Source organism: Phyllostomus hastatus, unplaced genomic scaffold (genome assembly GCF_019186645.2).
Source record: "Phyllostomus hastatus isolate PE091 unplaced genomic scaffold, TTU_PhHast_1.1 phas_scaffold_78, whole genome shotgun sequence".
NCBI lineage: Eukaryota > Metazoa > Chordata > Mammalia > Chiroptera > Phyllostomidae > Phyllostomus > Phyllostomus hastatus.
Window position 1 is genome coordinate 104,793,262 of NW_025334041.1, and position 284,778 is coordinate 105,078,039.

The following is a 284,778-nucleotide window of genomic DNA, read 5'->3' on the forward strand; positions in this document are numbered from 1 at the left end:
ACGACATGCAGCAGACTCCTGTAGAGAGAAGCAGCCTCTCAGTAGGGGTGGAGCCTCTGGAAGATGGTCCTCCAGAAGCTTGCCATGTTGTAAAAAATCTATTCAATTTCAACAGTATCTGCATGAAGTATCTCAGAATGCTGAGACTGGGGAAGACCTTGATGGGGCATTTATTTTCATTGCCTCAATGCCAGTTGACATATTTTAATATTTTAAAGCTTGTTTATAGTGCTAGAAAAGCTATTTGTCTAAAGAAAGAAGATTCTCCCTCCCTCCCCAGGAACTCCTGTTGGTTGTTGTTGTTTTATTGTATCATAAGACTCCAGATGGAAGGACACAAAGTTTGGTGGGGAGGAAATCATGACCCAACCTCAGTTTTGAAAGGAAGGATTTCACTGCTAATGATGGTAGTGTGTTCACTCCATAATTCAACAACTTTAAAGCGGTCTCCAATGAAGAGACTTGAAGATCTCAGACCAAACTAAACTGAGTCACCAACCAAACTAATTTTAAATGTATTGTCTCAAAGATTTTAAGTTGACTCCATAATTCTGAAATCTAGTAAAGAAATACAAATAGCCCTGGCTGTTGTGGCTCGGTGGATTGAGTGCTGGCCTGTGAACTGAGAGGTTGCCAGTTCGATTCCCGGTCGGGGCACATGCCCGGGTTGCAAGCTGAGTCCCCAGGTGGGGGCATGTGAGAGCAACCAATAGATGTATCTCTTGCACATCAATGTTTCTCTCCCTCTTTTTCTCCTTTCCTTCCCCTTTCTCTAAAAATAAATAAATAAATAAAATCTTTTAAAAAAGAAATGTAAATAGTTAAACTATTCTTTCATAAATGTGTAGCAACCTCAGGAGTGAGTCAGTCTAGACCAGTGAAGCAAGTCAAATTCCCATCTTAAAGGAGCCTGTCTCTTGATGTTGAGGGGATAAAACTGCCTGAAGGACTTCCTGGGCCTGATCAGTATTCATTTCAAACCCCAAACTTCCTCTGCTCTTCTTCAACTCCCTAAAATACCCACGTTTGTCATTTTTCCACTTCCCATTGGGGGATAATTCTCTTTTCGTAAGATGCCTCAGATAATCATTCCTAAAGTCCAACCTCTTCTGATCACATCAGGGATAAGGCATTTATATGCACTCTGATATGGCGTTACCTCTGGTCTGAGTGTTGGGGCTGTCTTCCTTATAGTTGTACCTTCCAGGTACCCATCATTGCAACTGGCATATAGTAGGTACTCAAGTTTTCTTGGGGGTGTAGTTTAACATAATTTTCATGGGATCTGCCTTGAATTATATTCTAGTTGTTCCATGTTTGTGGATTTCTTATCTCCAGTTAGAACTTCAGTTTCTTTTTATTTCACATAGTGCCTAGAGCCCTATGCTGGGCCCTAGTGGATCCTTTGTAAGCACCTGGGCAATGAATAGAAGAATGATTAAACACTGTATTCACAGACAGAAAAGTGCTGTGGGTAGGTCTGGAAGTCAGATACAGATGAGTTCAAAATCTAATTCTTAGCCCTACTAGCTGTGTGATGGAGCAAATTATGTAAATCCTTTAAGCCTCAGCTATTCCATCTGTAACCCTGGGTGGTTGTAAAACTCAACCTATAAATTTGCCAAGAGGATGTAAAATGTGACACTAAATGTAAAATGCTTAGCACAGAACCTAAAATAGAGTCTTGCAAAGACATTAGGTCCTGTAATTATAGTCGGAAGTGATAAACACACACACAAAGGTGAAAAGGTGGGAGATGGGGTTACTGAAGTTACTATGGCTGGGTTAGAGTGTTTGCACAATTTTAAAGAGGGCAGAAATGGGGGTCAGCCATGTACAGTATAGAAGGGACTGGAAGTCAGGGAAATTGGGTTCTCACCTGGCTCTTCCTTCAACTAGATGCAGGACCTTGGGCAAATCACCTAAAGGTCCTAATTTAGGACCTTGATTTTCTCATTAGAAGGTTACATTAAATGATCTTTGAAATCTCTTTCCACTCAAATGATCTATAATTTAAGAAAAAATATTCCTATGCTATCTCTTTCCCTCTCCCCTAGCCTTACTATAAGGGACTTCAAACCAAGAGACCACGTGACTGATTTGCAATCTGAGGTCCAGGGAGGCCATGAAATTTACCTTAAGATCATAGAGCTAATTGGTGGTGACTTGAATACAAATTCCTACTCTCCTCCATCGCCTCCCACCCTCCACCCTTGAGTCCCTTTGCAGTGTTCTCTATGTATGTCAAATGACTCAGAGACAGAAGAAGGCATAGCCCAGGAGGCACTTGCTGGGCTAGGGGAAGTATAATGCAGGGTTTGCTGGGAGATAACACTGCTAGATACAGAAGGAATCAGCTGAAGGAGGACTGGTACGCAACTAAGAATTTTAATATGAAAATTGTTCCAATTTTACTTATTACTAAAAAATATAAGAAATTCAGATAGAATATATTCAAACACAGAAAGCTAAACATGAACACAAGAAAAATTAACATAGGAGTTTCCTGTATATATAGTCAAAATAATGGTCTTATAGATTCATATAAACTATTGAAATGGACTTGGAGACCTGGGGCAGTAGTTACATCTCCTTTTCTCTCCTGACCTTGGGGTTGCCTACCCAAGCATCAAACTCTGAGATTAAAGCAAAGCTTCTGCTGCTCCCCAGTTCTGTCTTTGAGGAGGCATGCAGGTGTGAAGAAGAGAACGGGGGCTGTGGGAAGATGTGGCCTCTCTGCCAGAGGCAGTTACAACAGCAATTCTTTTAATTCTTTTAAGAATTAAAAGAGTCTACAGAGATGTAACCTTGCAAAATGCAAGCCTTGTCAGATCCTAGATAGAAAAAAAAACACTTTTGGGACAATTAAAGAAATGTAAGTATAGATTGGATCTAAGATAATTAAGGGATTTTAAAAATACAAAAATAACAGTGTTGTACTTTTGTAAGAGAATCTTTATTCTTAGGAAAATTACACTGAAATTTAGGGCTGAAGTATGATGTCTGCAGTTTTCTTTCAAATGCTTTATCAAAAAAATATGCGCATCTGTCTGTGTGAATGTGTGGAGAGAGAGACACACAGACAGACACAAAAAGAGAAGGCAAATACCGAACCTAAGTGGACAGTATAGAAATGGTTTATTGTACTATTCTTTCAACTTTTCTACACAGTTGACATTTTTAAAAATAAACTGAGAACTACATTTCTGAGAAAATATTTGGAAGCTAAAAAAAGAGCTGACATCTGGAAAAACAGAAACTCTTTCATTCCTAATCAATCCCATTATTGTAATGCGGGCACGTCTACGTCTCTCCGAGCTGCGACGTGCAAGGCAGAGGCTGTGACTCGTTCCTCTGTGGGTCCAGTGAAAGTGAGGAAGTGGCGGTAAGATAAAGATGTTTTCACTAAGTGCCTCCCATTTTCTCATCCAGAGGGGAAACTGAATTTAGTTTAGAACATTTTAAAATATTCTTCCAAAGCAGACAATGACTTACCCCAAGTTCCATGAGCAGAACCTAGAAATATTGGCCAGCTGGTTAGATGGGCAATGGAAAACAAGGGGAGGGAAAAGAGGACCCCCGATGATGCCAACTTCCCAGTCTTGAGAATGAGAATGCTATTTTTCACCTATTCAACCAGCCAAGGAGTAATCAAATCCAAACTGGTATGAAGGAAACGAAGCTAAAATATGAGGTTCGTTGCAGAGAGTTCCCACCCCCATGTAGGCCCCACGCCGCCAACATGGTACTGACTACAGTATCGATCGCCTTTTCTGTGAAGACATTCAGAGTTGAAAGCACAATTATTTTAGCTTAATTATGTGGTGCTAATTACTTTCATTCTTAATTTCATCAAACTAATACCATCAGAACCATAAATTCTCTAAATAAGATGGGAAGAACAATTTAAAATTGTATAAACAATTATTGTACAATGACATCCAAAATAATCCCAAGGAAGATGAAAATTATATTTGATTAAGTACATATTTAGCATTTTCAAATTGACATAAATAATAACTTACATAAGGAGATTAGAATTATCCTGTTGGCTACTTTCTCTCATAAAAAATATTGCAGTATTTATAAGGTAACTCATACTTTGTAAAAATCTCCTGCTTATTAAAAGCCATGTGGAAAAGGCATGTACAAAATGATAATTATCTTGGTCCATTCATCCAGCTATTCATTCAAGAAAATTTACCGAGCATCAACTGTGTCCCAGCACCATGCAAGGTGGTGAGGGTAAAAACGTATTAAAGTCCCTAAAGGAACTTGGCCTAGTTGGGACAACAACCTGTAAGGAAATAGTACATTAAAAGGTTGTAAGGATATTTTGAGAGTGATTATTTCTCTCTGAGAACAGGAGAGAGGGTTGGTAAAGTTAGGAAGACATCATAGGGAATACGATGCTTGGGTCAGGTATGAGCTATGGGCAGCAGGCAGTGGGTAAGGGGGGAAGGGTATTCTAAGCAGAGGGAGCAGCTGAGCAAAGACATGGGAGTGGGAAACTGTGTAGTGCATCCAGATATCTGCAAGTAGTTCAGCCAGACTTGGGTGACAGTGTATATAGAGGGAGGCACTTTTCAATGAGACCAGAGTAGAAGGTAGCAGGTCTGGGTGGAAGGATGATGGGTTCAGTTTTGGATGTGATGTTTCAGGGCCTGAGGGCCTCCAGGAGTAGTTGCCAGTAGATATTTTCAGGACTGCAAGAGAGGATCCTGCCCTCGCTTCACTTTACAGGTCCTTCTTGTGGCCCTCCTCCAGATGCACCCCTCCACAGAGGGCCAAGGAGACTTCCCTACCTAGATTCCACACTCCTCCCACCCCCACTCAAGACTACCTAAGTCCCCAGGATCACAAAACTCCTTGCTTAAATAGCACTGACCCTGCTTCCAGGGCCTGTATAGACTTCTTCCTCAGGTCCATTCTCTGGAGAGCAGCCCACATCTCTAAGGTGTACATCCCGAGATGCAGGCCTTTAGGGATGGTTGAGAGGCAGTTATTTGTGGGGTTATTGATGAAGCTAGGTTATGAGGACTAGTGTCTGCACATGTGAATGTGAGGCCCCTCAAAGTGTGAATGGAGCTAGGGGTGAGAAGAGAAACAGATGGGCTGTGGGTGAGAGAATGGCTTCCTGACACTTCCATGATCTGGTGTGGAAATCCAGGATTCTAAAATTGACCGTGACCTTCCATGTTGTTATGAAAACTTGTCAAGGTAGGAGGATAGAATATATTAGATTTGTTTGTTAGCTTGATTTATAACTCTAACACATTTAATATATGCCATGTACACCTCTGTTTGTACTCTTAACTGAGCCCATAATGTTAGGGTTGGCCTGAGCAGCTGAAAATACTGATCAGGAGTTTAGGAGAGACCATACGTCTGGCCATCCATATTTGGAGCCATTAGCACAGAACTAATGCTGTGGGAATGGGAAGAGTGCCCAGGGCAGGTGCTGAAAGTCACAAGAGAATAGAACCACACTGTTCTCACACTGCAGGCACACTAGTTTTTAAGCAACAGGTGAAGGAGCCAGTGAAAGAACCTTAGAAAATAAAACAAAAGACGTCCAGTTAGGGAGGAGAAATGCTGGCAGAGGGACACTTCAGAAGCCAAGTAGAATGTTTCAAGAGGAATGGAATGGTCAACTACGTGAACAATGTATGTAAAGTGATCAGCATGGTCACTTTACAGCCCATGGTAAGCACCCAATAACCAGTGGCTGTGAATTGTGGTGATGATGATGTTGTTGATGGAAGTGGTAATGATGTATCTTCCTTTATGCATCTATTCCCTTTCCCCTTTCTTCACCTCTACTCAAATTCTTATGGATCACATTCTCTAGGAAGTCTTCCTCTTGCCTGTTACCTTGCCCTCCTACATGTTCCCAGGGTCTCCTGTGCTCATTCTTATCATAGAACATTTATAGCACATAACAGTGTGCTGGTATTTATTTAATGAACTGTCACTGCTTCTATGGTGGCCCTGGTTTGTCTGTGACTGCTTTTAGCACTGAAAGTCCTGTCTGCCAGAAAATCCCTCAGTCCTAGACAAATCTAGATAAATGGTCACCCTAAATTGACATCTCAGTTTTTTTTTGAATGAGCAAATGAATGAATGGCAGATTGTCAATATCAAAGTTAATGACCCTCAACATTTCCTGTGTGTACATGAGCACGAGCCCAGTCAGGATGTCTGGAAGGTTCAGTTCTTTTCCTAGGCATGCTTCACCTCCCATTCAACTGAGGATGCTGCGGGCAAGACATTCTCATGACCTGGTTGGCTTCTTGTGCCAGCTCTGTTTTGCCCCATAATCCTGGAAGAGGACAGCGTAACTTTCTCAACCAGGGCTCCTTACCCAAACCAAAGAATAAGAAAATGATTTGAGTACTATTTTCTCAATTCTCTCAAAGCCGACACATAACAAGTATCATTCTAGAAGTATCATTCTAGGAGAGAAGCTGATGTAATACTATCGCTGCCTTAGGCATTTAGGGCTTAATTTTTTCACCTGTTGAGACTCACACAGGCCTTACAATCAAGAATGCCACTGTGATAGTCCTCTGCTCTTGTTCCTTAGCACAACTGGCTGGAGGAGAAGATCTATGGGAAGAAAGTATCAAAGGATGGGACTTGTTCTGCAAATTGAGGAACTGAGGCCTGGAGAGGAAGTCCATTCTCATTTTCCCAAGAAAGCTATATGACTAAGGTAGAAAGCTGTAAGTTCTTACTGGTTGGGAGGGGAAGTAGAAAGCCAACCAGCTCGTCCTATGCTTTGATGTAGTGGTTGTCACCAACTTGGCTTCTCCGCTGGCAATGGCCAAAGTCAGGCTGCTTTGGATGTCATCCCGTGGAAGACAAATGAGCTATAAATAAATTGACTTGGAGCAGTCTCAAATGCACATAAACCACAATGGCTTTAAATATAAATCTTGACATTTCCCCCCCTCATTTTCTTTCTCTTCTTGGAGAGGTCAGCAAGGAAGAGTCTGCAAGAGAGGCCTTACTGAAATTCGATCTAAGAAACCAGGAAGAAGATTTCTGTAATCTCTTTAACAGACATATTTCATTACCAAATATTTGTTTAAAACTTCCTTGATTCAACACATACATCTCTAAGTATGCATCTGTGTATTAGACTTAAGCTCCTGCTCGTTGTTATGCCTCAATTCTTTTAAAAAAATTCATTTTCTAGAGGAGGTGATTATTCATTTCGTCATTTAATTTCCCATCATTAAAAATATTGTATGTAAAATCACTGGATACTGATGGGGTAATGTGTAAAGAGGGAATATTTTTAGTGACGAAGCTGAAGGAAAGATTGTTGATGGCTGTTTCATCTGAGGAGGAATCAGAGACAAATTTGTGAGTAATACTTTGGAAATACTTGGGAGCTACGGGAATGCAGAGTATGTTATGATGGCCTTAGAGCTGTGTCTTGAGCTCAGATTCTGAAGCAGAGGTACCTACTTCTGCTTAATAACATTAGCAGAATGTTAAATTCTGTGTAAATAACATTCTTAATGGTATTTCACTTGTGGAATAATGTTAATTAACCTACTCCTTCCTCCCATGGAATCATTACATCGCCATATTAGCAAAGACAATAGAAGCACAGGGTCTGAGTTTTCATTGAACAGTCAGTCATTCATCTGAAAGGAAGGTCACGAGGTTGCCAATACTAATTTAAAAAGCACTCATTTTATGTCTGATTTGCATGACTGACAGAAAGAAAATCCATCTCTGCCCTAGAAAAAGAAATCTTTTTGAAGGCACTTGAAAATGTCTAACTTGGATTAAAGAGGTTGAATTCTACTGAAGCTTTACAGATGGGTGCAGATAGCCACTAGAAAAGGTCTTGGTTTTGCTGGTAGGACAATGCTCTGGAAGGAAACTTCTCAGAAGGAGTGATTTCACCTTGATGTGCTAAAAATGCTGTTTGCTAGGTTTCAAGGGTCTACATACCAGTGGTTTTTACTGGGAAATTCTAAGGACTTGATGTGGCCTAAGATGATTTTTTCTGGATGGTGGTTCTGCAAACAATCTTGAAGAACTGCAGTTTGAACATAAAACCCCAGTTCCTTTCTACCTGCCCAGCATCCTCTGCCATGCTCAGCTAGCTCCAGTAATGCCCAACCACTCCTTCGGGCCACACAACTGCATGCCTCTGGGCCTTTGCTCTGTTTTTTTTTCTTTCATCTAGAATTTGCTTTCCTCTCCCTTCATGTCTTTCCATTTTTTCCTGCCCATTTACCATGTCAGACTTAATTTAGAAGTCATCTTTAGGAATTCTTTTTGGAACCTCTGTGGTAAGTTAGGGTCCTCTCCTCTGTGCCTTGTGAGGCCCCTCTACAGTAAAAATTACATTATGCTCAAGTTGAGTTCCACACTGCATGTGTTCACTATCCGCTTGTTCAATATTCCAGGTTATGGGCACCCTTGCTTATTTTGGGTGGGACCAAGAAGCTAATTAAAAAAGATTTATGTGATAAAATACACATAAACTTTACCATCTTAACCATTCTTTTATTTTTAAGATTTTATTTATTTACTTTATAGAGAGAGGGGAAGGAAGTGAGAAAGAGGGAAGGAAAGATCAGTGTGTGAGAGATACATCAATTGGATGCCTCTTACACACCCCCAACTGGGGACCTGGCCCACAACACAGGCACTTGCCCTGACTGGGAATTGGACTGGCAACCTTTCAGTTTGCAGGCTGGCGTTCAATCCACCGAGCCACACCAGCCAGGGCTTAACCATTCTTAACTATACAGTTCAGTGGCATAAATACATTCATAATGTTGTGCAACCATCACTACCATTTATCACCTCTTTTCATTTTTGTAGAACTGAAACTCTATACTCATTAAACAGTTACTCCCCATTCCTCCTGCCCCAGCCCCTGGCAACCATCCTTCTACCTTCTGTCTCTATGATTTTGATGATTCTAAGTACCTCATGTAAATGGAATAATACACTATTTGCTCTTTTTGTGGCTGGCTTATTTCGTGTTACAGCATATTATAAAACTTCCTCCATTTTGGGGGCTGAATAATATTCCATTGTAACATATTTTCCCTATTCATTTATCCATTGATGGAAATTTGGGTTGCTGCCACATTTTAATTATCCTGAATAATACTGCTATAAACATGAACATACCAGTATCTGTTTAAGATCCTGCTTTCAGATTTTTGTGTACACACCTAGAAGTGGAATTGCTGGATCAATGTGGTAATTCTGTTTTTAATATTTAAAGGAAATACCACACTGATTTCCACAGTGGCTGAACTATTTTACACTTCCAGCAACAGGGCACAAGGGTTCAGTTCCAAGGAGCTAGCTTTCGTGTGGTTTTTAAAATGTCCGTTGAGAGGTGCTCTCCCTCCAGGAGCATGCCAGTGCCTTTCCCTTCCCCCACAGGCACTCATCTCCTAAACTCTAAGGGACCCCATGAGACTTGCAACCATGGGAGTTGCAACCAATGGGCAGTGACAGCTCATCCTAGGCTAACCCCTGGAACCTGTCTCCAAGGTCCCCTGTGTTGCTTCTTCTGTCCTAAGCCCTTGCTTGTTTCACTGTCTCAGCTTTAGGAAACATACTCTCAAAATCACCTGGATTGGCGTGGTGAAATCTTTCTCGCACAAGGTCAAGAACCTACATACGGCAGGCTGGCGAGAGGCAGGCCGTCTCTAGGCCCTGCCTCTAGAAAAAGTAATAAATTAAAAAATGAAATGTCCACTTAAATCTGCAAGAGTAGACACCCAAAAGGGCAAATTCTTTTTTTAAATATACTTTATTGATTATGCTATTACAGTTGTCCCATTTTCCCCTTTTCACTCCCCTCCACCCTGCATACCCTCTCCCACCCACATTCTCCCCCTTTAGTTCATGTCCATATGTCATAAGTTCTTTAGCTTCTACATTTCCCATACTATTCTTGCCCTCCCCCCATTTATTTTCTACCTACCATATATGCTACTTATTCTCTGTACCTCTTTCCCCCTCTCCTCCTCCCATTCCCTTGTTGATAACCCTCCCTGTGATCTCCATTTTGGTGAGTCTGTACCTGTTCTAGTTGTTTGCTTAGTTTGTTTTGGTTTTGCTTTAGGTGTGGTTGTTAATAATTGTGAGTTTGCTGTCCTTTTACTATACATGTTTTTTATCTTCTTTTTCTTAGGTAAGTCCCTTTAACATTTCATATAGTAAGGGCTTGGTGATGATGAACTCCTTTCACTTGACATTATCTGAGAAGCACTTCATCTGCCCTTCCATTCTAAATGAAAGCTTTGCTGGATAGAGGAATCTTGGATGTAGGTCCTTGCCTTTCAGAACTTGGAATACTTCTTTCCAGCCCCTCCTTGCCTGTAAGGTCTCTTTTGAGAAATCAGCTGACAGTCTGATGGGAACTCCTTTGTAGGTAACTGTCTTCTTTTCCCTTGCAGCTTCTAGGATTCTCTCTTTCATTTTAATCTTGGATAATGTAATTATGATGTGCCTTGGTGTGTTCCTTCTTGGGTCCAACTTCTTTGGGACTCCCTGAACTTCCTGGAAGCCTATTTCCTTTGCCAGAATGGGGAAGTTCTCCTTTATTATTTGTTCAAATAAGTTTTCCATTTGTTGCTCTTCCTCTTCTCCTTCTGGTACCCTTATAATTCAGATGGTGTAACATTTAAAGATGTCCTGGAGGTTCCTAAGCTTCTCCTCATTTTTTCTAATTCTTGTTTCTTTATTCTTTTCTGATTGATTGTTTCTTTCTTCCTTCTGGTCCACTCCATTGATTTGAGTCCCTGTTTCCTTCCCATCACTGTTGGTTCCCTGTACATTTTCCTTTATTTCACTTAGTGTAGCCTTCATTTTTTCATCTAATTTGCAACCACATTCAACCACATTCAACCAATTCTGTGAGCATCCTGATTACCAGTGCTTTGAACTGTGCATCTGATAGGTTGGCTATCTCTTAGTCACTTAGTCGTATTTGTTCTGAAGCTTTGATCTATTCTGTCATTTGTGCCATTTTTTTTTTGTCTTGACGCACCTGTTACATAGTGAGGGGTGGAGCCTTAGGTATTTACCACCTCGATGCATTGTGACTCTGTATGTGGGGGAGGGGTCCAAGAGGGAATAATGGTGCTTGCTCCACTCTCTGCCAGATTTCAGTCCCTTTCACTGCTTCCCCCAAGCAAATTGGGCCTTTCTGGTGCTGATTCCCGGGGTGGGTGGGCTTGTGTATGTTCTAGGACCCTATGGGTCTCTCCAATGAACTCTCTTGTGAGGAGGGGAGTCTCTCCTAGTACCTCAACCCCTATAGGTATTTTCAATTGGTATTTTGAGGCTTTATTTCCCTGCACTGGAGCCCTGGGTTGCGTGGTCTGTCTTGCTCCCCAGTTTCACCTAGTTTATCTGGGCACAAATGTGGGACTGCCTGGTCAGCCAGCCACCTTGTGTGCTGTGCCCCTCTACAATCCGCTGCCTTGCTGGGTTTGCCTGCTGCCACCTTGGGCCCAGGGTCCACCAGCCACCGCTTTCTTTGCCGCGACCCCTCTTCACCTGGCCCCAACCCCCAACTCCGCCCCTCCTACAGGTTTGGATGAATGTGTCTATTTTAACTCCTTGGTTGTCGGACTTCCACACAGTTCAATTTTCTGTCAGTACTGTTTTTTTTTTCCCTAAATTGTTGTTGTCCTTATTTTGGTTGTGTGAAGAGGCACAGTGCCGCTACCTACGCCTCCATCTTGGCCGAAAGTCTCGCAAATTCATTTTAAGGGGAAGATATAGTATAGTGACAACTTGCTTGGTGCCTACCCCATGCCAGGTGCTTCAGCATTTTACTCTAATCTTTACATAATTCTAATTTTTACGATAATCTTTTGAGGGGTATTATTACCTCATTTTACAAATTAGGCTTAAAAATTAAATGACTCATCCAAGGTCATATAGATCTAAGGAAGTAGCCAGAACCCAATTATTCTACAGTATCAAGGGGCTATAGGGAATGACTAATCACTCAGAACCTCAGATACTGATTTTTGACTTTCTTTCCTGGTATGTTACCCCTGGCAAGAAAGGCGAAGGGTAAGTATAAATGGAAGATCTTTTCAGATTGATCAACTGAGCAGCTGCATTTGCCCCTTCCCCAGATTTTCATGAGCTTCGTGAGGGACTGAAATGTAAAATGTGTGCCCTCCACTAGGCTGACATACAAAGCTGAGAAGCTGAGAGTCAGGTAGGGGGTTTCCGGTGGTCTTTCAGCTTCATTATGCATCGGCTTAAGGTGGCTTCGTCTACCCGGATACAAGGGGCGGCAAACTGCGTGTGTGAGTGCAAGAGGGAAGGATGGGTGGGGGAGGGTTCTCCAGACAAGTGCAAGGGAACGGACTCTGCCGCCTGGCGCAGTTGCCAAGACAGCGCAGCTGAGGAAGCAACAGCAGAAGTAGCACCGCGTCCCTGCGGCGGCCACGGCGGTGGCTGCTGAGAGTCCGAGTGACGCATTGCAGGTACAAACCAGCCAATCAGAGGCTGGTTCAACGAATATCTGTATACGTCACTACGTCAGTGCTCCTCCGCGCCGCAAAGTAGTGCCACGAAGGCTAGACTCCACCGGCTTTTAAACGGTTCACTAGGGAACGAAACCCACTTACGTCATCTGTTTGTCCATTTTCCTTTATCCCTTGCATCGTCGATCAAATAACTGTGGATGATAAAGGGGTCTCAAAAAGAGTGGGGAGTTGGGGGTTGGGGGGTTGGCCGGGACTCGTTCGTGATGTTCCGTTATCTGACGTGCGGCGGAGGGATCTGGCGGGGGGGAGGTGTTTATGAGGCGCTGGGGGCGGAGGGGGAGAATTAGTCCGAGTGGGGCAAGCGAGCTGAGTGGTTGTGTGGTCGCGTCTCGGAGACCGGTAGCACTAGCAGCATGGTGAGTTCGTCGCTAAGCTGCCGGCGCTTGGCCTGTCGGGGAAAGAGGCTGAAGCAGATTTACCAGAGAAAGGGAACTTGCCATCCTTAAACCCTTCAGAAATGGTCTTTGCCAGCGGGATGGCGCGAAAAAGGCTGGGGGGCCCGCGGCTGTTGTGTCGCAGGTGTCCCCACCAACCCCATTCTCCTCAGGGAGGTGTCCCCTAGGGTGTTGAAGGCCAGGTGTCTTGCTCCTGAGGCCGCAAGTTTTTCAGGGGCTTGGCTGGGTGAGGATGGATCCTGGGCAGGGGCAGCCCTAGCACATTAGGGAGGCCAGCGAGTGTCAGGGTGCGGGGAGCGGGAGCGCCAAAGCCTTGGGTCGAGCATCTCTAAAGGTCAGCCCCGGGCCGGATTCAAAAGCCCAACGGACGGTTAGTGCCGGCGCCAGGAAGCGCCTTTGTCCGCTTGTGGCCGCCATGCGCCGATGGGGGCGGGAGGGAGTGCGCGAGACCCAGGCGAGCGCCGGCGCCGCCGTTTGCTCGCAGACCCCGTTGCTGGGGGTGGGGTGAAGGGGGGGGCTCGCGGGCGGGTGCAGCGCACTGTGTGGGTCAAGCCCGCCAGGCAGGGAGCGGCCGTGGGGCGGGGCGGCAGGCTCCGGGCGCGGGGTCGGAGCCGCCGCCCGCTCCTCTCGCGCCCCAGCTGCTGCGCTGGCACCTGCAGGGCTGCGGAGGTTCCCTCGGCCACGGTTCTGCGGGGCCAGCCAGTTGGGGATGGGTGGGGGAGGGTGGCCCCGAGAGCTTCCCCTCCCCCTCCAGTGGCGAGGAGGAAGCTCGGTGAATGCCGATCTCTCCCCTCCATCTGGGCCCTGGGGCCTTTTCCCACTCTCCAGGCAGGACATTTAAAAAATTTTTAAGTGCCTTTGTTGTTTGAGGAGATGAGCTTTGTATGTGAATTAAGGCGCGTCTTCGCAGTACGCATCTTGTTAGAGAAACCTATCGGCTCCAGTTAGGGTCTGAAAGGCGTTTCCTGTCTACCACCTATGGAAGGAAAGCAAGCTTCTGGGTGACTGTCGTGGAAGTTCGTCTTAATTCTCATGTAACACCTGGAAGGATGCTTTTGTAAAGGGCCCACTGAGTATATCCTATTTTTGAGCAATCACGTGCACTCCTAATGTCAAGGAACCACGGTCACACACAACATTTCCCCCCTCCAGTCCCCTTGGAAATTGTTCGTATTTCTCTACAGAAGTTGCCAGATCATCTTAACGTGCAGTCCAATTCATTTGTACCAAAATAGGTTGTCAAGTACTGTAGTGTGGTAGAAGAGTATTTTGAGAGTAGGGAATTTTAAAAATCATTTTCCTGTCACTTGAGACCAGAACTTGTAAATGTAAAAAAAAAATCTGACGAGGGCGGTAATTCGCAATACTTATTTTGTGGTTCCTTCTGCCAAGTAATTACAGCGATGGGTGTGTCCAGGAGGTAAAGTGACATCTTAAACAAGAGTTGAAAATCCTTGCCAACTGAAACCTCCAGCCTGTATGGGTGTGGGGAGAGGACTTCACCTTAGTTAAATTAGGGTTCATTTTAAGTTTGATGCATTTATTCTATATTGATGTTTTTATTTTCTGAATTTGAATATGCTGGTTGAATTTACTCTCAGGTGAAAGTGTGTATATAGGCATGTAATCTGAGTTCTGAATTGAGATGTAAATTTTAAAATGCTTTTAAATGAAGATTGTTTTCAGTCCGATTGAATCAAAAACTGGAATGGGTTTTTTCCTTGGTGATAGTTTATCTGTGCTTTGCCCCAGTGACAAACTTTTGTCGTTACTGTTTGCATCGTGGATGGCTTGAGGTTTTTTGGTTTGTTTCCTAAATTGATGACCTGACAGTCATCGTTAATTATTTGATTTGGAAATTGTCTTCAGGTAACTTCTTAATAATAAGACTTGGAGATTTAAAATTAGAACTCGGTCAAATTTAAGAATAAAAACGTTTATATGAAAGTGGATTAAGATTGCTCACATAGCTCTTGGGTTTACATGTAGTTGGTACCTGCTCTTTGAAAGGGGGGTTGCTCTAAGAAGACTTGAAGGGGGTCTTTAAATAAATAAAAGATATGAAGAGGTAGAAAATTTGTCACTTGTTTACATCATTCCATCAAACTGCAAGGACATCTGTTTTTGTTAGATTGAGGAAATTCACTATGGCTCTATTAAAATACAGGAAGTTCTAGATTAAGCTAGAATGATCAAATCAGGCCTTTGGTAAAGTTCCTAATTCTTACGAAGTAATTTGTTAGTTTTCCTTTAGTCCAACTAACAGTAAGTATAGTTAGTTCCTGATACAATTACTGAACTAATTTAGAGACTGCTTTTGATGTAGGTAAAACAAATACCTTGATTTCTGAAACTGCAGGAAAATTTTACTTATGAAGCCTGTGTTGTATCTGTGTAGTGCTTGGAAGAAAGGAACGAATGAAGGATAGAAATTTATGTTCCACTTCAAGGTTATGGACTCACCCATTCAGATAAGAATTTTGGATGATTTGTGTACTACCTTTCACTAGATAAGCTCCAAGAGTATTTATACCTACTTTTCAATGCCATTTAGGAAATATTTAATAGGTGCATAATGCATTCACTTCAAGTCACCCGTGCTTTAGATTAGCGTTTCTCAGTGTTTACAACTGACCTGAGGTTTTGACCCTGAGGGTATACTAATGCCTGGAAGATTTCTCTGGCATGACAAAAGCAGTAGGAAGAATGAAATGAATTGTAGAAAAAAAGGGAGTGAGAACTAGTTATCTCTCTGGTGAATTATTCCTCACTTTACTGAGATAAACACATGTTAATGAGCTTGAGTTTTCCCAAAAGTATAATTCTTCTAGTTCTTCTAAGTAAGAAAATGTCACTCTCCATAGTCAGAAGTAACCAAATATATTCGATGTAGTTGGAAAAGGTTTACAAGTTAGAGTGCTAGGGAGTATTGTGTTCCTGCTTTTAGTAGGCAGGCTTTGATCTGATTATTGCTGGTATAAAGTTTATTCTAAAACCTTGAACTGTGGATTAGTAGTAAATATGAATTTTTTTTTCTAAATTTCTCAAAATACTCCAAGCAAAAGCAACACTGGTCCTTTTTATGTTATGTGAGTATCTTAGGCTCCCATGTGCTTAGTTTATTCCTTGAAGTTCATTTGTGACTTCTTCTAAGATTTGCATTTGCATGGAGGTGTGAGGAGCTGGGCAAGATGGTGTGAGGCCATTAAAATTGGACTTGGCTAAGCACAATTGAAAATTTTTTGTTTTCTTTTACAGCTGACATCCTTGTTTCTTCTTAAGGCCTTCTCAGCTTTCGTATAAATGAACTTTCCCAAAATTTTCCCCCTACCATGTTTGGAGAACAAACCCAGTGTCTCCCTTTCTGCACATAGCCCATCAAATCCTTCAGCTTTTACACATGCTGCAGTGCCTTCCACATCTGTCCCTGGGCTGCAACTGGTGGTTTCATTTTGTGGAAATATATTTTAACTTAAAGTTAAGATGAAACACAGTAGGTTTGTTGTAAAGGGCTTGATAATGCCGTGCGTGTTTACCTTCTGTGTGGAAGTTGAACTAGTTAGGTTAATAATTAACATTGTGGGTTCTTTGATTAGTAAATTTATATAAAATAATTATCACTGAGTTCTTTGGGCTAGCCCTTTACATAGCTTCTCATTTACTCTGTTCTGATATCCCTGTAAGGTCAGTATTATGTTACAGCTGAACTTGACTATGAGAGGTTGAGTAACATGTCCAAGGTCACACAGCTATTAAGTTGCAGCGTTAGTATTAAGATACTAGCCCAGTGATGACTCAAAAAACTGTGCTCTTTCCTGCAGTGTACCATGTTGCCTTTCCTTCAGAAATGATAGAAATCTTGCAAAATGAAATCATACTAGAAGTAAATCTTCTATATAGCAAAGTATAACTGAGTGGATTTACTGGGCTTACTGCTAGGGAAAACAACCTATGGCTGATTTTATTCCAAATACTGGAGATAACTTTTTATTTTATAAACTTCTGCATTTTAACTTAAATTATTGGCTCTTCAATTTTAAGTTATTAGGCGTTTGACTTTTTCTTTCCTTTTTAATTTTTTAAATAGAAACAAGTTCATTTTGCATTGAGGTCAGATCAGAACTGTTGAGCAGGGAAAGAAACGTAGGCTTTTTGTTTCTCACATTTTTTCATGCTGTCACCTAGAGAACATGATGCTGTTCTACATTAAGGTGTTATCCTTTCCAGGGGTGTGTCCATTTAAAAAGAATGAAACTAGGCAGTGTTTATTCATTTTATACCAAAAAATGAATGGAATAATCATAGTGTATTTGATTTCATGTATATTAGAGAGGAGACTTAATTTCTCATCAGTGCTACCCAGAACCACATAAGCAGTTGCTTCATGGGTAATGTATACTGATAAGCAATGAAATGTCCAAAGATGAAGGACACAGGAAGAACAAGAGTCTTGGTACTTTGCATATATCTTCATATATTATGGTGCTCTGAATTATGAACTTAAAGGCATTGGATATATCTAACACCTTAGTCTTTAATACTGACTCTGCTAGTTAACTAATTTTGTATTCCCACTCCCTGAAATTTAGTCCAAGCCCCTTTTCCTCCATTTGTTAGATAGGAGATAATAATACCATTATAGGGATAGTGTGAAGACTGAATAAGAACAACATATAAAGGGTTTTGGCAAATACCTTAACTTTTTTTTTTTTAAGCAAAATCCAGTAACTTCCATGTGCTAAAGACATCACAGACCTTAGGGTCACTTTGGGATTTCAAAAGTCAAGAGAAAAAGGGTGGCTGGATTTACTTAACATTTGGTAAATAATGTAGTTTAAATGTTCAGAATCCTGAATTCTCTGCATTCACCTGGTAGGAGAGAAGAAGTAAAAACTGGTAGCTTTCATGTTTGCCCTATCCAAGACAGCATGGATTTTAATCTTGTTAAAGAAGTTTTGCTTATTTTGAGGTTTGGAACATCACCTTTATGTCCAGATGATGTGTTGAACCACTTATAGGGGCAATTTTGAATATAGTCCTTGGGCATTATTTCTTGTTCAATGGAGATTTCTAGTAATATTGATTTATATCTATTAGATGAGGTGAGCTTAAGTTTAGGTATGCCAACTTTGCAAAAAGGAAACATCTATGGATTCTATCTTTACTTTAGAATGATAACTCCAATTAAACTTTTTAGTATGCCAAGTTTGCTCTTTATGTTTTTGTAAAATTTAAACTTTCAAGCATATTCTGAAATACTTTATCTTAAACTTGGGGTCAAGACAGCTTAGCTTTGATGGTAAATTAGATGTATGTATTTTCTCTCCAGCCTATATGCTTGTTACTGGTACTAAGGAATGTTGAACTAAATGAAGTTTATGGTATGCTGAACCTTGAAAGTTTTGTTTATTTATGTATTAAAATTTTATTTATCTTTAGAGGATGGGTAAGGGATGGGGAGACACTTCCATCGGTTGCTTCTCTCACACACACCCCCAACCAGTGACCTGGCCCCACAACCCAGGCATGTTCCCTGACCAGAAATCAAACCAGAGGCCTTTCCTTTGGTTTTTCAGGACCCGTCCAACCCACTGAGCCACACCAGTCGGAACTGAACCTGGAAAGTTTTAAGACTTGTTTTTGTAGCTGTTAATCTACATAGTCTCCAGTCACTTACCTGCTTATCTCTTTGATCTCTTTGTAGGCTGACCAGCTGACTGAAGAGCAGATTGCAGGTGAGGAATACATTGCCTGATTGTTACCCATTGGTTTTTATTGTAAATTGAATAGTCAGTCTCAAAATAAGATACTTGTATGAAAGAATTGACTTTGTTCTGTGTAGGAGATTATAGCAAGGTGTAATATACTATAGTATTTGAATGTGCTTTGGCAAGTGAGATGGTAAACTTGCCTGAAAAAGGTGTAGGGCTAACTGTAACTGAAGACATGTATTTAGGCCGTGTGGATATATTTTGGAGCCTAGTGGTGGTCTTTGGCTTTTTTCTTTGTCATTGCTGAAGGTTATCTTACTCTAAAACATGAATTCTGGGCAGTTTTTAACACTGGAACTCCAGATCAGTCTCTACAAAAAATGAAGACCAAGTAGTGTTACAGTAAGTGACTTGAAATGTAGAATCAGAGAATGAATGTTGAATTTATCCCAGTTTAAAGTAGCTAATATTTTAACCTTAGAATTACATATATAGTCAGGAAGTAACCATTTCTCCAATGAAAAACCTAGATCCAAAAAGCTAGCATTCTGTTTTACATATGTAATTGTGTCTCACAAAGCAGTGATAGCTATTTGAAACGAGCTTCTTGAATCTAGTCTCTTTTGGTTTGCTATGGAAATATGTGAACTTGTTACATAAAAGCTGAAGTCATGTGTCTATGCCATACCAGTAAACATGTACTTTTGATTTTATTATTATACTTTGAGCTGTCTGGTTAACATCAAAATGTTGGAGAAACTTGCTAAAGGTTTTTTTTTTTTAATGCAATATTGAAATGTCTTTTGAACTATTCCTTTCCTTAGAGTAGGGGCTTGTTAACACAAGCATCAAGCAAGCAGTTTTAACTGCCACAATTTTCTTAGTAGTCAGGGAGTTAAAAGCACCCAAAATATAAAAGTTTTTTTTTTTTTTTTTAAGATTTTCTTATATATATGACATTTTCTTTCTAGGTTTTATATATTTTTAGAGAAGGAGGGAGGAAGAGAAGAAAAGAAATATCAATGTGCAAGAGAAACATCAGTTGGTTGCTTCTTGCACACTCCTGTTTGGGGACCTGGCCTGCAACACAGGCATGTGTGTGGACCAGGGATCCAGTGGACAACTTTTTGGTCTGCGGGGCAGTGCCCAGCTCACAGAGCCATACCAGTCAGGGCTAACACTTTCTTCTAATGTTAGAGAAAACTGTGAGTTACCCAGATAGGACTCAGTGATATAGCCCATTTAAAGTAAGTCCTTCCCCATCCCCCATAAACAAAAATTTGGAAGAGCCAGAAATCACTAATTTCCTCAAATATTTATTGCAAATATCATTTGGAAAGGACTATATAAAGTAGAAAGCTATTAGCATTAAGGACCAAAAGTAGCAGATTTTATTTTTACCGTATGAATTTTATTTAAACCTGGGATTTGCTTTGTAGGTTTGGTAAATTGCATGCTTGAGTTTGTTAAAGTAACCAAGCAGCGCTTCAGAAATAATTTCTTTGTTGGTTTATACCAGAGTTGTCAAACTCATTTTCACAGGGGGCCACATCAGCCTCAGCCTCATGGTTGCCTTCAAAGGGCCATATGTAATTTTAGGACTGTATAAATGTAACTACTTAACAGTTAATCTGAGAGCTCAGCACTGTCACCGAGTAGAAACAAGGTGGAGGGCCGGATTTGGCCTGCGGGCCTTGTGTTTGCCACCTGTGGTTTATACTATTGTTAAGTGTATCAATTAAATGGAAAATTAATTTCAAAATGGTTTTTTATATATCCTTCAGTAACTGACCTGGGCTATCTAATATTTTTAGTCTTTAAAAATTTTTATTTTTAGAGGGGAAGGGAGGGAGAAAGAGATGGAAAGACACTGATGTGTCGCCTCTAGTAAACACCCCAACTGGGGACTGGGCTGGCAGCCTTTCATCTGCGGTGTGACACCCAACCAATTGAGCCACACTGGTCAGGGCTCTAGTCTTAAACTCTTACCTTGTCTTAATACATCAGGCCTTCCTCTCAGCCTTTCATTTCTTGGTGTTCCCAGTCAGTTAGTTATGTCTTCTACTTACTGGTACATAGCACAAAATGTTTACTTTAAGGGAGAAAATGTATCACTCAAGGTGCTTGTCACATAGTTGATGCTTATTACTGCCTTCCCAAATACACACGCTTCTTTAAAAAAAAGTTTGTGTCTGAAATATGAGGATCAGCCTTCGGTGACTGATACAGCATTATTATCAAGAATAGTTGTAGTTCACTTGAACATTGCCTTTAAGGTAAATTCTGTCATTTAATTTCCATCACACAATTAAATTTCAGCTGGTAGTGGAAGGAAAAAATCTATTGTAGATTTTCTCCCTAACCCTGCCTTTTCTTAGGCTTTTAAAGATGTTCCTTGAACCCCAGGTTGTCTTTAGTGAACTTTTAGGTTGTAGGAACCTAAGCTTTTAATGCTACTTAAGTAAAAACCCTGTGAGATAGGGGCTTTTTTTGTTTGTGTTCCCAGTGCCTCCCACATAGTAAGGATTGAATAAGTTTTTCTTGAATGAATAAATTTTATTTTCAAAGAGGAGGATGACACAAATAAATGTTCTAGAACACTACCTACCCTATCCTAAGAATTAATTGTGCCTGCCCCCAAAGTCCTTTCTTGAATTTGATATGTTTCAATGTCTACCTTTGAGTTAAACACAAATTTTGTCTTTATCTGGTGAATTGTAATCACTGGTGACCAGTAGCATATTAGTGTCTAAGACTTGTTAAAACACAAGCTTCATACACGTAATGCAACATTGAATATATACTAAGGTATATTTTAAGCTATTTTTATCTTTATATCGTAGTCATTATTACAGATTTGTTTAGAAATTCTAATAGCAAATAATTTGGTCTAGAAGAAAAGCATGCTGTTGTTTAGGTAGAGTTACTAGAATTGTTTACATTACCTTCTCTTAACAATCCAGAACAGTCTAGTGTGATATCATTAACACGTTAATTTTGACTCTGCCACAATTTCAGTAATTCTTGACATGTAGAGGACAAATTTTAAAAATGTACAAGAATGTTTTTAAAGGAAATTAACTGTACTCAGTTTATAGCAAACAATTCATAGTGCCAAAAAATGTATGTTACATGACCTGTAAAGGGATTCAATTTGGCTTTCTAAATACATAGAGGTTAGTAAATAGGCATTTGATTTTCTTTTGTTGTAATTGTTTCATGACAACCTATTAATAAAATTATAAATTTATGTAATATAAGTAATCAGAAAAGGGTCCTGGGGTTCCAGATAAACAAATAAAATGAGTAATAGTGTGACTTGGCTGAAAATTTTAATTTACGCACAACTACAGTGAATTTGGAGGCGGTCGTATCAGTTTGTTGAAGATAGCTGTTCTCTGTGATAGTCAGGACCTGTTGTTTTCTTACCTTGTGTTTAGGTTTTGACTCCTGGGTTTATATTTGAAGTCATTCTTGGGAATTACTGGTTAGAATGACATGCTCCTCCTACATAGGAAGATTATACTAGTTCAAAAGTACAGGTAGTAAGCTGTAAAGGCAGGTGAATTTCATTGTATTTTTGAGTTTATCCTTTCAAGGAATTTTTACAGGTGTTTCTGGCTCTGTAGTGTAAAAATAAAATAGAAATTTGGAATAAACCTTGACATTTAAAATATTTTTATTCCTCATATCCATCAATTGCATTGTTACAGCATAGGTAAAATTTTATTTTCTGCTTTTCACTTTTTTTCAGCAAACATTTTAAGAGTTTTTAGATGTTAAAATGTTGAAATTTACAACACATGTAAGTTAACATCATGCATCTTCTAGAATTTGGCTTTAAGGTAAATCATATAGTAAAAGGATAGTAACTGGTTACACATTCAGAAGTTTGCACATAATGGTGTTAAATGATCCTTGTGGCTTAGTATTACAGCAGAGAATGTAATGTAAACAAATATAACTCTCTAAGTACTTTTAATTTTCTTGTAGCCTAAGTTAGTAGGTAGTAGATGCTATGTGTTAAAACCCTAATGGTTTGTATATTTTTAGACAATATTTCTACGTCATGTTTTTAAAAAAATTTAAGATGGAAATCTTTCTGTTGAATTCTGCTATTTGTGGGATTTATTTATTTTTGTCATCTAGAGTAGATTCGATGCGTAGCTTTGGTATCAGATGAGTTCCTCTGAAAACAAGTGTGTTTAAACAGAATGGAACTGTGTGTTACTATTGAATGTAGCAAACTACAACTATTCGGTAATATCTGATCTAGAAACTAAACAATACAAAAATTTTAAGCAAAAGAAAGGAACACGGTAGTCCAAAAAAGGTAATAGGACCCAAGTAGTTGTGAGGGTAATTTTAAATAAAGAACCCAGTTTGCAGGGTTATCGTAATTGTCTGGGCAAAAGGTGATGGGGCCATAAACCAAATTATTGGTTGTAGTGATGAAGAAGAATCCAGTAGTATTTAAATACCAGAGTTCTACAAGACTTGTTGATGGATTTTTAGGAGGAAAGAGTTTAAATGGCTTTTGCTTGTGTTCCTAGGGGAGCGTAGAAGTCATTTTCCTAAGTTTTGCTGGAGGTCATCCAGGGGAGATGTCTGCCCTGTAGGAAGTCAGAAGTAAAGGGCAATGTGTTATAGAGAAAGATGAGTATACTAAGATAAGAAATCTTTGTTATAAGTGGGCATAGATGAAATGGCTAAGGAGAGAAGAGAGGATAACAAAGTTGGTCATATCTACTTGTAAGAGAGACAATTAGGAGCCAAGAGAAGTTTGAGGAGGGTTTTAGTGTAGTTTGGATACTGCAGGAAAAGGAGATCATCTTTTTCTTAACATTCATTAAGTATTTACTTGTCATAGTTCTGAGTGCTTAACATGTAGTGATTAAGTTCATAAAATTAGAAAGTTGGTACAGTTATCCCTGTTTAACAAAAAAAATGAGCACCCTGAGGCAGAAAAGTTTTAAGAACTTAATTTGCCTGAGGTAAATAGCAGAGCTGGGATTTTTAACTCCAGCAGTTTTGAGTACCAAAGGCTGGTTTGAGTTCTGTGCTTTATGGCCTCACATACTGAAATGTACTGGATTGGGCAGCTAGGTCATTCTTGGTGAACTTAGCATTTTCAGCATTTTCTTAGCAATTATCACTGTTCTCTTAGCATTTTGAGCTGGAAGCAGTTTTAATTGTCAATTGATAGAGAAGAAATGGGTATGAGTACTCCATCCAATGGAGTATCCGTGACTTCCAGAATTTGGCACTTAAAATATAACTAAGTTTTGAGTTTAGTTTTAGGCTAAGAGGCATAAGGCAATTCAATAAATTAATGGCAAAATCAGTAGAAGGAATGATTGAGTCCAGGAAAGAGATTATGAGAAATGAAACTGGGAGGTATATGAATTGGAGCGAGGATAGACAGGCAGGGCATAAATAATAGACTTGGAGGGACACACCATTTCTTAAACATGTATCAGGTACATGATTTTAAGTGTTCTGCATATGTTGGAAGAGCTTATGTATGGCCTCTTGAACCTTGGAACTGCTTTTGTATTTGCTTGCTTATAGGGCCTAATACTTGGAAAGTACTAGGTTATCTTATTCATATGAACCTTGCACTACCAGATTTAATCTCTGCTTTAGTTTCTCTGTCTGAAGACGGTAAAGCTGGATATTGTGAACTGTCGCTCCAGCAGCATTACATGTAATCTAGTAGTGAAATAAAAAGAACATAATTTTGTAAAAAGATCTTAGGCAATAATATATTTAACTCTTTTGCAAGTTTGGGGGTTTATAATCTAAAGAAAGGTCTAAAATTATCACTGTTCTCAGTAATACAGCTGAAACTGGCCATTCATGTCTTTGATCATCCATCCCATTGTTAACATCAGTACAGGTTATTTGGTGCTAGTCTCATCTGTCTACCAGAAAAGAAAGCTAGCCTACTGGCATATTGTTCCGAAGTTTCAAGTTTTGGATTTTTAATTTAGTATTTGATAAAATAGACAATTGTTAATTTGTTGAGGAATCCTCTAAATGTAATGTAAATAGTATAGTTGCTCTCTAGAGCAACTGTACTATTTTTCAGTTCTGAGTTGAGGGGTTAGATCTATAATTTTGAATTATGTTCCCAGAGCAGCTTTAACAGAAAATGGAGAGGTCAGTCATTTGGGGTTTTGATTCCTTTCTTCTTTAAACTCAAAATAATAATGGTTTAGATATTACAGCTCCTTGTAAGATTTTAGATGAAAAAACTCCCTAGTAGAGCATACATACTAATGTATGATCAGCTAAAGATGTTCGAAATGCCTCAAGTCTTTCTCATCTGATCTTTCAGGAATCCAAATTCCTTTTCAGGTGCTATCTTCATATCTTTTAGAGCCCTTTATTAAGCAAGAGTTGATTAATTTCACTTAGGAGGTTAACCTGTATATTTGGATTGTGGTCTCTCAAACAGAATTCAAAGAAGCTTTTTCACTATTTGACAAGGATGGTGATGGGACGATTACAACAAAGGAATTGGGAACTGTAATGAGGTCTCTTGGGCAGAATCCTACAGAAGCAGAGTTACAGGACATGATTAATGAAGTAGATGCTGATGGTAAGTCTTTTTAATTTGGGGGGAAGTTGAAGTGACTGTTAAATTCTATTGTAATGTTTTGACTAAACAAACCATTCCAGGTAATGGCACAATTGACTTCCCGGAATTTCTGACAATGATGGCAAGAAAAATGAAAGACACAGACAGTGAAGAAGAAATTAGAGAAGCATTCCGTGTGTTTGATAAGGTAGGGTTTCAAGGGCTGAATTTATTGAATTTGAATTTGAGGAAGAAATGAGGATATAAATTCAGCATAAGCTTTTCCTAGTAACTTGCATATTGCATTAATATTGTGGCGAAGGGGCTGTATCGCTTGACTTTAGAGCTAAGAAATAGTGATTTTAATATAGGATATCCTACTTGGCTTTCCTATATTGATGTTTAGTTTATAGGTCAATTATTTGTAGATGCTCTTTAATTTGTATGGATTTCTAAAGTTTGTTGTTCTCCCTAATGTGAAGTTCAGTAAACTTATTAGACTTCCCTTTCAACTAGACATTTTATTGACTTTTTTCCAGGATGGCAATGGCTACATTAGTGCAGCAGAGCTTCGCCATGTGATGACAAACCTTGGAGAGAAGTTAACAGATGAAGAGGTTGATGAAATGATCAGGGAAGCAGATATTGATGGTGATGGTCAAGTAAACTATGAAGGTAAGTCTTTTACTTTTGCCACCTCATTTTATGCTTCTTTTTTAAGTTTAGAAGTACTTGTTAGGTATCTGATAGGTCCAAATTAGTAGCTCCCTCACCCCATTAAGATGCTAGAACAGTATATTTTCTAACCTTTTGCTATTCAGAATGTTGTGTATACAGTAGGAAACATCCCTGTCACCTGAGAACATTTTAGAACTATTATCGGGTCCTACCTGTATACCTAGGAACTGCATTTAACAGGATTCCTAATGGGTGATTTTATATGCATTAAAATTTGAGGGGCACTGTATTCCAAACTGCCTAAAACAATTTTTGTATAATATTCGTGAGATAATTTGAAAGCTTCAGACTTTACTTTCAGTATCCTCAAAATGAAATTAAGGTAATTTTCTTCATTGAATTCCCTTCCTTAGATTTAGTCTGCAACTGTTTACATATGCTTCAGATTCAAAAGTATCATTTGTAATACTAAACTAAGAGCAAGAATGCTTTTTATTTACAATAGCTATCTAAAGCATTAATTAGGTTTATTTGTTAATTTGGTTTATGAAATTCCAGCCTTGGCAGTAAGCTAGTTTTCCTTGGTACTTTATAATTTTGAGGAAAGAAAGGGGAATAGAGATTGCTCAGTGTTTGAGTAAATGTGATTGGTTTTGTCAAATCTTGCCATTGACTGACTCAACTTTTTGTGTATTTTTTCTTTTTCAGAGTTTGTACAAATGATGACAGCAAAGTGAAGACATTGTACAGAATGTGTTAAATTTCTTGTACAAAATTGTTTATTTGCCTTTTCTTTGTTTGTAACTTATCTGTAAAAGGTTTCCCCTACTGTCAAAAAAATATGCATGTATAGTAATTAGGACTTCATTCCTCCATGTTTTCTTCCTCTATTGTCATTGTCCCAAAACCTTATTTTAGAAAATTGATCAAGTAACATGTTGCATGTGGCTTACTCTGGATATATCTAAGCCCTTCTGCACATCTAAACTTAGGAGGAGTTGGTCAAATGAGGGAACATCTGGGTTATGCCTTTTTTTAAGTAGTTTTCTTTAGAAACTGTCAGCATGTTGTTGTTGCAGTGTGGAGTTGTAACTCTGCGTGGACTATGGACAGTCAACAATATGTACTTAAAGTTGCACTATTGCAAAACGGGTGTATTATCCAGGTACTCGTACACTATTTTTTTGTACTGCTGGTCCTGTACCAGAAACATTTTCTTTTATTGTTACTTGCTTTTTAAACTTTGTTTAGCCACTTAAAGAAAATCTGCTTACGGCACAATTTGCCTCAGATCCATTCCAAGTTGTATATTTGTTTTCCAATAAAAAAAATTTTACCCAACTGTTGCTTTGAATCTGAGTCATTTGAGGTCAAATAATTTTGAGAATCAAATGTGCAGGTGGTTGGTTACTTGGTATAATTTAGATAAGTTTATTTTTTTTGAGTAGTCAAGATTGTGTTTGGTTTTTAAATTATACCTCCTTCAAAAAAGTTCAAGTGAAAGACTAAAAACCTTATGTAAATGTGCCTAGCATGGAAACTGGCATAAGGTAGATGTTTTCATGTTTCATACCTTTTAAATATATTTTTCAACTTTTTGTCCATACTGACTTTAGCCATGCAATGATAGTTTTAAATGTATGAAAAATACAATAATCTAAATCTAGGGACGGGTGAGGGGTATTATGTTTAACCTCTCTTTCCCTAATGTTTTACTTACTGTGCTTTTTTAATTCTGCCACAAGGCAAAGGAGACTTACTTCAGTTGTGCCTGCCTATCTGCAGTACGTTTGACCAAAAAAAAAAGTTTCTTTAGGAGTGGATTGGCAGTAACTAAACATATTTGTTTTTGCTTCTAAACTAGTGCTTTCTTTATAATTTAAGCTCCTCAAAAGATGATTAATTAGGGTTTTTTTAATACTTAATGAGAGATTCCACAGCAAACCGGAGAGTATAATTGTTAATTGATTATTATAGCCACAAGGTTTTCAATTTGCAGAGGATAATTTCATTTGGCAGGTTTCTACCCATCTTTGACTATTTTACTACCACTGTTACTCTACCTGAGAATAGAAACTGGATGGTTAGTGAGGAAAAACAGTGATAGGTATGTTTCAGGTAGGACGGGATGTTAAAAGAATTGATGATCCTAATGGTACATTATGTTACTGCGTATTAGGCAAATCAATAAGTAGGAAGATCTTCATTAGACGTAAAAGTTGAGTCAGAAGAAAGGCTGGTTAGGGTATTTGGTGGAAGAAGATTCATATGTCTGGCTCTTCGAGGCACCTGAGCTTTGATATTTTATTGCAATGAGTCATATCACTGCTTTGTGTAAACTTGAAGAGGTCACTATAAATCCTCAGTTATCTTAATGTGTAATAGGTATAATTTGTCCAATGGGTCTCTCAGTTGGCTTTTACGTTGATTAAGGTAAAAAGCAGTTAGCATAGTCCTTGGCATTTGGAGTAAATGTTCCATCGGTGTGTTACTGTCCTGTTAAACCAGTAGTTACAACCCTATAGAATGAGGGAATTTGGCGAAGTTAGTCTTGCTGTTTTTCCAGTTTCAACAACCGGAGTACAAATTGTTAAAGTGGAAGGAGAAACACACTTTTAGAGCACTTTTGTGTATCATGAATGGTCGATGTTATATTCTTGTAATATTCACATAAGTCACAGTAAGCATTTGATTCTACAGGAAATTGAAACACAGGGCACTTTTATATAATTTAACTGGTCACTGAACACAAATGAGTGAGTTCGTAATCAGTTCACTTCATACAGCATAATCAAACCCAGGACCGTAATTTTAAAACCTTCAAATCTTTACCATGTTTCCTGTTTTATATTAGCTGGATAACGGTAAGTGATAATTCTTTACTCAGTACTATCTGTAGCATGTTTGCTCTCAGGTAATTCTAATAAAACCATCACTATTGCAGTTAAAAATGATCCTAGAATGTAATTTTTGTTAAAGGTGTGATGCATAGCAGAAGCACTGTTAAATTCTACTTAATGTGGTCTTGTATTATCAAAGAAAAAATGCTTGTTATAATCTGAAATATTTTAAATTTTTCTCAGTGGTATAATACAATGTTTTTTTATGAGGCCACTTTGTTTATCCTACATGCTTAATCTGTTTTATCAGTGAAGTCCTTGAAATCATTGACCCATACTGTTTCTATTTTTGAGATATTCAAGCTATTTTCTCATCTAGATATTCCCTTCTGTTTCACACCTTGTATGGGTTTCTAGATTTCTCTGTACCTTCATCATATTACTTTAGTCTCTAGGGTACCAGTCCCTAGTCTGCTGGGCCAGTTTTCTTAAGAAATGAAATGAGACACAGTAATGGACTTGATTAATCTCTTACAGTTATGAAAACTGGTTTTTACTTGCCTCTTGGCCTTATAATTCGTGATTTCAAACCTGGTGCCTGGTTATTTTTTTTTTCCTCTTCTATATTTTTTAAGGCTATGTTAAATGAATTTAGAATCCCAGTATTTTAAGAGGAAGTCGTCCTCTAGTCACTTGTGCAAAAAATTGCCCACAGAATCACATGAACCAATCTGTAGTTCAACAGAAACCCTGTGGGTTTGTATGCACATTTTTGAAAGGCACTTCTGTAGCCCCTCCTCTTATTTTATTTATAGAGAGGAAAACTGGTCATGTATTCAATAAATAACTTAATCCTGCATTAAAAGGGCTCAGAATTAGAGACAAAAACCTGTGTTTTGGATATTTAAAATTGGGAACAAGTTACCAGAATGAGCCCTCCAATAATGATAGGCAGGGGGTCCCTTTGGGCTACAAGGGGTGTTAGACCTAAGGACTTACCAGAGGAGTTGATCTTGCAGGTGTATCAGGCTGTCAAAGAAGAGCTGTCAGATGGGGAGACTAGGACCCTGAAGATGGCATGTTTTGGGTTTGCAGGTACAGGTGACCTTGTAATAACATGGGTTTGAACTGTGTGGGTCCACTTGACACATGAGTTTTTTGTTTTTTCAATAAATACATAGTTGGCCCTCCATATCTCTGGGTTTCACATTCATGAATGCAGAGAGTCAATTGTATGTATTGTTCTAAGCCATTTTACATAAGGGCCATAGGCATCTGAGGATTTTGGTATCTGTGGGGGTCCTGGAACCAACTTGTGGATACCGAGGGACTGTAGTTAAGTTTGGATGAGTCAAAAGGCATGCATGAATTTCCGACTGCTTGGTGTCAGGTACCCCTAACCCAAGGTTCTAGGGTCAACACCATACATCAAAATGTGTTCTGATGGAAAAGGAGAGATTAGATTGTAAATTTTGCATTTGTCCTAAAGGTGATGATAGCCCGTATTTACTGAACGTTGTGCCTGGGTCTGAACATTCTATTCAATCATAATCACGCGTGGGGAAGTGGACAAAGAAGCACATGTCATAGCAAGTGGCAGCAAACCTTCAAGTTCTGGTAGGGGAGGGATTCAGGAGTGAGGGAGCGGGGTAATCAGTGCAGCAATGAGAAATGGAGGTAAAGCTAAGAGCTGAAAAATGCCCATTGGATTGAGCCATTGGATGGATCACTGGTTAGTTTAGCAAGTGCAATTTTAATGGACAGGTATACGTACATGTCAGATTAAGATGGGTTTTAGGAAAATAAGGGAGGTGAAAGAATTAGTCTACTCTTGAAAATTTGTAAAAGGGAGCAGGAATCTCATGGTGGTTTGGACTGGGGCACTGGAGTCAGACCTGGATTTGAACTCTGCCACTGCTGTATGCTAGGTAAATTGTCCAAGGAAGCATCTTTCCTCATTCATACAATGGGGTTGATACCTACTTCACAGGGTTGTGAGAAATTAATGTAAAGTATCTAATTTTGAGGGGAGGGTTTGTTTTTAAAGATGCGAATGTTTGTAGGTTGAGATGCTACATGGAGAGGTAGAAAGGGAAAAGGTCCGTACAGATAGGAAAAGGTGGCCTGTGGTTTCACAGTGAAGCCTCTTGGGTCTAGTGCTCACTCCACTTCAGGCAGGAGAAGCGACACCCTCGGAATTTTCATTTGAAAGAGCTTAGAAACAATCTTAGAAAGTGGGTGCCAAGGCTCATTTTTGCCTTAAAGCTAAGTATGCCTACCAAGCATTCTACCCCCTTTCCGCCGGGGTCGGGGGGGGGGGGGCGGGGGCGGCGCGTGGAGCGGGTATGGGATTGCTGGTGATTTACGAAAAAGCTGACAGCAAGATGATGGCATCTTCAAGCCTTCACAATCTGTCTTTAAAAGTCTTGGTGCAGATACTTACCTGAGGGCTTTCTGACAACTCCGCAGGCGTGCGTCTCTGCACGAGGCTAAGTCTCTGAGCGACGCTAAGCTCGCGGGGCTTCAAAGTCTGTGCCCACCTCCCTTCCCCCACCATTGGAGAAAGACTTAGCTGGTCCCTTGCGCACGCTCGGGAGCGGCTGGCCGGAGGTGCCTCCTGGCAACCAGACACCAAGTCTCGGCCTAAGGACTGAGGAGGTTGCAATGGGCTACCCAGTCATCCCCATCACGGACACGGAAGTAAGGGAAGACTTGGGGCTTGGCGGTTAGGTGGTCCTGGCCTGGGTACCGCCGCCTACCCCTGGTGCTCCCAATTACCGTTTCCCTTCGTCAGGCTCTTCCGCGCCAAATCCCACGTCTCTAATCTGGGGCCTTTGCACCCCTCCTGTTCTCTCTTAACTGTTCTCACCACCTTGTGGTCCTTTCGTCTGATCTTTATTAGAGCTGTACTTCGTTTTATTTCTTCTGCCCTACTTCCTTATACCAATTTGCCCTCTGTTTTCAGTGTTTATCCCCACCCTACTGCAAATGCCCCGCGACGACTGCTTTAATAGGGTGACTAGATTCCTTTGGTTTTCCCGTTTAGAGAATTTTTTTCTTTTGTCTATGGACACTGTTTTTGAGTTTAGTGTTTATAAAGTATTTTAAACTACCTTTGTTTAGTTTTTAATGGTTGAGTTTATCTTTTGTAAAGAGATTCACCCGTAAAGCGAATTTGAAGTGGTGGATGGGTGGAGTTTAGATCACCTGCCTTGGGCAAAACAAAACAGCAGCTGCTAGTTACCTTCCTTTGGATATATGTTTACTTCTCCCTTGTCCTTCCCAACTCATCTTCCTGGCCCAGGTAGAGGTGGGAGACATGTTTTGACACGCCTGGGAAAGTTTGATTTCTGTAACTAAAAATGTGCAACAGAGAACATTCAGTATACATCTAATAAAGGGGATATATAGGGAGAAATTGAAATTAGTGTGTATGGAACTTTTTTTTAGAGAAATGCTCATATTTCATAGTAAAACTAAAGCTCTGGGGTACTTATAAGTAGAGTGGATATAGATTGCTAGACAAGAACACTGAATTATATCAGCTTTGCTGATTCAATTCTTTGTTATTTTTAATGCATTGTTCCTTGAGATAACTCACATTTCATACTAATAACAAAAGCATAAATGAAAGTAGAAGTCAAAATTGTAATGATTTTACCTAGTAGGAGTAGCACAAAAGGGAAAAAAACTGAACAACTGTGTTCTGTTAACAGCGAGGCTGAATCAGATGTGGAAAAATAATAAAAGGGTATAGAGTACTTATTATGGAAGACAAAAGCATCCTTTGAAGACTGAAGAATACCAAAATAATCTGCTCAACTTGGCAGATGAAATGTTAAATATAAAAGTTCCCATTTATTATTGGGCACTGGTTGTGGGCGCAAGTGTTTACATATACAATGCCTTATTCTCATGCCAACCCTAGTAGGCCTGCTTTTATGCTCCGAAGAGGAAGCAGAGGCTCCTAAAGGGTAAGTAATTTGCCTAAAGCTCTTACCTAGTAAGTGGCAGAGCTGGAGTTCAAGGCCAAGTCTGTCTGGTTCTTCTATCATTCTGACTCTTTTGTGTCACAGCTAGCTGGATAAGCTGAGAGAACTGGCTATACCATATTTATATGACATACATTTGATCATGTATATAAATCTAGGAAATGGCAATTGGCAACATTTGCCTCATCTCCAGGAATTTTTAGCCCAATACCATGTTAATCTGATGACTATGCACTTTGACCTTGAGTTCCCAGCACAATCTCCTGAACCATAAATCTTTTTTTTAGTGTAAACCAAGCAGTTTTTACTCATTAATATTCATAAATGCACATAGCAGCTTCATTAGAGATTTCCATTTTCCTCTTCAGTTTGAATGTGGGGAGCCTTTTGCATGTCAGGTGCAGGACAGAGATCACCCCTGCACTGCTACCTATATTTACCTGCTAGAAGTAAAAATCAGCTAAGTGAAGATGATTGTCATATATTTCCTCTCTTCCTTTTGAATGCACACAAATAGCAAGAGTGACAGACCTGAAATCACAATCACCAAACCAGCCCCAGAGCCCTTCACTGTGAAGGGTAAATGTGGCACAGAGGGCCTTGTCTTCGAGTTGGGATGTCATTGGAGCGGAGGAGGTGGAGGCTCGTTTCCTTTATTATTCTCTTTTAAATTGAGGTTTCCTGAAGCACCTAGAACATCTAAGAGCATAATATCTACACAGTCCCTGGCACCAAAATCTGCCGTGTCCCCCATTCATTCTCATCTGAGGACAAGCTCTCTTCACCTACTAAAGTAGACAAAAGGACTGAGCCATGAACTTTAACAGCAATTATGATAATACAGTTTTGGATTCACACAGCTCATTTCTTCCTGAGAACACCCAGTTTTGTCACATCCAATTACCCTTATGACATCTCTGTCAGACAGGAATGTTTATTGCTCTAATTCCCCCAAAGAGAATTTAGATATTTAAAAAACACTTAAAATCATATAAGTAGCCATTTAAAGAAATATTACCAGTAAAATTGACATAATGTAGCTTTTATTTTTATCCAGGCTGACCAAGTTGGTGCAGGTATTAATTAATTCAAGTAAGTTGTTTATAAATTATACTTCTAGGGAATTGCCTCTCAAGTGAATAAGCATATCTTATGTTTGTTAATAGAAACCAACCCAGAAGAGATCATCTTTTGCAAGAGAAAGATGGTGGAGATCTACATTAACAGTATGTACATTTTCATTCTTTTCTATTCATACTATTCCATTCATATTTTAATCGGCCTTGCCTTCAAGTCAACAATACTTCATTCGTAATAAGACAGTGGGCCTTACTTTATACTTGTAATTTTAGTTTTAGCAAGTGAATAAGAAACTAAATTTTTAATTTAAAAGCTTGGAAAAGTAGAACAACTCTAGAAATCTAGTTGCATTACAGAATATCTGGATAATACCAACCCAGTTGATGAGCGTGGCAATATTACATGAGCAAGAAAAAAGCATCTGTTATGGAGAGGTTTCTGGGTTTCAGTTTTTATCTTAGGTGGCAGAGAGCCTATGATAACTGCCATCAATTAACGTGGTCAGCGTATGAAAGCAAGGGGGTAATATATGAAAATAAAATGACTAGAAGATCCCCTTCTCAAGAGGCATTGTTTCTATATTATAGAAATATTTCCTATCCACACCCTGCAATAACAGAAGGGCCTCATGGGCCAAAGCCTTCTTGGAATTGAACTCTTTTTAACAGCGCAACTGAGCTGAGTACTCAGTGGAAAGAGGGCCACAAGAGCAGCAGTGACTAAATTTTCAGGTTTGGCCATTTAGCTGCATTGTGGTTTGGGATTTGAAAGTACCAAACCCTTTACGGGACTAACTAGACAACATGTCCTGCCAATTCATCCTCCATGAAGCTTCATGTTCTTGTCCTCTAGCTGCCCACGTGAGGGCTAGACGGGAACATGGGGCATCTACTCAGCAGAGGCAGGATAACTTGTATGTAGTCGACAAACATCCTGAGTGCTCTCACTAGAGGCCTGGAGGCCTTTATAGTCGAACTGAATCTCAAGTTTAAGTATCCACGAAGCTACTTTTTGAGAAGTTAAAACTTTAACTACGGCCATAATCCATTTGCTATAATTCAGTAGTTGTCTCAGAATGGAAATAATCTTGAAATACGATTCTGTACAGAGCATTTACTATATTTTAGTAGAATTTTACTAAACTTTAAAACGAAGAGAAATGCCACTTAGGAATGACCATTTCAAGAATGCTGCTTTTGGAGATGTTGCTGGTTTACACACTGCCCTGAAAAAGGATGTCAATTTTCCACAGGCTACTCCTGTTCCTGGCACTTACCACTTGAAAACTTTTCTTGAGGAATCCCTATTAAATCCAGTGTCCACAACCTATAATTTTAAAAATGAAGGAAGAAAAAAACCACCTCTTGTGCACAGAAACAATCCAGTACTGAATGACCTTCCTCTGTACATGCCTCCTAACTTCTTGGACCTGTTGAAGAAGCAAATGGCCACTTACTCGTTTAAAGACAAGCCTCGGTCAAGCCCCGGCTCTCTGGCTAGAGATCAGGTAAAGCGCTACTAACACCTGGGCTTGGGTGGGAAAGCTCCCAAGAGCCCGGGGGAAACTTCTATGTAACTCAGAGTGTATCTTCCCCAGGAGAAATTAACGAGCTTTAGGATGCCTTTTTGGCCACAGACAGTCAAACAAGGCCTGCCTAATTTGCAAATACAGGATCTGGCACAGATAATGCCCCCTTTTTATCATAAACTCTTGTGTTGCAAAATCATAAGCATGTAATTCTGTAACATAACAATATCACACTCAAACACACCATATGACATTTTAGGTGAAATGTTCAGATTAAAACTATAAATTATTCCATCCATATTATTACCCTACCAATTGTACTCAAGCAGGAGTTACTTCTGCTGGACCCTGTATGTCCAGCGAGATTTTTCCTTGTGAGGCCTCCTCTCCTAAAGAGAAGATGTGGGGGGAATGTTCCCTCTGGAGGGAACTTTGGCAGGATTCTCCCAATGGGGAGCCTCTGGGATCTTATCCACGCGATTGGGCCGTGCTTCTTATCTCTTTAAGTGGTTTACACAATGTACTCTTTCCTTTTAAAGAGAAAACTCTGCCTTTCAGTGAGTGAGTAGCCTTATTAGAGCATGAATGTAATTTACATCATAGGAAAGCTTTTTCCAGAGTTTCCTGTAGAAGTTAGCACCACGGTACCAGGAAGGTAAGATTCCACTCTCAGCTCCACCAGTTCATTCATGACATGGACAGTGCGGAGCATTGCTATGCTTACGGCACTGTGCTAGGCTCTGTGGAGGGAAGATGTATCTGAACCGGAAATATTTGAGTAATAATACAAGAGCAAATGTAGTCAATGCTGAGATAAATAGTGTAGCAAGAAATTCAGGAGAAGAGTTCAGTGTAGACTGGATTGAAAGGTTGGAGGGTTCCCTGGATGAAGTAGGACTTAAGATGGACCTTGAATAATGTGTGACATTTGTGGGGCTCTTAATAGTTGACTGTGAGCTTCTATATATAGTCTCTCAGCAGTTTTTCCCAAGCATTCTGAAATAGGCAGAACAGATATTATCCCCATTTTACATGCAAGTAAACTGAGGTGAATAGAGACTAAGTAACTTGTTCAGTGGTACATAGCGAACTAGTAGCGGAGGTAGTACTTTTAACTGAGGGCTTCTGAGCCCAAATTCGGTGCTCTTTCCAACCTACCCTGTGGGTCTGGCCATGCATGAGGGGCAGGGCTTGGATGGGTGGCATCCAAGAGCTGTGTCTCGACAGCGGGGCATATCACTGACAAGTGCCTGTTCAAGGGACAGAGTTGGGACTTGGACTTTGTTACTTAGGACTTTGGGCCTTAACATCCCCTGCTTACAAGGAAGCTAGTAATAATGCCAGTCTTCACAACCTCATCAGAATATCGTTGCAATAATCTGAGAAGAAATGCTTTGCAATTGGAAGTTAAATTAAATACGAGTGGTTGTGGTTAGTAGGGTGGACAAGAATTTTTCTGTGGGATGAGTGCATGTTGTATCCCACATGGCCACCCATCTTACTGCTTTGCCAATTATAGCTTTGCAACAGGACGAAATGATAAAAGTTCAATGGGTAAATCTTACCCTATTCACTTCAGTGGATGAACAGAAGCACTAAATTAGGCTTAAACTTTTATGGCTTGGTATCAGGATACCACGCTTCATGTGTAATCGTCCTGGCCACGTCCAAGGCCAAGTCATTCTTCCTCATTCCCACCATCCTTCACTTCACTTCCCTTCTGCTTCGTTTCGTCTTGTTTTAGGGCGTTCAGAGGGTAGGCCAAGGCTCACTGTGGAAAGAAGAAAACACAGAGGGTTGGTACTAGGCAAAATTTAAAGGTTTAAAAGACCAAAAGAATTTGGCTTACCCATAGGGTTGGATAAAACCTGAAGACATATTTTTTGTTTCTTTTCTTTCTCCTCTCTGTGTCCCCCTCCCACACAGAACTGAGCTCCAGAAACTGGGAGAATTCAATGTTTCCCTAATTTTCTGTTTCAAAGAAAAATGTTCACAAGAGGAAAGACATCCAGATGTAACATTGTTTACTCACCAGGAAAACTCATAACTCTATTTTTTTAAATGGCAGAACTCAGTAAAATAATTTGACTTTGAGGAAGATATAGTATACATTATTATTATTTATTAAAGCAAAATAAGCCCTGCCCCAGTGGCTTGGTTGGTTGGAGTGTCATCCCATACACCAAAAGGTTGTGGGTTCAATTCCTGGTCATTGCACATACCTAGGCTGCGGGTTCAATCCCTCATTGGGGCATGTATGGGAGGCGACTGATTCTCTCTCACACCAATATTTCTGTTTCTCCCCTCCCTTCTTCTCTCTGTAAAACCAATAAACATATGCTCAGGTGAAGACTGGGAAAAAAGATAAAATGACATTCTTGCAAGCTTCATAAGTTTTAGGAGAATATTCACTTTATACCTCATTAGGGCTATTTACTATTTGTAAGAAAGTTTTTACTATTTTAACACCTTGATTCTGAAGCATGTAACTCAACTAGAGAATCTGTGTCAAAGAATCTTTTATATATATATATATATATAATCTTTTATATATATATATATATAAATCTTTTATATATATATATATATATATATATACACACACACACACACACACACATATATGTGTGTCTGTGTGTGTGTGTATATATAAATAATTGAATGCGTGTGGGGATGGGGTGGAGAAGTAAAGAGGGCCAAATGTGTGGTGATGCAGGATGATTTGACTCTGGGTGGTGGGCACACCATGCAATATGCAGAGGATGTAGAATAGAACTGTATACTTGAAACCTGTATAATCTTATTAACCAATGTCACTTCAATACCTTCAGTTAAAAAAAAAAAACAGTATTTGAGATGGCCCTACCACTTTTACAATAATTTTTTCTTATCATAGAAATGATACACTTTCACTGTAGGATGTGTGTGTATGCAGGAAAGTGGGCCCAACTCTCTCCACATATACAACAAGGTCTGTCCAGGAAGATTCCAGCCACGTACGATGAGAAAGGCATTTATGAAAGAAGATCCAAGATACAAGAAACACTGTACATTGGACAATGACACCTCAGTCCTCTTTGAAGTAGGCACCTTGGGACCTCACGCAGTTCTGCCAGTGTCTCTTCCTCTGTTCAAAATGTTCTGCAAAATCCTTTGTTAGAATTGCCATCTGTTGTCTCGTATTTTCCTGAATCTCATTGATAGTCTGAAATCTCTTCCCTTTCAAAGGTGATTTTAATTTTGGGAAAACCCAGAAGTCGCAGGGTGCCAAATCTGTGCTGTAGGGGGGCTGAATCACCAGGGTGATTTGAGATTTTGCCAAAAAACTCTGCACAAGATGTGATGCATGAGTGGGTATGTTTTCATGATGGAGCTGCCAATCACCAGTTGCCCATAGGTGTGGCTGTTTTCATTGTATTGCATCTCTCAACTGATGAAGAACATATTGGTAGTACTCCTTAATTGTTTGGCTTGGAGGGAAATACTTGTGATGGACAGCACCTTCCCAATCAAAAAACACAGTTAACCTGGTCTTGATCTTGCTGTGAATTGCTGTTACACCTTCTCTGGATGTGGAGAACCAGGCGACTTCCACTGGAACTACTGGGCCTTCATTTCCGGATCATAGCCGTAGACCCACGATTCATCTCCAGTTATGATCTTCTTGAGGAAATCTGGTTCATTGGTAGTGGTTTGAATCAAGTCATTAGCAGCTACAGCAAGATGTTCCTTCTGCTCTGGTAGCAGAAGCCATAGAACAAATTTTGCCATGACATGCTTCATGCCAAGATCCTGTGTCAAACCCCCAGATCAGCTGCCAGTTCTCACACTGTCAGTCACTGATCTTTGTTGACTGCAGCCCGTACACGTTCAACATTCTCAGGTGTTGTGCTAGTTGCAAGCCTTTTAGAACATGGGTCACTTTCAACAGATTCTTTACTATTTTTGAAGCATTTGTTCTGCACTTTTATTTGCACTGCACTCATTGCATCACCCTGAAAAGCTTTTGGAATCATCCAAATAGTTTCTGCAGAGGAATATTGAAGCTTAATTCAAAATTTGATGCAGATTCATTGCTCTACTTGCTCAGTCATTTTGAATGCGATGGCCACACAGTACACATGCTCACTCACTCAACAGCGTTCACCACCCCCACTGCCTGGTACAGTGGGGTCGTCACTGTTCATGTTTGCGCATTCCAGTCCACTCTCCTTGGCTGCCAGGTTACATGGATGTCGCGCAAACTGTTCTCATTGTGTTAACAACAGCTGGACTTTTTCCGGACAGACCTCGTACATAGTTTTGTGATGTGCTTTTCCCCACTGTTGCAGTCATCCACCAACCCTAGAGCTCACCCTCCTTATTTATGGACGATTTTAGCTCCTTTTGCTACCTGTCATTCTGTCCACTACTCCTGTCATAGCTGCTGTATATGTGTGGGTGATCTTCCAGAAATCTTGCTTCTCAGTTTCTTGAATTCTCCTCTACTTCAGCAACTCACTTCTTAGATTTGTTTCAAGACTGATCATTTCAACCCTGCGTGGTCTCAACTGCATACACCCACTCTGATCATTCCTGATGTTCAGCCTCATTTACTCCAGTACCCCAGCCCTCCAAATTTTCCTGTTCTCCCCAATCTATAATCCACTGATCCTACTACCTTTACACTGCCTCTCTGCTTCCTGGTGTTTTTCTTCCTTGCAAAGCTTAAATCCCATAGTTAGTCATCAGAGTTACTCCCTGCATACGCCCTCAGTTCCCTTACCCCTGATGGTATGTATATCTGACTTGTTTTGCAAAGCCACAAACCTGGTTAAATCTAACTCTCTGGGAACTTTGTACCTTCATCCAGGTCGCTGAATGACTGGCCTCATTTTATAGACTTCACCTCACATGGCCACTGAATGGACTTCTCCAGTCTGTTTCTTCTCCCACTCTCTGGGTGGCTTTATCTCACACCTCTGTCCAAATCCCTGACACCTCCTCCTCAGTCCTCATTTTTTCTTTTTCTTTTTTAAAAAATGTATTTATTCGTTTTTTAGAAAGAGGGGAAAGGAGGGAGAAAGAGAAGAACATCCATGTGTGGTTGTCTCTCATGCTCCCCACACTGGGGATCTGGCTGCAACCCAGGCATGTGCCCTAGATTGGGAATGGAACCAGCTACCCTCTGGTTCGCAGGCTGGTGCTCAATCCACTGAGCCACACCATCCAGGGCTTACTTTTTCTTCTCAGCCTTTTTGCCTGTTCAGCCCGTTCTCCCCAACCTCTCATGTAGAGTGCTCCTACACCCAGACCCTTCCCTATTTACACTTCCTCCCCTGGTGATCTCATTCAGTCCCGGCTTTGAAGACCATCTTTTTGTGATTTCTAAATCACACCTCCTGCCCAGACTTAACTGCTTTTTGACTTCTCCACTTACATGACTGGTTCGGGCTTTCTCAGCGTTGGCCCTACTGACATTTTGGACAGGATAATTCTTTGTTATGGGGGGACTGTTCTGTGCTTTGTAGCATGTTTAGCATCATTCCTGAATAATTAGATGCCATTAGCTATCCCCCCTCTCAGTTGTAACAACGACACTGTCTCCAGGCATTGCCAAATGTTCCCTGGAGGGCAACCCCCGCCCCCCCCACCCCCCTCCTGACTGAGAATGCTGCTGGGTTTAAATCTTTGTGCTTGCTGTCTCTGAGTGGCTGCTCTCAGGGTCCGAGGTCCTGGCTTCATTCCAGACCTCATTGTTTTACTGCACCCTCTCTCTCTCTTTCCCTTGCCCCACTGGCCTGCTGGAAGCTTCCTGAATTGCCACCCCCACTCCTACCTCAAGGTCTTTGTACTGGATCTTGCCAGTTCATTGATCTTTGACAGTGGTGTTTATAGCTGTGATGCTGACGATATCTCTGAAAACACATTCATTTGGAAGCACTCCATGGTAAAAAAACAACTGCAGGGATTTTCAGCAGGATGGTTTTTCATTCAGCAAGGTAACAACAGAGAGAAACCTGGTGCCCAAGACCAGGCTGGCAAGTAATATGTAGGGAACTCAAGACTTAAATGTTGGGAGAATGAAGAGCAAAACATAGATACGATGGAGCATTTCATTGTACCAACAGCAACACCATTTAAATGGAAAAAGGGCCCTAAAAATTGGCTCATTTAGCAGATACTTTAGAGGGTGAATTCCCAAAGAGCAAGTGCAAGGCAAAGCACTAATGCCACATGCAAGTATGTCAAGAAGGTGGCAAATGAAAATGGATTTTGATGCCCTGGCTGGTGTGGCTCAGTGGATTGACCGCCCCCTGTGAACCAAAGGGTCGCTGGTTCAATTCCCAGTCAGGGCACATGCCTAGGTTGCAGGCCAGGTCCCCAGTTAGGGGTACGTGAGAGGCAACCACATATTGATGTTTCTCTTCCTTTCTTTCTCTCTCCCTTCCCTTTTCTGTAAAAGTAAATAAATAAATAAAATCTTTTAAAAAAATGGATTTTGAAAGATGGATACCTTTCTCTTTTGAAAGAATGTACCTCAGGGATTGGGACCCACTTGTAATTCTTAGTCCATTTGGAACTGATGGAAATTACAAGGTACTGGTAAAGTTAAGAACAGTATCATCAGGCATGCTTCATTTTGAGCAAGTCCTATGTTGTCTAGTTCTCATTCCATAAAAAAGTCTTAGCAGTGACTCAGTGACATTTCCATACAATACAAAAGACTTTACTTCCCAGAAAGTAGGTACACTTGAAATTTCTATCAATAGTACCTAAAAGTGTCGTACCTGCCAGCCCTTTGGCTGCATTCCCCTTACGATCACTCTGACAGGGCTTCTGACGCAGTGAAAATGTTCCCCTCTCTCCCACCTCCTTATGGATGTGGGTTCTCAAAATGTTGTCATGCGAAGAGCCTAAGAGGTAGGGTTAGATTTTTTTCACTTAGTCCAGTTTCTGACATTAATGGTGTTGGTACAACAGAACTGAATTAAGTATCCACATTAATACCATCTTTCGATATTGTGTGGCTTCAAGCTATTGCAAGATTTCTTTTTTTTAACATTTTATTTATTTATTTTTAGAGGGGAAGGAGGGAGAAAGAGAGGGAGAAAAACATCAATGTGTAGTTGCTTCTCACAAACCCCCCAACTGGGAACCTGGCCCGCAACCCAGGCATGTGCCCTGACTGAGAATCGAACCAGCGAGTTTTTGGTTCACAGGCCGGCACTCAGTCCACTGAGCCACACCAGCCAGGGCAGCTATTGCAAGATTTCTGAGTACCTTGTTAACATGGATTGAAACAATAACTAGCATCAGGTATTTTTATGGGCACAATGTCTAGATTTCTGAGCTCCATTACAAATGAAGAACTGAGATGCATATTTTAGAATTAGAAAAATGCATGTGTATATATAAAATCTCCAAGGACAATGGAGCCACCCAGATATTTTGCAACAAGTTCAGCAATGTGCAGAGAAATAGTCTCTTGCATAAGGCAGCTGACTAGTCACGACTTTATGGAAAAAAAAAGTCAGCCCTCTCTCAGTTATACTAAATAGCAAAGAATGGCCAGTGCCAAGTAAAGTAGGGCAAATACAGAAGTTATGGGAACTAATGTTTCTTTTGAGACTAATGCTGTCTAAGAGTTTTTTCATAAGTACTTTTTATATTAAAACTCTATGTGGTTGCTGAATATAGAGGGATAAACAGCTGCTTTAAGGTTTTTTTTTTCACTTCTCAGTTCTCTTCTTTCTCCTCCTGTGTATGTGTGTATATATGTACACGAGAGTGAGCAAGCATGCTAGAGGAAGCATATAAAGCATAATGCACTATTTAGAGTAAATAGAAAGCCCTGGCTGGTGTGGCTCAGTGGACTGAGTGCTGGCCTGCAAACCGGGAGGTCCCTGGTTCAATTCCCAGTCAGGGCACATGCCTGGGTTGCAGGCCAGGTTCCCAGTTGGGAGCATGTGAGAGGCAACTGATTGATGTATCTCTCGCACGTGGATGTTTCTCTCTCTTTCTCTCTTTCTCCCCACTCCTCTCTCAAAATAAATGAATAAAATCTTTAAGAGAAATAAACTAAATAGAAAGCAAACACCCATATAAACATTATCAAAATCAAGAAATAGTATGTTGCATCCCCAAAAGCCCCCATGCTTAAAATATACTTTTGTGCTTCCACATGAGGATAAAAAACACCACCAGCATTTTCTGGGTGTTTGTTATATCAAGTGAACAAGTAACAAGGTACAGGTGCATCAGGACAAAATGTGGAGTTCATCATAAAATTTATATTTACTGTTGTTATCACCGTATCCACAAAAGTCTGTGTCTGTAATCAAAATTGTGTACCAGTATGTGAATGAAAGCAGCAGGGTGAAATATAATTGTGGAACTGGCATGTGGCATAAAATGCCAGGATATGAATGCCTCATTTTCAGCAAAGGCAGTATTGTATTTTTAAATCCGATTTTTAAAATAATGGAGGATGGGGAGTAGATTGTTCACTTCAGGAAGGATTCTTCCTGGGACTTAGTAATATAATTCCTTCCTACCAGCTCCTTCAGTAGAAGAATTTCTGGAGGTCCTGTCAGTCTCCCCTGGCTCCTCATTCGGCTTCCTCCTCCCCCTCCCTTCCTTTGCATATCCCAGTCTCTGTGCCTGCCAGACCCTTACACTCCTTATTTCCTGCACCTCTGAGCTAGTTAGTATCCATAAACCCGGGGACAATGGAGCCACGCAAGTAGTTTGCAGCACGTTTGACAACAGGCAGAGAGGCAGTCTCCTCTGCAGTGTTTCTCCTCAGAATCCCTCCCTTGCTCCCCTCAAGGCAGTTCTGTCTTCCTTAAAACACCACTCGAATCTCCTTGTCTTCACCATCTTTAGATCACTTGGTTGGGCTTATATAATTTCTCCCCCCAGCTCTATGGAGGCATAATTGACAAATAAAATTGTATATATTTAAGGCATACAAGGTGATGATCTGATCTACACATACATTGTGAAATGATTACCACAATCAAGTTAATTAACAGGTTCATCACCTCACAGAGTTACCATTGTGAGTGTGGATGAGGACACGTAAGATCTGTTCTCTGAGCAAATTTCAAGTGCACAAACACAGTGTTATCAACTATTGCCCCCATGCTATACCTCATATTCCCAGAACTTACCCTGTAAGTGAAATTTTGAGCCCTTTGACCAAACCCCCATCCCCGCCCCAGACCTTGGCAACCACCATTCTACTCTGTTTCACGAGGACAAGCTTTCCAGATTCCACGTATAAGTCATACAAAACAGCATTTGTCTTTCTCTGTCTGGCTTATTTCCCTTGGCACCATGCCCTCCAGGTTCAACCATGTTATTGCAAAAGACAGGATTTCCTTCTTTTTTATGACCGAATTTTATATTTATTTATTTATTTCAGGTGTTCACGTATCCTATTTTCATTATCCACTCATCTGTCAGTGGACGTGCAGGTGGTCTCCATAGCGTGGCTGTTGTGTGTAATGCTGCAGTGAGCATGGAGTGCGGAGATCTCTTCCAGACACTCATTTTGTTCCTTATTTTTAATATTTTGAGGGACGTGTTTTTCATATTGGCTGTATCATTTTACATTCCCACCAACAGTGCACAAGGGTCCTTTTCTCTACATCCTCACCAACACTTGTTATCTCTTGTCTTTTTAATAATAGCCACCCTAGCGGCTATGAGGTGGCATCACATTGTGGCTTTGATTTGCATTTCCATGATGGTTAGTGGTGTTCAGCACCTTTTCTCGCACCTACTGGCCATTATATGTCTCTGTGCAAAAATGTCTATTCAGGTCTTTTGTTCAATTTAATTGGATTATTTTGGCTAATGGGTTGTATGAGTTCCTTATATATTTTAGATATTAACACCTTATCAGATACATGGTTTGTAAATACTTTCTCCCATCCCTTATGTTGCCTTTTTATTTTGTTGATTGTTTCTTTGGCTATGTAGGAGGTTTTTAGGTTGATGTCTTCCCATTTGTTTATTTTTGCCTTTGTTGCCTTATTTTGCTTTTTTTTTTGGTGTTATATCCAAAAAAATTGCCAAGACCAATGTTAAGGAGCTTTCCCCATTTTCTTCTAGGGGTTTTATGGTTTCCAGTCTTACATTTAAGTGTTCTGTCCATTTTGAGTTAATTTTGATGAGTGGTATAAAATAAGGGTCTAGTTTTATTCTTTTGCATGTGGATATCCTGTTCTCTTACTACCATTTATTGAAGGGACTGTACTTCACAATGTACTTCAGAATACACAATGGGGTACCATTGTGTATTCTTGGTGCCCTTGGCAAAATAAGTTGATCATACGCATGGGTTTATTTTTGGACTCTCCATTCAGTTCCAGTGGTCTCTGTGTCTGTTTTTAAGCTAGTATCATACTGCATATATTTTGTAATATAATTTGAAACCAGGAAGTGTAATGCCTTCAGCTTTGTTGTTCTTCTCAAAATTGCTATGACTTTAGGTTCTTTTGTGGTTCCATATACATTTTAGGATTGTTTTTCTGTATTTGTGAAAAATGCTGTTGGAATTTTGATAGGGATTTCATTGAGTCTGTTGGCTGCTTTAGATAGTATGGATATTTTAACAATATTAATTCTTCTAATCTATGAGCATTAGAATTCTTCTAATCCAAAGAAATGGATATCTTTCCATTTATTTGTATCTTCAATTTGTTTCTTACAGTTTTCAGTATACAGATCTTTCACTGCCTTAGTTCAATTTATTTCTAAGTATTTTATTGTGTTTGATTCTATTGCAAATGAGATTGTTTTCTTAATTTATTGTCCAGATACTTCATTGTTAATGTATAGAAACTCAACTGATTTTTGTATGTTGTTTTTGTATCTTGCAACTTTACTGAATTTGTTGATTAGTTCTAACAGGGTTTTTTTTTGGTGGAGTCTTTAGGGTTTTAAAAAATATATATATATTTACATTTATATACGGATGTATTTATATATAAATATATTTATTTGTTTGTTTATATTTATATATTTATCTATGGACACATTTATAAATACATATTTAATATATTTATATTTATATATATGATAATGTCATCTGCAAACAGGGACAGTTTTATTTCTTGCTTCCCAATTCGAATGCCCCTTATTTCTTTTTTCTTGCCTAATTACTCTGGCTAGGACTTTTGGTACTGTACTGAACAGGAATGGAGAGAGTGGGCACCCTTCTCCTGTTTCTGATCTTGGAAGAAAAGCTTTTAGTTTATCACTATTTGTCTGTGATGTTATGGGTCATCACATGTATGGGTCATCCAGTTAGATTTAATCTCTCCCTACCTCCTAAATCTTCAATCTGTTTTTCAGCATTGATTATATCGTTTTGTATTAGAATTATTTATGTTCATACCTTCTCACTCCTGCTGGTCAGGGACAATCTCTCTCTTACCATTGTACTCCCTACCACATCTAGTGGGGTTCTTTACCCATAGGACAAGCTCAGCAAATGATGGCTGAATGGTTTGTTGAATCCAGTACACGTAGAATATGATCAATTGTATAGTGGCTTTTAACACATCATCTTAGGCATACAGTCATAAAATTCACCATGAAATGTGAATGTCTGGGATGTTTTGAAGCTCCACCTTTGGAAATATGCTGTTTCCACTATTAGAATAGATAATAAATTATATAATGTTATACAGTAATAAAATAGAGGATTATGAATGATAGCTAATAAGAAAAGTGAGTTTAAGACTTATGATAACCTATTATTTGTGTGCTTGTCCATTTGTGCAGTCAATTCAGCTGTCACCAGGACAATATGATGTACTTCCTCCTCCAGTTCCCAAGTATGCTTCCAGGTAATAATATACTTATTACTTATTAAGTTGCTTTTAATAATTGCATTTATGCCTTTCTATATACATACTTAACAATCAATACTGATGGCTTTTAAACTTCATTTATGCCCCTTATATCCAGATGAGCATTCTCAAATACTTAATGAGAGATAGGGAATAAATGAACAAAGGTCCTCATATTAAAAATAAATTTAGAAAATTGCTCTGGCTGGTGTGGCTCAGTGGATTGAGTGCCAGTCTCTGAACCAAGGGGTCACTGGTTCTATTCCCAGTCAGCCACATGCCTGGGTTGTGGGCCAGGTTCCCAGTTGGGGAGTGTGTGAGAGGCAACTACACGTTGATGTTTCTCTCCCTCTCTTCCTTCCTCCTTTCCCCTCTCTAAAAATAAATAAATAAAATCTTTAAAAATAAATAAATTTAGTAAATCATATCTTTTTTTAATATAGGAACTTTGTATTTCGTTCTACAGTTCAGAGATTTCCAACATCTTATTTCACTCCTGTAAGTATGTATTACACTTAAATCATGGTAAATTTGAGGCTTAAAATATGCAATGATGCCTTTTGCTATATCAAGATTAACACATTGCTTATTGAAGTAGATAAACAATGAATGATTATGTAATTGATTTAAAATATACTTAAAGTATACCTGAAGCTATAACAGGAATATCAGTATAAATTAATCATTTATGTTAGTTTACAGAAAAGAAGTAAAGGTGTCTTTACTTTTTTAGGTCTTGACTCATAATAGCTCAATGACGTCATCCCAGTCACCTGTTCAGAATTTCCTGTCCCTCCCTTCCTTTATTTTCTATTCTCTATAGAACTCATCACTGTCTGACACACTACATCTAAATTTTTGCCTATCCTGTTTTTGTCGGTCTCCCCTATTAGAAAGTAAGTTTCATGAAGTTGGAGAGAACTGTCTGTTTTTGTCCTTTATACCTTGCACCTAGAAAAATGAGTGACACACAGTGTTTGTTGAATTAACTAATTAATAAAATCATCAGAGACATTCAGCAGATCACTGTATTAACAATAAAAAGGAAAAGTATTTCTAGGTGCTTTTCTTTAAAAAATGTGAACATGCTTTCCTATTTCTAAAAATGTCCAAAGACATGTACATGTATTATGATAAAAATGAACCCTTTTAGATAAGTGACCAGTAGAATGCCAAAAATTATAAATAATTATATAAACATTTAGAAAGAATGAGAAAAATGTGAAATTATTTTGGGATGGTTTGATGGACAATAGTTATTTATTTGCAACTAGAAACTTGGGAGTAGGGGGAGGAGAGATACAGCAAACATCTGAAAGAGGAATTAAGATACTAAGCTGAGCTCAGAAACAGACACTAGAATATATAAAATTTATATATTTGAGAAAGGTGATATGACAATCCACAGGGAAAGGAAGAGGTAGTTTATGTTAGACAGTTGTTAAATAACTTCAAAAAATTAAGTTAGATTCTGTATACCACATATTAAAATAAATTTCATATTGATTAAATAAGTAAATACTTTTCAAACCATAAAACCAGGAGAACATATATTAGCATATATCTAATTTTAGGATAAGGCAGATTTTCTGACAATAGCAATGGATGAATTACAAAGGAAAAGAGGTATTCAATTTTATTATATACACTAAAAATTTTTGCATATATTAGAAAACAAACTGTAAACAAGTTAATAGGAAAGTGCAAATTAGGGAAAGTATTTTCAATATACATAGCAGATAAAGGGTTAATGGTCTTATCTCAAGTTCTCTTAGCCTATAGGAAAAACATCAGTAGAAAGTAAAACAGATAAAGGCCATGAATGGGTAATTAATAAAACAAGAAATTCAGCCCTGGCTGGTGTAGCTCAGTGGATTGAGTGCGGGCTGCGACACCAAAGTGTTGCAGGTTCGATTCCCAGTCAGGGCACATGCCTAGGTTGCAGGCCACAGCCCCCAGCAACCCCACATTGATGTTTCTCTCTCTCTCTTTAAAAAACAAACAAACAAACAAACAAGAAATTCAGATATCCTACAAAGGTGAAAAAGTTTTGATGTCGCTAACACTTAAGTGCGAGAAACCAGAAGGCTGACTGGAAATTTTCTGTATTCGGGTGGTGTGGTGGACTGAGTAATGGCTCCCAAAGATGTCCACGTCCAAATCACCAGCATCTACGAATGTCACCTTATAGGGCAGACACTTGGGTGATTACGTTAAGGGTCTTGAGATGGAGACATTATCTTGGATTATCTGGTGGGCCCTAAATGTAATCATGTGTCCTTAGGAAAGGTAGTCAGAGGGAGATTTGAGAAAGGAAGAGAAAGCAATGTGACCAGGAGGCAGAGACTGGAGTGATGTGGCCACAAGCCAAGGAGTGCAGCCGCCACCAGAAGCTGGAAGAGGCAGGGAATGGATTCTCCTCTGGTGTCTCCAGAGAGAACACAGCCCTGTCAACACCTTGATTGCTGCTCAGTGAAATTGATTTTGGACTTCTAGCTTCCAGAGCTTTGAAAGAGCACAATAAACAACACAATAAAACAACACAATAAAGTTCTGTTGTTTTAAGCTATCAAATACAGTGTAATTTGTTATAGCAGCCGCAGGAAACCAGTAAAGTAGGGGTTATTTCCTGTTGGATTTCACAGGAGATGGATGGGATGAGGACCATAAATGTTTACATCTCTTGGACTTATCATGTGCTTCAGAACCACTCCTCAGCCTCTCCTGCCTGGGATATAAGCCACTGGCTTGTGTTCTGTGAACCAAATGGGGAACAGGGCTGGAGATCTCACTATTTCTAAGACAGCAGTTCACTTAATTACTGTCCTCAGTAAAGGCCCCTGTCCTCACTGTGCCTTGTGCTCCTGAGCCCAGATCTCTGGTGCAGTCTCCCCAGAAACTAAGCCCTCTGTTTCCTATAGGGATGTAGGATGGGTAAGCTACCTGGCTGCTGAGGGTGAGGTGACTCGGGACTAGGGGAGAAAACGTTCGATGATGCCTGACATTCCCAAACTTCTCTTGGGTTCTGTGGAACAAATCGGCCTGCTTCTCCTTAGCAGGACCTCTCCAGGCACTTGTTCTTCAGCTTTCCCCACCCTGCCGTGCCAGGCTGCATTCCTCCACACTGCTTTGTGCCTTCCAAGAGCATGTTATCTCTGTTGGCTGTCGTCCCTTCCTTGGCTCTCTGTGTGCATGTGCGTGTGCACAGGTGTGAATGTGTGTGGGGAAGGAGATAATTGTAAATGCTTTACACAGTTGGCATGGCAGCATGCAGTCGAGACACCAGTTTTTTTCCCTACTGGGTGATATTGTATTTCCTTTGGAATACACACTTTAAATGAATGCCATGAGTGAATAAGCATTTGTTTACTCTTAGTAAAGACAGATTCAATTGAAAATAATTTGCTGTTAGTTTAGGCTACGTATCTTGCACAATAAGCAGCCTGGTATGGGAAATAGCACAAGGCAGTTGATTCTGACAAGTTTTGCCTTTGTTTTCATGGCTTTTATGGAGGAGAAGTTTTCGGAGATCCTTATTCCGCCATTTTCATTGATGTTACCTCATTCATTCCAGTTTATAAATGAAAGTGATTCACTGATTTGGAACATCTTGTCCTTCAACTAAGTGAAAAGAATACTAAAATATTCAAAACAAAGAAATAGCCCAGGGCTGTGATTCGTGTCTGTCCTCAACAGGCATTCCCAGGGCAGACTTATGGGTTTGGTTTAGGTCCGCCAATTTATCAACTGCAGAGGAAACTTCTTTGATCCCAGCAGTGGGAGATGGTGGTGTGTGGTGTGAGTGTGGCAAAGAAATGACGCTTGCAAGGACATTATCTCGAAGCTGCTTGAGGTAAATGCATTAATCCTTAGGCCATTATAAGCCTTTATCTGAAAAACTCATTTGACTGATTTTATCATTCAGCTTAAATGATTATAAAAATTAAAATCGAGGTCACAGAGCTGTTAAGGACTCTTAGAACTGGAAGAAACTTTACAAATCTGCTTCTACTGTTAGGGCCAACTTTAATGATGTCGCAGTGAGTGACTTCTGGTGCTGGGCACAGCGCTCGGTGGCAGACATGTCCTGTTTCACTCAGCCCTCACGGCAGCGTGCCGGGGTAGTATTGATTATCCCCACTTGACAGCTCAGGAAATGGAAGTTAATTGTCTGAGATCACACAGTTATTAAGAGGTATAGCCAGGACTTCGACCCAGTCTATAATAACCTCAAAACCTGGGCTCTAAATAACCTCAAAAGCTGTGCTCCCTGGTAAGTGAGTGCAGTCAAGTGACTTGCTTAATGCCTTGGTAGAGGCATTAAGGTGGAGCTGATCTGGGGTCAAGTCCACGTGGCAGACATTATGTTGTGTCTGGAGTCACAACTCCCCTGAGGCTCGTTCATGGGGCCAGACTGGCCTGCTTGGCCCTCTTTGCAGTAGGATGGGTTCACAGGGAGGAGGCCTCTCTCTTCTGGAAGGTCCGCCTGCCAGCCTGACTGTTCGGTCCTGATCATCCAAGATCCTTATGATGGGTGGATGGATGGATGGATGGAGCTTAGGCTCCTGCTGAGAATCTTGTATACTGACTTCTCTTCACTTGCCATATTTTTTCCCTTGGGACATCTTTAAGATGATAGAATTTCCAGCCTTTTCTCAGCAAAGCCTTATTGCAAAAAGCTGGACTCAGCTGAGTCTAGCTGACTTCCACAGAAGTTCTTTTATCCCCTTTACACATCTTTTTTTGGTGGTTCTGTGTGTGAGGCCCATGGGTAGCCCTGTTCAACGTTCCGAGGCAGGTGAAACATGTTATCGGTGCTCCCTCTGCCTTCCTGCAGGGCAGGGACATTCAAAAGTCAACAACCCAGCCAAGTACACATTCCAGCACCCAGAAACTTAACACGTATTAAACAAGAGTCTATGATTCATGATGAATGTATCTGGTGCAGGACCAAATGGCTTAGCATGCGCCACTGGAAACAAAGCACCCAATATTAGACACCGGTGACTCAAGTTTAATATTATCTGTTGATAGAAGTGCCCGTACCATCTTCCTTCCAATAGCCACCTCCCAAACTCTCTGACACAGTCGCTTGTAAGCCTCCCAGCAAGGGCTGACTCCAGGTGGAGGAAGGAGATAGGACAGGGGTGAGGAAAAGCCTTGTTTGGGGAAAGGGACGTCCATGCCTGTCCCTTCAGAGCCCGTCCATAGCCTAAGCAGGAGTCAAAGAAACAACACTGCTCACTAGCCTCTCAGTTTTTGGATCCAAGGGCTTTACCACAAGGTATTTGAGGGGCCCAGAGGGGAAACTTGTATTTAAATTGTACTTCCCCACCCACTGCAGCAAAGCCTCAGACTCCACAGCAGGGATTTTGATGTGCGAGCCTGAGAGACAGGAGACATGTGTTCCTCTTGATTTCATTGTTGAACAATCTTTGGGAGGGAGCTCTCCTTTTCTCGTGTCTTCTTTTAAATGGAAAAGCTCCTCGAAGGAGAAGTATATTGATCCAATTTACTACTAAGGTATTAGTGACTTATTAGATCCATCTTCTTTCCTCCCCCTGTCATGCTTCCAGGAATACAGATGAGGCGATGAGAATTAGGGTACCTGGGATAAAGGAAAGGAACGGAAGAGGGGAAAATATGAGAAGGGGCCCCAATTTTTAGATATTTTATTATTAACTGTCCATTCTGTGCACAAAACATGGATACTATACTTGTAGACAGTAGCCTTAAGATAATTTCATAAAAGCATCTACAAAATAAGGAAAAATAAAATTTACAAAGAGGCATTATGTTGGGAATGTTCACAGACTTTTTCTTGTAAAATAGATGTCTGTTGATACTTATGAGAGGATCCCATTGTGGCATAAATGTGAAGTAGAATAGTTTCAGAGAAAATCGATAAGTTAAATGGATGGAGTTCCTATTTATGTGCTATAAACTAATATGTACAATTTGAATATTCCTGTTTTATGTGATTAGGGTCATAATAGCTCTTTGGATTGAAAGTCTTTATTTTCTGTGCTAAGAGTAATGTGTGATTCCCAGCCCAATATGGCAAATTGGCCATATACATCCATCTCCTCTCACTCTCAAAACTCAATAAAACGATAGTAAAAGGATAAGGAAGTTCACGTGGATAAAGAGAAACATTGGCAAACAAGAGATTTCAAGTATTTTTGGGAGACAGAGAGCAGAGACAGCTGGAAGCTATGCACCAGGCAGGGAGGATGCGGAAGGGGTAGAAGCCAGCTTGTCCCTTAGAATGACAGGGAGGCTTAGGGCTTTTTAGATTAAAAGACGAAATTGTGTTGATTTTAATATATTTTTGACACTTTAAAAAATATTTTATTTCCCTGTAGAGAGAGGGGAGGGGAGGGAGAAAGAGAGGCTGAGAAACGTTGATGTGAAAAAGAAACCCCAATCAGTGGAATCAGTTGCCCTGACCAGGAATTGAATCGGTGACCTTTTGCTTTGCAGGCTGACACCCAACCAACTGAGCCATACCCATCAGGCCTATCTTTGACAGTATTTTACAATAGTGCAGTGATATTCTTCACTTCAGGTCTAACATTGTCATGACACCACAGGAGGCAAATTTGAGAAAAACTGTTGGAGCTTCCTCAGTCTTCCCCAGGTCCCCTCCTTTGGGACTCCAAGTCGCTGTCTGAGGTGCCGACACTGTCCCCACCCTCACCCATCTCCGCTTCTCCATCGTTAACTAACCTAACTTTGTTGGATTCTCATTGGTCCGTCAAAGACTTGTCCCATCATGTGGGCACTTCTCTATCACTTTTATCAACTTCGTGAAATAGTGCATGTTTTGGTAAAATCTGCAGTTTTCATTTTCATTTATTTTCATTTCAAGTGAGGGAGAAATGGAAATGAAAATTATTTTCATTTCAAGTGAGGGAGAAATGGACTCACAAAGACACCATTCTGTGTGTGACGGTGGTCCCCCATGTTAAGCAGAGGTATTTGACAGGATAGACGTTTATAAATGGTCAGCTCAGTGGAGAATTCTTTTGTGTTATGACATCTTTTGTCCACGTTCAGTACTTTGTTATGCAATGACACATACTGAATATTCAGGTCAAAAGACCAGTACTATCACAGGACAATGCGTAGTCTTTTCTAAATTTGGGGGTCATTTTTATGGATTATCACAAATGGGATTTATGGGGATAGAGATTATACTTCCAAAGCTTTTTAAAAAGTATATTAATTTACATCTCTACCAGCAATCAAAACAGTGTCCATTTTATGAAATCTGTACAAATCTTGTTTATTGTTATTTTTAAAAATATTTATTTGACAGTAAAAGAATGGCTTCTTATTATTTTAATTTAATCTGGGATCTGAGGGTACACATTCTAATTATCCCTTACTGGTGTTCCTTCCTGCATACTTCCTGGTTAGTCTTTACCCAGGCATCTGTGGGGTGGAGTTCTAACATTCTTTCTTGTTGATCTTTTTTGTATAAACTCTATAATGAAGAAATATTAACACATATTTGCCAAAGTGTTGCAGGGATTTTGCTTTTTATTTTTGTGTTCTTATATATACAGGAGTTTAAAATGTAAAATGTTTCTGTCATCAAATTAGAGAGTTTGTCATCACTTTCTGAAGTGTAAGTACATGAAGAAAGAGGCTCTCTTATTTTATTCACCAACACCCAGGCCCTCGTACAGTGCTCAAAAAAGGTGTTGAACAAAATCTGTACATCTTTTCCTCTTTTCTTTCTCCCACCACTTAATAGGTTCCCTCCCAAGAAATAATGTTCACTTTAACTTTTTTGCATTTATTTGATTTTTAAAAACACTGGTCACTCTTTAACTCTTCCAAGGCATGTTCTGTGTGCAGTTGTGTGGTAAGGATGTGGTGCCATGTGAGCCCTGTAGACCCAGGACTGCAGTCTCACTGTTGGTGCACGAAACCTGCAATCACCAGAAATCTGACCTGTGGATCTGGTGCAACACAGTATGACCTACAGACATTCTCTGGGTCACTTTAAGCCCTTTCCAGAATGAGGCAGGTTATAAAAGATGGATACGTACAGGTGCACAACTCTTCCTCTCTTCTTTCCATCATCCGTGAAAACTAACTCATTGAAATTTGTTAATCATCTATGCATCAAGTCTCCAGGAGCAGCCTATTAAAAAAGGGGAAGATAACATGTGAAGGCATAGCAGGTATATGATTTATTTTTTAGTTGTGAAAGTATATTAACTTTGTTTTTTAAAAATTTAACCTTTATTGTATTTTTTCCATTACCATTTATCCCCCTTATGCTCCCCTTCCCCCCAGCAATCACCACACTGTTGTCCATGACCATGAGTCCTTTTCCTTTTTGCTCAACCCCTCCACCCCTAACCACCCCCCCACCAGCTGTCATCCTGCTCTCCATCTATGAGTCTGCTGCCATTTTCCTTGTTAGTTCAGTTTGTTCATTAGATTCCACATATGAGTGAAATCATATGGTAGTTGTCTTTCTCTGACTAGCTTATTTCACTTAGCATAATGTTCTCTAGGTCCATCCATGCTATCCAAAATGGTGAAACTTTCTTTTTTTTTTTTTTTGGCCAAGTGGAATTCCATTGGGTAAATGTCCCACAGTTGTTTCATCCACTTATCTACTGATGGACACTTGGGCTGCTTCCATGTCTTGGTGATTGTAAATAACACTGCAATGAACACAAGGGTGCTTATGTTCTTTCAAATTAGTGTTTTGGGTTTCTTCAGATATATTCCCAGATGTGGGATTGCTGGGTCAAAGGTACATTAACTATGAAGTTGAAAACCCTCTAGGATCTTGGGTGCCTCTCAGGAGCCTTTTTCACCTGTTAAAAAATGCGACCTTCTTGTTTGTGTCAGGGATTCTGTTGGTGGATTATATTTTGTCCGCAGGGTGTAGGTGGCTCTCAGCAGAATCAGTTGGTGAGGGATTTATGTGGTTGGAAAACAGTTTTTAATCTTCAAATTACCATTGTAAGGTTGTATACTTATTGGCTGTTTCAATTATCGTTGCAATCATAATCATTGATTATGGATCAGCATAATTGTTTTGCCCATAGAAAAGACTGTGAGAAGGAGAATATATTTATGTGAGTTTTGGGGGATACATGCCAGAGAGGTGTTCTACCATAAGGAAAAGGGGCCGTTTTACCCACAGGAAAAAAAATTGTATTGGAAACTTCTCCCAGCCACCATTCCCTTGGGCACCTTGATAATGACCAAGCCCCACAAATCCCAAGACCCAAAGACCCATTTCCTCAGGATTTTTTTTTAAGAGGAGGAAAGCAAATGGTAACAAATCCTAGTCATATCCATGCTGAACAAAATAAAACTTGTCATTGGTGGTTTTTCTTCCTCTTGCCTTTTCATTGATTTAACTGCTTTTATAAATGACTCAAATAAATCTCCTGACCTCTCAGCAAACTGCATAAGTTCTGTTCCCTCCCGAGTGTGAAGGACACCAGATGTCTGCACAACTTCTCTGGACATGCAGGGGCCACTAGTGTTGCTAGTTAATACTCCTGTTATGGTAAAGAAAAGTAAGGAAGATTTTATTTTCCCAAACCTTTTTTCCCTACAATCTACTTGGACTGTGGAGACTCAGTGCTTCTCTTATCTAATTGCTGGTGGAATTATGCACTAACATGACCCCTTGGAAAGCATTGTGACAGTATGTATTGAGCTATAAAAACTGTTTCTATCTTTTAGCCCACTAAATCCATTTGGAGAAAATCCCCCTAAAGTAATAATATTATACGCAGAAATAAATCCATGCAAAGATATCATTAAAGAATTATTTATAATAGCAAGATAGTAACAGCCACAGTTTAATATTCAATAGGAGGGAAATAATTAAAAAAGAATATTGCATATCTCTCAAAGAAATATTTTACAGCCATTGAAACAATTGCTAAAATTATAAAATAGAAACAAAAGTTTGTGATCTAATATGTAGTGACAAAATGCAAGATATAGATTGGTATGTATATTATGATTAAAATAATATAAAAAAATAATGAGTATAAACAATTGGAAATGCACCAAAATGCTTTTAGTGGCTATGCTGAGGTGCTGTGATTAAGGGTAGTTGTTGACTTTGTTTCTCTCTTTTTCATTTTTTTCTAAATACAATTTTTAAAAGTCAGAAAATAGATAATATTTGAGAAAAAGAGCCATCAAAATGGTCAGCATAGAGATATTTTGTTACTTAACTAAACATAGCGCCACTTCCTCCTACTTAATTGGGAACCAGCCAGTCATCAGTCATGTGACCTGGGGCTCACAGCGATTCGCTAAGCGGGCTCTTTACAGTCAGTTCTCACAGGTGCCCTAAGCCACTTCCTCCTACTTAATTGGGAACCAGCCGGTCATGTGACCTGGGGCTCGCAGCGATTCGCTAAGCGGGCTCTTTACAGTCAGTTCTCACAGGTGCCCGTAAAGTGCAAGAGGAGACGTGCATGACCTTCCTGACAGTAGGGATACAATCTCACAATGTCAAATGAAAATGGGGTTCTTTTATTTGATGTCAGAAATATTCCAAAATGTTTCTGTTTTTCCTAAAACCCAACAAGCCTATAAAGAATAAGGAAGGGATTAGATAAACAGGAGAGAGTCTACAGACACAAATGAGCATTACATGATTTGTCTGTTCTAGTCACATTTAATAGTAGAAGTTTGCAAAGGGACATCGCATCTGTGGCATACTCTCTGCATTAAAACTAGCTTTAGAAAAGAATGCTGAATCATTCCAGCTGTTTTTGCACTTGAGGAATTAGTTTAATTAAAAACTAAGCTGATAAGGGGAAGCAAAAGCAAAAACTAACAAATGGGACTTAAAAGAAAAAGCTTCTGCACAGTGATGGAAACCGTCAAACAGACAAGAAGACAACCTACTGAATGGGAGAAGTTATTCACCAATCATACGTCCAATAAAAGGGTTGATACCCCAAAGATGTAAGGAACTCATACAACTCTAACAAAAGAATAAACTATGTTTATGGTAGCGTTATTTATAATAGTCAAGATACGGAATCAACCTAAGTATCTATTGACTGATGAATGGATAAAGAAAATTTAGTATATACATACAGAGAAATAGTTTGCAGTAGTTAAAAAGAGGATGAAATCTTGTCATTTGGGACAACACGAGTGAGCCTAGAAGGTATTTTGCTAAGTGAAATAAGTCAGACAGAGAAAGGCAAATGCTGTATGATTTCTCGTGTATGTGGAATCTAAACAAACAAGTGAGCAGACTAGACAAAACAGAAACAGACTCATAAGCAGATGTAACAGGGATGGTCTCCAGAGGGGAGGGGGTGGAGGATGGGTGAAAAAGGGGAAGGGGAATGTAGTCAGTAATATTGTGTTAGGTTTGCACGGTGACCGATGATTCCTAAAATTAGTGGGGTGACCACATGGTAAGGTAGAAAAATGTTGAACCATTATATTACATACCTGAAACCAATACTGTATACTAACTATACTTAAAAATTAAATACAAAAAGAAACTAGCTGATAGTTTAAAGTTTCATGCGGGGCAGAAAAATAATCGATCAACTTGTCTGGCATGAGTAAAGCTAGCACCAGCTGGATGGCACCTGAAAGTTAAAATGATGAAAGCAGGTCTCGTCTCCGTGTCCTCAAAGATGAGTTCTCTTGCAGGTAACATTGCTGGGAAAATATAACCTTTCAAATATACTTACAGATGTGTTAAGAAAAAGAATTCTTGGAAAATTTTTCTTTTTAAAAAATTTGTGCCACTTTTCTGATGCTATTGACACCAGCGAGTCATAGATCCCTGCCTGGTTGTGAGTGTGAGGAACTTCCTGTGCTCCTTTCTTAAAACAGTGTCTTCACTGGGAACTGGGGAAAGAATATATTAGGATATTATTCAGTGGCAGATGACGGAAACCCATCCCTATTAGCTTAAGCAAAAAATGAAAACACAAAGGTGGGGTGGAATTTACTGGTGCACATAGCCTCAGGCACGCAGGCTCTATCTGCCTTTCTCCGTCCTTCGGACGTGTCCTCTCCACGAGCGAGACCACCTCCAGCAGCCCCAGATGCACACCTGCTTGCTTGGCGCCGGGTAGTGAAAAGGCAGGCTCTTCTGATTGGCTATGTGGTGGTCCTGTGCCTGATCCTGGACCAATCTCTGTGACCAGGAGTAGGGGCTTGCCAGCTTGACTGGAAGGTCCCAGGCAGAAGTATCACCCCAGATTTCTTTGTAAATTATTTTATTTTATGTTGTGTTATTTTTGATACTATTTCAGATGTCCCCTATTTCCCCCACTTTGCCTCCTCCCCCTAGATCTGTCAGTCTGTTCCACGTATCCACGCCTCTGGCTTTATTTTGGTCATCAGTTTATTCTGCTCATTAGGTTCCACATATTTCTAATGATGGTGGGTTTTCTTCTGCTCCCAGGGTCGTGCAGTAAAGGGAGGGTAGGCCAGGGAACACCTGCAGCAATTCTAAATCGCCTGGGGGAGGGTGGCCCTGGCACCTGCGTGTCTGAACTAGCTGCATATTTAGGGTGGGCAGGTTTGTGATCACTCAGTGTCACCCTCCCCCACCCCCTGCCCACACACAGCCCGTACCTGGAAACCCAGATGGCCACAGTTCCTCTCTCAGCAGAAATAAACAGTGCCAAGTGAGACTTCAATTCTTAATTTCACAAACGTGAATACCTTTCGGCCCCTGACAGATTGGCTTGTGCCCCACCCACCCACATGCTTGTCTCCCTTCTTTTCCTCTGAAAATACGAATGGATGTTTGCAGAATCCTCAAACTGCAAAGTTGGTTGGCTACACCCTGCCACCTGCCTCCTGAATTCCCAGAAGCCCCAGGCTTCTCTCTATGTCCACCTGCACAGGACCCTACCCTCCTTGCAGGGACACCTGTTTTCTTTTTTGTGCAATATGGTCCTCCTCTCACACCCATGCCACCACATTTGGGGGGATCATTTTCATTATCTCATGTGGTAATTTCAATTTATGTTGCATATTACTTATGTTTTATGTGTGTATGTAGACATTATGGGCTGTAAATTTTATTACTGACCTTTTCAAGTTTGTGTTTTTTTAAAATTTCTTACTTATTTTTAGGGGGAGAGAGAAAAAGAGAAACATCGATTTGTTGTTCTACTTACTTATGCATTCATTGGTTGGTTCTTGTGTGTGCCCTGACTGGGAACCAAACCCTCAACCTTGGCGTATGGAGACAATGCTCTAATCAACCGAGATACCCAGCTAGGGCCAAGTATGATTTGTAAGTTGTTTGTGCCTAGGATCAATAGGGACAGACTATGTGCTTCTTCTAGGTTCTCTTTAGCTGTATGATTTTTAAAAAATAGCTTAGAACCAACACTGACACCGCCCAGTGTGGAGAAGCAGAGTCAGTAACTGGCTCTGGCTGTCGCAGCTGAGGGGCTAAGTCTTTTGTTTCTAACCCGGCTGAGCCCCCCTTTCTCATCTGTTAAATGGAGGTGAGAGCGTTTCCCTGCACTGTTGTGAGGATCAAATGAGAGCAGGTATGTGAGCTAGAAATGGCAGCAGGGACAGGACAGCTCTCCGGCAGTGCCTGGGGCTGGGTGGTGGTGGGGAGCCTGCCTCAGAGCAGGCTGGAGGGCCGCCCTGTTAGATCAGCACACCTGCCAGCAAATGAAGAGGCTCCAGGACGCCAACGACTTGCAGAGATTGGAAGTAAAAGGGTGGCATTTAACATTTTACATGTGCAATTAAATTGTAAAACTATTCTTAGTGTTAACACGCACATAAAAAACAATGAAGTGATTAACCATAGAGAGAAAGCTGAATTTCACATTCCTAACTATATTTTTGGCAGGAGCCTATGCACTTTATTTCATTTCATTTCATTATTTTTTGTGATGCAGTGCATTTGTCCTTACAGGGTTAAAATGAATAGCACCCTCCTCCTAGGCCTGCCTGAAGGCCCAACCTTTCTATTACTGCTCCCTACACAAACTCTTCTCCAGCCTTTCTCCCCACAGACACCTCCTCCTCCTTGTTCTTTAGGTCTCTGCTCAAATGGACTTTTTAAAGGGACTTCTCAGACCCCTCTGATCAGGTCAGTTTACCCTCTAACAGGCTCTCCCATAGCACCGTATGTGTTCCTGTGTGTGATACTCCATATTGTCAGTATATTTTTTGGTGAAGTATATACTCCCTATTAGAATGTAAGCCCCATGAGAGTGGGAAACATGTGTATCTTTTTCCATTAAGACTGAGTTCTGCTGCCAATAACAAAGACCCCAAATAACTTATGAACAAGGTAGGAATATATGTTTCTCTTGTACAAAGTGCCTGCTGTAGGTAGTTTAGGGCTGGTGTGGCAATTCCACAGCATCGGATTTCGGTGTGCTGCTCCGCTAAGCATGGCTTCCATTCCCATGGTCCCAGAGAGCTGAGAACAGGGCACAGGCTGGCAGGCAGGAGGGCGGGGAAGATGGACAGCTGCCTTTTCCTTAAGGCGGCTCCTTGGAATGCGTGCACACCTCTTCCACCTCCATCCTATTGGCCAGAAATTAGCCACGTGGCCACACCCACCTGCAAAGGAGGCTAGGAAACTTAGTTTTTATTCTGGATAGACATGTGCCCAGTTAAAAATTGTTCTAATACCAAGGAATAAAAGAAAGGAGACTGGGAAACCATTATGTACTGCTGCATTCCCAACTCCCAGCAACTGTGCGGCACATTGTACGGTATTAGTTAAAGAAATGAGCCGAACACTTGTGCATCCATTTGCTAGAGCTTCTGTAACAAAGCACTACAAACCAAGTGGCTTAAACAACAGAAATATAGGAGTATTATCTCACAGTTCTGGAGTCCAGAAGTCCAAGATCAAGGTGCCAGTTGTGTTGGTTTCTTCACTCCTTTCCTCTCTCGGAGCTTCCAGTGGTTTGCTGGCAATCTTTGCCAGGATCGCTGACTTCATCTTCACGTGGTGTGTTCCCTGTGCATGTGTCTCTGTGTCCAGAATTGCCCACTCACGTGTCCTTGGATGGGACAGGAGCCAGGACTCTGCTAGAGCTGTTTCTCACCCATGGTGGGACCCTGGCCCGATCATTACTTTTCAGTTAGAACAGCATCCCCGTGGCTTCTGGAATGTGGACTTGGGCCTGTATCCACTTTCCTAACATTCCACTTAAAAGATTTCATCTGACACATGGGGGGCAAATAGCATTCAGTCATCTCTTTCTGCCCTAAGTCTTAATCATTTTTAAAAATCCTCTCCCGAGGATATGTTTTTATTGATTTTTAGAGAGAAAGGGAGGGAGGGAGGGAGAGAGAAACATCAACTGGCTACCTCCCATATGCATCCCAACTGGGGATGGAACCAGCAAACTTTTTGGTGCACACCACGATGGCCTAACTAACTGAGTCACCCAGCCAGGGCCAGATCTTAGTCCTTTTGCCTCAGGTGACCAAGACCACGCAGGGAGGCTGCTGGATGGCACAGACGTCCATGCTTCGCTGGGCCCAGCATCTGCACTCCCTAGGAGCTCACAAGTTGGGAGTTTAGGAATGAAAGCCACGTGGGGCTTGGGGAGAAAGGGTGCAAATGGTGGCGTTACTTGGCCACCCTGCAGACAGCTGGGCTGTCATAGGCATGGAGTCAATGGTGCTACACACGGCAGCATCTTTTGTCCCATCTACCACCCTGGCTTGAGAGTACTGTGCTTATTACGTCCAAACCAAGGGGACGTTGCGCAGACTGCTCCTGTCCCGGACCCCTCGGCTCTCTGTGCCTTTCTTTTCGTGGTGGCTCCGGCTTCTCCAGTGGGAGCGCAGAGGTCATTCCATATGAAAACAGTCTCCGTCCCGCGTATGCAGTGGTTTGAAAACATTACTGTTTTTATCTCTCTGCCACGGGTTGTAAAATTATGAGGCACATCCATCCCTTGATTATCAGACTTGTGCTTGGCTGTTAATAACAGACTCCATTCTTGGCGGAGTAATTGAGAACGGAGCCTAATTACACTGCTGTGCCGCTCACAGGAAAGAACGAACGGGAAGCCCCGCCCCTGACTCCTGCGGAGGGCCTGCAGCTGGGTGCTTGTCCCGCCAAATCCGCCACATCCTTTGGCTAATTTGTGGCCGAAGATCTCACGGGACACATTTTTCTGTTCTAACTTTCTCTTAATTTTGTCTTGTTTTCCTGCCTCCTTTTCTCTTTTACCCCTTTTCCGTATTCAGTCATCTACACATTAGGTATAATTGTTTTTATTATTTTAAGAGCAATCAAGTCCAGTGTAGAAAAATTAAAAAGTGCTGATAAGCAAAAAAAGTTTCTTCTCTTTTTTAAATGATGGAGACATTTATTTTCTTTTCATTGTTGATACTGTTACAGATGTCCCCCATCCACCCCTGCCCCCTGGTTTGTCCGCCTCCACCCAGCTTCAGCCCTCCCCTCCCCTGGACTTCCCTCACTGTCCTCTGAGTCATGGATTATGCGCCTGTGTTCTCTAGCTAATCCCTTTACCTTCTTTCATCCAGTCCCCTCCACTTCCGCTCTCCTCTGAGATCTGTCAGCCTGTTCCAGGTATCCATACCTCTGGTTCTATTTCATTTGTCAGCTGATTTTGTTCACTAGATTCCACATATAAGTGAAATTATATGGTATTTGCCTTTCTCTAACTGGTTTATTTAGTTTAGCATGATAATCTCCAGGTCCGTCCATGCTGTTGCAAAGGGTAAGAGTTCCTCCTAAGAGTTACAGCTGCATAGTGTTCCATTGTGTAACTGTACCACAGCTTTTGTGTCCACTGTTGTGTTGATGGGCACTCGGGCTGTTTGTGTATCATGGTGATTGTAACACTGCTGTGAACACTAGGGTGCATGTATGCTTTCTGGTTGGTGTTTTAGGACTCCTAGGGCATAGTCTCAGAAGTGGAGTCCCTGAGACAAAAGACAGTTCCATTTTTAACTTTTTGAGGAAATTCCATACTGTTTTCCACAGTGGCTGCACCATTCTGAATTCCCACCCACAGTGCAATAGGGTTTCCTTTTCTCCACATCCTTGCCAGCACTTGTTGTTTGTTGGTTTATTGATGGTGGTCATTCTGGCAGGTAAAAATGTTTCTTTTTACTCAACATGCTACTACCCGAAGAAAACTGTTAGTAAACATTCCTTTCCCAGTTTTTTAAAGCACATTTTTTAAGCTTCTATTTTTCACTTAAGAATATTTGGGAATAGTTTTTATGTCCATAAAAATTCGTCAACACTAGATGAAATAGTTGTAATTTATGTAACCAGGCACACAGGATTAGTTTGTTTCTCATTTTTAATTCTTGGAAATGATGTTCTAGTGAATGTCTTTATAGCAAATACTTGCCCACATTCTCAGTTGTTTTTTCAGGATGAATTCCTAAAAGTGGCATTGCTAGGTCAAAATAATAAATATATGTTCTTTAACTTTGTATTATAAAAACTTAAAAAATATACACCACATGGACAAAATGCTATATCAGACCCCAAGTGCCCATTCAACAGCGATCCGCTTCTGGCACACCTCTGCCTCCTCCGCCCGCTTCCCCTAGTGGCTGCGCCATTTAGAAACAGATTCAAGACCATGCCAGAAAGACTCATTTTTGTCAAATAGCACCAGTATTTGAAAATGGGAAGGGAAAAAAGTGAATGACTAGAAAATGAAATAAAAGGCTAACGCCTCGTCCCGTTGTCTCCTGTGGTGTTATGGCTGCTTCCATTCTTCCTGCCGCCCGGGCCCAGGTCTCATTTTTCTTCTGGGTTTCTGTAGCAGTCTTGTAACGGTCTCTTTCACTTTCTCTGCGTTCGGGTAGGTGTTCATGTTTTTAAGCTACTTCATAGTCTGTCACGTTATGCTTCAGAAAAGCTAATCAAATTTATACTTTTATCGAAAACAGTAAGAGTGTCTGTGCTGGTGGTTAAAGTTTTTGTTTTACCTTTTTTTAAAAAATAGATTTTATTTATTTTTTAGAGAGGGGGAAGGGAAGGAGAAAGAGAGGGAGAGAAACATCCACATGAGAGAGAAACATGGATCAGTTGCCTCCCGAACACACCTCAGCAGGGGACCAAACCCACAACCCAGGCATGTGCCCCTACCGGGGATTGAACCGATGACCTTTCACTTTGCGGGATGATGCCCAACTTTCTGAGCCACACGGGTCAGGGCTCCTTCCTCCCTCTCTCCCTCTCTCTCTCAATCTCTCTCTCCCTCCCTTCCTTTTTTTTTTTAACCTTCGCTAATTTTCTAGATCTCCCCCTCCCCACTAAAAAGAATCTCATTGTTGTTTTAATGAGATCTTATTTGGTTATTAATAAGATTAAAGCCACCCAATCATTTCTTCTTTGAACAATTGTATTTCCTCTTTGGGAATTGCCTTTTGCAAATTTTTCTGTTGGGATGTTTGTCTTCTTAAAATTGTCTTCACCCATTTATATTAATCTCATAGCATCGTACCTATGGCAATGAATTGCTGTGAGCACTTGTTTGGACTTAGGTATGATATGGAAGAGTAAGTGTGTGTTATAAGCTAGCAGCTTGAAGCAGCGAGTCACTACCAACAGTCAGAGGGGCGAGTAGGGAGTGAGGCCTGCCGGTGTGGGGAGGGGCCCAGGCAGGGACAGGGGGAGGCCTTCACAGCCACTTCACCTTTAGTCTCCCCGCCATCCACCAGGCAGGTAAAGTAGATAAAGCAAGTATTTTTCCCATTTCCCCGTGACTTGTGCTGGGGCACACACTGATGAGATCTTCCGAGCCCAAATCTAGCTTTTTACAGTGTCACACTGATTCGTGTTTATATGTAGAAGGCAAATAAGGCATTAAAATATATCAAATATTAGTAATTATGAAACACTTTTCTTCTTCTTCTTCTTTTTTTTAAATTTTAGCACGAAGGTCCAGGACCAGGGCATTACAACTTGAACATTCCTTCAGCAAGTGCTGTTACTTCTTGTTTTCAATCCAAAGTACCTCGATTCTTGCCCTCCTGTTCAGTAAGTATTCGAAATGACAGATGATGGCTGTAGGTTTTATGGCTGCGTATTAGGGGCAGTGGGCAGTGGACATGGGGTGGGGGTATCATGTACAATTCTAGTATATATGTAAGTGCTTGTCAAGGCAGCAAAGGGTATAGAGCTCCAACACCTGGCAAGCCCTTCAGCCAGGTTTGGGCACAGAGTGACTCCTGAAGGCTGCAGCTGAATTATGAGTCCAGGTGAGAACGGCCAGCACAGCAATCAGCCATCCGTGCTGTGACCTGGATGCCTTGTAGGGAAACGCCTTTGATGAATGAGGCAAGCCGTGGACAGTGGCTGTCCCCAGCCACCCAGAGCTGCCTTTCTTTGTGCGTGTGGCTCCTGAGAGCGAAAAGTGAGGGCAGAAACATCATTATTGAACTAAAGGAGGCCATTAAGGCATAAGCGATTGTCCTGCCTTTAAAGACTCGGGACAGACAGGGAGAAGTCCCAGGTCCTTGGAGATACATAGAGAAGGGAGAATCTGGGAGTGTGTGAGAGCCTCAAAGGCTTAGGGAAGATCTCAAAAGCATAACATGGAGTTTATGAACAGTGGCTTTTTTTTAAATGTTAAAAGACAGTTTTAATTCCATAACCTTGGTGTTTCTAGCCTGCACCCCAGTCTGAAAGTTCCTCAAACTCGCTGGTATGTAGCCTTGTTTGAGATGGTTGGGAGACAGAAATACGAATTCTGCCTATAAGGAAACAGGCCCACCCTGGGGGATGGAGGAGGGGGGCGGAGCTGGGCAGTGGGTAGGAGAGGGCTGGTGCTGCTGCTGTCTGGGCAGCAGGACCCCTCCCCAGCCTCACCTGTGGTGGCCCAGGCCCTCGCCTTCAGGATTTTGTTCCGGAGCTGCCAGTTGTGGTGTCGGGTAATATGGTCTTTATCTGGAGGTGTGAATACTGGGGACTCCCTGCCAGTAAAGTTAAAAACAGACCAACAACAGGAGGCTGGTGAACCCCTCAATCTGGTCCTCATACCCTAGTGGCATCACCATGATCCGGACACGGGAGTTTGTCAGAGCTCACAGGGCTGGGCGTCCTCAGGAGGTTGGAGTCATGCTAACCAAATGCCCAGGAAACTGATCTAGAAGCTAGAAGGGGAGGCATTCATCTTCAAGTGTGCATAAGGGGGTCGCTGGCATTCAGGGCTGCTGCACTGTGGAGTGTCTCCCCTTACAGGAAACTCTTCACGGAAGCCAAGGACAACCAGAAGTTTGCTTGGTGACAGTGAAATCAGGGCTGGGGAATGGAGCCAGATGTTCTCAAGGGCTGAGAACCATAACTGGCAGCCTCCTGAGGGGTGGTTCTTGTGGGGATTGGGGGGGCAGGCCCACAAACCTATCTGTGGGTTGGCCTTCCAGGACTCCTCACACAGGCTGCTTGCTCATTAATAGCATAATAAAGGCTTCAGCTTTTTTGACATCTGGCCAGGACTTGATGAGATTCCAGGCTGCTGCTCTGCTTTTGGCAAGGAAGACATCCTGTCATTTAAAGCAGCTTCTGCAGGCAGCTGACCTCATCCATGCTGGGCTGACTGTCCACCCCACTCTCAGGGTAATCCAGTTTCCACTCTCACTGTCTCCTGAAGAGATAACAAGCTGCAAGGAAGGAAGGAAATGACAAGAAGGTGGTAACAGGGATAATACTAGCAGTGGTAGCTAGCGGTGGAGCGCCTGGCCTGCAGTGCGCTCTCTCCCGGAGGGCTTCCCGTGAGCCTCAGAGCCTTGTTTGTTGGCAGAGGCATGGGCAGCCCATGGCCCAAGGTCACACCGAGCCATTGGAGCCGAGACTAGGACCTGAAGCCAGGTCTTTCTGACAATAGAATACTCCCCTTAACCACACACAGAGACCCTGGGGTCTCTCCAGCAACCCAAGAAAAAGTCCCTTTGGATTTCGAGAATATGTGTGTGTGTCCCAGCATGGAAAACCCTAACCTTAAGACGTCCAAGTCTTAGTCTATGAAAATGACAGTCATTTGCATTTTATCACTGCAGAAGAGAAGCTTTGTTTAAATAATTGGTGCAATCATTTTTTAAAGAATTTCATCAAAATGAAAGGATGACTTTCAAAAAGTGGAATGCATGGACTCCTTGCAAATACGCCTGACCCCGTGGTCCACAGACAAGGGCAGGGAAGTACCCTGCCGCTCATGCTGGGTCAGCGCTAGAACTCACACACGAGTTTGGGCTTTCGAGGTCAGCCTCTCAGGCTGGGAATCCATTCTCTCCAATCCCTTACTCCTAGACTGAGGGGTGACGATGGCATTCCCAGGGACAACTTGCCTGTGGGAGATAGTGTGCTTTGTGGGGCAGGTGGCAGGTGGCAGGTGAGGCACCTCGCCCTCGGGTCCAGGCCATCACTGGTTGTCCACTGTCTCTCGGCAGCTCTGCAGCCTTGGGGAGAGCAGCTGACGGACCGCTCTGGGCTGCAAGGACACGGGCCTCCGCCCACACCTGTGCGGCCCTCGTCCCTCTCCCTGGGGATTTGCCGGCCAGGCCCAGGAGGCTCCAGGGCTTTGGCGGCACACTCTCATCAGTTCCCACTTTCTGTTCTGTTTTCAGAAAACCCCGGGCCCAGGAGCGTATGCAGCCTCAGCACAGTTCCCCAGGCAGCCCAGGTCCATAGCCAAAATGGGGCGACAGCACAGCCTCTTCTTCGACAACACAATCGGCTTTTAAAATAGAGCCACCTTGGCCCTAAGTTACACTCTTCGGAGAATCTGAACACAGGACCTAGCAGGTGCCCAGAGTGAGCATCCAGCCTGTCTGTCTGGACGAGGCCCAGCATAAGGCCCAGCATCATTTCCAGCTGACCCTCAAGAGTGTCCTGATTTGAACAATAAATTTTAATTCCCAATCTGTTTATTTTTTTAAATTGTATGCTATTGGTTATGCTATTACAGTCGTCCCCACTTTTTCCTCCTTTGCCCACCCCCACCCAACCCCCTCCATCCACCGATTGACAAAGGTTTATTCCTGGAGACCTCCCTGGGCTGCCCTCGCGGCAGCTTAGACAGGCCCGATGTGCCCAGGCTGTGCTCTGTGCGGCCCTGGGCTCTCCAGTGGGGCCCTAGCTGCATGAGGGTTGGGACACCTCTCATACCTCACAGCTTCATCGAGAGTTCCTTGGGGTTTGGGGGGTGGTGCCTTCAACCAAGGCCTAGCAGAGCTTGACAGGATCCCAACAGGTAGGTCCTTCTCTCTCTCAATTCCTTGAAAAAAACAGTATTTACTCAACCTGATGAGTATTTGTGGTTTCAAGTCAACAAAAATGTGTTGAGTGTCTGCTCTGTGCCAGGTGCTGTGTGGGGAGTAGGGGCTTAAAAGAACCAGGAATGAGGCCTGTGACTGAGTTTGGGGCGGGTGGTGGGGAGACGAGGCCAGGAAGGTAGGTAGTTGGGGTAATCTTTGGCTCAAGGAAGGCTTTGAAAGCTGCGCCAAGCAGCTCCTTCTGGCGTTGGAAGCTCAGGGGCTGTCCTCACTGGTAAGGCAGGCCCTAGTCTCGAAGCCATGAAAACACTGTGCCCAGTGCCCGGAGGAGCAGTGTCGGCAGTAAAGGCATTGGGAGGACAGAGTGGGGATAAGGCAGTGTGCAGGGGGGAAGCTGGGCTGGCACCCAAGGGACCAAGAGGCTGAGAGGCAGAGAGAGGAGAGGGAAGAAGGTCAGGGGCAAGGAGCCCTCTTTGGACAAAAGGCAAGAACAAACATTTGCTGGAGGGAAACACAGGGAGCCTAGCCTGGCCAAGCCAACTCGAGTGAAGGGCGTGAGGGAGGGTGAGAGGGGGTGGGACCACACTCAGCCACGCGTGGCAAGCAGCCTGCTCAAGGACACCAGCCAGGCAGACACGATACGTGACAGCCAGTGTCTCACAAGGCTGGGGAGATTCCAGAGTCATTGATACATGATTGGGAGAAACCTTATAAATGCTCATACAATATTTTGTTATATTTTACAAGGAAAAAAAAACTAGTCTTAGAAATCTTTATAAAATATTAGGGGAAGGGAAGGCCACTCTCCCACTGAGTTCATTCAAATTTCATGTACGTGGGAGAAACTCCCTGCATTGTATTTCTTTGGAGCTGAAAACAGCCACTTGGACGGGGTGTCTGGGGTGGGGGTAGGGGGACATGGTGGCTCTTGCCCTGCTTTGATCAGAGGATGGCTCTGGCAGAGGATGGCAGGGCAGATAGTTCCAAATTTTATTCCTCCAGGGGGTCGGGGTCCCCTGCAGGGTCGGAAAGGCGCAGCTGGCAGGGCCGGCGGGGAGTATTTCCTCTAGGATGTACCTGGTGCTCAGGGACATGGTTAGAGAGAGGCGGCCGTGTCTGCTGGAGCTCCCAGGTGGGAGTTAGAGGAGCCCTCACCCCACCAAGGGGAGGAGGGGGGTGGTGGGGTCAGCATGTAGGGGTAGTGTGAACCAGGCAGGGGCTGGCAGGGACCCTTTCTTTCTCCCCCTGCCTCCCCTCTGCCCCTTTCTCAGGCTTCCTTTCCCTGTTGCAGCGGGCTGACTTCACAGCCTCTTCCACATGTGGAATCTAGTGTAGCTACCTCAGCCTCTCCTCACGTCACCTCCTGAGCCAGCACCCTGAAAGGTCGCAGCCAGCCCCTCTCGGTCCCAGTATCAGATTCCTAGGAGAGAGAATCCAGTTGGCTGGCTTGGGTCAGGAGTCCACCCCTGAGCCCTTCAAGCTGTGGCCGGCAGGAAGGGCTTAGAACCTTGGTGCAGACGGGGCTGCAGGGGCCCCGCTGTGGGTGGGGGGGTGAGTAACAGTGGGGGAGGGCAGCTCCCCAGCATTCCAGGAGAGAACAAAGACCCCTGCAGAAGAGGAAGGGGCGGGTGGTGCCTTGACTGGTCTGCAGAGACTTCACCGGGAGGTGAAGCTGCTGAAGAAAATCCCGCAGGGCTGTCTGGACATCCTGGTGTTTGGGGTCCATTCCCTAAGCTTTGCCTGTGGCTCCATGACATCTGTCTGTCTTTCCAGAGCTGGGGCGTGTCTCACCCCTGTCTTCCTTACTAGTCTCACCGTCTGGTTACAATGCAGCCCTCACCCTCCTCTGTGATTCAGGGGGTGGGACAGAGACTCGACACTAGGTATCAGCTGAGGTGTTGGCGGGGTCTAGATAGTAAGAAGAGAATGTTTCACTTCTCTTCTTTGCCATAATCTAACATTTTTATGGAATTTTATACAGTTAGGGAGAGGCTTCCCCAAAGAGACCAGAGGGATTCTGGATGGCATTTTCTCATCACAAACCTAAAACTGAGACACTACTTGAAGAGCAGGACTTCCTTCTGTCCTTTCCAAGATGGGGGGACTGACAGACCTGGGTTGACCTTAAACTTGCGCTCCAAGATTGGGGCATTAGCAGCTGGCAGCTGGGGCTACTGTGCACACCGAGTGACAGGTCCAAAAGGGCTCGCAAAGGCCGAGTGCAGAGGGAAGAGACTTCCGCCTGTGCCCTAAGTCCCAAGAAGCCTTCCCTGCTGAAGCCCTCCTCGCTCCCCCATTGGCTGCTGTGACACTGGCTTCTCAAGGTCGCTGCCTCGGCTCCCCTGAGCTTCCCTCGGTTCCTCTCCCCTCCCACCCCAACCCCCCAACTGCCCTCTGAATTTGGCTTCAACCAAAGGGAATGGCTCTTCTTGGCTGCACATGTCTTCTACTATTTCCATGTGAAATTCCCTCTCTGTTAAGTCAGAGCCTGTCAAAAGTCACGGCACTGTTGGGGACAGCTTGTCCTCCTCTTCCGTCTCCTCTCTTTCCCTCTTTCCTCCCCCACCTCCTCCCCCCACTGCTTTCAGGACCTTCAGTTGACACCTTCTGGGCACAGAGGCTGAGGGCCACAGGTTGCGAAGGGGACTCACCCTGCCTCCAGGATCACCAATCCGCTGTTCAATGCCACCAGGCAGCACGGAGCTCGGCCTGCAATCCTAGGATTGCTTTGAAGACCCTGTTATCTTGAAAACATAGTTCAGAATCTCCAAGTTCAGAATCAGTTGTTCTAAGCTTCATTTTAACATCCCCTGGAGAGACTTTAAAACTCTTAGATCTGTCAGCTCCAAGACAGATCCCATCAAAATCTCTGGGGGGCGTGGGGGGTGGGGCTCGGGCTTCTTGTTTTTTCAGAGCTCGCCCCCTTGCCCCATCCCTGATGACTCCAATGAGTGGCCAAGGTTGAGACCCACCGTTGAGATGGCATGAGGGCACCAGTCACCAGTAGCCCCGAGCGAGGGCACAGGTAGTTCTCCCAACCTGAAGGGTTAAGAAGAAGACAGGGCCTTGCCCTGGAAATCCCTCTGCAGTACAAAGAAGAGGTTGACCCACGCTAGCCTCTGGCTGAGTCCAAAGGGAAAGGGATGGCACAGGGCCCATTTGGGTGAAGTTAGTGCCCGGAGTGGTACCAGCTGGAGGTTGTTCTGGGTAGAAAGGAGAGCAGCAGCCTGAACCCAGGCACCTCTCGCCGGCCTGACCCCTGGCTGGACTCCTCACAGACTTCTGGTTTTGGCCAACGGCTGGGCCCAAAGTGGGGAAGGGGATGGGGTTGGCCTCTGGATTCAGGGCGGCAGGGGCTGGGTGGGCTTGTGGGGGTCAGTGCTGGAGACCCAGAGCTTGGCAGGGCTTACCTGCAGCCTTCCTAGAGAAGAGACCTGCTCAGTGAAGGGCAGTGAGAGCCAAGGCTGAGTCCTCGGACACTGGGGGCGGCGAGTAGAGCAGGCAGGGAGGGGCATCCAGACAGGAAGGGGGGGGGTGTCCAGGAGGTGCACACGTGGAGAATCCTCTCCCAGCAGGTGCTTCTTGTTGCCTTAACAATACCCCTGGCTACATCAGAGCCCAGTAAACATCGTCACCTTCTGAGGAGTGGTGGGGGCTCGCAAAGGCCCAGCCAGTGGGGAACGGAGGTAGGAAGGTGGCTGCTTTGGGTGGGAGTGTGGCTTAGTCCCTGAGAACTGCAGATGGGAAGGTGGCCCAGGCTCTGTGACACCGCATCTCTGGTCACCAGAGAGGGGCAGGTAGGTGCGGGGCAGGCGCAGGGACCGACAAGGCTTCCCACTGGACTGGCCACCCTGGAACTGAGGAGCCTGGCAGGGGACAGCTGGGACAGCACGGAGCGCACTGGGAGCCGTGCAGGTCCCAAACGGAGCCTAGTGCTTGATGAGGGCTGACCACTGCCCTTGTCTCTTCTCTTTTTAAAAAAAGATTTTGTTTATTTTTAGAGAGACGGGAAGGGAGGTAGAAAGAGAGGGAGAGAAACATCAATGTGTGGTTGCCTCTAGCGTGCCCCCTACCTGGGACCTGGCCTGCAACCCAGGCATGTGCCCTGCCTGGGAATTGAACCCATGGCCCTTTGGTTCATAGTCTGGCACTCAATCCACTGAGCCACACCAGCCAGGGCTCATCCCTTCTTTTCTGAAGTCCCAGAGCTCAGAGGTCCTGAATGCTGAGGGCCACCAAAGAGAAAGGAAGTTGCTGGAGCTCCTTTCATTCAACGGGGCGGGAGGGACCCTTGAAAATACGCCAGTCAGGGGCACATCTGCTTAGGTTTCTAATCCCCAACCTGTGCAGGGCTGGGCATGGGAGCTGCACTGCAGAACGCCCCTGACCCCACGTGCCCAGTCCGGTGTCTGCGGTAGTTCTTTATCTGAACTGTCTGTGTCAGTCTCCTGTGGCTGCTATAACAAATTCCCAGACTTTATTGCTTGAAGCAGCACACATTTATTCTCTTACAGCTCTGGAGGTCGGAATTCCCCAAATCAGTCTCACTGGGCTAAAGTCCAGGTGAGGCAGGGGTGTTTCCTTCCGGAGGCTCCGGGGGAGAATCTGTTTCCTTCTTTTCCAGCCTCTACCTTCCGTTCCTGACATCATCCCAAATTCCCGCTCCCGTCTCATCCAGTCCTGCCTCCTACCCTCCTGCCTTCCTCTTTTAAGGATCCTTGTGGTTATGTGGGTTCCCCTGGGTAATCCAGACAACCTCCCCAAGGCCCTTAACTTTATCATGTTTGTGCAACCCCTTTATCACGTGGGAGGACATATTTGCAGGTTCTGGGACAAGGATAGCTTTGTGGGGGGGGTTGTTATTCAGGCTTCCACCCCATCCATCTGACCTGTACCTGGGATGGGGAGTGGGGCGTTCTTCTGTTTGAAATAATGCCCTCCCTGTGGCCCTTGGTGGGCACCGAGTCCCCCTCCAGGCGGGCTGGCTGCCCCTCACCCATGCTCCAGTAGTCCCAGGTTCTCACCTGAGGCTAGGTTGGACCTCGGGCTCTGGGGTCACAGTACGCTGTCATCAGAGGCCAGCAGCATGGGTTGGGGGTGGGGGTTACTTATCTGGCTGCTTTCCACACAAGGCCAAGAAACATTTGCATGGTGACGATATCTGAATGCCCCGGTGGGGTGGCGGGTGCGAGGCAACAATGGGCACTTTGGTACCAGAGAGGAGTCTGGGGGGGTGGAGGCTGAAATTCCATTCATGTTTGTGCCCGCAGAGAAACGCTATTAATACTGAAGGACTGTGTCCTGGAGAGCAGCGGGTGGGCTGGAGGTCCAAGGGGGTGGCAGTGCGCACGTCTCGTCCCCAGGCTCCCGCCCCTGTTCTGGCACAATGGGCCGGACACAGAGCTGGCCCCCTCCTTCTCCAGGGGGTTTATGTGTGGACAAGGGGCCTGAAGACCGGGGGGTCAGGAAATGTCTCCACCCCGCCTGACTTTCCAACCTCTGACCGACTGGAGGTCAGCGCAGCGTGGCCCTCATACTGAACAGGAAGGCCTCCCCTCCCTTCCTCCCTCCCCCTCTTCCTGCCTCCATTCTCTTCCTTGAAGGATGAGCCTTCTAAAACTTTCTCCCGGGCTGGCAGATAATGACACATCACATCCCAGGGGACCATGAGCTGGGGGCGAGGGTGTGTGACAAGTAATCTACGCTACGTGTTACATCCCTGAAGATCGTGCACGTGTTTCCTTCAAAGAAAGCATCGCAGCAAAAGAGGAGCTGGGCACCCAGAGGCCCCACGCAAGTCCTCCTCCACTAGGACAGCAAAACCGCAATGAGAGCAGAGCTGTGGGTTGGGGAGGCCAGGCCGCAGTGAGGCCAGGGAGCAGGAAGCTCAGTCTAGGCCAGCCCCAAGTTCCAGGGAAAGCCTCCGGAGCAGCTGTCGTCAAAGTGGGGGGGTGCAGCCTTGGGGTGCACCAGATGATGCTTGGGAGTACACAGAGAAGATAGAGCTCCTGTATAAACTTGTGTCATCCTTCAAAATTTTAGCGCACATTTTATATGTAGTATGTTGGTATGTGGTAAAACATGTATCAGGCGTGCATTGGCATGTCCTGCTCAGTGCAGGTGGCCAATCTGGATGCCGCCTGGATCCTCACCACACGCCCCTCCCGGGGGCTTCTCCCCCCGGTGCTGGAGAAGGCCACAGGCAGTGCCCCGGGAACAATCTCTCTGTTCAGGCGGCAAGTCTGGCCCTGACTCTGCAGTTGGGCCCTGGAGGCAGCAGAGGGCTCAGGGCCACCTAAAGGACAGGTAGCAGTCTGAAATGGGATCTATACTAGCTGGGCATGCCTAGACCCCCTCTCCCTCCTCCCACCCATCTCCAGGCTCCAGCCTGACCCCGAAGCCCTCCCGAACGCCCTACCCCTGCCCCCCAGTACTCATCCCCTCTCACGGGGCTAAAACGACAGTCCTGTCATCGGGGCCCTCCCTCCCGCCTTGCTCCTCCAACCCTGTCCCCCTTGCTCCTCCAACCCCCCACCCCTGACCTGCGAGGCCCAGGCCCTGGCCTTCAGGACTCCGTGGGCCCCTCCCCTTCTGTAATACCCCAGCCTCTCCAGGGCCCGCTCCAGGCAGGTTCCGGAGCCACCTGTGAGCTGAATGAACACACTGCTTCAGACAAACCTGCTTCCCCTTCAGGGGCCTCTTTACTCAACCTGCAAACTGGCAGCAACTTGGCCTAGACCGCCGAGGCCTCCTCTGAGGGTACATTTGGTGCCTTTCCTTTCTGAGAACTGACCACCAACATCTTTGGGTCCCCCAAGGCAAAATCAATGGCTTCTGCTTTGTCTTAATTCTTTGTCCCCTAACAGAATTCCAGGATAAAAATAGAGCTCTATCATATACAGGGCCCGGCACAAATAATGCCCCCTTTTTATTAAAAATCTTTTATTACAAAATCATGAGCATGTAATTCTGTAACATAACAATATCATACTCAAGCACACCATATGGCATTTTAGGTGAGATGTTCAAATTAAAACTATAAATTATTGTACCCATATAATATTACCTGACGAACCACACTCAAGCAGGCATTACTTCTGCCAGACCCTGTGTGGGTCTGGCACATACACAGATCCTTCAAACTGGAGGCGAAGGATGTGGTTTCTCCGCAGTGTTGCTCACCTGGCGGGAGGCCAGGGGGCACGGGGCTTTCCCCAGGAAGCCCCTGGGGGTGCAGTGCTGAGCCCAGGTGGTGAGGAGTGGGGTTTCCCACAGACAGCCTGGGCTGTGACAAACCCGGGCAGTCCCCGCTCCACCTTTCCACACACCTTGAAATGAGAGATGTACCTGATGGAGCTTTAAAACTAAAACCCAAAGTGCAGGTGAAAAAGGGATTCCCCTAATCAGCCTGTGGTGGTGGAGGGGGCAGGGGGATTCCTTGGGGAGAATTCCCAGAGCATCAAGCAGCAGGCTAGGGGAGCAGCAGGAAAGACCCCACCGCCAGCACCCAGGGCCCCTGCTGACAAAGGTGTCAAGTATACAGAGGCCAGCTCAAGTAGTTAGGTGCCAGCCAGGCAGAACCAAACAGCCAGGGTGGGGCTTGGGTTAACCAACAAAGCCCGAGGCGAAGTGGACTGCAAGTGGTGTGATGAATCTGGGGCAGTCCTGGAGCCTCCTCGTCATCACCCCTACAGTGATCTGCCCTGTACTCACGGCCCTGAAAGGGAAGGCTTCCAGGAGCAATGTGTTGCTGTAACGCATTAGAAAGGGCCGGCTGCAGCTGCCATGCTCACACCCTGAGGCCCATCCTGGGGCTACGGCCCAGGGTCTGAGCTGGCTGCTTGAGCTGGGGCATTTCCAGGAAGGTGGCGGTGGGCAGGAATGGCAGGTTGGTTAGGGCCGGTGCTCAGTGTCCCTGGCCAGACACCACGGGCCTCAAAGGCGCTTGGCAGCAGAGGGTACACAGTGAGTCCCAACTGGCCTCACTGGGCAAAGGGCAACACCAGGCATTACCCACTAAGTCGAAGTCTGGGAGAGGAATCCATCTTCTTTCCACTTGCCAGTGGGTTCTTCAAACCATGACTGACCTGGGCAAGACCTGAGAGTGATCTGAAACCTTGTCCTGAGACTGTGGCATGGGACCGTGACGTGGGGCTCCCCCAAGGCACAGAGGCACAGGTGGGGGGAAGGCACAGCTGTAAGGCTCCAGGGAGTAGGTCCTGTCACCACGACTCTATGACACTGAGGGTTCAAGCAGACCATCTCCCGAGGAGCCAAGGAAGAACACAGGAACCCCTGCTGGCCCGGCCTCAGGGTAGCTGCAGGGTTCATCGCTGGTGCTGGAGGGCAGAGGGCTGAGGTTCGAGACTAAAGCTTGTGCAAAGCGGGAAATCGGGGTCAGGGATGCCGAGAGAGGGTGGCAGGTGTGTACATGGGTTTCTAGAGGGGGAAGTGACCAAGCCCACAGACCTTACTGCATATTTCGAGGATGCACAGATACTCCGGGGAGGGGCCCCATGTTGAGGTGGCCTCCCGGCCACTTCCTTGCTCGTAAATGTCACAATGTCTGACTCCCGAGGAGCAAGGAATTTGCTTTTGATGCAAATCTGGTCCACCCAGCTCCAGACGAGCCTCTCTTACAGACTCACTGGGCCCTGGAGGGAATGCAGGGGTGGGGTGGGGGAGGCGAGGGGAACTAGGGCTGCAGCTTGCAGAAGTGTTCCCTAGAGATGTATTTCCCTGAGGTCCCATGCCTCCCTGAACCCATGTTCCCTGCCGTCGGCCTGCTCCGCCCGCCGGGCAGTCCCCTTCCTCCTGCTGCTGCAGGGCAGAGTCAGAGCTCTCTGGGGATGATGGAGAAGGGCAGCACCGGGCTGCTGGCTTCCAGCTCGAGGGCGGTGAGGAAGCACTCCACAGCGGCCTCGCTCTGGCCCTGGGCCTGCAGCACCTCGCCCAGGCCCTGCCATGCCTCGTGGCAGGTGCTCTGCCTCTCCACAGCGTCCCGCAGCACCTTCTGGGCCAGGCACTTGTGGTCCAGCCGACTCAGCATCATGCCCTGGGAGCAAGCACAGGGTGAGGGGTTAGTGAGGGTGTCCTGGGGTAAGGACACCCTGGCCATCGGGGCAACGAGTGGGAAGCAGCTTGGCCACCAGCCGGGGAGGGCCCCAGATGCAGTGTCTCGTTTGGATTCGGTCAAGTGACTGTGCCCTTGATCAATGTGAATCTCACCTGTCCCACCCCTGACCTGCTTCCAGGCCAGCCTCCCAAATCACACACCATGGGAGCTGTGTCCTGCCCGGCCCCAAGGGATGGGCTTTCAGCAGCCCTGGCTTTGAGTCTCCCCACTACCAGCTGGGGGACCCTGGGCAAGCCACCACTCTCTGGCCCTCTGTTTCCTCACCTATAAAAGCGAAAGACCACAGTAGCCACCTCAAGGGCTATTGTGAAGTTTACACGAGTCCGTTTATGTAAATACTTTAATACTTCAACAGAGTTCTGCCTGTGTGAGTCTGTTGATGGGCCTGTTACCCCCGGGCCTGCTGCTGCCCTTCTCCCCAGGGACCGAGGGATGTGTGCTGCAGGCTCCAGCTTCCATCACCTTGGGGAGAACCTTCAACCTGTGGGTGGGTGGGGCAGCTCCTTTGCCTGCATCCCCGGTCTTCCTAGGGACATCTGGGTCCCGGGAACGAATGCTCACCCCAGCCCGGCCTGGCAAGTGAGGGTCACAGGACAGTGAGGGGGCTGGGGACCGGGGACAGAGGCTGTGTGAAAGGATGGCTTTGGGAGGGTGGGTCAGGGTCGTCAGGGACTGGGCCTTACATTTTCGGCTCCAACAACCCCGCTGCCAGAGAGATACAGGAAGTGACAGGAATTGCTACAAAAAGGGGTTGGGAATTCAACTGGCACCCTGCCCCTCTGGGTCCACTTCTACATACACTGGGTGAGCAGGGGCAGGGGCTGGCATCTCCTTTCCGCCCTCGTTCCCAGAAAGGCTGCTTTGCACCACACTGTCTCACTGGTCTGTGTCCCAGCCCTCAAAGGTGGCCTGGGATGGCAGCACTGGGGGCCTCCTCTCATTCCAAGAGACGGGGTAAAGCACAAAGACATGAGGTAAGGTGCAAACAACGCTGACTTCCTGGATAGGCGGGGGCCAGGGTGGGGGTGGGGAGCTGCCTTCTGTGTGCTGGGAGCCCCCTCCCGGGTGCCCGCCCACTGGCGGCCATGTACATTTTTAGCTGGAACATTTTCATCCTCACCACGCTCCCCAGAGTTAGGCCCTCTGTTGCTATGGAGACCAACTGAGGAAGATGCACATGCCTGATTTCATAAAGAGCCTGGAACATGACCAATTAGGAAAGAGGGAAGGCTGGCGCCCAAGAAGCCCTAGGAAAAGCCTCTTCCTCTCTGGAGGTGCTGGCTGGCAGTACTGGGGCCAGGGGGCAGGAGAGGAAGGAGGAGATGTCTCTTCAACCCAGGGTGAAGCCATCCCCAGGGAACCACGAGGATGAGGCAGAGGACAGGGGAGGATGGGGAGCTGCAGCCAGGCGGAGCCTCAGGCAGGCCCCCAGCTCCGGCTCTCGCCAGATGGGAGTGGTGCTGACTCAGGGCTGCCTAAGACCAGGGGGCTGTGCCCAGTCTGGTCAACAGGGCTCCAGGCCAAGCCGTTCTGCCCGCAGGGCCTGGGAGCTGGACCCTGAGCAGCTCACGATGGAACAGGGCCCACAGGGAGGAGGGAAGGAAGGCGAGACAACAGGCTGCCAGACACCAAAATTAAGCACCAAAAATGGAAGGTTTGAGCCCTGTAAGTGCTGCCCATGGGGGAGCGACAGAGGACAGATAGGGAAGGGCCAGCCAGCAGGACCTCCCAGAGAGGGGGCGGGGCCGCAGGGGCTTCTACACATGAAAATTGCTATATTGAGCTTCCACATGAGATTTCATTGGAAAAGAGGGCTCGATCTAAAAATGAGTTTGAAAACCCCCGATTCTCAGGAAGCGTGTGGGTGTTTGGGAAGCGTCCAGATGTGCCCGAAGGCTGACCCGGGAGTGCACATGGGTGCGCATGCTGGTCTCAGTTCGGAGGGTCTGTGGCAGGCGCCTTTGCGAGCTCTGTGCAGCGGACAGGCCCAGGGCTGCACAGCCACCAGAACCCCGGCGCTGCCGCTGACTAGTGCAGCGACTCCGGGCAAGCGGCCCATTGTCTCTGAGCCACGGTTTCCTCATCTGCAAGCTGGGGAACAGAAGGGTCCTCCCTCATAAGCTACTGACCAATTTGAAATCGCGTAGTGGGGGCACATGGTGGGCAGAGAGCAAATGGAAGTGTCCCCAAGATGACCAGAGGTCCTGGAGGGGATGAAGGTGTGGAACAGCTGAGTTTTCTAGAGGGCAGAGCTCTCTGTCGGGGCCGACTATGGGCTAGGCTGGGCTCGGTTCACATCCCCACCACCCTGGGGTGCTGACCTGAGAGCCTGAAAGGAGACACCGGGCTGGGGTCAGGCTGGGGCCCAGAGGCCTGGGGCTTGTAACAGGATCTGCGGCCACCTGCCCAAGACACCAGCCTGTTCGTGTTTGGTAGCAACTCGGAGTGTTTGCTGCTTGACAACCGGACAGGGCCCAGCCCAGGGGACTGCAGGTCTCACCTGCTCCGCCCCGGTCCGCACTGCCACTCCCCTGGCACCCCTGCCCCCACAGGCCTCCATTCAAACGTCCCTGCGGACTCCCCCCACCCCGGCCAGGGGGCATCCTGAACCCAGAGCAACCAGACCTGCTGGTGACCTTCACCCAAAAGAGGTCACAGCTGTGCTGCCCCGGCACAGGGATCAGAAAGTGAGGTGCAAGTTGCTCTTGGCGACGGAGCACAGCCCCTGTAAGAGGGGCCAGGGTTGGTGGCAGCCGCTCAGGGAGGGGCAGGGCCGTGGGGAAGTCCCAGACATTCCCGACTTCCTCCATTCCTCCCTCCTCCCTCCCTCCCTTCTTGGTTCTCAAGGAGGAGGAAACATCTGGCCATATCTCATCGACCTGGGACCCGGCTCCCTGTAAGCCTTCCCTGAGGACGGCAGGACCCCTTGCCCATGTCACCACCTTGACATTATTCTCCATTACTGCGGGCTGTCAAATTTGACCCCTGTCCTCCTGTCTAGGCTGAGGGGGACGGGTCCCTGGCTCCTACCTGCCTGGCCATGACCCGCATGATAGCAGCTCAACAGAGCTCATGTGGGAAGGTCCTGGGCTCAAAGCCGGGTACGCCAGAGGCACCTGTGGGTGCCTAGCAGCCTGCTCAGTGCCACTGGACAGGCAGCCTGAGGGGCCCTCTGAGGGGGGCCCTCTCTGTTAGGAGCCCAGGTTCTCTGTGGAGGTCCAGGGTGGGGTCAGGGACGGTAGCCTGGGGTGGGGATGCAGAAGAAATCGGATCCTGCCTTATTTTTCCAAGCTGCCACCGCACAGCATCTCACCCAGTGCCTGACACTGTCCCCCAGGGGGGAGGGCAGCACGAAGGTCCCTGTCTGCCTTCTCCTCCTTTTTGGTGGAGGCCTGCTCTGGGAAATAGTCCCCAGTGCTGGGCCAGCTGCTGGTCATGCTGAGTGCTCCCTCCCCACCCCTCTCCTCAAGTATTTATAGAAGTTATTTTGAGAATTTTCTTTCTGAGCTCAAGGCACATTCCTGGGATTCTGTCATAGTCTTTCCAGCTGGGAAGCCGGGAATCAGCTGGAGGCTGCTGGAGCCTTCTGGTCCCTGGAGCCTCCTGCTTGGGGACCCTGGGGCTGCAGGGAGGAGCCCCCAGTGGGGCCACCTCTGAGGCTGCTCCACAGGAAGGCTCCCTCCCGACACCCATCCTGGGGTGCTGACACGCCCAGTGAGGGAGGCCCACATTTCTGCATGCTGGATTCTCCCAGGTGTGTCAGCCTCAACCTGTCCAACTAGCCTGGGAATGAGGCGGCTCTTCGGGCTGAGAAGCAGCCTACACATCACCACCTCCATCTGGGAGCTGGGGCCGCCTCAGAGTCACGACGGGTCCTACTTTCCTGTTGGGAGAAGGGGCACAAATCCTTGTGGATCCCACCCCATGCCTGGCCGATGGCCCCCCTACCCTCAACCAGAGCTCCCCCAGGCTCTCATAGGAAGAGGGCCCTGCTGAGGGAGCCCAGCCTAGGTGGGGCCCCACCTGGCCACGGCCAAGCCCTCAGGGCTAAGTCAGGAGGCTGTAGCGAGGCTGCTGGACTTCGGGTTTTAGAAGAGAAGACCCTGTGATGGGCAGTGAGAAGGGGGCCCATTGCAAAGGCCCCACTCTGGGACCAGGAGACGGAGCCCTGGGGGCTGGTGATGACATATTTGGTGGGGTGTGGGGGGGTATGGCCTGGTGGATAAGATGGAAGGGGCTGAACCCAGCTGTATCCTCCACAGGGTGAGTCTTTCAGACCATTGACTCTGGGGCCAAGCTAAACCAGCAGTGCCTCGCTATCATTCTGATCTGAATCTATGACAGGCTGACAGAAAGTTTCCTTTCCACTTCCTCGTCAAGGTTGGCATGGACTTCGGGAGCCCACGCACCAGCCTAAGGCTTTCCAAAGTCTAGAGCCAGTGGAACTGCCCTCATCTTCTGGAAAGTCCCTGGGCCTAGGCTGGGGGCTATGCGAGGCCAGGGGTAAGGCAGGGTGGGCAGGGGTCTCCTGACACCAGGGAGGCCTGGGCTGGGGGAGAACTGGCCCATGCACCTCCCACCGCCCCGACACAGCAAGGCCCCAGAACTCTCTCATTTCCTTCCTCCTCCACTTTCCCTTCAGGGGCTCCAGACCACAGGCAGCGCTGCAGAGGGATGAGGAATACAGAACTCACAACAAAACCACTGCACCAGGAGGCCAATGACCAACGAGGCTTTCCTACTAAAACTGTTCTGTTAGAAAGAAGCAATATTCCCCACCTGCTGGAGCTGATGGGACAGAGTTCACCGACGAGGGGCTGTGTGTGCAAGAGCTCAGGAACCGCACCCCCTGCCCCCCAGCACGGTGTAAGACTTCGGGGTCCTCCCACCCCTCAGACTGCTGGGCCCTCTAAGCTACCTGCCACAGCTCAGGAAGCCGACCAGGAGGCAGGCCTAGGACAGATGGGCGGCCTGGGCCCCGAGGGACGGGCCCGGAGCCCTGCTGCTCTGTGCACTGCAGCCTGGTCCAGAGGCTGGGCATGCAGTTTCACTTCTCAGCCGCTCAGAAGGCCTTTCCTCCTTGGAGTCAGGACGCAGCCGAGGCTGGGCCAGCCTGGCAGGACAACGGGCCAGAGTGCAGGGCTGAGCAGGACGTCCCAGAGCCCGGCATCCCCTGCCCCTCCTCTTCCTCGGCCACAGAGCCCCAGCATGCCCCTTTAGCTGATGCGGCTCTCCCAAGGCGGTGGACCACAAGACCAGGTCTCAAATTTCCCTAATTCCTCAGCTCACGCCTGCACCTACGGAGCAGGCTGCCCTTGCTCTCAACTCAGGTCAGCTGGGCCTTGCGCTGTGTATGCTCTTGTCCCAGCCACAGGGCAGCTGGGGCTGATGCCCTACACATCTGCGCCTTGGCCAGAGTCACCTGGTGGGTTCATTGAGGGCTGAGCAGCTTCAGTACAATGCCTCTCGGGCTTGGCTCTGGGCTTTCGTTTTCCTCTGCAAACCAAGTGCATCTGACCTGGTCTGGGAGCCACACTTCTAAAGCAAAAGATACAAAAGACCCCAGCTACTGGGACAACCTCATTCTAACTGGAGCCCCATGTGCTTGGCACCGTGGTTCCTATTTTATAGATGAGGACACAGAGGTTCTGAGATGTGGTTAAACAGCAAGTGCAGCAAAAGTGGGACTTAAGTCCAGGTCAGTCAGACTCAAGGCTGTGCTCCAACCTCCAGGCATAGCTGGCTCTGACCGTGGGGCTCAAGAACTGTGCCAGCCAACCGGCCCCACAGGCAGCTCTGAGGTCCCTGGTCCTTGCCCAGCAGCCCCTCCCTGCCTTTGTAGCACCCTGCTGGCACTGGGGGCCATCCAGCAGCACAGGGAAGTTTGGACCAATGACCTTCACCCCACAGCCGCCTGGTCAAAGATGGGCTCAGGCTACCCGCCACCAAGTCTTCCACGCAAATGGAGAGAAAAATGCCTGCTGTTAATGTACCTTTTCACAGCTCTCACCTCATCTAAGCCCAAAACTCTCCCTGGAGCTCACAAGAGCCTAAATTATTTTCCTCATTGGATAGAAGCCTGAGCCAGGGGAGGGAAGTAATCTCTGTGCCCCATGACTTGAGGGCTGGCTGTCTGCCTCAGATGCGTCACCTCTACTGCACAACCCTGCCCTCTAGGACTGGGGACGGGGCCCACCAGGGGAGGGTGCTGGGGGCAGTTCTATGTGGCCACAGTCTACCACCTCCTTGGCCTTTGAGAGCAGAGACTTCTTGTTGGATCCTGGAGCCCCTGCCAAAGCCCAACCCAGAACCCTGGGCTAGGTGCAGCAGAACCCTGGTCCTCCCTGACGCGGATCCCACCTTGGGGAAGGTTAGGGATCTGGTGGGGAGCTCTGGGGACTTGAGATACACTGCAGCACACTCCAGTCTGGGGAGAGGTGGGGCAAGGGGCTCTGGGGCCCTCGGGGATGGCCATGCACTAAGCCCACAGCCCACGTCAAGAGCAAGACATCAGCCTCATGCTGGGAGCAAGATGGAACAAATGCAGGGGAATAATTCATGGCCACATTCTCATCGGAGGGCACTGGATGACAGAAATGCTGTCTTCCGTCTTTGCGGGGGCGTCTGGAGAGAGAAGAGGCCAGGTCACATGGCTAGGATTGCTTCAGAAATTACATCTCCAGGACTTACAGCACAGGAGCTAAAGCTCACGCAGGGCAGTCTCTCCCTGTTGCTGGGGTGACCAAGGAGAAAGGGTTCCAGGGAGACGGGCAACAGGAACCTGGAGCTCTGTCCCAAGAAGAAAGCATGACCAGGGACAGGGGCCGGTGGGGAGCAGGAAACCCCACCTGCCCTCCAGAAATGCAGGTGGCAGGAATGCAACCACACCTGCCCACTCGTGGCTGAGGTTTTCTCTGCGGTGAGTCAGGCTGCACCAAAGCATCCATGCTCCCGGCTCAGCCTAGCAGAGGGCAGGGAGAGCGACTTGGCCTGAAGCCAGAGCTAGTGACCCTCCTACCACTAAGGTCAGGTGACCTCAATGGAACTTCCTCTTGGGAGGGCTCTGAGTGACTTGGCCAGTCCATCAGCCACACTTGGGCTCCTTGTCGTCCCCAGGCATCCCTGCTCTCTTGGTGTGCAGAGGGGCTCCTGAGAGGAAAGGGCAGAGACAGGCTCAGAGAGACGATGCAGGCTGCCTGAGGACCCTCCTCTGGCTGAGGCCGTGGGGCCCTCTCCAAAAAGCAGTGCAAGCCAGGGCCCCCTCCTCTGCTGATCTGGGGAAGGACCCTGCCTTCTTTCTCATGCTTCCTCAGGGGCAGGCAGGTGAAGTTCAGGCTTCCCCTCCCTCACTAGAGTCTTCCGCCAGGAAATCAACTTCTGAACACCCAGGCCGAGGGAGTGAGGTGTCTGGCTACTGGTCAGGAAGGCCGGGACTGAGCCGGCAGAGACCCCGCCAGGACCTGCTGCTGGATGTCACCGGGAGTTTCTATCTGCAGAGAGCACGCCTTTCTCCATCTGTACTTTGGCAGAGGTGGTGGCTGCAGGACCAGGGCTTGAGGACACAGACGCCTCTGGGGTGCTGCTGTGGCACAGGGGAGACTCTTCCCTAGCAGAGCACTGCCAAGGTGGTGTCTCTTTCCTGCCTGATCTGGGTGGAGAAATCTGAGCCGAGCCCAGAGTGGAGCCAGAACCATGGAGAGGTCCCCTGTCACATGCAGGGCAGCGGGATGGGGAGAGGAGAGAACCTGCCTCTGGGCCGAAGTTCAGATTCCTAGAAACGCCCGAACCCTGGCTCCTGAACGCAACAGCCTTCCACTCCTAGAGGCTTCCTCCAGCCTGTCCCCCGCTGGCCTGTCCCCCATACACAGACACAGGGAGAGGCCTATCGGCTGGCCTCCTGGTGTGTGGTGACCCTGCCTCAGGGACTACAGGGCCAAACCTGGCTGCCGCACAGCTTAGAGTCCATCCTCATCCTCCCCTTTCCAGACCTCTGGGAGTGGGACTCAACCACGACCTCTGAGGGCTCACCCAGAGCTCCTCCAGCCCTGGCTATGGCTGGCTGTGCTCTCAGGGGACCCTAGCACCTACGAGAGGCCAGCGTCCTCACAAAGCCACAGTGGCATGGTAAGGCCAGGATGTCTTCCCTGGGAACCTGCCTTATCCATGACTCCACAGTGGGGGAACGCCAGTTCCCCTCCATGTTCCTTTAACTGGATAATTCTCCAGGGGTGCACCCACCCCTGGAGTTCACAAAGGCTGAGATAACAGATAGGTTGCTCTCGCTCTCTACCGACTATTTCTACAGTGACTCCCTTACATAACTGTCAGGCTGACTTAACCAATGAGGAGTGGATCCCTTCGTGTTGTACTGTGGTGATAAAGATCCCAATGTGACATCTGTGCTCAATGGGGGAAAGTGCTGTGATTGATTAGTAATGTCTGTCACGGGTGAGGGACTAGAGCATGGTGGTGTACATGCTGTGCTTTGCTTTCTCAGATACTTCAGTGCAGACTTCTGGTTGTACTTTCACATGTGTCACCTCACTTGATTAGAACATAGGTCTAGGAATGATGAAGATTATTATTTATTTGCAAAGGGAGACATCGGGACGGTTGAAGTTAAGTGTATCTTTTCCTAAGTCACCCAAGTGCATTAGGGCCAGCGCCAGAGTTAGGTCACAGATTGCCCTGAGTCTGAGGTCAGTCCAGGGAAGACACTTAGACTGGGGAAGGTAGAGATCAACATGCCAAAGTGTTCGTGTGTCTCTGGGAGAAGAGTGCTTAGTAAATCTTCCCCAGGCCTGAAATCTGCTATGCTCTATGCATACGTGTAGGATGCTGGCAGGAACAGCGCGCGTGGAAAGGAGATGAGCTGCCCACGCTGGAGCCGACGGCCCCTCTGGTTGCTTAGAACTTTCACAGTGGGCTGGCCTGCCTCCAACCTGCTCCGATTTCACCACATCGGGAAGGCACCCGGGAAGAGAAAAGGGACCATTTCAGAAACATCTGCAGGGAGCCACTCTGGACAGCTCTTCAGTTACCATGGAAACTCACCCTTGGAAACTGCTTCAATTTCAGGGAAATAGCTACCAACAATAATAAGCATAAATGAAAAATGGTACTCTGTTACTTCGAAATTGTACTTGTTATTGGATTTCGGTGGGTTTTAGGAACTGAATGGCAGGCTCCTACCCGCGAGTGCAGCGGAAGGCCGACATCGCTGCCTGGCTGCCGGCTGAGGCCGAGTGACGTAGCCGCACCCCCCCCCACTGCCCTAATCAAGTTTCTGGACGTGACCTCCCGGGAGGCATGCATCAGAGGAGCCAATGTCTGAACTGCGGGAGGAAGGATGTGCCTTGCAAAAAACAAACATCTACTGAGCAGACTGGCAGCCAACCCGGAGCCACGTGGAGGGGAACAGGGGTCAGGCTGTGACGCCCCTGCACAGGTTTCCTTCAGCTGGTGCGCCGTACTCGCATGGGCCCACGCTGAAAAGCCCTTGAGAAACCAGGCAGCGGGAGTAAGAGCTGAGCTGGGAATCTCTGTTCTCATCTGTTTCCAAGGACTCTTGGGGTTGGAAAGGACCTCATTATAAACCCCTATGTGATGTTTCTGTCGGCAGCATCCTCATAGGATGGTACCTGAGTTTGTGCTTGGACTTCCCTAGGAGTTATCACACCATGTTCCCGACACTGGGCTGCAGTCTAACTCCCGGTAGCTTCTGCTCGTGAACGGTCAGACCCCTCCGGGCAGCGATGACCCTGCGGCCATCTGGAGTCCTTCTTCTGACCCTTCTGTGTTAGTTAGTGTCTGGACGTGAGTGGCCCTGTCCTGGCTGTTCTCAAGGAGCTCTCAGGCGGACAGGAAGTGGAACCCAGACTCTGACAGGGGAAGACTGCGTCTCTAACTGTGGGCTCCTAAACTATGCTTCAAAAACCACTGTGCGTAGGCAGGCCTGCACACTTTCAGGGCACTGCGCTGATCCTGGTGCCCGCTCCCTGAAGGCAGCCGAGGAAGGTGGGCAAGAAGTTACACTGAGGGCCTACTGTACTAGATAAGGAGAGGCCCACTGCACAGATAAGTAAAAAAGAGGCGCAGAGAGGGGGGCTGACCTGCCCATAGTCACCCGGAAAGAGAATGGCCAGGCCCGGACAAGAGCACCAGCATTCTGCTCCCGGTCCCTGACCCTTCCCATAGGAAGGTCACTGAGCCTTGGGCACCCAAGTCCTGAGCTCCATGTCCTGAGGTTGGGGGCCCCAGGGGCCATTTCCAATGTGTGCTTGAGTCAGACCCGGAATGACAGCCCACTCTGGGGCATCCCCTGGCATCCTGCCCAGGAGCTCCTCTGAAATGGGGAAGGCAGCCCAATGATTGAGGTGGCGAGGGTCTGAGAACCCCCACAAAGAACATTCCAGTATCTAGAGTCTCCAGGGAGAGGATCTGATGCGCACACAACAGTGGAAGCCGTCTGAGGCTAGGCTGCCTGCCGTACAGGAACTAACAGCAACACGTCGCAGAGCGTCAGCCTGTGCTCGCGGATTCTTTCATCTACTCAGGCAGGCTCTGACTCTGGGAAGCGGCCTGCCCCTGCGGGAGGGAGCGTCGGTCGCTGTTCCCAACAGAGCAGGGCGGAAGCCACCTCCAGACACCATATCACCCGGGAACTGTGGCAGCAAAGCACCTGCAGGCATGGAGGGGGTGAGGGTGGAGAGGGCCCCGAGGCCTTGTGTGGGGGTGCGAGGCTGACTCACCAGGCTGTGCATGATGCGCACGCCGTCGGGGTTCACTGTGAGCGCCTCCTTGTACAGCTGCTTGGCCTCCTCCAGGCTGCCCTTCATCTCAGCCAGCCGGCCGCGCATGTAGAGGACTGAGTGCGAGGTGGGGAAGAGGCTTGCTGCCTCCTGGATGCAGAAACCTGCTTCCTTCAGGTGCTGCTGCTCCATGAACAGTTCAGCTGTGAAACCAGAAGGACAGTGGGAGGTGAGAGTGGTGGCAAAGTCGGAGGCAGCAGCCCCCGCCCTGGGAACCAGTCTCGGGTGATGGAAACCACCCCTGCCAGTCACAGCACAGGGCAGGCTTGCTCTGGGGTGCGGGGCTAACACCAGGTAAGGGCTTCTGAGTGCTCGCTGTGTTATGTGCTCCACACAGACTCTTGGCCAACGCTCACAGAGTGCTGTAGAGCAAGCACTCTTATTGCTGGGCTTCAGGGAGCAGTAAACTGAGGCACAGAGAGGGTAGGGAAGTTGCCCAAGGCCACAGAAAGGGTAAGTTAGGTTAGGTAAGATGGCATCAGGCCATTGGACTTCAGAGACCTGCAGTAGGGACACAAGTGGTATCTCCTGGAGCTCAACCTTTGCTTAGGTGATGGTGACTTTTTTCCAGTGTCCTCTCATGTCGCTTGTTCATTATTGTGTGCCTGGGCTAGGGGGAGGGAAACAGATGTGGTGGCTCTCCTCCAGTTCTCAGTCTCCAAGGAGGGAGGCTAGCCGTGTGCACAGAGCCCGAGGGAGAGCCAGGCGATCCTGCCAAGGATGGGCGTGGGTGGGAGAGGAGGAGAGAGGCCAGGGAGCACCTGTGCAGGGGCAGAGCCAGGCCCCGCCAAGGAGTGTTAGTAACAGCTCCCAAACAGCCGGCACCCACTGAGAGCCGACTGTGGGCCAAGGCCCAACTGTGAGAAGCATCTTCTCTCATTTAATCCTCACAAGTCTGGGAGGGAGGCGGCGGCGCTCTCACAAGCCCCACGCTAACAAGCCAGGCTGAGGGAGGGAGGACCTCACCCCACCCCTCAGTGGGAAGGGGCAGGGCAGGGCTGGGTCCCCTAGCAGCTCCCGGCCTCCCTCCAAAGGACTTTCTGCAGCACCGAGAAGAACAGAGGACACATGTACAATGCGCCCCACAACCGGTTTGCCCCAGATCAGTGGAAAACGGGGCAGTTTCTCCAGTCCCGGACCAGCCCACATAAAAGCAGTTCAAACCCTCCTGCACGCACACACCCACAGCAGGTGCTTTTTGCAGCGCAGCTCTTTGGGGCTGCAGCTTGGCCTCACAGGCCACTCGGCCCTCCTCTGACGGTAGCCTACGGCTCGGCTGCCCCGCCTGGGGCTGGTGCCCGTGCACAGATGGGAGCACAGAAGGGCAAGCAGAGCCTGGCTTGTGACTTTGCCAAGAGCTGTTCCTTACAAAGGATGAGAGCTGAGGTTACATGAGTTCGGATTAGGCCTGGGGTGGGCTGGATAAGAGACATCCCACAGGAAGCTCCCAGAAAGAGGTAGGAAACCCAGGCTCAGGCATCACATCTTCCCACTCTGGCAAGAAGCAGGAAGGAGGTCTAACTGAGGCTTTGACTGTAGCACACAGCACTCGGAGCACTCAGCCTGAATGTTGCCTAAGGCTCATTGCATAATCAAACAGCTCGCCACATCCTAAAATACTACAGAGGGCTCTTTGAGCAAGGGTACTTTTTTTCACTAGTGGAGATGAGTATGGGGGAATCAGAGAATTAATTAAACACAGAGGAGCCAGGCTCCCCTGATAAGGCCAGAAAGAGAGATGCTGGCCCTTGTTCCCTGGGCCAGCCTGGACTGGAAATTCCCAAGACAGAAAACACAGGGAGGTGAGGCCGGGAAGGGCAGGCTTTGAGCCTGGGGCCTTGCAGGGAGGGCTGGCCCAGGGGTCGGGACTTTGGTTCTCTCCACGTCGGCTCTCCTCTGCTCTGCTGCTGTGTTCCCTTCTGGGGCCTGGTGCTCTGAGCAGACTGCCTTCATAACTAAGTGTGCAATATGCAACTATTGATCACTGACAGTATGCCTGGCCCTCCCACAAGGACAAAGAGTGAAGTCACCAAACTACTGGAGTGACCCAGAGCAGTGGAGTGACAAGTGCCAACTCTGAGTGCTCTGGTCACTCCAAAGGGGTCAGGTCAGCTGTGCTGGTGTGGTCAGGGAAGTCTTCCTGAGGGAGGCAGCATTTGAGTTAAGGCCTGAAGGCGCAGGGGCACTTGGACTCGCAGAAAGAAGGGAGACTGGGCTAACCTGGAGGGCTGGGCTCCCCTTTGGCAGAAGTCCCCAGGGCCACAAAGAAGAGGGGAGAAGTAGAAAGAAGTGTGTGGTGTGAGTGCTGGGGGTGGGGAGGTCTTCCTGCGTCAGCTCCCACAGTGGCTCCCTCCCTCGCTAGCAGCTCGGCTCAGAGGCCGGGCCCTCCACTGCCCCAGACCTTGCACCAGCAGGCCCACCCCGGGCCTGGTCTGCCTGCCCACCTGGTCTTGGCACAGCTCATTAAGCTGTTTACAACTTGCTGCCCTGTCTCCTGAGCTTCATCTCTGGAGGCTGCCCCTGGTCCCTCCCCTGGGGATTCCTCGCAGTACCTGACATCAAGGGATTTCAATGACATGATCCCCGCCTCCCTCCTTCTTTGGGGCCCTGGGCCTTGGGCTGGCCATACACCAGAAAACACGTCCTGAAAAATAGGTAGGGCTGCTTTGTTCCATGGACTTTGTTACCAGTTAGGCAGGAAACCAGATGACACAGAACAGAGTTGGAGAAGTGAGGTCCTGTGGGCTGCTGGCTCGGCCTCGCGGACAGCTCCTGGCGGGCCCAGCTTCCAGGGCGGGGCCTCTGACCTGCAGTCAGGCTCACAGGTCTGGGGGCTTCAGTGTACCCCTTCGTTCCAGCCTCAGTGTCCCCAGGCAGTTGTTTTACCACACAGACAGCCACATGGCACAGTGCCCGCCCACTGCCCTGGTCTGCTACCACCAGGCCCTGGCTGCCAGGGCCCCAGGGTGCCCACACCCCTCCCAACCTCCCCTGGCCGGGGCCGGATGAGCACTCAGTGTTACCGGGTTTTCCTTGGAGTCTCATAGTCATGGTCATCATCCCAGGCAACTGGGGCCTCGCTGTCCCCTTGGTGCCAGGGGGCCCTCTCCGACCCTGTCTCAGTTCCGTACTCCCTCTCCCTACTCTGGGTTTCTCGCTTCTCCAATCCCCCTCCCAGCCCGTTCAAGACCTCCTGTCTCGCCTGTCTCAGCTCTTCCTTCTCCTCCCTCCAGCTCTCTCCACCCGCCCCCTCTTCGCTTTCTCTCAGCAGACTCCAAATGGAAAACATCTGTTCCCTGGAGCTTTGCAACCGTCCTTTTATTATTTTTTCTAAGGCCTCCTGCTCTAACCCTGCACCGGAGCTGGTGCCAGTCTTCCTGCCATTCTGGCCAACACTGAGGCCTCACCCCCAAGGCTGGGGGACAGACTCACTCCTCTAGGGCTATTTGCACAGCCTCTCTGCAGGGAGGGCCTCGCCCTCCGCCTGTCCTGAGCCAGGAGCTGGGGGAGGGAGGGCCTAGGGCCACACCTACAGCCTTTTAGAGGCTCTCCCCGGGGGAAACGGAGACCCTCCACCAGCTAAAAGGGCAGAGCCACCAAGGCAGGAGAGGAGTAAACATTGGGCTCTAAAAAGAATCCACCTTAGCTAGCCCTGAGTTCCACGGGCATCACCAAAACTGCCCCCTACAGGAAATAAGCATCCCTCCTGTGGAGCAGGCCCTCAGGACATAGTGACACCAAGAATAAAGGAGAAGGTGGGGGTGGACGAGGGAGGGATGAAAGAGAAGATGGGGTGGGGGCAGAAGGGAGAAGGCCTGGAGAGTTAGAGATCTAAGGGAATGGGGGGCTGGTCTGAGACCCCCCCGCCCCTAGGCCCAGAGAGGGACACGATTTGCCTCTGAGACCACAAGGGAATCAAGACTGCTTGGGCCTGGCCCCTCACTTCCTGTCCTGGGAGCCTCTTCTTACTAACTCAGGACCCCGCACGCACGCAGTGGCTGACAGGCAGAAAGGAGGGAAGAAGAAAAATGCTGGAGCGAGGGAAGAGAGGACTTGGAAAGAAGGCACAGAAGGCAAGAGGGAGATGGGGGCGGGGGTGGGGAGCTGGGGAAAGAGGAGAGAGTGAAGACAAGGAAAGGAATGAGGAGGAACAAGGCAACTCGGGGCCAAGGGTAAGACAGTGTCTTCCTTGACTATAATTCTATAACAAATAGGACCTCTGGACACAGCCCTGACTGCCCCACTGCAGTTCTCCAGGCTGCCCAGCTGCCAGCTGGGGTGGTGTCCATGTGCAGGGCCACCTTAAGAGCCAGGGCACCAGTGCCCAGGCAGTGTGAACTTGACATTTGGGAGCTAAGACCTGGGCTAACTTCCCCCAACTCAGGGAGAGCCCTTGGCCACCTGTGAGCCCCTGGAATTCCAAGCAAGGGACCTCTCCCTCCATCCATCTGCCTCTCTCTAGCACACTCAGTTTCCGAGGCGTGAGCAATAGTGAGAGAGGGAGGTGGGCCGTCGTGCTGTCCTGGAAGCACCTGCAGACACTCAGGACCCTGAAGCATCTGTGGGGCCACTCCTCACCCATTCTCGCACATACCTGCTGCCAAAGGGGCAACATTTCTGAAACTCATCTCTCAAGTGGAAACCCTTGGGGAAGCTTCTCAAGTCAGACTGGAAAGAGAAGGACCCTTGGACAGGGGACGCGAGGACAACGAGAGCTGGGAGAAGCAGCACACAACATTTCCCAGCCTAGGAGAGGGGTTAATGATGGAACTTACTGCCAGAACAGACTGGGATGCAGTTTATCTGGCACCGAACCAGGGGGATTAGCTCATTCCAAAATGATAAAGGGGAATATTTTCCCCTTCTTGCAAAAGCACTGCAGCTGGTGGCATCGTTAGGTGGGTGGGTAGGGGTGCTGATGCCAATACTCTTAGCCCAGGTCTGGTGTGGGGAAGGGCGGTAGTTAGGGAGAAGTTATTGCCTTGGCGATCTGCTTCCAGCAGCCCTTCATTCGTGCTTGCTGGAGATGACAGTGACCAGGGGAGAGGAGAGGGCGCATGGGATGCTGATCGCTCCAGAATTCTCCCATGCTCAGAATGGAAGACCTAGGTCATGCTCTCATTTCCCTTTCTGGTTGTGGCCGCTGCCCACTAGTCTACTCCCCTTTCTAGAATGATAGATGCCCTGATTTTTAATGGGCACATGGACACCCCGAATAATGACATTTCCTACAGTCATTTGCAGCTAGGTGTGTGATCGTGTAACTAAGTTCTGACCAACGGATGGTAAAGGGGAAGTGATGTGCGTAAACTCTCGGACCTGTCCTTAAGGGAGGGGGTGTCCCCTTCTCCTACTCTTCCAAGTTATGCCTTGGAAAGTGAATGTGGTGGAGAGCCATGTTGGATCACTGGGATAAGAGTGACAAGAGGAGCCCTGGCTGGTGTGGCTCATTGGATTGAGCGCCGGGCTGTGAGCTGAAATGTCACTGGTTCGATTCCCAGTCAGGGCACATTGGGTTGTGGGCCAGGTTCCTGGTGGTGGGCATGTGAGAGGCAACTGATCGATGTTTCTCCTGTACATTGACGTTTCTCTCTCTCTTTCTCCCTCCCTTCCCCTCTCTCTAGGAAGAAATAAGTAAAATCTTTAAAAAAAAGTGACAAGGGGAGAGCAGAACCAACAAAATGGAAGGAACCTGGGTCCCTGGACCAGGAGAGCAGAGCTGCTGTCAGCCCAGGTGAGAGAAGGAAGCTTCCACCAGCTTGTAGAAGCCACTGTTATTCTCGATTGGTCACACGTACCCAAACCTGTCTCCTAATGCCGCACTGCCCAGCCCTCCCCTGGCACCACATTCAGAGTGCTCAGACTTTGTTCCCAAAGTTCTCTGCGGCTGAATGTCTAGGACAATGTCGAGAAAAGAAGGACTGATGCTCGAATTACTGAAGGGCATGTGTTTATGCAACATTCCCCCGTCTAATCACCAGCTTCAGGAGCGATTTTAACCTTCCTTGGAGTTACCAGAACATCCTGGCACCCCTCACATAAAGTAGCATATCTGTGAAATGCAAGCCGGCTGGTAAGATGCAAAAATATTTTCACTTGATGGTATTGTAAACAAGACACATCATTAAAACAAAAGGCCCTGGGAGCCCCAGAGTAGGCCACACACAACTCTGGAGTGGCTCGCTGTGCTACTGCAGTCCCTGAAGTTGATGAAGCCCAAGCACACCCTCCAGAGCCATTATAGCTCCATATCCTGGAAGGAAACAGAGCAATATTTGCCTAAAGCAGACCATGTCTATCAGTCCTCTGGATTTTTCAACATCCGTTTTCCTGCTTCAAATGCAAGCAGCTGACCATGGAGCACAGCCTGGACCCATCCCTGGCACCCTGAGGGACCCTGACACAGAAACTGGGGCAATATTTGCATTATTAAAATGCTTCTCTGCCTAGCCTTTCTGTGAATCCTGGCCCAATTTTATTTCTCCAGATTCAGAGCCTGCGGTGGGGAGAGAGGGGGCGTCCTGCATACTAATGTGTCCATATGTGGGCTCCATGCAGCAGGAAACCTCGGCTTCTCAGCTAAGCACATTCCAACACTAACTTGCAAACCCCACATGTCCCAGGAACTGATTGTCTACTTTGGGTCTCTTCTCCATCTTTCCTCGGGAGCTACTGGCTCCAGCTCCTTGGCAGAAAGGGGGCAGATAGGAAGGTAATGGGAAAACAGCCGAGGAGCTTTGCTTGGGCAGATCTCAGACAAGCAGGCATGCTGGCTTGGGGCATTTTTAGGATTCCACTTACTCTAGCACCTTCTTCTCTGTTCTGCAGCTGCTGCCGTTTTATCTCAGGCTCCTCTCCAGCCTCGGTTCTCTCTTTTCACCCTAATCCACCTCTCCCACCACCATCTGATTAAACTCTCCATCAACCCAGCAAGTCGATCCTTGGCATTCCTTAGTCCAGCATCGAGGGTAGTCACTGCGGGTGGTGCCATGCTGCCTCTGTGTCCCCCACAACCACCGTGGATGGGACAGAAGTCAAACACCATTCGCTGAGCACCTACTGTGTGCCCCACACTGTGCTAACTGCTTCACCCACATCAGCTCATTTTAGACCAGGACAGGCAAGACAGTGCTGGCATTAGAACCCAGCTCTTTGCAACTCTGAAGCTGCCTTTGTCCCCAACACTAACTGACCCTCAGACTCCACAGTGGCAATAACACCGATTAGCCGTCAAGAGGGACTGTGTCCTAAGTGACAACCCTAGTGTTACCAGCACTCTGCCTTCAATGGACTCACCGCCAGACCTCCCTTTCCTGGGGGCCGCCATTCCCTGCCTCTTCTCTAGCTGTTCCACGAGCCCCTGGGGCTTGGGCCTTAACTAGTTTTACTTAGGAGAAGGTGGGCAAGGTGAAATTGTTGAGACTAAGACTGTTCATCTGCGTGACCTTTCCTCACATCCTCCCACACTTGTCTTTGCTGCCAGAGGGTCTCCCTGGGTATGCAGACAGGCACTGTCCCCATTTGGCCGAGTGAAAACCCATGACCAGGCAGATTAGGTGACTTTACCTGGGCCAGGCAAAGAAAAAGGAGCTGGAACTAGAGCTCTAGGCTCCTGATGGCCAGGCTTTTCTGTGAGCAGTGAAGCCCACGTGAGCCTTGTCAGGGACCCCCACCACCCTGTCCTCTCTTCTCTAGGACGGGACACAGCTCTGAGAGCCTGGGGGCCTGTTGGGACGTGAGCGGGTGTCACTGGGGCCAGGGACACTCACCAGCCTGGAGCCAGATCTGTTCCAGCGTGGTCCACAGCTGCATGGGGCCCTGCTTCAGAACGGAGCTGGGCATGGTCAGCTCTGACATGGCCTCTTCCAGCCGGGAGGCTGCGATGGACGATGCCCGCCGAGAGCCTGCAGAGCGAGAGCAGAGGGGCTGAGCAGCTGAGCGGCAGAATCTGAGTGCAGCACACTGTAGGTCTCAAGAGCAGGGTTGCACAGCCCCGCGGGGAGAGACGAGGCACACCCAATCAGGGCAGGGTGGCCGCCAAACAGCTTGCAGAGCCACCAGGAAGGGCCCGTCTGGTCCCCTCACCCTTGGCTGGGGAGAGGAGCTTCAAGGGGGTGGTCGGGCGGTGAGCCCATGCCTAGCAGTCCATTACCGAGGAATGCAATCATCAATGTCAGCAAAGGTGCTGGTTCTTCTGCCTGTTACTTTGACATTGACCGAAATGACTGAATGTCCAACAACAGGGACTGATTAAAAACAAGTGAGGGTATAATCATACGAGACTCCACAGCCATCCACATAACTGTGCGCATATGTATGGACATCGATGCGGAAAGATGTGTAGATTCTACAGTCAGGTGGAAAACACAGGCTGGAAAAGTGTATGACAGCGTTCTTACAAGAAAGGAAGATATGCACAGGAAAAGCCTGAAAGGCCACATGTTCAGGCCTGCGTGGCAAAATTATGGGTGATTTTTCTTTTCTTCCTTTTGCTATTTTTGCTTTCTGTTTTCACAAATGCGTGTTATCACTTCTTACACAACAAGGTCCCATTTGAGGTTGTGCTGTTAAGGATCCATAGGTAGCAGCTCAGGTCAGACCCTGTGCCCCCTGGAGAACCTCCCCCTGTGGCAGCTCTGGGTGACGTGGGTCCCTGTGTGTGATGCACGAACCACTGACATTCACGGTTCACAGGCAGGTGAGGTGCAAGCACTTTCTCTCTCTCAGAGGCAATACAGCTCCAGGAAACCCAGGAGACCTCAGAGCACACCATGGGCGATTTCCATTGATCAGACGAATGCACATGGAACCCCAACATTTGTTCGTGGTTCCTCCCTCTCATCCCAAGGGCGCTATGCCCTCCTTCGCCAGACCCTCCTTGGAGTCAGCAGTCCCACAGGCCCCCTTGCGCCCCTCAGATGCACCTCTCAAGTTGGAGGCTGGTCTCGGCGCCAGAAATCAGTGCCATGGCTTCACAATGAAGGAGCCCCTTGGTTCATGTCCACAGAAGTGGGAAAAATGAGCAAGGCCACTAAATACGCCTCCCTCACACTTCCGTTCCTGTGACTAATTCTTCTTGAGTCTCGGAGGGAAGTATTCTGCATTAATCAGGTCCTCGGTTAATGGTCAGCTTTGGGCTTCGAGTTGCACATTTAAGTTCAGGTCATTCCTTCCGACTTGATTCCATCTACTAGGGGTGTTGTCATGGCCAACCTTGATCCAAAGGTGCAGCCTCAGAGGAAATGGTTTCTGTGCTCTATGCTGTCATCAACTTCAGTGTCCCCTCTCTTTTCACCTGCACCCAGGAGGTGGGGTCCCTCCCTTGCCTACTCCAGCCAGCAGCCATCTCGTCCCAGAGCCACTTGGGCCCCGAAGGATGCTGCAGGGCAGCTCCTCAGCACGAGGCCCTTGGGCGGCAGCCGACAAGGGGCAGGGGGAAGGTGTCACTCTCCCCGTTCCTGCTCTGGCCGGGAGAGTGAGCCGTGGGCCCTGTGGATGGCTGCCCACAGGGCACATTCTTACCGGAGTCCGCATCGTGGGCATCGGGCAGAGTTAGGTGCATGCCACTCTGCTTCTTCAGCGTGAGGCCCTCGCCGACGCTGCCATCCTTCTCCACGCCTCTGGAAGGCAAGAGAGGGCCAGGCCCCAGTGAAGCGGAGGGCTGACAGGAGAGCAAGGGAGCCTCCTGCCAGGCAGGCTCCGGGGCTGAGAGTTCAGGCCCTGGACCGGAGCCAAAGATGGGCCCAGGAGGAAGGATGGAGACGACCAGAGAAGCAGGAAGGGTCAGGGCCCAGGCTTGGGCGCTAGGATCCGGCTCGCCCCAGAAGCTCAGCTGACAGTGGTACTCACCATCATTCACACACGCGTGCACACGCTGCCTGCTCTGCGCCTGTGTGGCCATCGCTATACTCCACTATCCCCCATGGTCCAGTCTCCTCACTATCCACCACGCCCCCACGTTTCGTTCCCGAAGCGACAGGCTTGCTAACGCTGCAGCCACTAAGAATGTTCTCGCTATCCTTCTCCGTCCAGCCCAAATCCCCACCTACAGAACCAAGCCCGAGTGCCCCTCATCTGTGGGGCCTCCTGTGGCTCCCCTGCCACTCCTGCTGGCCGCCCTGCCTTCCCTGCTCTCCATCGGGCGCTGCACCACAGATGCCGAGGATCAGAAACTCTCCAGTTCTGGCCAGGAGCTGCCCCGGGCCACCGTGGGGGGTGGGGTGGGGCGTCTTTCTACCTTTTACTGCCCTCACAGACACAGAACACTGCTGAGGACTGGCTTCCAAGGCAAGCCTGGGCCTCGGAGGCCCCTAGAAGTGTCCCCAGCTGTACTGCCCCTGCTTCCCGAGGAAGGAAGGCCAGATGTTATTCTCTGCCTCAGGCACACTACCTTGGCCGCCAGGGTGGTGTGCCCTCGGAGGACCCAAAGGAGACCCTGGCATGACAGATAAATAAGCATGGTGGTCCCAGTCTCCTCCCCTGCCCCAATGCCCCAGGTCCCCGCAGCTCCCACACTGCTAGGAGGTTCCTCTTTTCTCAGAATGGGAGGATGGGGAAGTCACCAGCTCAGAAAGGCAGCTCAGCCTATCGTGCCCTTGAGCTGCCCCTGCCCACTGCCAGGGATGCCTGTGGCCCTTGAACCTGCTGACTAGGAAAGTTCAGAGGAGGGGCGAGGTGGAAAGGGCAGGAGAGGTGGCCCGCACAGCCTGGGGATAGGAGCTTCTCCCTGCAGGAGGGAACCACGATGATGGTCCGATGGAGAACGTGGAGCCTGAGGAATCCTTGCCATCCTAACCCAGGCCCACAGTGGCCTGAACATGGACTTATGGATGCGCAGCCCTCTTTGCGGGCCCTGGAGGAAACCACCCACCAAAGCCCACTGTGTCAGGGCCGGTTCCTGTTCTCGTCCACTCTCTTCCCTTTCCCAGGAGGCACCCGAGTGTGGGGCTGGATGCTGGGTTAAAACCACGGGGCCACCCCTTCTTAGCTCTGTGACCCTTGACAAAGCCACCTTTCAGGGTGAGTTCTCCAGATGAGCTGTCTGACCTTGAAATGAGCGTGAGAATGTTGCTCTCATGAGGCTGTTGTGAGGAGCACGTGAGATAATGTGGGCCGGTGCCCAGCACGCGTGGGCTTGGAGCAGCTCCACAAGTACAGCTTCTCGTCCCACCCGCCCTCCCAGCCCCTTAAGGGGCCCTCCCTAGGGCTCCAGAAACAGCCCACCTCGGGGACCTTTTGCCCTTGGTTCTCAGCCAGTATACAGCACTGCTCCTGCCCTAAAGAATCTGACAGCCAGATGGGGAGAAGAGACGGTCCAAGTTGAGCAATCAGTAAGACCCAGATGGAGAGGGCTGAGCAGACAGCGTGACTGGAGGCGCCAAGTGGAGGGGCATGTGGGCAGGGCCTGGGGGAGAGTGTGGACCAGTGGGAGCACAGCAGGAGGTGGGGCGGGGCAGGCCAGACCCTCAGGCTGCGGATTCCAGTGGATCCTTAGCTGACCCAAACTAGACTTTACAGACCTAGTTTCTGCTCTGTGGCTCCAGGTTGAGAAAGGATGTTTCCTATTCTTGGGAAAGCCTGGAGGGTCCTGGATCCAGGCCTCTGGGCCCAACCCTTTGTCTACAGGTAGCTGGTCTGGCTGAGCCCTGCCCTACCCTGAAGGTTCCCCCAAGGAGGGCCAGGTCCCTCAGATCACAGAAGAGTGTGAGTGGTGGCTTAAAAAGACCCCAAGGCAAACCTCATTGTGCGCCCAGGGGGAGCACAGCTGGGCCCTGTGCGCCTGGGGACAAGGCTGCAGAGCCAAGAAGGCCTGAAGGAGCAGGCAGCCTGCCACTCAGTGCAGAGGACCGGGCCGTGCACCTGCCCGAGTGGCCACAGCCAGTGAGTTGCAGAACAAGATGCATCCGAACAACAGAGTCTAGCCCTCACCCTCACATCAGGAAAAGGTGGCCCCCCCTTTTCCTTTCTGAAAAGTCCCTCACCCCAGAGCTTTCTTCTGGCAGCTTCCACCCACTGGTCCTGCTCTGCCCTGGAATTTTCCAGGCTCAGAGGCCTGCAAAGAGAAGGCTGATCCTACTCTGCCCAAGGGTTTTACTCCATGGGATTACCCTGGACCCTCTTCTGTCAACTTCACCATCAGAGACCTGCCTCTGTGGGCTGTGGAAGGCTTCTGGGCTCCCGAGTCCCAGTGAAAATGCAAGTGCCTCCACTAGCACGGGGTCCCCTGAGGCCCTGGGTGGGGGGTGGTGGTGACAGCCAGCAGTCCCAGAGAAGGGGGAAGAGGTGGGGTCCAAACCCAGGAAGAGGCAGGGCCCCGCCCCGCATGACGCCCTTTTCCACTTTGGGCTCACAGGCTGAACCTAAGCGTCCCGGTGGGTTTGAACAAAGACTTTCTGCAGATTCAGCCTGGACAAGAGTGCCCTGCTCTGGCCCAGGACAACCCCGGAGCCCAGGCCAGGAACTGCAGCAAGAGACAGGGTGCATGGGGAAAACAGGAGAGGTCCTTCCAGAGTTCAGCTTCCTTGTGTTCTTTTGACTTTCAGATGGAAAAAGAAGTGTCAAGGTCCACAGGCTGGGACTCAGGAGGCCCAGGTTCAAGCCCCAGCACTACTACCATTTAGCAGGCAAGTGGCTCTGGCAAATTACATGAGTTCCCTGAGTCCCAGTTTCCTCACTGGGGTGAGAATAAAATCCGATAATGTCTAAGATATGCGAGCTAATGTGGAAGATAGAGAAGCAAGCCTAGCACCTGGCTCCGATGCTTGACAATGACTTCTCTTTCTTCTTACTGCCCCGGACCTCAGCATCCTAAATAGGTTCTTCACGTGCTTCACAGAGGACGGTCACACGGATAAAATTAGACCAGGATGTAAAAGGCCTCAGGAGCAGTAAGTCCCCCATTCTCATTCAAATGTTCTCATCTCCCCCCATTCACCAGGCATGGGGCCACCCTGCAGAGGGCAGTTGCCCCAGCAACCACTCTCCGTCCACTCTAGCCAACCCAAGGGACGATAATGACAGCCACTCACCCCAGCTGGGAGAAGTTGTACAGGGTCTGCCACAGTCGCAGCATTTGCCTGCAGGTCACCAGGGCTTCCTCCGGGCCTTTCAGCACCTGCTCCAGCTTCACCTTGGTGAACAGCAGGCTGCGGGAGAGAGAGGGGCAGTCAGCACGCCCCCATGGGGCCCTGGATAAGGGACAGACCCAGAAAGTACCCCTGAGTCGAGGAAAGATGCTAAGCAAGGGTAAAAGGTCACCAAAGGGCAGAGCTCTGCTCTCCAGCCTGCCGGCACCCAGCAGCTGCTCAACCAGCATCACCTCGACTGAATTACAAACCTCGTTTCCTGACCCTGGATGCATGAGGACGCTCATGTTTGACTTTATCAAAGGATTCTTCATGAATTTCCTGAAATGGACTGGTCCCTTTATGTATCCAATAGGGTTAAAGCTACATGAAGTCCTATTCAGTTACCATTTAGGAACACGGTTACCGCACAAAGGGAGAGCAGACTCAGAATCTCAACCTGAAAACCAGAAGACCTCTGATGTAAGAATGGTGTGGGGGTGTGTCCCTCCGAGGGGCTGGGAAGAGAGGGAAATTGCTGGCTCCACTGGGCAGTGGGGCTCCGGGAGTGGCAGATGGCTACCCCCTCTGCCCAGGACACAGCAGAGACCTTTGGAAGACTGGCCCCCAGGACTCAGGTGGGGTCTGGACACCTGCTGTGCCAGAGCTTAGACTTCGAGTTGTCAGGGAGATCTGGGGACCCTCACACGGTTTAAGGTGGTAGCCGTGTACCAGTGGGTGTGGAGATACCGTACTCCACCAAGGGTGCCACCGGCACCACACAGGCACGCCAGCAGCCTGGACAGGCTGGCTGAGCTTCCTGCTTCCCACTGGGTGGCAAGCAGCGAGGCCCTTCTATTCCCAGCAGGCTGCTGGGCAAATCCACACGACTGTCATACCCTGAGCTTGACTGCTGCCGAGTGGTCCTGCCAGCCCGTCTGAGGTCGGCACACAGGCCCTCGTGGAAGCCGAGTCCCACATCTAGACAGGGAGCATCCCTGCGGTCTAAGGGTGTGGCAGGGCCCGCCCCCAGGACAGGGAGTCCTGGTGTCCGCCCATCCGGGAGCTTTCCCCTCCGACCTTCTCCCACACTCAGGGCCCTGGGCTCCACCGAGACCTGCACCCCCAGGTTCATGAAGGACTTTGATGGCCTCACTCTGCTCCTTTCTTCTCACACTTTGTTTTTCTGTTTTTTAAAAATTTTCTTGTTGTTCAATTGCAGTTGTCCCCATTTCCCCCCGCCCCCGTTTCTCCCCCCTGCCCCACACCTTGTTTTTCTAACTGTGACATGTCGGTAGAGAATGCAGGGGGTGGCATTTCTCCCAGTCCTCTTTTCAGGGAGAGGTCTGGGGTCTGGGCAAGTATTATTTTTCTTCCTCACTTTCCCCCAAACATGCCCCGTGCCTTTCGTACCCCTGCCGCAGGGTGCCACCACCCACCCCGAGTGGCCTCTTCTCTACACTTCCACCCCCCCTCATGATGGGCATCAAACCTCACCGCCCTCAGGAAGCCTTCCTAGACTCGCGGGATGCCCTGTTGACCTGCGGGGTCCCCAGGGCAGAAGCTGTGGCCGCCACAGCACCCCGGTGGGCAGCTACTGGGGAGAGCGGGTCCTGCTGCCCCGACTCCCCTTTCTCAGATTCTCGAAGGGGCTGGCACTCCAGAAACACTAGGAGCCTCTGCTTTAGGGAACATGAAGCGCAAGACAGTTTCTGCCTTCAAGCTAACTATTACTGCTGCAAGTGACAACTCGCCCAGAAAACTGAGTGCTTTGGATCAGACTCAGTGCCAGGAAAAAACAGAGAAGGGGTCTTGCTGGTATTTGATGAAAAGGAGGGTGCGGTGGGATACAGTTGCGAGTTGGGGAGGAGAGGAGAAGTGTTGGGGTGGGGTGGGGGACCAGCCAGTGGTTGGAGCAGCAGGTGTGGGTGAGGAGTGAACGTCTCTGCCCGGGGAAGCAGGAAACATCCAGGGTCAAGTCCATTCCAAGGCTGTCCTCCCCTCAGGCAGCAGAGCCCCCTGAGTGGGGACACTGGTCTGGGCTGGTTCTAGGATGGCTGGTGTCACAGTTCGGCATGGCCAGTGAGACCTTCCTCAACAGAAAGCCCTGTCCCAACTGGCCATGACAGCAATCCAATGTCTGTGTGTGCCACTCTCCACTCCCATCACCCTTCTGTGTGACCCTGGGGACCCGTGCACTGCCCAGAGGGGGTATCAGCAGCTCCCGGAACCGCAGGACAGTCTCCCCGACTCATCCATGCTCTGCTTCATGATGATGCTCTGCTCCATGATGTCGCCCTGCTGGGACTTGCCCTTCCCCCGCCAACGTCCGCCCAGGCCCAGCCAGTGTCACCCTCCACTGTGTGTGCCCACGGGGCTGCACACACACCCCTCCAGGACCGACGTCACGACGTTGGGATGTGGTCATCTGCACACTTGCTGGCTGGCGTGCTTCTGACTCATCATGGAAGTCTCTCTCCCTTTCTGCATCAGGGTCAGCAAACAACTCCACTCCTTCCGAAGGAGCAACTCTGCTGCTCTTCTGACGGAGACCCTCAATGCCCTGGGCCCGTGAGAGCACAGGGCTGCCCCTCCACCTCCTCTGCCAGGACGGCGGCTCAGTTCTCCTGACGGCCCGAGAAGGCTGGCGGAGCTCTGGTGGGCCGCCCTGGCGGCTAGCAGTGGGCTCCTCCGACCAGGCCAGCCCCTGGCCTGTGTGTTTTATATACTTGAATGAACCTAAATTGTCCTTGGAAGGAAGGATTCTGGGAATTTTTAAAAGCCTACTATTTTAATGCAGCGGCTCCAAGTCCTCCTCCTGAGTCTGACCACCTCTGCCCTTCTCTGACTGTTCTGGATCGTGTGCGGTTAGCACGTAATCCCTATGTATATGTACACATACATACACACACACATTGCGTTTCCCTACAGAGACTTATGAGTTTAATAATGAAGATGAACTCACACCAAGCGTTTTAAGATTCAGACACTGGAAAGAATGTGTGGCCAGTCTTACCCACAGGTGCTAAAACCACCATTTATTTTGGCCTGCATCTTGCAGTGGCCCCCACCTGGAAGACAGGGCCCTGCCTCCTTCCACGTCAGTGTCCCAGCTTCCCCGGGGCCTGGCCCAGAGCTGAGCACACAACACTCGCTTTAGACTGTGAAAATGCGTGTCGCCACAACCACCAGGCCATGGCCTGGGCCTCACAATCCGTGTTCATTTAGAGTGGATTTCTGACACCACGTCCCGCTGCTGGGTCCTGGCTGGGAAGGTAGGAGAGGAATCTGACCACTCGCTGCTTCGTGACTGCTATGAGCTGGATGCACGTGGCCAACAAGCAAATGCGCCGGCGGATCCCGTTCTAGGTTGCTCAGGAGCGAAGTTGTGCAGGGCCTGGGGAGGAGCAGGGGGCTCTGGGCGTGATGTGAAGACGCCTGGCTGCCTGTCACTAGGGGTCTGCATCCCAGAGGACAGCCCCCCAGGCAGAGGCAACAGAACAACTGGGAAGAGTCTGAGACAGGAAGGCCTGTGACACTGGAATCCAGCGGCCCACTCACACGCTGACCAAAGCCATTCCGGGACAGGAATGGTCACGTGGCTGTCCTCAGCCCCCACACGGTGACCTGACTCAGAGTGGACAGGCACTGGCCCGGGAGCAAGAAATCCGAACCAGAGTCGCAGCTCTGGGGCTGCCCAGCTGGGCATGTCACAGGTTCCAGACCCGTGAAATCAAAGCAAGTCCCCTGCCCCGTCTGCCCAGGGATCCCACAGATGAACTTGAAGCAGCAGCTGAGCTGCATTTAGTCCTCATGCACAGGCCCACCCCTGGCTGGGGAAGGGACTCCGGCTTTGAAACTGCAGACCTGGCAGGCTTGGGAAAGCAGTGTCCAGGCCAGGTGCCTCTGAAGGCTCTCAGAAAGTCCCTGAGCTTCCCAGCCTGTTCGGCAGGACAGGTGGTCCTCCTCGTGGCTCCCGGGACCCAAGACTGGCAGGACAAAGGGAGAAGATGGAGGGATGGACAGAGCCACGGCAACCTTGGCTGTGACCCCCTCTTGCGAGCACTTTCCTGTTTTTTAAGCTGCGCAAGCCCATCCGGAATAAACACCGAGGTCTTTTAAGGCCACATGCCCTCGCCACGCCACTGCCTCTGACGGCAGATGTGAAAGTGAGTGTTCTCTCTGGGGATGGGGAAAGAGCGAGGGTAAGTGTAAACACGTCCCTCCTGGGCCGAGGCTGCTGGGGCTGCAGGGAGGACAGCCCTGGGCCCTGGCGCTCTCACAGCCCGAGTGCCCCGGTCCTGGTGGGGAGACCCAGTGTGGCCACAAACCCACTTTTCGAGAGCTCATGTCCTCCCTGAGAATGCCACTAAAGCCTTGACAGCCAGGGGGGCACCTCAGCCACCTTATCTACTATGGCACTATAGTCAAGATGAGGACCCGTCACCTCCGAAATCACCCTCACAGTCCAGCACTGTGGGTGGGCAGGAGGGTGCCCCTGCTGAACAGTGAGACATCTCAGTCCCAAGTTCTGCCTGTCTGTGTCTGGGCCAGCTCCCCTCCCGTGGGGGAAGCCAGACACCAGTGAGGTCAGTGTCTGGGTGTCCCCAGAGGTCACCAGCCCGGACAACCTTCCCTATCGCTCCGGCCAGGGCCGACGACAGAGGTTCCCAGGGGAATGCTCGGGTAGGCCTCGCATCCACCTCCTCTTCCTCGCTGCCCTGCCCGGGCGCTGCCTGGCCCACGCTCCTGCGGCAGCACTGGTGTCGTCGGCCTGCTCGTTACCTGTCACAGGGACTGAGGGTTGGAGCCCTCCCACTTGAGACAAAGACAGGTACTTCTTTCCACGGCTATGAAGAGGATCTTAGGGTGAGCCTCCTCAGAACTGGGTAAGCACGAGTCTTTCCAAAGCCATTTCTATTTTTTTTTTTAAAGAATGATTTTGTGAATAGGGGATATTTTTGTGACAATGGCCCCGGCAAAGCAAACACAGTTTCAGGGTCAGAGGTCATCTAATCCATCCCCCCATTTCCAGAAGTCTCTGGTCATTCACCCCTATGTCCCCTCTCCCACCTCCGGGTGGCACGGGGTGTGGGCAGAACACAGCTGGCTGTAGGGAAGGACCTGAGCCATGTGGGTGGCAAGTACAATGGGCCCATATTTTCGCTTTCATGTTCCGGAAAGCAGCTCACTACAAAAGCACTCAGCATGCAGAACAAACACTTGAACACAGTAACTGCTGTGCACCTGAGGGAGCCACCTCTGGCCCCTGGCTCACTGCTTGTCCAATAGGAGGACATTGTGCAGAAACATGGCCTTTGGTGTCAGACGAAGCAGGTGCACTTTCAGGCTCTGCCGCTTCCCAGCGAGCGCCTTTGCCTCTCGGAGTTCCTCCTGCTGGGTGAGGCAGGGGCAGCAGTGGCACCACCCAGGAGGGCTGTGGGAGGCCTATGGGCGATAGAGCCTGCAAAGGCTGTCCTGATGCACCATCAGGTCTCAAGAAAGGGCAGCTGTCATCTGGCAGGGACTACATCTTTCTTCTCTTTGTAGCCCCCATACCTGACCTAATGTCACTCAGTGGATCTTTGATGGATCACAGAGATGGAGGTTGGGTCACAAGGACTCTCTGGAGAGCTGCGGGCATTTCCAGAAGCAGACGACTCCAAGGAAGCAAAGCTGCAGGGTGTCCTGCACAGCTCTCCCCTCTCCGTGGCCCCATCCACGCATCCGCCCTCGCCCAGGCCCTGGGCAGCTCTGCCTGAGCCCTCTGGCTCCTGGCCATCGTGGGGGCCCTCCACCCTGGGAGGAGGGGTGGTGGCAGGTGTGGCGAAAGCACAAAAGGAGGCATTATCTCTTTAAAGGACAGTAATTTGTAATTCCAGCTGATGGCTGCACTGTGCTGTTTTAATGAAGCGTTCTATTTTTATAGAAAACACATAATTGAGTGAGAAAGCAGGCTATTCTCTGAGTCAGGCAACCATGCCTCTGGAAAGTCTAACTCCTCGGCCAGGAAGCCAAGCCTGCCCACCGCATGGGGCTCTGCAGGAAGTGGGCCCCATCCCAGGCCGCCCCAGGTCCGACTCAGTGCGGGTGAAAAGCAGGGTCCACGTTTGATGGCCAAGTTCGAATCCTTCTTCCAGCCATACAATCCTGGACAAGTCATGTAATTTTTCCGAGCTCAGTTTCATATCTATAAGATGGGAATGGCAGTAGCTATATGCTTTGGGGGTTCTTATGTGGGAACGAGGTACATAAAGGCCTAGCAGGGGACTGGTACTTCATTGGGGGCCCAATCCACATTTGCCCTGTCAGTCCTGTTTCCCTGCCTTGCTGCCGTTATGTCCAGTTCCTCACTTATGTCCTCTGCGCCTCCGTTTCCTTATCAGTAAAGAGGGAATAATGGCGTCCCCTCACCTCCTAGGGCTGCTGAGGGGGTTCCATGAGGAAATGCAGGCAGCGCGCTGAGGGCAGTGCCGGGCACAGAGCAGGCGCCGGCGGGCTGCTGTCTTTCTGTGACTGAGCTCGTGGGTTCCAGCCCCCCGGGGTCATTCAGCCCACCTGCAGATGTGGGCCCTGCCCCCCACCCCCCGCCACCTGGAGGTGTCACCTAGCTTTCCCATTCATTTGTTCCCCTTTGAAGTAGGAGAGTTATAAAAACTAAAACATAAATCAAACCAAAACGACAACAAAACAGGGTAGGGGGTTGAGCACGCTGAGGGCTGTAGGACACCAACATCCCCATGGCCCCCTGCCTTCATGGTCTATGCCTCTGAGGGCCTGCTTGGGCGCCGGGTGCCGGCTGTGGGCTCTCTACAGGAGGAGGGGGAGGTGGAGGACAGGTCACAGCTTCTGCCCCAGAGGTGCTTCCAAACTCAGGGGGAGCTCGAACAACACATTGGAGACAATTAGGAAACAAAACAGGAGAACCAAGTACTCAGTTGAGTGGTTCAACTCTGAGGACTGTGCATGGACTTCAAGGCCAAGTGGAGCCGAGGGCAGCCTCAGAATGGGTGGGACTTGGAAGCAAAGTAAGGGGAGGAGGGCACCCTGGAGGGCTGGACTGGTGGGTCAGAGGTCCAGAGCTGGGCTGGGAGGGGCCAGCCTGACCAGGGAGAGATCCCCTCCCTCCAGGACAAGATGGGGGCAGAAAGGAGGGGGCAGCAGCCCCTCTGAGTGAGAACCCACCAGCCCCGGCCCCTTCCCCGCCCCAGACTCCGGCTGTGCTCACAGGGCGCTCAGAGTGGCTCAGACCCTGGCCAGGAATGCCGGGAATCAGAGAAGGACACAGGTCTTCCCGACTCCTCTGGATTCCAGACCTCCGGGACAGACTCCAGGGCAATTTACTGGTGAGAATCACACGGCGCCCTCAGAGGGCATCATTGTAAAGCTCCAACAGGAGCAGGAAAAGGCCGTGCTCAGGCCCAGCCCTATTACCTTCCACGGACTGACCCCCAATGTGAAAGGGACCCTCACGGCAGCTCTTCCTAGCCCTGCAAACCAGTGATTTATTTCTCCTTGGGTCTGGAGGCTTACACTGTCCCATGTCCCCTACTGTTTTAAGGCTCCTGCTGATCTTCTGCCTATTAACAAATTCATCCAATGTGACCTAACTTAGAAGCTTTAAAGATCAACAGCATGTAAGCTGTGTGCACTGAAGTTAGCCCCGTCCCTACTTCAGAGGGCTCACCCCACCTGGAGGACAGCCCCCCCAGCGCACGCCTGTGGTTGGCTGCTGGCCAGGCCCTCCTCTCCATGTGCACTGGGCAGGGGCCCTTCCTCCAGGCCCACTTCCTTCAGCTGCAGGCCACCTCCGAGTACCTCCAGATGCCTCTCCAGACACAAATTCACCATCTTGAAGGGTAAGAACGCAAACCACACAGAGCCATTCTATAACCATTCAGGGGTGCAGGAACTTCCAGAAGGAAGGTCTTCAGGTGGAACAAAGGTAGGCTCCTAGCCAGGTATACGACACCAAGAAGCAAACTCCTTGGTCCTGGTTTATATCTGCAAGCAAGCAGACCCCTGGGGCCTGACGACCATTCACGGCAAAAGGGAAGCCAGCCTGGCTCTACGGGCACGAATGCCCCTCGCCCTCTCTTCTCAGGGGCTGGGCCGCTCCTGCGAGAGAGTGGTGCACCCCTCGCCCCAGCGCCTGCCTGCCGCACAGGCTGGGGACAGAGGGGTCAAGGGGTCAGGAAGCAAAGGGCTAAAACTACTTTAAAACAAACGAAGGGTTCCTTTTGGAAAAATCTGCAGATAACTCTCTCTTTTCCTTCCTCTCACCCCTGAACAAAAAACAGAAGTTCATTTATCCTCCTGGTCTGGGTGTAAGCAGACCACTAGGGGAGAGACTGAGGACTGTGGGGACTGCAGCGTCACACAGAGCGAGATCACAGGAGGCCACCGGGAGCAACCAGCGAGGGAAATGCTGAATGTCACAGCAGCTTAGCAACCAGGAACTGACCTTTGGGGAAGAGAGCACAGCGCCAGTGATTATGCCGGGCTTAACACTTCCCTCAACCACAAGGCCTGGAGTTTAAGCCCTGGCTCTTGTCCTCAGGGGGGCCGCAGCAGCCAAACATGCTTAGTGAATGTGGCGCAGTGATAAACTAGGTTTGTGCTAATACCTTTGATTCCAGCCCACTCGCTGGAAGGTTGGTATTTTAAGCATCCTTTTGATCTACTGCGAGTCCCTAGTAAGAGCCATCCAATAAACACTGTGCTTAAGTCAGAAATGTTAACAAGAGCCCCAGGACCCTGATCTTCTGCCACGTCACATGCCACCTGAGCAAAGGGCGAGGCAGACCAGGTAGTCAGAGAGGTGCCCCTGGGGCTCACAGTAGCCTTAACCAGATAAGGCTGAGGTTGCCCACGCCTAGTTATCAGCTCAAACATTTTCCAAAACAGCCTAGGTTTCCCCGGGGAGACAGCTTTGATGGTTCCATTTGTTTGTGCACAGCGAGCTCCAGCTTGTCCAGAGGGCTGCATTGTTCCTGTGCTGGGGACTGCCCCCTGGGGCTCTGACACACCTTCCCCCAGGCCCTTCCAAGTCCCCCTGGACCTGGGCTTGGCTGGGCAGAAACTTCCGCAAGGCCTACCGTGACCCACAGGGGTGGGGGGAGGCTGCCGTGGCTCGGAGGAGTTGGGCAGGGAAAGCTAGAAGCTAGTTGGCTCCTCTGCCCTATGGTCTGGGCTTTCAAAACCCGTCTGGCAGGCTGCCAGGCCTGGGGCGGGGGCAGTGACTGACAGGCTGGTTATTGGAAAGCTCCCATCATTAACCCACGAATGTTGTTTGGTTACCATGGCGACCTTCACTACAAGTGGCCTGACTAAAGCACAAGGAATCTGTTACCTAAAACCACAGCCCCAAGGAGCCCTGGGCTTCTGGACCCAGCTTATCAGCAGTCGGTTCCCTTTGACCCCATATTCCTGCCCCTCCCCTCTGGGCCTCCCAGCTGCCTCCCATACCCGGGACCAGCAGAAAAGACTAGCAAAGGCATCTCCACGCTTGCATGGGCCCTCTCACATTCCTCCACCAGGCCTGGCTTGCAACCAGGTCCAAACAGGGTGGCTGCTGCCCCCGTGAGGCCCCCTGCAGGCTAGCCAGGACCGCCTGGACAGCACATGTGTCCAGGGCTTAGTTAGAAGCCCTCAGGATTTCAGGAAGCTGCTCAGGGTGTCTGGTTCCCCCCGTGCCAGGGTCACACTGTCCCTGTGGCCATCAGTCTCTGCCTCATCACGTTCCTGCCTTTTTAAACCCGAACTCCATTAACTAAAGGTCATTTTGCAGCACGGAAATCAAGATCTTCCTTGCTTTGCTTTCTAATCCCTGAATTCAGGCAGATTTTCAAAAGTTCAACTCCACGAAAGCTGGGTTTTCTCCTGGAATCTTGAGACTACTTGTAGGAAGAGTGGCCACTTTTGCAGCTAAAAAGCTTAAAAACCTTTCACAGAGTGTCCATGCCCTCCTGCACACACAGGGCACCCCCTCCATCACCTGGCCCACACCACTGCCCCCTCGGGCCCATGTTATAGTCTTACACTGTTTGTGGGCTGCCTTTCAGACTCCCCTGCCCTCCACTGCTGCCCCTCACCACGGCTGTACACCGACTGTAAGACCTTCTCTTGCCTGAGTCTCACCGTAGACTTTGGAAGCAGGGGGAGGCAGGACAGATGTCAGCCTCTTGGCACATGAGAAAACGAAGGCACGGAAAGGAGGAGCATGCTGCTGGAGGGGACACGGTTAAGGGACAGCCATGACTCCCAAGGGGATAAGCTTACATGGAAAGGGGTCCATTGTTGCCAGCGGCACCCTCCCTGGTGCCAGGCTTCCTCCGCCCCTGACACTGACCTGCCCGCCTCTTTCTCTACTGAGCTAGGCTCTGCAGCCTCTAAAAGACCTCAGCCACCTGGGACAGCCGGTGGGGAGGGGCTCCATGGCAGGCAGGCCCAGGCCATGGGCCTTTACGTGCCCCCCGAGTATAGAGACTCTGTTGGGAATGATGAGGTCAGGGTGAAGGGGGTTTGATATTTTTGTTTCACTGCAGTGATATTTACTGGGCCAGTCATTTAATTAACTGCCGTGGCAACAGCCGGAGTCACGCAGCTTGTTCCCCATGCAGGGAGCAGCTGGGGAAGCAGGATGCAGTTTCCATTGAAGAGCAATGACATTTTTCAGTGATCCCTGACCGGTCATGGGCTCAGTGACATTTCCTGCTAATCCTCGGGTTCTGTGCTCCGGGGTTGCATCTGTGGGGAACAGTGTCGACTTATCTGCAGAAGCCACGCTCACACTCCACAGTCATTCCAGAGTCGTGTGGTGGGTGGGTTTCCCAGCCCCACTTGTTTTCAGGTAGATTTTTTTTTTCCTGCCTAAGAAACAGAAATGTGTTCTCTCACAGTTCCGGAGGCCAGAGCCCCCTGTATTTTTTCCAGTGAGTTCTGCAACCTCTTAGGGCTGGTTCAGGCTGAGATGGAGCTCCTCACGGTTGAGGAGAGGGGCACATGGCAGGTTGGAGACAAAGAACCCATCACTGTTTCTGCACCCTGTCGACCCCAAAGTGCAGACTTCCAAAAGTGAGGCACTGTGGGGGAGGGGATGCTCTGGTCCCCAAAAGCTCCATGGCAGGCACCCCTGCAGTGATGACAGAACAGAAGAACCCTGAGGAGGCCTCTGGGGATGGCACTCGAATGCTTTCCTTCCTTAGGCTCAGACCTCAACAGGGTCTTGCTGCTGCCGCCCCATGTCCCCAGCCCCCGAGGCCCCCGTGATGGCTCTGCGGTGTCCGGATGGGGCAGCTCTTTTCCCACGATGGAGGCCGCCCCTGGAGAAGGCTCCCCCCTGCAGAAGTGGGGACACAGCCCACACAGAGGGGCACAGCCATCCCACAGATTGACTAACAGCACAGTCTGCATCAGACTTCTCTCCTGCTCTGGGTGAGGCTCCCCCTGAGGGTCTGCTGAAAGCATCTCCCTGAATGCATGTGCAGCGCAAATCTGAGAGGTCAGGCCCAGATGCCCGCCCGTGGGCCTCCCAAGGGCATCACCAGCCTCACAGCAAGGGCCACCTTCCTTGCCTGCCCATGAGGACACTTCCAGCGAGTGACACATCCTGGGGAAGAATTGAGCCCCTGCCTGAGGTCAGAGGAAGGGGTGGGTGGTGCATCCACTGCCAGTAAGGGAGGGAAGACTGGGGAGAAGACATCTTCCTCACCCAGCCCAAGAGCCGGGGAGGATGGAGGAAGCTGACAAGAGGCAGGAGGCACCTCCTGTGGGTGCACTGGTACACTGGGAGGAAGCTGGGGGAGAACCAGAGGCCCCCCACATCTTGAACATATTCCACTCCTGCTGTGCCTCAAAGAGCATGGCCTTTAAGCAGATTTTCAAAAAGTGGCATTCACCTCCCCATAGCAGGCCAGGGGAGGTGACTCTGCCAGGAAAAAGCTCTCTGCCTAGACATTAGGAAGATGCCAGGAGCTTGGGCCGGGGCCCGAGGAGGGGTGGAACGAGCAGCATATGAACCCCCTTCCTTTGTCTCCGTCAGGACAGCTCTGCTTCCGTCTGCTCACCAGGGTGCTTTGGGGTGGGGGCGGGGGGGGGTGGTGTTGGCCTGAGCTCAGGTGAGCAGGCCGACCTGCAGCATGAATGCCCACCCAAGGCTGTAGGCACTGGGGCTCCCTCTTCAGTGAGACACACTGGGAAGTTTATAGTTAGGATGCTCTGCCATTGCCAAGCCCCTGGGTGTCCTCCCAAGGAGGCCAGAGGGTCAGCCCTGTCGCTGGTGGGCTAGGGATGAACAGAGGTGGTCACCGGGCTCCCCATGTAAAGGGAACCTCCCTGGGCTGAGAAAACCGCAGCTTTCCTCATCGCCTCGCCTGGCTGTGGCACCCACCAACTTCCTCTAATGCTTTGGGAACCTGCTTCATGGGCAGCGTGAGCCACCTCTCAGGGTGGCCAGGACTGCACTTCTCTCTGCCATCTGCAGCAGCACTGGCTGTTCTAAACAGCCCTCCTGCAGACCCCAAGGTTGGACACGGTGGGAGTGGGGTGCTGAGGGGCCCCATCCTGGGATCACGGGATTCAGAGAAACAACATCTGTTATACCCAGCATCACCTGCCTGAGGGGAGGAGGGCAGAAGTCAAGCTGCGCTCCCCCTTGTTCCCTCCTGCAGAGCAGCACACCCCTCTGCCTCAGCTGGCCCAGTATGGCTCTTGTTCCCAGTGTCCCAGCTGGGTGGAAGCAGGTCCTTTGTGTACAGGTGGCGGCGGGAGGGCATCGTCTACCACCTGGGCCAGGTGCAGTGTGCACTCTGGTCCAGAGATGTGCACTTGGGTGATGCTGTAAATAGTGGCGGTGGGGTGTGTGTGGGCAGGATGAAGGGAGAGGCCAGGACCACCCTGGATGGAGAAAACTCCTTCCCTATACTGCCCGCTGACCTGCTTGGAGGCAGGGGGATGGCTCCCTTGAGCCCCACCAGCCTAGCCAGTGTTAGAATCCACCCTTGGCAGGCTGTTCCAGGGTTATGACAGAGTTACACAAGTTAGTGTCCCCAGGAGGCTCCAGTGCAGAAACCAGGGCAGGGAGGAAGCAGCCTGAGTATGTTCCAGCATAGCCCCTTCTATATCCGCACAGCCAGGGTGGGGCCTGCAGGTGGGGCCAGAGCCATTCCCCTACCCTACAGGTCCTCACCCCGCCTTGACTCTCGAGCCGGAGAATGCGCATGCAGTGAGCACTCAATCAGTGTATGTCGGCTGGCTATGTGGCAAGGTGGGGTATGCGTGTGCATCTGCACTGTGCCCAGCCGGCCCCCAGCCTAGCAGCATCCACAGAGAACTCACTTGAAGTTTTCGGGGTGCTCTGAGATGGCCATGTTGATGACATCAAGGGCGTACTGGTAGTGCTTCTGGGCGGAGAAGAGGAGAGCCAGCAGGTGGAGAGAGTTCGCATCATCCCTGCACAACTTCAGGGCCTCCTGCAGCTGCTCCATGGCGCTGGAGATCTGCCAGAGAAAACCGCCAGCTCAGTGACCTTCCCCAAGGCCCACGCCCCACTCCAGGACTTTGGTGCCAGGCGCCATCAAGGGGACACGAGACTCAAGTGAGACCTCGGGTACTGGGGGAGGGGCTGGTGCTCTGGTGAGAACACATGCCCCCAAGTCACATGGCAAGAGGGATCTGCTGCCCCAAGCCAGGCCCAGGAAGCCTCTGCTGTCCCCACCGGTTAGGAGAGAGGCGCAGGTGTGTGGTGCAGCGCAGAAGACCTGGAAGCCGCTGGGAAGCACTTCCCAAGCCCGAGGACTGAGGGCTGTAAGGGGAGGCTGCCAGGCCACTAGCTACAGACCCAGAGGTGGCCAGGCTCTCTTCTCTGAGCTGGCCCACATGGTGACAGGGGCCAACAAATAAATGTGCCTTCTCCTCAGAGGCTCACAGTGGCAGGAGCCACTCTGGGGTCAGGTGGGGTCATAGATTCCAGTTCTGCCAGGTTCCAGCTGGCGCCCTAGGGCCAGGATGTCACCCCTCTGAGCCGCAGCTCTTACGCTGCACAACGAAAACAGCCATGCAGTGGCTGAGGGGGCATGCACAAATGCTCCACAGAGTACCACGCATGTTTGAAATGTGTTTCCTTTTGCAAGCCCTCTACACCTGGCAGTTAATAATCAGGTAGGATTCTCCCTTCTGGTCCTGAGAGACGTGCTGTCTCATGCTCTCATGCCTGCCACTTGCGTCAACTTGTGTGACTGTCCATATCCTCCCAGGAGCCTCGTGAGTCTTTTTAGAAAGATTCGCTTCTTATCAAACCTCAGACACTATAGCCCACCCCCATCATGCTCCCTGAGGGGTCCATGGCGCAGGCTGGCTGGGGCCTTGGGTCCTGGTGGGCCCGGTCCCTGCCTGGTCTCCACGCGGCCTCTGCACAGGCTGTGGGCAGTGCCAGGCCCCAAGTCTTCCCATCGGGACCTCCCTTTGTGGAAAGGTCAAGGAAAGGAAAGGCGGAAGCTAGCGTCTGCCTGAGGCTGCTGCTACCCTGGTGATTCTCCAGGATGGACCCCATCGTCCTGAGCTGGGCATCCCAAATCATAGCCTGCACTGCTTGGGCAGCCATGCGCGCTTAGGGAAGAATGGGCCAGTGGGTCTGCGACCCAGGCAGGCCAGGTTCCCGCTTACAGTCCATTCACGTGTCCTTGGTCCTCTGACGCTACCAAGAGCTGGGGTCCCCAAGAAAACTGGGTGCCAGGCTCCACTGGCCTGGCCTGGCCATCTCTCTGAGACAACAGACGCCATTCATCAGAGGTGGCTGAATAATTAAAGATCTTTAAAAATGCATTACCAAAGGTTTATCATGAATTTGGCAAGAAAAGCACTGGTTCTTTTACAGAGGGCTAAAAATAAAGTGGTCTCAGGTGTCCTGTTGTCCGTACTCCCGGGAGCACCAGGGCAGACTGATGTTCCCGGAGAGAGCGGCAGCAAGGTGCCGAGGGCCTCGCCCAGGACCTGGAAGTCAGGAGCCGTGGGCACAGTGGGTGGGGGGCTAGGACAGTCAGAGGCAGCCTAGACGTGGAGGAGGGGCGAGTGAGCTGGGGGAGGGGTGGGCTGCTAGAGAGAAATGGCTGAGACAGAAAGGCCCAGAGAGTGGGGCAGAGAGACTCAGAAGTAGAGTAAAGACAAGTGACGATTCAGGTCATGGCAGACAGGGGCACGGGGACATGAGGGGAAGGGTCCCAGCGATGACGGTCAGGGTGCAGGGAGGGGGAAAGCCAGGCCGCTGCAGGGTTGAGGGGAAGGAGAAGCAAACAGTGACCTGACGAGTAGAGAGAAACTGCTCAGCGAGCCAACTGGAGGTGAGACCAGAGACGCGGACCAGCGAGACCAACCCCCAGGCCAGAGGACAGGGCCCCAAGTGCCCCGTCTCCAAACAGGACACTGGGGGTTTCTTAACTGGGGCAGATGGGCTCTGGGTTAGACGCCCTAGGTTCAGGGCTGGCCCGGCCAGTGCCCAGGCTCAGGAGAGCCTGAGGTCCTCAGGTACAACATGGGGCCGAGGGCCTCCTCACAGGGTGCAGGGCTCACCCAGGCCAGTGCGGTGGGAGCAACAGCACCCCCATTAGCCAGCACTGCTCGTCGCCCAACCCCGAGCAGGTGGGGCTCTGCTGACTTCTCTCCAATAATATGGAGTCCTGCTGTGTCCCTGCCGGTGCAGGTGAGGGCTGTGCTGCAGGAGGCAAGCCTCGCCTGCTGTCCCCAAGCAGTCCAGGGCCCACGCTCACTGGGCCAAGGCCACCGAGAGGTCCTGCTTCCAAGGCCAGGTGAGGCACAGAGCACTGAGGACCCAGGCACACACGTGGGTCAGTGACTCAAGGGCCTGGGATGAAGTTCTCTTTCCTGAAAGAGAATCTGCTGGGCGGGTGAATGCTCTCACTCTCGGGATTAACGTGGGGAAGGAAGGCGGGCCAGCCTGGAGAGCCACGGGTGGTGGTGGTGGTCCCCATGGGGTGACAGTGGTCAGCGCTGGTGGGAGGCCCCCCCGTCAGGCCCCAGAGGCCAGGCCTGACAGTGGTATCCACAGAGTCAGGGAAAAGCACTCGGCTGCCCTGATCCGTGGAGAAAACTCAGTAGGTGAGGACACCAACAAACGCTTATTGTGACCTGTTGTCAACCTCTCACCAGTCTGACCCGTTCTAGGGGGAATGAAGGCAGAGAATTATCTGCCCACCATGTGCCTGCCCCAGGCCAGAGGCTGTACCCCATTTCCTGACTTGATCCTACTGAGTCGTCTGAGGAGGATTTTGAAGGTGCTCACGTAACAGGTAAGGAAATAGAGGCTCATGGGGGTCAGGTCATTTGCAAAGGGTGGTACAGCTGGTAAAAGCAGTGGTGCCAGAGACCTGGGGGTTAGGAACTGTTAGGACTCACCTGTCGGACGAGGGCCAGCTGCAGGGAGACATAGAGGATGATCTGGGGGTCGCCAGGCGCCAGCTGCTGGGCTCTGTGTGGAGAAAGGGAGCAGCAAGTCAGTCGCCAGGGGCTGAGAGGCCAGCGTGTGACAGGGGCCTCCAGCATGCCAGCATGCTGCGGGGCGAATTGCTGGGGATTCTGCCTGGCCCCGCTTAGAACAGGGCCCAGCCAGGAGGTCACGGCTTGGGCACAAAGCCAGCAGCGGGGGCAGCAGGCTCCTAGAGGGCTGGCTCTGGCTGAGGGGGGGCAGGGTGCCCGGGAGGGGGAGGATTGGGGGCGGAGCCTGTCATCTCTGGGCAGCTGTTGGCCTGCCTGTGGCCCTCCTCATGCAGAGCCTGGAGCTGCCCTCTCCCCCATGGAACAGAAGGGAGCACCTTCCTGAGAGGGGAGGGACTGGGAATGGCCTCTCCAGGCAAGAAGCCTCAGGAGTGAAGAGGTGGCAGGGGATCGAAGGAGATGCCCCTCTATCCTGGCTGCCCAGGATGGGACTGTCCGACCTCCCTGCCTCAGAAGGGAGCCGGATATGCTGCGTGTTCTGAGGAGGCCAGCACAAGGAGTCTGGGGCAGGCCCCTGCCGGCAGCTTCCTCATCGGTGCTAGGGGATGAAGGTGGGGGGGACAAGGCACACCGGGCTGAGGAAGCAGTGGGGAGCGATGCTGGGGGGCGGGGCTCCGGGCTGTGGTGGAGATAGTGCTCAGCCAGCGTGGGTCTGAGGGAGGGAGGGCCGATGCTGGGGGAGGGGCTTCTCTGCTTCCCCCTCTCCCACCCCGCCTTCTGGACCCTGGGCTGCCAGCAAATCTCTGGGGGGTGCTATGGGTGGGGGTTCCTCACAGCCCCTGAATTTTTGAGCTCCTGCTATAGGTAGGGCACTGTGCAAGGTGCTTTTCCTAATTCACCTCAGGTATTCATCACAACACTCATGGGTTATTATTCCCATTTTGGAGCCATGACTCAGGAGGGCTGGGGCTGAGCCTGGGTTGGGGACGGTCCACTGGTGTTAAAAGACTCAACCACCCACCTAACCCCAAAGGCCCGCCCTGCTTCGTGTGCGAGCTCTCAGAGCCTCAGCTTCCTGGTCAATGACACGGGGACAGAGACCTTTGCCCCACCACACCAGAGGGTCCTCTGTGCACTGACCACCTGTGCCTCCACACCGTTTGGGCCCCTCACCTCTCCAGCGTCTGCAGTGCCTTCCGGTGCAACTCGTCCTGCTTGCTTTTCAGAGTGGCTGCCGGAGACAGGGGGAGACAGCCATGAGGGGGCGCTGGGGGTGCCGGCCCCGCCCCACCCCACTGCAGGGCACAGGCTCTGCACCGAGAGGCTCCACTGGGCCCTGTTGGCAGATGCTGGCGCTCAAGCAGCTCCAAACTGATGCTGCCCACTGCTCCGGTTGCAGAGGGGAGGTGCAAGGTGTCCACCTGGCCCCGGCCTCCCGGCGGGGTTCCCACACACCAGGCCCTTCCCCTCCACCGCCTAGGCCAACCTGACCCTCTCCAGGACTGAGCCTGGAGAAAAAGGTTCCCACTTCCATCCTGGCCACATGCCTCGTTGGGCTTCCTGACCTACAAGGCTCCTGCTTCTTTTCCGACCATTTTTAACAAATTTTAAGTGTATAGTTCCACGGCAGTAAGTCCATTCACAATGTTGTGTAACCATCACCGCCATCCACCTCCAGAACTCTCATCACCCCAACAGGAAGTCCACACTCACTGAACGCTAACTCCCTCCCTCCCTCTAGATTTCCGCCCCTCCCACCCCCCCACCCCCCACTCCAGTAACCTCTGTTGCACTTTCAGGGGCCGATGCCTATCCCATGTTTAGTCTAGGGGGGCTGTCACCCCCTTCCCCTCAAGCTCCAAGGAGACAGAAGTAGGTGGCTGCCTGACCCGTGGGGGCCACACTGCTGAGCTGACAGTTCTGGGGAGAGAATGCTAGGCTCTGGGTATAGTAGGAGTGAAGCCCCTCCGCCAAGCACAAGCATTTATTAAACGCCTGCTGGGTACCCAGCTCTACACCACGTGTAGAGGAGGATTCCAAAGACCCCAGAAGTTCACAGCAGTGCTGAGGTTAAAGGTGAACCAGAATGAGGTAGAATGCGGGGTCAGGGCTGGCAGCCCGTTATAGCTGCCAGCACCTCCGGAGTCCCAGGGGCAGAGGGTGGCACAGGCTCTGCCAGGAGCTGGGCTGGGCCTTGAAGGGTGGGAAGAACTGGTGGACGGAGAGGGTGTCCCTGAGAGTGGTGAGGTCTGGGCAAGAGTGGCACTGGGGCTGAGAGGTGTGTGTGTGCACACCTACCCCAGAGGAGCCTGTGGGGTGTGTTGGGAGGTGGAAGCTGATGGAACAAGAGGCCTGGGGGGCCAGGGTCACCCCAAGCAGAGGTTCTGAGGTGGCACTCACCGTCGGTGGCCTGCAGGCTGTAGGTGAGACCCAGCGCCAGGTAGCCCTTGGAGAGAAACTCCCCAGCGTCCTCCCCAAGGTCGATCACCATCGTGGCAAAGCGCTCGGCCTCCTCCAGCTGCGAAGAGGAGAGGCACAGTTCACTGGGAGGGCTTCATTGGCCTCAGCAAGCAGCCCACTCACAGTCCCAGCCCCGCTCACTCCGGACTGCAGTTCCCTGTGTGCGCAGCATGACCAGAGAGGCCAGGCGGCGTGGCTGAGGCCACACAGCCAGAGTGGAAGGATCAAAGCTGCTGCCTCTACCTGTGACTCCCAGGACCTCTTTACCCACCCAGGGGCCTGCACTCATGGCTGAAGGGCACTACGTCTCTCACAGAAAGCGTCCCTCACCCCAGGGACCGCCGCCTCCCATCACGTGCCCTGCTGAGAGCATGGACCCAGGACCAGGCCAGTCTGTGCCAGCTCCTTTCCTCATCTGGCCTCTGTGGGTCCCTGGGTCTGTCCCTGCTCGGCAGAAGGAAGCCCGGGACAGAAGGTACAGGCAGGGGCCCGGGACTGGCCTGAGGGACACTGCCCACCCTGCAGAGTGGTCTGGCTGCCACTTCTGCTCTGCCAGTGGGCTCACTCCCTGACACAGAGAACTCAACTTCTGTGGGGGAAAAGGCCTGGGGCTGTTTTTGTCCTATTCCAGCTGGAAAGGGACCAATTGGCACAGGTCACGTGGGCTCACATCATCATATACAACACGTGACACAAAAACAGGGGCATCCACAAGGCAGGCCTCCCGAGCCCGCTGGGTGACCCCGGCAGGCAGGCCAGTCAGGGAGGCAGGGGACAGCTGGTGGCCTCGGCCGTGCCCACTCCCAGCCCACAGGCCTCTAAGAAATGCCCCCTCCCCCCTTGCAGGCCCAGGAATGTTAACTGCCTACATGCTTGGCGTGGCAGGGTACCCAAGTCTGTATCACCAAGAATAAAGAAGGGGGCTTAACAAATCATTGCCAAAGCCCACGGTCACGCACAAGCCACCTTGTGTGGGTGTCTTCTCCCAGGAGAGTCCCATGAAGTCAACCAACCAGGGAGCAGAGTCACACCTAGGGTGGCTTCTAGTGTGCTCTGCCCCACTGGTGTCCCTGCCTAGGCCCAGCCCCACTCCCTTGGGAGAGGGGCAGCTCTGTGCGCCTTGTGGTCTGACCACTGGTCACAGCTAGGGTAGAGGGGACAATGGACTCTCTCTCTGGAGTGTATGGTTGAGATGCTGAGACAGAGCCCGTCAGCCTGGAGAAGTGAGCTGAGCTGCGTCCACCATCTGGGCGTAGCTGTGTGAGCTGCCTGCAGGAACAAGGCTGTCGGAGCCCAGAACCCAGGCAGTGAACAGAGAGGGAAACAGTAAAACCAAGTCCAGCAGAGCCTGAGCGGGGAGCTGACAGCCTGGACAGATAGCTGAGGGGGGCTGAATCCCCCCGGGGCCCAACCACCAGCCCTGACACATGCTGACCAGGGTGGTGGGCAACCTCCAGTCTGACAGGCTGGTTATTAAAAAAAAATGAGGGAGTTGGGGAGCTGGGCCTCTGACACCCTCAGAGCTGAGGGGCTGGGGTTCAAGGGGAGGCAGCAGCTCAGGAAACCCCACAGCTGCCCGCTGCCTGCTGCCCAGCCCCGACTAGCTGGGAAGGGCCAAGGCTGGAGATGCTGAGATCTGTCTCGGAGCTCCTGGCTCTGCAGGACTCGGGAGGGCTAAAGGGGCCTGAAGTCAGAGCCAGGCTGGGAGGAACACACAGGCCGCTGGACAGCAAGCGGCTCTGATCCTGGCTCGGCACCGAGAGCCATGGGACCTTCAGCAAGTCACTTAGTTTCTGGGCCCAGAGATCCTCATCTGCACGGCGTGGAGTGGCCCCCCTCACTTTAACTGCTCCTCCTACAAACCTCCACGGAGACCTCTGCACGCCAGACTCTGTGCTGGGCCCGGCTGAGGCTGCCAGTGGCAAGGGCGCGGGATGCCCAGAGAGCTCACACGGGACTCTGCGGGCCGACACGAAGGAGGGCAAGATCCCACAGGACAAGGTGGCTCTTAACTAAGGCTACACTGGGTGAGGCTGGCACGGGACACGGGAGCTTTAGCAGAGGGGCCGTCATGTGGCTGGGGTTGACCAAGGAGGCCTCACGGTGGGGGTGGGGGGCAGCAGGCATCGCAGGAAGGGTGAGTGAGCAAATGGCGCCTTTTCTCCTTCCTCATATCCCACTGCAGACGCGACTCATCACACAGTCTTTGAGCCTCATTATGCCTCATGCAAAAGGAATAGGCTTTTTTATAAACCTCCAAGTACGAGTTATAAAAAGAATCCAGAAACCTACTGCACTCCAAGTGTAAACACTCTCCCCAAGTCCTTCTACTCGGCCAACTGCAGCCTCTGCCTCCTGCAGCCCACGTAGAGAGGGTGCTGGGAAGGAGGCTCAGCGGTGACGGGCAAGCTGGGGGAAGTTACCGCCCAGTTTAAGCACATCACATTCTGGATTAATAGAGCTCACCATCCTTGAGCTTTAAAAAATGCAAACATACATCCTTGGCTTGTCCACCTTGTGGTCCACTCTGACCCCAGGCCCGCAGCCTTCCACCAGCACTACTTGCCAGCCTGAAGTCCACACATTTAAAACGATCACTAAGCGCGGCGTGTTTTTTAAAAAGATTTCATTAATGTTTTTAGAGAGAGGGGAAGGGAGGGAGGAAAAGAGGGAGAGAAACGTCAATGTGTGGTTGCCTCTCATGTACCCGCACCGGGGACCTGGTCCACAACCCAGGTGTGTGACCTGACTGGGAATCGAACCCGTGACACTTTGGTCCACAGCCCATGCTCAATCCACTGGGCTACACCAACCAGGGCAAAAATATATGTATTTAAAGAAAAAAAATATATGTGTATAGAGAGAGAGAGCGCGCGCGCGAGCGCGTGCATGTGCGAGCACAATTCCCCTTCACCTAAGACAAGAGTCGGGATTCCCAAAGCCCTTGAGAACGTGGCTTTTCCACCTTTGTCCTGGGGACTATAATGCAACCTAAGTCCAGAGTCAGCTCCACACCCACGAACAGCTCTCCACACTCTGGGGCCAGACTTGCTGGGCTCAATCCCAGTGTGGCTATCTACTGCGTGACCTGGGGCCCGTCACTCCATTTAGCTATGCCTCAGTTCCCCCTTCTGTGAAATGAGGATAATAATTGTCTGCTTCATAGGGCTTCTCAGAGCACATGGTGAGTGCTCAGAGCAATGCCTGAATAAGCATAAACTGTCATTATTAGTTGTAATTTTATATCTATAATTAGTTCAATCTTCCAGGATTTTTAGTCTCAACCTGATAGATGTACGAGTGCCATCTGACCAGAGCCCTCCCCTGTACTACATGATCGCAGCGACAAATCAAGAAGTGACATCAAAGACCCTCCTGAATCCAGAGAGGGAACACAACTGTCTGCCTTTGTCTCCGCCTGATCTTTAGTCTCCATAGAGGAGCAACTGCGGGAGGGCAGGCTGGGTCTCCACAGCCTTGGGCGGTCCGCTGTGCCAGGCAGCCCAAACCCTGCCCCCGGCCGATGGCCCAGGTCGCACACACACATACCCATTGCCTACCCCTTGTCCCAGCACTCACCCCCACTGTGGGGCACATGTGGATATTTTCTATCCTCTCCTCTAACAGTCTGTTTCCATTGTTTAAACAGTTCTACTTCACAACCCACCAATGGGTGTCAACCTGGGTTGAGCTGCCAGCGCCTGCCCAGCGTCTGCCCACCTACGCCCACCCTAGCCGTATCTTTCTCCCATCCAGAACCTCATTGGTCCTTTCTAACCTCCAGATGCTTCCTCCTGTGGCCTTAGAAGCAACTGCGTGTAGCTCTGGAGCTGTGGCTCCTGCTTCTGCAAGACCCGCTCAGGCCACAGCACTGGGCCCTCCACGCTCATCAAAATACTTGTAGGATGAGGGGCCTTCAAAATTTTTTTTAATCACTCCCTTCCCAATGATCCACTGCCTTTAATGTCTCCTTTACCTGTGGCAGGCATGTAACTTTGCACAAAACCCAGGTGGAGGTCCTCGGCCTCCCTTGCAATTCTAGAGCCAGTTGGTGCTCACCTGACCTTTCCTGGCATGGTGGCCACCTGGTGGGACAGGTGTTTCACAGTTGAAGGTTCTGACGTACAGGGAACTCAGGGGACCCACCCAAGGTCACCTGGCTAGCAAGTGGCAGAACTGCGTTTCCAGCCCAGGTCTCCTGATCTATGTCTGGCTCTTTTCTGAGCTGCCTGATTCATGGCTGCCCTCTGTGCTTCTCCCCCTTTCTCCTCTCTGACCCTCTGGGGAAAGATGCACTGGAGGATGTCATGCTTTTTGCTTTCCATAAGTAGGAAAAATGACTTCACAAGTTCCTGCATCTCTCCAGTTGTCCTAATTTGGTCCCCACCTAAGACTGGCTTCGGTTGCCCATACTGCTCACGCACAGGCTGCCTCCAACCGCCAGGGCTGCCTCCCTCCTCGCGCAGTGGGCCAGAGAGGTCCCTGGGGATCTTCACCCTCCTCCTCCCTTCCTGGGAACTGGAGAGAGTCACTTCTGAGCCTGCAGAGCTTGTTTAAAGAGCACCTCCAGTCTCTCCCTCAGCTGGTCCCACAGGGCCCGAGACCTGTTGTTGTCTGCTCCACGGAAAATGCACTCTTGTGCTCCGGGGAGGAGCAGGCACTCTTCCTGATCCCCACAAGCGAGTGGCGGCAGAGCTGCTGCTCTTTCTCCCCTGCCTCATCAACACCTCATCCCTCTCCCTGGCTCTGCCCACTCCTGAACCTGAACAATGAAGGCAAAGACATAAGAGCACATCCCTTCTGGGAGCCTAATCTTTGGAAGAGGCTGTCTCGGGGACAGCTGCCATTTAACTGGTACCTGCATTGTGCTAAGCAGGGACACTCCTCAGTCTGGTGTTTCCAGGTTACAGGTGAGGCACAGCGAGGGTGAATCACTCACCTAAAGTCTCACAGCACTAAGTGGGCAGGCAGGGATTTGAACCCCATCCTTTCTGCCTTCAAAGCTTGCACTCTTTCTACTACCCACACAATCCCTGCAGGCAAAGAGGCCCAGAGACAGTACCACCCAGGAGGAGCACGGCCTGCTTGTTTCATAACCTCCTCTCCTTCCCTCTCTGTGCGAGGCACACGGTACATGGGCACTAGCCCACCTCCGTCCTCTTAGAAAAGAGTCGACGTTTTAAATTACAGGGATTCTAAATAACTGAATTTGAAGGGTTATTAAAAAATATTTACACTTCCCTCCTCTTCTTCTGCCCCAAGTAACTGGCTGTGGACCCTGGTAGGATGCTGGCCACGCCAAAGCAGGCCACACACGACTGTCACCAAGGGGAGCTTGAGGCTAAGCCTCCCGCCCGGTCCCCCGGCTGCCCCAGCTGCTCCCACCCCACTGCAAATGCTTTATCAACCAGCATGTACCCATCCCTCCGCCGCCCCCCTCCCTACCCACCTCCAGACCCAGAGCCAGCCTGGGACGTCCCACACTGGCTCTGGCTCTGGCATACAGGCAGGACGAGGGGACAGCAGGTGCTCCGCCTCTGGGCACACGGCCACCCAGTCCGGTTTTATCCAGCACAACACGTTTTTCAGATGTCCCAGTTTCAGCCTCCCTTCCTGCGACCAGGCCAAGCTGCCCACCCCTGGATTTCTGTCCCCTGCTGACAGAGCTTGGCAGGGCGACGGCTGGGCCTGCCGGGGACTGACGTGAGTCAGCACAGCTGGGAAGGCAGGGGACAGAGGTGATGTCGGACGTCTTTCAGGACCCGTGCCTGCCCCAGCACTAGCGCCCCTCTGTGTGCGGCAGTCAGACCCACTTTTCCTGCTGGAAGCCTTGCTAACAGAGGGTGCTGGGCCGCCTCTCCCCTGGCCTCCTTGGAGAACAGTCTGCCCTCAGCTACCAGCAGCCTGCTCTCAGCCCAGCAGCAACCCAGGGAGCCAGGGGGAACCACTGAGCCAGATGCACACCCCCCACGCCTGGCCCTCCTGGCCAGCTGGGGCAGGCGTCGTTCCGTAAGATTTCAGTGAACACCTACTATGTGCAGGGTTCTGTGTGGGGAAGAGGGGCTCAGGGGGCAGGACACAGTGCGTGAAGAAGCTCCCCGTCTAATTGGGAAGGCAAGTTCCATCTGAGGCAGAGCCCGGTGCCCTGTGCCTGTGCTCATTAGCAAGTAGGATTCACCCAGTGAGCACCAGGCATCAAGCCTGGGCTGGGGTGTCAGGAAGGAGGAGAGACAGGCCCTGCCCTCAAGAAACACCAGTGATGACCCTGTGAGGTGCTAAGTGTCCAAGGCAGGTATAAGCGAGGCTTAGGGAGCTGCAGAGGTGAGGTTTTGGTGTGGGAAGGCCGCCAGGCCCGCCCCCGACCCCACAGGACCCACCCTAGCCTGCACCCGATTTCAACCCAGGCTCCAGCCTGCCCCCTCACCCAAATATGCTCTCAGCTGAGGTTAAACAGCTCACCCTCCTCCCCAGTTCTGATGACAAGTCTGCGTGTTTAAGTTTCCTTTCGGGCTTTTCTATTTATGTTGTCATTGATTACTTTGCTCCTAACTCATCTGATTTCAATTTGGACTGATTTGATCCTAATTTTATTACCATGTAATCTGAATGCACATAATTACTGTAATTATGCTGCTGAGGGAAACAGCTCCTCCACTGCGGGAAGCCCTAAATTTAGGACTTCCTGGCAAGGGCGGCCGTTGGCTGGGTGGACCACAGACACCTCGGAGCTGGCAGCCTTCGGGCGCGCAGATGCCCTCCCCCGCCCCACCTCAGCGAGGTGGGTATTTTGGGTTTTATCCCAGGGATGGGGTTGAGGCCCCTCTTAGGAGCCCCAGGAATGTGTAGGACTGTGAGCTAGGGGTTGGCGAGCCCACCCTCTCTGTGTGCTCCAGCTTGTACCGCCATCCTCTGCGGCACTGCTCAGTCTGGGTGGCTCCTTCCTGCCAGCACCCACATGCCACCCACATCCCAAGGCTGCTCTCCCTCTAGGGTGCAAGATGCCAGCAGTCTCCCTAAAAAGACTTGGGGAGCAAGAGGTTTCCCTACTAATCATGGGGCTGGGGAAAGCAAGCTGTGACAGAGGGCTTGCCACTGGCCTGTGTGGATCTCTCCCAGAATTCCAAGCCTAGTCCAAGGCTGCCTCCTCCAGGATGTCTCCCTGACCCATCCACCTCTCTCCATACTTTGTCATTTATATCACCCTCACATACACAGCAAGATGGACAGGTCCTCGTCTCGTGCCCACCTGCTGCCATCCTCCTGCAGGAAGCCACCAGGACCTGGGCCCGACTGGCTGCCCTCAAAGCTCACTTACCCAGTGCAGGGACCCGATGCAGACCTTGGCGGCCATCAGGGGCACGGTGGGGTCCGAGGGCCGCAGTTTCACACACTCCCGTAGCAGCGACACAGCGTAGGCCCACTGCAGAAGAAAGAGCAAGCAACGCCATCACACGCAGCCCCAGGTAGCAACTGACCGGGCACTTCCTGCACAGTGGGGGAGTCCCCAAAGTGCCAGTCCTCGCTCTGCACCCCTTCCCTCCCAAGGGCCAGGAAGAGGGCCCAGCAGGAGCCCAGGCAGTGTGGGCAGGCAAGTCCCTCCTGGGCTTCTGTTGCCTCATCTGAAGAATGGAGGCTGTGACCCTTGCCCAGAGTAAGATGACAGCAGCAAAGGGGACAACAGGTGGAAGCTCTTTAAAAGGAATTCAGATATGAACCCCATATACGTGAGGGGTGGAAAGGGGATCTCTTAAACCTCTGAGCCCACTGCTCTCGGGTGAAGAGATGATGAGATCAGGCCAAAACCACGTGGGGACGTGGAGGCAGGGCCGGTGGCAGGGAGTGGGGTGGGAATGTAAAGGCTGGCAGACAAGGAGAGAAGCCAGGGTGGCAGAGCCAGAGAGGACCTCCAGAATGGGGTCCATGGACTCAGCCATGGAGACGGGTCACGCTGGGCCCACTGAGGGTGGCTGAGTGTGGATGGGGGGCCAAGGGGAGAAAAGCATCCAGAGCCAGGCAGGGATACAGCTAATCACGGCAATGAGAAGAACACCAGCAACACTTATCTAGATCTGACTACGACCGAACACAGCTGTAAGTCGGAGGGCCAGACTGGCCCTCTGCCTGCTCCTGTAAGTAAATATTGGAACTCAGCCATGTCCACTCAGATACGTCTTATCTGTGGCTGCTTCCATGGTGCTAAGGCAGAGCTGAGTGGTTCCCACAGAAACTGTTCGGCCTGCAACGTCAAACATGCAACTCTCTGACCCTTTAGAGAAAGTCTGCTGACCCCTGTTCCCAGTGCTTTATAAATATTAAGGCATTTGATTTTCACAGCCTCCCATAAGGCAGGTGCTACGTCCCTATTCGCAGATGAGGTAACAGAAATGTAGAGAAGTTAAGTAGCTTGTTCAAAGCCACAGTGCCCACAGGTAGCTGGGCGGGGGGTTGAATAGTCTGGCTCTTAGCTTGTACCCACTGCCCTGCCCTGTCTCTGCAGAGTTTATCTTGGCCAGAGAGGATGCCTCTGTGTCCCCCTACGCCCCACACATACTCACTCAAGGCTGGAACCTTTTAAATGAGTCCAGTACTTTTCCATAAAACTCAGCAGTGATCCTCCCCACCCACCACCCCGTGTGTACCCTCCCCTTCCTGTGTGAGCCCCGGGTAGGCAGGGATATGTGCCTGTAACTTCGACAGTTGTCACGTGCGGGCCCTACCGTGGGCTGCGCTCCTCACCACACTCAGCTGTCTCCCTCCCTGGCACCTCCAGAGGGGATGCTGAGGAACCGGGGACTCACCCGGCCACAGCACGGTGCGAGGGACTGGCCAATGCAGACCTTCCTCTCTTGCACTACCTATCCTTTTGCCACTAGCTAAGGAAAAAGAGCTTTTCTCAGCCTAGATGGGATAGATTTCCCTGGGCTCTGGGCTCAGGCTTATTAGGCCCATACGGATGTCCCAGCTAATGGCCTGCTCTGTGCCCAGCACTGGACAAGGGTTAGTGGAGTCTCTGTGGGAACGGGGAAGAGGCTCTGGCTCTCGGCTGTCAGGACGGCTGGGAGAGCAAACACCCCCACCCCCCACTGCTCTCTCAGGAAACACGAGGACCATGCACAAGAAGAGGGTGTTAGCAGATGACAGGCTCCGACAGGCTGGGAGATTGAGCAGGGTGCCCTGCGCGGGCTGGAGCAAGGGAGGCTGCAGGAGGTGCTTGAAGGAGCTGCCAGGCCATCCGCCTCCTCCGACACCCTGTCCTGGGAATGCTGCTCCTAGCACTCTCAGCACGGTCCTTCTGGCCACAACCCCAGCCAGCTTCAGGGCCCTTCCAGGCTTCCTTCGCTGGCCGCTGACCTCTGCATCCTTAAAATACAGCCTTCTCTAACCCTGGCGCCCCAAATTCACATCTACCCCTGCACAGACCACGAACGCTGCTATTTAAGGAGCCATCTGCGGACTCCACAGTCAGAGCAGCCGGCTCTTTTCTTTCCTTCTTTCTTTTCTTTGTCATGCTGGTTACCTAGCAACACAGCCAATATGCTTGCTGAGGAGACCAAAAGAAAGAGCGGCCTAAATCATGCCATGGAACTCATCCTTTCTTCCTGCAGGTTGAAGTGCCAGAGGTATTTATATCTGCCCAGTCTCACCTCCTAGAAGACCTTTTGGGCAGAATCACAGGTACCGAACCTTAGGATCTTAGAAACAGCCAGGTCTGGCCAACCAGGCCGACCGACCTGGTGGGCAGGTTCCTGAGGGAGATGGAGGGTGTGCTTCTGGGACAATCCCCTGCGGCACCCAGTGCAGCAGTGGGTGTGGCCCAGGGTCTCCGGCCTCCTGTGTGAGGAACCCACCAATCACCCCACTCCCCATCTTGAGCCCCTTATCGTGTGCACCTTGCTGGTGTGTGAAGGGGCTGGGCCGGGACACCAGCTCCTTGGACCCCAGGATGTGCCAGGCTGTGTGTGGACCCCTCCGAGCCTGGTTCTTCTCAGTCGGGAGGTGGAAGCCCCATCCCTCCTGGGCTAACGTGACACCTTCTCCTGAGCCTGGGGCCTTCCAGGGACAGCCGCAGAAATTAAAGCCAACTCCTGCGTGTGATACGTTCTTCTGAGCAGAGGTCCCAGCTTTCCTTAGCATCTCACAGAGGCCCGTGACTCACAGAAGGCTGAGGACCCCTGTAGCCTGGGCCTCTCCTTTCTGGTCCACGCTCACTATTACAAAACTAGGGGCATTTTTTCTGTTTCCTGGGGATAGGAAGAAGCTGTCACATGCCACTATGAGCTGCCGGCCCAGGTTCCATGTATGCTTCAGCCCCTGCTCCTGCTTCCCCACCTCTGTTCTGGCCTCTCCCTGAGCCCTGACGAGGTCCTGCTAAGCATGGAGCCAGGGCACAGCCTGCCTCGGCTTCGTGGGGGAGGGGAAGAGGTTTGAGACGACAAGTGCCAGGCAGGGCGGGGGCAGGGGCAGGGAAGGCTCCCACTTGATTCTCGGCTGTATTTCCCACCTGCCAGGCTACAGCACCTGCTCTTCCTTCCCTCTCCCTGCCAGGACCCAGCCCGTACCCCCTCCATTCGTGATGGAGGAGCTGGCAAGCCTAGGAGGGCCCCCCCCCCCAGACGGCTGCGGGGCTAGAAATGGCAGGTGGCACAGATGGGCGGGCGGGCAAGGAATTCCCTCAGCCCCATGAAAGGGCCCTGGGTGTTTACAGCTCTTGGAATGATCTGCGAGCTCATGCCATCTTATTTCCTGCCTTCGAAGCATCCTCAGTTCCAAGAGCCCCAGCACCCAGCCCCGGAAAGCTTTTCCGATCATGTCACTACTTAAAATAGAGGCTTATGTAAGTGTGATTCTCACCCGAGGAAAAATGAGGGATGCTGAAACAGGGCTTGGTGGGTGGAGAGCACATGCAGCCCTTCAACCCGGGAGATGGTCAGTTCCAGGTTCATGGGCAGGTCCTCTCCTGACTCCACGCTCCGTGGGGGAGGGGGCAGGAAAACAGCTACAACCCCAATGAAACAATGTTCCCCTTGCTGGAACCTACTCCCCACACCTGTCTCCTGCCGTTGTACCTATCAGTTCACCTGAGGAACTGCCCTGATGCCCCATGCGTGCACACGTCCTCAGAAAAAAGCACCCCCAGATGCATACTTGCACACCTGGCACACTCGTAACTCACGTGTGCACACTGGATGCACACAGGGGTCTGTGCGTGCCCTCCCACGCCCTCACAGTCCTGGAGATGAAAATCAGCTGCTCGACAACATTTCTGAACACCCGCCCGCCTGCCTGCCGTCCCCCGCCTCTGGGAGGGGCCCGGGGAGAGCAGAGGCCCCTGGGAGGGATGTGCAACCCAGCCTTACCTTTCCACAGGCCACCATGGAGAGTGCCACTTGGTACCAAAGGTGAAACTCTCCACATGCGAACTTCATGGCCCGCTCCAGACACTGGGGGAGGGGAGACATCTGGTCAGCACCTCCCTGCCGGGACACCCCCAGCCCAGCCCAGCCCAGCCCGCTCTTCCAGGGAAATCACTGCCCAAGTCGCCGCCCTCAGGAGCCTGCGGGAGGCCCGGGCTTAGTTCTAGTTAGGAACTCCCGGGGAAGCCTGTCCGTGCGCCTGGCATGCTGTGTGATCCCACACAAGTCTCTCACCCCCCTCTGGCCCCCACATCCACAGCACGTGAATGATCTCGCAGGGTGATGGTGAAAAGCAAATGAAACAAGATTTGTGAAAGTGCTTTCAAAATGGAGACATCCAACGAAAATGTGAGAGCCGACATTTGTTAATATTGCGCATGGTGCTGCTCTCAGTGGTTTGCACGTTTGAACTCATCTACTCCTCCCGACCACCCTACGAGGTGGGTCCCCTGATTCCTTAGATGAGGAAGCCGGGGCCTGAATGACTTGCCAGTCATGGGGCCTGGAAGTGGCAGAGCAGGCCACCTGCAAAGGTGGTGGTTAGGATGCCGCCAAAAAGTAAAGGCTCCTCTTTATCCTGCTGTTTGTTCTCTACGCCCACCGAGAAAACCCACCGCTCAGCTGGCCTGGCCAGTCCTGGGGATGCCTGGTGAGACCTGACAGTCCCCAGCAGAAGTGGTTCCAGGGGCCAGAGGCAGAGGCTGCCAGTGTATGAGGAGAGGATTCCCGTGTGGCCACGGGAGTCAGGTGCGGTGGGGGGCAGATGTGGGGCACAGGACCAGACAGCATGCACCAGAAGAGCTCAGCGGCCTGGGTTCACATGCTGACTTAGCAAGCACTCCCTGCGCCTTCTCAGGCAGAAACCAGCTCTCTGGGCCTCGCCTTCCTCGTGGTAAACTTGAGAGAACACTCCTTATCCTTCCACATTAAAGTGGGGCATCACCTTAGAAGGTACCATGGTCCCCCCTTTCAGGAGCCCTCCGAAACACATGGAAAGAGAACCCACCACTCAGCGGCTCATCCCCATCACAAGAAGACAAGGGCCCCCAAAGCCACCTTGATCTCAGCTTGCATTTGAAATCTCAAAAATGTGTGTACCATGTGCCTTGTGGGCAGGGCAGAGGAAAGGGGGAAGCTCAGTACCCCTAGTCCCCCACCCCAAAGAGGCACCGCCCTGTGGGCACAGCCCAGGGAGCACTGTCCCAGCAGGGTTTGCCCAGCTGAATGGGGGTGTCTGTCTACCCAGCTTAGAACCCAGCCAAGAGAGGATGCCACGAAACACCAGTGTCATCTCTGGGGGAACTGAGGGATGCAGTTTTCTTCTTGTGCCTCTCTGTACAATGCTATGTGTTACTCTCAAAAGAAAAACACATAAGACCATTGGTAAAACCAAAGACCACCCAGCCAGTGAAGGGCAGCTCCCTGGGCACTGGAGAAGGAACGGTCCCAAGCCTGGCCTCCCCAGGTCATAGCTGCGCCCTGGGTGGGGGCAGGGAAGGGATGGTGGAGGGGGACAGCTGGTGGCTCCACCTGGTTTCCTCCATGCCCCATCTGAGCCCCGGCTGGGACGGGCCGGCCATACCTCAGAGAGCATGACATACTGGCCCCTCCTGCCCAGCGTGATGCTCAGGAGGTCGTAGATGGTGGCAGCGTTCTGCAGGCTCACCGCCCGGTCCTGCTCCTGCTCCGGCGCCCGGCTCAGCACCACATCCCGAGTAGCCTGTGGGGGAACGTGGGTTCGGGAAGGTGAGGCCGGAAAAGAAGCCTGTCCCCACAGGGCCCCTACCTCCCAGGCCCAGGGGCTGTCGCACTTCCACCCCTGACCCAGGCCAGGCAGGCGGCCACCCGCCCAGAAACAGCCAGCTCCTCTCTCTCTCCCACACGAAGGCCCTGTCCAGAGAGAGAAAGCCCTCCCCTCTCAGCCCAGGCTGGCACGAGGGAGCCACGCTGAGGGCTCGGGCTCGGCTAGGCAAGGCAATGCTTTCCTCTGCAAAGTTTCAAACCTACAGGGGAGCTGCAAGTCTAGAAGCATAACAGTAAACAGGTTAACATTCACTGCATTTGTTTTGTTTCTCTCTGATATGTAATAACAATCATGATGATAAGTTAGAGCGACAGGACCCTTTACCCCTCAACACGAGAGGACATTCTTTTTAGAACCACAACAGAGACACCAAGTCAGGGAACTGACACTGTCACCACTATCGCCCGATAGCAGCTCATCTCCAGACGGCCACCCGTCCCACTGATGACCTTTCTAGCCGTTTACTGTTTCTCACTTCAGGATTCAAGCCAGGGGCATGCCTTGCACTCGGGCGCCGTGTCGTGTCTCTCTAGAGGCCTTTCACCCAGAGGAGCCTTCAGCCGCCCCCTGCCTTCGGGACGCCGGCCGTGTTCAGGAGTTAGACCAGCCGTTTGGTGGAAGAGCCCCGTGTTTGTACAGCGATCGCTCACTCACAGAAACAGCTTCAGAGAGCACGTGGAATTGTCTCTGCTGCTGGATCACGGAGGAGAGCTCAGGCTGTGGGCCCTTGGCGCCCCCTTCTCTTCCCAAGGCCCTCTGATAAGGACCCCCATACCTCCTTCCCATCACCCACAGGTCTATTCTTGACTCCCTCCAACCATGGAGGTCTCTCCTCTCTGTTCCTCCCCAAGTCATCTCCCCCAAACTTGAGGCCTCTGCGCGGGCGTCCGGAGCTCAGGAAGGAGTTCAGTAGCTCCGAGCTGCTCAGGAGGGAGGGCCGCAGTCCGACGGGGGAGCTCTGCTCACCGAGCCCAAAATCTCACCATCAGGGATCCCAGACCCTCTTGCTCTGTGGCCTGTGGCCTGCGGCCCTACCTGGGGACTCATGCCTGGGGACAGCACTCGGGCTCAGGAATAGCTGAGCAGAAGTTATGGGGGTTTCTGAGCTGAGCAGCAACAGGGCAGGGACCCCGCCCCCAACACACACACGCTGGGCTGGGCTGAGGCAAAGCTGAGTTCTGGCCGCACGCCCCCACTGGCTGCTCCCAGCATTCTCCCCTCTCTCACCTGTCCTTTGGCCAAGGGCTGTCTTCCCAGCATCCCCTACCCTCTCTAGAAGGTCAGGACCTCCTCCACACAGGACCTCAGACCAAGGACCGGCCTTCCCGACTGAGTAAAGGGAACCGCTGGCCCTTAAAAGCCAGATCCCTCTGGTCAGCTCCAGACAACTCCCCCCACCATCACAGATGGTCCTCACCTCCTCCCCCTGGCCAGGACTGCCACCCCCCCCTCCAGGTCAGGGGCTAAGGCTCCCACATGGCTGCAGAGGCAGAAGCCCAGTGGCTTTTGTACTGCGGGCTCTGGATGTCCTGCTGTGCAGACCCGAACCATGTTCCCATAAAGGCCTCTGGAAGTCAAAGGGCTTCTAAGACCCAAGGAAGTGACTCACCGGCAGGGGCATTTCAGGCAGAAAGCAGGCCAGTGGCCAGGGCTCCACAATAGGCGAGAGCTGCCCACCGCCACCATGGACATGGGCCAGCCCTAGGAGAGGGCACGGGAGGCCAGGAGACCCCCAGAAGGGCTGAGCCCTGGGACCAGCCTGGTAAACAAGAGCAGGTCAGGAGCGCGAAAGGGTTAAGGGAGAGGCGTGGAGAGAGAAAGTGCCAGAGAAACCCCCGTCTTCCTGGTGAAATCCACCCACATAGGCACCAGCAGGAAGGGAGAAGAAAATTTAAGGAGATGCTTGGCAGGAGCTGCTTCACCGAGCTGAGGAGGAACACGAAACTCCAGAACCTGCTCTGTGCCCGGCCGTGTTCCTCCCCACTCCCCCACCTCCAGCCTCACCTCCAGCAGTGCTCCAGCCCCGGCTGCCCAGGATGGGGTGGAGAGGCAGCTCCCACGAGGCAGCATTCGGGGTGCAGGTGCCAGGGAACGAGAGGATTGGAGACACGGCCCCCACTCTCAGCAGCAGCACACGGGCGCGTGCTGCGTGGAACCTGAGCTAGGAGTCGGGTGGGAGAGTGGTCCTGATGGAGAGTGGGCAGGGCAGGCAGCCTGCAGGGCGGCTTTTCTGTGGGGCGTAGGCAGAGGTCTGGCAGGGCACATCTCAGATCTGGGGACCTGCCCATGTGGACCAGTCCCGTTCAGGGCAAGTGAGCAGCAAGAGGTCAACAAAGGTCTCAGCTCTGGTTGGTCTGTCCTTGAAGAGTAGCCCCTGCCAGAACCCAGCTCCCAACCCCCTCCAGACTGCCCCAGGATGAAGTCAAAGTCCTCCCAGCCCCCAAGCGGATGCCTCCTGCAGCTCTGTCCTCACGCTGCGGCTCCCCATCCACCCCACAGCGGATCACTGTTCCCTTCATCACCCTGGACGCCTGCTGCCTCCTCACCACCCAACGAGGGTGTCCACCCCCTCGGTGACATCCCTGACTCATCTCGCCAGGCGAGGCTGGACCCCCTTGTCCTCCTCTAACACTGGGCACCCACTGCAACTCTCACACATCCAACTGGTTCCCCAGTTCTTGAGGCAGGGACATTTCTCTAGACTCCCAGGCCCAGTACAGGCTCATGCAAGGCACTTTCCTCAGTTCACGTGCGTGGAATGAGTGATACTTGAGAGAGAAACATTTCTGGGCCGAGTGTGGGAACTTCCTCCTGTCTGCCCTAGACCTTGACCTTTAAGAACACAGTGTCTCCTAATGTGGGCCTGCGAGGAGGGGGGGTGGATTTCTAGCACACTGGGAAGGAATTAGGTCATAAGAACAGGAACAGAAGAGGGGGTTGCAGCAGCATCTCCTCTGCCGAGAGCACCTTCCCAGGGGTCCTCAGGACGTGAGGCCTGTGCCAAGAAGGAAGCGTGGTTCCCCAAAGGAAAGCCGAAAGCAGAAGTTTGCTCTGTGGTTGCTATGGCTCCAGGCAGGGCTGCGGTGAAATGCTCCAGTGCTTGCTGGGCTTGGCCTGTGTATGTAACCATGGCAACAGGGTGGGGTGGGGGAAATGGGGCAGAAAGAAGGAAGCCTGCACTGTTGGGGGAGCAACAGGATCAGATTCAGGCGCAGGGCAGGGGCCAGAGCAAGCCTCAGAGGACAAGGCCCCAGACACTCTCGAGGGCTTCCCGTCCCTGCCCAGGGCGCCCCAGCTGCCCCACTCCTTCCTCCCCAGGGGGCTCACTGCCATTAAAGTCCCACAATGCTCCTAGCTCCATCAGGAACCTGCCTTGAGCTAGTCCCAGTCACACTCTTTTCCTTCCACCATTTAAACGGTCTCACTAGAAAAATTTCTCCAGATCAAAAGCAGCGATCATTGTGAATACGTCCGTGACCCTTAAAGCAATATGGACTCTCAAATTTTCTTCTCACCATCGTGGACCTTACTAGTCTTGGAATCATGGCCGAATATTCTCCCCTGGTTTCTCCCTGCATAACCCCCAGGCCCACTCCAAGGCCTCCAGCCTCTGGGCATCCCCAGCTCTTGTTTAACCCATGCGTTTGATCCCAGGCAGGGCTCATGGGACTGTCCCTGCTGCTAGTTTGGATGCTCTGCCTGTCCTTCCAGGGCTGGCCTCCCCCAGACTAACAGACATTCATCCCAGGCCTTCCAGCAGGTCAGAAGAGACAAAGCCAAAGAAATGTGCTTCTCCATATATCCCATCATCACGGCCAGCGTGAACCACATCTGGTCTCTGGACAAATACCCAGGAAGCAAACATGGGCCTTATAAGAAGGTCCATGAGGGATTGTGCATTTCCCCATGTGGGCCAGCCCCTGGGAAACGTAAGGCAGGCAACTGCTATTCAAACAGCCATCCCTTCTGTGTGTGACACGCACAACCTTTCAGGAGCTGAATTTTCATGTCCGTCACCTCCTCTGGCCTCGTGGTGACCCCATGGACAGGCAGGATGAAACTACCGTGGGCCCTTCACAGACAGGGAAACTGAGCGCCGGAAGGTCCCAGGAGTTCAGACTAAGCCAGTTCAGGGCGGCTTCTGGTACCCTGTGTTCCTCCTCTGCCAGCCCCGGTCTGACCCACCCTGGCCCGAGAGTAATAACCTTCTCTTCCGTCCAGCCCTGTCTTTCCTCTCTAACCTTGGGCGCAAACAGGGGAGGAGGAGGAAAGGGAACGAACCTGTGGATGCTTTGTAAGTGGCTTCTCTTAATTCTCACAATGACTTTCTCACATACTAATGTCCTATTTTACAGACAAGAAGGCGGAGGCCCAGGGGCGCCAGGGAGTGCCCCAAGGCATACAGACAGATGGCTGGGACGCAGATCAGAGCCTGGACTTCTGGCTTCTCTCCCTGGCTCTCTCCTGGCCTCCGGGCACCTCTGAGAAAGTGCCCAGTAAGCTTGCCCAGTTCATCAGAGGGCCTAGCATGTGTCTGCTTATGGAAGAACCCAAGCAAAATCCAAGGCCAGGCTTTCCCGACCTCTGCTTCTTTGCGGAGAACAAGGGCCTCCGGCACTGTGGCCAGGGTCCCGCTCAGCCCTGTTCTCAGACACGGCCTCTCCACTGGCCAAGGACCCAGCCTCAGGGCCTCCTGCTGACACCCCGAGGCAGCTGCCCTGGAAAGGAGTCTCCCCAAATCATCTGTGCACGGCACCTGCTACTCCTCAGAGGACACTGCCATGTTCCACTTAGGCTGTGGTCCCCCAGTGGAAGACATAATTACCACCGGCTTTCGAGCTGCCCATCCAGAGCCGAGAAATAACATGCCCTGTGACGTGTCCCATCTCCCAAGGCCCCAGGCCAGGCCCACGCCAGCTGCATCAGGCTCCTGCCGCAGAAATCACAGCTCTTCCTGCCAGCTCGGGCGAGAGGCTCCCCCCGCCCCACCGAACTGAGTGTTCCGAGCTGGCAGTGTGATCAGACCCTTTCCCGTCGCACAGCCGGCCTCGTGTGAGAGCCGAGCAGGTGCCAGGAGCTGGAACAGTCTGTGCTCTTCTGCCGAGTCCCACATGGAATCGAGCCCAGGAAGCACTTCACTTATTTATTTTTTTAAACCAAATGGTATCCTCAAACCAATTTCTCTCCCAACCAGATCCGAACCTAAACGTTTTCTAAAGTGACTAAGTCAAACCAAGTATAACACAGGCACGTGTTGGGCACCCGCAATGTCCCGGGCACTTTCATGATCATTTTCTTAACCTGCTCAAGTCCCTGCAGGGGAGGCCTTCTTAGCCCCATTGTACAGATGAGGAACCTGAGGATCAGGAAGGTAGGAAACTTACTCAGACCATGGAGGTTGTGAATGGCAAGTTCAAGATTCAAGTCGCCAATGCCTGGCATTGGGTATGGCCAAGAATCAGTATGTAAGGTCCACCCCCGCATCACTCCCCACGGGGCCTTTGCTGCCCCTTCAGTTCCCAAGAACCTGACACCAGCAGTAACCTTTCCAGCCGCTGATGAACAGGGACCCGAGGATGCCCTCTGCTGTCACACATAGTTCTATGCCCCAGATCAGGATTTTAGAAACGGCCAAGGTTCCTGTACCCCCTGGTTTCCCAACTGTTAGAGAAAAATGGAGCCGATCTTGACACATGGTTCTTTTAAAACCGAGACTATGCATTTGGGATTCAGAAGACTGGAGTTAATTCCATCTGACTGGGGGGCCAGGATTCCCTCCTTGGCCCCGGACAATACCCCGCCGCTGGGAGCACAGGTGGGACAGGTCCGAGGAGCTGCTCCCCACTGCGTCTCCAGGGCTGAGCGTGGCCTGGCATGCTGCCCAAACAGGACCGGGCGGAGGAGAGATGGCTGTGTGGGGGAGCGGACTTTAAAATGCTCTTTTGGCCCCAAAGACTCAAAACTGAATCCAAAACATAAATCTTCAACCAGTTACAGCTCACAGCCCTTGCGTTTCTGTGGAAGCACCTGCAAGATGTCCCTTTACCTCTTGGAAGACAAGGACTTACTCATTCTGATCATACTCAGTCGGCCCCTAACACCACATCCCAGGCACCAGCCCCACACGCAGATCCCGTGCAGGCTACTCCTCTGAGCTCCAAACCACAAAACTGGGGCTGCTGTGTGCAGGGAGCGTGCACACACCCCTTCTTGGGGCAGCTGCCCAGGCGATCCTGGAGGTGGAGCGCTGGGATGACACCTCCCGGGCTGGCTGTGCTGAAGGAGTTTTCACCGCAGCCTAATGAATTCTGTAGGTATGAGGGGAATCCAAGTAGCAGCCACAGCAGCCCACTGCTGTGCTAGAGGTTCCTCCCTATCACCTGCATGCAAACCCAGCCAGCATTAAGGGAGGCAAGGAAAACCCTGCAGGCACATGGAGGCCAGACTGAATCTTGGTTCACTGTAAGGGTCAGAGCAGGAGCCTGGGAGGCTCACACAGTGACGCCCACATCTGCCTGAGCATGTGACTGCAGGGACGGAGGGTGGGCAACAAGAATGAGAGAGAAGCCAGAAGCGGCGTGGTCACTCTGAGAAAGTGCTCTGAGACACAGCCAGATCCTGGGTGGAAAACCTTCTGTAGATGAGACAACAAAGCTAAGTCCATTGCCAAAGCTCTCCCTCAGACTGCTAAAGTATCTACATGTGTGTGACAGGTTGGGTGTGAGGAAGAGGAAGCCAGCCAGGCAGGCATCCCTGGGAGAGGTGCCTCCTCCCAGCTGCAGTGCACCCAGCATCCGAGCACCTCCTCTGCTCTGCCTGCTGCGGGGAATTCCCAGGACGCCACCTGGCCCGCAGGCCTGGACCCTCTGAGTCTCCTGAGCAGGCCAGCCAGCCACACAGCCTTGCGAAGAAGGGAAAGAGCTATGTGGAGGGAAACCACACATTCAGGAAAACTCATCTTGGCTCCGAGTGTGGGCCACCTTTTAGCAAAAGGCATTCTTTGCCTTGTTTTAGGGCAGCTTGAGGGTTTGGGAAGGAATAGCTTTACTGGAAAGGCATCTGAACTCTGGCCCTGAGCACCCAGATCAAACAGAGGCCACAGAAAATTCGTGGGGAGACAGAGCCCAGCCTCGATCCCGGCCTGTAAATAGCTTCCAATAGCTTTGGAAGCTATTTAGGGAAACAGATCTGATTGGAATCATAGTTGCAAGGATTCTAACAATGTGACCTTGACGGAGACACGTACCTGTTCTGGACCTTACTTATCTCATCAGCAAGCGGGGAGCTTAACTATTACACTGAACCACGTGAGACTGTTCGTTTTCCTAGGACCAACACAGTGCCTGCCTCTATGTGGTACCAGCTTGGAACCGGGTAGAGAAGGACCCGAGACTGTCCCTGTTTCCCCTTTGACCTCCCACCTGTGGACCACACTGTAACCCTCAGCCCAGGAAGATGATGATAATGACCCCTGTCTCCTGAGACAGGCAACTTCAGACCCCCCTCATCTGAGGGTGTAAGCGGTGAGACAGCTAACCGAGGTGTGCGTAGGGGACCCGGCGGGGACTGGTCTACGTCTGACATTCCAGAAGTAGAAACTGGGGTTCAGTCTGCGGTGAGAGTGAGGGTCCTTCTTCCGTGGAAAGCGTGCTGTTCTCCAGTGAAAATCGGGTCTGGCACTTGGTTCTGCCATTGCCACATCAGGCTAAGCAGCTAGGTGTCCCCTCCCTGCAGCAACCGCTTCCCCCCTCACAAGCCCACACCCTGCAAACCTTTCGGGACCGCACCCTGGCCAAGTGGCACTCAGATCCAAATACCCACGCCCTCCACCAGAACTCCCACATCTGCGTGGAGCTGGCTGTGGAACGACACACTCTCGTGCCCCCAGCCCAGTGTCCCTCCTTCTGCTGGAGGACCTGTTGAGCCGAAGATAACCACTGACCCAAGTCCTCTAAACCAGCGCTGGCATCGCACGGTCCCGGGTGTCCAAAGGAACATTCATATCAGGCTGCTCAAGGATCCAGCTCAGGAGGTCTTAGATTTTTAACCTTCACTTCTACACACTGCCATGAGATGCATCATTTTTAAAAATTGAGTTCTCAACCTGGGGGTCCCCAGCTCACAAGCTCCGAGGGGCCCCTCAGCCAGAGGACGCCCCCACATCATACCGTATCGATGGCACCTCCACACCTGGCCTCTGCTGCTCCTGCCCTCCTCCCCCACCCCTGGGACCAGTGCAGGGCACCCACCACCCCACCACTTCCCGGACCACCCAACCACACCTCTCTCCTCTGCCGAGCCTCCCAGGCCCAGGCCTGTGTGTGTGCTCACACGTGCGTGAGGGTTTGCGTGTCTCCCTGCCCAGGCCAGGGAAAACGGGTCTCATGAAAAAGGGAAAAACTAAAGAGCACTTCACATGTGCTTTGTCCGGCACATCTTTTCCCCCCACTGCTTTATTTTTCCATGGTGCGCAGATGCTGGCGCCCGGCACATTTTAGCAGTTAGTGAATTTATTCCCCCACCCCCTCACTAGAATGTAAGTTCCAGGAGGGCGGGGATTTCTCTCCGTCCAGCTCTAGCAGCAAGCACGTGGCCTGCCATGAAGTAGATGACGCTTGATAAATACTTTTGTGAACACATGAGTTCCTCTTACGGGCACACTTACTCTGGAAGTGACTCTCACTGCATGGGTGAGGAGCTGAGGCTCGGAGGGGCTAGGTGGCTTGCAGAGGGCCCCCAGGGAGCGGGTGGCAGGGCTGGGACCTGAGCCCAGGCCGTGCGCATCGGGAGCGCATGCTCCAGTACCGGCCCCAGACCCAGCACAGGCTGTTGGGTGCACACTGCCGACTTGCTGATAACCATCGCTTGTAATCCCAGAAGAGGTGGGTGGGGACTCGTTAGCTCAGTCTTTACTCATTTGGAGGCAGGACCCAGGCTCCCAAATGCAGCCTTATGCACCTGACCCAAACCTTGCACACCTCACCCCTGAGTGTGTGGGGGGAGGGCAGACCTACGGATCCTGCTTCAGGGATGTCCTTGGGAGGCGGAACTCAGCCGGGACCTGGTGGCCTGTGCTGAACCCCGCAGCCCTACCCCATGGGGCAGAGCACGGCCCTGGAGCTTACCATGGACTCGCTGATGAGGAGCAGCAGGAGGGCTTCCTCAATGTTGTCCTTTGGGCAGTAGAGGCTGCAAGACACAAAAGGCGGTGTGGCTGCAGCACGGCCCCACGCAGCACCGCTGGCCTGCCACACCTGCCACGCTGGCCCTTCTGCCCTGGAGTCAGCACCAGCCCCCGTAAGGTGACCCCCTCCTGCATAATTCACGGGCACCGGATACCACCTGCAGCCGGTAGCATGCCCCAGAATTACAATCTGAAAGTCTGTTGTGGGTGGCCGGGCTGGAAATGCTGCAAATGCTCCTGGGGAAGAAATGGCCCCTCCGGTGCCCAGCACTACATGAAGAGGCTGGGGCAAGGACCTCTACTGCGCGGTCACAGACCCCACCTTCAGTTACTGGCACAACAAGAGAGATGGGGTAGTAAGCAAGACAGACAGGAAGGCCCCAAATAATTTGTGTGGCCTTGGGATGCCCTATAGGAGTCTCCTGCCAACCCCCACCTGAGACCTGCCTTGCCTAGTCTACTTGGCTCCTGCTGACCCTGCAGAGCCTGCCTGGCAGCGGGCTGGGTGGCGGCTGGAGGAAAGCATGGGGCAGAGAGAGGGCCCCAGCAGGGCGAACCCTGGGTGTGGGGTGAGGCAGGTGTGGTCCGGCGGGGCGGGCAGAGCTTACTTGTCTCCTTCATAGAGGTGAGGTTTCCGCAGGGCCTGCATGATGAAGGAATTCTCCTCTTTGCTCATGAACTCGGGCAGAGGGTGGGACAGGGGGCTCCAGTAGCAATCCTCACTCAGCGAGTGCAACAGGACCCCAGCCAGGTGCTTCGCCGCCATCTGGCAGAGAGGGAGGCTCAGACCCAGGCACAGGTCGGCTCTCCCCTGATGTGGCCAGAATGCCCTCCACCCGCCTCCCAACCAAATCCGCCGGCCTTGTGAAGTGCTGCCCCTCCGGGGGGCCCCACCACTCCACTCCCATGGCCCCCTCCAGTGCTGAGGTTACCCAACCTTCCCATTGGCTTTCGATGTGGCTCCTACTTGACCACTTATCCTCTTTCCTCTCCTAGACAAGAGGTGCTTTCCCCCCTCCTCCCGGGCCTGTGGAGCCTGGCACAACTCGGAGTGTCCACAGGCCTTTGCAGAGCCTGACGCCACAGGCACAGGCAGCTCTCGCTACTCAATACCTTTCTTAGATTTGACCAAAAGTTCTAGAGTGAAAAGCAGCTCTGGCTCTGATCTGGGGTGACTGAAAGCCCAAGAAGGCGAGCCTGCATTGGGCAGCAAAGCAGAGTCAAGGTTATTTCCTACCGTCAAAAATCCCTAAGAATTAGCCCACCACCTCGCTAGGACATGGTGGCCGTAGGTTTCCACTGGCCCAAGGCCAGGGGCTCCTGCAGGGCTGGGGTGAGAAGGGTGCTGAGGGCGCCTCCCAGGCCCAGCGGGAAAGCACCGAGACTGATACACAGTGTGCGCCACGAGCACCAACGGGGAGAGTGAAAGGACGCATGTGACGTATTGCCATCCCTGATTCAGGCAGGGGCTGCCCGCTGGGACCTCTGCTGTCTCCCACTGAACTTGACCCCTGAATAAATCAGCTACAGCCAGCCCCCAGCCCCGGCCCCAGCCCCCAGCCCCGGGGCCTCCTCCACGTTACCACTTTGAAGTTCTGAGTTGCTTTGGTCTCCACCGTCCGGAGGATCTCCCGGAGCTCTCTCATGCCTTTCACGATGTTCCTGGTGGGGAGACAGCACGGGCAGGGTCACTCACTCCCAGCCTCGTCCCCCAAGGACATCCTCATCAAGCCTGCAGACACTAGGCGCCCACCCGAGTTTTATTTGAAAACACTATTCAGTAATTGGAATGGGAGGTCAGACTTGTAACACTAGGACCCCAGGAGGCCAGGACGTCACCCATCAAAGAAGAGGGGGACCTTTCTCTCCAGGTCCCCTGAAGGAGACCAGGACCAAGTGTTTCAAACAAGACGTGATTCTGGCCCAAGAGCCTTGGGCTGCTGGCAGGCTTTCTGGCTTCAGTCGGTCTCAAATGCCCCACCTTCGCTCCCTGCAACGGGCCAACGCTAGGCTCGTCCTCACCTCAGTCCCATCCACCCGGACCCAGACTGGCCTGCGTCACCTCGGGCCTGGACACCCGCCCTGACTAGTCTCACCCCTTCCAGTCAGCCCTCTGTGCCTTAAAAAAAAGTGTGACCCACAGTAAAAAAAATATATTTGACGGTGCAACCCAGGGTATGTACACATTCCTTACACACGACTGAAGCAAGTTTCTTGACATGACCTACCTCTACTACCTGCGGTCCACGCTAACAGTTCTATTTTACATCTCCCCCACCCGCCCTTTTGAAACACATGGGCTAAGGCCCACTAAATGGATCTTGCAACCCGCTAGTGGGCTGTGGCCTGCGGTCTGAAACACTGCTTCTGCCGTCCCTCGAAGGGTCTACCCCACGTGCAAAAGTCATCTCGTTCCTCCCCAGGCTGGCCCTGCTGCCGGCACCCTTGGGGCTTACGGGGTCCGGTTTCAGCCTCCAGCTGTTGGGTCTGCCTCCCGGCTCTCTCCCATCTCGTCGCCCACCACTCAAGTCCTTTCTCAGTGAGCGGCCACGTCAAGGGTGGGCGCAGGCTTCTCACACGGCCTCCAACAGCCTTTCCTGTACGTATCCTCTAAAACCGTTCCAATATCACTTCCTTCTCGCAGCCTCCCCAGGCCCCTGGCCACACTGCATCACTCTTGCACCCTGTTAATTCCTCTTCTGAAGCTAGCACGACATTTTTCAGTCATTTTCTGATTACAGGCTGGCCCCTGGTGCCCTAAAGACTCCCACCTGCTCCAGAAGCTCAGCCCTGGCACACAGCACGTGCGCGGCCAGTGTGTGAGGGCCACTCTTCTCACTGGTCCTAGGGCTCCCCCGCGTCATGGTATATAAGAGAAAGCTGAGGCTGACAGGCCCGTGAGTTAAGACAGATCACAGGGGGTGAAAAGCAAAGGCGGCAGCTGGGAAAGTCACACGGGCCCCTCCTGCAACTTTCACACACACGACGGATTCCTGGGGGCCTCGGGGGCTGGAGCCGTGAAAGGACAGGTTTGTAGATCAAGCCCTGTCTTCTGGGGCCTCTGGTTGCACAAAAACAAGTCCCAAGTGTGCAAACTACCAGCATTAGGGAATGCAGGGCCTTGTTTGGGAGGCCGAGGGTAGAGAGGAAGACCTGTGAGGTGGAGTCAGAGTCACGGGGACCCTCTCTAGTCCACCCTGAGCTTCTGAAACACGGGAGGGGCCAGCGTCCATAGCGTTCTTGGAGACGGTTCGAGTCTGACGCTGCTACGCATGGCCAAGTGGCCCAGGGAGGCAGGCGGGCTCACCCCTGTGGGCCGTGCGTGGTCTCCTGCTCTATAAAGTCAGGCCTGGGGTTCGGGCCAGCAGCTCCCAGACTTGTGCTATCTGCATACCGCATCTACGGTTTTCCTCGTAGCTGCATACCATCAGAGTTATTACTCATGTGATACTTGTCTTTATAGCTTTTTACTTCAGTAGCTATCTTATCTTAATCAAAAATACCCTAGCCCTGGCTGGTGTGGCTCAGTGGACTGAGTGCCAGCCTGAGAATCAAAGGGTCACTGGTTCGATTCCCAGTCAGGGCACATGCCTGGGTTGCAGGCCAGGTCCCCAGTATGGGGTGCGCAAGAGGCAACCACACATTGATGTTTCTCTCCCTGCTTTACCCCCTCTCTAAAAATAAAATAAAATATTTAAAAAAAACCCAAAATCATGGATTTGGTGTGCTAGTTCTTGTTATTATTATTATTAGATAACAGACATTAAATATAGAAGCACTTTTAAAAAGTTTGTGTATCACTTAAGACCGCCTTGTGTATTGCTAGAGCTATTCGCCCCATACTTTGAGAGACATTAGTTTAGACTGTAGGGTCTCAAAGTCCTCAAAGCCTCCGAACCAGCAGCATCAGCACCCCGGAAGCTTACCAGAAAAGCAAATTCTGAGACCCCTACCCCCGCTCCAGACCTGCTGAATCAGAAACTCCAGGGCGGGACCCGGCAACTTGGGTTTTATCAAGTCTCCAGAGCGTTCTGATGGACACTCGAATTGGAGAACCACTAACCACTGGGGTTTAGATGACCCCCAGGGGGTCTCCCATGCCACGAAGCCAGGTTGTAGAAGGGACAACCAGGCGTGAAACCCCCAGTTTCGCAGCCAGATCCTACATCTGTAACCTTGGGAAGGAAGGCAGCCCCTCTGAGTCCTGGCCTCCCCACGGGTGGCAGGGAGGCTCCTTAGCTGCCCACACGGCTGTCAGGAAGATGCACACACGAGAAGCCCCACGCATGCCAAGGCATGTGGTAGAGGGTCACTACATGTTAGTTATTTTCCTTTCCCCTTCTAATTTGGGTCCTAAGGCTCATGTATCACTTATGACTTAATTTGCCACATTGTTTCACATGGACGTTCAGGAGCTAATGAGTAGCGGGGAGGGGGCGCCTCCTGGGGAGATCCTCCCTCCAGCTTTGCGTCCATCTTCCCCATGCCATCACCCCCGCCCCCGGGGGCTGCGGATTCCCTGGTCGACAAACTACACCCAGGGACAAACTGGGAGCCCCCTCGAGTCCAGTGGGAAGAACTCACGGCAGAGGCTCTTTGGTGCCACTGAGACCTCTGCCTTCGGGAGGAACCCAGAGCTGGGCAACAGGCCACCACCAGGAGAGAAAGGACACAGAGCACACGAGCTCCCAGAAGGGCGGAACTGGCTGGCTCTGAGAACTCAGGCTGCTGGAGAGTTCCGCCCCAGCTGCTGGGCCAAACGGCTATAGGCTGAGATGGGGCTGGAGGCGGGAGCTGCCCAGTGCCCACCGGCTGAGGAGGCTGGTGGCTCCTGGGACCCGGGGGGTGACTTTCCACTCTGTGGGCTACCTGCCAGCCTCCTCCCTGGCAGTCTGGCCCAGGCTGCTACCAGGCGGCCAGATCCAAGAGGGACAGTGTCCCCATCTTCCCAGTCCTCCCTCTGCCTTTAGTCCCCATGCCATCCCCACTCAACAGCGCTGCCAGACCAGTGGCCTTGACATTGCTGGGGGCTTGAGAGAAGGGCAGACCTTCGGAGTCCCTCCTTTCCCCGAAGCACACATGACTAAGGAACTAGAACTGCATATAAACAAGGTCCCGTGTATTTTTACCATTTTCAGATCTACAAGGGATTCTGGTTATCAAAATAAGCTCTCAGGAATTCTTTAGCTAAGGAAACAATCACCCTCAGACACCTTTTGGGCAAATCCCAAATTTTATTAAGTGCACATAGAGAAAAACTAATACATAGGTTCCAGTGGCCTGGACTGCACAAGGGCAGATTTGGGCTCTCAGCTGGCGCTGACCTGTTCTGAAGGGCTGGGGGCACCCCTCAGCTCACCCCTCAGGGAAACGGGAAAGCAGATGGGGTTTCTCCCACCAGCCCAAGCAATCCTGCCCCGAGGTCTACCGTAGCCCGTGCCAGGTACAGCTGGGGCTCTTCCAAGCCTCGTGAGAGGCAAGCTTGAAAGATCTCTTTGTCCTGATCTCTCACGCTGACCTTTCTGAGCAACGCTGCCACTTTTAACAATATGCTAACAGGGCCTCAGACAAACCCTTGCCCAGAATCAGGTGGCACGTAGGGAAGCCAGGAAGCCACTGATTCCAATTCAAGTAAAGCCCCACTGGCCAGGAGCAGAAAGAAAGGAGAAGTGCACGCAGGGAGGGGTCAAGGAAACCAGCCCGTTTCAGGGAGGCTTCCGGGTGGGACGTGCAGGGAGGCGGCAAGCTCCTTGGGTCCCCTCGTCAGCAGTGGGCAGCAGTACAGAGTTTTCAAAGTGCTTCATCTCATTCAGTGTGTGCGGCTTTTGATGAGGCGGGTGAGGCGGGCTTTGTAATGGAAGGCACTCAAGGAATCAGTGTGGAATAAATACCCACCGGCCGCCCCCCGTTTCCCCAGCCTGTCACTCACCCAAGGGGCAAGGCACGCTTACTGCAGGCACGGAGATGTTCAGCTTTTCCTCCTCTTTAACTATAAAGACCCCTGAGAAAGACTCCTGTTTTTATTTTTCATTGTTTAAAAGATTTTATTTATTTATTTTTATAGACAGGGGAAGAAGGCAGAAAGAGAGGGAAAGAAACCTAGATGTGTAAGAGAAACACTGACTGGTTGTCTCTTGCTTGCTCCCAGCTGGGGACCTTGCCCGAAACCCAGGCATGTGCCCTGATCAGGAATCGAACCACCAACCTTTTGTTTGGCAGGCTTATGCTCAATCCACAGAGCCATACCAGCCAGGGTGACAGTTTTTCGACTTGGCATGGTTACACTTTCCTCTCTCAGCCATTAGAACTCCAGGACTCCCAAGACGCAACTGCCTGAGTCTTTCCGAAGTGCCCACTGCACCCGAAGCGCCTGGTCATCAGACCTGTTCTCAACAGGCGTCCCACAAAGACTGGTGGAATGAACCTAGAGACTGAAGCAGTGGACGAGGATCTCATTCACAGCCCTGCACCGAAGGAGCTCAGTCTGTTGTATTCGCCACATCCTTGATGCATTCAGAGCCTAGCAAAGTGTTTTGCATACAGTAGGTGCTCAACAAAATAATTTGGGGGCTTTAATTTGACTTGAAACACAGAATAAGAAACTTCATAGAACTTAGGGCTGAACAGAACCTACACAGACAGCAGGGCACACGACCCTGACCGGAAGTCCCCGTCTCAGGGCTGGCACGGGAGACAGTGTGAGACAGGTTTCCGGTCAGAGATACAGAGGAGCACAGGCGGTTGGCAGATCCCAACAGCAGAAGGGTTGAGTCAGGAGACAAAGTCAAGTGAAGTTCAAAAGTGAGCAAGCTGTTTACTCCTGTCATAGGCCCCCACCATTAGTTTTAAAAACTAAAGCTCTCTTCTTCACCCCTAGCCCCAGACAAAGGCTATGACACTGTCCTTGTGGGGCACTGAGACAGTCCAGGCAAGGGGCTGTTTCCTCTCTAGTGAGGAGGGGATGGGTGGGAGGCAGGGGAAGGAACAATAAATAAAGGCTGCGCATTCAGCCTTTCTCCCCTGTGGGGTTCAGAGGTCTCCCCATGTCCCACAGTGGGACATGGGTCACCAGGAGGTTCTCCTGGGCTTCGCCGTTGAGTGATTCTGGCCCACATCCCCCCCCCCGAGCCCTCCCCCACACTGCAGATCCTGGGTGGCTGCAGAGAATAAGACAGCACGACTGCTGGTGGAGCCCAGCTCTCACGGGGTCACGCCAGGCTGCAGCCCGGGGTTTCTAAGGAGCCTCCGCAGAACCATCCGCAGCCTTAACTGCCTTAGTGGCTTCTTGACTCAGCACCTAGCTGGCAAGGTGAAGCATGTGTGCATACACACACACACACACACACACACACACACACAGCAGAAGGAGAGAGTGCTTTCATAAGGCTGAGCAACCTGCCAAGCTCCTGGGAACTCCCTTAGAAAACACCACACTCCCTTCTCTATTGTTTGGTTTTGGTACAATGAGTACATATTGCTTTAGTATTTTAAAGAAAATTCTTTTTAAGGACATGCACAAAACATACAGCCTACCTGGTTCAACACACATGGCCTAAGCACACTCCCAGCCCTGAGCCAGCGATGGGCTCTGCAGGGCTAGGCGGAAGGAAGGGAAAAATCACCCCAAAAGAGAAATGGCCCCTTGCCCATTCTGGGGAAAAAAAAAAGCTAACTCAGCTCACATTCTTATTCTTGGGAGATGCCTGGAGACTTGGACCTCATGGTCAAGGCCACAGAGAGAGAGCCAGTCAGCTTCTGGGGCATTGCATTGTTCCAGCCCCACTGCTGCCTCACCCCTGGAGCTGTGTCCTACAAAGAACCAAACCTCCCCACAGCTAGTGCCCTGAGCCCAGCTACCACTGTTGCCCAGAGAACATGCCAGAAAGGCGCCCCCTCCTGGCAGCTGGCATCCTCAAAACTGCCTGGGGCGAGGCTCCAACCAGAGTCTACGGCTGCCCCCTTGTGGCCAAGAAGGGACTCAAACACCAGGCATCTCAGGCCCCTGCCCTTTGGGTGGGTGGGGGGGCTCCCAATTCATGATTGCTCTTTCGTACCAGCACCTACAGTTCCAGGTCAATTAGGAACCCTGTCACCAGCCACAGAACAAGGGGAAGGAGTCATCTGGGGGAAGTAGCCGCTGGATCAATAGGGCAAGGCCCCTGGAAAAAATTAATGTCCCTCAGACACACTGAATGAGTAACTGGGCAGTGGTTTCAGACCCAGCCAGCCTCAGGGAGACCCGGGCTTCACCAGAGCCCGGAAGAAAGGAAGTGCTGTCTGGAGCTCGAGCAAACATCACCCACTCTGCACAGCAGAGAACACCACACCCTCTGGGTTCTGTCAAACCCTGGATGGAGGGATAGGGCTGGATCCTAGCAGCGGGCACAGCTTGTAGCCATCTGGTTGGGTGGTTGGGCAGGGACTGAACGACACACTCATTTCTCAGCAGAGGCTCTTCTGGCCCCTCTGAAGGCTGGGTCGACCCCAGGCCCAGGTGGGAACAAGCTCCAGCTCTCAGATTCCCACCCAGAGGCAGGTCCCACCATCTGTTCCTTAGGCCCTAAGGAGCCTCTTCTAATACTCAAGCAGCACCTTAGCTCTGGGCTCTACCCTACCTCGTGTCTTCAGGGTCCACCCTGTCCAGGCAGCACCCCTACCCCCGTTTTCCTTCCCAGCATAGCTCGAGGTCAGAGACTACTTTTGACTCCTTCGTTGTTGGCTCCCACTGGGACATAAGCTCCATAGGAGGGAACCTGGTCCTGCTCCTGGGTCCAGCCCTGCTAGTCAGGCGGCGTGCCTGGCACACAGTGGGCTCTTACCTTGGCCCTGCCCCCCTACTGGGCCGAGATCCCCCTGAACACACCCAGAGCCCAGCAAGCGGGGGAAGGTGGTGAGTGTAACCAGCGGGAAATGGCCCTGGAGCCCTTGGAAGGGCTTCTCAGAGCTGCGCTGGTGGAGAAGACTCAGTGCCTTCCACCTGAGACCCAGTCTCCCTCTGACCTCTGCCTCTCACTGTCAGGCCAGGACAATGGATCACAACTGGGGGTGACTTTGTGAACCCCACCCCAGGGCATTCGTCCATGTCTGGAGACATTTTTGGCTGTCACACCTGGGGCGGGGGAGCCACTGGTATCTGTGGGCGGAGCCACTAAGATCCACAAGGTACAGGGGAGGCCCCCACAGACCTGGGTCAGCCAGAGTCACCACCTGTGAGCCTTGTGACTTTGGGCAAGTCCTTCTCCTTTCCTTTTTTAGTGAAACAGGGACAGTATTCCTACTTCACAGCATTCTGTCTGGCAAGTAGTAAGTACTTAACGAATATTAGCTACTATTAAGAAAAAAGACGTGAGGAAATTAATTAAAGCCCCACTGGGCACACGGGGCCCCAGCCCCTGCTGTCACACTCTGGGGCCACCCCTGAGCCAGGTGTGGTGCCAGGAAACCCACCGAGGGGCTGAGGGGCCGCCACGTGTCCTGGAGACTGCCACTCACACCCAGTCCACATGTTTGGGCTGTTTGCTTGGAAAGAAATGATGATTCAATTTCCATTCCTCTCTAGTTGGGAGGTGCCAGAGGATGGGAGGGAGAGGGGGCAGGGAGTCAGCATGCCGGTCTCAAGGACTTAAGTTTGTGCTTCAGGAGGGAAACAGTTTGAAGGGAGGGGAGCAGAGTGACAGGAATAGAGAAGTTACTGAAATTACTCGGGCTTTCCTGGAGTGATGGTTGCTTAATGCCTCTGCTCACTGCTGGCAACACACACACACACACACACACACACACCCATGCACGCACGGCCTGAGTGTGCAGAACGCAGAAGACCGGGGAGGACGCAGGCCCAGTCTGAAGAGGGTGTAGTGCCAGCGAAAGGGAGAGGAGCCACTGCCTCTGGGATGGTGACTCCGGTCCCAGAGGGGCCATGGGAGCCCCTGGTCAGCACACCAAGAATCAGCCCAGAGACTCACAGCCATCCTCGGGGCCCTCCTGTCCTTCTCCCACACACCCCACAGGCTGCCCTGGCTGCCCTTCCACACCCCAAACTGGATAGGGCGTGGGTTTCCAGGCCACTCTGATCTGAAGTTAAAATCCTAGTGGGTGAGGTCGGGCAAGCAACTCAACTTGTTGGAGCCTTTGTCTCCTCGAAAGTAAAGCGGGCGACACGACCTTGTGCACGGAGCACGCGGCCCAGCTTGGCATGCAGCAGGTGCTTGGAACCTGCTGGTCTTCCCCCTCCCGCTGTCCTTGCTGGTCCCCTTAACCTCATCACGCCTGCAGAAAAGGCAGGGTGGGGAAGGGAAGCAGGCAGCCCCGAGGGGCAGAGAGGAGGGCACCCGGGGCAGAGGGAGCTCACAGTAGTGCCTCCTGGGCTGGAGGTGTCTTTTCATTCCCTCCCTCTTCTTGGACCTTCGCACCCTGGGATGCAGGACACACAGAAGCCCTGTTAGAGGGGAGGAAGCCGAGCTGGAGGCCAGGCAGGAACTTGCTCAAGGCCATCGAGTGGCCTCCATCTCTGCCGTCCTGTCCTGATGGCCTCTAGAAGGTGAGGGCGCCCACCAGGCTCTTCGAACCCGAAGCTGGGACCACATCTACCAAGCTTGAGCGCACTCAGGGTTGTGAGCAGCAGCAGGGTCCTGCCAACCCCAGGGTTTCTGTTGTGGGCAGGGTGCCTGGTGGGGCAGAGTGTCAGACGGGCCCTGCATCCATAATCCTGGCTCCGCCCATGACTCACTATGTTCTCTGTGCCTCAGTTTCCCACCTGTACCATGCGGATGCAGACGGCAGCACCCACTTCGAAGGGATGTTGGGGGAACTAAACGCACATGCAAGCAAAGCACTGAAGTTCCTGGCACAAACTGGGCACTCAGTAAGCGCCATGTATCAGTATAATGAATATCTGTTAAATGAATGAATGGAGGGGACAGAACACTGAAATGAGAACTGTCCCCTCCCCACAAAATCTACCCCACAGGGCTCCCATGCAGAAGAAGGGGGGCCCCTCTTCTGCAAGAGACCTCGGGAGGGAGGGCTTCTCAAAGATAAAGCAGGTGTTGGTTAGCAAGCACTTTCCTATAAAGGGCCAGAGAGTACATATTTCAGGCTTTGCCTTACGGGATCTCAATCTCCATGGCTCAGCTCTGCAGGTGAGACTATCTGTAAGTCATGGGTTGCGGCTATGTTCCAATGAACCTTTATTTGCAGAAACAGGCTGCAGGGGTTCAGCAGCCCCTCCCTTCTTCCGAATCTCTGCAGGTAGGGGCTGAGGGTGGCATCTCTTCTTGTCCCCCATTCATCCCTGAGCTATAACTGCCGACTCGAGGCTCCCTAGGGGGTAGGGGGGATGGTGCCAGCTGGGGCCGTGGTGGTCTCCAGCTAGAAAGGAGGCCAGCACAGCTGCCTGGGCAGGAAAAACAGGAGCCAGCCCTCCAGGCCACCGTCTCTCTGAAAGTGAAGCTCAGCAACAAGAAAAAAAAAAGGACAAGAAAAGCAGGTGGTAGAGCCAGAGCAGAAGCAGCGTGTTCCCCAGTGTCCTTGTCACGTTCCCCCAAGACCTTCCACCTGGGCCCCAGGGTGGCCTGGGGAGCTCAGGGTGGCAGGGCCAGACCACCCCCCGACCCCCGTCCCAGCTGCCACTGCTCTCAGCCTCCTCGGGCACCAGCCCCAAACGGGAACCCCACTGCCTCCCTGGCCTAGCACTAGAGAAATTTTCTGAAAAAGAAAAAGAAAAGCTAAAGGTGTAAAGTTCAAGCATGGTATCATGTGCAAGAATGGCCTATTCAAAAAATGTTCAATCAAAAGAATCAATAAAGTGAAATTTAGCAAAATAAAGCACACTGGAAATAAAATACGGGCTCCAGAGGGCTCTAGCCAGCAGAGCTGAGAATGCTCCGTGGTCCTGAGCCGTTTCCTCGCCGTGAGGAACAGGTAACTGACACCTGTTCGGCTGCCCGAGGCCCCGGGAAGGCTCACGCGAGGCGAGGAGCGTCCTGAGCACACGGAGTCCCTGGCTTGCCCAGGTGTCCTCAGAGCCCCAGACCGGTGCCTGCGGAGGGTGGAGCTGACGCCAAGGATGGGGACGCTGGGGCACCAAGCCTCTGTTGCAGAGACAGGCAGGAAACCCCAGGCCCCACCTGTGAGTCCTGGGACAGGTGGTGGCAATTCCGGCAGGCAGGACTGACCTCGGAGGAGCCGCCCAAGAGCCAGCTGCCAGTCCTCCTGATTCTGTAGCTTCTCCCTCCATCCTTGCCACTCATGCTGCCGCCCCTCCCACCCAGGGAAGAAGCACCCCTGGGCTCTTCGGGCGGGAGGGCCCAGACTGAGGAAGGTGTCTGGTACCAGGGGTCCCGGGTCCGAGGCAGGCGAGTACACCTGGGGTCCCCCAGTCCAGGCGCAGACAAAGATGGCCTCACCTCTTCCACCACCTCATGAGCAGAGACTCTGGCACCCCCAGAACAATGCTGGGCCTTTATTGTCACCACACACCCTCTCCCATCTCACCGCTCCTTGGAAGCTGGCATGAGCAGGAATCAACTTCCTCACTGCATTTTTGGGGAGACCAAGGCTCAGGAAAGCAAAATGACTTTACCCAACACTTGAGGTGACAGTGAACAACGCCGATGGGCGCCTGCTACCCAGCTCGCGGTCCCTCACTCTGTCCCTCCCAGAGAGTCCTGGCTGTCCCCCAAAGCACGTGCAGGCTTTACTGCTCCTGACGCTTGGCTCTCCCCATCCTGAACAGCTCGGTCTGACGACACGCATCCTCTCCAGGGTGCATGTGCGCACAGCGCAGGGGGAGACCAGACTAAACGCCACCAACGCCAGGAGCACCCGGCCCGAGAACTGCCACATCCCTACTCGGCTGCCGGCGACCTACCCCTTCTTCAGGTTCGTCACATAAGCGCTCTGGAGGGCAGCTTCCAGGAAGTAGGTGAGCTCATAGTCAACGGGGTGAGAGCCTTTCAGGTGCCGCGAGGTGGAGTTATTTGTGACCTGGGAAGAGAGCACAGACAAAGCCTGTGATGTCTCAGAGTCTGTGGCAGCGGGGCTGGGCTGAGGGGCCAGCCCAGGCACAGGCGGCCCTGTGGACTGTCCCAAGTCCCCAGCCATTCCACGGGAACATGGCGCAATTCTCAGACCACATCCAACCGAACTTGCTTGAATTTAAAATATGTCTGTAGCACTCTCTCCCCATCCAAATGCTGGGTATGCCACAACTGACCTACAAAGCTGGTTTTGTCTGAATTTTACAGATGAGGTAACTGAGGCTCAAAGAACCCTCTAAAGTCACAAAGCTGGCATGCGCCCCAACCTCAAACTCAAGTCTGGGCAGCTACAGATTCCAGGCTGTCTCTGCTTCTCATCGGTTCATCCACTGAACAAACACCTGAGTGCCTACCACACACCAGGCCCCCGTGTCCCTATCGTATAATCATGAGACATCAAACCAGCTGAAGGGCAGGCACCCCGGCTTCTAGAAAAGCTGAGGATCAATCATGTTATTAACGGAGCTGTCCTTAAGCCTCAGCTTTAAGAGGGCCACCCAGCCCCATCGACCTGCCTTTACGATGTCACTTCCCTTCTCTGATTCAAGAAAAAAATCGATGAGCCAGGCATCTCATCATTCCGAAATCAAGGCAGATTCAAGAGGTGTTCTCAGTTCCTCAGCGGTTGGGGCTGGGCCTTCGGAGGAACCCACAGCGTTTCTGAGAACGCACCGGGTTCTCTGGCCTGCCCCTCCTCAACCCAAGACAACTGGCCATCAGGGCCCCTGGTCTGCCCACCACCACGGGCATCTATGCCAGGCCTGGGCACCATCACAGCTCATCACCGTAATCCCCTTTTAAAAGTCCAAAGCCCAGGCTTCTGGCTGAATGGGAGACTTTGATCTTTTTTAGGAAAGTCTCCTCCAAACCCATGCAATTCAAATGTGAAGGGCACCCAAAACAGTGCAGGCTGGCAGTGGGCCATGTGACTGGCTGCAGCAGAGGTCAACCTGACCCCGCTGGCTCTGCACGTGGACCTCTGCCAGAGTGTCTGCCTTTGTGAGCCCCTCCATCTCTGCTCCTTTCCTCCTGGAGTCCAATCAAGGACAGGGACCCGAGGGCAGTGACCCTCAGTAGGGGGACGATTTTGCCCTCTAAGGACCTGGGGCAGTAACAAGATATTTTCACGTGTCATCGACAAAAATGGCAGCTGGCATCCAGTGGGTACAGGCCAGGAACGCTGCGGAACACTTCATGAAACGCAGCCCCACAACCAAGAATTATCAGGCCCCCAATGTCGGGCGTGCTGAGGCTGAGAAACTCTGCTCTAGGGGAACTGCCCCAGCCTGAGGAAGACTCCTCCAGAAAGTCCTGTCACAAAAACAGGCGATAAGATGACATTTTGACATTTCCCAAAGTAGGTGAGTGAGGCTCAAATGTTTCCTGGGCTCTGAGTTGCTCAGCTCATAATCACCTCCTCCTGCAGGTCGCCAGTCCTCACCTACTCTGCCGTCACGCCTGTCCACCAACCGTGAATGAACATCTGCTAAAGAGAATGCCTGAGCACCACCCCCAAACTCTCCCCCACAAGGAGCCAGAGCCACACTCCCAGGGTCCAAATCCTGCCGAGGCCACGTATTAACTGTCTGAACTCTGAAAGGCTATTTAATTCCTCTCCAGACTGAGTTTTCTCAGTTTGGAAATGAGTACAGCACCCATTCCATCCAGCCTCGGTGTGGGGGCTGGGTTCGGGAAGGACTGGGAAGCACTCAGACAGAGCCTGACTAAAGAGCAGGGGCTCGGTGACTGCTAGCAGTATCTTTGTTGTATACGCCTGACGGTTCTGCCCCCAGTGACCCAAGAGCCCCGCAGGAGAGGGGAACGGGGGTAACACCACAGTGCACTGCTCACACCTGGGACCGCCATCCCACACAGTTCATACAGGCCCCCCCACCCAGGGGGAGCTGGGAAAGGAGGGGGCCCGAGAACACCCAGGCTCCCTGCCGGCCTCTGAAAGGCTTAGAGAGTGAGCCCCACACCTCACTTCCCCGAGGGGAGCCACCAGGGAGCTTCCAGGGCGCACCAGCACAAGAACGTGTCTGCAGGCCTCGCCTGACTGGACCCGTTCCAAGGGGAGTGTGGTGAGCAGATGGTCTGACCTCTCCCCGCCTCACCAGAGATGGACAGAAGAGCCACTTCAGAGACGTGAGGCGTAACCAAGTGAACCGACACGAACAGGGCTGTCCCATCTGGTCGTGCAAGCTGAGCTCACCAAGGAGGGCACTGGCCGCTCAAAGACCATGTGGACTCCTCATTTATTAAAACTGTATCCTGGCAGTAAAGAGTCTCATTCTGGCAGAATTGGTCTATTATGAGTTCTCCAATAGGTGAGGTAGCGTGCCTTTGGAGGGATACAGGGTTCCTTTTCTTGTTTGCACAAGGCTGACCCATGGGCTTTGTGGGGGCCTTGGGTATAGGTTCTCAGCAGAGGGTAGCTACGAACATGGTGCTGTAACTCCCAGCTCACCTTCTCCAGGTCCTGCAGGAACACCTGAGCGATCCAGGAGGCCCTCTCGAAGCAGGTGATCACCTCCTCCTCCCTCTCGGTCAGGCGGGGGCGGGAAGCGATGGAGCTGGGTAGGCGTTCCAGGGAGAGGCCTGCAGGAGGAGAGTCCCTCAAAGCTGCCCTGCTCAGGCCCCCCGACTCCAGGCCCTTCCCATGGGCCCAGGGTGGGCGCGAGAGAGGAGGCTTCTGCTCCGGAGCAGCCAGCGGGAGGCGGAGGTCCACGGAGGGGAATGAGGAGGCTAAGCGCTGGTGGTATTAGCAGCAGCTGGAATCAAGCAGCGGGCAGATGGCAGGCACCCATGCTCCACATGGGGAGCCACACTGTGACACCCCCACGTCCAACTCCTGCCTATGCAGCCAGACCAGCCTCTCCAGGAACCATTCCCAGCCCTCCTTCTAGTTGCTAGAAAAAATCACCCACCCCCAGGCCCTCACCAGGTCTGCACTGTAGCACGGTCATTTATGCCCAGCTCTCCTCTCTGCCAATAGCTAAAAACTCCAGTGGACAAAATGTTGTTCAACCCCAGGCACACGGCAGATGCTCGAGTTACACAGTGTTTTACACGGCACCTCTCCCGTGGAACCAGCTGCTGCCTCGCCTAAGTGATCTGCGCTCAGGCCTTAGCTGCCCAGAGTGATGGCCATCTGCTGTTTGCGCCTCCCCGGCATCCACTTCCCATTCTTTCAGCAGCAGCACCTCGCTTTCCCTCTGAGCACCCCTGTGCAGGCTCGGCCTGTGGGTTCAAGGGCGATGACCCTGCTCCCCCTCTGGAGGAGCACGTGAACCAACATCAGGCCACAGTCAGGAGCTGAGGAGGAGCACACGGCCTGGTCTGAGTGAAGGGCCAGTCGATCCCGGAGATCTCCCTCTTTCCACTGGGCTTGGTGACCTGGTAAGAGGTCGGCCTGGAGATGCTGGGGGAGCCTGTCTTCCAGTGCAGCTCCGCAACCTGAGTGCGGTCAACTCGACTGAACCGCACGCCCGACAGTGGTGAAGACAGTGCATGTCATGTTGTGTTCTTTACCACAATTAAATACCTCTTTGAAATTAAAATGAAAGCAGAGCTCTAAAGCAAAAACCAAAACCAAACAAACGAAAAACAACCCAAAACAAAAGAACTACGGGAAGCCAAGAAGGGGAAGCATTGTTATACTTCCTAGAAGTGAATGCCGTAGAGGAAAACAACTGTATTTGTGTGAGTGTTTTTAAGACGGGAAAGAATGAATAACAGTCGTAAAAAAATCAAGGAAGTCGACACAGAGGGAAGATGAGAGACGGACACAATGGGAAAGGGCAGATTCTTACAGGTGCTGTCTGTAAAAGACGAAAGATTTATACTACCTGAAGAGAAACCAGAGAATTAAAGATGCCATTTGAACGCCTTGCCTGAAGCTCTAGCCCCTGAAACTTCCCAGCACAGGTGACAATAAACCCTCCCCCCCACCCTTTTTGGAGTCACATGCATTTCAAATTGAGTTTTTGTCGTGTGCAACTCACATAGACCCAATGGGCGGGCGCTGTCCTAGACCGTCAGTTCCCAGTGGGCAGAATCCAGGGCACTCTCACCTTTGTGCCCCCGACAGTACTCGACAGGTACTGGGTGCTCAAGACGAACTGACTGAAGAGACCGTGAGAACAGAATCCTCAGCTCTCTCCCGCCCCACGACCCAGCATACAACTGATACTCAGGCCCTCAACATTTAAACCACCGCTCCCCTCCCTTCTCGTGCTACCTTGTTTCAGGCTCTGTTTCTTCAGAGGATGACCACATCAGCCTCTGGGCTGGCCTCCCTGCCCCCAGTCTCCCTCTAACCCACCCTGCACGTGGCCCCCAGAGTGAGGCTGCCCAGTCCCACCACTGCGGCCCTCCAGGAGTGTCTGCCGCTTCAGAGCAAGGCCCCACCCCTGATGCTGCCAACCAGGCCTTCCAAGATCCATCCCCACCACCCCTCCAGCCTCGCCTCTCAACATGTGCTGTCCATGGAGTGTGTGCGTCTCCCCCCACCCCGAATTCATTTGTCGAACACCTAATACCCAAGGTAGCATAATCGCCTTTGGGAGGTGATTGCGGTAGGTCCTGAGAGTGGACCCCTCACTAATGGGATTAGTGTCTTTCTGAAAAAGGCCCCCGAGAGCTCCCTCCCTCCTTGTACCGCATGGGACCACAACAAGGTGGTGGCAGCCTGCAGTGTGGAAGACCGCTCTCCCCAGAACCTGACCACGCTGGTGCCTTGATCTTGGACTTCCAGCCTTCAGAACTGAGAAATCAGTGTCTGTTGTACATAAGCCGCCCAGCCTGTGGTCTTTTGTTCCTGCAGCTTGAGCTGTCTAACGTCCCGTAACTGCCAAATCCACACCCAACCTCTCGTGCCCAACTGCAGACCCTGTTCAAGTTGCTCCTGCTACTAGAACGCCCCCCCACCCGCCGAGTCCGCCCCAAATTACCTCTCCCCTTCTGCCCCAGAGTCGCCTCTATGGAGCCCCTCCCAACAGAACCCTGGTAGAACCAGCCATCCCTTCTCGGGCCCCAGTCTATGCTTTACACTCACCCACCCCGCCATTCCTTAGACTTGTCTGTTCACACGTTTGCCCCGCCAGACTGTAGACTCCCTAAAGCCATCGACCTTATCACATTCACCTTTTCACAAGCTAGCGCACAGTAGGCGCTCAGCAAGCACCGGTGGGCGGAAGGAACAGCAAGCCCGATCATGCCTGACAGTACAAAGTGCTCTGCCAGTACCAGGTGAGGGATTAATATTGTTTCTTTGGCTACATCCCAACTCATACAGAGTCAGTGACCTTGCCCTTTGCCAGGCTGGGGTGTGAACAGGTCCGAAGGTTGGGGTGCCTCGGCCTGGGTGGAGGCAGGTGCAGAGCGTGAAGGCCCCGGTTCAACACAGAGGCTGTCACCCGTGTCACTGGGTGTCAGTGTGCTTCCTGCCAGATGACTCACAACTAACTCAGCTCCTCGCCAGAGAGGACTGAAGGGGAGGAGAGACAGAGGGAGTGTTGGAGGAGACGCAGAGAGAAGGCAGGCCAAGGAGGCCCCACCGCTCGCAGCCATGCCGGCCCAGCTGCTGGCCCCAGTCATGTGGTCTGCCCACCCTGCGGGAAGGTGGGACAGTCACACACGCTGTTCAGGGGCCTGGCCTGGGAGACCAGCTGCAGATGGCAGGACACCGCCACCTCCAGAAGACAGCATGGACCTGTTTTCACACAGCTACCCGGTCCCCTCCTCTGGACCCGGAACTGGGAAGGACGATGCCAGCTGCCCGGCAGGTCCAGGCTGCCGGTCCCAGGTCTCCAGTCGAGTGGCCGCTGCAAAGCAAGGGGTTTAGTGACGACTGTCTGTGGGCCTCCCGTGCTTCCTTTGCTCCCCTTGCTGCCCGCAGAGGCCTCTCCACCTTGCTTCCTCGGGGGTTCTGAGCCCCATCCTCCTTGAAAGCTCCCAGCACAACCACCTCCTCTCCGAAACTTTCTTAAGCCTCCCGGCCTTGAACCAGCAGAATGTGTTAGCTGCGTGGCCTTTGTGCATGCCTTTGTCCTGCTTTGTCACCGTCCTCTCTGCCCAGTTCTGACTGATCTCCGACCGGTGAGGAGAGCCCGGCCCTGAGTGAGCGGAGGGTGCACAGATGAACATGAACAGACGCTCCTGCTGGTGCTGAGCCCAGTGGGGTTCTTCCTCCCTCTCCACTTAAAAAACAGATCTCGCAGAATTCATAAACAAATTGTGTGTTTATACAGTGGAATACCACTCAGAGATGAAAGGACAAACTCCTGATACACACACAACATAAACGAATCTCTCAGAGATGACATTGTGCAGAGGTCAGATACCAAAAAGGACATGCTGTGATCTCATTAGATGATATTCAAAAAGGGGCAAAATTAACCTAAATTGATAGAAACCGACCCATCACTGTCTGAGGCGGGGCTGGGGAGAGGGCCGGCTGGGAGAGGGCCTGAGGCACCTCCTGGGTGACAGAACCAGCCTGTCTTTACTGGGGTGCTGGGTGCATGGGTGTCTGCACTTGCCCCACTCGTCAAATCACCCACCTAAGATCTGTGCACCTTGCGGGGTGACAAGCCACCTAAAGTGAAGGGACAGAATGCCTTTTCAAAAGGGAGCGGTTTCGATTCTGGAGAACCAAGAGGTCCCCGAGGGGGTCTTCTCTCACAGTTTCCAACACACACAAGACCCAACACTTCCTGGAGTTCGCAGTGGCTTCTCCTGGTCAGGGTCACAGTCTGAGCACCCAGTTGCACCCATAAAAAGGGGGGCGTCTTCACCTTCCATTTGCTCTTTGATTTATATGAAGGTCCATTTTCCTGTCCACGAACATCTGATTGGAAATGGGCTGGGGACTCCAACACTTGGGCTCCCCTCCCCCCTCTGCCCCTGAGCGTTCCTGACCGAGTGGCCTGATGGCAGCCCTGGGTCCAGACGGAGACAGACTGCTCCTGAGCCGGGCCCTCTGAGGGTCCCCGTGGACATCACACAGCCCCGTCGATTGGGCAGGACACCAGGGCTGCCAGGAAGTGCCAGGTACTGCCTCACAATGCCCACTGGAAGAGGCGCCTTTGTGTGAAACCACCCAGCTCTCTAAGCCAAGGGAGGGCCCCTTTCAAGAGAAGTGCTGGCTTTTTCATTACTTCCAAACTTTTGGTGTGGAGGCAAGCTGACCCTGGCACAGTCGGGGGCTCAACACTCAGGCTGGTGCCAGCCTCCTCCTTCTGGGATGACTCATCACAGCCCAGACAGCTACCCTTCCAAGAAGCCCCACCCTGGAATCCCTGGATGCAGAGGTGGAGGGCACAGTGCTTCCTCTGCAATGGAACTTTCCAGAGGGGTGGACCCCCTCCCTCTTGCCTTCCCAGCTGATCCAAGAGCCCAGGGCACCCATGGAGGGCTAAGCCTAGAGCTGGGAATCCCAGGTTGGGGTAGGGTGGGGAGAGGAAGAAAAGCAAGTCACTGCTTCAGCCCCTAGGGAGGAAGCCTCAAGGCCAGGTAGGGAAGAACCCTCATAAATCACATGCAAAAGCTGGCAACTGTGGGAATGTAAAATGGTTCAGTTGCTGTGAAAAACAGCCTGGTAGTTCCTAAAAAAAAAAAATAGAATTACATGTGACCCAGCAACTCCACTTCTGGATATATACCCCAAAGAAGTGAAAAGGAGGTCTAGAAGAGATATTTGCACACTCGTGTTTATAGCAGCATTATTCATAACAGCCAAAAGGTAGAAGCATCCCAAGTGCCCATTGGTAGGTGGATGGATAAATAAAATGCGGTACGGGCACACAGTGGAATACTATTCAGCCTAAAAAAGAAGGAAGTCCTGTCTTATGTGACAACATGGATAAATCTACGTCCATTATGCTAAATGAAATGAGCAATCAAAAAAAGACAAATACTCTGTGATTCCATTTTCCATGAGGTATCTGGTGGTCAAACTCATAGAGACAGAAAGCAGGATGGTGGTCGCCAGGTGCTTAGTGGGGGGAATGGGGAGTTATTTAAAGGGTACGGAGTTTCACTCTCGCAAGGTGAAGGGTTCTGGAGATTGGCTGCACAATGTAAATGTAGTTAACTGAACTGTATCCTTAAAAATGGTTAATATAGTAAGGTTTATGTTATATGTATTTTACCACAACAAAACACCTTTCTAAGTGGTTAAGATGATAAATTTTATGTTCTGTATATTTTACCAATGGAAAAAATTTTTTTAAAGTAGGCAAATTGACTTCTCTCAAAGTCTCCAAAAACTGCATACACTTTGATGCAGTAACTCCACTTCATGGAATTTATCTTAAATTAATGATGTACAAGGGCGGGGGGCAAAAAACCCCAGAATTATCTTCTGCAGGGCGGGCCCCTTGTAGTACAATACAGGCTTCCCTGCTGGGTGAGTGTTCTAGGGACCCGTTTGTATCTGTGTACCAGCTGGTGTTGTTGTGAGAGGCTGCCTTCGGCTCAGGTGGATTTGTTTGGAGACTTTTCAACACATTTGCCCACTTCATGATGGGTGATTTACAAGTGCATCTGCCCACTCTGCACTGAGTGTTCAGCAGTTTTCGAGCAAAAATTGGCATGACCCACTGTCCCATCCTCCTTATCCACCCAATTGTGCCCCAAGTGACTTTTTTTTTGCTTCCCCTGATTAAAAGAGTCCTCTAAGGGAAATGTTTTGCCGATGTGGAAGAGGTAAAACAAAAAATGGCAGAAGCACTAAAAGGCATCAAAATCGACAAGTTCAAAAACTGTTGTGAACAGTGGAAAAACCATCTCCATAGGTGTATTGCATCAAATGGAGAGTACTTTGAAGGCGACTGAAATTTAAACATGTAAGAATACACCATTTTTTATAAGTAAAGTCTAGTTTTGGGGGGGTCACCCCTCACATGCAAAAATTTAGGTTCAAATATACCCACTGCAGCACTGTTTATAATGGCAAAAAAAAAAATGAGATTTAACCTACAGGCCCACTCACAGGGAACAAGTTTGCTCAATGACAACAGACCTGACAATGAAATGCTTGCTGTGGTGATACAGGTGTGTGCTGGAAACTGGTTCATAAAAGTACTAACTTTAAAAAATGTAATTGTATGAACTTATTTTTGTTGCACACGTGCACACACACACACACTCATACCTATAGAAAAAAAAATAACTGGAAGGATGCCTACCTCAAAATGTTTGCAGAGAGTGAAGTTTTCCCAAACGCAAGTTGGGGTTACCTACTAGCAACGGCTACCTTGTAGGGCGGCCGTGGAAATTAAATCAGGTGGTATTATAAAGCGCAGAACATATGCTTTTAGAAAACATTTTCAGGTGATGCTCACAATGACCTCTTAGGTCGGGGTTGGGCCCTTCCCTAGAACGACACATGAAAAATCTAATTCAGGGAGAAGAGGTTCTTTCCAACACCAGTTAGCGAAAAGCGGCAAAGTCCAGACCAGATCCAGGTCTTCTGGCTTCAGTTCTGTCTGTCCTCCTGGCCAAGGCTCCAGCTGTCTTTCCTTACGCTCAGGTCATCCAGGGGTTCCCAAAGCTCAAGCTTCTGGCCAGCCCACGGTGGCTCACCTTTCCCACTGGTGGTTGAGTCAGTTATAGCTGTCTACCCTAGTGTCAAAGCCAGAGTCTCCAATGTACCCCTCAAACCCGCTCCACACTCCTCACGCCCACCGACCACTCTCTGCGAGGCCTCCCACCGTGGAGGAGAGGCTGCCAGCAAGAGATACAGGGAGGCCACCCCAACCTCTTCTCCTGCAGCCCCGTGGTGTCCCCTCCTGTGATTCTGTTCACCATCTTGCCGTGTTGTATCCCGCAGCCCAGGAAGGCATGCAATTCAGGCTCGGTGTGGACACAAGGAACACATCCACCTCCTTCCAAGATGCCCCAGCAGCGCCTGCTCATGCCTCTGCAGCCAGAAGCCAGGTTCCCGCTTCCCGGACCACAGTCTGGGGCCAGGGCTGCAGAACCACGAGTGCTGACCTGCTTCCCCGCCAGGCAAGCCGGCCACACCCCTTTGAGAAGGAAACCAAAACAAACAGCTAATTCCTGCCATACCAGGACTAAAAATAAAAACCAGAACCAAATCTGCCACCATATCCTGTCCTAGGGGAGGCCTGGTGCTCTTTCTCTTAGTTTTAAAAGTTTTAGAAGCCACGAAATCCCAGGTGAGAACAGAAGAGCCGGGGTTGCACCCACTGAAAGAGAACTGAAAAAGAAAAAAAAACCTTGAGGGGAGAGGAGAGGAGAATTTCAAGATCATAATTCTCACAGCTGCCTAGTGTTTTTTACATTTTGACTTTTCACAGCACTGCCACAGTTCAGCATTTCACTGCAGTACTTTGGGTGGACAGGGCCGTTTTTCTGCACAGCCAGGCTGATGGCTGACCGGGCAGCCAGCGGGCAAGCAGAGCTCGGACAGCGGCCTCCCTGGTGCTGGGCTGTGCGCAAGGGGAAAAGGGGTGGCTAGGCTGAAATGTGGGGCACAACCGGTTTTTAAGGGGCTTGCAGCCCATTTGTGGGGTCACAGTGAGCCCAAATTAGGCTTGCACCAGGACTCACACTGGACATGGGGCGGGAGGTGAGGGGGTCATCACTACCGCATTGAATTAGTGCCAGAAATGGAAGTGACACAGCAGGTGTGAGGACAGGAGGAAGCCTTCGCCACAGAATAGGCCTGTGAGAGGTGGATCATGGTACTGGGGTTTTGGGGGATGAACTGGAAAAGGCTTTCGATGTCAGAAGTGCAGGCCCTGAAGCATCTGCATGTCTAACAAAGCCGGGCATACCCCTTAGAGTTCAGACCAACAGAAAAGAGGACAGCCTGTCGCCCTGCACCCACAAAGGCCTGGTCCTGGGGTCTAGGGCCCAGACCCCTCTGCCCCAGACAGACCCAGACACAGTGCTGACTAACAGGGTGGCCCTGTTTTAGGTGAAACAGGCTGGGCCACACCAGTCACAGTGGGGTAGCTGGGGCTGAAGTTCTAGAACACTGGCAGAAAGGGGCACCCTGAGCAGTACTGCCGGGCTTTCTGTGCCCCTTATGCCCCACTCACTCCTACACGTGCACCCCCTTAGTCCCAGGAAGGTGTGATTACACCCCACCTTTAAACAAGTCACCTCCGCTTCCCTTTGGACTCTACCGGAAGGCACCCCTCACACTCACCTGCGGGTGATCCCTCCTTAAGGTCAGGCTCACCTCCCAGCCCACCCAGGAAGGCTCCACACTCACTGTGTCTCGCTCACTTCCCTCTCTGCAACTCAGGGGTCTGATCAAACCACTACTCCCTGGATGAGCCCAGAGCCAGAGCCAGAGCGAGCCGAGTTCAGATCCTGACCTCGTTACTACCGGTGTAACCTGAGGTGAGCCAGTTCTGCCTGGGCCCTGAGGTTCTTCTCCCCAAACCTTTCCCCTACTCTGGTAGCAGCACCTCAATTTTCCTATGAGGAGCCATCCCTCAACCTCGGTGCACAAGATTCAGGAGAGGAAATCCCACCTCGACACCCACCCAGCAGCCGAGCTGCAGGCCACTGTAACCCATTCAAGGGTGGGCAGGAGACCAAACCAGGCCCAGGGGACCGAGCCCCGAGGCAGCAGTCCCAGGCTGAGTGCTGTGCTGCAGGACCACGTAAACCTGGAGCTGCGGAGAAAGCCCTCAACACACAGCCTCTGGACCCAGCCATGCCTGATGCCTCCTACCCCAATGACTCAATAGTTACAGGAGCACGTCAATTTCTGGTCTCTCCCCCTTTGGTTGTTGCTTTTCCAGATAGTCAGAGTTGCACTTTTGTCATTACAACCATAAGTCTGGCGATACGGAAACTGACCCCAGAAGCATAATGTCAGAGGGGACAGTTTCTGGAGTACAGGAGGACTGGCTGAGTGGAGGTCAGGTTTGGGAGTGAGGACTTTGCCATCTCCCAGATACGAAATTGGAATTCCAGATACAGCACAGCAGCACCAGTTAAAATGCAGCCTATTTTGTTTTGAGGTAGGACCTTGGGCCATGGAAGCTGGAGCTTTAAGGCACCTGGTGAAACATTCCAGGGCATTAGCCTATGTTGGGTATTTTTGTGGGGCCCACAAAAGTGGGCAAGCTTCACTCCTGGTAGCCCCTCTGAATGATGCAGCTTTGCTAAAGGTCCCTTTCTCCCTGTGGATGACAATTCAACGTAGCTGAGGGACAAGTCAGAATCAGGGCCGGACACTCTCTGCTCCCGTGGTTCTCACCGGCTGCTTTACAACCTGAGGGGCCAGGGGCGTGCACACCCCGGCCTAGCCGACGGTTTGCCCATCACGCTGAGGGCTGGGGGCACTGACAGGAGTCTGGGGTCTGCTGCTGAGAGAAAGAAACTTCCAGGCCTGGATCGAGATCCAAGAACCCTGGGTCAACACAGTCTTTGACTCTAGTTTCTCATCACGGAGATGATCCAATGCCAAATGCCCAAAGGCGTATCACTGGGGAGCTCCAGGGAGCTGCAGAGGCAGACAGACCCCAGACCTCAACCCACAGGGCCATCCCCAGGTGCATTCGGAAGTGGGCTGCCGAGGAACTGCAGCCCCAGAGGGGACTTCACAAATGCCCCCCTCAGGTGTCAAGGCAGAGCTCCCCACAGCGCAGAACTGGGGGCAGCCACATGGCCAGGGTGCCACAGTCAGGCGGCAGGCCCCCTGTCCTGCCCTAGCAGGACATGGTAACGAGCTGCAGACCGGTCGTCTGTGGGGTGTTCGAGTGTCCACTGCACTGGCACCGTGGCCTACGGGTGCAGAGCCTGTGCTGGAAAGGGTGGCACCAGGGAGCTCGTGACTCATCGGTGCTGCCTCTGCACTCAGCCCCTCCCCCTGCGCAGCTGCTGTCCCAGAGCCACTTCACACCAGCTGCGGGCTCTGCTCACCTGCCTGCCTCCCTCACGGGAAGCAACCTGAAGTGCTCATCTCGGTGTCCCTGGTAGACACTTGCTGAATTCTACTTCCCTGGCAAATTTTACTGTCTCCTGTGGCAGCTGGGCTAGGGACCTCAAAGGGCTCAACTATAAAAGGCCAGGCCCCCGGCAGGAGGAACACGCTGACTGGCCTGTGACTGGGGAGACACTCCGGGCCAAGGTCCAGTGAGACTGGAGCGGGGAGAGAATGCGGTGGGCTGAACCACCAAGGGAAGGCGGAGGCACCAAGCTGTGTCCAAGGGAATGTTGGGCTTTCTACATGCGAGGACAGTGGCTCAAAAGAGGTGAAGGAGCAGAACTTTGTGGACCATGCTGTGCACTAGCAGCAGACCTCACTGGGCTGGAGTATGGGGCTTCAGGAGGGCAAGGAGGGAGAGGAAACCGGGGGTGCCGAAGAAACGACCACCGTCCTTGTGGGGCTCCGAGTGCAGTGGCGAGGCGGGGCGGACAGCCACGAGCACACAAAGTCAAACACGGAGGTTCTGCTGCGGGCTTCGTGAGAGCGGACAGCACTCAGGCCTTCTGAGAAAAGCCTCGAAACCCAATTATCCTGGATTGGTTTTTCTAAAGATTTTATTTATTTATTTTTAGAGAGAGGGGAAGGGAGGGAGAAAGAGAGGGAGAGAAGCATCAATGAATGAGAGAAACATCGATCGGTTGCCTCTCACACACTCCCCAACAAGGGACCTGGCCTGCAACCCAGGCATGTGCCCTGACCGAGAATTAAACCAGAGACCTTTCAGTTTGTGGAACAATGCCCAACCCACTGAGCCATACCAGTCAGGGCTAGGTAGTTTCTTTTAATACAAAGTAAATGGAAGTGTTTCCCTGCAACAAACCAGAATGGTGGTGGGATGCCCCCTCTATCTTCTGCACCTGGAATGGGTGAGGAGCCCTATTCCCCAGGGCCGTCCCCTGGGCTGATATGGCTGGCCCGGGGCCGGGGGCTGGCCGAAGTCACAGTGGGGCTCCTGCAGGGCCAGGGGAATAGGGTAGGAGGGGGCAGGCTCCCCATTCTGAACCAAGGTGACTGATGCTGGCATATAAAAGCAAATTTTCTAGACAACTTGCCCACGGACACCAGAGCCTTGGGCAGCTTCTGCACTAAGCAGACCCATGGGAGAGTGGGGGCCGGAGGAGGCGGGGAGATGCTCGAGTTCCCTTTTTCCACAGGGTCCAGTGAGGGCCCCTTCTCGGTTACCCTCAGGGACAGAGCCATGGTGCCCAAATGCACTGCCCTGCCTGGCCCGCCCCCAGGCTCTGCACTAAGCACCAGGAACCTCTCTTTCTCTGCATTCCTGCACCTGCTGCATCTTCCTTGCCTGCACGAACCCATCTCGGAGGTACCTATAACTGCTCCTCATCACCCTCTGGTGGGCTCCTCTGTCACAGACAGGACACAAGCTGGGGAGACAACCACCTGGCCGCCAGTCCAAGGTCTGCTACACACGGGCAGCACGACCGGACGTGCCTCAGTGTCTTCATCCGTAGAGTAGGCGGAACAACTACTCCCATCTTACAGGGATAAGCTGAAGGTGAATTCGCCAGTCAACAAATATTTATTAAACAAGAGTTCCAGGGCAATGTTTCTCAAACTGGAAAGCGCATTCACATCACTGGGAAATGAAGGTGATATGCAGGTTTTGATCCAAAACGTCTGGGGGCGGGGCCTGAGAGTCTGCATTTCCATCAAACTCCTGGGGGGTGCCCATGCCATAGTGCTGTCCCTCTCCCCCAAAGGACCCTCAGGTTCCAGAAGGAAGGGTCCACAGCCCACTTCTGGGCCCACCACTGAAGTCAGGTACACCAGAGGGACTCGGGAAAAGGACACTCGGGGAATGAAGGACTGAACAGGGGATTCTGACCGCACAGAGAGGGCCCTTGGCTCTGCCCAGGGCAGACAGGTGACTTGGGAGCAGCTGGCCACGGGGCAGGCCCATTACAGAGTGGCAGACGAGTGAACCTGCTGAAGCAGGACCTGGGAAGAGGCAGTTCTTCCTCCAAAGCCAGAGGCTCTGATGGGGCCCTGCCCACCTGCTGGGTGCCACTTGGAGGCCCTAAAATCCAGTTCTCTACTCCTGGCAGGACCAGGTCTGAGCACAGGTGTGACTATAATGCCGGGGACAGGGAGTGCTGGGGGCTGGGCACAAATCGCTCGAACAGGGAATGACAGGTCTTCCCATGAAGCCATTTCATTTTTCTATCTTAGTGAAAACTCTGTGGTTTTGACATTGTTTCTGAACAAGTATGGCATGGACAGTAACACTCTTCCCCGGACAGAAGGGAGGTCAGGGACCCCTCCATCCAGTGTGTACAAACATGCATGTAGTGGCTCTGCGTTTCAGGCAAGAGAAACTCAAGGCTGCTACCGCTGCCCCTTCTCCCTGTCTCCATGTCAGTGTCTAATACCCTCCCGGAGAGTCAGGAGACACCTTCTGGTCCAATCCATGCCCCCCCCCACGCCCGCCCCCGCCCCTCCCACACCAGAAGAAAGCTAAGTCCGTGAGTGAGGTCTCAGAGGGCCACCCTGCCAAGCCCTCTGCACTAAAGGGGAAAGCAGGCGAGTTGAGAGTTTTTATGTTTCAGGGGGTGGGGGAGGGTTAAGGGGAAGAACAGCAGAGCCTGTTCCCTACCCCTCAACAAGAGCAGGAACTTCACAACAGAGATGCCCGCTCGGTGCCCCCACCGAGTCTCCAGGCCTGGCTGCTCAGCTCCCCCAGGTCACACACCTGGTCTTCCAGCCAGCTGTGCCTGAGAACTCCTTGCCCACTGCACGGAACCAGATGGAACCACAGAGCAGAATCCCATGCAGAGTGGCAAATAAGCTGTGGTGTAAGGGCCTGGCCGGGCGGAGTGCTCGTGAGCAGGCGAGGCAGGCACCTGGGGCCTGGCAGAGTCTGCAACGGAGAAGCTGCCTAGGGTGGAGCATTCCAGGGCAAACGCCAGCTACCTGACATCCTGGGTAAGTCGCTTCACTTTTGTCAGCCTCGGTTTCCTCATCTACAATGCGAGGCACTGACCTAGATCATTTCTGTGATTCCTCTCAGTCTAAAATTCTGACCACGGCTGTTTGGGAGCTCTGGCTGCCCGGGTACAAGTCCTGACCCTGCCACGTCTCGTGAAATCCACACGAGCCCCTCTACCTCTTTGACCATAGCTCCTTGCCCGTAAGGTAGGAATGAAGAGAACACCCACTCAGGGGGTTCCGTGTGGATGTAATGAGGGCACACCTGCACGGAGTGAGGGCTGAGGAAGTATTATTGCCCTGTGAACTCTGTGGGCTCCTGCTGCCACTATCCTTTCTCTGCACTGAATGTTTGTGGCCCCCCCCATTCATACATTATAGCCCTAACCCCCCAGTGAATCGGTATTTGGAGATGGTGCCTCTGGGAGGCGATTAGGGTTAGATGAGGTCACCAGGGAGGGGCCTTGTGATGGAATTAGTGGCTTTATAAGAAGAGGAAGAGAGAGAGGGATCTCCCCATGCCCACACATCCAGGCAAGGCCATGTGAGGACACAGTGAGAAGGCAGCCAGGGCCTTGCAACCCAAGGAAGGAGACGGCCCTCACATACACTGCCCCTACTGGTATCTTGATCTTGAACTTCCCAGCCTGAAGAACTGAGAAAAATAAAACTGACTAATACAACCCTCCTGCTCATAAATGGAGTCAGGACCAACGACCAGCCATACCCGTCCCCTAGTCTCTGTGTGGGGAGACCCACTGGGTCCCCCCAAACCTAGGGAAATAAACATCATGCATATCTGGAGGCAGCATGCATGGTCTCAAGCACACGCAGGGTTAGGGGAACCTCAGCATGCCAAGCAGCAGGGCACAGTCACTGTAACAGGAAAGGGAGGACAGGCAGAGAGGAAGCAGGCAAGTGGGAGGTCACGTGCAGTCAGTGAGGGGCGGGGACCTGGCGCAGCGCAAGACCGAGCAGCCCACGCCCGGCTCCTTACCTCCCCGGCAGCACCTCTGACCACCAAGAAGCTGGAGGAGTGCTGGAAAGAGTAGAGAGCAGGAGACAGGGAGCAGTAGGCACCGAGCCAGTTCTACAGGAAGAGAAGTGCTGGAAAGGACCCCCAAGGAAAGGTGTTAGGTTCAGGAAGTCTGAGGCAGAAGTGGTTTCCAAGAGGCCTGAAAGAGCCAAACACCACATGAAGCCCACCCCCAAGATGGGCCTGTGCCAGGAGCCCAGAGGAGAGGATGAGAGCGCAAAGGGAGAAGAGCCCACAGGCCGGACTGCCCCAGATGGGCACCTGCCCCTCCGCAGGCTGGTGCTGGGTCTGTCCAGGGTGACATGCTCGGTGGATTTCCTGGGATAGGGAGAACAGTCTCTCCCTGGGGAAAGGGCCCCAGGGCCCCAGCAGTGGACAAGCAGGGACAAGGAGGCTGTGCCCTGCACAGGTGTCCAAGGGAGACAGAGGAATGGAGTTGGGGACTCATATTCCAAGGCCAGCGTCACAGAGTGGAGGCTCCTATCCTGGCTCCAGCTCGCATCTTTCGGTAACTTTGAATAAGGTATATATCCTCTCTGAGCCTCAGTTTCCCCACATATGAGATGGGGAGAACGTCCCTCTCTGTGATGGAAAGAGGATGACAAATGCTCTGCCAATGCCAGACACCAAATCCCCACAGGTCTACACACACTTCTAAATTTTTCTATGGGGGTTGGTTTGTGCTGAAATAGGGAGATGATCAAACATTCATGATTCCTGGGCAGAAGGGCTCTCGGAACCTCACTGCCGTCAGAGGCCACGCCTCGGGCTCTGTGTCCCAGGAATTTGAATCCAAGGAGGAGGAGCCTGAAGCAAGAAGTGGACGTAGGGCTTTTACTAATGCAAAACACCTTCAGGGGCCAGCTCAATGCCACTGTTACCCCAGTCGGGCCACCCGCAGCCTCCTATACCAGGAAATCCCTATATCACTGACCCTGTGTGCCTGGGTCTCCACCCCCGCACCTGTCGCCCGGGAACTGGTTCTGCCCTGCCCGTCACTGGATCCTGGTACCACGTCCCTGGGCTGCTCACAGCGGGTACCCGACCAGCCTAGGAAGTGACAGACCGCTCTATACCATCAGGCCCCCGATGTGTAGCCAGTGTCAGCCACCAGCACCAGCCTGACAAGGGATGGCACATTGTTCAAGCCTTTCTCAACCTGGTTACACAACTGATTCCTCTTGGTCATGGTAACCCAGTGAGGGCAGGTATCACAACCCCGTCTTCCAAATACGTCAGCTGCAACTACACAAGGTGAAGAGGTAATTCGCCCAAAGGCATATAGTGGGCAGCTAGTTATCGATAGAGCCAGGGTGAGAACCTGAGTCCTCTGGCATCCAGCCTGGTGCCCGTCAGCAGCCGGGATGCCCGGTCACCACTGGTGTCCACCTGGCTGGTCAGTGCCTGGGTACTACCAGGGGTGATGTATCTTGGACATCGGCATAGCAGGCTCACCCTCACCTGAGCATCTGCTGCTGCCCTACAGCTGCTGTCTGCTCCCGGCCCAGGGGGGCCTGGGTGTAATGTGCTGGGCGTGGGGCTGGGGAACCCCAGCCGGCACCCACACCTACCTTTGACAACAAAGGCCTCCGCCAGCAGCCGCATCTGATACAGGGGCTTGGTGTCCACGGACATGTCATCGATTCCGGCCCGAGCATACATGCTGATGGCCTCTCGGTAGGAGCCCTCCACGTAATGCAGCTTGCCCAGGATCAGCATGGCCTCACATAGGTACCGTGGCTGGAAGGACAAGGGCCACATCAGCAGGCTCCTGCCCGAGGTCCCTGCTGCCACCCCCAACAGGTAGCACTGGCACCCTCTCACTGTGCCATGACAATTCGCCTAAGACCCTGCTCAAAAACCTCCTCCTCCAGAAAGCCTTCCCCGACCCTTGAGCACATGCTGAGGACTGCCTTTTCTCCACACCTGCAGTCTGTGGCCTACTTACTGAAATTCTCATGAGTCCCCAGCCCTTTCACGTGCGTGTCTTATGCACCCAGCTACGCTGCAGGCAGCTTGCAGACTGGGCCCCGTCTTCTCTCCTGCAGCCCCCAGTGGCTTCAGCCCAAGGCTGGCACTCAGGAGTTCAGGCACTTGTTCATATATATACGTACACCCACCCCCAAACGATATCAGGCCAAGTTCTATGGGACCGGATATCATTTGGGGGGTACACACACACAAATACACAACGGGTGAAAACCTTGGAAAGAGCCCACGCTGAAGCCCCCACACAAAAGCAGGACCTCCAGGGGGAGAGCGGCCACGTCGGCAGTGCGGGCCAGGAGAGAGGAGGAGAGGGAAGGCCTGCTGGGCCACAGTCCCATTCTGTCAGAAGCAGGTAAGCAAAGTGCCCAATCAAGCGCCTAAATTCAAACCTGTTCTCTTTGCCCTACTTTTTCAGGTGTCCCTTGTGCCCAGATCTTTACCCCACACCGGGATGCTTGGGCCCCGAGGACGTCTGGTTGGCCCTGCCCGAGAGTTACGTGGCCTTGGACAAGATCACCACCTTTTGAGGCTGCTTGCTCTAGCCTGCCGTCTTCGCCTCTATGCTCCGCAGGCCCACCTCCCCTTCGGCCAGGCTCTGGGCACCGTCCCCACCACACAGCATCGGTGCTGTCCACAAAGCTCCCTGGAGGTGTCATGCTGGTCCCCACGCCATCCTCTGTCACGAGGGGAGGTGCTTCCTCTGACTCCGTGGGGGGAGATCAGACCCTGGTGACAGACAGACCCCAGGGGAAGCCTCTACACTCCCCATGATCTCTTGCCCTCTCAGAAGCCAACTAAGAGAAATGGAGTGTGGCACAGCCAAATTCTCCTTCCTCACGGTCTTTTTGGTTTTTGTGAATACATATTCTACCTTTGCCTATGCTCACACAGGCCCCCTATCTGGAACAGTCTCCCCTTTCCCTCAAGCTATACAGATTCTTTTCCATCCTTTGGGACTTTGCTCAGGCACACCTCCTCCTGGAAGTGTCCCTGACTACCAGGGAGCGCCCCTCTGCTAAATTCCTACAATGCCTCTACCAAACAGACCTGTTTGGCTCCTGCAAGCCTGACCTGCTGACTATTGATCAACTCTAAGAGGCTGAATTGTTCAAGGGCATGTGCTAGTCTCCCCAGTAGGCCACCCACTCCCTGGGCCAGGGCCACAGGTCACACACCCCCAGGGCAAGCCGCCCACGGTCCCTCCAAGTCGGGCAACACCTCTGCTATTCTCTGCACTTGGTCTCAAGCAGCAGGCACATTCCCTCCCTGCTCGGCCTCGTTTCCCCACTGTGAGGGCGACACCCGAACACCCACCCTCCCCTCCCCTTCCCTTGCAGCAATGCCAAGAGCATGAATAGGGCAAAGTCCAGAAAAGAGCTTTGAACTTTTCTTTAGAAAGAAGCATGATAAATACAGGGCATGAGTAATTATTATCATCCGGTTCTACCATAAACAGGGAAAAGGGCAGCTGAGCTCAGAGCGACAAGTTTCGGGGCGCAAGGTGATGACAGGGTGGAGCTCTGTGGTTCCCGGAGAACCAACCACAGCTCACAACAGAGCTTCTGCCTCGCTGGGAGAAATGAAGGGCCCTGTGGGGCATGTCCCATAAAGCTGAATCTGTGCCACTTAAAAAGCTGCCATCACTTCTGAAAGCACGTTTGTCTATTTTTTTTTTTTTTTGGTGTTGTTTTCTCTTTTAGGGAGTGATGCTGATAGAAAATGGTACAGTGCTGCTGTTATTTTTTTAATGCCCATATTTGGCAGAACTGAAAGTTGGCTACATGCTGTGGGACCCGTGCCTTTGAATCTGAAACGTTCTTGGCCTGTCAATCCAGTGGTGGTCAGGGAACCACAGGGCCCTGGCACAGGGCAAGGATGCCGTGCAGGAAGTCGCTGGGTCTGGGCAACAGTCCCTCTGCTGGGGAGCGGGCGTGTCGCCTAGCCTTTGTGTCTCGGTGTCTCTGTCAATCAAAAGGGAAGGACGACCACTTGTGAGTGGCCAGGTTGGGGGAAAACAGATGAGGAAATACTTCACAGAGGCACAGTGGGACCAGTGAGGGCAGGAGCGTCACTATCGTCACTACATCAATCCGAGTCCCCCTGTCACTGTTCTATCTCCATGGCAGGACTTAGGGACACAGCCCCGAAAAGTAGCCAAGAGCTCGAGAACTCGGGGTGTGGACACAAACAGGCCTGCACTCAGGTCCTGGACCCTCGACTCCGGCCCTCGGCTGAGGGACCAGCCTGTCCTGGGTCCCGGTCAATGGGGATACGAGGAAGCACCACCGAGAGGGTCACTACGAGGCAACCAGGAGACGGCGCGATGCCTGGGCTCAGTGGATGACATGTTATGACGAATGGTTCGTTTTCACGGAAGTCCACAGAGCTGAGCTAGGCAGGATCTTAGAGGTCATGGAGGGTGGGTCTCAAGCTACCCTGAGGGGGAGCCTCAGGGCCGACTTCTCCGTTCTCCACGTGGATACTCATCGGATATCCTGGATACTGTCCTGTTGATCCCATCGGATACTTGGGACAGATGGGACTCCTCCTGGGGTTTCATCTGCTGCCAGGAAAGGTCATCCCCTCCCCCAGCCACACCCTGGCCTTTGGGGTAAGGTGGAGAATCCCATACACTACTTTTAATGTTTTATTTTGCCTGTTCAGCATTAAGTTTTTTTTGGCTTTGGCCTGGAAAACAGGAACTTTCTCAATATTATCAGTGCCTATGTATGTCTTTGATGAATAAAGCATGGTCAAATTTGTATTCAATAAATGTGATGTGATGGACAAACAATTTTTACAACAATACATGTGTATACTGTCTGGCCAATACAAAGAACGAGGCGTTGGCATGAAGAAACCTCCAGGTGAAAGTTCTCGTGCAAAAGCACAGCCTGCCAAATATGTATCCTGTGATTCTAATAAGAAGAGAAAGCTTTATATGTGTGCATGTGTGTTTGTTACAAACAGAGGAAGGAGTGTGGGTCACACACCCAGTGGGGACCCGTGTTCCACGCTGGGGGTGGGGATGAGTGTGGGAGCCAGGCTGGCATATAAGGACTTTGATTTATTATTCAAACTACTTGTTTGTGTAGTGAACTTTTTACAATAAGCCAGAGTCATCTTTATTTTTAAAACAATTTAAAAATATTCCATGGAGTCTACTGGAAAAAAAAATTAAAAGGGGTCTTAGTGGGAAAACCTTGGGACCCACTGATCAAGTCCAACCCCTTTGATTGGCAGATGAGGAGCTGGAGGGCCCAAAAGGTCAAGGGACATGCTCAGGGTCAAGCGGCTATTTTAATCTGATACAAAGTCTCCCAGAGCTACAATAATTCTTGTCGAGGAGTCTAAAGGCAGTAACCTTAACCTTCCAGTATACCCTCCCTGCATGGCTTACAGAAAAAGCCAGACGTTCCTCAGAGTGGTTGGTGTTCCAGTCCCCGTTCTCTGGCCTCAGTGCACTTCTACTCCCTAATCACCCACCATTTCCCTTTCACTCTTGCTAGCGGACATATTTTAGTGAAATTCTTGGAAGAGGAACTCTTAGATTACACACAGCTCCCTGAGCTTGGAATGCCCTGCCCTACCTCTGTGTGTCTGTCGCCCTTGCCCTTCAAGGTCCAGCTCTCCCTCAAGGGTCTAACTCTAGTATTACCATCTCCCAGGCGACTCCTGCCTCACCCTAAGGAGTGTTCCCCTCTGACTTGCCTCTGCATGGACACTATGCCTGTGGCATATGTCACACGTCACAGGCCACACTGGACGATGTGCTGATAGGATTATCTTCCAGGAGACCTGCAACCTCCCAGAGGACAGGGTCCATCTGTACTTGTCTTTATGGCCCTCGAAGTATGTAACACAATGCCTTGCACTCAGCTGTTTGCAATCAAATGTTCAGGTCAATAAATATATGACTTTAGAACATCTCTTGAAAAATTGCATCTTCTTTGGGTCTCTAATGGCATACCAATACCTCTACTATAGCTCAGCATGCACTGTAATCTGTTCATCTCAAAGTATAATGTACTATAGAGTTTGTTAAATACAGATTCTAAATCAGATTTTGCATTCCTAACCAGCCTCCAGATCATGCCCAATCTCTAGGTGGGCGGACAGTGCTTTGAGCAGTGAATGTCTAGAGAAAGCTGTGATTGTACTTCCCTCTATACCTCCCCTCAGCCCCTGGCATACAGTATAGTAGGTGCTCAATAAACGCACTTGGATTTAAACTGGCTTGCCCTGTTACTAAGCTCTTCTGTCACTGGCCGTCTCTGCATGTTTGCCTGTTTCCAACTAGACCTTGGACTCACTAAGGTTTTCTTCCCCTGAGATCCCCAAGGAGCACACAGGACCAGGCACACACCAGGTCAACCAAGCACTGTCTAATGGAAATATAACTTAAGCCACATGTGTAGTCTAAATTTTCTTAGAATATGTTCTAGTCACATTAAAAAAGGTACAAATAGGTAAAATTAGTTTGTAATAACACTTTAACCCAATTATCAAAAATATTATCATCTGAACATGTAACCAATGTAAAGAATTAATGATCTTTTACATTCTTTGTTTTGTACTAAGTCTTCAAAATCCAGTGTATGTTTTGTACTTATAGCACATCTCAATGTGGAGTAGCCAGATTTCAAGCGCACATGTGGCTAGTGGCTACTGTCCTGAACAGCACCAGGCCAGCCCTAAGAGACGCTTGCTGTTCAGGTGACCGGATGACCCAGGGACACTGACAGCAGACAGCAGGCAGGAGAAGAAAGGGGACCGCAGGCCTGGAGGGGCTGACAACTTACCGACAGCCTCCCACGGTTGAGGACTCCGCTCAGATAGTTTCTGGCTTCATTCATCTTTGGCTCATTCTTTTCCAGCAAAGGGATGGAGTCTTTTATCTTGGCATTATTCTCCTTCAAATACTGCTCCAGGAGGGCCTCCGCCAGGAGCAGTTTTCCAAAGTCATCTGAAAAATGGGGCAGTGATCCCTTGAACTTGGCAAATGTGGAAACTGGTACCTGTCCCTGTACTGACCCAACCTCTGCTCCCCCCAGCACGCAGTTGGGTTTAGGGGCCCAGGTTTGAGAAAATCAATAAAGACACTAGTTCCATAAACTTAAACAGCCTTAAAGAAAAAAAAACAGGCATTCTACCACTGTACCAGCATAAACCACCCCTTTGGGTTCTGTAGTTTCGTGGTTAGGGAGGCAGAGTTCCTAGGACTTGGGACAAATTCCCAGAATTCCAGAATTTAAAATGAGGGACAGAGTCACACCCATGCCCCATTGTGGGTAACAAGTTCTTAAACCAAGAAGGAATTTCTCCAAATGGCCAAAGAAGAAGAAAATGTGAAGCAGTTTAATAACCCATTTGCACATGATCCCAATTTCCATGTAACCATATTGGGCCTTCTCCACTCTGGAAGTATTTTATTTAACGTGACCAGGGGAGAACCTAGCAACGAAGTGCAGAGCGAAGGTGGGAAGCAGATTTACTTGTGCAGCAAGGCAATTCCTTGAAGAGCTTTAATACTGGCACTTTCTGGAGTTCTCCCCTTTATGTTAGCTTAGCTGCAGACCTCACCGCCCAGCAGGTGAATTTATACTGCTTGGTTTAATTTGCTGCCTCCCCTACCACAATGAAAACTCCAGTCTTGTGACCATCGTATTCCTGCTCCACCCACAGCAACTTGGGTGGAAATGGGATTCGGGTGTTCAGTGTGCAGGCCCCAGAGGTCAAGCATGCTTTCATGATGGCCTCGGGTGGCTGTGGTTGATGTGACTGGGTCATTGACCTTCCCCCTTCAACCAGGGCAAGGCCCAAGCCCACCACTCAGTATAGGAGCCCAGGAAACAGCTGCCAAGTGAATGGGAGCCTCTCCACTACTGCAGGAGGAAGCCAGGAGGCTCAGGGAGCCACGTGCAAATCCAAATGTCTCCTGGAATGTGTGCTTAGTCCTGTCTCCTCAGAGGGCTCTTTCTGCTGCCCGGAAGGCATCCTCAGGCCTGCCTGGGGATGCCACTGACTCCTCACTTTCAGGACCACCGCAGTTTGCTCACAACTCAAAGCCGCTGGTCCCAGATTCCATATCTCTGAAGAAGACACTCCATCCACAGGGGAGATTCTGTGCAGAGAGCATCTCAAAGGCCCAGAACCCAGAAGACAGTCAGAGCAAATATTTGCTCTGAGGACACCAAAGCCACCTCACGATTTCTAAAACTAACATTTGGAAGACATGGCCAGGCAAGTACCAGGTTCAAACTATCATCCATTGCTGGTAGGGGAGAAGTTGGTAGGACCTCTACAAAGGACAATTTAGCAACACATATCAAAATCATTTTTTTGCATTCCCATTGCATTCCCATTGACCCGGCAATTCTGCTCCTACGTGTGTCCTTGCAGACGTGTAGAGCAACCTACATATAAGGTCACTCCTGCAGCATTATTTGTAATAGCAGAAAATTAGAGACAACCTGTACATCCATCAACAGGAAGCTGATTAAACAAAGCATGGCACACCCATAAAAAGGGACCCCACGCTGCCATAAAAAGGGATGAGGAAGCTCAGTATGTGCTATTATGGCATGAACTCCAAAATAAATTGATAAGAAGAGTCCACACAGTGGACATAATGGGCCATTGGTATTTAGGCATCCATAAAAATACAGGGTCCAGCACAAATAACGCCCCTTTCTTATTATATAAAAATATTTTATTACAAAATCATCAGCACGTGATTCTGTAACATAACAATATCACTCTCAAGCACACCATAGGACATTTTAGGTGAAACGTTCAAATTGCTGCCTGTCTCATGTGAGACGTTCACGTACCCTCCCAACCACACTCAATGGTGTTACTTCTGCCAGACTCTGTGTGTGAAAAAGATGCACAAACATCTGAGAAACTCACTGGTTTACTGGGAAAGGGGGCGGAAACAGGGGAAGACTTTTCACTTTCAGTGGGTGCCTTTGGAAAGCTGACCCCTGTGGACATATTACCTCTTCACAGAGAAAAGTTGAAACCAACTCCGGAATGAAAGGCACTCATCTCAGCTAGAAGCCGGGGTGGGATGCTGAGCAGCGGGTGTCTGAGCAGCAGTCCTGAGAGGTGGGCCTCTAGGCAAACCGCTCTCCCTCACCTGTTTTGCCTCTATAAAAACCAGGGGTGGGGTTTGGAACCTGCTCCTCAGGAGGGAACCACGCCTTCCCAAGCCCTGGGGTTGGTCTCCGCCCTCCTCCTTCAAGTGCACCAGCAGCTGGGGACAGCAAGCTCCCCACCCAGTTCACAGCAGCAGAGCCTTCCTGCCACCTGGCCCTGCCTCTGCCAGCCAACCACCCCGCCCAGAGCTCCCTACGGTTCATTGGCTCCATTCCTTCCCAGCCTAGAGAAGCCAGCTTCCTTCCAGGCAGCCCTCAATCTGGAAATACTCCCCAGGGCAGCGCCACTCCTCAAAATGATGGGAGTGTCCTTTGAACACCTGCGGCTCCAAGTGTGGTCCGGGGTGGGAACAGGTCGGTCTGTGGGGGTCTGTCTGTGACCCAGTCGCTGGAGGGAAGTGCAGAAACTTAGAGTGCACATTCACAAAGGTTGGTAATAATGTGGCAGAATGATTTTAAATCTGTTGACTTGAATAGTGAAAAATTGGAAGGGTAGAAGTTTGTGTATCTCACAAAAGGACTGGAGCACATCAGATTGGGAATGTAAAAAAATAAAACAGATCCTTCACAGGTCAGTTGAGAAGCACTGCTCTAAACTGAGAGAGGGCCTTTTAATGCGAAAGCGGAGAAAAAAGAGAAAGGGGGCCTACCGAGTACCAGGTACTTTACTATACAGTATCATTTAATCAGCACAAAGGTAGATATTATTCCCACTTTATGGATGATAATGGAGATACTCGATGGGCCATAGCCTGTGACAAGAATATGAGACAGCCAAAGCACAGTCTGTCTCCCTTCATGCCCCGCAGAGCAGAGTCTCTGGTACTTGACAAATGAAGAACAGTGTAAGCGCTGTAAACAGTGGATTAAAAGTGAACAGTAATTCCAAGGGCAGGAATGAGAATTGCTCTCACTGTTTTATACCTAGGAGCTTCAGACTATTGTAAACACTTCAGGTCCTTCACCAGAGCTTTTCTCCCTCCTCTTCACCCCCCACTCGATCTCTCTGTTAGGGTTAGCAGACACTCAGTAGGTGTTGGGAATCTACTTTCTTTTCTTCCGTGCTCAATTCTCCTTCTCCCTGTGCCATTCTTTCTCCTCCTTTCCCCCGTTCTTTGCATCCACTGTTCTCAACTGGCCAGTCTATGGGACCGAGGGATATTTTGGAATGAAAAGTTCTAGATTTTTCAGTTGTTAAATAAGAATGCAGGTGAATAGAGGCTTTCCTGTCCTTCTTTAAAGGTAAACAAATTGCTTTTTATCATCATGTTGTCCAAAATCTATCCCCTACCCAGTGTGGGTAAACTGTTCCAGTTTCTGCTCTCCCCACCCCCACCAGGGGCATGAGGAAGGCCTTCCTGACCAAGCAACACAGACTCTGGGTGCCCAGCCCAGCCCCCTACCCTTGACAGAGACCCAAATGAGGCCACCCCTTAGTGGCCACCCACTCTGCCCACCCATCTTGTTTTGAAGGCCTCTGTCAGCTGGCTTCCTCTCTGCGCCCACCCCTGTCCAGGCTTCTGTCAGGGTGCCAGGTCAGAGAGAGGCACTTCAAGGACGCCTGCCTCCTCCTCCCTGCACCCCCATTTGCAGAAAGGTGTTCCCCTCTCCACAACCTGCCAATTGGCTGTTTGGAAACCTGGGTCCAGCCAGCAAGCCTGGAGTTCAGACCAGGCCCTTCCTCACTGGGTCACATGGGGTCACAGCGGTCTCCCCAGCTGCTCACCTCACAGGACGGCAGAGGGCTGGGACTTTCCACCCATCCACAGACGAGGGAGAGGCCGAAACTAGTGAGAGGCCACCTGCCTCAAACATCCCCTCCAACTCACCTGAAGAAACACCCAGAACAATCTCCAGTTCAAAAAAAAATTGATCAGCCCTGGCTGGCGTAGCTCAGTGGATTGAGCGCAGGCTGTGAACCAAAGTGTCACAGGTTTGATTCCCAGTCAGGGCACATGCCTGGGTTGCAGGCCATGACCCCCAGCAACCACACATTGATGTTTCTCTCTCTCTCTCTTTCTCCCTCCCTTCCCTCTCTAAAAATAAATAAATTTTAAAAATCTGAAAAAAAAGAACCCAGATTATTAAAAAAATTATTCAGTTAAAAAGCAAAGGTTGGAGGGCAGTGAACACAGATTAGGAAAGACTTCAAGGTGGACAGAGAGAGGGGCAGGTGACAGAGTGACATGGCAAGAGCAGGAAAAGAACATCAGAGTCAGGGAGGTGAGCTGCGAAATTCTTTCAACTTTGGTATATGCTTGAAAAAGTTTCATAATAAAATGTTGGGGGGAAAAGAGAGGCCCAACTTATTAACCAAACGCAATGTGTGGCCTTGTTTGGATCCTGATTCTGACAAACGAGCTGTAAAATGCAGTCATTAGACCAGAGAGGCTGGCTGCAGTAATGGTGCGGCAGTGACCTTTTTCAAGAATTCTTACTTAGTAAGTATAATACACACGGAAATATCACAGCACAAGGGAGAAATGAGGATGGAAATAGCTCAAACAGACTGTTCGGGAACTCATGAACAGGGATGCTGCTGACGGGTGGGCATGAGGGATTCACTGTCCCTACTTCTACTTTTTGGATGTTTTGGAACTTTTTCATAATCAAGTTTTCTTTCCTTTCTCTTTAACCACTTGGATGGGCTCTTTCTTTTTACACGAACAGACCTCACCACAAACAGCCGTACTCTGCTCCATCCTGACCAACTCTAACCCGGATGTGAGTTTGAAAGCAAATGCACAAAAAGCAGCACTACCTCCTCCCTGGGTGGGTGGTGGGGCGCAGCCTCCCCAGACAGGAAAGGTGGTAGAGGCTCCTTCTCAGGGGGTGTCTCCTGGCCCTTCACTCTCAAAGCAGACCAGAAAGAGGCACCCCCAGTGGGGCCTTCCCCTCCGACTCCCTACAGTGAAATCCACGTTCTGGGATTTTGGGTTTCAGAAGGAAACCCCACAGATACAGCAGGGCCTCTGCCTATAAAATGGGGTTCAGCTGGGGTTTGGGTCCCTCTCATACCTTCCCCCCATAATTTCCCAAATTATATAACTGTTGAAGCTCCCAGTCACTGACTGTAGGGGTCTAACAGGCTGGGTGTGGGGCTGTAAGAATCTCCCTCCTGGGTTGCAGGGGCATCTACACAAACACCCCTCCCCATCCCAGAAAATAGCCTCTCAGTCCCTACAGTGATAAGAACTCTGTGGAGAGCCCTGGCTGGGTAGCTCAGTTGATTAGAGAGTCATCCTGATAGGCCAAGGTTATGGGTTCGATCCCCAATGAGGACACATACAAGAAACAACCAGTGAATGCATAAGTAAGTGAAACAACCAATTGATGTTTCTCTCTCTTTCTCTCTTCCTCTTTTTAAAATAAATTAAAAAAAAAAAAAGAGCCCCACAGAGAGAGAACCAAAATACCCCACACACGGGCTTTGGGAGTCACTTGTTTTCCTCGTGTGCATGCGTGCATGCATTTTGGGATAGTGTATGCGGGTTTAACAGAGGGTAGAAAGTCAGTCACAGAACCAAACCCAAAAGCTAGCAGAAGAGACCCTCCCACCATCCTTCAGTCTCCCTTGTGCTGGTGAGTCCCCACAGCGAAGCAAAGCCAAGCCTGGCTCCGCGCGCCCCACTCTGTTACTGGCAGACTTGGTCGCAGGGACTCAGGCTTGGGTAGAGGCTCTGCCACGTACACACATGTGACTTTTCTGAGTCTTGGTGTCCCTGTGTTTAAATGGGAACAATAATTTCTGCCCTTCCCACAAGCTTGTTTACAAAAATTTAAAAATACAGAGAGAAAGCACTTTAGAAACGAGGCCATAGCGTTTTTGCCCAACAATGCTTCAAAGAATATAGCAAGTTTGGGAAATTTGGTATTTATACTCTTTCCTTGGCTTGCACATCACAGGCAGGTGAGCTTATTAAAGGCCCTGAGAAGTTCTGCAGTTTAAAAAAGTCCATTATTGATATTTAATCCATTAGGTCCAATTTCTTAACTAGTGTGGCTCTCTAAACCCTTTCTTCCTGGGGTACCAGTGAATTAACTAGTCAGTGTCCCTTGAGCCTCTGAAAAAGAACTTGGGAAATATTGCATGGACTTGAGGAGTCCCAGTTCCTGTCTTGGCCCCAGGGTGTTTCTCTGTAGTGCCGACCTCACTCACATTCCCACACCTGTCCCAGGCTCCACTGCCCCCTGTGTGGGTCACTTTCCATTCCCACCCTTACCAGACTCACCCCAGCGCATCACCCCATGTAGGAGAGAGAAGGACACTTGCAGTTTATCTACTCTTCCCTGAGAAGAGGCGCTCACCAGCTTCTCCCATGCACGTACCAGCTCTGGCTACTGTCCCTCACTGTCATGCTCAGACCTACCTCAAAGGTTCAACCCGACTGTGCACCTCTGCCACCTAGGCCCTCTCAGTGTCCTTCTACCCTTCCTCCTCACTGGGCAGACATACTCTGCTCTTCCCAGCACCAGTCAGAGGTCAGCACACATTCTGCTACTTCCTGAAACCCTCTCCCCTTCCTCTGAGCTCCACAGTCTAACACACAATTGCCCTCTGATCACCTCCCTGCCTCCCCATCTACCTTGGCAACTCTTCACGCTGGAATTGTGTGCTACACACCTTTGAGGTAGGAGTGCAAGTGGTTAAAAGGATGTACTGAGAAGCCTGGGTTCAAATCCTGATTCTACCACTTATCAGCTGGATGAACAAGTCACTTAACTTCTCTGTGCCTCAGTGCCCTTATCTGTAAGTGGAGCGAACAACAGTATCTGCTTCACGGGATTGTTGGGAGGAATTAATGAAGCGATTAAAGTGCTTAAGACAGTGCCTGGCACACAGTGAGTACTAGATAAGTGTTGGCTATTACTATCCCCATTATTTTCATTCCTTTTTCCCCACAGAGCCTTCCAAGGCAGCCTTCAAAACTCTCTATCTCTGTTTATTTACCCCCTTCCACAGCACTCTGAAGTGCTCAAAGCTAGGGCTCAGGGAGGGCTCTCCGGGTGGAGCTGAAGGCACCAGGGACAGGATTTGAGGTTGGAGACCTGGGCAGGGCTTCCCCCTCTGCCGCATCTGGGTGCTGTCCCACCTCAGTGCAGATTGAGAGTCCAGCCTAGCCAAACCAGCCCTACTGCTTAAGCCTCGGGCTACCAAAGCTAGAAGGGTCCCCAGTTTGGCCACAAATGGGGAAACTGAGGCCTACCAGTGTTTTTCACTCTTCACCACCCCACCCTGGTGCTTATCAACCATTCCAACTGGGCCAGTTAAGGACAGAGCTCCGCTGTCAACTTGACTTGGGGGAAGGAAATGCAAGGTAAGGACAGACACACAGCCTTCACCTGAGGTAGTTTAAAGACCTGGGCGGGGACTGGGGATAGTGGAGGGGCGGTGCAAGAGTTCAGCCAAAACCCTAATCTGGCACATGCTGATACTACCATTTCACAGTAGACGGAGTTGTCCACAAGATCCTAAAGGGCACAGAGTAGAAGACGTTTATCTCTCTCCCCCCAAACACCCACCCTGCATGATTTTTCTCCTGGGCCAGAAGAGCCTTTCTAACTGACCTGGCACTACTAAGACCAGCACTACAGGAAGAGTAATACCGAAGACGGCCGTGGCGGGCTGGGGGGCAGTCGCGGCGCGCTTCCTGGAGGAGGCGGCGCTTTTCGCGCGCTCCAGTTGGTGAACCAGTCCCTTCTCTCACTCACCGGTGTCCAGAGAGGTGAACAAGGTGCCCGGAATGGCTCGCCGGTGGCCTCCTCCACTGGGCACGACAATAGCCTGCATCTGCCGGACCAGCTCGGGCATGCGGTACCAGTGGCCCTCGGCGCGGCAGCGCTCCAGCTCGCTCTCTATCTTCAGGTGGGAGCTGTGCGCGCCCTTCGCAGCCATCTTCGAGCGGGTGCTGTCATGGGAGGTGCGGCCAAGAAGGGGAGACCCGGCCGGGGGCGGCGTCCGGGCTGGGGCGCACACGCGGGAGGGGTCGATTGGGGAGCGGACGACAGCAAGGGCCCTGGTGGCAGCGGGACCCCAGGCGGCGGCGGGCGGGCAGCAGCAGCACTTAGTGCACCGCCCGGCGCCTCCGGGCTGGGGCTCCGGCTGCGCGGCCGGGACGCGTCCAGGAGTAGCCTCCGCCTCTGCTGCAACAGCTCCTGACGCTGCTGCCGCCGCCGCTGCTGCAGCTGCTGCCACAACCCCCGCCCCGAGCCGGGGCGCCGCCAGCTGCGGACCCGCCCCTGGCCTCTGCTCCACCCCCGCGGGGGCGTGGCACGGCTTCGGCGAGCTGGGCGCGCCGGCGGCCACCGTGGCCACAGCAGCCAGGCGCGGGATGAGCGTAGGCGCCCGCCCAGGCGCCAGCCCCTCGCTGCACACGCTGCGGACTCGGCGTTCACTTTAATGCTGCCGGGAGCCCCGGCGCCCAGGGGCGCCTTGCTCCCCGCCCCCTTCCCATCCCACTGGGGCTCTTAGCCTGGGAGGCCTCCGCCCCAACGTCCCGGCTTTGTGTGGTGACCCCGTCACCACTGCTGCCCTCGGCACGTCACAAATCCAGGGAGAGGCCCGCCGGTCCGGAGTCCCCAACTCAGAACGAGCCTTCCGGGGAACCCGCTGCCGCCGTCCGTGACCGGGCCGGCTCCCTGCTGGGAACGCGCTGGCCTTGCGCGCCACCCCCGGCCTAAACGAGAGAAAACTGGCGGGTTTCGAGTCCTTCAACTCTGGATGCTTCCGCTACAACAGATTTTTTCTTAACCTTTTTTTTTTTAACAGCAGGGTTCCTCTTTCCAGCTTGACTCCCCCATAATAACTGGCTGGCATGTCCTCTGCAGAATCCAGTTTCCCTGGGTTTCTTAAAGGTTTTAAGCTGATAATCCAACTTGGTATTTATTTCTTAATTCTGGTGTCTAAAGACTGCAATCAAAGCTATACTGAGCTTTTGGCAGGGTTTACTTAGCCCGATGCTGTAGTGTACTAAGAAGTTTAAGGATTATTTAGTGGCCTGAAGGCAGGGGGCAGACGAACACCCTGTGCTTGGTACAGGTTATGGTGGTCCCGCCTCTGGAATGACCTCGGTTTACAGTTCCATGTAGAAATTGAGGCCTTCTCGCAAGAAATCACAGCAAGACCAAAACAAAAAGCAAGCAAGCAAACAAACAGAACCCTGTGTTTAAGTAAAGACCCCCCAAAATGGGAGTCAGGGCAAGCTTTTAAGCGTAGACTCCTCAGACACCTCCACGTGGGTCTTTACCACTGACAGTCACGTGACCTTGGGAGTGAATTTGACCTCTCAGTGTTAGGAGACTGACTGCTTGGCGCTTCTAAACCAGTGTAGCGGAGGGGGGGGGGCGGGGGGGCGCTTTTTGTCAAGCCGTGCCCAGGCTCCTGGCCCTTCGTCCCACTGGGCCCTTTGCACTCACCCGGGGTTATTTATTTAAGGCAGTCTTCCTGCCCTACCCTGTCCTCACCCCCACCCCAATTTCCCCGGGGATACCCTCCTCTCCAGGTTGCAAATACAGCTCCACTCCTTGATTGGCAGGCAAGATTTCCTCACCTTGGAGGCTGCTCTGAGCGCCTGGGATCTGTTCTGAACTCTTAGAGCCAGGAAACAGGTGAAGGAAAATTAGGACACCTCTGGCAGTTAGAACTTACTCAATACATTCTGCCTTGCCTACTCTGGTCAACTCCTTTACCTGGCTTTTGGTTGGTTACCAGAACCGCATTTTGCGAGGAGAGTGATTTGTGCATGTCCTTAAGATGAGAGTGACCTGAGAGCACCCTATGATTTACCCCTGGTCTGGAATTCTCCACAGTCAGCCCCAGGGCAGGCAAAGAGAAGCAGAGCTGATGAGCAGGGGCAATCTTTTAGGAAAAAGGAAAGCCTCCCCTCCTCCCTCTTTTCTCCAGTCCTTTGCCAGCCCTGCCCCCAGGTTGCAGGTCTCTGGGGAACTCACTGGAGGGGAATGGCTGCTTGTTTTTTCCCAGGGTTCCAATATTTGTGGGTTGTGGTGGGGTGGAACACGCCCTGGCAGGGGAAGCCCTGCCAAGTATTACGAAGAAAACTTATGACAAGCTGCTCCTCAGTACTGTGGGACACGTGCCTTCTGGGCTCTTTTCCCGCAGAGACAAGACCCCAGTCCTGGAGTGACCAGCATTGATGGGTTCAGTCTGGTATAATATCAGTAGAATTGTTTGCCCACAAACAGCTTCAATCTGTGCTTGAGCTGCACACAAAAGTACTGGTAAATCAATATCCAAATTAGCCAGGACCTCATTAGGAATAGGGAGGTCTTCTGGGACTGGAAGGAAGAAGCCATCAGGAGAGCATTCACACAGTAAATCCCTTGCTATTAAATTAATGAGTGCAGTGTCACAACGGAGAAAACTTTCTTGGGTTAAAGGTTCAAGGCTGACAGTTAAGGCAAGGGGTGGGGGTGCTAGAAGAAGGTGTGGTGAGGATTATTAGACAGATGCATGGGCATCACCAGAGTAGTTTGTTGACTCCAAGGAACAGGCTGTATAATAGCTCTTGAGTTGAAGATTAGTATTATTGTCCCATATCAGTCAAAAAGTTGTAAACTTGTCCTTTAATTTTTAGAGAAATGTTTCCTTGCAGGTTTCAGAGTAGAATGGGAAATTGAACACCTTCATTGATAACTTTTTTCTTCTTTCTTTTCTTAGTTCTAGAGCTCTTTCCATATAGAGCTGTTTCAAGGTTTTGGAGATTGACCATAGCGCTATTTCCCATTCTGCTTTTTGCTTGCATAATACATTCCCTATTTCTGGTATAAGACCATTCACAAAAAGATAAGAGGGAGAGCCAAGGTCATGTCTGCTTCAGGATTTATTCCTGAATGTTGCCCCTAGGTATTCAAGAACCTTTTCCTGAAGTCTCCATCAGATTTTTCCCTTGTTGGTTCAAACAGCTGAATCAGGCCACAATCTATCTTCACAGGAAAGAAAAAGGACACTTTCTCAAAGAGCTTGACCAACACTTGCAGCTCTTCTAAACTTCTTCAGCTGCCAGTGCACTTCGAGGTTTTTAAGTCACCAGTGGAGGTTTTCCAGTTCTGACTTTTTCATTGATCTTTTTGCATCTGACATTCCTACTTAACATATGGACCAATTTGGTATATATCTGGATGCTCTAGACTATATGTCCCTCAAACTATCCTAAATTCCTCTGTGATGTTCTCTGTCTTTTCTAGGCCTTAAAGAGTCTTTGATAATGACTTTCAGCTAAGAATGAAATCAGAACTTAAGAATTACCACCGGAGGTTTTCTCTGTGTGGAAGGAAGTTTACCTTAAAGATGTAAGTGAAATTTGGTGTATCTGGCTGGCCAGGAGAGGAGAGTAGGTCAAAGGGAGAGATGGGGCAGCAGGGAAGGGCAGCATAGGATTATTACCAAAAAGCACTTGGTGTTCTATTGTCCACCACCCAATAGGCAGACCTCTGAGGCAGAGGTTTGGTGATGAAGGGAAGGGGTCATTTATTCAGAAGCTACATAATTTTAACAGAGTGGCAGGTTTCTGCCTTAGAGCCCATTCCCTTGAAAACCCCAAAGAAAAACAACCTTGCCACCCTTTGCCAGCCCAGACCAGTCCTAGGTTGTGCCCTGAGTTCCTTCTCCCAATTAAAAATACTGTCCTTGGGAAATGCAGGCGGCTGCATCATAATCATCCAGGCATTTTAGCTGGCTCCCAGTCACAGTCTGGCTTCAGGCGCCTTTTGGAGTCTGTGCAGTGCTGGCGACCTATCCACTGCACACTGCCCTTTCTTCCCCGCGCTGCCTACTGACCTAGCACCTGCCCCGCCCCTCTGGCCATAGGCCGGCCAGTGCGTCCATGTGCCTGGCAGAGCTGGATCATGCAGCACAGTGCCAGTCACCCAGGATGCTGCCAGGCCAGACCACGCAGTCTCTGGGGCCCACTGGCCTGGGAATGCTTGGGACCCAACTGGGTGAGCGAGGGGAAGCAGAAGGGCAAGCCTCCGGGTGCCCTCCATTTGAAAGGCTGGGCCCCAAATCCCACGCACTGCAGCAGCATCTAAATTCTCAGCCGCTCCAGGCTAGCATCCATCATGCTCATCAGCTTGCGCAGCGTTTCTGCCCCTCCTTTTGTTACCATGTTAATCTCCACCCTACACAGGTGTTGTGACCATTCCAGCCTGCACCTGCTCTGTGCAAGCTTCCTCCTGCTGTATCACAAGCTGCTCTAGTTTCTTCACCCTTACCCGGGGGTATGGAAATCTATCATGTGCCAGCTGCGATTTCAGTCCTGTGGACTCCAGTACTTCCCGATTCACTTTGAGGTTCCCTCCCCTCTGCCCAGTGGTCTGGCCAGATGTCCCCTGTAACAGGGCAGGGAAGACGATAGCAGGTTTGAGCTATGATTTATGGGGTGCACAGGACAGGTAGTTTCATGTTCATATTTGGTTTTTTGTTTTTTGGTTTTGCTTTGGCTGAGGAATCTGTTAAGGAAATAATTTTGAAATCCAATTTCTTTTGGATGCTTTCTTACCTAATAAAAAAAATAAAGATCATTGGAATTTAGAAATTGTGTTCTCTTTTCGTTCTAGTCACTTCTCAAGTAAATAGCTTTCTTCTGTCAAAAACTCCTTGTAGTGGCCACTATAATTCTAAATTGTCATTGGTGAGTTGATGCTATTGAGAAAGGTAAGTGCACAAGTTTGGGCCACACAGCATAAATACATGTAAGAAGCAGAGGTTGGGCCCCAGAAGTCATGGACTGAGGTTCATACTGAGTCTGGGAATGGTCGGTTGAGAGTTACTTATGCCTCTTGTGGCTCAGGGCCCCCCAGCCTCACAGTTAGGCCTTATCCAGCCACGTTCTGCTGAATTTGCAGTTCCAAGCAGATGGAGGGTGTCAAGAGATTGCTGCTGAATCAAACTCACAGGCAAAACAAGTCTGCAGAAAGTTCTCATAACGCTTTGAGAGTGGCCTGAGACAAACTTTGTCTCTAAGGACAGCTTAGGGATGGACTTATTGGCACCCACCTGTCCTCTTCGCTACAAAGTCTGCTTTTCTAGACACAGCACAACACGTGACCAGGTTGGACACTGACGAGCAGTAGCCTTGTTCATAATAAGGAAGGTATCCACTGAGGAGAAAAGCCTTTCAAGTATGGCCAGATAATCAAAGGATTCTTAAGAGGTGTTCCTCGTTGCTAGGAGACAAAATAGACTGAATGTTTGGGAAATCAATAAAAAGAAAGATTAACAAAAGAAATCGGACCTTGGGCCTAAAGCCACAGGCTTCCTCACCAGTGTGGTCTGAAAGACCCGTCACAGGGGCAAACTGTTTCTAAGTCCGGGGTCTTGTACCAAAGAGGTGAGGTGGTCTCATGTGGATCTCAATGGTGCTCAATGATTAAAGACTGGCCCCCTGAAAATATGGAAACAGTTTCGTGATGATGCAAAGCCAAGTTTGTTCCCATCACACAGAGGGAGAACAGTACTCAGTGGAACCATAACAGCATCTGGAATGGGGGAACAAAACTGGGAAATTTATGAATTGCTGGGTCTGTTTTATTGTGGCTCTTCCAGTGATGGGGCATGTTTAGAACTGGGCAGGAAGCATGAACGATAGTTGAGGACTGCTGAGCAGGGTGAGGTGATAGTTTTAAAAAGTCTTAGAGAATAAAGATGTGATCTATTGAAAAGTTGAAAAGTTCATTTACATAGTTTCTTCTTGAAATGTCTGCAAAAGACAGAAATTAGTTACAACTTGTCCCAGCCTGGGCAAGAGTTTCCTGCAATAGTAAATTCATGTTAGCATCAACAGTAAACTGTTTGGGTGTAGATGGGTTTGGCTCTTCCTGTGCACTGACCCAGAGATGTATTATGGGTGCTATTACAACATCCCCTTGCTCCCATCCAATCTCTTTCATCTGTCCTGGTGATCACAGTGGCCATGGCCAGGGGGCCACCCAGCAGTGGAGTCAGCCTGGTGAGATGTCTTCCCCACCTTCCACTCCAGCCTCCTCTCTCATACTATTGTATTTGCCATTTGGGGTGTCCCAGAGCCGTGTTCCCAATAGGAACCTTAAAGACCCTAAATTTGGCCCTAGCTGGTGTGGCTCAGTGGATTGAGTGCTGGCCTGCGAAGCAAGGGGTCACTGGTTTGATTCCCAGTCAGAGCACATGCCTGGGTTGCAGGCCAGGTCCCCCTGGTTGGGGTCCACAAGAGGCAACCACACACTGATGTTTCTCTTCCTCTCTTTCTCCTGCCCTTCCCCTCTCTAAAAATAAATAAATTAAATGTTTTTTAAAAATTCCTAAATTTGAATATGACTTAAGCCTTTATTCATCATCAAGAGTCCTCTTTCATCCACGCTCATCAGCAGTGTGACGTGAGCAGAGTGACAACTGCCTTCCCAAACTTCTGTAGTCACACGGCCCACAATCCTTACATTCAGAATCAACTTTCACATGTCACCGTGATTATTGGCTCATCGCATTTCTGGCCATGAGGTCTCATGTCTTTGTGGTCTCATCTCATTGTCAATATGGAGGACTGGCTGGCAGCATGGTCATTCTTTCCCTGTAACGGCTGCCAGAACTGGGGGTCATTAGGTAAGGGACAAAGCCCTACAAAGGCTAGCTTCAAAACCATAAGTTCTTTGTGCTTGTGCATAGTAGATAGTAATTACTCATTATGTTGATTTTAGAATCCTAGGATGTTAAAGGTTTTCCCAGGCCAGGAACATGAGAGCCCTGGGTGACCCATCCTCACCCACCCACTCTTCCTGGTTCCGATACCAGCACCTCCTTCCATGCACTGACCTCCCTCCCATCATCCCACTTCCTTCTGTCCCCTGGGGCCCCAGGTGACTCCTGCTTCTCCTTGGTGGCTTCTGTGTCATCTTGCAGGACTGCTGCAATGGTCCTTTCCCACAAGAGGGGGCCCACGCTTCCTGTCTGCCTTGGCCAGTACTGGTTCTCTGCCCAGATTGCTGCCTTTCTGGGGGAGAGAAGACAGCCCAATGCACCAGCACTCAGAGCTCACTGAGGCTGGTCTGATTTTAAGCTCCCCCCTCAACTCCTAAGGCCATCTGAGTGTCTGCCCTTCAGTGATGATAGCAGATTTAGGCCTGAAACAATGGCTTTGTTCCATATGCTTTTCGAATCATTTCTTTTTCTTTCCTATCTTTTAAGAAACACTTTTTGGAGAGAAAAACACAAAGGAAAGTATGTAAAACATAACTAATATAAAGAAGGGAGAGGAAAATAATGCTGCTTGCTTTACACAGGGACCTCTGCCCCATGGAGGCGCTGCTGGCTTCCTCCTACCGCTGGGGCTGCAGTCTCGGAGCTGCGGCGGCGGCCCTGCTTGACTCGCCCGCAGCTGCGCAATCCACTGCAGGACTGCAGCGCCTTCCGCTCCGCTGCAGGCCCACACTCATCCCATGCGTGGTACCCAGCAGTTACGCAGATGTTGTCTATGTCCATCCCGTGAGCAGGTATAGGGAGTAGATGCTTCTGATAGACCCGTCTGGATTGGGCTTTCCAAACCACTCAGAACATCGGAGGAAAGGTTCTGATTATGAAGGCCAAAGGGTTTGTGAGATATGCAGCAAGTTTCCATGGACGTTGTAAGACAGGACAGACTACACGAGAGTGTTTTACAATAAATTCTCTTCTTAAACTTGCATGGGGAAGGGTTGTTTATTAAAATCTTGGCAATTCTGGTAATAAACCTCTAAGATAGCATCTAAAATGGACCTGCTTTGTCCTCCTCGTCCCCTGCTGTGCCTCCAAGCGCTAGTAGCTGAGCCATCAGTCAGTACAGACAGGTTCATCTAAACATTCTGGATGGTTCTTCCAGAAAGATTATTGTCTATCATTCAAACATTTACCCTCTTCTGAAAAAGAATGCTCTGCCCAAAGAAGTCCCTTTTCAGTTTCATGTGTTCCTTTTCTCATGCCTAGAGTGGTCCTTGAAGTGTACCATAGACCTGGGAACTCTTATCCTAACCACTTCTGAAGAATAAGTGAATCGATCGATGACTTACACAGGGGGTTTGAACTAATACTTGGAGTAAACACCGTGGCTGGAAAAACACCAGAATGAGTAACTACCTCTGTTCATGCAGTGGCTATGACACTGAAGACTGAGGTATTGATTGAAGTTTTGTAAATCAAATCCCACCAGAAAGGCAGAAATGATCATCATAGAAAATGCCCTCTCTAAGGAGAGGCTTTCATAATGTGAACAGCAGACTGGAGCCTACAGATTATTGTGTTTGTTTAGCTAATGGCCTCTGTGTGTTTCAGTCTCGTGACTGGAAGCACAGGTGCTCCCGCTCATTTCTCGCCTGCTGGGTGAGGCCTCCCCGAGCCACCCGGGTCTTACAATTCCTGTTCTCTCATCTCTGTGCCCAGTTTCAACACTCTCCATGTCCTACAGCTCAGCTCTTTTCAATATTCAATTCCTGCAATGTTTTTGGAAAAGAGATATAATACTCAATATATTTAAAAATGCTTCTCTTGCTGCTTCCCTTCTTTTCTCTATTCCTATCACTGTGATCTTTGGTGTATTTATAATAATAAGAATTTCAGGTATAGGTCAACAGGTGTCACTGTGAAAAATAAAATTAAAAAATCTTGCCATTCTTTTAAAATTGATCAGCTGATTCATTTACTCATCTACCCCTTCATTTATTGTTATTAAAACTGTTAGATGTTGAGTGAAGAAGAGAAAATAATGATTAATGTTACTTAGAGAAGAACAGATTGTAATATTGGGAATTTGAGGGGAGAGAAGTCACCTTATAGGTGATATAATCAAGTTAATTTATCCTGAGCAGGCATGTGTCAACATTTTACTAAAAAACAAGTACAGTGCCCTGAACTGACCTGCACTTAAAAAAAATACTGCAAACTGAATAGAAGTCGCCCAGATTCCTAAAGGCCAGTTCACGGAAGGATCGATTAGTTCAATGTCCAAGCTACCCCAATTTGCCAAATGTGCAATTTACCAAAAACTTAGAGTACTCTTGAAAATATCCCGTGACTATTAAGGTATTTTTAAATGAATATCACATGGAATATTTTTATTCAAGATATTCTTCCAGATATTATTCTCTGATATTCTAATTCAAAACATTCCTATTTAATATATTCTGGAATATGTCTTTCTTCATGAATATGAATATGTTCCATAAATATATTTATTTCTGTTTCTTTCAAAACAGCTTAAAACGATGGTAAAAATAAGTCAAGCTTTCTATTAATTAAAAAAGTAAGCTCATAAGAAAGTAGGGAAAATCCTCAGTGGTCAGAAAATTAAGGGAGCGCTAAGTTAGGAGATGGGAGAGGGGGTGTTGGATGAGCTGATACTGGGCTTCCTTGGGGTTTACTGGTCTCGGGGCCCACAGACTTTGAGTTTTAATGGACACATAGCAACAGGAGAAGAGCCGTCATGTTAACAAGAATAAGGAGATAGACTTGATACTTTCACATGAAGTTGGAACTCAAAGAGTCACACCCTGGGTGAGAGTATGAACCAGAAACAAAACCTGCAGAGACGCACCAGGAAATAGTAAAACTGTATCTCATGGCCTAGCATCTTTTTTTGCCTAGCATCTTGATTGGGGGCAAAAAAATGTCCCTGAGAAGTTGTAATTAGAGTCCGCCCATATTCCGGTCTAGAGTCCAACTGTATGCTACCTATAGAAACCCAGAATGCACAAGTTGAAAAATTAAAATGGATATTAAACAGATAGTAAACAGATAGTAAAATCTCTTTGAAGGAATGTACCTTCCACCTGGACCGCACAGGATTCCCGTAGACAAAGCCCCACTCAAGATGAGGTTATCATCTACGATTATAAAATGCAGGAGGGAAAAACCACTGTGGGGAATCACTGAGGGAAGTGGTACAGACTGGGCCTAACACCATAACATCGGCCCAGCATGAACACTCCATAGCTAAAACCTCCTCCTCGTGGTTGGGAGAGTGTGTCCGTAACTGATATTGTTTCCCGTGCTCACCCGGCCAGCCTGTTCGACAGCCCAGGTCCCACACGAGACCCTTTGCTAGAAAGTCCACCAGCTTCTTACCCACCCAAATATCAAACTAAAAAAATCCCCAAACTCACTGTTCTCAGTGTCTTTAGTGTTTTCTTCTCTTTTGTAAATCCCTTTTTGTTGACAACAGTCTAAGGACTATTTTCTTTATTTTTGTTTAATTTTTTAAAAAAGATTTTATTTATTTATTTTTAGAGAGGAAAGGGAGGGAGATAGAGCTCGAGAGAGAGAAACATCAATGTGCGGTTGCTGGGGGTTATGGCCTGCAACCCAGGCATGTACCCTGACTGGGAATCGAACCTGTGACACTTTGGTTCACAGCCCGCGCTCAATCCACTGAGCTACGCCAGCCAGGGCAGGACTATTTTCTTTAAAATAAGTGCGTGTATCATTTGCCTGCAGATAAATAAATGCCTAAGTTGTGCTCTGACAGAGTCAAAACAGTAGCCACGCAGCTTGACTAGACCATAACTGGGGATAATAGAATTACCCGACTATTTTTAAAAGCATGCTTAAAATAATTAGACTTATCCCTAAATATTTTATGTTTTTGGTTGCTATCATAATGGTATTTTAAATTTTTTATTTTCCACGTGTTCATTAATATATAGAAATACCATTGATTATTGTATATTAACCTGTAGCCTATGGCCTTGATAAATTTACTTAACAGTTTTAGTAGCGTTTTAGTAGTTTCTCTAGGATATTCTATGTGCGTGATCATGTCACCTGTGAATAAAGGCTGTTATTTTCCTTTCCAGTTTGTGTGCCTTTTACACCTTTTTCTGCAATGGCCTGAAGTTCCCACAGAACGGTGAGTGGGGGTGTGTTGAAGGCAGCTGTGCTTGCTTTGTTCTTGATGTTAGGGGGCAGGACTGTCTTCCTCTACAAGCACCTTTACTCTAGGTTTTTCATAGGTGCCCTTTGTCAGCCAGAGAGACTACTCTTCTATTCCTCCTTTGCAGAAAGTCTTGATTGTGGAATAGTATTGAATTTTGTTAAATGCCCTTTCCTCCCATATTTTAACATGATCATATAGCTTTTCTTGTGACCAAATATTTATTTCCCTATTTAAGTACTGAGGGAAAAGGACTTTGAACGTGAAGTTTTGTATACAGCCAAATTTTCATTTTGATGAGCAAGAGTAAGTAATAAAAGTATTCTCAGGCATGCAAAGCCTCAAATATTTGCCACAGTGAAAATACCTTTAAAGGAAGGGTTTAAGCAAGAGAAACAAATCCAGGAGCATCTTCAAGAGATATGGGATGTCAGGGTGATCAAATATTTTGATAAATTTATGGTTCTTTAAAAAATGAGACTGAAGAAAAGAAGAGAATATTTGTCCAAAATAACTAATGTCAAAATATGCAAATAAAAACATGACTGGAAGGAGAGGGAGACAAGAAGGATGTTAAGACATGTTACTGTATTTGACTTTCCAGGGACACAGTGTATGTAGGTAGGAGTTCACAAAATCAGCAGTCGTGGCACTTTTCATCAGGAGTGATAAGTTCTTTGCTAACAAAGATGGAAGAAGTGAAATCATTAAGTACAGGTGCTCATCATTTCCACCCCCCACCCCGTTTGCAGAATATCTGAATTTAGAACATCCCAGCAGAAGCCAAACTTCTTTTAGCACCTTTCACCCTTATCAGAAATATGAAGCCCTGGTCGGTGTAGCTCAGTGGATTGAGCGCAGGCTGCAAACCAAAGTGTCGCAGGTTCGATTCCCAGTCAGGGTACATGTCTGGGTTGCAGGCCATGACCCCCAGCAACCTCACATTGATGTTTCTCTCTCCCTCTCTTTCTCCCTCCCTTCCCTCTCTAAAAATAAATAAATAAAATCTTTTAAAAAAAAGAAATATGAATAAGGAAGACAGAAATACGAGGCCCTTCCTCAGTCCCTTGATTAAAGCAGATTTTACTGGACATTAGTATTTTGAATTGCCCCTTTTGGGGTTATCCTGAGCTTTTGAATGCCCCGAAGCAATGCATCTTAGTAGGATTCAAAATGTAAGGTCCCTTTAAAAGTGGGGAGGGAACATAATGGGGAAAGGGCGTACATGTTCTAAGGCAGGTCCTTGTCAGGCAGACCAATTTTAGCAGAGTGCCCATGAAAACAGAGGCTCTGAAAGTCTTCCGTGTGAAAGTCATTGCTGAAGCCGCCGTGCCTAGGCTCTTCTCGGAATGTCTCCCCGGACCCTCCGTGAATGGTGATGGGTCATTGTGGTGGGAAGGGGGATCACAGTGTGAGGCTGGCTGACTAGTTTTGATGACTTAAAACATGAGAGAGCTTTAAAGTGATAAATTTTAAAAAATCAACTCAGGATTTTAAATTCTTTGCTCAGGCCACAGTCAAAGCCTCTAAAAAATGCCTGAAAAAAATCTTTTCTCTTGGAGCTGCTGGACATAAGCAGCTAAAATCTAGAGGCCGTGTCTGATACTGTAGGAACCTGTATGATTACAATGCGATATGAATTTACAAACCCATCGTGTGTCTTATGAGAAAGCTGTGGCATGGACTAAGAACATATGGAACTTTGGGACTTAGAATGGGAGATTGTGGTGGATTGCAATTCACCGAGTACCTGGAATTCCTGAAACTGAGAGTCTCCCTTGCCAGTAGAAGCAGCCCCTTCCTTCCATCCTCTCATCTCTTGCTGGTGCCCTCTACTAGCTTAGCCAGCAGAAAGCCAGGTGACAGGGGAGACTAGGAGATGCCACCCACTGGGGTCAGCCCCCTCGTGAAGCAGAACACAATGGGGGAAGAGTGAGGAATGGCTCTGACGTCATATGGTCCCAGGACAGGATGCCGCTGTGCTTTCCGCACGTGCTACCAGTGTCTGGAGTCCCGCCATGGCCTCCGGTTGTCAGGTGGATCCACTTTGCATTCTCCTCACCACAGTCACCAGGTCTCCTCTGGGGGCTTTGCTCTCACACCTGGTCCCCGTGGAGGGCTGGGGAATTCTCGCCTGCTTTGCTGAACCATGCTGCGGATATAGGGACTCCTTGCGGGTGCTCTTAGGCCCATCTTTCCAGACATCACCCTCAGTATCGCTTTTCCTTGTTCACATCCCATATTGGGCCCCATGGGCTTGGAAAACACCCAAGGAACAGGGAGTCTCCGCCCTGGCTCAAACACAACCAAAGTCAGGAGCCCTTGAACCAGCTTGAGGTCATTTTGAAGGGGATTGTGGCCAAATGGTATCTGCCGGAGTGCCAGGGGAAACCAGGTAGTGGGAGAAGGCCAGCAGCCTTCTGAAAGAGGTGCTGCCCCTGTCAAGGGAACTGCAGGGAGGGCTCCAGCAGGGGGCCACAGGAAAGCACTGCGCATGAGTGAGTGAGCCAGCATCAGACATCGGTCAAATTCGGGGGTCAGGTCGGGGTGGAGGAGCCAACTTATCATCCCAGTCATGTCAGAACTTCCTACTCCCCTAACTGCTCTCCAGTGCGCCCACCCCCACCCCCATTCAAACCTGGTGTGGTCTTAACCAGCAGCTACCAGGAGGGAAAAGAGTTGGTGATTGAGAGAGAGGAACTTGTTTTTTATTAAGCAACTTTCCATTCTATTTTTTCCCTAGGCATATCCACGTATAACTTAGATACAAAAACTTTTCAAAATTCAAATTCAAGAAATGCACATTACCCATTGTATACAGTCAACTAATGATGCAGACGGCACCATTATAAATGAATGATCTCCAACTTCAACTGAGCCTTCAACTCAGGCCAGAGGGTCTTCTGTCTCCCCTGGGCAGCTCGCTTTCTCAGTTACACAATGAAGATTTCAAATGTTGACCCACTCAAGCTCCCTGCCGCTGCCCCAAACATGGCAGTCTCAGAAAGCTGTCATGCTTCCCAAATTTCAGGCTACCCCCCGCCCCCCCGGGCTTTATATCCACTCTCTTCTGCCTCCTCCATAACCTGATTCTTCCCATTTTGTCCACTTTGCTGTTTCTTCAGTCTCATTTTTGCTGGCTCTTTCCCAGAAGAATTTAAAACATATACAAGGCCCTCTACCTTAAAGACAACCCTCCCTGCCTCCTGTGTCCCCCTCGAGCTACTTTCCTGTCCCTTCACAGCTAGTGCTTGAAAGACTCATACACACCTGTCACACCCACTGTTTACCTACCAGCCACTCGTCACCCATTGCCATTCAGCTGGTGTTTAGTGCACCACATAAACTGTTCCCCAAGCCCCTGGTGACCTCACATTGATAAATTCAGCTCACATTTGAGTTCATATCTTGTTTGACTTCCTTATCACTCAGGAATGTTTTGAACTGCAAGTAACTGTTTTAGAGTGGCTTCAGCAAATAGTTCTCCCCCCTCCCCCCACACTGTAACAGGAGACCTGGAGGTAAGCAGTTGTTGGCGCCGCCATTCAGCAGCCCACAGCACTGGGGCTGCCTTTCTGAAATTCTCCCACTTCCCTTCGTGGTTGAGGATAACTCTGAGGTGATGCACACCCCATTCAGGGCTGGAAGAAGGGGAGAGGTCTGTACCAATCACTTGTCTCTTTTATCAGAAGAGCAAAAGATTTCCCAAGTTCCCCTGATGTCTCATTGCCCAGAATTGTGTCACGTGGACATCTAGCTGCAAAAAAAACATTAACGTTTTTTAGCCTTTATTGTGGAGATGTCGAAAGAGAAGGGGGTCGGAAATGGAACCTGGGCTACCACCAAGAGTTAGACTGTGTAAGTCTTCTGGGGGCTGACCTTTGCGTGCTCAGCTGCAGTTGAGGCGACTCAGAACAACAGCTGCAGGTGGAGAGAGGCCACCCATCGTCCATGTCTGCTACCTTGGGCCTCAATCTTAATTTCCTGATAAAGTTGCCTCCTGCCTGTCTCCACTTCCGGCTTCAGCTGGGGTATACAAAGAAAATCATTTTGTTTTCAACTCAGCAAGGTTCCAAGCTGTGGGACTCAGCCAATGCAGGTTGTAAGCCTTAGGTAAGGAGTTCTCTTACTAAGACCTTATTTAATCTCTGCTTTCAAGTCAGTTAGAACTCTCTAATCTAGATTTGCCACTTTCTCAAAGGACTTTGCTGAAAGCTACTTTTTAAAAAATTTACCAATATCCTGCATCATTCCTGAGATTTCTCCTACAATAAAACTTTGGCATGTGGCCAAATCCGGCAAGCGACAGCAGTTTGACAGCTTTACTACTGTTTAACGAGTTGACCACCAACTTTCCAGCATAGAATAGAGAATCTTCGCCACTGACTACCTGAACCCTTCGCTAGCCAATTCTACATTTTAGTGCATTTTCAGTGTCCTACTTGTTACCAAATGATTTGCCTATTAAAAATGTGTTCAGCTACAAGTTATAGAATCCTGACCTATAAATGACTTAAACAAATATATCATCTCACTTATGGACTAGACTGGGGCAAGATAGGAAGCGGGGAGGTCAGTTAGGACATTTTCATAGTAATCTAGGTGGCAGATGGTTTGTTGGATGTCATTTATATCTCAACAGAGCTCAGGGAGAGTGTGTGTGTGTGTGTGTATGGGTTGGGGGGATAACTCCTAGCATTTTGGCTTAAACAACTAAAAAGACAGCAGTGACATTCACCTATATGGACAAAACAGGTATATGTTTGGGGACGAAATTTAGTATTTCAGGGACCAAGTCAAGTTTGTGATGCCAGTTAGACCTTCATGTGCAGATATCAAGTAGGCAGTTACTTAGAGGAGTTGGGACTTACAGGCAGAGATCATCACGAGAGATATAAATTTTGGAGTCATCTTCTTAGAAATGGCACCTAAAACCATAGGACTAGATGCAATCACATAAGGAGAGTGGGTAGGTAGAGAAGAGAAGGCAAGTCAGGATAGACCCTGGGTGCTTTGACACTTGTAGGTTGAGCAGAAGATGAGAAGTCAGTGAAAAGAATCCAGAAAAGAATAGCCAGTGAGGTAGGAGGGTACTGTTTGAGAACACATGAGAAGAAAGTGTGTCAAAGTGGGAGTGACTGGCTGTGATGAATAGTACTGAGAGGGCAAGTGCAGAGAAGGAGAAGGTACCACCGGATTTGCATGCAGATTGCAGTTTCAGCAGTGTGGTGGGGAAGAAACTAGAGGGCAAGGTTACATGACAACAGGAATGGTTTATTAGAGAGGGAGCACTGGGTGATGCAGGAGAGGGAAGAGGATAAGATCCACAGAAATAGAGACACTGGTACCAGATACTGAGCTTTTTGTTTCTGTTGTCATTGTTTTTTGTCTTGTTTTCTCTATTTTGTATTTATTTTTCTTTTTTCCTCTTTTGACACTGAGCTTCTTGGAGAAAGAGACCATGTCTTATTTGTATTTGTATCTCTAGTAACTCCTAGTACAGCAATTTTCAGCTGGTGTGCTGCAAGAATTTTTAAAACATGCAAAACCTGACTGTTTTAGTCAGGGGCACTGACCTCTTTTCTCCTCGATTACTAAACTTTCAAAAATGACAACAGTCAACACAATACTAGCTATATGGTGTGAATGAATCAAAATTATACCTATTTTTTTGTCAGATCAGCAACAAATCTATTTTTTAGAGTGCTGTAGAAGTTTAGTAATTAGTTCATGGGTGCCATGAGATGAAGAAGGTTGAAAATAGCTGTCCTTGTACATAGGGGGTACTCAAGAAATGTTACTGAATTACTGAACAAATGAGCAAACGGAAGAATAGGTGGATGGCAGATGCAGAGCTGGAAAATGAATTGTATCAAACCAACTCAAACTTCCGAGTAAGGAAAGGAGAGGGGGTCCTGGATTAATAGGGTTTCTTCAGGAGCTTTGGGGTCCTGGGACTTTTCTCTGGGATAGGATTAACAGATTTCAAACTCAGATGAAGGCAAGAAGGAACGAACCACTCTCCATGGCAGTTGCCTCCGCCAACTTGCAAGGAACTGATCCGCTAAAGCCAGTTGCAGGAAGGGTTCTGAGACCATCTACTTACTTAGCCACTTTCTTTCTTTCCTTTTCTCCCTTTCAGGACCCAGACTTTGATGAAAAAAATGATTACGTATCTTCCTAGAGACAAATGAGAAAAAAATTTTAATGGCACTTTCACATTAATTTACCTATCTGGTTAATAGATATTCATGGAATGACAGTTTTGTATGGTGGCAAAGGTATAAATAAGAGCAGGGTTATGCAGGGCTTATGTATTCGTTTCTTCTACTTATGGGTCTTTTTTTTAACTTCTATATCAATAGAAGTGCAAGCATTTCACGAAATGTACAGGTAACGTGGTGTTTGAACTGTCTTGGGGGGACTCCTATATGAGTGAATAGGTATTGCTCATGATGGCTCTTGTGGAATGGAGAAAGCAGAGTCTGGAAGTAGACCCATTTTGGAAACACAGGATTCAAGGCAGGCTCTGGCGTCTTTTAGCTCTTTCATTAGGAACGGAATTAGATTCCCATGATTTCTTTCCAATTTGCAGTTGGAGAAACTGCTGTGAAAGTGGAAATGGAGGCGGAGCTGGAAGGTAACTTTGGCGTCCGCCCCGCTCAGTTTTTGCCACTCTACCTCTCACGTGGGACAGCTTTCCTGGGAGTTTCCGAAGTTGCCTAGCAACCTTCCAGGCCCCCGGAGGTTCAGGTCAATCACCTCAGGCGCCAGCCGATTGTTGCCTTTGGAAGCAGAAATAAGAACTGCGTCTGCTCCTCCCTCTGGAGCCCGTTACACGTGGAATTACCGGAGCTGTACACACTGAGGGGCTCTGACCAGGGGCGGAGCCTCACGGCGCCAATGGGCGGGCAGAAGAAACAGCGCTTGCGCACAGCAGGTCTGGGGGGGGGGGGGGCGGGGCTGGGGTAAAAAGCTTTCTGAGGACGGGGGCTGGCGAGGTTCAGGCCGGAACATTTCGCGTCTGAGGAAACTGTAGTTGCGGGCTGCGAGGGTGAGTGAACCGGGGAGCATCCCAGGCGCGGGCCGCGGCTTGTGAGTCCCCTGACTCGACCCTGGGGGAGGAGGTTGATGGAGAGGCGCCCAAGGGTCCACAACAGGGCGGAATCCCAGTGTCTCTCTGGGGTCTCCGGGCCTCGGGCTCAGGTTGAGAGGCCTCTGTGGCCTAGGTGTGGGTCTCCGCCCCCGAGCCACCTCGGGAGCTTAGCTGGCTAGGAGCCGAGCCTCGGGTCGTTGGGGGCTTTGAAGCCAGAGGGGCCCGGCCGGGCAGATGTCTGCCCTCTTGAAGGACCGGCCGTGGGGCGTGACTCAGTCTGCTGTTGGTGTCCCCCACCCTCCGTCGCCATCGGCCCCTGGAGGAGACGACAGACTGGTCCTGTCTGGCCAGGAGAACCTGACTTGGCTGTGCCGGGGAAATGAGAAGGCGAGGGAAGCAGATTTCCTCTTGTATTTCCTATCCGGGCATGCACGCCATCCACCCAGTGCCCAAGCCAGAACCTCGGCGTCATTCCCTACCTCCTGTGCTCCTTTACCACCCATATGGAATCCATCACAAATCTCTCTCGGGTCCGCTTCTACACTGCCAGCCACTGCTCTAGCTAGTTCAGGCGACCGTCATTTCTTTTTTGGACTACCCCAGTCGACTCCTGACTGATCCCATGTATGCCTTGTTGATTTCCCTGTAATTTTGTACTGGGAAGCCAGAGTGATGGTCCTAAAGCACAGATCTGATCATGTTCTTCTTCCCTCTCTGACCTTCCAGTGGGTTCTCATTGCTCTTCCAAGCTATCCAACAGAGCTTGCAAGCCCCTTCGTGGCCTGCTGTCTTTTTACTCTTAACTCATCAGTCTCCACTATAGTGTGTCTTCAACCGTATTGAACCCTTTTTAGCTCTGGGTTGGACCAAGTTCTTTCTAGGCTTAGGTGTCTGTTACAAGAGGTTCCCTCTGCCTCAGGTGCTGTCCTTTGGTTGAAAAAAAAAAATCAAATCCTTAACAAATTACTTCAGGTGTGGGTTGTGTGTCTTACTGGTCCACAGGCTGTAATCTGTGTGAGTGGAGTTTGTCACAGTCACAGTCCTACCTTTAACACCTTGTGCAGCACCAGGCTATGGGGAAAGATTATGTTATGCCCTGGCCAGTGTGGCTCAGTTGGTTGGAGCATTGTGCGGTGATGAAAGGGTAGCAGGTTCAATCCCCAGTCCAGGCGCCTCTGGGAGACAACCAGTCAGTGTTTCTCTCTCACACTGATGCTTCTCTCCCTTCCTCTCTTTCTCTAAAAGCAATGAAAAAAAATGTGGTCAGGTGAGGATTAAAAAAATAAGTAAATAAAAAATATGTTAGTTAAATGTGTAAAGGAAGCATGGCAGCTCCTTGGGCTCCCCGATCTGTTCTTTCAGAATCTGTTCTCAACCCCCGACCCATATGGAGGTTTGGCCTAGGAACTTGGTTATTTTCTCATCTTCAGTTCAGGCCCAGGGAAGTTTTAAGAGGGGAAGTACCGCTCAGAGTTTTTCTTTGGCATTGACTCTGAGTATGGGGTGTCTGGATGTCGGTGAGTGTGGCCGCTTTGAGTCTGAATTCTTAACTGAGGTTCCTTGGTGTGAGGGAAATGGTGCTAACAGCTGCTGTGGTCTGGGTGGGGGAAAGGCTGGCTCCAGACGGTTCTGTGCTGATAGGACCAACCACCTCATGGGAGGGACGGGTGGGCCAGGCCAAGTCACTGGTGGGAAGGCTCCAAGGAAAGTCACTTTTCCAGCTTTGGCCAGAACTTTTGTGATAGGGAACAACTCAGCCTGGGCCAAGACCCACTGCCCTGATTCAGACACGAACGTCAGCTGTCTGTAGGTCAGCTCGGCACTTTCTGATAACTTCTGTAGGGTAGAAAGTGATAGAACAGATAGGTTCCCAGCCCTCAGAGAGGGAGGAGAAGAGAAAAACAAAAGAAGAACAATGTGTGACGTGTATCTTAAGGCCAGATGAGCGTGAGAGGGTACAGACTGAGGGCCAAGGAGGGAACAACTGATCTAGGCTGGAAGAGCCCAGAGGTGGTATTTGAACGGGGCCTGGAAGGAAGAGGGACAGCAGACAGGTGGAGACAGGGGGAGCAAATGCCCTGGGACTGGAAGGGGACACTGGAGCTGCGAGGGGAGCCCTGTCGCAGTCCCAGCTCTGCGGGAGGCTCGCTGCTGCCCATGGTCTGGTGTGTTGTCCCCAGGACTGAGGCTTCTTGTGCAGAATGTCTCAAAGTGTGGGTTGTATTCTGAGGTCTCCTTCAGAAACCTCTCCTCCTTCAGGTTTTCTCTGACCTAACCTTTACATATTCTCAAAGAAGGCCAGTGAGGTCAGGAACTCCTGGGGTTTACTCGTGGCTGTTTGCTCATGGCCTTGGGCGAAGTGGTTGGACTGTGGATGATGCAACTTGTTCAAAGGGGTGACGGGAACTGCTTATGTTTCTTTCTGAATGTGACTGTTTAAAGTGTTAGGTAGCAGTGGATTCCCTGTGTTCATTGCCACTCTGTTCATACATTTGGTTTCTGTTGTGTTCTAATACAGACACACCTCGGAGATATCACGGGTTTGGTTCCTGACCACCACAATAAAGCAAATTTTGCAATCAAGTGAGTCTTATGAATTTTTTGGCTTCCCGGTGCATATAATAGTTATGCGTACACTATACTGGTACTCTTTTAAGTGTGCAAAGTGCAAAAACATGTCTAAGAAACTGTACAGTCCTTAATTAAAAACACTTTATTGCTAAAAAATGCTAAACATCATTTGAGCCCTCAGAGAGTTGTAATCTTTTTGCTGGTGGCGGGTCTTGCCTCCATGTTGAGGAGAAACAGGAAAGAGAAGCACAATAAAACGAGGTATACCTGTAAGTTAGACACCTGCCGCAGCCAGCCTGAGTGGGACATGCTCGGCATCGGTGGTTCTCGGCCTTTGCTCTGCCTCCCTTGGAGAAGGGATCATTTGGACCCATAGTTATTGCACTACCAATCACTTGGTTACTTTTCAGTGTTGTTTGGATAGAATCCTTGCCCCACTCCCCACCCCCAATTTAATGTACTAAGTTTCCAACCGTGTACTTACAGGAAATGGTACCATGGGTTTAGTGATATCTTAGCTCAACTATCTGATAGATATCTCAAAAAAAAGTTGTATGCTCAATTAATTAGATTGACATCCAAACTTGGCAGCATGTATGTGTGAAAGTGGGGCTCCCCACGTCCCCCAGGGACCATGGCACACGGTCTAAGGACTGTGCTTGGTAACCTCCGTGCCTGGCACTGTCTGATGCTAGGAATGTAGATGCAGCGCCCACCCTCACGGCGCCCAGTCCAGCGAGGAGCACTGATGGTAGTCAGTCAGGCATTGTTCAAGATCAAGTTCACAGCTGTTGTCGGCAAAGGACAGGCCCCTTCTGAAGGGAAGCACTCAGGAGCACATGGGAAGGACAGCTAAGTCAGACTTGGAATTAAAGAAGGCGTGCTGGAGAAAGAGGCCTCTGAGCCATATGAGCCTAAAGGGCTTGGGAGGAACTGGCTTCTCTCTCTGATCCCTCTGGGGCCAGAACTCTAACAAGCCGTCCTGTTCTGTTCCGGCCTGTGCGGCCTGTGCTGTCGCTGCCGAGAGTAACTTGAAACCTTGTTTTCAGGTACCAGGCACAGTGGCAGTGGCCTCATCAGAGTCTGGATACTTTTAAAGTGAATTATTCTTAACAGACTTTTGCAGCCTGTTCTTTTTGTTTGATATAAACCATATATATCGAACATCTTTTCCTATTTTTAATTCTGACAGATTGCATTAGGATATCCCTCTTCAGTAGCAAGACTAGGTGCTGCTTTTTCACCCTAAACGTCGTGCATCCTACTGACTGTCCCCTTGGAGGAGGCATGGGAGGTTATACTGACAGGCAAAGTGGGTTTGGGAAAGTTCCCTAAATCTCAGGAAAAGGTGGCGTTTTCTAGGTTCCTGCCCCTTAGGATGGGTGGGGGCTGCCACACGTCCACTTCCCAGCCCAGGAGCTGGGAGTGTCGGAGCAGGGCTCCATGTGTAGCACATGTAAGGGCACGGCCAGTGCAGTATGCTTTCTTGTTACTGCTGTAGGTTTGGGGCTGTGGCTGCAGTTGCCCCTTAGAACTCATGGCCCTTGTCATCCAGCAGAATCTGCACTGCTGCCTTTGGGGCAGTGAGTGTGGAAGTCGGGGCTTCTCTCTGTGTTGGTGTGCAGGTCTCCGGGCTGTCCTTCCCCTCCCTTCTTGGAGCCAGTCCATAAGCCCCAGAAAGGACCGGGGCTTTCAGTTTAACAAACAGTTGTTAGTTAGTCAAGCCCTGCCCGATTCTTGGCAGGAAATACTGATGGGAACAAAGCGCTCCTGGCCTCAGGGAGCTTGCTTGTGGCTGACTGTGTTTTCCTGTTGTTGACCACAGGTGCAGGTCTCACCAAACCTGGGAGTGTTTGATGGAATCCTAATTTCTTTTTTATCTTTTTTAGTGTATTTGCTTTTAGAGCAAGGGGCAGGAAGGGAGAAACAGAGGGAAAGAAACATCAACGTGTGACAGAAACATTAATGGGTTGGCCCCAACCAACCTGGGACCTGGCCCACAACCCAGGCATGTGCCCTGACTGGGAATCGAACCAGCAGCCTTTAGGTTTGCAGGCCAGTGCTCAATCCACTGAGCCACACCAGTCAGGGCAGAATCCTAATTTCTGTGTACCTCTCCTTTCCAATGCTCTTTCACGGTGGTTAAGTTACTGTCCTTTGTCACAGGCCTGTAATGAAAGAAGAGCTTAATGTCATCTTCTCTGTGATGGCCTTGAACTTACCTCATTCCTTCCACCAACTAAATTGAAGACTTTTTCTGTATTTGCTTCTGTGTTTTCTGTATTTGCTTCTGTATTTGCTCCACTAAATACCTTCCCTGTTGCCAGATGAGCCATTCTGAAAACGAGCTCTGACCTCATCATCCATTCAGGAATCCTCAGTGGCTCCCCATTAGCCTCAGGATACTTCCGCCCTCTTGGCTTACCACGCAAAGTCACGTGCAGTACTGCTTGGTCAGCCTCTGCAGCCTGTTGTCCACTGTTCTGCCTACGTCACAGCCTCTGGCTTCCAGGCCAACCAAACCCCTTGGAGTTTCTTTCCCACACGTCTGCACCTGCCACTCTGCTCACACCCTTCCCTTGGCCCTTTAATCCCTGCACGCCCACAGCACACTTGTCCATCCAGGCCCAGCTGAAGTGTCCCCATGTCTGCCAGCCTTCTCCGATTTTCCCTCACCCAGAGGAAATTTCTTTTTTTAAAAAATTACTTTATTGTTGTCCAATTACAGGTGTCTGCATTCCTCCCCCCACTCCAGTCAAACCCACTTCCTTCCCTTGCTCCCACCCTCTGAAATTTCTTTCTGTGAACTCAGAGGGTTTATCTGTCTTTAGTACAATTCACTTTCTACCTTTATTAGCACTCCCAGTAGGAAGTATTTCTCTCACCAGACAGTTTCTTCTTTAAAAAAAAAAAAAGATTTTATTTATTTATTTATAGAGAGACAGGAAGGGAGGGAGAAAGAGAGGGAGAGAAACACCAGTGTGGGGTTACCTCTCACATGCCCCTGATCAGGGACCTGGCCCACAACCCAGGCATGTGCCCTGACAGGGAATCAAACAGGCCACCCTTTGGTTCTCAGGCTGGCATCAATCCACCGAGCCACACCAGCCAGGGCCAGACTGTAAGTTTCTCATAGGCAGGAATGATCTTCACAGCCCTTGAAGCTGTCAGTGAGTTGCGTTCTGAAGCATTCTGAAGGTGCTTCAGGGAATGTCATGGACTCGCCCGATTGTGTGACGGGGCCCTCGAGTCTACTGGCCTAGTGGCAGAGCTGGCCTTGGAGCCAGATTAGCATGTTCTCTTCCCCGACCTTGCTCCTTCGTCAGATTTCTCAGGAGCACACTGCGTTGAGTCTTGTAAGAACTTTAGCTCTGGTGTTCTCAGCTTCCTCTTTTGTGTCCCCACCTCCCAGGTACTGGTGACCATGAGATCTCTGCGGCTGCTTAGAACCCCCTTCCTCTGGGGTCTGCTCTGGGCCTTTTGTGTCCCGGGCACCAGGGCCGAGGAGCCCAGGGTCGGCTCTTCCCATCCCGGCAGCGTGGGCCTGGACAAGAACACAGTGCACGACCAAGAGTACGTATTCAGCCAGGGCTATGGACCAGGGGTCTCCCCTTCCTCTGCAGCTGCAGCCAGCTTCCATGGTACCCTTAGTCTCTTTCCCTTCTATTTGTGCTCCTTGACATTTTCCAAGGATGAGATTTATTCCTTACAGCCACCCGTAAGTCAGCCACCCGTGTTCCTTTTGTTGTGATATCACCAGTGGGGGTCTTGAGGCCCCAGTGGGGTGCATGACTTACTTGCCTGAACCCATTCTGTCTCTCACTGCAGACAGCCAGACACGCATGCACGCACGCACGCACGCACACGCACAGCCACAGTGGTGGCAGCCAGGATGAACTATGGTTGCTTGACTCCGACAAGATTCTTTTTTTATTGGCGCATTCCAACATTGAATCATTTTTTGCAACTTCTGTCTTGGTCCATTTAGCCTCACATATTATACTGTTATTCTTGAATTGCTTAAAAAATATTTTTAAATTGATAGCCTCAAAAATATTATAACACCATTCTAGTAATAAAGAAAAAAAACACCCATAATCTTGCCAGCATAATAGAGGCAGTGTTTGGTTTTATTCCCTGTTCCTTTCATGGCCTTGCCTGTACCTGCCATCCTTGAATGTGGTCTGCCACCGTATCTGTTTGTGTTTGTTCAATGGGTGAATTTTCAGACCTTGAACTTTCAAGAGTCCTTAGGTTTCGGCATGACCCCACCGGCCCTGCCAGGTGGTCTGAGTCTCACTGTTGGTTTCCAGGCACATCATGGAACATCTAGAAGGCATCATCAACAAACCAGAGGCACAGATGTCCCCACAAGAACTGCAGCTCCATTATTTCAAAATGCATGACTATGACGGCAATAATTTGCTTGATGGCCTGGAACTCTCCACAGCCATCACTCATGTCCATAAAGAGGTAGGTGAGGCAGTGGTGCATGGGGTTGTGGCCCGGAAAGGTCTCCCTTTGGGACTTCAGTCCCCAGGCTTAGTGACCTGTGCTGTCCATGTGTACCAGTATTACTGCTTCTCCTTTTTCCACTCACCACTCTGTCCTGTCTCTTATCCTATTGAGTGGTCCTTCTCGAAGAGGGTGACCTGCTGAGGCAGAAGCCCCAGGCCCTGTGTCTTTAACAAGTGCCATAGGCATTTCTGCTGCACGCCAGAGTTTGCAAACCAGTGCCCAAAAGACAGACCATGTTCACAATGCAGAGCAAGAGAGAAATTTTGTTTGAGAAGAGTGGGAAGTCGGAAGCAAGGGACAGAGAGACTCAGCGATCATTGAAGGTGTGTACACTCCTGCACACAAAGCAGTTTATAAAGCACTTTCATAGGTTGGAGATCTCACTGGATCTTTGCAACAGCTTGTGAGTAGGCAGGGGCAAGCATTGTTATTACCTGATTTTGGAGGGGAGGAAACTGAATTTGAAATCTTATGTCTTCAGATAGAATGCCGGTCCTGCTCTGCCATGCTGCAGTGCAGAGAGAGGGGGAGAGGCAAAGTTGGTGAGGGGGATGGGATCACATCGGCTGCCCAGGAGAGGAGGTTTGGGCTTCCTTTGAAGGCATTGGGGAGCGCTGATGGCTCTGCACAGGAGAACGGCATGTTAGAACAGTGCTTCAGGAAGCTCTGTGCCGTGGGAGGCCGACAGATGGACGTGAGGGGAGTCTGGCATCAGGGAGAAGAATGGATTCAGGGTCCTGGCAGGTGGGCGTGGTGGTGGCTGTAGGAGAAGCAAGGGCGGGTATGGGAGAGGGGCCAGAGGAGGAATCGGCACGGGATGTGAACAGCGTTAGCTCAGCACTGGGCACAGGGAGCCCCTGGAACAGGAGAAGCACCTTCCCCTCAAAGATCCTAACTGGTTCTGCTGGTTGGCAGTCCTTCCTCCTCTGGGTCTGACTCCAAGATGTGGTCCAGAGTGGACTGCTTCTTACTTTCTCAGGGTAAATGGTGCCCAGAGTGTGAGCTCTTCTCTAGGACGGGTTTGTGGGTCACAGAATCTCTGCAACGCACAGTTCTGTGTGAGCCAGATCTGTCCTATGACGAACATGTATGACTTTGTAAATAGAAAAGGATGGAAAGTAATTTTTTTTCATTTTGTTAATGTTTTTTTAATATATTTTATTGATTATGCTATTACAGTTGTCCCATTTCCCCCCTTCACTCCCCTCCATCCTGTACACCCTCTCCCACCCACTTCCCCCCTTTAGTTCATGTCCATGTGTCATGCTTATAAGTTCTTCAGCTTCTACATTTTTCATACTATTCTTACCCTCCCCCTGTCTATTTCCTACCTACAGTCTATGCTACTTATTCTCTGTACCTTTTCCCCCTCTCTCCTCCTCCCACTCCCCTGTTGCTAACCCTCCATGTGATCTCCATTTCTGTGGTTCTGTTCCTGTTCTAGTTGTTTGCTTAGTTTCTTTTGGTTTTGCTTTAGGTGTGGTTGTTAATAATTGTGAGTTTGCTGTCCTTTTACTATACATGTTTTTTTTAATCTTCTTTTCTTAGATAAGTCCCTTTAACATTTCATAAAATAGGGGCTTGGTGATGATGAACTCCTTTAACTTGACCTTACCTGAGAAGCACTTTATCTGCCCTTCCATTCTAAATGAAAGCTTTGCTGTATAGAGTAATCTGGGATATAGGTCCTTGCCTTTCAGGACTTGGAATACTTCTTTCCAGCCCCTTCTTGCCTGTAAGATCTCTTTTGAAAAATCAGCTGATAGTCTGATGGGAACTGCTTTATAGGTGACTGTCTCCTTATCTCTTGCTGCTTCTAGGAACCTCTCCTTCATTTTTACCTTGGCTAATGTAGTTATGATGTGCCTTGGTGTGTTCCTTCTTGGGTCCAACTTCTTTGGGGCTCTCTGAGCTTCCTGGACTTTCTGGAAGTCCATTTTCTTTGCCAGAATGGGGAAGTTCTCTTTTATTATTTGTTCAAATACGTTTTCAATCTGTTGCTCTACCTCTTCCCCTTCCCCTTCTGGTATCCCTATAATTCGGATGTTGGAACATTTAAAGATGTCCTGGAGGTTCCTAAGCTTCTCCTCGTTTTTTTGAATTCTTATTTCTCCATTCTTTCCTGTTTGGTTGTTTCTTTCTTCCTTCTGGTCCACTCTATTGTTTTGAGTCACAGTTTCCTTCCCATCACTATTGGTTCTCTGTGCATTTTCCTTCATGTTTTTTATGGTAACCTGCATTTTTTCATCTAATTTGTGACCAAAATCAACCAATTCTGTGAGCTTCCTGATTACCAGTGTTTTGAACTGTTCATCTGATAGGTTAGCTATCTCTTGGTCACTCAAAAGGATGAATTTTGGGGCACTGATTTGTTCTTCTGTTTGAGCCATTTTTTTTTTCGGTCTGGTTGCTCCTGTTATGGTGAGGGGTGGAGCCTTAGGTGTTCACCAGGGCTGGACACCCCAGTCGCTAGATTGTGACGTTGTATGTGAGGGCAGGGTTGAGAGGGAACAATGGCGGTAGCTCCATTCTCGTGGGACCTCAGTCCCTTCCCTGGGATCCTGGGTTGCACGCTCTGCCCTGGTCCACAATCACTGCCTCACTGGGTCCACCAGCTGCCGCTTGTGTACTCAGGGTCCACCCGCTGCGATCTTGTGCGCCCCAGATGCCTTACATGCTCCCGGTTGCCTTATGCACCCAATTCTCCCTGTTCTCCAAGTCATGACCCGGGTGGGCTGCTCGTCTCTGCCTCTCCTCCTGGCCTGGATGAACGGGTCTACTTCAACTTCTTGGCTGTCTGACTTTCATTCAGATAAATTTTCTGTCAGTTCTGGGTGTTATTCTGCCTCTAAATTGTTGTTGTTCCAATCTTGGTAGTGTGTGGAGGTACAGTGCAACCACCTATGCCTCCATCTTGCCGGAAGTCCAGAAAGTAATTTTTAACATAAATGAGCAAGGGCCAACTTTGTATCTTTCTTTTAACCAGCAAATATAATTTCTAAACTGGATCATTATGAATTGACTCTATATCGGATATATGGTTTGTGGGTTCCTACAAGAAGCCACGTACTCACTGAAGGAGTTTTTGGACACGTATAAGCTTGGACATTTTTGAAATTTGCTGAGCACTTCCAATAAGATGCCAACTCATTGTCTAATTTGAATTTTGCAGGGAGGGGAAGAACAAGCACTACCAATGAGCGAAGAGGACCTGATTAACTTAATAGATGGTGTTTTGAGAGATGATGACAAGAACAATGACGGATACATCGACTATGCGGAATTTGCAAAGTCACTGCAGTAGATGTCTGACCATCTCCTAGTTACGATGCAAATGTGATCCATTGTAATGTGATTGGACACTTTCGATAACGCAGAATAACTCATTTCCAATACTGCTGAAGTATTTTGGTAAAAACATGTAGCAAATGTTACACTGGTGTGAGAAAGAGAAGTCGAGAGAAATAAAAGAGAAGCAAAATGGGACACGGTATAGTCCCCAAGTACTGTTCAGTCTCTTGTCGGACAGGGCTCAATTAAATCTTTTTAAGAATATTGGATAATCGGATAATTGGAGCTGAGTACTCAGGAACATGACTATAGAATATTGCTGGTCTCTTGGTTTTAATTCATGCTGTCTGAGAAGTAACACAGGCTTTGCCAAGTGGACACGCTTTTTAGTAACAGCAAAGGAATGGAATTACTGCCAAATGTTTCCCTCTGTGGGTCCTGTCTCTTCAGGTAAACGTGGTCAGTATTCTGTAGAGTTCCCCAGGCTTAAATGATTACTTGCTTTGGGCGAGTGAGTATTGATTAAGGTATTTCAAATTCAAAGCATAACACAGACGTCAGCTATTGAGTTCAGCTCGCCATTGAATGTGTGTCTTCCGGCACTCTGGATGTGATACATCACTGACCTAAGTGATTGCCTCTTCTCAGTCTTTCAATATTTTATCATCAAACTACTGCCATATTCTAATACTTTATTTCTTTTATGTCTTCTTCAACCTGGGAGAGACCTTGAATTTAAAAGCATTCTCTAATCCATAGCAAATGTTTTAGCTTTCTTAATATTTGTATTTAAATCTGTTTTTAGGGTGTTTTTTTGTTTGTTTTGTTTTTTTTTTTTGCAGTTTAGAAACTTAGGAATTACCAGGGTTTATCCCTTCTGCTCGATGCAATGGGGGTAAAACCTACCAGCCACTGCCTTAGCTAACCTGGAAACTGAAAAGATCATTCACCAAGCACAGTGATTAATCTGAGTCAAGTGCTAATTAGAGGGAATATTGTGCAAATGACCTCTTCTAACCTAAATATGTGAATTCTTTCAGATCGGAAAAGATTAGAAAAGAAGCCTAAAAAGTCTTTAACAGTGTGAAATCTCAGTAATAGTTTAGAATAACAAGGAGCAGCAAACTGTCACTTGGTTTATTGGATGTGATAGACATGCTACGGTAGAAAATCTTGAAATGATGATTGAATGGAGAAAAGAACTGCATAAAATTTGTATGATGTATAGAGATTTATTTTATTAAAGTATTCTTATAAGAAAACATATGTATTTGTAAAAATGGTTTCCTGTGTCAAGTATTTGTGCATTTAGAGCTGAATTATAAACTATTCTTGTAAAATCTAGTTATTTTGAAAGATTTATATAATGAATTCTGGATATATGACCAATAAAACTGATGAAACAAGGTAAAGAGCCGTTGATTCTGTCCACGTGGGCTTCTCCCCCCACCTCATGAAAGCGTTGTTTTGTTAATAGAGATGCTTAATGGCCTGCTCTGTCACAGGTCCCGTGATCCTCCCTGGCTGTACTCTGTTCCTTTTGCAGAGATTGATTCCCAGTACTCAGTCACTTTACCCTTTTAGACATTTTTTTCCCCTGAATGATATCACTTTTTGGACCTTTCTTTTCTGGCCGAGTTTAGATTGTGACAGCATTTTCTGGCTTAGGAAAACAGAGTTTTCTCCTTGAGTCTGGTGATTGTTCTTTCTTTGCTAGAAAATTTAAATAGATAGCATTATTGCAAGCCTCCCAGGCCCAAGCAAAAAGTACAGTCTCCCCTGGTTTTTTGGAGATGACACTTTGTTTTCTGCCAGTTGAAAAGCAAGGAAGGGAGTTGCCATCGCCTTTCCCTCCCAGGATCCTTGGATCTTGCACTGGCCCTTCTTCATCCAGAGCTGCCCCTCTGGACTGATCTGATCTAGTGAGTGGGCTCACACTTGGAGGAACCTCATGCTGTCGGCAGCTGGGAAGGGAGTCAGGCAGCTGGGGAGGAAGAGAAGCAGATTCTTAGAAGGCAGAGTCGTTCCATTAGACAAGACGGATACCTCCTTCCTCCACAGCTGGCTGCCTTTGGTGATGGTTCCCCGCTGGCCTCTATGGTCCTGTTAGTCTGCTTTTCTTTTCTATAAAGTCTCCCTGGGAGCAAGGGGCCTGTGGCATTAGGGACACAGCATGATTAGTCATTTCTTTGATACCCCTTTATCTCCCCTCCCCTTCTTGAGGCCTTGGCTTTTTCATATCTCAACGGTCTTTCAGGATGCTCTAGAAACATCTCTGTACCTCAGTTTCCTTATCTCTAAAATGGAGATAAATATACCCAAAAGAGTCAGCCTTGTATGTACACAAGCTTTGGACTTGGGCAGACCTGAATTGAAATCTTAGTCCTGCTGGTCTTTAGCTGTGAACTTTATTTTCTCATCTAAAAAGTAACTATAATAAAACACCTAAAGTGTGCTTAAGAGGATTAACAAAAATGAGAAAACATATGTATAAAGTATCTAGTAAGTGTCTGGCACAGAGCAGGTGCTAAACATAACTCATCTTTCCTCAGTCTGGCTAGAAAGCCTAGAGCCCTCCCTCACTGAAGAGTCACGGCTGGAGGGGCTATAAAGAAGTGAATGACTCCTCAGGGGCATTGATCCAATAAATACTCTATTCCAAAGGATATTTATTGTGTGTTTGCCATATAACCTCTAGTCTGCTTTCTGGATTTCAGTACCTTCTGGAGAAGAGTAAAAACAAAAAACTTTTAAATCACATGTCAGACTTCCCTTGAAGGTTCTAAGGGGGGACCCAGAAATGTTCTTGTACAATAAGAACAAGCCAATCACATTTCTACTGCAAGAAGGAATTCATTATCTCAAGAAGCTAACCTAATATCTAGTGATTCAATCAGAAAATTGGTAGCAGAAACCATGAACATTATGTTTGAACTTATTGGATGTTAAATAATTAGAAGACTTCTGCTTCTGGAAAGATGGACTAGATGCACTTTTCCCTGTTCCTCTAAGCATGACAATATCCCTAGACGTTATATATAAAACAAACATAAGAAGACTCTGAAAGGTGGAGAGAAGTCATATTGGCTAGGAGCCTTGGGACCTAAAGAACAACATGGTGGTAAGTCTCCCATCTTCCCCCATCCTCCAGCCCCTTACATTCTCAGACTTGGAGCTAAGGAAGCCCGCAACCCAGAAATGCCAAAAAGAGCAGACATGAAAGAAAGAAAAAGAGAGAGAGAGAGAAAGAGAAAGAAAGAAAACATGCTTTCTCTAGCCATAGAATGCAGAAAAGCCCAGCCTAACAAGGCAGAAAATTTCTAGACAATAACTTGTCTACCCCAGTCAAACACCACAGAGAAAACTGGCCTCGCCATGGACTGGGGCCTGGGACTTCCACCCTTGCCGAGCTGTGATGAGGTGCCCTTCTTCCTTCCTATATTTGAGATGATGCCAGACGAGGCCATGTAGGGAGCTGGGACTCTCATTTTCCCACCCCCTGGGCAGTTATCAGGTTCCTCCCGCCCACAGGGTCAGTGGAGAACATACAGGGGACCTGAGCCTGGGGCTCCTCTCCCCCAACCCACTGGGTGTGTCAGATGAGGCCTAGTGGAGATCAGGCCACTGATCACTGCCCAGTGGTAACAAACACACCCTCTACTGCAGTGTCGGTGAGACCATGGTGGTGGGTAGGGAAACCTTCCACCCCCGCCTAGCTCTAATAAGGAGCTCCTGGCCTTGGGTGTCAGTGAGGCCAAGTGGAGAGTTTGGACTTCTCTCCCCACCTGTCAGCAGTAATGAGGCAGCACCTCTCCCTTCCCTTGCTGTAGTGATGCCATAGAAAACCAGTTAAAACAGAAGTTTAAATAAGATCCAGTCTCATTACATAATACAAAGATGTCCAGTTTCAATAAAAAATCACTCATCACACCAAGGACCAGGACTTCTCAAACTGAAGGGAAAAATGAAGCCAAAAGTGAGGCAACAGATGTTAGAATCATCTGACAAAGGTTTGAAAGCAGCCATGGGAAAAAAAATACTACAACAACTACAAACATGCCTCAAACAAATGAGAAAGTCAAGTCTCAGCAAAGAAACAGAAGATGTAAAGAAAATCAAATGGAAAAGTAAGAACTGGAAAATATGACCAAATAAAATTACCAAAATAAAAATGTCACTGGATAGGCTTAACAACAGAATAGAGGGGGTAGAGGAGAGAATTAGTGAACTGGAAGATAGAACCCAATCAATGCTACCCAGTCTGACCAACAGAGAGAAAATGGACGGAAAAATAAATATGCAGAGCCTCAGGGACCTATGGGACAGGAACAAAAGATCTAACATCCTTCCTGTCATCAGAGTACCAGAAGCAGAGGAAAAGGGGGCTGGAGCTTAACAGGTAACCCAAGACCTACAGGCTCCTGAAGCTGAGCAAACTCCAAAGAGAATAAGACCAAAGAAAATGACCCCAAGACTCATCATTTTCAACCTTCTGAGACCTAAAGACAAAAAAAAAATTTTTTTGAACATGGGAGAGAAACAACACCTTGCCCATAAGAGAAAAATGACTTGAATGGCAGCATATTCTTCATCAGAAACCATGGAGGACAGAAAAAAGTTTTCAAGTGTCAAAAGAAAAGAATCTTCAATCTAGAATCCTGTATCTAGTGAAAATATTCTTTAGCAATAATGGGAAAATCAAGATATTCTCAGTGAAGCTGAGAATCAAATCAGTGATTTGGAACATAAGGAAGCAAATCACAACTAAACAGAATAGCAAAGAGAAAACAAAAAGAATCCAAAAAAATGAGGATGGTATAAGCAGCATCGGGGACAACTTCAAGATGTCCAACATTCACATCATAGGGGTGTCAGAAGTGTTACAGAACAAACAAGGGGGGCCTGAGACGATATAAAGAATCCCCCAGGTCCGTTATGTCCGCTGCCAGAGGAAAGACGTCTCTCAATGCAAGAGATTTGTGAAAAGGAAAGGAAATGTTTATTTAATGCTATGCAAACTTAAAGTAGGGACCTAATGTCTTCACCAAAAATCCTAAAAGTCCCTTAAAGCACCCACAAACAGACACAGTCCTTCCTTCCTTCCCCCTTTTCCCAGTCCAGAGTACCATATCTCCTAAAGCTGCAGGGGTCCCTACTCTGGCAAAGGCACATGGTCCTCTCTGCCCGGACCACGGGAGTCCCCACTCTGCCAGAGCCACCTGGTTCTCCCTCTCAGGGCTGCAGGAGTCTCCACTCCGTCAAGGCCACGTGGTTCTCTCCCTCAGGGCCGCGAGTCTTCACTCTGCTAAAGCTGTGTGGTTCTCTCTTGCAGGGCTGCGCATAGTTCTCCCCCTCAAATGGCTGCCACGTCTCGGTTTAAATCCCAGCGCCAGTCTTCCTCTGAAGCCCCATTTCCGGCTCCTCTCACAATTGGCTACAGCTGCCAGATTCTGGGCAGGTGTGGCCCTGTGGTGTGGAGCCAATTATCTCCAGGCTCTTCTGGATCTTATTACAGATCCCTATTTGAGGCTCCCCTCTTGGCTGCACCCTGTTACAGAAGGAGAAGAGAAAGAGCAAGAAATTGGACATCTACTTGAAAAAATAGTGAAAGAAAACTTCCCTAACTTGGTGAAGGAAATGGACATGCAAACCCAGGAATCACAGAGAGACCCAAACAAGATGGATGCAAAGAGGTCCATACCAATCCACATCATAATTATAATGCCAAAGGTTGAAGATAAAAGAGAGAATCTCAAAAGCAGTAAGAGAAAAGCAGTTAGTTACTTACAAGGGAGCCCCCATAAGACTGTCAGCTCATTTCTCAACAGAAACTTTCAGGCGAGAAGGTATTGGCAAGAAATATTCAAAATGATAAAAAAAAGTAAGGACCTACAACCAAGATTGCTCTACCCAGTAAAACTATCATTTAGAATCAAAGGGCAGATAAAGAGCATCCCAGACAATAACAAGCTAAAGGAGTTCATTATCACCAAACCAGTATTACAGAAAATGTTAAAGATTCTTCTTTAAGAAGAAAATAAAAAAATATGAATGATAAAATGGCAATACATACAAATCTATCAACAATTGAATCTAAAAGCAAAATAAACAATCAGAACAGAAACAGAATCATAGATTCAGAGAGCGTCTTGATGGTTGCCAGATGGGAGGGTGTTCAGAGGGATGGGCGAAGGGATTAAGAAATACAACTCGGTAGTTATAGAATAGTCATGGGGATGTAAAGGAAAGCATAGTGAATAGAGCAGACAAAGAACATATATGCAGGACCCATGGACATGAACAATGGTGTGGGGATTGCCTGAGGGAATGGGGGGGCTAAGTGGAGGGGGACAGAGAGGAAAAATCTGGGACAACTGTAATAGCATAAACAATAGAATATAATTTTTAAAATGATATTCTCAGATAAAGAGAAATGAAGACAATTTCTCATCAACAGACCTTCTGTAAAATAATGGTTAAAGAAGTTCTTTAAGCAGAAAGGGAAAAGTAAAAGAAGGAAGGTTAGAACATCAGAAAGGAAGGAAGAACATGGTAAACAAAAATATAAAAAAGTAAGCAACTTAGGTGTCCATCAGTAGATGAATGGATAAAGAAGATGTGAGACATACATATATGTATAAGTGTATGTGTGTATATATACATGTATATAATGGAATATTACTCAGACGTAAAAAGAATGAAATCCTGCCATTGTGACAACATGGATGGGCCGAGAGAATATTATGTTAAGTGAAGTTACACAGAGAAAGACAAATACCATATAATTTCACTTATATGGGGAATCTAAAAAACAAAAATGAACAAACAAAACAAAACAAACAAACTCATAGGTGCAGAAAACAAATTTATGGTTGCCAGAGGGGAAAGGAGTGGGGGAGATGGGGGGAAAGGGGAAGGGAATTAAGAAATACAAACTGCAGCATTATAAACTATGTCATGGGGAGGTAACATACAGCATAGGGAACATGGTCAATACTATTGTAGCAACTAGACTTATTATTATGAATAACTAGTCTGATTCAAAGGTATATCAACGTTGAACACCTGAAATTAATATATGTCAACTATAATGAAAATAAATTTTTAAAAGGATAGGTAAATATAATAAACTTTCTTTTGTATTTTATAAATTCTATAGTTGAAAAATTATAATATGGTCTTATTATATTATTATAATATTATAATAAGTGTATGCAGAGTTAATATTTAAGACAATTGTATTTGCACATTGGGAGGATAAAATAATGGAAAGAAAAGTAAATTCTATACTTCACTCAAACCGATAAGATGAATGTAAAATGGTACAGGCAACCTGGGAGACAATTTGGCAGTTCCTTAAAAAACTAAGCATGCAACTATGGTCAGCAATTGAATTCTTGGACATTTCTGTTTTCCCAAAAACCAGCACATGAATGTTTACAGCACCTCTATTTGTAATAGCCCCACCCCGGAAACGACCCTGAGGCCCTTGAACAGAGAAAGAGCCGACTGAGCTGCGGCACATCGGCACATCCGCTCTGCTCAGTAACCGAAGGAAACGCACTGTTGAAGCGGGCAGCAACCTGGATGAAAGTCCAGAGCATTGTGCTGAGTGAAAAAAAGAGCCCATCCCAAAAGGCTGTACACACTGTATAACTCTATTTATATAGAATTCCTAAAATGATAAAATTATAGAAATGGAAAAACAAATTTGTGTTTGCCAAGAATTAAGGAGGGGTGGGAGCAAGGAGGGGTGGGCGTGGCTATTTGAGGGCAACACAGGGGGATCCTGGCCATGATGGAAATGTTGTCTGTCTTGACTGTATCAGTGTTAATGTCTTGGTCGGGACAGTTTTGGGAGATGCTACCCTTGGGGAACTGGGTCCACAGTACACAGGATCTCCCTATGATTTCTTACAACTGAATGTGTTATAAACCTAACAATTATTTCAAACTAAAAATTTTAATCAGGCACAGTGACAGAATTTGTGGGGCAATCACACGGTAAGATGTAAAAATATTGAATCACCTAAAATATAACTAATATAATATTGTATACTTTGATTTAAAAATAATTAAAAGTTTAATTCACACCAGCCCTGGCTGGTGTGGCTCAGTGGATTGAGCACTGGCCTGCAGACCAAAGAACTGCCAGTTTGATTCCTAGTTGGGCAACATGCCTGGGTTGCAGGCCAGGTCCCAGTGAGGGCAGGTGAGAGGCAACCAATCAGTGTTTCTCTCCCACATCAGTGTTTCTCTCTTTCTCTCTTTCTCCCTCCCTTCCCCTCTCTCTGAAAATAGAAATAAATGAATTTTTTCTGTAATTTTAATTGAAAAACTAGTTTTGAAAGATATCCTTGTAGCCTTTTCAATACCACCAGGGCAATGTAAAACTCAGGACAGAGTTAGGATCAGTCCATTGGCTGGCGTTAGAGCCCAAGGGCAGTACTGGCTGTGCTCACAATCAGAGTCTTCTTTCAGAGGCTTTCAGAGAACTTGCTTTGCTCTGCCAGAATCCAAAGGAAGCACTGCACTGGGCACTTTCTGCCCATGAATTCCTAATTGCCTTTCCACTGGGTGGCTGGGGAAGGACACGCAGGTCACGCCTGCCAAGGCTAAAAGGCCCTGAGGCCCAGGGAGGAGTGAGAAAGTTTAAGGAGGTACTTCTGCTCTGCTGGAGGGGGACTACATAGGGCTGACCTGAATGGCTGGAGCCCCACAGGACAGAGGCAGAATGAGTGTTCCTTGCCCCTGGCTGTGAGTATAGTCAAAGTGGGCAGGGAGGAGTGTGTGGCTGTAGTCAATGAACCTGAGAAAAGAGATCCAACAGCTGTACAAACTGAGGGGATCATAGGGAGAGATCTTGACCTTCATGGATGCCAGAGAATTAGAAGAGCAGGAAATAGTGACGGCTCATCCATGAGGCAGGCTCTGGTGTCCATAGCTAAATTCTAAAGGCACTGTGGAGTGCGAGATGGGACTAGTGCAACCATATCTGAAGGAATGAGTATACTAAACCAAGTGTCCCTAGACTTACTCTGAAGGGTTTTTGCCCATTCTCACACGGCTGTGGGAGCCCAGGACCCCATCTGTAACAACCTCATCAAAACCCAAACTTGGGCTGTTGGGGCGAGTCCCTGAGTGGGAACACAGTGGTGTAGACGGATCAGAGCCCAAAACAGTGGGGTCTAGAGCTGCAGTCGATGGCCTCTGCCTCAAGGTGTCCAGCTTTTAGCTTGGGCACTCATATGTCTCCCTCTTGACTGTTTTTTTTTAGATTATTTATTTATTTATTTATTTATTTTTAGGGAGGGGGAAGAAAGGGAGAAAGAGAGAGAGAAACGTCAATGTGCAAGAGAAATATTGATCTGTTGCCTCTCGCACACCCCTAACCAGGGACCTGGCCCACAACCCAGGCATGTGCCTGACTGGGAATAGAACCTGTGACCTTTCAGTTTGCAGGACGATGCCCAATCCACTGAGCCACACCAGTCAGGGCTTGACTGTTCTGATAACATTTGTCCCCCTCCGAGAACTCGGATGTACTCAGGGTTATAGACGGCCCTGTCTACAGACCACAGTTTCAGAGCTAGGCCCGGATACTCACTCATGTTGGGCCGTTCTCTGTCCCAGGGATTTGGAATTTGGGACCGAGCAACACCGCAGCAGGGGGACATGGTGGTGGAGACGGGTGAGTGGTGCCCTTGCCTGCACAATGTGTGGTCCACGGACCACCGGCATCACCTGGGGGTCTTACGCCTGTCCTACCTCAGTGGTCACCCCACATCAGAACTGGAGTTGGAGTTTGCTCGCTGCCAGATGCCCAGTGTTGTGTGCAGGAGCTCAGCTCTCTCCAGGTACCCATTGCCCAGACTCCCGAGCTGCACCATTCCTGCTGCTCCGAGAAGTGTGATCAGCCTTCCTTGGATTCCAGTGGAATCCTGTTGAGTTGCCTTCTTCTGAGTTTGCTTCTGCACTGTTTATAAGAAGGGAATCTTACCAATGCAGATGAGCAAGTCGGGGGAGCTGGCGTGATTGGAGGGCAGGCAGACCCCGTGTGCCACGCCAACCAAATGTCACCAACAGAGGTCAGTCCCCTGGATTCGTAGAGCTTGAAATCACATTAAATGACAATCATCCTGAAATGAAAGTGTTTTTAGTCATTAATCTTTTAGTATGAGGTAGTTTTCAGATTCTTTCCAAAAAGACCCATTTGCTGGGCTGGACATAGAAGAAGTCATAGAAACCTGCCCACGTGGACAGTCTGGCAAAGCCTGGCTCTGCCTCCCCAGATAAGGCCCGTGTGCAGATTGTTCTGTGGGCCCCTGTTAATAAAATGTGGAGATAATTATGATAATTCTACCTTAATAAAACTGCAAGAAAAAATGTGAAGAAGACATTCACCCCCCGTCCTCCGAGGAACCCTCTGTGACTAGTCCAGCCCAGGGTCACCTGTCCCTTCTCTGAGCCCCCCCCCACCCCCTGGCCAGCCACTGTCAACTTCGTGACCATGGACCCCTTTAAAAACAATGTTTCCAAATGCATAACATAAAAAAGGGCTTCCAAGAAACCAGTTATATTGAGATACACATATCAAAATAGTTTAAAAGACAAGTGATTTAGTAATATATGTGCTTCTTCATGAACATGAATTAGAGCTAGCAGCAGGATGAATAGTCACTGTAATTTCAAAGGAGTGATGAGTAGGTGATCTGAGATATCTGGAACAACCATGCTGTGATATAGGAAAATATTTGATCCTTTGATCATTTGATGAAGTCACAGGTTCTAATAACACCACTGCAGTGTGTTGCTTAATTTGTAATGGGAGGAAATGCTAAATTTCAGTCTGAGGTTTATGAAAATAAAAATATAACTTTTTCCATCCTATTTTATGGGTGAACCTAGGTTGGTAGACCTGAGGCTAAGAACCCTTGCCTTAGGGTGCATATGGTCGATAACAAGTAATAAATCATTATGACCACTGAAATGATACGTGTTCTAAAAACAGCAAGGCAGATAGATGCGTGTTAAAGCAACATTCCAGTCCCCATCACTCCTGTGCTTACCCTCCAACCCTGCTTTTCGGCAGGTACTGGGTGCACTGGAGTCTGTCACGTCTCCTGGACCACCAGCTCCATGCCAGTGAACCGCAGGGGCTGGGCCCAGAATTTATTGACTTCCTATCAGCATCTGTTGACTCTCTGGTTGTGTGACTCTTGGAATGCCAACATTTTAAGATTCTGAGATTTTATTTTCCATCCTGACTATTGAACCCCTCAGTAGGTCCGATACAAAATTTGTCATTTGCATGCTAACCACGAGATGGCAGCAGTATCTCACAGTGTCCATCCCCAGACTGTAGTATCCCATCCAAGGGCTACTTATTTTTTTATAGTCAGTTCTATTTCACTCCTGGAAAACCCAAGCTCACTCTCCCTCCTGACCTCCCCTCACCTGCATGGATTTCCGAGACAGGGTAATCACTGCATTATTTTGTTCCTCCTGTCAGGAGACAGTGCAGAACAATGGAAAAACATGGGTAGGTAAGTAGTCCAAGGTCACGTACAAAATGCTCCTACTGGTCTGCATGGGAAAGTCAATTGCTCCCAGCATTTACTGAGCACCTGCTGTGTGTCAGACCTAGTGCTACACCTCACTTACACAGATACACTGTGTCTGCCGCAGGTGTGTGGCCATGGACTGAAGGTGAAGGGGAAGAGCCGCGGTGGTCTTTGGGGGGAGGAAGAAAGGTTTAGTTGGAGCTGCAGTAACGCTCTCACAGAGCTCTTGACTCAACTTGGAAAATTTAAGTCACAAAAGCTCTGACTATTATGCAGCTAAAATACATATGTGGATGAAGTCCAAAGGGGACACGCAAACATGAAATCAGTGGTTGTGTAAAATCAAAGCAAAGTCTGTACAAAATGATCTCTATACAAATTGCTCTGTCCTACTGCCTTTATATAATGAAAAAAGATTAAAAAACATTAATAATGCTAGTAAGGAGTAGACCTTAATCTAGCCCCCAGATCTGTTACACGTGTTGTTCACAGACAAATCAGGTTTGGTGACAGATCTTACTGTAGACCGTGTGCGGGTGGCCAAAATGGTGGGAGCAACATAGAGTGCTTCCACGCGGGGCTGGCTGCTTTGTTTGCTTCAAGGTGGAACAGAAGACTTTCAGTCTTCGAATTCAAGAGCCAGGCTGGCTGACCTCAAATGCTTCCACGTGTTCCAGATGCAGACCAGAATCACACGGTCTGAATTGGATGTGACTCCCTCCTTTCCACAAGATCCTTTACAAGGGCAAACGGATGGGTCAACTCCTCTTCAAACCTCCCTGAATCAAACGGCCACCAGAAGCCCCTCCACACAACACACAGTCACGTACAGCCACACAACACACAGCCAAGTACAGCCACACAACACAGAGTCATGTACAGTCACAGAACAACAATGAAACCATCCAAAAACAAATAAGGACTCGAGAATGTAACCACTCAGGCTGAACTACTGTGGGGAAAGGCGCTGTTAAACTTACCCCCAAAAATGAAAGTGATGATGAGAGGGGAGAGAGCTGGGGTGGCACCACAGACCCAGTACAGTCTGAGTGGGCCCAAGCAGCCTCTTCTGAGACCTATGAAGGACCTCGGTTTGCCAACTTCTGAGCCACGGAGCTTTCTTTCCCTAACACAAATGCCATTGGAGAAACCCCCACCGTGCTGCAGCCAAGCTGAAGGGAAAAGGCATTTTTCCAACACTGTCGTTAGGATGGCTCTCTGGGGAGCAGGGCCACCCCCGGGGTCGCAAGTCGCAGCAGTGTGGGGATGGGGCAGAGAGGCATGGCCATGGATGGGACACAGCCTGGATTTGGAAAGCCTGGCAGATGGAAAGAAGCAAACCCTGAGGGAGGGGTGGAGTAGGGCCCGGAAGTCAGTGAGGTGCTCGGTTAAGTGCCTTGTACCCCAGAGTTTACATCCTGACTAAGTCCTTAAGGTTTTACGCCAGCAAGCCCTCCAAGGGTTACCAAAGCTGAGAAAACCCTCCTGCCACCGTCCCTCTTCAAAGTCTAAGAAAGCAGAAACCCCAAAAGAGGTGAGAAAACTTTGCTTTTTAAAATGTTACCTGTTCTCATTGCTTCTCGGCCTTTTGGCTAAGATCAAGTGTAGTATCTGTTCTTATCAGTTGAAAATGTTATCTGTTCTTTCAGCTGAAACACCAAAGAGAAATCAAACTGGCTTATTTATTGCCCAGCGGTGAAGAACAGACAGAGGTGTGGTGTTCTACCCTTGAGTGCGGCGAACGGTTTTGAATGTCTCTGGGGAGCCAGTGCTGTGAGGGCGGTCATGGGTCTCAGACTCAGGGTTCAAGTTCCAGGCAGGATGCACAGGAGTTATGTGGCTTCTCAAAACCTCAGTTACCTCCTCTGGGACAATCTGGTGCCTGTTTCATAGGGTTATTGCGGAGATTAAGGGTAAAGACCTTAGCACAGAGCCTGGGGCATTTATTGATAATTAACCAATAAAGTGTATATATTGATATACAGTTAGGTATGTATTCATTCAGCCTAGTCTGATGGATCTCTGAGTTCAGAAAGATGAGAGGGACCCAGCCTCACCCTCAAAGAACAGGATATTCACTGAGCCATTGTGAAGCCAGGGACACATGAGGGTGTGTGTATATGAGCACACCCACACGTATCATATTTCATCCATTCTAAAGTGTACTTTTTCATATTTTAACATTTTTGAATTTGGTAACATTTCTTTTCTTGGTGGTAAATGACATAATGGTGTAGCTTACAATGAGAGGCATCTTTGATTTGGTGAAAAACAGTATAAACATGAAGACAGAGACATCAGCTCTCCACCCTGACCCAGCTTCTCCATGGACACCTAGAGCCAGAACCCTAGTACAGGCGACTCAGGATGCTGTCTTCTCTCTGCTCGGGTGTGTCAGCATCCCTGCTGCCTTTGGGAGACAGGACTGGGAGGGGCCTTGGGGGTGACTGGACGGATCACCTTCTTAGTGGCTGAGGGCTGGGCTGGACCTGAACCCCAGTGCAGGTGCAGGTCCGTGTTTAGGATGCAGGCCATCAGGTCCTGCCCCAGAAGATCTGGGTGGGTAGGTCTGGAGTTGGAGCCCAGATGAGTCGGCCAGCCGTGGCCCCTCCCTGGTGGGAGAGGATTCTCTGTTTTCAGGGAGCATCTCAGTCACGGGCTCGTGCAATGATCTCAACCTAAAAGTGAGTTTGCTTCCAGATTCTACGGACCCAGCAGTATGCCGAAGCTAGCCCTTACGGGTGGGTGTGAAATCAGGCATGCTGGAGTTATTTATACCACAGCAATCGGCAAACCCTACAAACCAAGAAGCCAAGGCTTCCCTGCCGCCCCACCTTCAGAGTCAGTTTAGCAGCACACCACTGTGACTTCTGCTTAGCTGGGTGACCTTGATAAAGGTCACTGATCTGAAGGGGAGTAATTATATTTCTTACCTCATAGACTTGAGGTAGAATAAATGAATCTTCAGTATGAGAAGACATCTAGTCCAGTGCTAGGCTTTCTCAGTTTTTCTTTAGCTCCAGAAGTTTATTATGATGCTTTTTCCTTGGGAACTTGCCAAGAAGAAAATGAAATGAAATGCATAGTCTTCATGATACAATTCAAGTCTCTGTGTGGGTAATTAGTGTTCAACAGTAAGGATAATTACTAACTTGGTATCATCTTTTACAGTTTAACACATTGTATTTAATGTGGCAGATTAAATATGGCAGGCACTGATATTCCCATTTTTCAGATGAGACACTCAAGACTCAAAGAAGTTAAGTGACTTGCTCGTGGCATGTGGCTGTAGTGAGTCTGGAGCCACAACTGTTGGTGTGCTTACCCCTCTCTCCCCCTGCCCCGCCCCCATCTCATCACAGCAGAGCCTGTGCGAAGATCCCTGGGTGGGTGGCCGGTGTTAAACCAAACCCCAAGTCCCACAAGGTTCCTGCCCGAAGCCAAAAGTTCAGTTGGGAAAGTTAAATATCCACAAGGGAATTGCTGGAGGATGATGACCAGGCAAAGCGGCAGAGGGTGCCGTCAGCAGAGGGTTGTGCGAGTGCGCTCACACAGACATGCGGAGGGCAACGCAAGAGCCGAACCTCAAGACTAACATAACTGCGCAGCCACTTCCTTCGACTGTGTTTCCCGACTGCGTCCGTCCACCACTCCCGCGTTGGCAGAGGAGCGGAGCTCAGGGCTGTGGCCGCACTTTTCTTTTTCCTTTGGCTACACTTAGGCTCTTGGTTTTCTCCAAGACAAACACTAAATTCTTGAAAGCTGAGACAGTGCACCTTGGGTGTGAACGTGGATGGTGATTTAGTCTTTGGTTTCTCCAACTATGGACTCGATTGCCCAAGCTGCTTACTGACTTCTGAGCTGATTAAAAGGAAGGGGGGAAAATGACTTCCAGATAAAGACATGCCACCAGGCTTCCCCAAAGTTTAAATAAAGTTGAAATTCGGCTGCAGTTTGGCTGCAGTTGAGGAAAGGCTGCAATCTTGGAGTTAAGAAGGCGTTCAATGAGCCAGCCTTGCAGCTCCGAGGAGTAAAATCTCTTCCCGTAAAAAGAGCTTCCGGCTGATTCCCTCAACTGTGGGTTTTGATGAAAAGATCGAAGCAATTATTCAAGTAATTCAGGAATGCAGTGGGAACTGGGAGACCCGGCCACAAGTTTCTGGAGATGGTGCAGCTCAACAGTCACGACTGGCCGTCCTGATGCTGTCACCCACACGTATCCTCCTGGTCTCTGACCCCTCATCTCCCTGTGAAGGGGGTGCTTTTCAGGGGCTTTCCACAGAGGGCTGGGGCTGAGTCCACTCAGTGTGAACTTTGCTTCCTTTCCCTCCCCTTCCAAACACGTGCATGCCTTTAGAAGGGGAATGCCGCTGCAATCCGTGATTCTCACCGTCTCCTGGTTTTCATGCCCACTTCACGCAGCCACGGCATGGCAGCCTGGAAAGGCTCTTTCCGCTTTACAGATTCTGTGAATAAGATATTTATGATTTGTGCACATTTTGAGGCAGTAAAATAATTTGGTTGAGAAATATTTGTTGATAGGGGAAATATTCAGTCTAATGCTACATGTAGTAATAATAACACTGACGTCAGAAAGTCATGTGCTAAGATGCGAACCACGGAAATCTCCGGGCTTTGAGATGACAGCTGTGTGTGTTGTAGTCTTTCCGCATCACATGACGTCATAATCATCAGTGTCCACCCAGCGCCCAGGTAAACTGGAAGCTGAGGGCAGGGTCTGAATCTAATGTGTTTCTTGATGTTTCCGTGGTGCCAAGAACTGTGTCAGGCACACAGAAGGCACGAGATACATATTTGTTAAATGAATTAATGAGTGCATTTCCGGTTGCATGTGTTATACAATGAGCCTATGTTACTTTTATCATTTTTGAAAGGGAGGGAGGCAAATAATGTTCCTTAGTGAATAGGCTATCCTCTGATGAAAATTCATATCCTTAAATACTTTTTAAAAAGATTTTATTTATTTACTTTTAGAGAGGGAAGGAGAAAGAGAGAGAGAGAGAAACATCAATGTGCGGTTGCTGGGGGCCGTGGCCTGCAACTCAGGCATGTGCCCTGACTGGGAATCGAACCTGCGATTCTTTGGTTCACAGCTCGCGCTCAATCCACTGAGCTACGCCAGCCAGGGCTCCATATCCTTAAATACTTTTATTAGAAAACAAACAACAACAAAGACCCACAGAAGTCTGAATATTGTGTGAGGAACGAAATGTTGAACAGGGATTATGCTGTCACGTCAGTTTAGGAGGGGACGTTGTCAAGTCTGGGCCTTCGCAGCCATGGGGGGTCTCTATGCACGCATGGAATCTTCCCCAGGGTCAACGTTGAACACCAGGCACATCTGAGAACCTGAGCCCCTGCAGGGCTGCTCTGGCTGGCAGCGCTAGGGATAGGCTTTTTATGATAAGATATGCGGTTTTTTACTAATACCCAAAAGTAACCGGAAAGCTTGGAATCAGCCTGCAATTTCACTGGAAGAATGTAAGTTGCTAGAGGCTGTCGTGAGTCTCTGCTGGCACCCTCCCGAGGCCGCCCATCACGCGAATGGATTCCACCCCGTTGGGAGAAGAATTGCTGTGGGCGCGAGGGAGCTTTGCTGACTCCTGTGCCCCAGCCCACAGAGGCTGGTGGCGCTCACTGTGAGCCTGAGAGGACGGTTAGCAATGAGCAAAGGGTTGTAAACGACAGGCAAGAAGCTCCCTGGCAGGCGGACCTGCTGCACTGGGGGCGTTTGGTGAGGATGGAGGAGCGAGCGAGTGGGACCAAGAGGACGCATGCACGACCACTGCACGGAGGGTCAGCGTTTGTGTGCGTCAGTGGGAGCCCCGAAAGAGGTTCAGACTCTGGCCTCCGGTCCGGTGCAGCTGCGGCGCCCCAAGGCACCACGTGCGGCGCCCAGGCCTCCTCCCGGGGGTCTGTGACTCCGTGGGCTATGGGAGTCGGTAACATGACTTCATTGGCCTGGGCAAGAACCGCTTCTGTTTCTGGGTCCCCCTAGCAGGTGGCACTCGCTAAAATCGTGCTGTTTTGTTCACTGATTGGCAGGCGGAGGAAGGCCGATTTAGCCCTCAACCTCGGCTGCATTTGAGAATCACTTGGGGATTAAAGCTGGCTCCAGGCTCCAGCAATTACATCAGAATCTCTGGGGGTGGGACCCTTTTACAGCCCCTTCCCCACCTCCAGTTCCACAGTTGGTGCCACCAGCAGCAAAGGTTGGGAAGCAGGGATACACCGGAGCTCCAGGCCTTCTTGCTGCCTGTCCTGACCTCACCCTGGCCCTGGCTGACCCCCAGGTGCTCCCTCAGAACTCTTTCTGGGGTGACCCCTGCTGGCGCTGGCGAGGCTGCCTCTGGCCGTCACCATGGTCACAGGCTCCATCTGATTTCTCGTTAAGTGTGATTTATGAGGCAAAAATTTCTCTCTTCATAAAAATGTTCTATGTTCCTGTCACGAAGGGTAATTGAAGCTGTTAGCTTCTGTGTCACAGCCCTCCCGCTTCCTCGTGTGCCCAGGGGTATTGCCTGTGGGGGTTAAGTCATGTCCGCAGTCGGGGAGTCTCCCGGAGGCTGTGAAACGCACATCCAGGCCAGATGACTCAGCCACTGCCTGAGTCCCCCAGAGCACTCCTCCCACCCCAGGCCCTGCGTCACCCAGACTGGACCTAGCAGGGCAGCGGGGAGGGAAGGGCTCGGAATGACTCCTGCTTCCTCGTCTGTAAAAGGGGTGACTGTTTATTCTTGGGGTTGCTTTGAAAGTCAAAGGAGGTCATGAATTTGAAAAATCTGGTGGTTTATTTGAGCCACCCGCCTGTACTTCCATGTCTGCCCTCTCCCCACTGGGCCCTAAACACAGGCACAAACACAATCCCCCCACTCCCCCCCGCCACGCCACCACAGCGGCAGGAGCTGAGTAAATACTTGAGAACTGAATTCCAAGCAGCTGTGAGTTAGAGCTGTTGGGGATTTTAGGCCCATTTCCTTTACCTGCCAAGAAGCTCGTGTTCCCTCTGACTGCAGACCGCAGCAGGGGCTCTCCCAGTGCCCGAGATGGGAACGCCCAGAGTGGCAGGCTGAGTGGCCCTCACAACCAGCCCCTCAGGCTGCCTTCCCGCCTCAGCTGCACCCTCTGTGGTCGTCAGACCTAGGAGTAAAATATATGTCATTCTTTCAGTGGGCAGACAAGGAAATGGGGAAGTAAAGCTATTTGTCCAGGTCACAGAGCTAGTGCTCAGCAGGTGAACCGGGGCCCCCAGGCCCTCTGACTGGAGGGCGAGGGCAATCTCTGGGGGGCCCTCCTGGGAGTGGAGTCTTGGAGGGAGGGAGCTCTGGCGTTGGGAGCCTGGGGTCAGGGTGCAGAACTCAGGACTCCGAGGCCTGGACATGGGGCGCTAGGGTACCTGGGAAAAGAGAAGATGGGGCATGAGCTCCAGGGCTATTCCAGGGCAGCAAAGATGCCAACTCACCAGGAAAAAATGGCCAGCTGCGACTAACCCTTAGGTTTTGTCCTCTGGAAAGAGCCCTGCAATGCTGCATCCACTCTGATGGTGGGCTCTGGAGACTGCGGCAGGCGAGTCAGGCTGAGTGTGTGAGGGGTGGCGAGGGTTTGTGGCCCTGGCACTCCCAGCTACCTGTGGGTGACCCTGGGCCCAGTTTCCTCATCTCTCCGTGCCTCAGCACTCCCATCTGTAAAGAGTGGGGAACAGTGTCATTCTCAGTGGGCTGTTAGGAGGATTAATGAATGCATGAAGAGCCCTTACAAAGTTCCTGGCCTAGAGCAAACACTGTGTATGCGTCTGCCCTGCTCAGCTAATCTGAATTCATTGGCCCTTTTCCAGGGGCCAGGGGACAGCAGAGCCCTCTGCCTTGAGTTGCTTCTCCCACAGTCCCATTTGCCCTTGTCCACGACCCAGCTCTGCCTGACCGAGGTGGACAGCCACACCCAGGCAGCCCAAGCCAGGGCTCAGGTTTAACTTAACCAGGCGTGGAGGACACTCTGTCTATGCTTTTTGTCATTTGTTTGTTGGTTTGGTGGTGTTTGGCCATTCCGACATGGGTGAAATACTGCACTATTTGTTTTAGTGTGTATTTCCCTGAATACCAATTTTAACCCCACTGCTGTATTTATTTTGCTTTCCTTTCGGTTTCCACCCAAAGACATTTACAATTTTGACTAGTGTATAATGACCTTTACAGTTTTCAAAGCCCCCTCACACAGAAGAGCTAATGCGATCCTGCCCAGCAGGAGCTGGAGTTCGCTTGTGTCCCTCCTTCAGGGATGTGAAAAAGGAGGCTGAAGACATGAGTGACGTTTCTGAGGTGTGGGTGGCCTTGCACACTGATCCAATGTCTGGGCCTGTGCAGTTCTTTCCACCAAAATCCTTTACCACCTGACTTTTGATGTAACTCAAATTTTGCTTACAAATGATGCTTACAAATTTTAAATTCTTTTTTTACTTCATATTATTTCAAAAAGGTGGTTATCTTTTTTTTTAACACTGTCATCTGCCTACCACTTGAATGGCTGCGTAATATTTTTACTCGTTAGCCCCAGGTTATCGCTCATTTAGGCCACTCCGGTTTTGCTATGTTAGATAGAAGCAGCTCTATTGCAGCCTCTTGGGGCCAGAGCAGTTTTCTTCCTCGGAATTCTTTCCTTAGAGCAAATTCACAGAATGGGATACAGGACTCAATGAGAGTGAATGTTTTCATGGCTCTGGATTCACCTTGGTGTCATTGACTTTCAAAGGAAGCAGGACTGTTTACTCATTATCCATCAATATATGCATTCATTGCTTTGCATAGCCGCCCACCCACTCAATATACACTGCATCTCCTCTAAGCCTTACATGTATTGTGGAAGTCCCAGAAGGAGTGTGTGACCAGGTGTGTGAATGGGTGTGGGTATAGGAGAGGAAGTCCCTGCCATGAGTCCCCCCCCCCCCGTCCATCCCCCAGTTTCTATTCTTTTCTTACACTAGCCCCTGCTGCAGCTCTGGTTCCCCCAAGCAACACATTCCCAGGGTCTGTCCCTGCCTCATGGCCCTCAGCAGACTCCCTCGTTGATACTGGCCATCTTGGCTCCCTCGGGTTCTCTTTGCTTATTTTGGAAGGTCTGGCCATTTAGCTGCAGCCTCTGGAGTCATTTGGTTCCAGCTGTTTCCCCAGGGCCTGGCTGGTGGAGGGTCTGGGCCTGAGACAGCCAGCCTGAGTTGGGGGGAGGGGTCAAGTCCCTGGGGGAGAGAGTGGCCGGCAGTAGCTCTGGGACGTCTTCAGAGGATGTCTTCAGTGGCCTGTTGTGGGAGACTTGGCTGTGGGTGAGTTGGCCCTGGTCACCCCTTAGGAGATCATGTGATATTTCTGAGATATTCTATTCCTTCCATCTATAGCTGTGGCCCACTGTCACATGAGGGCACAGATAACCGGGTTCTCAGTGATCATGAACAATGAATTGAACCAAACACACAGAGAGTTCATAGCAGAAAGAGAGGGAGCAGATTTATTAAGTGACAGTACACTCCACAGAATGTGGGAGCGGGCCAACTCCGAGCAGAGATTGACCTGCAGTAGCCAGAGGGATTCTGTTCTTATAGGGAGGATATTTCCTGGCTGGTTTTGGTGAGCTTTTATTGCACATGTACAAGTAGTTATATTACTTTTAAGCTACTGCACATGTAGTCTGCCATGATTTTCCTTGATTGGCCACAGGGGAGGGGGATCCTGCAACGCTAATTTATTATAATGCTGTTATATCGAAGCAGGGGTCAGGTAGCATCTTCTGCGCAGGTGCATTCACGATTCACTGTGATTCAGCACTTTTCCAGAGAGCAGGGGACAACAGACTCTCTGTCCTGTATGCATGTCCTTTGTCCTAGTCCTGGGCCGCCTCTGGAGTTTCCTCACTCCTGACTATCTCCTGCCTCCCACCAACCCCACTGGAAGGGACTCTTCTTTTTTTTTTCTCCAAGAGAATCTTGACAATGAAGTGTTTTTAAAATTAAAAAACCCTCTCTGTTTCTTTATAAAATAAGTCCAATATTGCCTTGGTAGCAAGTATAGGTAAGCAATAAGAAAAATCATCTCTGATTCCACCACCCAAGGGCTGACACAGGGTGAGCACTCTGGGGGGGAGACTGGCGTGGCTAACGTACAGGGACTTTGCTGGGACCAGAAGGAGATGAGGCTTGAAGGCATGGATTAGGCCCCGGATTTTTCTGTATCCCTAGGGGCTCCGAGGAGAGAGGTCATGGGCCTTATCTTCAGACCTGGGCTCAGAACCTGACTCTGGTTGGTTGTGTGATCTTGGATGAGTCACCTAACATCTCTGAGTCTCCCCTGTCAAACGAGAACAATGATATCTAGCTCGTGGGATTAAGGGCAAGTGACCATGTCTCGTGCCTGGCACATGGCAGTAGTGGTTCAATGGGTGTCAACCCCTCCCCAGTGAGTTTGGGCTTCCTCCTGTGAAGTCATGTCTTAAGCATGGGAGGGAAAATGTGTTTCTTGTGACCGACACTTAGAAAACCATTTTCAGGGTCATAGGATGCAGCGCTGGTAAAGTACGAGGGAACGTTCATTCTCATAGGCTGCCCGAGGGGGTGGAGGGAGGGTTCTCTGCTATGATCTCCTCTTTCAGAGCAGTTATGCATCAAAAAAACTTAAAAGAAAAAAACACCAGAAACCCAGTGCCTACCCTTTAGCCCAGCAATGCTACTGTAAGTAACTTGTCTAATGGAGATCATCAGGCAAGATGTATGTACAATGGTGTTCATTCATAATGTTGCTTTCAGTGTAAAATTGGCAAACAGGCTAAATGCCCAACTGGGCACGTGCCTCTAACTCTGACACACCCTTACAGTGGAAGCACTGCCTGCAGTAAATGAAGTTTTAGATTAGGTTATTGACATTAAAAAATGTTGGCAATACACTTTTGAATAAAAATAGGTTACAGAGAGTGGATTTTATATTTGTATATGTATCCACATTTGTATAGAAAATGTTTTGGGAGATTTCTAAGGCCCTCAAGCTTGGGTTAAGGCCCCTTGGATTCCTTAAACTGCGTTTCCTGAAGCCAGCTCCAGGGGGCGGTAGTTACCAGTAGCCAAACATCACAACCAATTCAGAAACAAGCCCTTCTGCTTGGCAGGGTTCAAGTTCTTCAGAATGCTCTGCAGATCAGAAAACAGAGGGCTTCTTGCCTCGGTTTCCCCAGGGAAGGCATGTGAAGGAGACCAGCTGCTCTGAACCCTGTAAGCCAAGGGAAATTTCGGCCTCTACCCGAGGAGAGTCACCAAGGTTATAACCGGCACTTTTCACTATCTGTGTAGGGAAAAGAGAAGGTCAAGGTCAACACTGGCATTGGGACATTAGCCCAAAAGCATTACAAGCACCCATTACGTGCACCCACTGTGCTAGGTGTATGAAGATAAATGAGCCACAGCTGTGTTCTTAGGAAGCTCAGTCTGGGGAAACACTCCAAGAGAAGGGGGACCCTTAGAAGGAAGAGGGAGCCCTGCTGGGGGCAGGGGGTTGAAAGGCCCCACTGAGGAGGTGACCCCGGGCTGGGCTTGCAATAGGAGGGCAGGTGTGAGGTGGGAGCAGCAGGAGCAGGGCCGAGGTGTGGAAGGGCTGTGTGTTTAGAAAACTTCCCTGCACCTCTGGGCTCCTGCTTCTTTCTTCTCTCTTCCAGCAGCTGCTTTCTCTGCCTTCCAGCCCACAGAGTGGGGAAAACAGCCGCCCACGAGGCTCAACTTTTTGTGGCTTCTAACCAAGGGACAGTTGGACCTGCCTGCTCTCCTGGCCACAGGCTCAGGGCTGGAGACTCTGGCGGGGAGCAGCTCTGGTCCTTGTTGGCAGGGTGGAACCTTAGTCTCAGTTCCCATTTCCCGGTCCTGTCCTTATAAACTGTGTCCAGGGGCAGGGGCAGGGGACATGCTTTTTGGAAAGAGTTGACAAGTGGTGGGCAAAGGGCGGCTCCCAGGCAGAGGAAGGGGTGGGTGCGGTGCTGAGTGGACAGCCCTCCATCCCCTGCACTGCTGAGGGATGGGTCCGCAGGCTGCTGCCTGTGCTACTCACGCCCTATTATCTCTAAGACATGAGCTGAGCTTGTGATTGAAGGGTAAGCTTGTGACTCCCAACTGTGTTAGGAAATAGTAATTTTCCAGGTACGTGCTACCCCATGTGCACTCAAGGGGGCCCAAGCATACATATACACACAGATGCATGCACATCCACACATGCACACTGCATGCACAAGCATGTAAACCACGTAGACTCACATGAGAGCTGAGAAAAGCCAACTTCTCCTGCAGCCCGACTGCTTCCTCCCAGGATCATCATCATCGACGCAAACAATGCAGGGGTGACTCACCGCCTGTGACTCACCTCGCTGCAGGCCCTCAGGTCCTGCTGGCAAAGGGCAAACGTCTCATTACTTGTCCTTTATCATTGTTTGTCCTTTATGTCAGCTGAGAAGGAGGGTCCTCTCACCCAGGGGAGCCCCGAGGGAAGCAGACAGTAATTGAGGAAATGAGGAGCATCCTGGAGAAGCTCCCCTGACGGCTGCACTGAGTGGTGGTGGGTGTTACTTTAGGAAAGGATTTACGGGAGATGTATTTCAACACAGCATTCCCCACCAGGCATTCAGAACAGGGTATGATTACCCCAAAACCGATTTCCTGGCGTCTTCTCAGGAATCTGTTGATTGCGCAAAGTGAGGTTGGAGTGTTGGGGGTGAGGAATAGCCTAGTGCAGGGCAGAAATTCCAGTTGAAAGGTCAGAGAGGGTCCTGGACTGTTGGAGCCACTTACTACCACCACCTGGAGCACATTCCTGACCCCTTGATGTCGCCTTTCCCTCCCTCTGTCCCTCCCTCACCTGCTTGCTCCCCTGGCCCCGGGGTCAGGGCTGGAGACCATGTGGGGAGGGGCTGCCCTGGTCCTGTGGGTGGCTTCAGTCTCTTGCTGTGTCTGAGAACATTCCTTCCCTGCCACGGGTGTTTATCAAGCATTCACGGTAGGCCCCGTGATATTCAAGGGTCATGGAGGCATGTGAGAAGCAGGCCATTTAGCTGGGAGCCAAGAGTCCCATGTGAGGGTTGGGGGAAGAGTGCCGTCTGGGGGCCAGGCTTCAGCTTAGAGGAGACACTGCTGGACTCCAGAGCAGGCTCCCACAGCTCTGGGCGGCCAGACACCCGAGAAGGAGGCCAGAAACCACCGTGATTCCTGGGCACTGGGGTGGGTATTTTGATCCACTTGGGCCTGGGCTGCAGCCCTGTGGGCACACGGAGCTGTGTCACCTTCTCCCAGGGTCATGGAGACAAGGAGCTGGTGGTTGCTTGATGAAGTGGCTGTAGTTGCAGTGGCAGTGGAGGGGCAGCAGGGGCTAAATTTGCATACGAAGCCTGTGGCACCTTTAGGAAAGTGCAGATCTGCTTTGAGGGTTTACATTACTGGAACAGTCTGAGTGTACCAGGCAGTCTGGGACAGAGACCCAGGCATGAGGACGGGCTGTGATAGCTCGGAGATGCAAATCAGTGTAAGGGGAACAGAGACGAAGGCCGTGGGCTGCCCAGCTGACCAGAGGGAGGAACGCGTTCTAGGCTGGTGTCTGCATCCCACTCTCTCAGGCCCGTGTCCCCACCCGACTTGAACTGAACTGATGGAATGTTTCCTTCAGAGGTGACAGGTCCTTAACTCGGGGCTCTGGGATGTGTGCCCTGGGGAGGGGCCACCGGGGCACTTGGTCTATAAATGAATAAAAGTGAGCCATGGTGGGCAGAAACAAAGGCCTAGAGGCAGCTCTGCTTTTGTTTTTGTTTGTTTGTTTGTTTGTTTTGTTTATTTATTTATTTTTTTTGCATTTTGAGTAAGTTGACAAAACACCCTGAGCCAGGCTGGTGGAACACAGGCTCTCAGCTGCTCTTGACAGATGCCTCCTTGAACCCCGACAGCCCACAGTGTCAGGGATAGTGGAACGTACTGTGAGTCCCAAAGAGGAAAACCAGTCGCCCAACCCATTGGAGTGGAGGATGCTAGGAGAAGGAGGGAAGGAGCCCCTCAAACTCTGGCAGGTGCTGCCCTTCAGAGAGGCCTCAGGGGGTCTTCTGGGACTCTGTTCTAGAAGGCCAGAGAGGTGGGCTCCAGGCCTGGTCCCATCCTGCCCCTTGGGGGACCTTGGGCTGCTCACAGCCTCTCTATGCCTCATCAGTGCCACGGGCACATAGCCCTTAACTCTCCCTATTGTCGGGATTATGCTTACCACCGGGACACTGGCCTGGGAGTCCTGCTCCAGCACCTAGCCTCTTCCTGGCTCATATGGGCAGGGGCACCCTGAGACCCCTGTCCGAAGCACGGTTTCTCAGCCTGGCGTGATGGACATTTGGGCTGAAAACTCTTTGTTGTGGGGCCTGTCCCATGCATTTCAGGATGTTTAGCAGTGCCCCTGCCTTCCAGCCATTAGCTGCCACTAGCACCTTCTGCCACAACAACCAAATCGTCTCAAGACTTGGACAAATTGCCTCCGTTGAGAACCATGGGTCTAAAGGGAGGGCTTGAGTGGAGACGAGCCCGGGGACTGGAAATGACTGGACTGGAGGGAGTTTGGATGGGTCCCTTCATCTCTCACCGGGTGCTCAGCTTCCTGACTCTTGTAATGGGGACCAGAACCCTGGGCCTCTGAGAAGGGGAAGAAGGTTGTTTGGACCCAGAACGCTGTTTTTAAGTCAGGGTGGACGGGCTAGGGGGTCACAGCATCTCCCACCAGGACAACACTGGGAGAAAGGGTGCGTGGTCAGGGAAGCTGGGTGGTGGTGGGGGGCACAGGTTTGTTTCCTGTGAGAACTGTTTCATTGGGCGTGCAAAAACACACCGAGCTCACAAAGCACACCTCACTGGCTTCTGGCACCTTGGCGAATCTTCCTCCTCCCAGTCCCTTCTGATAGTTTCTGCTCCCGCTACCCCTCTCGCCTGGATCGCAGCTGATCCCACGCTCTCCTCTCCAGTCCCACCATCGTACCACGGGCCAGCCCTCCTCGCTTCTCACCGGGGTGACTACAGTAGCTCCCAGAGCTTCCCCGGCCTCCCCCTCTGCCCCTTCAGCCCTGCCCCTGATCTGTCCTTCACAGTGCAGTGTGTTTCCTGAGAGAGAGATCTTCATATCATATCCTCTGCCTAAAACCTTTCGATGGCTCCCTGAGGCCCTCAGGATGAACCTCAAGCTCTTTAGGCTGAGCCCCCAACCCCGCCTTTGAGCTTTGCCCCCCACCACAGCCTCAGCTTCATCCCTGCTGCTCCTCTTCTTACTCATTCCACTCCAGCCCCTTGCAGCTCTCCCCGTGCCGTGCTGTTTCATGCCTTCACACACTCTATCCCCTCTGCCTAGAGGGGTTGTGTGCGTGCGTGTGTGCCTACTTTGGATTGCCTGTTGAACTCCTATACACCCTTCAAAACCCAGGTTAGGACCCATCTCTTCTGTGAAGCTTTCCCTGACCCTTCTGAACAAGCAAACCATTTCCTTCCCTGTGCCTGTCTAATCCTACGATAGAGCAAGAATTCCTGGAGGGACGCTCCCCAAGCCCAGCGCAAAGCCACACACACGCTGCGGCCCAGGCAGTGTTTGCTGAGTTGAATTTAATCCGGAGGCAGAAGGAGACTCAGCCCCTGCTAGGAAGGCAGAGGCCTCAGCTCAAGGAGGCTCTGACTTGCTGAGGGAGAAAGGCTGCCCTTCTTGCCACCGCAGGGACACACAACCACCAGCCATGTGCCACAAACTGGGTTCTGAAGTGGAACTGCAGAACCTTGACAATGAAAGGGGGCTCTGAGATCCAACATTCTTTTTTACAGGCAAAAACACAAAGAAGTCACATGCCTTCCCCTAGACATCCAGGTACCCACAGGCTCTACTGGGACCAGAATGCAGGCCCCGCCTCCCCCCCCCAAATCCCAGTTTGGGGATGGTGCTGCCGAGACAAGCAAGCTGACCTCTCTGAGGAGTAGCACTGACTTTGCTGAGCTGCAGGGTGGGGCTCAGCCTCTGCCCGTCACCCCTGGGTGCTCATGGGCACAATGGGAACCCAGTAACCACCCCCAAGGGAGGCAGGGTGGGCATCCTGCAGCCCAGTGGCTACACACAGCAGGTCTTCACAGAGGCGAGTCTCCTCCGGCTCTGCAGGGGAGGGCGCCAGCACTGAGGCCAAGTGGTGCAGAATCAGGAAGTTTGTTGGGGGCGAGGAGCCAGGATTTACAGCAGGAACTGCTGCTTCCTGAGGACACTGTGTTCCTGGAGGCCTCCCCTCCTCTCTCTTCAGAACCCCGTCCACCCCACCCCACCCCCATGCAGTCACCCACAGCGGCAGGTTCAGCCTCTGCTTCCGGATCTGTTCCCCCAGCCACAGCCGCTCTCCTGAGAACCCGCCCCATGCTCCCACTGGCCAGCTGGACCTTGGCCTTGGCTATCACATCCTCACCCCAAAGACTGAAGGTCTGAAGCATGGGCGGTTTGTCAGTGCTGCCTTGGTGTCGGTACGGCTTGTATCAGAGGATAGGAAAGTGTTTGATCTAAGTCCCAGTGCTTTGTTGGCTCCGCGGGGCACAGGACACGTGCTCCCTGCCCACCCCTCCATCACCGTTGCTGCCGTCCCCCATCACCTGCCTTCCACCCCTAGTGCCTCCATTGTTCTTAGACTTGTCTCCCTTACCACTAAGTCCAGTGCTGTTGGCCTTGGGTGCCACGTGTCAGGGAAGGGCATGGGTTTTTCAGCCGCAAACTCCCAAGGGCCAAAGACACACACTTTTTGTCTCCATGGGCTCAAGGACAGAGTCTGCCCTCCTTTTCTCTTGTTTTGAAAAAAAGTTTTCACAGCGTGGCTGCCACCACCCCCTGCAGATGTCAGGGTGACATTCGGATGGCCATCAGATGGGTGGATATTAGACCAGAGCACCAAGAAGTATTCAAATCTTTCCCAACCTCCCAGCCCCTCAAAGAAAAAGGCAAAACAAAGTAAGAGGAGACTTGATTGCTGGCTGGAGCTTTGACCCCAAACCTAGGAAGCAACACGGGACCACCATTTTCCTCAGAGAGTTAGGCCCAAGAGCCGTGAACCAAAGGGCCTCTGCCACCTAATGTCTCGAAGTGGGAGGTGAGCAGAGGCCAGCCCAGGGGCAGTGAATGACCCTAACGTGCGGGCCCCATGGCCCAGGTGGTCCGCCCAGGAGCAGGCTTCCACTCACCTCGTCTGAATGGAGCAAGCCTGGGTGGGGCAAGAAGAAGGCGCAATAAGGGGCTGTCTAGGGTTACTTGTAACAAGTGGGGAGAAACACACCCCCAGAGAAACATCTGTTCTAAGGGAGAGTGATCCTGAGCCTTTCCTCTCTGGACTCTGCCCTGGCCGGGAGTCGTTCATGCCTGGCTTGCAAGGGGCCACGCCCTAGTGCATCGGGTCTTTTAAATAGGCATGATGACCCTACCCACTATCATGAGGGCAGTGGAAAGGGAGAGAGAGAACTTTGTTCCTTTTCAAAGCCAAGGGCCACACCCATACCTCCCTCCCCTGATATACATGCCTGGCTTTTTTTTTTTTGCAGCCTGTTGTACAATGACCTAGGAGGTGTTCTCTTTTCACCAAGTTTCCTAAGACCACTGTGGAAAATCAGGTAGCAGATCACAAAAGCCAACCAAGTGGGAGGTCCCAAGCGTTCCGCAGTCCCCACCTCTTTTCCTTAGAGGAGGCCCAGGATGCTTGGTGACCTCTGACCTTGTGGCATTGCGCCCTAATTGGGTGATGTTCCTTTCCCACATCTCAGATTTCTCCAATTTCCCCAACACGCCTCCAAAAAAATTTACTCAGGTAAAAGGAGTGGCAAGGCCAGTGGCAAAGGGAAAAAACGCAAGCTGCGGACTCAGCCAGATCTGGATTGCAATCTCTGTTTTGTCACTTCCTTTCAGTGAGATCTTGGACGAGCTCCTCGCTCCCTGGGCCCGGGTTTGCTCACCTGCAAGATGAGGGCATTGCCTTCCAGGGTGGTTGTGACGACCACGGAGATGCCAAGCAGGGACGACCTGTATTGGGCCTCATGGCATGAGGTGCCCAGTGAGTGGTTACGAACTGTTGCTCTAGATTACAGAATGAACGTGAATAATAGTAATAGTAAACACTAGCATTTAGAGAACACTTACTATTCGCCAGACACTAAAGGTAAGGACTTAAATCTATTGGTATTTAATCCAAGAACAGCTCTATGGCATAGGTACTATCATTTATCCCCATTTTCAGAGGAATTTGGGGGCACAGAAAGGTAAGTAACTTGTTCAAGAAGCAGAGCCAGGAATTGAACCAGAGACCTGGACTGCAGAGTGGTTGTTATAGGAAGGGACAGTAAAAAAGGTCAGATGTGAGGCTGGGGCACCAGAGTTTTGTCTGTTCTTAAAGACGAGAAGCCTCTGAAGCATATGGTCAAGACCTCAAGGTCCGTCACCTTGACTGCAGGCGGTGCGCTGAGCCCTCCCAGGTGGGTGCTGGGTGGGGAAGGCAGCCTCTCCCATCTTTCAGAGTCTCTGCTGAAAGAGATCTTCCAACCTTTTGCCCAACTCTGATACATTCCAGGCCTCCTAGGCCCAGAGGATGGGAGGCGGGGATCCACAGGGGCAGCATCTGGTATCTCAGAACGTGGAGGGAAGGGTCCTCTGCGGTGCTCCCGCTGAGGATGTGCGTGAGGAGCCGGGACGGCAGCGCTGCTGACTTGCAAAGATATCTGCTGGCAGCGGGCAGTGTGAAGGAAAGCTTGTAATTGCAGCCATAAATCAAATGCAGACAGAGGAAAACCTGTCAGACTTTTGGAGTTGTTTAGTACAGCGGTGGAAAAACGCAGCTGTGAGGTGATAGCTGGGCTGGCTGGATGTTGGCAGAAATGGGTCACCATGGAGTGGAGGAGGGTCCCCGGCTCCAGACAGCTATTGCTGTGGCCCTCACTTTTAGGATGACAAAATAGCCATTCCCCAGAGAAGGAGGTGCCTTCATCATGGGGCTGTCCTGGGTAGGGTAGGGGGGCACTGTGAAAAGCAAGGTTTATTTTTAGCACTTTTGTTTTCCTCTTTTGAGTTTGAGTTCCAACTCTGCCACTTAGAGCTCTGTGCCCTTTGGCGAGCCTCCTAAAGGGAAATGACTATGTGTGTTTGGTGCTTACCATATGCCAACTCCTAGGGCTGGCCACCTCAGCTGGAGTGTAGGTTCTTTCCACCAACAGAATCTCAAGCACACACTTTTCCCTAGCCAGGCTGGTGCTTCAGCCCAGGCTGGGCCCACTCTTAGCTCCAGAAGTGGGTCCTGACTAGTTCAAGCCAATCGTGGTCGTCCCATTCCTCTTATCTGGGATGGGTGTGGGCGTGGCCAGACCACCCAATTCAGGCCGGTAAGATAGAAGGGGAAGTTTATTAGGATTGCTTTGGGGGAAGCTTTCTCATCTCATTCTCATTGGAGGAAAGCATCTCTCTAACCTCTGCAGACTGTGCCTAGAACCACCGCAAGCATCCAGCTCCCAGCTCGAGGCTGACAATAGCTCCGAGGACAGCATAGCAGAGAGGTAGACAGGACCCAGGTCCTTGGCGGCGTCATCAAGCTGCTAAATTAAACATTGCTGGAGCCAGCCTCCCCCTTGTGATTTCCTGGTATGTGACGCTGTTCGAGGTATTTTGAGTTGGGTTTTCTGTTAATGGCAGTGAAGTGTCCCTGCTACTTCTTGCTTCGCTGAAAAATGGGTAGAAGCAGTTTGTTCTCTGCCTGATGTTGGCCAGTCCCATAGCTGGCTTGCTTGGTCCCTGTGGTGTCATTCTCTTTTAGCTTTTCATATAACAAATCACCCCCTCGGGTGCAAACACATCCCTAGGGTGGCAAGATGGGTGGGTTCAAGTAACAACTACTTCGTCCCTCCAGTGCTCAGGCTGTTTGGCTGGATGGGACTCATTATGGCAGGTGCGTTCTCTCACGCAGACATACAATGATCTTAGGAAGGACCTGTTGGATAAACATCCTTTCCTGCTTGTTTTATGGGAGCCTGGCTTCAGTATGTGATATTAACTGGAATTATGAGATATTTTGCATGTAAGTTTGTGTTAGACAACATTAGTGAATCATTAAGTATCTGTTGTCTAGTTTTGCCTTGGAATGCCCTGTGCTTTCTGAATGTATACGATACGAGGACTGAAAACTGAGCGGATGCCTTCGGAGATCTCTGGCTTCCCAATAAGAAAAAAATGAGAAACAGCCCTCTCTGGAGTCTGCCAGCTCAGCTCTTTGCCTGGGGGAGGAACTAATTAATGTCCAACTGTCGATTCTTTCTGGTGTCAAGAAAGGGAAGATGAAAAGCCTACACCTCACCTCCCCCAACACTTCCAAGCCAGCAGCTGGGGTCATGGAGGTGCTTGTCCCTTGTTCATGTCTGAGAGGCTGGGGGCCAGGCAGTGGTCAGGCAGGAGTGCGTTGCTGCTGAGAGGACTCCCAGCCTGTGTCCCACATTTGACTAATGTGTTTTAACCAAGTAGACCTCTGCTTAATATCCTGGGGGTCGAGTGCTCAAGTCAGACAACCCCCAGGGAGGAGCAGGGAGCCTGGAAATGGCTTGTCCGCACTGTATGGTCAGTCCACTCTTCCATGGAGCTCTGCAAGGCCCAGGCGAAGCTGTGAGCAGATGCCCTTGGGAGTCCAGGGCTCAGGAACTCTGAGCTTAGTTGAACCCTGATGGTGATGACATAGTACTGATCTGGTCTCTCCAGGGACAGCCTCATCAGCCTGAGGACAGAGGCGGGTTCTCGGTTAGGGGGGAGGGAGGCAGGGAGCTCCTTCGGAAATAGGCTCATGGAAATAGAGCTTGTTCTCTTGGAGGCCGTGACTCCCTTCGGCTAGGGGGAACTCAGGCCAGCAAGTCAGTGTTTGAACTCAGTGTTTGAACTCAGTTCAAACACTGGTTGCATCAGTACTATTGGTGCGGTAGTGTGCTCACTTTGAGACCACTCTGCATCCTGCTTTCCTCACTCGCACAGCAGGGAGAATCACAGCCTCCTTCTCATGGGATGGTCAGGGTGTCACTAGAGGGGGTACATGGGGATCCCTCATCGGGCACATGGTAGGTGCCAGAGAATGGGGGCTATTATCATGAACTCCAGTTGTCCAGTGAGGCGTCCAGCAGGGTTCTTTCCCACAGGCCCATAATCTTGTTGTAATTTCTCCATTTGTAAGATATCTGTTTGCCCTGTGTTCTGAGCCCCAGTCCTGATCTCATGCGGCCCTCACATTAGCCTCGTGAGGTAGGTGGTCCTCTAGTATTTGTTCCATTTGATCAATTCCTGGAAGTTAAGGAGGTCTGGGGAGGAGCTGAGCATGGGTCAGCTCTGTGTAAGGAAGACAGGTTTGTTCTCAGAACCCTGTCCATGTGGCCAGCCCGAGGTCTCCATGAGGAGAACCAAGGAGGACAATCAGCACCTCCTGGTTTGGAAAACCAAGGCTTGAGGGGCCGGGGCTGAGCCAGCAGGGCTGGCAGGGAGGGAGAGCTGCCAGGCAGTCCTGGGGCACTGGTGCGAGGCCTCTGACTCAGAGAGAGGGAAGAGCAGGGCGGGTAGCTGGCAGACTGGCTTGTCTCACTCGTAGTTAGGATATCCATAGTGGTCACGAACCTACGGTGAGAACACTGGGCAAAGTGGAAAGTGGCTGCTTTCCAGGGTCTCTGGAACAGAATTGAGGGCCAAGGGGCATTTAGGGCAGCCTCCCAAGCTTTTGCTCTTCTCTGAACTGTGCCCTGGGTGTGCCTCCTGTTGAGACGGTGTCATTGGGGGAATCACGTGTCATACTCAAGAAGGAGGCTGACATGCATGAGAGATCCAGACACGTCTCTTCCAATGGTGCTTAAAATATTGCAAGGGGAGGCGGAGGTGGAGGAGTGTAGAGGGAGATAAATGGGGGTGGGAGGAGACTGGTCCTGGGGTGGTGACCACACAGTGCTGTTATAGAGGCTGTGTGGTGGGACCAAGTGCCTAAAACCTGTGCAATTCTGTTAACCAGTGTCACCCCAATACATTAAATTTTAAAAATGGGAGACATATTTCAGGGAAGCTGCTTGTCTTCATTCACCACGCTTCTGCCCCTGCAGGCTCCCCACCCCCACCCAGAAGCTGTTCCCCTAGCCAGATTAAGCTGTTTCTTCTGCAATATCTGCCTCTGGATTTTCCCTTTTTTTAGTCTAAAAACAACCTAATCATATTGGTAAAGAGAAGTTTGATTTTTTAAAAAAATCAGCCACAACCCTGCCAAACATTGTAATTTTTCCTGTTTTTCAAATCTTGGTCCAAGGGGTGGTCTGCTTTCAGCACATCATCTTGTGTCCTCCTAGTAAACCTGGGACCAGAGCCTGGTCACCAACACCCCCTCCCCACCAGGTGTGCCACTGCCCTCTGTCGGCCCCTCCAAGTCCACTCCCCCCGTTCATCCTGCTCTGGCCTGGGGAGCTGACCTGCATGGACCGTGCTCATTTGTTCTTATGTCCTGTGGCTTTTGGGGGGGGGGGTTTGGCTGGTGTGGGGTGCGAACCAGGACTTGTAGAGAGGAAGGATGGTAAAGCTGGGGTATTCATCTATATTCCTTGGCCGGGGCTACCAGACAGAGTGCCACAGACTGGTGGCTTACATACAACAGGCATTTATTTCTCCCAGCTCTGGAGGCTGGATGTGCAAAACCAAGGCATCAGCAGGTCTGGTTTCTCCTGAGGTTTCTCTCCTTGGCTTGCAGAGGCCACCCGTTCTCTGCGTCCTCACGTGGTCTTTCCTCTCTGGGTACGTGCTCCTGGCGGGTGGTTCTTTGTGCCCAGATCTCCTCTCCTTGTGAGGGTGCCCGCCAGGTTGGGTTCAAGCCCACCTAATCTTAACTCAGTCACCTCTGTGAAGGCTCGATCTCCAAATACAGTCACATTTTGAGGTACTGGGGGTCAGGATTTCAACATTAATTTTGGGGGGACACAATTGAACCCAAATCCTCCTTTCTCTTACTCCCTTTCTGTAGAGTCATCGAGAACTTGCTGTGCCCCTCAGTAGAATGTCACGACTCTCATCAGGCAGGCAGCCACAGCCAGTTTTCTCTCCGTCCCCTCCAGGCCTAGTGGAGTTAAAGGTGCTGGGCTGTCACCAGCCCCTGGGGTGTCCACAGCACCCCCTGCCCACACCTTTGTAAACAGCCCCTTTACTCAGCCCTCTCACGTCATCCATTCTGAGCATGCCCTCTGTTTCCTGCTGGGCCCCTGCCTGTATGCCAGGTATGGGGGCAGGCCCAACAGTGCCCCCCGCAGCTCGGAGGAGCCACCCTGGTTCAGCTCTCCTGTTACCTGTCCTTCCTCGTCATTGGAACTCTGCCCTGGACACTTATGCGACAGCACAGCAAACGCCTTCAACAGAACACAGCACACCTTTAAGGGTCCTGGTGGCCATTCAGTTCCCTCCCACAGATGTCAACAGAATGCCTGGATGTTCTACTTGGCAGCTCCTTGCTTTCCTCCAGCTGCCAGCCCCGACTCTCAAGTTCCTGTTATTTCTTTTGTATTATGCAATTCAGTAGGCCTCCCCCCACACTCTCAGCCCCTTTAGGCCATTCCATGGGGGCTTCACATCTCACACCCCGAAAGGGCCCCCTGGGGCTGGGCCAGAGTCGGGGGGGCGTTCTCTGGGGGATTCTGCCGCCCGCTGAAAGCCAGCCAGCAGCCTTCCCTCCGCATGCTGGCCTCTCTTCACCTGATGCCAAACCACGGCAGTCTTTCCCTGGGTGACACGGTCTCATGACACTCCACAGAGCTGGCGTGTCTTGATTTACACAACCATCCCCTGTTGTTGGATATTTATGGCAGAAATAGTTTGTGAAACGAAGTTTTAGACCCAATTCCTTCCATCTTTGTTACCCAGGTCTTCGGGGTGCGGAAGAGGAGCCCCGTACACAGTGCTGTCGGTCGCCCTTCTACGCAGAAGGCGTTTACTCCCGGAGTCCCTGCGAGCAGATGGATGCGGGTGGCGCTGGTCCAGGCCCAAGGCGCTCGGACCGTCACGGAGAGGGACTCACGAAGACCAGAAAAGCTCTCTGCTGACCTTGGAGCTCACTGGAGAGGGAACCGTTGCCAGGCCTGTCGCACGTGGAGCCCGTGTTAAAGGAATTACGACAGGAACTGCGCTGCCACCGAGCACTCTCATAGCTGCGACTCCCTTCACAGGGGTTTTCGCTCTAAACTCCTGCCACTGCGTAACAAGGCCAATGAGGACAGTTGCTCTTCATGTCGAATCTCATGGGACAGGCTTTCCCGAAGTCGGGGCCGCGGAACACCAGTCACAGGGCACCCCCGCCCCACCCTGAACAGAGTGCCGAGTGGGCAAGAACGTTTGGAAGATACTCTACCCACCACCACTGCGTGTGGGAAAGTCTCAGCATCAGGGCATAAAGAAACATTCCTTTTTAAAATCTAATATTTTCCAAACTGACTAGACCATTTTGAAAAATATAATACCAATTATATCAGAAAACTTGAGGTTCACGGACTAGACTTGAGAAAACATTGCCAAAAAGCCCCAAAGGCTTTTCAGAATAAAAATAAAAGGGAGAGCGATCCCGGGTGGGCACCGCTTCGTAGCCCTCCGGTAATAGCTACTGACACAAACTTGAGGGTTAGCCAGAGCGCAGGGTCGCTGAGGCTGCCCCTGTCCTTTGAGCAGGCTAAGCAGGGGCAGTCCCGGGGCGTGGAGCAGCAGAGGGGAAAACACAGATTAGGTTAAAGAAGCTGGAGGTAAGGGCTTGAGTGACAGGTTGCATTTTCACTACTATAGCCACAAAGAACTTAGGGATATTTGGGACTATTGTGAACCTTTTAAAGGAAATATCAACATAGGAAAAATTCCTAGTCTTCTAGACTTTTCCTTACTACTTTTTTTGTAGGCGGGACCCTGAGCTGGCAGATGAGCCTGTCTCCAATTTCCCACTTAACCAGCAGCCTGGCCCTGTCATGGTCAGGTGGCGCAGGGACATCAGGGGTACAGATATCTGGGCTCGGGCCCACCTTTCCAGTTCTCTTTAGAACAGATGTGTGACGTGGGTGGTCCAAATTCTGTGACATTTTACTGCCCGTGTTGCCTGGAATTGTGTTCCCTGGGGCCAAACAGGACACTGCAAGGTCTTGATCACCGGCTGTGACTTCCCTCCCTGTCCCCTAGCCCAGTCCCAGCCTTCCCCCAAGGGCAGGGCAGATCCCAGGGAGAGAGACCCGCAGGAGTAATTAAGCCATATGTCACTGCCCAGGAGCTGCCAACTTCTCACTGAACCCTGGCTGGAGCTGCAACTTGGAAGGTGTAACTGCCCCCCGAGAGGTGGAGGGATGGGGCAGGGAGTGGGTGAGATCTGAGGTGGGAAAAGAAAGGGTAAAAGATCATTGCGTCTGGTCTGGGTACCCACTTCTGCATTTCCAGTGAGGCCCAGCTGAGTAAGATGCAAAGCTGGTCCTTCTCAGCCACCGCTTCCGACTACAGTGATGATCAGCCCTTGGATGAAAAAGCTGCCTGGCAGCGGGTGCTTGGGGACAGGCTTTTGCATCGCCTGGTGGGACTCCTCACCCATGGGACTGACTAGTGCATGTGAGGTTCCTCGTGAAGCTGTCCACGTGGGTGCAGGAAGTCGCCAGGGTGCGCAGCTGTCCCTGGCCCATGCTTCCCAGTGAGAGACAGAACAGCAGTGGCCCCCAAAGAGGAGGGTTCCAGAGACGTAAGAGGAGGGGAGAAGATGCTCACAGCCCGCTTGCACCATGTAGAGGGCCAGGACCATGTGACTAATGGAGAGGGCCAAGGCCAGGGGACAATGCCCTCAGATCTGGCAGTGTTATTGAAAGAACCTAATAACAACAACAACAACAACAATAAGCACCAACAACAATGATAGTGAGACCAGTAACTACAAAAATTAATAGCTTATGCCTTATTCATTCAACTAATACTCACTGAGTCACTCCTAAGGTGTCAGGCACGTGCAAGGCGCCCAGCAAATGAGTAAACAAGATCTTTGCCCTTGTGGCCTTTACAGTCCAAGGTAGGACCAATGAGTCTGCAAATACATAACCCCATACCGTGATCATGGCGGCAGTTCTGGGGAGAGCTCACCAGGTACAGCATTGTGTTCTGTATGGGTATTGCCTCCTTTAATCCTCACGGCAAATCTACATGGCTTGTGCTTTTACTGTCCCAATTTACAGAAGGAGAAATGGAGGCTCAGAAAGATGAAATCCCACGCCCCCAGACAAAGACAGTAGGTAATTGAACATGGAGAGGGAGGGGCCTGGACTTACCCACAACCTTTCTTTAGCTCTTGGAGGGGAGGCTCATTTCTGACACACATAAGGAGGGCAGACTGTGCCTGTGGAGGTGGGGTGGGTGGCGATGGCATGGGCATTGCCACATGTCAAGCAGCCACATGCAGAATGGCAGCCCCAGGCTCTGGGAATCTGTGGGTGAGGCTTGTGGGATACTGTAGACTGTATTCAGGTGCTTTCTGCCTTGTTGCCCCACCTTAGAGCCGAGGACTTGTTCTCTGTACTTGCAAGAGTGTATGTAGGTCAGCGGGTCCCCACTGGGCTGTGGGCTGACAAGGGAGTTTCCTGCCAGGGACATTTGCTCCCCATGGGAGATGCCTGAAGACCTTGTACATCTGCCAGGCCAAAGGACATCTGGATATAAGAGTGGCCAAGGCACTTGGGGGAGGAAGGGACAGCTGGGAGGGCAAGGTGCATATGCATCAGGGACAGGAACGTTGTGGGTAGGGTGGGCGTGCCTTTAAGTGCCAGCATGCAGCCTGTGAGTTTATCTCATGTCCAAGGGAGCCATTGGTGCTTAGGCAGGGTTGACCTGGCAGAGGAGAACTGGTGTAGGCAGCCTGCAGGCCTTGGACCCCAGGCCTGCGATGAGACATCTGGGCCTACCCTGAGGCTGTCTGTAAGAGAGTCTGACAGCCCTGTCCTCTGAGAGGCCTGCTGGCTTTTAAAGGCTGGCTCCCCTGCCCCCCAGCTGCCCACTGGTCAGTTCTTTGGCACTACCAGTCTTCCCTGTGGGGAAGTGCTCTTTTTGTTTTTTGGTGTTTTGCAACATGACTGAGAAGGGGGAAGCTCTCAAGTGCCCTGGAGAACCACATCTGGTTGTATTTGGAATTCAAGGGAATGGCTAATGACCCTCTGAGAGTCACAGAGGTATCAACAACTGGAATTAACTACCTGGTGTAAAAGGGCACCAGACCCCCCCAACCAGCAGCATCACCTTGTGGGCTGCGCATTGCAATCACCGGGAAACCTAAACAATTCCAGGCCTGGGCCTGGTCTCCAGGGGTTGTGATTTAGTTGGTCTGAGGTGTGACCTAGGCGTCAAGATTCGAAAAAGCTACTCCCAGGATTCTAGCCTGCGGTCAGAGCCAAGTCCAATGCCCGGCGGCGCTCTGCGGCTTTTTAGTGAGCAAGGACGCTGGGGCTGCTCAGACCTCCCCAAAGCAAAGCTCATCCTGGAGGCTCCAGAGGCGGATTCTAGAGGTGATTGTCACCCTGAGTTTTCTGAAGTGCCCTGAGGTCCCGAGACGAGAGTTTGTCCTGGGACTGATTCTCTGACGGCCAAAAGGGCCCTGTCCGTCACCGCCATTCCTTCCTGCCCTGAGACAGGGTGCTCGCTCCAATCTGCTTCTCCAGCCATTTTTTTTTCCTTTTGACAACCATTAAAGATAAAAATTTAAAAATCATCTAAGAAGACATGTGTAATCCATTGGAAATTTCAAAGCAGTGAGTCATCGCACTTCTGGGCCCCCTCAGATTCTTATGTAAGGTTGAGTCACTTTTTGTGAGGTCCATGCATAGCACAGAAAATTGGAAGGCTCTCAAGATGTGTGCGTGAGAGGGAGAGAGAGGTGTCATTTGCAGTTTTAAGAGGCTGATGGTAACTCTGAATTAACTTCAGAGATTCCTCATTCACTATGCTTGTTCGTCATTTCTGCATACTTTGTTTTCCGTCCATAGTGACTTTACTGCTCCTGAGGGCAGGCATGTGGATTCCGTCACCCTGCCGCTCGGCCTCAGGCGCTGCTGCCCCTGGGTCCCACGGGCAGGCAGGGCGCTCCTCACCGAACTTTCTGGGCAGGGGCTGTGCGCCTACTAGCAGCAGGCCTGAGAGCCCGAGGGGTGGTGGATAAGAGGTATCTGGGCCCAGCTTCCAGGCCTGGATCCTGTTTATTTCTGGCCTTTGCAAAAAACCCCAGAAGCTGTGAAGCAGTGTCTGGGCAAATAAAGAATTACAGGCATTTTGAGGGAGCAAAATGAGGAAACCTGTTTGCCAGGGAATGAGGTTGCTCTTTGGGAGTTTGACTGTAAAACAGACACTAAGTCACTTAAAAACATAGGGCAAAGTCATCCTAAAAAGAGAGACTGGGCCCTGGGCTGGCAAGACCAATGTTGGGACAGAGGAAAAGGAGTCTGTGGGTGGGAAAGGGCCAGTCTACCAGGGAGGTGCAGGAAAGAGCCAGGTCCCTGCTCGTGGTCATACCCAGGTCACACCGCCCCAGAGAGGAAGAAGGAGTCTGGCTGTGTCCCCCTGCTGTGGGTGGGCCTGCTGGGGAGGCAGAGGCCTCGTGCTGCAGCTCCCTGAGGTTTGCAGTCATCCACACTTAGGAAGAACCATCGTGGTTCTGCATCCGGGCTCCCCAGGACTGGCTCCCCAAGAACTGAGCCTCAGGGAAGGGGTGGGATGCACGGACAGGCGGGAGAGCAACCGAGTGTTAATCATTTTCTTGTGAATGAACAAGTCTACCTCCTGGTTTGGTACAGCAGTGCTGTGAGCTGGCCTCATTCGACTCCCTTCCCCCACCACAGAGAGGCACAGCTGAAAGATAGTCAGGGAAGCCCCTGGAGGTGGTGAAGCCATCAGTAAATTCCTCACCCTGCAACCCTCTAACATCCCTAAGGGAGTCCCCAGTGTTGCCACAGGCCTCAGCCCTCTTCCTTCATGAGCTGTGCGGTCTATAAGGCAGCCGCCGGCCACACATGGCTGTGGAGCGCTTGACATGCAGCCCCCTTGCAGAGGTGTGCTGCCGGGGTCAAACGCACTTGGGGTATCAGAGACAGTCTGAGCAAAAGAATGTAAAATAACTTGCTGATAATTTTCTATCTCTTGATTACATGTTGAAATGACACCATTTTAGATACAGTAGGTTAAATCAAATTAACTAAAATTAATCTCACATGTTTCTTCTTTACCTTGGATCCTGCTCCAAGCACCACCAAAATGAAAATAAAGGGACAGTTAACAGAACAGACAAAAGCGACAGAAATTTGAGCACCAAAAATGAGATGGACCTTACCGATCAGATAAAGTTGAATCTGATACTGTACTGGGTTGAACAGCTTACGCCCCTAAAATTCACGCCAACCTGGAACCTCAGAATGTGACCTTGTTTAGATAAATAGGGTCTTTGCAGATACAACTGGTTGGGTTAAAATGAGATTTATACTGGAGAAAGGTGAGGCCTAAACACAGACAAGTACATGTAGAAAAAGGCCTTGTGAAGCTGCAGTCACAGAAGGAAGGGGGCTGCATGGTGAGGAGGGCAGAGACCAGAGCGAGGTGGCTGCCATGGGGCACGGAAGGCCAAGGGTTGCCAGTGGCCAGTGGAGCTGGAAGAGGCACCGAGAGATGGTTCCCTGGAGCCTCGAGAGGCAGCGTGGCCCTGCCGACCCCTCGGCTTTGGACTTCTAAGCTCCAGAGCTGTGAGCAAATACATTTCTATTATTTTAAGCCGTGGATTTGTCATGGCAGCCCTAGGAAACGAATGCACTTAGCTTGAAAAAAAAGCTGATAAAATATCTCATCAATAATTTTTATGTTAATTAAAGTTTGTGATGGTAATATTCATTTGGGTTCATACAAATATGTTGGGTTAAATAGAACACATCATTGAAATGAATTTCACATGTTCCTTTTGTAAAAGTGTGGCCATTAGAAAATATTAAATTACATACACAACTCTCACTTAAGGTTTGCATTTTATTTCTACTGGACAACACTGCTCCACAGTGAACAAAACACCGTGTGTGAGACCCTGGGTTTCTTCATCTGGAGAAGAGAAAGCGGAGAAACTTTTGAATCAGAAGTCACAAAAGACAGGAGAGGGTTTCCACCCCCCCCGCCCCCTCCGCCCCCGCCCCCCCCGCCCCACACACAAAGCCCAGCAGACAGGACATGCCAACATGCCAGCAAGAGGTTAGGCCTGAAGGAGAATGGAAGATGTCAGGAGAGGTCAGGAAATACCTTCCTTTACCTGTAGAATGGGAACCGTGTGCTGCTTCCATCAGGGGTCAGGAGTCAGGGGCCAGAGGGTGGGCTCCTCCTCTGAGGACAATTGCCCCTCCCCAAAGGGGTCCCTATCCAGGGAAAGCGGGACAGTCAAGGTGGCTGGCTCGCAGCAGCTGGAGCCCCACATTTCTCACACTTTCAGAGGCCATTGACCGACTGCCAGGCCAAGGTTCTGGAATCCTGCTGGCATGCACGGGCTGGCTGCAGGCAGTATGGGAGTGGGGTCCTGGGGTTACCCAAACAGCTCACTGGCTCCAGAGGGTGGGGGTGGGGGGAATGGAAGGTAGGGAGAAAGAAGCCACCTGGCTTAGCCAGGCCGAACTCATGTTTTCCTTGGCCGGAGCTGGGATTCCTCTCAAGGTTTCTGCCCAGAGACAGCAGCTGAGCTGAGTGGGGCCGGACACCATGTTTCATTCTGTTCGTCCAGGCTGAGAGGGGAGCAGAGATCATCCGAGGAATGTGTGCAAGCGATCCCAGCGGGGGCTGTTTCATTGTCTGGAGGTGGGAGTTCAGGGCGGTGAGGATTCAATGAGGGTCCAAGTAGAACCCCAAACAACTCCAGTTTTCAGGGGTTCCTGGGTTGCAGGGAAGCTGGTGGACTGCTCTGGTTATTCTTCAGGGTCCAAGGAGACCTAGAGGTAACCTCGAAATGACTCTGTCAGAAGAGCCTCTCTCTACCCTCTGCACACGGTGGCATCCACCATTATTACTGTTGTTATTGTTGGGTGACTTCCCTAAAAATACCCCAGACAGGTCAAGGGCGCAGGTCATCCAAATTTCCGCACGCAGCCCATCTGCACCTGACCAAGCGCCTCCGTATTGGTTTCTAAGGACACTAGGTTGTCTTTTCTGCCTCTGAAATTCATCCCCGGGGAAACTGTCCCAGCTGAAATACCAGCTCACTCCAGGAGGAGTAATCCAGCAAGTCACTCTCTCCTCAAATATTTACTGAGTGCCACGAGGCCAGATGCCAGACCTCGTCCAGGACTAGGGCCCGGAGCGAACAGTGCCTCCCTAGACCCAGCTCTCCCACCCCCTTTCTCCGAAGGCCTGGGCATAGTCAGGGCAGTGCAGGGTCTGACCAGTGCTCAGGCTCCAGTTGTGGTGCCGGGCCGGGCTTGGCACCGTCTGAAAGCACAGGCAAGAGCCGGCATCACCGCCTATCACGTCCAGTCTCCAATGGGATCTGGGTGCCCCTGCTGAGCAGGGACCCTGCCTGCCTCCCTGGGCCCACCTCCAGCTCCTAGGCCTCTCATCCCATCTGCTTCTTATCTCTATCTCCGGCGTTTAGAAGATGTCATCCAGTGTGGCCAGGGCTGTGAGCTGCTGTAGAAAGAGGGAGAGGCTTGCTGTGGGTGATGGGGGTCCCCCAGGGCCTGGGTCCGGAGCTCAGAGCTTGTCAGGGTTGGAGAGGCCACCAGAGGCCAGACACTGTGGCCAGACCCCGCTCCCCGGCCCCACCAGCCATCTCTGCCTGCAGGAAGTCAAGATTTGTGGTTTTGATAGAGGGGGACAGAGTGAGATGCTTTTCCTGTCCCACAACTTCCCCCACCAGCACATTTTAAAACAGGACATTGAGGGACACCCACTCCGGTTTTCTTGATCCGAACAAGACCAGAAGACTGACTCCCTCCACTTAGGACAGTGGCCTCCCGCCAGCTTGCTCAGAAGAGCAGAGCAGTCCGCAGGTCAGAGGACACTCCCAGGACAAAGGGAGGACAGGAAGGCCTGGGGGCAACCCTGGTTCAGCTGCGTGTCCTCTTTTGGGACAGCACAGGTTTTAGGGACTGAGTGCCCTAGGTTGACAGGGACCCCAACTGCTTTCCTTCAGATTCTAGAAGGACCCAAACCACTGTCTCTTCTAGTCTCTTAGCCACCACCCAGTTCCCACAAGGACAGAGAGGAGGACATGGACTTTAACTCCAGCAACGGGGATGGGAATAGACGGGGTGGGGGTGATCCTGAGCCTGGGGGCCTCCGGGCTGCTGATGGAGCCTCCCAGCAGGTTGTTCACGGACCAGCCCCGCCCCATGGGCTTCGGGGTGTCCCTTGTGGAGGTGGAGGTTTTCTCCGTATCTTTCCAGCCTTGCAGTTTTTAGAATTAGACCTGGAAAGACATCTTTCCTTTCTTCATTTCTTTGGAAAAAGCAAGACTGGCTTAAACACAAAGTGATCACTTGGGTCTTTGGAAAGCAAAAAAAGAAAAGGGAGGACCTTTTGAAATAATGTCTCTATCCCAACCCCCTGCCTCAGTCGGAAAAGTGCCCCTGCTGAGGCTGTGGCTCCAGCAGCGAACAGATAACTCCCCAGCATTTCAAAGGCATTCTCCCCAGGGGCTCAGCTGCTCGCAGAGCTCTGAGAAAAACTTGGCCAACCTCCTGGCCCAGCTGCTGGCCGCAAAACCAGGCTGCCTGGCCTGGCCAGGACGCCCATATATCCCAGAGTTGGGAAGAAGCTGCGCTCCGGCCTTGCCCCTTTGCTCAGATGCCTGGCTGCAGGCCCCTGGCCGCTGGTCTAGAAGCCGGTGTAAATAAGCACATTTATCTGCAGCAGACCTCATTTTCTGAGGAACTGTATCCCCTGAGGGGCATCAGAAGTCAGTCCATTGTTCCCTTGCCCTTCCCCACCTGACAGTGGATATTTAACTGATGGCTGCTGTCCTCCACAGGCTTTTAGCACATCACCAGTAGATGTTAGTAGAGTTCTGGCAACATGTTAACTCTTTTGCCCTCAAGGCAGAGGGTGGTGGTTCTCCTAATATCTATTTAAACCTGTTACAAGCTCCCCAAAGGTTAGATGCACACATATCACGTTGAAAATTCAAGGGTGCTGCCCACTCTGAGGCCAGAACCAAGCACAGCTTGCAGACGGGAGCTCCCGGGAGTTGAGGCAAGCTGAGAGCGGTGGGTTACTCAGTACTGCTTCTACTCTGGGAGAAAAGAAAGAACCTTTGTCCCTGAGGTGGAAACACTGGGGACAGACTTGTCTAGATGCCTCGAGGATGTGAGATGTCGATGTCAGAGGGGCACAGTTAGCAGCCGGGGTGGAATTTGGGACCCAGCAGGGCCGGGCAGCAGGTGTGGGGCAGAGGAAGTTAGATAGCTCGTGAGGTGCATCTTCAGACTCAGGCACGGCCGTGGCAGGAGGAACCAGGAGGGTCTCAGACATGGTCCAGGCTGCCCGTGCAGCTCAGTAGTGCCCGGAGGGGGCTGTTGGCCAGTCGGCTGCCCAGAGCCTGTGTGCTAGCCCTCCCTGGCTCCTCAGTGGCCACCCGGCTTCAGACCAGTCCCTTCATCTCTGTGCCTCTGTTTCCTTGCCAGTGGCAGAGGATGGTGATGCTGAAGGAGACGATAAAAACACAAAGGGTATGAAAAATGCTTGAAACAAGGAAGGAGCCAGCAGCTGAGGAGGGGCGACTGCTTTGGGGTCCACTGGCCAAGTCTTGCCAGCTGAATTCCATCTTGGGCCCGGAAGCCAGCAGGGTTTACAAACACAAATGATCCTGAGGTGGCCATTGAACAATAATGCCCCACAGTCGGCCAGCCCTGGTCCCCTGGCGGGCACAGAGCCTGCTCTCTGGGGGCTGGGGGTATCTGTCTCCCGGGCGGGGGAGCTCTCGGTGGACTGACATTGCCCTGGGAGCTCCTGGCAGGCCCTCTCCCTCTCACCCCGCTCCTTCCTGCTGGTGTGTTTGGGATTAACATGTATCCCTTGAATCTTTTCATTTTTCTACCGAGATGGAAACTTGGCCAGTGACCAGGTCTGGACGTGCTCGCGGTGTGGCTGGGCTCTGGCCAAGCCCACGGTAATTGTAATCACATGTGCGGTGCTCGCTGGCTCGCTGGGCACTGGGGCGGGGGGAGACGCACAGCTGCCAGAGGGAAGGGCGCCGGGCCGGGCGTCTGGGCTCTGGGTGAGCGTGCGGACAGCGTGGCTGTGGGCTCCCGCCCTCGTGTCTCTGACCCTCAGTTTCCTCATTGATAAAATGAAGGCTTATTTTAAAATGATGAGCTTATAGGACCTCTGAGGGCCCTGCCTATGCTCTGGGAATCTGGGATATCATGAGATAGGGACCAACTCTCAGGTGTCCCTTTGGTTTTCCCACACCTGACCTGTTCCTTACATGTTCACAGGGAGGGACCATGGCCGGGGAGTGGCAGGAGGGCTCCAGGAAGGCCTGCCTCTGCCCTGCCTCGTCTGCCCAGATGCTCTCTCCCAGGACACAGAGCACAGAGGGGCTCTCTGAGCCAGGGGGCACTGAGACTGTCGTTACCCCATGAAGGTAAGCCCAGGGGCAGCTGGGAGTATAAGACGTCGGGGTGGGATTGAGGGTGCTTAGAGAAGGGTCTGGACGAATAGCAGAAGATTATTCAAGATGAGTTTCACCAGCTACCTGGTGCCAAGGCAAGCCTGATTCCCAACCCTCATTAGCCCAGGGGCTGGGGATGCCCCTTTGCTTGATTTAATCCACTCTCTGGTATAACATTACTCGGAGCACTGATGGGACCACCCAAAGAGGTCTTCACTCAGTGGATTGTTGTGGTTTTTTCCCATTCCCATTGGAGTCTCAGAAAGCCTGATGTGGGAGAAAAGGGGCCACATACTAAAACTGACAGCTCAGGGGAGGCCTTACAAACTCAGAGACCTAAAGTAACCACAAAGGATGGTCTGAAATTAACTCGCACTAAGCAGTTCTCCCTGGGTAGTCACATCCTCGACCAGTGTCTTTCCCTAACAAAGGTCAGTCTTGACCTTAACCGAGCCTGTCTGTTGCATTTTTGCATTTAAGATAATGTGCCTTTGGTATGTTAATATAATTCCCTTTTCCCATACCCCTCAGGCACAGTCTCCCACGGGGCACAGACCCCTCACCCCTCACTGTCGTTTTCCTGCATACCGTCTCTCTGTGCTGTGAATGTTCATTGTTAACTGCGGCATACCCGCCAATGTAAGGGAAGTATGCTGTCTCCGGTTTACTTTTTACCCACCCCCTGCTTTGCTTTCTCCCGCTCCCTAATATACCAGCAATGGATTTCCTATAACCTCCTTATGTCTGCTCCTTTGTAATATATAAAATAAGGTGTTAAACTGCCATTCTCCAGAGCATTTCTCAATCCATTGAGACTTTGCTTCCCAGCAGCTGTCTTCAGTTTTGCTCAAATAGACTCGCAACAAATTCTCCATAGATTTGAATGTTTCCTACATTGACCCCAAATAAGGAGCGGCAGAAGAGCTGCGAACAGTGGCGAACTGGAGTGGCCAAGAGTGGAGCTAGCATTCCACAGCACACCCTCAGGGCAGGGCTGCTGGGGAGTCTCTCCAGCGTCGCAGAACCCCTGGGGCTTCTCTCCCCTCTCCCCTTTCTGCTTGCACGTGTCTCTCCACAGTGCTTCCTTTGTCAGCCTCTCTCACTTCCTCCACCTGCTGCTTTTCTCATTCCTTCTTGTTCTTCTGTCCTCCTTTCTAGGAAGAGAAGCAGAATGACATAGTAGAGAATGGCTTGGGAGCAGGCGGCTTTGACCTCCGGGAGCTTTGGGCTTCTAATCTATGGAAATGAGGGAGTGATATCCTAACCTTGGCATCACTGGTGAGATTCAATAGGATGATATATAAAAAGTTTCAGGCAGTACATAGAAATGTATCAGTAAAAAGCAGCAACTGCTATTATTTCTCCAAAATATCAACTGAAATTTGTCTTAAAAGATTAGTTGGACTTAATTAACATTTGTTCCCATTCTCTATAAAAACGAGGATAATTTAAACCTTTTCCTTCCTGTTCCCATAAAGTTAGAATGACCACACTCAGATAGATTGCTCTTTAGTTCCTTGTGGCTCCTGGTTTTGCCCTGTGTGTCCACAGTCCAACAGGGAAGGAGGACTCTCGCCCTCAGTGGCCCTGTTGCCCACGACTCTCTGGCATCTCTGTCGTGATGGTGAGTATGGGTGTGGCAGGGGGCTTTCCTTTCTGGAGCGCCCACTCGGAGAGAGGCAGGAGGGCGGGAACTCTGGAGGCACCCCAGGGCTGAGACAAATCCCCCTGTTCTAGTGTAGGACAGTGACCCTGTTCTAAGACGGATTGTCCCTGCTTTCTGGAAAAGTACTGAATCGTGATGAATCATGACTGTACCTGCGCAGACGAAGATACTTGACCTCTGCTTCATTATAATGGCACTATAATAAATTACCATTGTGTGAACCCCTCCCCCCAGTCGCCAGTCATGGGGGAACACATATGCAGTAGCTTAAAGTAATACAAGTACTTGTACATGCACAGTAAAAGCCCACCAAAACTAACCAGGCAATATCCACCTATAAGAACAGAATCCCTCCAGTCACTGAGGTCAATCTCTGCTCAGAGTTGGCCTGCTCCCACGTTCTGGAGAGTATACTATTGCTTAATAAATCTGCTCTCTTCTGCTTGCTCTCTTTCTGCTATAAACTGTGTGTTCAGTTCAATTCATTGTTCACGATCATCAAAACCCTGGTTACCTGTGCCCACCTGCAACAAGAGGACAGCTTCGATGTTCAATTCATGGTTCTGAGGCCACACACCTCAGATGGTTCCTAGCAAACAAAAAAACAAACCTAGGAAACAATGGTTTGAGGGCCAGGTTGTCAATATAAAAACTTCCACTTTCCAAGACAAAACTTTTACATTTCAGAAGGGTTTTTCCCCCCACATCATTTTACATTTCTTCTTTATCTGTGTCCATTAGGGTCTGGTCAGAAAAACAGGAGATACTCTGGGAATCCTAAATATGTGGGATTTTAATGCAGAGGATTTAGAGGCTTGTATAACTGATGGGAGGGCTGGATGAAAGCAGGTCGGGGAAGCCACCATCAAACTCCACAGAGTCAGGAAGTGCCAGAATCTCGGAGAAGATGCTGACATCAGCCTTCTCATGAAGATGGTGCCAAAAGTGAAGAAAGAAGTCCCAACCCTTCCCAAAGCCAAAGCCAAAGCCAAAGCCAAAGCCAAGGCTTTGAAGGCAAAGAAAGCACTGCTGGAAAGGGTCCTCAGCCAGGAAAAAAGAAGAAGATCAGTTGTCTCCCACCTTCCAGTGCGGTGAAGACTCTCGGCTCTGAAGGCAGCCCCAATATCCTAGGGAGAGCCCCAGGGGAAACAAGCTTGACCACTACGCCATCATCGAGTTCCCCCAAGTGCTGAGTCAGCCATGAGGAAGATAGAAGACAACAACACGCTAGTGTTCCTTGTGGATGTCCAGGCCAAGGAGCACCAGATCAAACAGGCTGCGAAGAAGCTCTGTGACATTGACATGGCCAAGGTCAACCTCCTGATCCGGCCTGACGGAGAGAAGGAGGCCTGTGTTCAACTGGCTCCCAACTAGAGTGCTTTGGATGTTGCCAACAAAATTGGAATCATCTAAACTGGCTAATTCTAAATATTAAAATGTTTCACTGTAAAAATAAAAACAAAAAAGAGGCTCAGATCATCTCAGCCTCTAGCAACACCAAAGAGCAGCTTGAAAGTGCTTGCCGGGAGGATGTGGTGAAGCTTGCGCCCGCCCTGCCAGTTCAGAGAAGAAGGGCTTCTCTTGTCTTTGGCCTCCTGAATCTTGTGCAAGTGACTCTATTTCCAGAATCTGACTTCAAACCATGCTGGCATGGAACGCAGGGAACTGAAGAAAGACTCCAGGGTTCTCTCCTGGAGGCCAAAGAACGTGCAGGGTTCAGCGAGGTGCCGCGGTCCTGGCCAGCCCGGAGGAGCCACACAGCTTCTAGGGCGTTTTCTCCCGTCTGCCCAGCGGAGCGGCCTCCCCCATCCCCTCCACTGTACTTGTCAGAAATAGGGGTTCATAAACCACTGTATCTAGGAAACAGGGAGAGGGCACAGGAATAGAGGAAAAAGAGAAGAGACCTTTTACATGCATAGAGACATAAATAAGGCAGTTTTAAAAAACAGTTGTCTTTGCCAAGGGCACACTGACATCCTGGACCCATGGGAAGAGGAGGGGTTTGGATGCTGGGAGAAATCTGCTGTAGGAAAGTCACTCCTCTCGTTTCCCTCTCTGCTTCTTCATCCATAAAGTGATGGGAGAAATGCCAAGGTCCCTCTCAGCGCTAACCTCCGTGACTCTGATGTGCGTGAATAGAAGCATGGTCCACTGGGCATCGAGGGTGTGACTCTGCACGTCTCCTCTCCTTCCCTCGCTTCTCCCCTCAGCCCGTAACGCGTGCTCAGGACTCTGCATCCTTCAGAGACAAGCAGCCAAACCAAACACTCCCGGTGATCTGATAATCCTCTTTTAAGCTACTTATCCATCTTGGTCCTTCCTTTTACCCTTGAGACTTCTCAAAAGCATCACGTGTGCTAATGCTGAGGAGTAAGTAGGACACCGGGATTCAAGTCCTCTTACATCGCAGGGCTCAGGAAAGAGCAGAAGGGCCCACCCACTGGCGGGGGAATAATGTCTGTGCTGATGTGGCCAATGGGCTGCCCTGCCTTCTCGGGGAAATCGCCTTACCGACAGGTCCTGCTGCCCAGCAGGCTGTGTTGTGAGCAATGTGCTTGTATTAGTTTCCTAAGGCTGCTATAACAAATTACCACAAACTTGATGGCTAGAAATAACATAAATTTATTCTCTCACAAGAGGTCTGAAACTAAGGGATTGTTGGTGCCCCACTTGCTCCAGAGGCTCTGGGGGAAATCTTTCTAGCTTCTGGGGGTTCTCAGTGTTCCCTGGCTTCTGTCTGCATCGCTCCCATCCCCATCTCTACCCTCACTCAGCCTTCTCCCCTGTGTCTGTCTTCTCCTCTGCATGACTCTTATAAGGGCACTAATTACTGGATTTAGGGCCCACCTGAATCAGCCAGGATGATTTCATCTCAAGATCCTTAGTCACATCTGCAAGGACCCTTTGTCCTAAGAAGGTCACATGACAGATTCTGAGGATTAGGACATGGGCATATCTTTTGTGGGGGAGGGGGTCAACATTAATCAACAGCAGCACTTCGCCTCCCCAGGTGATTGGATGAGATGTGAAAGTCCTACCCTCTTTGCCAACTTCTGGACATGTGAGTGCGGACACCTCAGACAGCCCACCCTAGTCAAAGTACCAGACCACGACAGCTGCACGGCTGACCCCAGCAGCAGAGCCACCGACAGAGCCCAGCCAAACTGCTGACCTACAGAATCATGAGCCAAGAAGAGCGCTACTGCTTTAAGCCACTAGGTTTTGGGGGGTTAGCTATAGATGGCAGATACCTGATGTAGTCCCCATGTGGCCAAGCCTCTGGCACCCCGAAGTATAGAGTCAGGCTCAGGAGGCAGCTCCTGGTGGCTCCCAGCAGTGTATGGGAGAATCTATGATGTCCCATGAACCAGCCTGTCCTGACGTTCACCCAGCTAGTGGCTCTGTTTTCCAGTCTTCATTGCAGCCAAATGTGAACAACATTGTTACCAGTGGCATGGAATGAAAGGATGTGTGCAACTTCAGTGCTACTTCTTTGAAAAGAACTTGCTGGGCCTACATTTCCTCCTTTTCCCCTTCCTGCAGGCTGGAATGCAGAGCTTCGGCCAGCAAGGGGTGACAGTGAGTGCCCCTAGGGCAGGGCTGCTCCAAATGTGGGGGCAGGGAGATGTGAGGCTGGAGACCACAACCTGCAGGGGGTTGGCCAGTGGGGAGTCCCCAGCTGGCTGTCATTTAAATAGGAGAATCTGGCTGCGGTGTGGAAGATGGAAACAGGACAAGGCCAGAGTCAGGGAGGCCGGTGAGGAGGCTGCTGGAGCCTTCAAGCAGCACTGACGCTGATCTGCAAAGTAAGTAGTGCAGAGGACAAGTACATTTAAGAAACATTTAGGAAGAAAAATGGACCGGGTTTTTGGATGAGTGTGAGGTGCGGGGTATGGGAGAGGGAGGAGTCTGGGATGACTCGTGGGGTTGCTGATGCCATCCCGGAGGACAGGGACAAAGGCTGAGAAGTGGCATGAGGAAGGCAAAGCTGGGAGGCCGGGGCATGTGTGATGGGAGGGCAGCAAAAAGAGTCCCCTAGTTGCTTTGGAAAGAATTTATGGAGACAAGATTATGCCAACATGAGGATTCTGGGAAAACGGAAGTGACATCAGTGTCACTAGCATGCACTGTCATTTTGGATTTTTTTTTACGCCTTTATTGAGCAATAATTCATATACCATACAATGCATCCATGTAAGATGTACAGTTCAATGGTTTTTGGTTTGTTCACAAAGTTCTGCCATCATCACCACACGTTTAGAACATTTCTGTCACCCTCCCTACCCCTCCCAGCCATAGGTAACTGCTATGCTGGTTTCTATCCCTATGTATTTGCCTAATCAATATTTGGTCCTCTGTGACTGGCTACTTGCGTGTAGCATGATATTTTCAAAGTTCATCCACATTGTAACATGTATCAGTTCTTCATTCCTTTTTATTGATGAACGATATTCCATTTTACGGTGTACCGCTTTTTATTTATCCACTCACCAGACGATGGACACATGGGTTGTTTCCACGCTTGGGCTGTTACAAATATGGCAGTTACAAACTTCATATACAAGTTTTTGTGGGGACAGGAGTTTCATTTTTCTTGAGTGCATACTGAAGTGGTAATTGCTGGTCTGTACGGGAACTGTATGTGTAACTTTGAGGCTCTGCCAAACTGTTCTCTAAAGTGACGGCACAGTTTTACATTCCCTCCAGCCCTCCATGAGGGCCGAGGGTTCCGCATGCTCGCCGGCACTTACTTATCTACTTTTGTATTTCACCCTTCCTGCCAAGTGTGAGGTGTCAGCTCATGTGGTTTTGTGGTTTCGATTTGCACTTCCTAATGCTTAGTAACACCGAACATCTTTGCATGTGCTTGGCATCCGTCTGCACATCTTCTTTGAAGAAATGTCTGGTTTGATCCTTTGTCCATTGTTACACTGAGTCATTTGTTTTTGAATTGTAAGAGTTCTTTATATATCCTGGATACAAGTTCCTTATCTGATACATAATTTGCAAATATTTTATCCCATTATGTGCATTTGCAGTACAATTTTTAAAATTTAGCATATTTTAAAAAGTTTTATTGAGATATAATTTATTTATATAAATTTCACCCATTTAAAATATGCATTTTAATCAAGGGTTTTTAAGTAAGTTTACAGAGTTGTGCATCACCATTACCATCAGAGTCTAGTTTTAGAACATTTCTAGCATCCTCTCAGAAAGCTGTTGTGGCCGTTTGCGGTCAATTCCTGTTACACTGCCAGCCCCAGCCACTATAGAGCTGCCTGTTTTGAACATGTCTTAAAAATGGAATTGTATAGCATGTGGTCTTTTGTACCTGGCTTTTCCCCCTTAGCATAATGTTTCTGAGGCTTATTCATATTACAATGTGTATCAGTAGTTAATTCCTTTTTAAAAAATCCTCAACTGAAGATATGATTTTTATTGATTTTAGAGAAAGGAAGACAGAGAGAGAGAGGGAGAGAAACATCGATGTGAGAAACTTTGATTGGTTGCTTCCCGTATGTATCCCAACTGGGGGTTAACCGGGGGTTGAATAGGCAGCCTGGGTATGTGCCCTGCCTGGGGATCGAACCCACAACCTTTTTGGTGTATGGGTCGACACTCCAACTGAGCCACCTGGCCAGGGCTGTACTTCATTCCTGTTTAATTGTTGACTAGTATTCCATCGCTCATCCATTCACTAGCTGATGGACATCTGAGTTATCTAGTTTGGAGCTTTTACAAATAATGCTGCTATGATTTAATGCAATTGTCTTAGATAGGTTGGGATGCCACGACAAAATCCTGTAGACTAGGCGGGGCTTTAACAGACAGTTATCTCTCACAGTTCTGGTGGCGGGGAAGTTCAAGATCCAGATGCTGGCAGATTCCTGGAAAGAACTCTCTTCCTGGCTTGTAGATGGCTGCCTTCCCCCTGAGTCCTCACATGGCAGAGACAGCGATTTGGTCTTCCTCTTCTTACAAGGGCACGAATCCCATGATGTGGCCCCACCCTCGTTTCCTCATCTAAACCCTATATCTCCCAAAGGCCACATCTCCAAATACTGTCACCTTGGGGGTTAGGGCTTCAACATATGAAAATGGAGGAAGACACAAATGTTCAGCCCATAATAGCAATTATTGATATGATTGGATTACCATTTTGTTCTTTGTTTTTGACAGATCTCATGACTGTTCCCCGCTTCTCTGGTTCTCCTTTTCTGCTTCCTTTTGTGTTAAGCAGATATTCTTCTAGCACATTGTTTTAATTCCTCAGTTCATTTTTAAACTAAACTTGTTGAGTTATTTTCTTAGTGGTCACTCTAGGGATTACGGTATACAGCTTAATTTATCACAAGGTAGGAGGACATTCGCCATTTTATTTGACAATTTTTGCTTGAATTATTTAACAATTTAATGTGTAATAAATTACTTAAAGTATTTAATGTTATATTTATTTTATGTTAGTTTAAATGATTATTATTAAATCCATTTAATACACATTTAACAAACAATACTTTTTAATTATTTAGTATTTAGGCGTTTGCGGTGCGGTCTCCACGTGCAGCCTGCCCCAGGCCCCGCACAGGTTGGGGGCAGACCCGCCTTTCTCACTGTCGTGTGCGTGCATCTCATTGTCGTGTGCGTGCATCTCGTTGTCGTGTGCGTGCATCTCGTTGTCGTGTGTGTGCATTTTTTTTACGAGGCTGTATTCGTACTACATACATTATATAATACTAATTATATATCCTGCTTTATTTTTTTATTTTTTTAAAGATTTTATTTATTTATTTTTAGGGAGGGAAGAGAGGGGCGGGGAGAGAGAGACATCAATGTGCGGTTGCTGGGGGTTATGGCCTGCAACCCAGGAATGTATCCTGGCTGGGAATCAAACCTGGGACACTTTGGTTCCCAGCCCGCGCTCAATCCACTGAGCTACGCCAGCCAGGGCTATATCCTGCTTTTTAAACTTAACGTTTTGCTCTTGCTGTTTTGCATTTGTATTTGCCATAGGTCTCTGTGGACTTCTTAGCTGCAATGTATTTTGTTGAGTGGCTAGGGCAAACTTGAGTTTACCATTTCTTTGTTTTTGGACATTTGGGCATTTTCAGTTTTCAGCTATTTGTTTGTTTTTTTTAATGCTGCAATGAGCATCTTTGTGCATCTAACTCTTTTCACATTTTAGAATCTTTGGCATAAATCCCCAGTGGTAAGATTACTCTGTCAAAGAGAACCAATATTTTCCTTGTTCTTGGTAGCTTCTTGCCATATTATCTTCCTTAAGAATAGTAATGTGTAATTGTTACCATACCTGCGTGAGCACTGGGTGTCATTTGAAATGGTTTTTATTTTCCTATTTAACTTTGCATTTCTTTGGTGATTAGCCGGTTGGACATTTTTCTGAAAATCCATTTACCACTTATAATCTGGTTTTTGTCAGTCGCTTCTTTCTTATGTAGAATGCCCCCTGCCTATTTATATAAAGGCTTTTTGTTTTTAAACTGTCAGTTTGTATGAGCTTTTATATAATCTTCCCTCCTCGAAACTTTTAAGGAAAGAGGCAGAGTATAAATAAATAAAAATAGACCATCCCTTCTCTCCCTTCATTGCTGTCAACATGTCTCCCCACTTGCCCTTTTCAGCCATTTTTTAAGTATGCAGAAAATTTACATATTTCTGTAGTCATACCTGCTAATCCTTCCTTTGTGATTTCATTGATGATTTCCAAGTTTAATAAAAGACACCTTCCCTCCAGAGATTTGATGAATGTTTAAGTCTCTCTTCTAGTTTCCCTAGGTTTTAAAAAGTATGTAACTCTTTAATCTCTGTAATATTTCTCTGTAAAAACTCCCTTTGGTCTAAGGAAGGGGATTTCAAACACATTTCTCAAACCCAGAGATTTCCTGCCCTGGCTCTCTCGGTTGTATCAGAGCCTGGGGTCCCAGCCTGCCCTGCCCCCATAGGCCAGCTGTCTGGATGGAGGGCGGGGACTGCAGAACACAACCAGTATCTGGAGCCACACCCACAGCCGAGGGGGCGGTACCAGGTGGTGGAAGAACATAACTTGGAACCCGAGTTTGACCTCTGGCTGTGTGTAGACGCTCAGCCTTCTGTTCTCCCTCTCCAAAATGAGCCAAAAGATCCTTGACTGACAGGGCTGCTGTAAAGACGATAGGAGATGAAGTACAGAAAGATCTAGAATACCACCTGGTCCATTGTGGATCCCTTAGGGCTATGCCTTTGCATTAACTTGGGTCCTGGGTCCCATCTCGTGCCCAAAGGTGTCCTCAAGCCTCTCTCACCACGGAGCGTGGGCAGACTACCCGAGCAGTTAAGAGTTCACTCTTGTAAGTGAAAAGTTTGAGAGTCTTAGGTTAAATGGCAGCATAGCAGACACTCTCCACTGCTCTGATATTACTGTGTCCTCCAGTATCACCCCCTAAGGCACCTCAGCTTCTCTGCTTCCTCAAATGTGAAGTGGAGCTCATTGTCCTTGTGGTCCCTCCTGCCCGGGGTTATTCGGTGATCAAAGGAAAGGCTCTGAAAAAGGCCACGGAAAAATCCAGAGGCAAGGTAGAGTCCCCAGGGGCCACTCTGTCCACGCCTCCCTCAGCCTGAGCACAGACGACGCCTTGTGTTAGCTCTGCGAGGCTCCCCGCCCCTGCTCCCCAGGAAAACCACGGGAAGACTCTGTGAAGGCCCCTTGTGCCCGGGTCTCACCAGGCAGGAAGCCCAAGGCTTGGCCGAGGCCCCGGGAAGCACAGTCTGGAGGTGAGCTGCACCCAGGCCCTGTTGCGCTCAGCTTGGAGCAGCTTCTGAAGACTCAGAGGGCCACGGTGAGGAGGAACGTTGGGGTCACCCAGGTCACTCCCACTTCACAGTTGTGGAAGCTCAGGTCCAGAGTGGGGAGCCAGTTAGTGGCAGTGTCGGAAAGAACCGGGGCCGGAGATCCTGGCTCCCAGGTCCAGTACACTTTCAACTTGGCCCCTGCTGCCGCAGTGATCCCCGTGGGAAGGGTGTCTCTGACCCTTCTGAAAAATGCTTTGCCATTTGAGCAAAGCTGCACGATATTAGAGTGTCAGAACGCTTTGACAAGCATGGCCGAGCACTGAGAACCTGATGCCCCACAGTCTGGAGGGAATTACCTGGGAATGGACTTTTCCAGGGAGGCAAAGAAGCGTGGAGCAGGAACTTGGCTTTACTGGCGGGCTGGAAGAATGTGGGGGCAGTGGCCGGGGGCAGGCAAAGCTCAGGCCGGAATCTGGTCTCACCACCCTGCCCTGGCAGGTAGTTGGGGGAGGGAGAGGGGCTGTAATGTTTAATTAAGTTCGTGGGCTATTGTGTGGGACTGGATATTCTAAGTACTTTAATTAAAACAGTGTTTTACCAGTCTGATGTATCTAAAAGTGAACAGAAAAAATACTGAATAAAGGCAAAAATAAAGGTGCCTTATCATTTCACTGGTGAGTTGTGTGTGCTCAGCGTAACTGTGCCTTCTGAAGCAAGAGTGGAGGGAGGGGCCTGCTACCAGCAAAGAAGTGGTCCCCAGGGGTCGCACACAGGCGCACCAATGCTCCTAGGATGCCAGACTGTGACTGGGAGGATGGGGGAAGGTAGCCCTGGACTGTCCCTAGTGCCAGCTTCCCCTCCTCTTCCACCCAAAAATCACAGTGGGTCAGTGTCCTAGGCCTGCCAGGGACCAGTCCTGGGACCTCTGAGCGAAGTGAAGTCCAGGCAGTGAGGTTCCCAGCCCCGAGCCAGAGGCCTCCTTCCCATTCCGTGGGAGCCCCTGTGGCAGAAACCGGAGGCTGCAGAAGCTCTGGGTGAGGTCAGCCGTGGTGTAGGTCAGGCTCTCTTCCCGACTTGCAGATGGCTGCCTTCTTGCTGTGTCCTCACTGGGCAGATGAAAAGAGCTCAGGTCTCTGGTGTGAGGACACTGATCCCACCACAGGGCCCCACCCTCATGACATCATCTAAATCTAATTACCTCCCACAGACCCTACCTCCAAATACTTTTGCACTGGGAGTTGGGGTGTTAATATATGAATTTGGGGGGAACACAAACATTCAGTCCATAATAAACACCTAATTCCACTTGGAAACATGCCCTGGCCCCTGTGGGGTCCTGCTCTGTCCCCATGAGTGGTGTATTTCTGGAAGTGGGCAGGACCTGGCTGGGGCCAAGCCTGGAGGCTGCAGCGGGGAGGTGGGCAGGCCCTGCAGCCACAGTGCAAGGCCACCAGGGTTTCGTTACCCTGACGAAAGCCAAGTGGTTCCTTTTCCTTCTTTCTTTTATTTTCCCCATGAGATGCCTGCAAAGCGGGGTACGCACGCAGCTCACAGTGGCGAGTGCAGAAAGGGGGGCCAGAGAGATGAAGGAGAGTCAGAGAACTGGTCAGAGAGAGGCAGGATGGGACAGAGAGACACGCCAACATGGTCAGAGAGACAGAGTGGGAGAGAAAGCAGAGATGGGGCCGGGCAAAGACGCAGGGTCAGTGGGAGGCAGAGACAGAAATCAGAGTGCAAAGTGGCCAAGGCCTAGAGAGATGGGGTCCCTTAAAAGATACAGAGTACCTTCTGAGTAAGGCGTGTGGGCTGGGAAAGGAGGAAGGCCCGAGGGAGGGGGAGACAGACAGAGGACACAGAGGCCTCAGTCCCTTTCAGGGGATCAACTTCCCATCCCCAAACCGACCCCAGGAGAGGAGGAAATGGCAGGAAACAGGGTAACCACACCCTCCCGTGCTGTGCAGCTCACTGGGCATCAGGGCTACCCCCCTCAGTCTCAGCCAGCTGTCCTCTCTCCTCTAGTCTAACCCCTCACCTGCCAGTGAGGAGGGCAGGGCCTAAAGGGGATGGGGGCAGGGCCTGAGGCTGTAGCTAACAGGGCGGCTGGTCTGATGGGTCCAGCGTGGCCAGGCCTAGAGGCACGGGCAGGGATGGTGTGCTCAGAGGCCCCTCTCAGCCCCAGAGGCGACTGGACAGCAGCAGGGGTCACCCGACACCGTACCCTGCTCCTTTCACAGTAACTGTGTGGGTGTCAGGAGGGAGAAGAAATCAAAACCAGAGGCTGGAAGGAGAGATGAAGAGAGAAAGAAAAACACACACTCAGAACATCAGTTTCGAGTTGCCAGACGGTTGTGAGTCACGGCCGGACCCTTCCCTCCGAGAAAACCCCTTCTGACCCAGGTGGTGGGCAAGGAGGCAGCGTTCCAAGAAACCACTGTCTTCTTCCGGCACCCACTGGCGAGCCTCAGACCATAGGACTTTGGTTCAGGACCCAGGTCCAGCCCAGCCAGAGGGACCGGCTAGGGACAGCCTTTGTGTCCCAAGGGTTGGGGAGAGCTGGCTGTCAGGGACCATGGAGTCTAGGGCAGGAAAATCCACCTAGAGAGCCAGACAGTGTTCAAAGCAACAGCCCACTCTCAGGACCCACCCCCTCCTCCTGCCCTGGGCTCCCCCAACCCACCTCATCCCCAGAAAGGCCAGTGTCCAGAGCAGGGCCCTTGGCAGCAGCTCTGAGACGTCATGAGAAACAATGTAGAAACTATTGGCAGCATCTCCTCAGAAAGGATGTCTTAAGGAGACGAAAGATAACAGTGTCATTCCTCTTAAATGAAGATGGCAATGACAGAGGCCCAGCTGCATTTACAATTGGCTGGTCAGCCCTCTCAGGGCACAGAGAGGGTCAGTACCTTTCCCAAGGCCACACAGCCAGATCCAGCTTTCGACACCCTGTTCGCTCTTTTCCACTCCTCACAGTGTCCTATGTCTGACTTCCCTGTATCTTTCCACTCTTTTATCTCAATGGGGGTCACAACAGCCCTGAGACTTCGGTAAGATTTTCCTGTTTTACCAGTAGGAAAACTGAGGGCTTGTGGGTGAATTCCTCAGGGTCACAGGACCCCTCAGAGGCGGGGCTAGGGCTAGAACTGAGAGGGGCTTGGATTCCCAGCTCAGGGCTCTTTCCACCTCTACACTGATGAGGCAGCTCATTTTCTGCAGGAGCAGGATAGGGGGAGAGAAAGGGGCGCCCTATGCTGTGCTGACCATCAGGCTTCCCTCCCTACCTTCCAGCCCTGGGCAAGCCCCTCCTGTGCTTGTGGAGAAGGTGGGCACCTCTGAGTGGAGCCCCAGTCTGCTGCATCCCCGAATGGACTGGCCCATCCCAATCGAAGGGATTCGTTTCTTTGGTGGAGTGCGGTTTTCCAGATGAGGCTCTATGACCTGTGCCCCTTCCTCACCCTCTGCCTCAAGCCACCTTATTTCTCAGTGTGGGCGGGTGTGTCCTTCCGGGCAGGAGGCTCTGGGACAGTCACAGCACAGTGACACGTGGTCTGATGTGGGATGGGAATATTTTCAATCTGAGTTATCCTTCGGAGCCTGGAACATGTGGTTTCCAGAAGCACGAGGGCACCGCTTCCCCAAAGAGGAGTAGGGGAAGCGAGGAGAAACTGTTGAAAGGGAGGGTAAGGTGGGTGGGTGGGAGCAAGGCCAACCAAACACAAGGCCCGAGACACTCAGGGCTGGCGGGGGAAAGGCACTGCCTGTGGACAGGTGTGGGCCAGTCCCTGATGGTCCCTGGGGGCTTCTCCCCTGCTGCCCTCTCGGGACCCCTGCTCCCAGCACATTTCCTGCAGCATCAGCAACAAATTTCTATTTTTGCCCAGCCTCCTGGTGCGGCTCACTCCACCCACCCAAGTGGACCTGGGTGCCAAATGCCTCCCTCTCTCTGTCAAGAGATACTGTGTGTGAGGGAAGGCAGTCACATTTTCCTCGTCCCTCAGGACCCAGGCAGGGGGAGGCCAGAGATAGGACGGCAGGGCACTGAACTCATCGGCTAATTGCAAGTGTGCCCCTCAGGGTTTGGGCCCAAACCAGCTGGGCCAGGGGACAGGCGCAGGGAGCAACTCCCCCACCGTGCCTGACTTCAGAAGGAGCGGCCACCCAGAGGAATGGTCATAAGGTGGCCGGTGAGCAGCCAGAGAGGGAGAGAGTGACCAGCCATCCTCTCCTGCGATACAGACTTTTGAGTGTGTGTGGAAGGGATACATGGAGACTCCCTCGGTTCTGGGGCATGGGAAGGTGGAAGGGGGCTCCCAGACTGGGCTGGGGAGCCCAAATGGGACACAGTGGCCTTCAGGATGACACTTCTGTGACATTGACTTTCTTCTCAAGAAGCTTCCTGATTGGCCAGTAGCCACCATCCCACATAGAGTGTCGTATTGGGCAGGATCTCCAGGCAAACCATCAGAAGACGCTAGCCTCCCTCCCCGCAATGGGGCCCCAGTCCCTGATCTCATCTGCCCGAGCAGGTGAAGAAGGTGGTTTTGCTGATTACACAGCAGCAGCCATAACCATGCACCCAGGAAGGACTCTTTGGGGCCACTTTCTCCTGAGGGGCTCTGGGAGAGGCAGGTACCAAGAGCAGCCTAAGTGACACCAGCCACCCGGGCCTCCAGGCAGGGTTCCTTCATTTATTCAGTAAATGTTAATTGAGTGCCCCAGTCTGTGCTGGGTCGGGGATGTAGAGTGCCGACCTTCACGGCGCTTCAAGGTTGGTGGGGAAGCATGGAGGTGCGCCACGAACACAGCCAGGTGTGACGCCTTTGTTGACAGGGGGAGACGGTGTTCTGGGGACTCATTGGGGTCTTACTCAGTATTGGGGGTCAGGGAGGCTCCTCAGAGAACACGGATGATGCCTGATGATGTTAGTCAAGTGAAGTGGGGATAGGGAAGAGCATCCAGGGGGACAGCAGGTGGAGGAATGAGGGTACTTTCTGGAAATGACGCCCAGAGCGGAAGGTGAAGAAGGAGGGGCACAGAGAGAAAGCAGGAGCCGCTCACAGAGGGCCTGGCATGGCGGTGTTTCGATGCCTGCCTTGAGTCTTCCGCCAGAGTTTTTCTCTCCCTCCTACTCCAGCAGGAAACTCTGTGGGAAGTCATTCCTTTCTGCCCTCAGAGGGGAGAAAACAAAAGCCCAGCAGTTTCTGCCTCACCCCAGAATGTCCAGGTTGACTCACGCTGGTTGAGGATGGGAGGCTTTCTCTTTTAAAAACAGTGTGTAATTACTGCTTTTCGATTTGTGAAGGTAACACATGCTCTACATAGAAAACTACGGAGAGGAGAATGAAATCACGTATAATCACTTTCTACGGAGATCACTGACGTCCACACTTTGTTTTTCCTTCCAATATTTTTTTTGTTACACAGTTGCGGTAAAACTATATATGCAGTTTTATTTCCTGCCTTTCCCATAACATAAACATATTCCTATGTTATTAAAAAGTTTGCACTTTAAAAATTGATTTTAGAGAGGAAAGGAGAGAGAAACATCGATTTGTTGTTCTACTTCTTTATGCATTCACTGGTTGATTCCTGTACAAACCCTGACTGGGGTGGCACCTGTAACCTTGGTGTATGGAGATGGTGCTCTAACCAACTGAGCTGCCAGCCAGGGCAGAAAAAAGTCTTCATTTTTAAGGGTGGCACTGTGTGGGCTGTCTTGGTTTCCCCATAGCCTGTTGACTCCAGGCCTTTGCAGCGGTGGAGCAGTGGTGCCCAAGAAAGCTGACCATGAGAATCACCTGGGGACCCTAGGGACCACCCAGGCTTCTGTATCGGATGTGGTGCTGGAGCATCTGCATTTTTGAAAAGCCCCCCAGGATGCTCTGGAGGCGGTCAGGATGAGCCCTGGGGCAGGGGCTCTGTGGCGCCTGCATAGTTCCTTCTAGGAACTCAGAGTGGCAACGTCTCATTTAAAACCCGACAAAATATCTATTTTGCAGAACTGTTGGAAAAGAGAGATCTTGCTCATGGAACTTAGGGTCTGATGGTAAAAAAAAAAGTAACTGTTGTGGTTCAGGTTCCTTTGCTCCATTTCCTACAGATGGGCATTGTTCCCACTCCCCTCTGTGCCCTGCCGCCCACCCTGGGGAGGTGTTTGATGCCTCAGCAGGCAGTTCTCCTTCTCCTTTGCATTGAACACAGAACTTAAGTTCGTCCTTTCAGGAACTTACCTATTGTACGGCAGTCATTAAAAAAAAGCAGAACACATTGCCATGAGAAAATATGTATAATGAGGACTGTCACAGAAAAACTGAGGTATAATGGCCACAGACAACCAGGGAAGACCTGGTTACATGGCAAGGGGCTCTCAGAAGCCCTGTTCCCATTCAGTCAAGGCGGTGAGACTGCGGGGGAAGAAGAGGGAAATGAGCCTTCATGGAGTATCTGCTCCAAGCGCAGTGTAGGTGTAAACAACTGGTACAAATCATTTGTCACCGGTTGTTGATGAGATAAGCCTAGAAATTGTGAATAAACACAAATTTTAGAGCCATTTAATATTGCTGCAGTATCCAAATGTATGATTATTATTTCTAGTAATTCATTTTTGTTGTATTTTACAAAAGCATTGGTCAGTGACTGATTGGATATAGAATATATTTATACACACATATATATGAATATACATATGAACATATATGTATGTGTATATATTTAAATCCTCACCCAAAGATATATTTTTTATTGATTTTAGAAGAGAGAAAGGGACAGAGAGAGAAACATTGAGCAGTTGCCTCCAGTATGCACCCTGACCAAGGATCAAACCTGCAACTCAGGTATGTGCCCTGACTGGGGATTGAACCAACTACTTTTAGGTATATGGGACGACACTCCAACCAACTCAACCACCTGGCTGACACCTGATTGGATATTTTTATTTTTTAAGTATATTTTATTGATTATGCTGTTATAGTTGTCCATTTTTTCCCCTTTATTCCCCTCTGACCTGCACTCCCTTCCCACCAATATTCCCCCAACTTAGTTCATGTCCATGGGTCATACATATAAGTTCTTTGGCTTCCCCATTTCTATACTATTCTCAGCCCCCCTGTCTATTTCGTACCTACCAATTATGCTTTTTATTCCCTGTACCTTTTCCTCCATTCTCCCCACTCCCCGCTGATAACGCTCTATGTGATCTCCATTTCTGTGATTCTGTTCTTGTTCAAGTTGTTTGCTTAGTTTGTTTGTATTTTTGTTTTAGTTTTTAGGTTCAGTTGCTGATAGTTGTGAGTCTGTTGTCATTTTACTGTTCATAGTTTTGATCTTTTTTGTTTTCTTAGATAAGTCCCTTTAACATTTCATATAATGAGGGCTTGGTGATGATGAACTCCTTTAACTTGACCTTATCTGGGAAGCATTTTATCTGCCCTTCCATTCTAAATGATAGCTTTGCTGGATGGAGTAATCTTGGATATAGGTCCTTGCCTTTCATGACTTCGAATACTTCTTTTTAGCCCATTTTTGCCTACCAAGTTTCTTTTGAGAAATCAGCTGATAGTCTTATGGGAACTCCTTTGTAGATAACTCCTTTCCTCTTGCTGCTTTTAAGATTCTCTCTTTATCTTTAATCTTAGGTAACTTAATGATGATGTGTCTTGGTGTGTTCCTCCTAGGGTCCAACTTCTTGGGATTCTCTGAGCTTCCTGGACTTTCTGGAATTTTATTTCCTTTGCCAGATTGGGGGAGTTATCCTTCATTATTTTTAAAATAATTTTTCAATTTCTTGCTCTTCTTCTTCTCCTTCTGACACCCTTATGATACGAATGTTGGAACATTTAAAGTTGTCCCAGAGGTTCCTAAGCCTCTCCTCATTTTTTTTGAATTTTTGTTTCTTCATTCTGTTCTGGTTGAATGTTTATTTCTTCCTTCTGGTCCAAACTATTGATTTGTGTCCTGGCTTCCTTCCCGTAACTGTTGGTTCCCTGTACATTTTTCTTTATTTCACTTTGCATAGCCTTCATTTCTTCCTCTATTTTGTGACCATACTAAACCATTTCTCTGAACATTCTGGTTACCAGTGTTTTGAACTGTGCATCTGATAGGTTGGCTACTTCTTCATGGTTTAGTTCTATTTTTTGGAGCTTTGATTTGTTCTTTAATTTGGGCCACATTTTTTTGTCTTGGCACACTTGTTATTTTGTAAGGGGTGGAGCCTTAGGTATTCGCCCGGGTAGGGCAACTCATGTCACTACGTTGTGGTGCTGTATGTGGGGGAAGGGTCCAAGAGGGAATAGTGTCACTTGCTTGGTTCTCAGCTGGCTTTCAGTCACTTCCCCTGCTACCCACAAGCAAATTGGGTCCTTCTGGTGCTGATTTCCAGGTGGGTGGGTTTGTATACCTTCTAGGACCCTGTGGGTCTCTCAAAGAAGCTTTCCTGTGAGGGTGGTAGTCTCTCTCACCACCACAACCCCCAGTGGTTTTTGTAGCCAGAGATTGTGAAGCTTTCTTTTCCTGGGCTGGAACCCTGGATTGTGTGGTCTGTCTCACTCCCCAGTTGTTCCTCCTGGTTCATCCAGGGACACAAATGCACACACAAATGTGGGACTACCAGCCACTGTCTGGCCCACCCAGTTCTCCAGCCACTGCCTTGCTGCTTATTCTCTCCACCTCAGCTGCCAATCTCTGCCCCTCCTACTAGTCTGGATGAATGTTTCTTCTTTAACTCCTTGGTTGTCAGACTCCCATACAGTTTAGCTTTCTGTCAGATCTGGTTGTTTTTTATTTTTAAATTTGTTGTTGTCCTTCTTTTGTTTGTGCAAGGAGGCAAAGTGTATCTACCTACACCTTCATCTTGGCCAGAAGTCCTGATTGGATATTTTTAAATTGCTCCTTCACAGAAAGGTTCAGAAGCACTGGTCTAGAGACTGGTGTATGATGTCTTATAATCCTCACACAGGTTCTGCAGGGTCTTGAATTAGGGGTGCTTTCTCCTCTCCTCATAACCCCAGGGAAGAAGAACCACCCTATGTTGCTAAGTTTCAGCCAGAGGAAGGTGGCTTTGCTCCTGGGCCCTCGGTTCTACCCCAACCATGAAGCAGAGCCCAGACTCCCAAAAAGCACCCCAGAGAGAGTCTAGGGGTCCCAATTTCCCCAGGAGATGGGGCCATGAGCCCCTCAGGGTAGAATGACATGGGGCCTCACAGGAAGGAAATTCCCCAGAAAGACCCTGGCATTCATTTGGACTGAACTTTCCATGTCAGGGAGACCTTCCCTCTTGTCCTACCCCAGTCCCTGCTGCTGTAGCTGCTGTCCTGAGCTTGTAATCAACTAATAGTGTAGCCCCTGCCATATACTGAGATGGGTACTAGCTGCTCTGGGAACACGGCAAATGAAGATATTTTCGGTAAGCACTTGTTCTGATTAACTCATTCATTTTCATGATGACCTCATGAGATAGGTCCTATTTTTTACCTTCATTACACAAGAGAATCTCAAGGAGGTTAAAGGACAGGCTTAAAAATCACAGCTCATGGCAGAGCTGGAAGTCACCTCAAGCCTGCCCTACTCCAGGCCCTGAGCTCTTAGCCACAGTTTGACATCGCGGACCTGCCCTCCAGGGGATTGCAGTCTAGCTGGGTCTGTGGGACCTTTGAAGAATCCCAGATAGCCAGATACTCCTGACTGTAAGGGCCAGGAACCCAGACGAGGGAGGATACTGGGGCAGAGCCTTGGAGGGACTTCGGAAAGGAGGCAGCTGCTCTCAAGGCCCTGCTCCTTGGCCTTACTGTGCCTCCTGGGAGCACACTCATATCCTGTGTCCCTGCCCCTCTCTCCCCAGACATGATCTCACTCCTCCTCACCCTTAAGGTCCCAGAGAAGAGGCTATTGTTTCCTCCCACACTCCAGGGCTTCCAGACTGCACAAGACCCTTTCCGGATATCAGGGCAGCTCAGGCTCCCCCAGTGACAGGATTGGGTGGCTGTCGCTACTCCATGCTCCTCAGCCCCTGGCACAGCACCCACTTCCCCAATTTATCCCACAATCGCTCAGCCTCCAAACTGCCATTTTGTGCTTTTCTTCCTTTGAAAAGAACATGCACTAGGCATCTGAGAGGGAATAGCCCTGCGGGGAGTCCTCCCACCTTCCTGTTTTCCTCAGTTTCCCCATGCCCACCTTTAGTATTCTCTGCTTTTTGCAGGGGGCAGAGTGAGACCAGGCAGGGGCATCAGAAATTCCATGTTAGTACCTGGCCACCTTAATATTTCAGGGGCAAGTCATTTAAACTCTCAGCCTCTTTATCCTCTAAAATGGGCTTGAGTGGCTCTGTCTAATCTGGTTCCCTCCCCCTCTTGGCTTATTTAAGTCTTGCCCAGCCTTCAAAGCTCAGCTGAAGCCCACTGCTTCCAGGAAGACCTACCTCCCTGCCTACACCAGTATGGACCTAGTCTTCAGCCTGGAGAGGTCACCATTGACACTTGTTGACCCGTATGTTGTGTGTCCTGCAGCCCTAGAGAGCCATGCTTACTCCAGGCATCTCTGTATGACCATGAGTTGGCATCCGCCACGCTGCCTCCACAGCCCCAAACCCAGGAGGAGCTCAGTCTTGATCCACTCATAACTTCCATGTCTTAAATCTTCTTATTTTCCAAGTGCTTTTATGGGAATGGCCAGATTTGAGGGATCTCTTAACAACACAGGGAGATGGTTTGGGGAGACATTTTTGTCATTCCCACTATATTGGTGAGGAAAGTGAGGCCGA

General features: G+C 50.0%; 4 protein-coding genes and 2 pseudogenes across 8 annotated transcripts; 5 read left to right on the forward strand and 1 right to left on the reverse strand.

Moving 5' to 3' along the window:
* The first annotated feature begins 12,823 nt into the window (after nt 1–12,823).
* On the forward strand, nt 12,824–27,274 carry CALM2 (calmodulin 2). Its single transcript, XM_045828187.1, has 6 exons — nt 12,824–12,922; nt 18,666–18,696; nt 25,133–25,276; nt 25,357–25,463; nt 25,795–25,930; nt 26,642–27,274. Exons 1-6 carry the CDS (start codon nt 12,920–12,922, stop codon nt 26,668–26,670), a joined length of 450 nt encoding a protein of 149 aa, XP_045684143.1. The 5' UTR covers nt 12,824–12,919; the 3' UTR covers nt 26,671–27,274.
* A 4,163-nt stretch (nt 27,275–31,437) lies between these two features.
* Nucleotides 31,438–68,936, forward strand: STPG4 (sperm-tail PG-rich repeat containing 4). The gene is made up of 7 exons (XM_045827299.1): nt 31,438–31,473; nt 33,932–33,991; nt 35,098–35,352; nt 47,152–47,216; nt 47,663–47,717; nt 66,130–66,234; nt 68,820–68,936. The coding sequence occupies exons 1-7, from the start codon at nt 31,438–31,440 to the stop codon at nt 68,934–68,936; spliced, it is 693 nt and encodes a 230-aa protein (XP_045683255.1).
* A 7,432-nt stretch (nt 68,937–76,368) lies between these two features.
* Nucleotides 76,369–189,126, reverse strand: TTC7A (tetratricopeptide repeat domain 7A). The gene is made up of 20 exons (XM_045828874.1): nt 188,649–189,126; nt 180,579–180,742; nt 175,359–175,527; nt 159,294–159,424; nt 156,658–156,773; nt 145,373–145,451; nt 144,398–144,555; nt 143,731–143,794; nt 134,384–134,521; nt 132,745–132,828; nt 128,703–128,807; nt 121,328–121,445; nt 120,101–120,158; nt 118,889–118,961; nt 115,817–115,977; nt 102,443–102,559; nt 98,937–99,034; nt 97,184–97,318; nt 89,355–89,557; nt 76,369–78,522 (listed from the first exon to the last, which is right to left on the reverse strand). The coding sequence occupies exons 1-20, from the start codon at nt 188,830–188,832 to the stop codon at nt 78,301–78,303; spliced, it is 2,577 nt and encodes an 858-aa protein (XP_045684830.1). The 5' UTR covers nt 188,833–189,126; the 3' UTR covers nt 76,369–78,300.
* On the forward strand, nt 188,663–218,710 carry MCFD2 (multiple coagulation factor deficiency 2, ER cargo receptor complex subunit). 5 transcript variants are annotated; one of them, XM_045828878.1, is made up of 5 exons: nt 188,663–188,802; nt 199,746–199,798; nt 212,902–213,062; nt 213,803–213,962; nt 217,180–218,710. In XM_045828878.1, the coding sequence occupies exons 3-5, from the start codon at nt 212,914–212,916 to the stop codon at nt 217,309–217,311; spliced, it is 441 nt and encodes a 146-aa protein (XP_045684834.1). In that variant the 5' UTR covers nt 188,663–188,802; nt 199,746–199,798; nt 212,902–212,913; the 3' UTR covers nt 217,312–218,710. The 5 variants fall into 5 exon arrangements, with proteins under 5 accessions (XP_045684834.1, XP_045684832.1, XP_045684835.1 ...); XM_045828875.1 differs by lacking the exons at nt 188,663–188,802; nt 199,746–199,798 and adding exons at nt 206,790–206,876; nt 209,437–209,501; XM_045828877.1 differs by lacking the exons at nt 188,663–188,802; nt 199,746–199,798 and adding exons at nt 206,830–206,917; nt 209,437–209,501.
* An 11,724-nt stretch (nt 218,711–230,434) lies between these two features.
* Nucleotides 230,435–230,549, forward strand: LOC123812323 (annotated as a pseudogene).
* A 35,164-nt stretch (nt 230,550–265,713) lies between these two features.
* On the forward strand, nt 265,714–267,087 carry LOC123811850 (annotated as a pseudogene).
* The last annotated feature ends 17,691 nt before the right edge of the window (nt 267,088–284,778 follow it).

What these genes read in the sequence shown, in the direction of transcription:
- CALM2 (XM_045828187.1), top strand. An exon ending in GACTGAAGAGCAGATTGCAG is followed by an intron (nt 18,697 to 25,132) that starts GTGAGGAATACA and finishes TCTCTCAAACAG; the next exon opens with AATTCAAAGAAGCTTTTTCA. An exon ending in CATTCCGTGTGTTTGATAAG is followed by an intron (nt 25,464 to 25,794) that starts GTAGGGTTTCAA and finishes ACTTTTTTCCAG; the next exon opens with GATGGCAATGGCTACATTAG.
- STPG4 (XM_045827299.1), top strand. Translation starts at nt 31,438, where the DNA reads ATGGGCTACCCAGTCATCCCCATCACGGACACGGAA. An exon ending in CAACATCTTATTTCACTCCT is followed by an intron (nt 47,718 to 66,129) that starts GTAAGTATGTAT and finishes TTTAAATTTTAG; the next exon opens with CACGAAGGTCCAGGACCAGG. An exon ending in GATTCTTGCCCTCCTGTTCA is followed by an intron (nt 66,235 to 68,819) that starts GTAAGTATTCGA and finishes TTCTGTTTTCAG; the next exon opens with AAAACCCCGGGCCCAGGAGC.
- TTC7A (XM_045828874.1), bottom strand. Translation starts at nt 188,832, where the DNA reads ATGGCTGCGAAGGGCGCGCACAGCTCCCACCTGAAGATAGAGAGCGAG. An exon ending in CAACTCAGAACTTCAAAGTG is followed by an intron (nt 144,556 to 145,372) that starts GTAACGTGGAGG and finishes CCTCTCTGCCAG; the next exon opens with ATGGCGGCGAAGCACCTGGC. An exon ending in AGCTGGCCCTCGTCCGACAG is followed by an intron (nt 115,978 to 118,888) that starts GTGAGTCCTAAC and finishes TTTCTCTGGCAG; the next exon opens with ATCTCCAGCGCCATGGAGCA.
- MCFD2 (XM_045828878.1), top strand. Translation starts at nt 212,914, where the DNA reads ATGAGATCTCTGCGGCTGCTTAGAACCCCCTTCCTCTGGGGTCTGCTC. An exon ending in AACACAGTGCACGACCAAGA is followed by an intron (nt 213,063 to 213,802) that starts GTACGTATTCAG and finishes GTTGGTTTCCAG; the next exon opens with GCACATCATGGAACATCTAG. An exon ending in TCACTCATGTCCATAAAGAG is followed by an intron (nt 213,963 to 217,179) that starts GTAGGTGAGGCA and finishes TGAATTTTGCAG; the next exon opens with GGAGGGGAAGAACAAGCACT.